This window comes from Molothrus ater, chromosome Z (genome assembly GCF_012460135.2).
Source record: "Molothrus ater isolate BHLD 08-10-18 breed brown headed cowbird chromosome Z, BPBGC_Mater_1.1, whole genome shotgun sequence".
Classification (NCBI taxonomy): Eukaryota; Metazoa; Chordata; class Aves; order Passeriformes; family Icteridae; genus Molothrus; species Molothrus ater.
Window position 1 is genome coordinate 37,945,159 of NC_050511.2, and position 243,793 is coordinate 38,188,951.

The 243,793-nt window shown below is 39.9% G+C and overlaps 4 protein-coding genes across 5 annotated transcripts; 2 read left to right on the forward strand and 2 right to left on the reverse strand.

The window, feature by feature from the left end:
• The first annotated feature begins 71,025 nt into the window (after window positions 1–71,025).
• Window positions 71,026–154,852, forward strand: DAPK1 (death associated protein kinase 1). Its single transcript, XM_036402936.2, has 26 exons — window positions 71,026–71,093; window positions 71,485–71,631; window positions 110,173–110,394; window positions 120,850–120,988; window positions 122,823–122,952; window positions 123,237–123,285; window positions 123,428–123,454; window positions 123,879–124,031; window positions 124,173–124,218; window positions 125,879–125,968; window positions 126,370–126,462; window positions 127,995–128,114; window positions 129,215–129,313; window positions 130,102–130,200; window positions 131,350–131,448; window positions 132,815–133,012; window positions 134,000–134,197; window positions 137,112–137,210; window positions 140,011–140,088; window positions 141,874–142,096; window positions 144,433–144,621; window positions 146,414–146,611; window positions 148,861–148,999; window positions 150,298–150,418; window positions 151,711–151,899; window positions 152,461–154,852. Exons 2-26 carry the CDS (start codon window positions 71,570–71,572, stop codon window positions 153,691–153,693), a joined length of 4,293 nt encoding a protein of 1,430 aa, XP_036258829.1. The 5' UTR covers window positions 71,026–71,093; window positions 71,485–71,569; the 3' UTR covers window positions 153,694–154,852.
• Window positions 154,853–181,934: 27,082 nt separating this feature from the next.
• CTSL (cathepsin L) lies at window positions 181,935–186,937 on the forward strand. 2 transcript variants are annotated; one of them, XM_036403329.2, is made up of 8 exons: window positions 181,935–182,039; window positions 182,369–182,504; window positions 182,844–182,966; window positions 183,061–183,216; window positions 183,395–183,619; window positions 185,161–185,329; window positions 185,619–185,736; window positions 186,534–186,937. In XM_036403329.2, exons 2-8 carry the CDS (start codon window positions 182,379–182,381, stop codon window positions 186,631–186,633), a joined length of 1,017 nt encoding a protein of 338 aa, XP_036259222.1. In that variant the 5' UTR covers window positions 181,935–182,039; window positions 182,369–182,378; the 3' UTR covers window positions 186,634–186,937. The 2 variants fall into 2 exon arrangements, with proteins under 2 accessions (XP_036259222.1, XP_036259221.1); XM_036403328.2 differs by having other exon boundaries at window positions 181,944–182,069.
• A 13,173-nt stretch (window positions 186,938–200,110) lies between these two features.
• Window positions 200,111–220,573, reverse strand: LOC118699799 (fructose-1,6-bisphosphatase isozyme 2). Its single transcript, XM_036403982.2, has 7 exons — window positions 220,311–220,573; window positions 217,371–217,533; window positions 216,360–216,452; window positions 211,447–211,587; window positions 210,105–210,242; window positions 203,947–204,066; window positions 200,111–200,925 (listed from the first exon to the last, which is right to left on the reverse strand). Exons 1-7 carry the CDS (start codon window positions 220,481–220,483, stop codon window positions 200,731–200,733), a joined length of 1,023 nt encoding a protein of 340 aa, XP_036259875.1. The 5' UTR covers window positions 220,484–220,573; the 3' UTR covers window positions 200,111–200,730.
• Window positions 220,574–224,908: 4,335 nt separating this feature from the next.
• On the reverse strand, window positions 224,909–234,705 carry LOC118699809 (fructose-1,6-bisphosphatase 1). Its single transcript, XM_036403996.2, has 7 exons — window positions 234,536–234,705; window positions 231,933–232,095; window positions 230,175–230,267; window positions 229,025–229,168; window positions 227,663–227,800; window positions 226,312–226,431; window positions 224,909–225,330 (listed from the first exon to the last, which is right to left on the reverse strand). Exons 1-7 carry the CDS (start codon window positions 234,703–234,705, stop codon window positions 225,139–225,141), a joined length of 1,020 nt encoding a protein of 339 aa, XP_036259889.1. The 3' UTR covers window positions 224,909–225,138.
• Between the last annotated feature and the right edge of the window lie 9,088 nt (window positions 234,706–243,793).

Consider the following 243,793-nt stretch of genomic DNA (forward strand, 5'->3'; position numbering starts at 1 on the left):
ACTGTTTCACTAAAGTCATAGCCATTGTAGGGCAATTTGAAATCTAGAGAGAGTGGAGTACTTAAACTAGCATGTGCATACTTCTAAACAACCAATCTAGTGCAAATTATATAGTGAAGTTTGCAGAGTGGCATACTTTGTTTCACAAGTAAATAAACAAACAACATTTCGTTCTCTTTGTGGCTACTAGAGTTATATTATATAAGTCCAAAAGCAATGGTAATGCTTTTTATCGTAAAATTATAAAGCAAGAAAAAGGATTCAGAAACAGTATGGGTCTTAATTGTACAAGCTTACAAGGAAGCTTCTATTCATTTATAGCTTTAGTTTAAATATCATTACTCGTACAAAGCCCATATTCTCTTTTCCCTTGCCTCCTTCCATTCCTCTCCAAGAGATATACCATCAGATAATGCTGTACTTTCCAGAAGAGCTGATACACATGGCAAAGTTTTACAAAAGCCATCTCTCCACACTGAATTTCAACACTTGGATCATTTACTAGGATGATAATGTGTCAAAGCACCATGGCAAAACTCCAGCACTGTCCTCATACAGCCATGAGACTTATGATAGTAGAGTTTCCTCAAACTTCTCTCTTAAGAAGGAGCATTAAAAAATAGATAATTAAACGGGTAATTTGGGTCAATAAAACAATGTATTATAAATTTCACCTCATATAAGGAAATAATTTATTTCTTTTAAAGATGTTTCTGCATTTGTTTATCTGTGGGTAACCTGATAGTTATTCTTCACCTTCTCAAGGCCACTCTGTCAGTTCAAAGGAAGATAAAACCTGTCTGGATAATAAAAAAAAAAATTCCTTCTACTTGGCAGCTTGTATAAATAATATCAGTCTCTGTTCTCTGTTAACCTGCATTTCAGCTTGAGAAAACCTTCAGTTTCTCTAAAAACTTACAAGGCTATTTGTTTCAATTCCAGCTTTAATGAACATCAGAAATTTCAGTGGAATCAAAAGCTGGCCACCAATTACTGAGTGTGCATGCTTGTCTTCCAAGTGTTTGCTGCTTTGCACCTAGATATAGACAGGATGATTCCCTTGTAACACTTTACAACTGGATTTTCATAAATGGAGCACCAAAACATTGGAAAAAGCAGTACGACTTATGACAAATGAAAGCATCTCTACATCTGACCATACTATGGGAGGCAGAAAATTGATGTTAGTTGATATTAGATGCCAATGTTTAGTTTGATTCAGGTTGTTTTCCAACATTTAGGTGAAAACAGGCAATATCAAATTTAGGTAAGTGTCTACATTCTACAACAGCAGCTTAGCAGAGATAAACATTTTGTCTACCCACATGATAAAAAATGAATTTTAAAAAAACCAATTACTACATGTTATGGGGAAAAAATAAGAAAGGAAAAATCAGAAGTTGGAATGCAAGACTCATCTCTGCAGACAGATTAAATATCAGATCATGGCAAGAATTCTCTTATCCCATCAGGCATCACAAGTGTCTTTTTCTAAAAGATGGTATCTTATCAAAGATTTGACAATGTTTATAATTCTCAAAATATAAATCATATATTTCTAGAAGGCTTATGTGTATATTCTCAAATAATATAGGATAGTCACCAAGGTCATCACTGCAAGTCTGATCCAAGAGAAATGACTATTCCTCACCTTAATAGCAATGCATACTCAAGCACAGGTTTCTGGTTGGTATCCAGAATACTATAGGTTTTTTTTTTTTTGCACAGCTGCAAAATGCTCTTTCAGAGCTTCATGTCCTAGAAGGACTGGGAGATTTTTCCTTAGGGTAAATATCTTGAAACATAAGGTTGGTGGGCTCAAAAGTAAGCTACAGGTGTAAATTTCATAGTCAAAGGAAAATGGTACTTTGAACTTACACCAGTCTGTGGGAAATAACCTGTCCCTTCCATCTGAGACCTACCATTATCTCACTGCAGCTCCTGGCTGCTCCCCATCTTGGTGTGAGGGAAATTACTCCTGGCCTTGGATCCAGGCTCTGGGTGCTGTCTGGAGGGGCAAAGGGGCTGTGAAGAACAGATCTAGATCTGGTTTTTATCTCACTTTCACAGTAAAAACTACAAACACACAGAGAGATACACATACTCCCCCCAAAAAACCACATGGATAAATACAGTGGCACAACTGCAAAGAGCACCTCCTAATTATCATCAGTCAGTATGGTAGCATGTGTTTTTGTTATCAGTATGCCCAAAGCTATGACTTAACCACTGGGAAATTTTGAGTCTCCGTTCCTACAGGAGAGAACACCACTTGAGCCAAGGAGGCTTCCATAGCTAACCTCAGGACAACATTTTAAAGCAAAACAATTCAGTTCTTCACAAGCATTAATTTTTTTCCTCCACTTCATGTAACCTCTGACCTTATGTCTGGAGGTGATGGATGAGATGAGACAGAGCCATGGGAGAAGACCTGAGGATAGTTGATGGCACGCTACAGCTAGCAGTCATTAACAGGCAAGGTTTCCTCAGAGGGAAGTAAGAATTATTTCACATCAAGAAAAATAAACACCAGAAGAATCAGTTGTGCAGAGTGGCTCACATAAAATATGAATGTGGCCAAGGTTTGCAAGTCCAAAGGGAATCCAATTTTGTGAGCTTATTGCAGAAGAATGCAGGCCCCAGCTCTAAGGTCTTATAAAAGCTCTGAAATGAAAGAGTAAAGCCCTTTCTGAACATACAGAGAGCACTGCATTAAGGACTGTAACCCACAACCTTTCAGGCAGTCCTCCAGTACTACTGTGCCCTCTTTATTTGTCCAGCACAGGCAGAAGACAGGAGAAGGAAAGTGTTCCCTGGCAAGTGCTAAAGTGAGACTTTGGTATACGGAAAAGAAACCTCTCCTGGTGTTTGTTTTGGCAGGAATAGTTTTAGCAGACAGTATTAGAGTCCCATCCACTTGCAGAGCAAGGCTGCAGTTCACATATTATTAAAACTCCAGGGCTGATCACTTTCCACACATCAATGTTACTGGAGCTAGCAGAATCCAAACAAAATTGTGTGGTCAACAAAGACTTTTTTCCTTAAAAAAATACAGTAAAATTTTCTCTAAATAAAGCAAGTTGGTTGGCTTCAAGAAAGGGGGGAAACAAGATCCTTCTAAATGACAGTACTGGGCAATCAAAGTTGAAACCTCATATCTTTCCTTCCCAGGCACTCAAGCTGCCAGCAGCTGCATTGTCTCATTGCCTGACCTTGCACAAGTGAACAGGGAGCCTGGGAGAGGCAGATGACCCTGGTCTATCATTAGAGCTGCACTTCATAGTAAGGCTGCTTGAAAATGTTGCTGACCAATGGGCAGTTAATTCTCTGCACATCAAAGGGAGCTATGGGGGTGAGAGTACTTTGTCTAGATATTCTAGCCCAGTTTTGAGCCTGGTAGAGTGAAGTCATAACAGAGGCACATATTCCTCAGCTTCTTGGTGACTGGGATCTGTGGGTATCCATCCTACTTCCAGTCCCAAGTTGCAAGTTATGGATGGTGATGTAGGCTATGGATGCATCCTAAACACAGGCCTCCCTTGTCTCGGTCTCTCTGCGAGCCTCTCAGGAACCCTGGGCCAGTCTCGAGTCGGCAGACACCGGGGAGGGCAGCCCCGACACGGCCGACAGCGGGGAGACACTGTCTGTGCCCCGAGGGTACTGAGGGCACCTGGGCTGGGCGCCTTTGCAGCACAAGAGACACCAGAGACATCGGTAGAAGAAAAAGGGCCGACTCTTAGCAGGGGTTAGTCCATGGTTTTATTCAGATCCCAAAGGAGCTCCTGCGCCTCAGGGGGCCTCCTGCCGAGAGCCCCGGGAGATCTCCCCAGGTCACATTTCAAGGGAGGAGGAAACCAAAAGTAGATAACATTTTACCAACCAATAGGTATCTCTGAGGGATGGGAACTGGGGTATAGACATATAGGGCAGCGTATGGGACTAGGCCTGGGGGGCTGACCCCTGGCCTCTGGCAAATCACTCGACAACTTGGACCGAAACTTCTGGATGGGGGGGATGGGATGCTGAGTGATTGACAGAGAGCCAGGGTGGGGGTTTAGGGATGATCTCATCCCAGGAGAGGGATAACACAGATAAAGGGAGGGGAGTACAGTCTGGGATAAACCATTTGGGAAAAATATTGGAATACAAAACAAAACTATTTCAAAATATTACAAAATATAAAAACGCACTACAACATCTCCCTCTTTTCGTTTAAATAAAAAAGGTGAGGCACCTAAACATTAAATTTCAGCTCGGAGTGATATCAAGCATCAAGCATCAGCAAACCAAGGCTGTTTTATAAATTCTGCAGAGGTTTCTGTCTCTTCCTCAGAAGAGGTAGGAACAGTCACCTGATTGATCTCTAAAGGGGAAATAGCTTTCGATATCAGTTTGGTCACAATGCTCTTGATGATCCCAAAGCTGATCAAAATAACAAGAAAAACAAACAAAACTAAAAATACATATTTCAATATGGATCTGACCCAGCCCGAGAGTCCCCATTTTTGGGAAAGTCCGTCCATCCAGTCTGCTGTTTCTTTGTCTCCTGTGGTAAAGTGGTTGGCTGTGATAGACTCTGCACAAGGCAGTGTAGGTGGTGGTGTGCCTGTTGGAAACTCCAAATAAAAATCATTAGTTTAAGAAAAGGATGGTTACTTTAGGGAAACTTCATGCTCCCTCTGGTATTCTAAAGGAACTCTGGGGATAGGGATTAGTGGAGGGAGACCATGGGAGAGGGGAGAGGGTGGTAGGAATTTGTGGGAACATAAAAAAGGGGTAATAGCACAATGGAAGGGAAAAGGGGAAAGTGGGAGAGGGGTAGGAAGGCCACAGGAATTGGGGAAGGGTATTAGAAGTGGGACTTATCGGACTGGAAGGTTCTTTTATTATTGACATGGGCTTTTGAATGCAGGGCAGCTTGCCAGTGTTCTGTGCTCTTCTTGCTTTTAGGCTGTTGCTGGGGCTTGATGGTTGTTGGTTTTGGGTTCTATTTCCTTGGTAGACATGTGGAGGACTTCTATGATGCAGATAATATTTTACAGGTTTGTAGTCTGGAGCGTGTTTACTGCCTTGTACTGGAACTCCACCAGGTCCTGTCACATCGGCTGCTTGGGGGCCTTTTCTTCCTTGTACTATATTAAATTCCACAATTTCTCCATCTCCTAAACTGGGGAGATATTTCCTGGGGTTATTCTTTTTTATAGCAGTCTGATGAACAAACACATCTTCTTTGTTATCATTCCGGGTTATGAAACCATATTTGTTTTTTACATTGAACCATTTTACTGTCCCCAAAATGTTCATGGCAAGGACTTTTTTACCTTTGCCAGTGGGTTTGTGTTGGTGTTGCTGGTGCGCTGCTGTATGAAATGCATTCCGCTCCTGGTGCTGACGGCTGTGCTCAGGCTCGGCCCTGTCCTGTGCTGGAATTGAACACACCCTATTTTTGTCATAGCGCTGGGAAAAAGAGCGCTCTTTATTCAGTTTTTTGAAAGGTTGTCTTTTGGGGAATTCTGATCTTCAAGGTTATTGTATTTAAAATCTAAAAACTGCTTTTTCAGAGGGCAGTCAGGCATCCAATGCCCTAACTTCCCACAAAGATGGCAAGGTTGATTAGAGTTGGAGGTTCTCTCTTGTGGCATTGTGACGTGCTGAAGCTGGTTGGTGGATGGTGAATCAGGGGCGTCCACAGCTGCAATCTTTCTCTGTGGTTTTGGTCTGTCGTCTTGGTCAGCAAGGGTGATGGTAACTTTCCTCTCACACACTTCTAGCATTGACTGTAGTGTTGGTGCTGGATCGAGAGGCAGGCTCAGGATGGCAGCTTTACACTTCTCATTGGCATTTTCTTTAGCAATCTCGGTGAGGATTTCCATCCTGGCTCTTTCATTCTGAACTTGAAATTCGACAGCTTTTCTCAGCCTTTCCACAAAACTCAAAAAGGACTCAGATGAAGATTGTGTTATTTTCAAATAATTTTCAAGTGGAACACCAGGACGGAGCCCAAAGAAAGCTTTCTCAGCTGCTCTAGCACATTCTTTGAAAACCTTTCTGGGAATGCCCTCTGCCTGACTTGCTCCATCCTCCCATTCCCCCTGTCCACAGAGATGGTCGAGAGATATCAATTTACCATAAACATCATGGACAGTAGCTTCATCAGCCCACAGAGCTGGTAAAATTTCTCTCAATCCTTTTTTCCATGCTGCATCCCACAAGAGATATTCAGACGAGGATAACAGGCAGGTAAAAAGGTGTTTGATATCAGCGGGTGTTAAGGTATTAGCAGAAAGTGTAGCTTTAAGGAGTCCTCTAAAATATTCACTTGATCTACCAAAGTCTTTTTGGGCTTTGGCAAGTTCTTTGACAGAATCAACAGAAAGGGGGCTATAATGTGGCTGAATCCCCCCGTTTAAATCTGAAATATATGACACAGGGGCTGCAGAAAGAACCAGTGATGTTTCCGGCTTCTGGCTGCCGAACTCAGCACCTCCGGTTTCTCTGACCTGGGAGCTGGAGGGCGGGCTGCGGGAGGCCGTGGCTGGCGGGCAAAGCCCTGAGGGGGCGGAGGGGGGCGGCGGGAGGGTGCTGGGAGGGAGGGTTTCAGGGGCGCGGTTTTCCGACCAGAATGGGCTGTTGGGAGAGCGTAAAGGATTGTGGAGAGAAGAAGAACCAGGCATTGCCATGTGGTATCCACCATCATGGTCTGGGGAAGTTACTTGATCGGGGGTACAAAGGCGGGCACTAGAATTCCGGGACAGGGTATCACAGCTTGGGGAAATAGGGGAAAGGGTAGGATCCCGGGGAGTCTGGCCAGAACTGTCCGGGTTGGAGACAGGGAGCTTCTGAGGGAAGCTAGGGAGTGTAGCTTTCTTCAGAATGCCCTGTGCCGGGGCTGGGGGTGAGGAAAGAGGGTTAGGAGAGGGAGAACATAACTTGGAGGGGGGTAGATCGGGTTTCTGGGAAACAGAGGTGTTGAAACTGTTCCCGGATGGCTGTTCTTGCATCTTTAAATTAGATTTTACAACATTTCTTATCTGCAGGGCTAAAAAAGCAAATTTTGACGGAGATGTGTCACCAGATTTCCCTGCTCTCAATAACTCATTACCAATTTTGTCCCAAAAGGCCAAATCACTAATATTTTCAGTTGATACATCGGGAAAGTGAAGAAACAGCCATCTAACAAATTGTTTAACATCTGATTTTGAAAATCGGATTTTTTCACTCTTAAGAAAATTCAAAAAATGGTAATAGACATCTTTGTGAGATACAGAAAGCTTTGCACCCATTGTAGCTGTGATTTTAAATTTTGTATCTCAAATTTCACCAACCCAGGTGGGGGGGAGAAGAAAAACCTGAAGCTGGCAGCCTGCCAAAAATAGAGAAAAAAAAACTTCGGCTCTCTGCAGCGAGCCTGAAAGCAAAGGCAGGGAAACACCCCCCTCCCGAAGAGGGGAGAAACGGGAAGAAGGTAAACTTACCAATCCAGCTGTGGGACAGGAAAACAGGAGGTCCTGGGAGGGTGACTTCTACCTGAAACTGACTCTTGAGGGAAGAGTTTCTTGCACAGAGGAGCAATTCATTAAAACGGAGTGTGTTCTTCTAAGGTAGCTTGCCGGCCAAAGGCTTTGCGAACAGTCTGAAATAATGTCCGAGCCCCGTCCGTGAGGTCCGGGGATGGTCTCAGAGCCCGACGTTGGTCGCCAAAATGTCTCGGTCTCTCTGCGAGCCTCTCAGGAACCCTGGGCCAGTCTCGAGTCGGCAGACACCGGGGAGGGCAGCCCCGACACGGCCGACAGCGGGGAGACACTGTCTGTGCCCCGAGGGTACTGAGGGCACCTGGGCTGGGCGCCTTTGCAGCACAAGAGACACCAGAGACATCGGTAGAAGAAAAAGGGCCGACTCTTAGCAGGGGTTAGTCCATGGTTTTATTCAGATCCCAAAGGAGCTCCTGCGCCTCAGGGGGCCTCCTGCCGAGAGCCCCGGGAGATCTCCCCAGGTCACATTTCAAGGGAGGAGGAAACCAAAAGTAGATAACATTTTACCAACCAATAGGTATCTCTGAGGGATGGGAACTGGGGTATAGACATATAGGGCAGCGTATGGGACTAGGCCTGGGGGGCTGACCCCTGGCCTCTGGCAAATCACTCGACAACTTGGACCGAAACTTCTGGATGGGGGGGATGGGATGCTGAGTGATTGACAGAGAGCCAGGGTGGGGGTTTAGGGATGATCTCATCCCAGGAGAGGGATAACACAGATAAAGGGAGGGGAGTACAGTCTGGGATAAACCATTTGGGAAAAATATTGGAATACAAAACAAAACTATTTCAAAATATTACAAAATATAAAAACGCACTACAACACTCCCTAGTTCTTGACAAATCTCTGTGGGATTTCACCCTGGATCTCCAAGTTTCTCCATGCTCTGATGGAGATGGGGCAGGAATGGAGGAAAACCTCCTTTCAGTTTTCCACAACCCACTTGCCCCACGCCTCCTCTCAAATACAGCAGTAATCCTAAGAGACAGCATTTTTGCCCCTACATCCTCCAGCATGCAAAGTCCTGTGCTCACAGAGTAAGCTGATGACCTTGGAACTCAGAAACAGCCCTTTGATGTAAAGCACACAGCTCACTCAAAAGCTTTGGTATTTACACTGCCATGTTGCCTATCTTTCATGGCATCTAAAATATGCCCTGTTGGCTGATTAGCTTGGAGTATCATATATGGTGTAGTGTTAGTGAAACAGTGTCATAAAACAATAATAATCATCCCATGTGAATGAAAAAACCATAGCCTTTCTTGGTCAAACTTACTATAAGGTTTATTTACTAATGTCAAATACAAAAGTTCTGCCTTTCTCTTGAAACATATTCTTCAAACTGTGCATACAGTACTGTTTTATTTTGCCTTGAAGCCAGAGTATGTTGCATTGTTTTACTTTTTGATAGTCTGTAGAGCTCAAGTGAGAGCAAATAATTGGTTTCCATGTGTTAGTATATTCTCAGAGAGCTCAGTCTTTCTCTTACTAATGGAAATGTCAAAATCAGAACCAGTGACCCAGAGTTTTTTATACTCTAGGCCTGTATTTGGTAAGAACTCAAAACATCTCTCTGTTGCTTGGGCAAATAAAAGTCACTTTTGGAAAACATATTTACCCATGTCTGTTTCAAACAGTGATTGGCCAAACCAAACCTCAACATGTTTTCAACTTCACATCACGAGCTGGTGAAATTTGTGATCCTTCTACTGATGACATGCAGCCATCAAGACTTGGAAACACTTGATATTTGTCTATCTTGCCTTACCACTGTCCTTCTCTTTGCACATTACGGTCAGGGAAGACTGCACTGAGCAGTGTGTTACCCTGCAGCTTGCTATGGAGGGATCAGATCCAGCAGTTTTTCAGATTGCATTACTGGAGAATTACTTGCTTCCAACTGAACATTGCTTCCTTTCTAGCACCTTGATAGCTGTCTCACTTTGGGAAATATTTTGCAGGTGTCCTTGAGAGCCAAGATCCTCTTTGCACAGAAAGTCTGGGAGCAGGTGTATAAAGCTGACCAAAACGTCTCTTTGCATTCAGTGGATGATGATTTACTATCACTTTCCTCTCTATGAGAACTTTAAAAGACAAAGGTTAAAACGACCAACTGTTTGATATTCATCTTTAAACAGAACTGAATCTTTTAAATATCATACCACTACAAAACCATGAACATTTTTGTCAAACAAATGGAAAAGTTTGAAGAGCTACTGGCATTGATGGTTTACACTCAATACACCTCCCAGTCTCCCATTCCTAAAAAAACAAAAACTCAAGAAAATCAAACAGAATGCAAGCAGCAAGCAGCACGTCAAGTAAACTTTAGTTCCTCCAGGTGAGGGGCAGGGATGCAGAATCTTTTAGGCTTGTTATAAATAGTCAAACCAGTGTTACTTCAGCCTCTTATTGATTTTTTCCAGTACCAGTACAAAATTTCCAAATGAATACAGAAATGAAAATATTTCCATGTATTAGGATTCGCATAAGTAGTACAAATTTCCTGCTACCTACCCATAGGCATTAAAAATAAAACCAGACAATTTCTTTGCAGGTGGCGAATGAACTGGTTTACATTTTTACAGTCCTAAAAAATTGTTATTTACACATCGTAAATATTTATTTTTAAATATCAATAATCTGTATTTTTTCATTAGACCCTCCAGCTGCTATCAGTGCTTATGTAAAAGCATTTCCTCTGAAAAAAAACCTAAGAGTTTTTCTCTCCTGTCAGAATTTTTTCTATAATATTTTATTAACAAAAGACACAACCAACACAACCTCACTTCAAGCTTAGAAGCATTTGGAAAGGTTTCTGTCTTTAAAAGTGCTGAGGTGCCTGGTTTGGTAGAGAGGATACCACGTGAGAGAAAGAGTTCTTTTCAAAAATATAAAATAAAAATGGTTGTATACTTTAGAGAACTAAGGAAAGCACACATGCTCATTCCCATACTTCTTCCTTTGAAAAAACCCTTGAATTGCTGACATATTTTACAGAGAGGTTGGTCTGATCATGAAGCGGCCAAACCTGCAGGAATTTTTTCATAATACAATTAAAATAACCAGGTTGGAAGAATATAGAGCTTTCTCTGACCTGAAAATAAACTGGGCCCAAACTGGTTCTCTCCCAAATTTGCCCTGAACTAGGACAGGGCCACATCCAAGAATTTTTCACTTCTGCCACCAAAGCCAATACTGATAGGACATTTCTAAACCTTCTTGTTGAGCTGTTCCTGACTCTTGGAAGTACCCCTAATCTAGTCCTTCATAAAAAGAAGCAATTAACCTGTGTTTAATAATAACCCTTCCCATGGATAGCTCCCAGGATAGCCAATGCTGTTGTTCAGTGGTATGGGGAATGAAATTACCAGAGACACTTTCTGGGTAAATCACAGCATGTCCTGACCCCTGCATGGGCTCTTCTTACACAGAGACCCTCCAAGATCAGCATAGTAGAAAGATGACCGGGTGTAGGCATGTTTGCATCTCCTAGAGGGCTTCCCAGTATTTTGATTTCTTCTTGATATTACTTAGCCCTGCAAAGCATCTCTCATCCGCATTGCCTACCTGCGTGAAGGCCCTGTATATGAAATCACAACCCACATGAAGGGAGACCCCTGCTGTCAAAGTGTGGAGGTTTTGAGCCTTGTGCCATGATGGCACTACAGCTTGTTTCATGTTTTCTTCATTCTCTTTGCCTTTGAAAACAAACCAACCTAACTAAAGACTATCCTAGGGTCTTCATGTGTTGACCACAACAAATGAGCCCCTTCTCTTGCACCCCCCGGCCACACCTCCCCATGGCCACATTTGCCCAGTAGCTGTCTGTAAACAATGGGGCTTAGGGGCTGCCCTTCAAAAGCCAAGTCCTCTATTTCTAGAGCTCTGCCCAGGACCTTTGCAGCCTGCGCTTGCCTCTGGCTTCAAAAGCCCTGTCCAGATATGCTCCATGCACATATCTGTGGCTTACAAATCAAGGCCTGACTGCTGAGCCTGACTACCTCCCCCACTTTCATGTCTTAATATTACTTACCAATATTTCCCCCCTGTCCTCACTTGAGGAAGGGAAGGGAGAAATCTTGTGAGGGAAAGGGAAAATCCTCACCTTCCTATCTTGGTCGTAACCAAACAGACTCCGTTTCAAAATTGATTACTTCAGTCTAAAAAGCTCTGTGCATTTCAGCTGATTAATCATATCAGAAAACAGCATTCATTGTCACCTAGAGTATAATCCCAACACAACTCTTGCTTCTTGCTGTTTTTGTCTCCTTACCAATGCTCATGCTGGCAACGATTTAGGAGAAATAATGAACCTCAAACAAGCAGAAGAAAAAAATTGGAGCACAAAACCAGCACTTAGAAGCCTGTTTGTTATCTGATGTCCAAGTGTACCAGGAATAGCAGAGAACTGGAGGAAAGAAAAAGCTTACTCTGCCCAAATACATGTTGTCAGAATTGTTCCTTGTGAGCAGAAGAAACCAGCAGACAAAACAACATTCAGCAAGAAGGTTAACAACAGCATTAAAAAAATTACCTGAAAAAAAATTTCTTTCTACTTGATGTTCAAAGTAAAGTGCACAAATTCTACTGTAAATAAGGACAATGATATGTAGGAAACTAAGTTATAAGCCAGGCTTATAGAAATTTTGTAGCATGACAAAAGGACATAAATCAGTGGCATCAAGAGTTCAAGACAGTGAGATGATTCCTAAGAGTGCAAGGAGTGAAAAGAATCCCAGTAACAGAGGCATTCCAGACCCAGAAAAAAATTTAATTACTGTTAGTAAAATACAAATCCCAGAATTATGCCATATAACTTCATCATATAGCTCAGAAAAAGCCAAACTTCCCTCCTGCCACAAGAAAATTAATGAATAAAACAACAATAACAAAACTTCACAAACCTACAAAAAAAAAACCAAGGTCACATTAAACAGCTACTGAAATAAGCAATTTTTGAAAAATTAAACTAAAACAGGTATGGAGAACTTGCATCCAAAAACTGTACAAGAGTTCTGAATGAAGTGTTCATGTTCATGTATTGAGATGGCTTAGAATATGATGAAAAATCTGTACCAGAGAACTGATTGAAAATGAAATTCTGCAAGAGAGGCCTAATAAATGGGTAGTCAGAGATATGGCTGCTGGGCTGGGAAAGCAGTGGAGCAGTGTTGGGAAGTAGCACCTGTACTGCACCTGGCTGGAGATTCACAATATCTTATTATGAAGAAAATGGAGGCACTGGTGCCTTCCACCCTCCAGGGGCACTCCACACTGCTGGCACCAAAGATGATGACAGATTTATACTACACTTATCAAGGACCAACGAAACTAAGAAGCATGGAATAAAGTGTCATCCTAATTAGAACTGTGGTTCTTGCAATAGCTTTTTGCAAAAAAAAATTAACATTGACAGGTAAAACTGTAATGAAGCCTAGAAAGATGGCACTGAAATAAAATTTGGACAAAATAATCAGGTAGGATCAGGTTGCCTCTGAATTTGGATCACTTGGGAAGGTACATAGAAAGAACAATGTTTAGTTCAAGAAAGTCAGCACTACACTGATTCATCTAGGAACAAAATGAGGCAGAGGTCATGGTGAGAGTTTACTCTGGAAGCAGATGCAGAAAAAGATTTGAGCTTCTGCTGGTTATTCAAGTGAATGGCTTTCCAATTCAACACTGGTCAACAAGTGTGGATATATTTGATATATATTTGATATATTAAATGTGGGGATTTTTTAAAGGATCAGAATAGTCTCTTCTGGCCATGTACTATATGTAACATCCAACACTAAAAGCAAATTGAGCCTCCTTTACAGACATAAAAATCCAAATAAACTTAGAGAATTTCACACAAAGTGAATATAGACGCACCAGGTCCCTAATTTTCAGACACTGAAAATTAATGGTCCTATCTGCAGAGCTTTTCAATTATTTCTAACATTGAAATAATATTATTTTGCACATTATGACACTAATATTTCAGTATACGACAGTAAAAAGGTGGTTTTGGATAATGCAAAAATAGGTAAAGAAAAAGAGTGTGAAAGGAAATGTTGAGCTTCTTATCTAAAAAAAAAAAAAAAGAAACAAATCTTTTTCAAGCAGTGAAAGTTGTTAAATTGGGTTACACATTGAGCACACAAAAGAAATATTTAAAACCAGACAACTAGAAATACATAGCAACAAAGCCAGAAGTTACCAGAAAAAACAAAGGGGAGTATGATACCCTCCCTCCCCGACAACTTCTCTGTCACCTAAATCATTAGGTCAAGTGTAAATGTCACTAATATATACTATACATTAGGGATAGATATATAGGCCAAGACTCACGCTTCCTGTAGGAACAACTGAAATTTTAGGAAGGACTTTCCAGGCAAGTAAAAACCTGTACAAACTACAATAGGACTGAAAAAGAAGAAATTAAATTATAAAAGTTTATTATGGAAAGAAAATGTAGAAATTACAGCTGCCAAGAAAAGAAGGCAGGAGGGGAGAGGAAGAACAGAGGTTAGAAAACTTCATGTACCAAGCACATTCAAGATAAGGAAGTAAAATAATACCTGAGGTGATAAGAAGAGTATGTAAACATCACATGAAAACCAAGTCTGCTGACTCTAGACTTCCAGAAAGCATTGGTGTAACCTTCAAATAAGGTATGAGAGAAGCAACTGTCAGGCATGATACTTCAGGGAATTGAGAAAGATAAGCAGATGGAATTTTCCATCTTCTGGGGTAGAGCTTCCTGTCATTCCTGCTACCCCAGAAGCTGCTGGCATGAACAGCAAAGTTCCCTTCTCAAGGACTCCCTAGTGGCCTTGCTGAAAAGCTCAAGGCTGCTGAGCCTCTTCACAAATAGGATTGACAGGTCAGGAGTGGTGTCCCTTGGTGTCCAGCAATAAAGTACTGAGCAGCCTGCAGCAAACTGACTGAAGGCTGATCCCTCAGTGCTGGGTGCTTTTCAGGCCTTATATGCAGGAAGAGGAAGAATTTCTCCTCAACTGAATACTCTTTGTTTTCCAGAATGCAGTATTTCATTGCCATGTGGACAGTTTTGAGGGATGAGAACAGGGAGAAGCTCTAATGATGTACCATCTGTACTGGGTAAAAAGGGACAAAGCAAGAGGAAGTATTCTCCCTGAAGCTTGGGAAGTGAGCAAAGGGCAGACACTGACAATAACAGCACAGTGACAGTCATCTTGTGTACTGTCGATACTGAGTCCATGTCAATATGCGTTCTTACAGTACAGAAGTTGACATGTCTGCATGACCATGGCCTCTAAAGTCCCTGGGAGATTTGCTGCAGGGGTCAAGAAATTACTGTGTCATTTCCAAATGCCCAGATTGACTTTTTAGTGTCAGGGAATGATGATTGTAGAATAACCATTCCCCTTACCAATGTTGTCTACAGGCTAAAAATGAAGTGAAATACAAGACGTGTGGAGTCATCAGCCAGTAAAGAATGCAAAAGTTTGCATAAAACCTACTCACTGGGGCTGTGCTGTGTCAAATAGTTCTTGGTTAGGCCACAACAGACATCTCTGAATAATCGTTTTTCCTTAATGGTTTCTGATGTAGCTTTTCTACATCTTCTGCAAAATTACATATCTTTCACAAGTTTTTCCAAATCTTAATACCCTCAGTTCAGAGAACAGAACCTAGCTGCTATGCTGATAAAGCAAATTGAAAATTGCAAACCTCTCTAAAAAAAGTCAGAAAACTTGGGCCATTCTGCTGTCAAAGATTTGTATTGACCTTTGTCCAGCTATGCAAGCATTCCCAAAAAAAGTCAAAGGCAAGATGTTTAAAAGCATTTAGTTCTCTTTGAAGTCAATAGTCAATCTTCTAGCCCCACAAATCTCAAAGATTCACTTCCCTCTAATATATCTAGTCTTCTTATTTACAGATTATGTGGAAAGAAAAGAACATACTGTATGCACAGAACATACTGGATGTATTCTTGCAATTAACATTTCCCCATCAGCATTAAATGGTCTGAACAGGTCAAATTTGGTCCAAAATCACTTTCATTAGAAATTCAGCACTCCCAAGCCTGCATTTGAAACAGTGGAGCCACTTATATCTCTGCAGAGAAATAACTGAATATTACCCATGATGGATGATCAGTCCAGAAGGAATACAAAAGCAGACTTTGTCCCATAAACTATGTGTCATTTATGTTATTATATGAATAAAAAGGATTCATAGTTTACTCCCTATGTAAAACACACAAAAAAGTAATAACTTAAATTTTTAGTTAAAAATATGAATTAATTACACATAATTTTTGTGATATTAAGTAATTCTAGCACATCTTGCAGGATGAACTACTGAACTTCAAACAAAAAAATATGAGTTTGATAATGCAATTATAAAGTAACAGATGAATATAAATAGCCAGAAAGAGAAAATAAGCATGCTTGAAATGGCTGGTTTTGCAGAGCATCTATTAACTCCACAAGAACTTTCAGAGCCACTACAGAATAACCGCAAAATGCACAAAAGATGGCTGACAGCTCTAATATTCTAGCTTTCATAACTAAATAATATCAATAAAAAATGTAAAGCAGCACACAGAGAGAATAAAGCAGAGAAATATTTAAGGGTACCAAATGGGATGCTGGAACTTTGAAGAAAGGCAGAGAAACCTAATAAGAGAGAGGAAAAACAGTTGTCCCAATGCTATCTGAGCCAGCTAATCAGTGAAGAAGGAAATAAGAACACTGGTCTGGAATAAGAAATTTCAGAAAAGACAAAATATCTACAGCCCTATGTGAAGAAGTGCCTCAAAAATGTATTAGCCCTAATATTAAAAAAATAATAATAAAAAGTAATGAGCTCAGAATGCCAAACAAGCCCGAAACAAGTCATGGAACCAAATATAATAACAAAATCCTCCCCACTACAGCAAATTTACAATTTGTATCAGGAGTCTTACATCAAAAAATGTTACAGGTCTCTTTCCACAGATTTCATTAAAAAATGCCTTCCTTCCCTAGGAATAACTAAATACAGCTTCAGTGTCTTGAACTAAAGTAGAAGCACCACTCATGCAAGTCAAACAGCTGTTTAACATTGAGTTTTAATAGAAAAGAAGGCAGAACAAAGACAAAAGCCATAGCAAAATTATTCAATTCTGTTGTGTAAAAATGAAGAATAATTCATAGCACAGTTTCCATATCTCTTAGATTATTTTCAAGGCAGGAAGGAGAAAAACAAAATTCCAGCTAAAGAAATTTATTCACAAAATAACAAAAAAACACCCACAGGGTATAAGGACACATCATAGTTATATGGCAATAACACCCTGCAAATTAGACAGTATTAGCTTGATTTCTACACACAGGAAAAAATTTCATTTAGCTGATTGGTCTTTTCCACTGGGCAAGAAATTAATTTCAATGACTACGAATTGATTTGGAAGATTCTCATTGTTTAAGTTGTTTTTTTGGAACACATACTTCTCTGGAAAAAAGGGCTGTTTCTCTTTTACTTGAAATCCTCATGGATGAGAAGGAGATGCAGACAATATGTAATGCCTGTGAAGATTTCAGCAAGAAGGACAAGAACTTGAAAGTCATCACTCTCACTAACAAGAGGTGAAGTAGAGAAGCCTGAAGACTTGAGGACTTCAGGGAAGAAAAAGATAGATAATAAAAGGCAGTTGCCTCTACCATAAAGACTTAGTATAACATCATGCCCATGAATATAGTCATGCTACTATAGGGAACAGGTCTTTGCAAGGAATCTGACAGTCTTTTATTTATCAATTCACTGGCACAAGCAGCCTTATTATAGATCGTCTTCTCTAGGCTGCAATCCCAGAAAAAAATTTCCAGGGAGAAAGTAGAAAAAGAAGTGTTACCCCCAAAGCTCTAGGAAGCAATTCAGGGAACCAGAGGATATTATTTTAAACAAGCCACGTTCATTAAAGCCAGATGTTCAGAAACAGATGCATAAAGGCCATATCTGAGGAGCAAAATATATAGCCTGGTTTTTTTTGACCAGGTTGAGAGTGCTCTGGTAGGAATTTACATATAAGTAGACATATTGGCTGTTCAGCCCTCCAGAAATTTGATCAGTGTTGAATATTCAACTGACCCTATACGCTGGTATTCTGTTTAATAATAATAATTGGTCTTTCTTGTTTCTGTATCACAATGCCAAAATAGATAGGTTGGGTTACGTCCAAATACACAAGTACAGTTTTGAGCTTGCACCAGCACATGCCATTTATGCTTGGAAGTGCTCTGTGAAAGCGAAGCAACAGGACAATGGCAAAAACAATTTTTGGCTTCATTTGAAGTCTTATAGTTTGTGCATTTGAACAAGGAAAAAAGGGACCTATCGTGGCACATAAAGTTATGATGATTGCATATAACAGCAGTCACAAGGATGTTACCTCTTCATATACAGGAGTGACATGAAGCAGAGAAAAGATCCTCAAGTTTCAAACACCATGGCCAGCAGCACTGCAAGGATATTGGGGAAGTTGGTTGCATTGAGCCCGACTGGGGATGTATAACTCTTGATTAAATGACACATATACACAGTGGCATTCCCAGGCATGGTATGGGAATGGAACAGCCCACTTCTGTGACAGTGAGGCACATATGAACAGTCTGCTCAGAATTATCCCTGGGCCTTTTGTTCTGCCAGGTTGTGTCAGGAACAGCTTGAGGAGAACCCTTGTTGGAATGGGCCAAATCCATGTCAATAAAGGCTATAAAACCCTCTGACCACAAGCAACACCCCAGTAGATGATGCCCAAGCTAAATTTCATTAGCATAACTACAATCAGGAGTTATTCTAGGCTGCTCTTTGGGCAGGGCAACTAGGTAACAGAAGTTGTATGTGGACACAAAAGTACATATATGCTGTAAAGGCAGTCTGTGTCTCAGGAACAGTAATTCAAGCTCATTTGGAATCAGTTGGAATGGCAACCCCTGTCCAACTTTATCAGCATTTTCTACTGATAAAAAATGTATGATACATGGGAGCAAGAAAACAGAGAGCAGCAGTGATTAAAAATAAAAAGGATTCAAACATGTGCAAATGGGCTCTGACTGGAAAATCCTAGTTTCACATTGAAAAATGTCCCCTGCACTGAGATGACAAGCTAGAGTCGAGGCTAAATAGTGTCTGGACTGAAGTAAACTATCTTTTAGGATGTTTCCTCTGCCCAAAACTAAAAATGGTGCTCTCAGCTCTCTTCGTAATACTTGAGACTGTTATGCAGGCTGCCCTGCACACAATGCCTGAAAGACAGAGAGAGGTCTCAGATGATAGATCCAAGGATGTCTAATTTACTATTTGTTAGCCAACTTGTAGGGAAAGGAATCCCACAGAGTTTCCATAGCTCTCTGTGGATATTCTTCAGGAGAATGAATAGTAGACATGGCACCACTTTTTCCTGCTTAGGTTCTTTACATCTATGACATGTGATTTATTTTTTTCAGAGTCAGATAAGGGATTTTTTTGAGATAGAGAATAGATGGATCAAGCAGACCTGTAAAATTTATTCATGTGGACACTTTCAAACACTAATGCAAGTTAAAAAGAGATATAACTCTCAGAAATACACTTTTTCTGCCTGAACTTGGAAATAACATCTTGGCCCTGTTGTTCTGTGAATGTACACACGCAAGCACAAACATGCTTAATACTGTCAGCACAGCTATGTCATCACAGTTGTGAGAGGAGCCAGGTAAAGCCCATTCTATCTCAATATTTATGAGCATTTAAACGTCATGTAATTTCAAATTATTTAGTTTTTTGTGAGTGATATTGATAAAGCAGGCAGAAAGAACACAACAGGCTCTCTGGCAGTCTGCTTGACACCAGAACAGGGGAAACTATTCTTGAGTTGTTGACAAAATCTGTGACCCAACCATTGCTGAAGATTCCAATTTTTTAGTCCAATGCCAAAAACTTTCAAAGCTTTCAATATGTTATAAGAGTTGTTGTCAAACATTTGTAGTGAAAGAGGCTTGCTTTGTACTACACAGACTCCTCCATTAAAAAAAAAAAAATTAAACCTTAGCTTCTTCTTCACACACAGAGGGAGCCACACAAACCCCTTTGATTCCAAGCCTGGGCCTCAAAACACACACCTCACTTTTTACTGTACAAGTAGATACACAAACCTCAGTAAGCAGTATGGAGTTAGAGGTAAGCAGGAGGTCACTTCCAAAAGAAACCAGCGGTTGTTGGCTGTCTGGATAGAAAAAGTCAACTCCTGGGTTAGGTGCTTGACATTTCCAGAACTGAAGCATATCCTGTGTGCCCATTTAGTTGGGCAATGGTATTCAGTGATCGTAGAAGCCACACTGTAAAATGGGCAAAGTTTATCTCAATTTAGAAATGATCTCTTTTATCATACCCACTTCAATGAAGGGTCATCAAATAGAAGGGAGCAAAAGAAGCTTCAGGTTCATTATAACCATTACTACAGAAGCCAGACATCCTGAGTCTTTCTGTCTGTCTTTCTAACACCTTTCATTTGATTAAGCAGTTACTTAACTATCTACCTAAAAGACCAGTTTGCATATGGCCACTAGAGTGTGACATGCATGAGTCTGGCCCCACACATAATGAAAAAGAAAGTTGCTTTTCTAGCAAATAAATAAATGTTGTGGCCATCAAGACAGGTAAAACCTACAGAAAAATCTTCTACCATAAGTACATTTGGCATTCTGCAGCCATATTCTAGATCTACATATGCCTAAAGACTACTTCAAAGAGAGGAAAATAAAACATGAGGAGGAGGACAACTGCAGTGGTTATTTAACTTGGTACCCTTTGCCCACAAGCTGCCCTCCCCTGCATGATGGAGATGATGCAGGGGCCATACTGAAACATAAAAACACCTGTTTCCGATATGTACTCCTTAGAGTAAAAACCATTCTCTTCTCTAACAGTCTGGTGGAAGATGACGTCTCACTAATCTGTATTGAATGTAGAACTGGTTGCTGACTATTCAGTGGCTTTTCTCCAGCTGCAGTTTTTGCCTTTTCTTTATCTTCTCTCTCAGAGCCTTTCTACTTACAAGAACCAAGTCCCTGGGTTTGACTAGATCATTGACAAATTATTCATCATAGAGGGAAGAGCTGATGAAGGAATAATCTCATATTCACTCAGATGTATAAGATCTTATGAGTGAAGAACCGGTATTCAAAATCTGTATCTTAAGTTGTCCTGAAAGTGGCTTGCATTCTTAATTGACTTCAGCATTCATATACACACACAAGACAGACATGTGCCATGGTAAGGACCTCAACACTAAATGACTACATTCAGAACTCTACAAGGTATTTTCTCCGCTTGATCTAGTAAAATAATCGGGTTTGGATATTTGCCTGTGCAGAATCCAGAGATAAATGCTTTACCATCATGTCTGTCACCAAGGCACAGCTGTCAGGGATTCAGCCTCAAAATAATGTCATCTGGAAAAATGCATCTATATGCCCACTGTTGGCATAAGCCCCCTATTTGCCCCTTCCTATGCAGAATGTAGCATTTTATATACTAATTATTGTAGCAAACAGATGATCAATGGCTTAGCATAGGTATTCATTTACTCACCTTTTAGACTTCTGCCCACTGGGCTAGAAATCAGCAAATGCCTATGTCCTTAGCATTTTTATCTCCGATAAAGCCAAGTAATTACAATTTTTTTCTTATTTTTGTCAATATAAAACATTTCCCTAGAACTCCAAATGGACGTGAAACATCACAGTCCTAGAAAGACATGTTCCCTGCTCAGAGAGAGGTGAAAACAGAAGTCATGCATCACACACAAAACATTTTGGCCAGTACTGGATGACTTCTCAGAGCACTCCAGAAAACACTGTTCACTCCTCCAGTTACTTCAAACATTTCTCAGGCAACAGCAAGGCTTAATTCAAGACCTCAAAACTACATTCTCCTCTGCAGCAGTTATCTTCCATTATCAGTAGCTTTCAGTCACCAGAACAAAGTCACACATCCTCTGGTCGTGAAATCATAGTTTCAGAATCACATGAGTACACCCTATCCCACTGCACTGGAGCATCCATCTCAGTCTTAGCTCTCCATTAGATTTTAAGATTCTTCTCAGTTCGGCCCTTTTGGTACAAGAAAACTAACTATAAGATAAACAATTGGGCTATTTATTTCCTATTTATTTTGAGAATCTAAATTTTTGGTTTTGACTGAGGACAGATTATTCAGACTATGAAAGAGCTGCCAAATTTAGCATGAATGGCATTTAGCTGGCAAAGGGTGTATTACTGCCGAATGCCTAACACACTGGGCATATTGTATTTGTACCATCTGGGAGAGTAAACAGTGACAGGAAATAACCACAAACAGGTGTTAATGTTAGGCCCTTAAGGGTCATTAATGAAGTATGGCATTGAAAGAGCCCACACACAAGTCCTGGCAACTGGAGAAGGTGGGATTCCAGGGAGTGTAAGAGTTTATTAATTTGTCACACACAAAAAATCTGTTCTTGATTGCATCTCCTCTACACGTTCTTTTCCCTCTTGCCACACCACATCCTTCAGCTGATCTCCTTTTGAATACCCCTTCCTTTTCCGTTTTTGGCAACCAGCTGTATCCTTACCCCAGTCAACCAAGACAAACATAGTCCTGAATTACTCATCTTTTTCAGAAAGCCTATCAGCCTCTGAAGACAACTCCATGCTTTCATACATTCTTCAGAACAGAAATACTGTCTCAATTCCTCTCTAGACATTTTCAGAGACATTTCCACATTCACTAAAATAAAAGGCCTCTAGCTTCTACAAGGTGTGATCCATATCACACTACATCAGTTTCCCCAGTGCATCTCCAAGGCTGTTTGCCCTGTCCCAGAAGAGACCTGAGAAGGAGTGCATGACAGTGGCACTGCCTGCTTTTACAATAGTGTCACACAACTCCAGAACAGAGAAAGTCCAGATTACCACATGGAAATGCAATGGGTACTGTGAGGTGGATCTATCCTGACACATAACCAGCCACATCCTTTTGAAACATCAAAGCAGAATATATGGAGTATTGCCCTTTATCTTCACAGAAGGTTACTAGATTTCCAAAGCAAATGTTATTACTTAACACAAAGTCATTTAATACAAAAACAAACGCAAACAAAAAATAATTAGGGATAAAGTATAAAGGAAAACAGACTAATCTCCAGCTATTTTCCTACTCTCTGTCTCATCCTATGCAAAACCACACATTTTCCCAAAAGGACTCTGTTTTCAGACAAATGTCACCTGGCTAATATGTAGTGTTAATGATGCCTCAGAAGAACATGAGAGACAGAAAATACATACAAGGAAGAGTAGGCCATGGAGCCCTTTTCTTTAGGAGGCAGACCCTAAATCATGAATTTCACACTGCAAAACTTCAGACTCTCTAATTCTGGCTATTAGTATTACAAAGAACCCAGGTGGGCATGTGAATTTAGCCATTCACTAATAATGAAGCCTAACTGCTGAATAGATTAAATGTTTCCAAAGGTACTCTCATTGATTCTGGCTAGTGTTTAACAGTAGGGAAGGAGAATATTTTAAAGGCCAGAAAAGAGTTCCCTTTCTTTACTTTGTTAAAACAGTACATGAAGCACAGTCATAGATACACAATTCAAGAGCTGACCACAAAATTAGGATGTGTAACAACTGCTAGCGCAGAATTCCTGTCACTGTTTAACTCTGCATGGCTATGTACAACACTCCCCACCTGCAGTCCTTGGGCTTTGCACCAGTATGTGTCAGAGCACCACAGGATCAGAAATGCAGCCATGCCAAATTCCATTTCGAGAGAAAAGAAAGTAAAAACAGTAGGAGAGTGTTTGGGCTTATTTGGGGGAGTCACTGGAGCTGTGCCTGCAAAGATCACAGCCCCAGACTTCCAGGCACTGGCCAGTGCCCAATGCCTTCCTGTTACTTGAACTAAACAGATGCATACTTTCTTACAAAGATCATTTTCTAAACTAAGTATTTTAAGAAATTAAGCCCGTGCCTTTCTATAAAATTGCAGCTCACCAGTTCTTCATTAATTATAACCAGTGGGGAAAGGAAACAAAATGGAACTTAAAGGAAATTTAATAAATATTTAAAGGCAGAAATCTGTTTACATCACACCATTCCTGCAGTTCTGATATCTGGTTTATTTCCACTTCAAACAATGTAAGATTATCCCTGCATCAGTATTTTGGCTTTCTTCAGTTACTCTAACAACCTCTTTTCCATCTATGAAGTTAAATTAAACTCAGGAAAATCCAACACTCTTCAGTGTAAAATCTTCAGGTAGAAGCTAAGAATACTAAGGTTGTTAAAACTTGGCCCCTTTGTGCAGATTCTACTCTGCTGTTTTTAAGCATGTGAGTATAGTCTGTTTTTCGAAATAGCCTCTGCAAAATTCAGGGTAGAGAACAGATGGTTTGGGAATGCAGGAAAGCTATCCAGTAAATAAGGCTGCTGTCTCCAGAATCCCTGAATTATTTGTTGTAGGATCTGGAAGAGTCATAGAAAATAAGGCAAGAAGAGGAATGACTGCAGATCACAAATCTGAGTGAGTGGAGTGCTTAACTTTGGAGCATTAAATTTCTTTAATTAAGTAATGTTATCAACTTTGCTCTTTTGCTGCAAAAATAGAAATTGCAAACCATACAGATTCTTGTTTGGGGCTAAAAGAGCCCTTGCTTATGCATGCTTAACTAGATAAGCCAATAAAATATGAAACATATTTTGCCAGTCTATTTCAATGTAATTGTCTGGCCATGGAGGAGAGTGCAGATTGGAAATTCCACATTCAACTCTCAAATTCTGACAGAAAGCATTTTCTACCTGAGGGAATGGTTCTTCAACAAGATCCTTATGCTGCTTTGCCCTGATAGTGATGAGAGCTATCCTATCTGTTCTAGCATCCAATCTGGAAGAGGCCCTTAACATATCCAGTGGGGCAAGTACTGAAAAATGCTCATCTTGGAAGGAAGTATGCGCTTGCTGTTCTGTGGGCCTCATACTGGTATACATTATGGGCAGCTGGAAAGATGTGACAGAGGATACAGAACCCCCAGTGCAAGGTGAGATCTCTAGGCAAAATTCAGCTTAGAGCCCCAAAAAAGATTTTATTGAGCGAGCACAAATCAAGTTTCTTCAAAGGTACAACCTGACCAGATCAAGTCTAGAGAAAGCACCATCTGGCAAAAGAGCAATCTACCTGCCACATCAAGAACTTTTCTAGAAAGCATGCAGGTCTTCTCAATAACAACAAAGAAGGTTTATTCTCCTGTACATATTCCCAGAAAAGGCAGACCTTCTTGAGCTTAAACTTTAGATTCATATCAGCCCCAACCAGACACATAACACAGAACAGTTCTCCTCCTCAAGATGTGAACTTTCTGGCAACTGAAAACAGCATCTCAGAGAACAGTGGCAGTCATATCGGAAGTATGACATAGCTAAAGAAACTACTCTTTCAAATAAAGGTTTTTCACAACTTGCCACTGGTAAAGTTTGTGTATTTTAATGAAATTTGTAATACACGATTTACAGTTTATAAGCAAAACAGTGAAGAGTTAGATACTGAAGTATATCTTAAAGTAAGTTTAAGCAAAGAAAAAATGATGGTCAGCTTTCATGAAGTTAGACCTTGTATATGCTGATGCAGTGATAAGAAATCACCAGATTCATGGTCCACATTAATCAAGTGTTCCACTGACAATGTGTTCTATTTTCATCAATGTTTTGCAACATTCTCTGTGCAGCCTTAATACACATAGTCCTTCTTACAGACATAAAATAAGCATCTTCCCTGTATGCAGAGTCTCACTCTGGCAGAAGCCTTTCCAGACAGTAGAGTCCACAGCTAAAACCCTCAGGTCACACTTCTTCATACATTGAAGACAAAAGATGTGACAACAACAGACAGTCCTTTCCAGTCCTGCACTGGGCCAAAGAATACTAGCTTTTATAAGTGAAAGCTAGTATTCTTTGGCATACAGGGGAGCCAAGTGGAGGAGCCAGGGTAACACCTCTTCCTCACCAACTGACGTGTGATAGTTGCTGGTATTCTCTACTTCATGACTATGAAGAAACACAGCATGGGTCAAATTTCTCTACATTATGCCACTACATGCTTTTGTCTAAATTCTGCTATGACAGTTTAACTCTCTGAGAAGAAAAGAATATTTTGGTTCTGATGCCCATAAACTCTTGGCCTTTCTGAGGCAATTACCAGTAAATCCTGTTTATACCATTCTGTACCACACTAATAAATTACTCTTGCTCCTTTAAAATTTACTGCTGCAGGTTCATATCATGTTATTTGTCTGCGACAAACAACAAATAACATGATATGAACCTGCCTGAAAACACAAAAAACTAATCTGGATACATGGAATTGCAATTAGAATAGAACCCTTATTGTTCAGAAAGCCTGAATGCCTGGAAAATAAATGTATTTTGTTTAAATTCAGTCCTTAGTTACAATGCCATCTGGACAAAAGCTAAATTAAACAGTCTAAAGAAACATCTGTACTCTGCTGCAGTACCTCCAGAATATGCCAACAGCACCACTCTGTGGAAGAACGGTGAATGTTCTGTAAACTCACAAGCTGCCTTTCCAAGCCTTAGATCAATCACGCTAAAGAAAAATGCAAATACATTTTTATATATACATATATATGACTGTTGCCATGGTATAAACCTGGCCTCACTAGAATTTAATGAACTACCTTATTTTTACAGCAGTGTAATTGAGAGTATAAACTGGCTTGCTCAGGTCATGTATGTGGCATGCCTTCTACTCATTTCTCATAATTTCTTTCAGTATCAGTGAGAGAGGCTGCGTGTCCTGAATTCATAACAGACGCCTTACACTGTACCAAAATGAGAACTTTACTCTGAATCCCATCCTAGATTTACACTTGAAGCTTCTCATTAGTAGTAGCTGCAGCAGAATCCATGAAAGGCAAATCAAAGTACAGTAGGAAATCAGCAAATTTAAATACTTAAGCCAATCTTCAACTGAATTCCCTGGATCTGCAAAATAGTGGGCTAAAAGAAGCTTTTTTCCAGGTCTGGGAAGAAGTGAGGGCTGAGACTGGGGGATGAAACTGTGGTCGACCATAGAGCTCCATCTTAGGGCCCATGCTCTTCAATATCCTGGACAAAGGACTGGAAGGGGTACTAAGTTTACAGATGATACAAAACTGAGGGGATGTTGATTCCCTTGAGGGCAGGGAGGCCTTGCTGAGAGACCTCAACAAATTAGAGAACCAGGGAAATTACCAACCATACGAAGATCAACAGGGGAGAAAGTGCTGGATGAGGCAACCCTGGATGTATGGACGGACTGGGAATGAGATGCTGGAAAGCAGTGCCATGGAAAGGGACCTGGGGGTCCTGGTCATGAGCCAGCAGTGCCCTGGCAGCCAGGAGGGCCAACCCTGTCCTGGGGGGAACCAGGCACAGCATCTCCAGCTGGGCAAGGGAGGGGATTTTACCGCTCTGTTCTGCACTGGGGTGGCATCACCTTGAGTGCTGGAGGTAGTTTTGAGTGCCACAACATGAGAAAGACATTAAAGTAAATTATTAATTTAAGGTAAAAGGGCCTTAAGGGGAAGCTGTACAAGGAGCAGGTATGATCACTTGGTCTGCTCAGCCCAGAGGAGACTGAGGACAGACCTCACCGCAGTTACAACTTCCCTGTGAGAGGAGAGGAGGGGCAGGCACTGATCTCTTCTCTGTGGCAACCAGTGACAAACTTGAGGGAATGGCCTGAAGTTGTATCAGGGGATGCTTAGGCTGAATATCAGAGAAAGGTTCTTCACCCAGGGGGTAGTCAAGCACTGGAACAGGACCCCCAGGGAAGTGGTCACAGCTCTCAGCGTTCTCAGGCAAACGATGTGACTCCTGGGGCTGGTCCTGTGCAGGGCCAGTTTTATTCAATGATCCTTGTGGGTCCCTTCAGTTTATTCTGTGTTTCTGTGAACATAAAGAACTACAAAATTTTCTCTTGAGACTGACTGCCTCCCTAAATTGGACAGTCCAGCCTGACAGCCAGCTGTCTGGACTCAAGACAGAGTTGAACAGATGTCAGCCAGTAATCCCACCTGACGGAGCTCAGTGATACATAAGAAGTATTTCCTACTTTCCCATCTCTAGCTACAGCAACTTTAAGTAGGGAGTCCATCCAAAATGAGTGCAGGGCTCTGTGCTCTCTTGGTCTGTGTGCATCCTGCGGTTTATTTCACACCCAAAAAAAGGGGTGGCTAGAGTTGTTACAAGGCTGTGCTTTTGCAAACAAATCTTTCCACCTGTGCCATGCTCAACCTGACTTTATAGAATGACAGCATACGCTGAGTTGGAAAGGAGCCACAAGAACCATCTAATTATCCCTGGCCCTACACAGAGCACCACCCCCAAGAGTCACACCATGCACTGGGAGCATTGTCCAAATGCTTCTTGAACTCTGTCAGGCTGGTGCTGTGACCATTTCACTGAGGAGCTGTTCCAGTGCCCAAACACCCTCTGGATGAAAAATCCTTTCCTAATGTCCAACCTAACCGTCCCCTGACACAGCTTAAGGCCATTCCCTCAGGTCACATAACTAGTCATCAGTCAGGCCTGAGCACCTTGAGAAACCAGTGCAAAAATAATTGTTCCTGAACATGCCTAAATTCTGGTTATCTATCAAGTGCAGCATATACTCATGTATTATTAAAGCAGTGATTATCTCCTGGGCTCCCAAGATCATAGGCAAAAATGACAGGAAGGAAAACCCACTCTACCATTAGATCATACAAGGCCTATTAGTTTCTGTCTGTAGGTTTGAAGGAAACAGGCAAAAAACCTCAAAACCAAAAATCAATACCAAAACAACAACAAAAAACAAAAGCAATAAACCCCACCGGAAAAAGCCACCACCGGTACTTTGTTTAAATTCTTAATTACTGTTCTCTCGGCTGAGCTTTTCCCCGACACAAACGACTCTCCCCAGCTGGCTCTGGCGTGCGCTGCTTCGGGCGGCGCAGAGCGAAGAAAGGAGAGGAGGGAGGGCTGCAAGTGCTGCGTGTCCCCCTCTTACCCCTTCGCCCCCCGCCACCCGGAGTGCCTTTTGCCTGGGGCAGGTGCTTGTCAGCTACACAGCAGTCCCTCAACTCCCTCCTCACGGCAGCGCAGTCTAAGCCCCTGTCCGGAGGGTCTGCGAGCGCCCATGCCGGCACAACTCCCCCCCACTTCGCAGCTCGCCCGCCGCCATTTTAAGGCCCCAGAGGGGAGCTGAGGAAGCCACTGCGGCCCTCGCCGTGCCCTCACAGGGGCAGCGGACGCGTATCCGGCTTGGGGTCTGCGATGGCCGGCTTTTTGTTCCCGAGTTCTGGCTTGGCTTTTAAAATTAAATAGTGTTATTTCTTGTAGTGGCGCCGTCCGGCGTTAGTGTCTGGCCTGAAGGCAGCAGTGAGCTCCTCACGGCAGGTTGCCTGAGGAGGGCAGCACGTTTTCCATTGTGCTGATGTCATATTTGGCGTTCCTTCCAGTTTTCGCAGTTTCTTAATAAAACGGGAAGCGGAGGGAGAGCACGGGAACGCAGCAGCTTTCTGAATTTCTCCGTGTCAATCAGTCTTCAGGTTCTTTTTTAGATCTCCTCTGCACTCTTTCCTGTTCAGTATCAGAACGAGAATAAAACTGTTCAGGATGAAGACACAAGGAAATTCTGCAAATGTAGTAACAGGCTATTTCCGTCCTCCTCCTTCCATGAAATGGACAACCCAAAAAGGAAACATTTTTGGTTTTGTTGATTTGTTGTAACACAACAATATGTTCTATTGAGATTTGGAGAGGAATGGGAAACACAATGAGAAACACCCCTGCACTCCTGAAATAAATGGATTTCAAATTAGGCTTCCTCATGTAGACAAGAAATTTCATGGACCATGCAAAGTATAATTACTCTAAATGCAATGGCTGGTTGTATCTAAGGAAGGAGGGCTAATAAGTCAGTGAAACCCACCTTGTCTTTGTATAAGATTTTTTTTTCCACAGAGAATTTCAGACTATTTAGTCAGTACAACATGTGTATGCAGAAGCCATGTGACCAACAAAGTATGAAAATCTATAGTAAGGTCTTAGACATTATCTGAGTTACAGACTTACTGAACTTATCATTGCTAATAAAATTCAGCTACTCTTAGCCATTCACAAAGCACCTGTTGTGTATAATAAGTACCTGCAAGTGGCAAGGCAAACCAGAAGATCATTTCCTGTTAGCATGCAACTTGCAATGCTTGGGCGAGAAATCTCAAGTAGGCTGTATAAAGATCAGTTTCAATGAGTGGCTCAACCAAGTCATCCCGAAAACTCATCTGTAATTTCTAACCCATATCCCTCTTCTGTTATCTTGCCACAATGTTCAAGTTCCTCCTTTGCTTCCAGTTTTATAACCCCAAGTGTATTCTATGCTACTTTCCACACCACCATTTCTTACAGCCTCTAATTAAAGAACCCTCTGAATAAAGCCTTCTGCTTGAACAGTTAGGAGTGCCCTCTGAAAGGTCTCTTTTGTGGGTGACCATCTTGTGGAACACAACAAAGACAAGGCACTACAGAAAAGACACTGTTTTACTTTGTAGCCACTTCACTTGTCTCTGTCTGAAATTAATTAGCACTACTCTGTTTTCAAGTGTAATAACACTTCGGTGAGGTGAATGGAGCTTTCCGGGAGTAAAACTATAGCACACCCTCCCACCAGCCTTGAGCAACAAAGCAGACTACAGGAAGTGGTCATTAGAGGTAGTAGGTGATCAGGGGTGAAGTGGAACTCAGGTGAATGGGACTGCAATTCACACACAGAACCTCCTGAAGTACTAGCATTTATATTATTCATTATTAAGAAAAAGGTTCAGAGTGAGCCTTACATTGGTAAATTATAAATTAAATACCATTTACGGTTAATTTCCCTGAAAAACCCACACATTCTAATCCATGGGTTTTTTACTTGATAATTGTTTCCTGATGACTGTTTCTTGTTCTGCCTATGCTTAAAATTTCCCCGGTATCCTTGAGCACCTTAGCAAACGAACATCTGCGTCAGTAGAGAAGAGGCTATATCTATCTGAGTGCATATGCTGGGGTCCATATGAGAGCTGCCGAGTTTGCTCCATGAATTAACTGCTCTTGAAAACAGTGCTACAGCAAAGTGCATGCAGAGGCTATATTGAAAGACTGCTGAAATCCAAGGCCTTCATCTATAGGGTTGTACGGTTCAATACCTTATGCTTGTGGCATGAGCGTCATAGAAACAAGTTGCCCTGGAGATACCCCAGCTTCTCTAATGAGCGTTCACTCGTGGAGCAGCTCTTTTGGAACCCTCCTGAGAACAATTCTCTTCTTTCTGTTGCCATCATTCTTCATGTCTTGCTCACAGAAGCTAATGTGGGTATAGCACAGTGAGTACTGCAGTTTTCATTCATCCCAAAGGCAATCATCTCTATATTCTCTCTGAGTAACTCTCCAGGGATGCATAAGTTCACCATAATTTGCATTTACTCATGAACAGCATCCCTGTAGGGTTATTGAAATTGCATGTTATATTATTTGAGTCATCATAGCTCTAGCTGAAGGCCACAAACTCAAAAGGGTTGCTTGGGACTCTTGGCTGTCCTGCCCTGTGTGGAATTTTGCTGTTAAATATCTAAAGTGCAACAGCTTTTGAATATGAATTACACTTCTCCTCCTTAAATATATAAAGTATAACAATTTTTGAATATACACTTCTCAGTTATGAATAAGAACAGGAATTGACCAACTCATGTTATTGTCATGTCCTCCCTGCACAATTAACCTTTTGGAGAGGAAAATTCATATATGTGGGGTATAAACTCTTCTTTGAGGCTTTGTTTTTATTTTCAGTGTAAGTAGCCATGCTGCACTGATTTGATTTGAGCATATGACTGCAGGATATTTCATATCAAGTCAATGGTAATTCTGGAGTAAATTTAGTTCTAGCAGGACCAAGTTTTGAAGAATGGCACTCTCCATGCAAGGAGACAGAAAACAGGCATGTTTGTACGGTCTAGGGGACCATAGTATAACTGATGAGTCTGCATCCTGAGTGCTCCCTCTTGTCCCCACTGATGGCAAAAAACATCACTGACAGAAATCAAGCTGGATCTTTTTTCACCTCAGAAAATTATAAGGATACTAATGAGCCTGCTGACAGATAACCTGTGAAGAATGAGAATAGTGAGACACAGCATATTAATTATTCAATATAAACTGTTAACCCTGCTCTTCCAGCAGACACTGTCTTCTTCTCCTACTCTTCTTTTTTGCTCTACCTGCATCTGCCTGGAGTCCTGACTGGACAATGGTACAACTGACCCCACTGAAACATTTTCCATCCACCTGTGCTTGTTGCATTCATGGTTTAACATGCAGTATATTCATAGTTCAGCATTTTTTTGTGCTTGTCTAGTATCTACAAATGCAAAATACTGAGAAATGTGGAAAATAGAAGAGCACAACTGCAGGGAGTGGGGGATGGTGTGGAACAGGGTCACCTGTGTCAAGATGCAGCTGTCAAAAACTTGTGGAGCCTGATCAAGGCTCATTTAAACTCATACATGTGTCCCAAGAACTTCAGGTGAATAACCTGTGTGATTATGTTTTTTCATATAATTAAGGGTATATTGGATTATTTAACCTCTTTAGAATCCAATAAAGAAAAAAATAAAAGTTTTAGTATACCTTTGGCATTAGAAAAAATCCTGAAACCTAGCTGTTTTTCTCAAAAAGCTCTTTGCTGTGAGTGATGCTTATGTTTTGTAAGTGTTCTCTGAAGGCCATTATTCATCAGCACAGACTCCAGCACAGTCAAGTGAGAGACTCACAGTTTGGGACTCTTTCTAAAAAGCCTCGCATGATCATCTCTCCCCTTGACCAGTTAATATAACTGACCCAGCCATCGCTCTGTTGCTGCCTGTTATTGCCTACTTGCCCTTATCAGCCATGCATGACATGAAACAGTATATGAAATGACAACACACCTGGGTGTGTGTTTCTTCAGCAGCATCACTTGAATGAGCTACTCTGGACATAAGACTTCTGTTTATCTTCCGAGTACAGATACTTCTGTGGTCTTGCTGCACCTCATGCTGCAATTTCATGGTTTTTGGCTACAAATAATTTGCTTTTATTTCTTCCTGTGATGCCAATCAGCCCTAAGTTTACATATTACAAGATGAACTCTGCCTTGAATGTGATAATTACTTGCACCAGGAGAGATACCAGTGTACACTACAATTGTGAAAGTGACAGATCGGTGGGTGATGAACAAAGACTTGTCTCCAAATTGCTAGTTGTGCCAGGTGTATTTAAGATCACTACAAGTTGGTTGTTTGTTTTTGGGTTTTGTTTTTAATCTCAGAGGTTCTAAATCTCTGAATAAAACCGAAGTGGCCATATTGATTTCTCCCGTGTTACAACACTTTCAGAAAAAGATTTCTCAGACTATTTCCCTGTTTCCAGGCAACCTCGCTGAGAAATAGAAATTGAACATTGTGCTAACAGATTGACATAAAACCTTGACAGCTATTTTTAACAAATGTGAATCTAAAATACTGCACCAAACAGCTTCATTCAAAATCTGTGATCTCGGCTACTATAATACCTCTAATTTATTTCTTTTCACTTTTGCCTGACACACAATCCACAGAAAGCAATCCAGATTTACAATTATTGGCAGGGTGATATGGGCAGGCATGGTGCTTGTTAAAAAAATATCTCTGACAGCTTTTTCCCCAAGTTGGGAATAATCTGAGCTAAAAAGACAAATTGATTGTGGACCTGAAGATAGGTAAGAGAAAGTATGTCTCGAGATAACAGAAATACTGAAATTTAGGTTTTTTTCTCTTTTGTAGATGCTCTGGAGCTCAGTATCTACACAAGTGTGATCAGTCATTGGTAAAGATAGGAGAACAACTGTAAATCTATTGTCAAGATCAAACAAAAGTCCTGCTTCCCTCCAACTCAGAACATCAGTAGGTGGTTCACTTCACCCACATGATTGAGACCTGAAGAGCAATTGCTTGTGGGTAACTGATAGTAAGCCCAGTTACCACTTCTTGACCTGTCTGAGGGGACATTTTGCCAGGCAGGGCAAAATGGGGATCAGCATCCCCAGTTGTGGCTGAACTTCTTCTCCCAGTTTTGTGACAACTAGAACATTGTCTTACATTAAAGTATTAACTAGTAGAGTGTACTAAAATTATATTAAAAGTATATTATATTATATTAAAACAGAATAATGAAACATAACACAATATTTTATTCTGCTGGATATCTGATTCAAAGGGGTCAGCAGAATGCTACATATGTTACCTTAGTGTAAGTCTGTGGAGCAAGCACTTTAGCACAGGTAATTACCACCAAAACCTGTGAGTCTGATTCTCTTGCTTCTGTCCTGAAGGCAACATTCCCATGAAGTAAACTTAATTAACACACAATGAGGTTTTGTTTAATTTCTATGGTGATAACATAACTTTTAAGTCTAGCTAGGTAACAATAAGATAAACACTGAATAGAAAGGAGCTAACAAGGGTGCTGCTTGGATCAGGAGTCAATGAAGATAATTTCACAAATTTTGCCAATCTGTTTCTCTTAATGTCTGATCTATTTCTCCCTGGTTTTTGTTTGTTGTAGTAAAATTCCTGGACTTCTCAGTATTTCAACAACTTACCTTTGCCTCAGATGTGTTAGCAGAAATCTGCTTTTGGCCTGTTGAAAAGCAATTGTGCTCTATTATATGTGTCATGTTTTGGTAGACATTAGCTACAGGACCTTCATGCTGAATAATACTTCAGAAACTAAGGTGATCCTGTTTTTGAATTGCTGTGTGGTCTGATCAATGACATTGGATGGTGTACAGGTCTCTTCCCTCTCCTGATGCAGCAGTTCACAGCTTCAGGTCCTGACACTTGGCTGGGCCTCTACATTAGAATGTGCAAGGGTTCACCGTCCACCTAGATCCCTCACTTGGTGGTAGTTGATGCTGCTTCAGTGGTAGTTGATGCTGCTTCTGGGGTCTCATCACTGTTTATACATTTTAATTGAGAATTACTTTTTTTTATCCACCTCCTTTGTTCTTTGTTCATCAGTAGTTTGTTCAAAGTATCAGAGTTACATCTTGATCTTTGTCTTCTCTTTCCCTGTATTTCATGGAAATTGATTTAATGTAATTGCTTCCAAGTAACAATGATTGAGAGAATGTCTAATATGACCATCATTAAAAGGAACATGTTCTTCATTATTACAAGTCAAAAACACAGAGCTGTCTTTTAGCTGAATTTAAACCACTTAAAAACAGGGTCAATTTGGTGGCTATGAAAACTGTAACTATTCTGCTCTCTAATAAAATGCATGTACCATGCTATCAAGTTGGCTGGGTAACTGCATCTTAATGCTTACCGTGCTTCATTAATGAAAGCAGAAGTGTAAGCCAGTTGTGGGGTATATATATATTCTATATATTCTATATGTAGAATAGAATAGAATGTACTTCGGCAAAGTAGCTTCAAAGGATACACTATCTAACAAGACAAGAGCAGCAACAATTTTGATGCTGTTTAAGATTACTATTCTTCTAATGATCAGGACATGAATTCAGGAATGAGCACTCTTACTTAAGTGGTAGGGCAGTATGAGCATCTGGTGTCCATGAGTTGTCTGGATGTGTGCTACAGAAAGGGGTTTCATTAATCATAGCAGAATATTGGATGTCGTTTACAAAAAGCTGTGCTTTCACATGAATATGGAAATATAGGTATCATAGTTATGCCTTATATGAAATAAAAAATCCATGAGTATCAATTCTTTCACAGGTGAAAATAGAAACCATTAACAATCTGCTAATTGTTTCTAATACTGGGTAGATATTTTACATTTTTCTTTAAAACTGTAAAAGCTTTCCAAAATATTTAAGTGCCTAATAGTTCTGTTTCAGTTGTATCATTTTAATTTTCAAAACATAAAAATAGCTTGTGAGGAGTTAGAAGTGCAATAAGCTTTATTATCTAATGTTAGTGCCATGGACAAGCAACATGACGTTTAACATGCAAAGCACAGCCATAAGACACTTGCAATTTCTGCAATGGCAAGAGAGACCTTTCCAGTCTGTGGGAATTTCTCTTCCCACATTTGGTATTAACTCATATATGCAGGTAAGTAGAACTCAAGGCTTCTTAACCCTTAAGTTTTGATTTTAGAATATGTAGCCTCACTTTAGATAGCTAAGTGTTCAGTCCACAATTAAATATCTATTGGTCTTAGCCTTCTGAGGCATGGGTCATTCATATTTCCCTTTTAATACCAGTGGAAATTACTCATCACTGTTATGAAGGAGTCAAATGCATGGAAAGTTCAGTATCCCAGTGGTACCCAGGATAGGTGTCACCCAGGTAGTCTGGAGTGCTGGATGGCCCATGTCCCACTCCTTAGCAACACTTCATTTAGACAGACTTCTTCATTTTTGGAAAGGTACAGGTGCCACATTGAAATAATGCTTCATTTGCTGTCAAGATGATTCCGGTGGATCTGCTTCAAATAATCAGTTTGAGGTATGTAGGAAAATCGGGTTTTTTCTTGCACTACACTGTCAGGAATAGAGAGGCCAGTGGGTGGCAGAGCAGTACATCAAAGGGCAGGAATCAAGTAGCGCTGGTGAAGAACGAAGAAGCTCAGGCTGAGGCAGAAAGTCTCACATGAAACATGATGCTTAAATGCATCTGTGTGTCTGGGATTCAGAGAAAATGGTACTTTGCACTGAACATCCAGGTTGTTTCTTCATTATTCTAAGATGGCTGCCTGATGTTTATGTAAATTAGATTTTTTTAAATAGAACTCATGGTTTTAAGAGAAGTTTCTTCTTTCCATGATTTACCTGCTTAATGTGACAAAGAGACAGGTATAACAGCAGGTTTCCTGATAACCTAAGGGAGAAAAATATTGTGAGATACTCTTGAGGCTTTTGACAAGTTGTTGTATTCAGCACAGTGTGAAGACCTTTCTCCAGGAGGCTGTGCAGATAGTCCTTGGCTTTTTTGTGCTGAGTAGATGGATTAAAGGTTTTCACAAATATTGTCACTGGAGCATTAGATGTGAAATTAAGTACTGACTTCTATGAAATAAATTCAATTTTTGTGTTAAACTCTGAAAATACTAGTTTTTAGACACTCTCATCTATATATCTGCACAAGGGAAGATTTTTAGTGGAAATCTGTATTTTTCACTGGTTAACAAAAAAATAAAACAACCCTCTAGCTGCAAACATTAAAATATAAGCACTTCCTTCCCATATTTATGACAGAAAACAGACTTCCTTCACCTGCCTAGTTCCATGGAAAATATTACCTTGAGCCATAGTTTATCTTTTTCTCTCTTTCTCTTCCTTAAAGACTTTTGGTGGTTCTTACTACTCTTCCCTACCCTGAAATACAGGATACCTGGCAGTGTGTTTAGTAGCAGAAAGGAAGAAGTTTGGTAGAAAAACTGATCTGGATGCATTCAGCAGTCTGAAATGCTTCTTAAGGGAGTGAGAAAAAGCACCTTTACTTCCACGAGTAAGATCATTTAACAGATAAGTCTGTTCTGGTTTGGAGGAAAATCTGTACTTGAGAAAGTAACAGAGGTGCCTTTCTGCATAGTAGAGCACTGACATCGTCCTGCACTTTTTTGCAAAAAGCAAAGAACAGTATCTTTACCTTACCCTGTACCTCTAGACAGTTGCAGTACACAGGGTGCAGTGCTCAAAGCAAGACTGTTCAAGTGCAAGTGGGAAATGCTACAAAATTTCCATTTGTCAACATAGATCATCAATGAAAACATGTCTTAGTGAAACAATTTCAGTAATGCTAAATGATCTTTACCCAAGATTTGTTTCTCAAGGGTGTTTCTGAACAAAGAAGATACTGTTTTTTTAATTTCCACTATAAGAACATGTCCATTTCCAGTAATCCATGCACTGAGAAATCCACTTATAGAGATCATTGTGAGTAAAATACACAAGTGTTCTTGGAGCACAGCTGTGCCATGCAAGTGTCTCTGCTATTTAGGTCGAACTATAATAGGAATTTCTAATTTCTCTAAAGTTCTTCTTAGGAATCATTATGAAATATGGAAACAGATTTTTCTGGCTTGAGATAAACAAGAATGCTATATCAGATAGGACCCAGCAAAAGTAATAAAGATTATTAAAACCCTAAGGATAATAAGAAAAAAATCTGCAGATAGAACATCACATACCATATCGTATAATATTTATTACATTCATTTTCTTAAGGAAGACTGGATTATATGACCTTGTCAGTTGCCCACAGTTAGAATGCAATGACAGCTTTGAGAGCAGAATTGCTGTGGAAGATCCTGAACTGAACAATGCATACTGATGATGAGAAAAGGAGAAGTTTAAGGAACATATATTGATATTTTTGCCTGGGCAGAAGTCTCCTTGTCACTGACTGACAAATCAAGAGCACTAAGGCATGGTTGATTCATATCAAGGGGAAGGATGCAGTCGTAGAATAAGCAGTGAAGTTTCCATTTTGAAACCAAAAATTCCCAGTTTGTGCAGCTACAGCTGCAGACAGCTAACTAATCCAATTACCTGGATCCTACTTAACCAAAATTCCCATGCTTTTCACTTTAAAGAAGTACAATTAATGAAGCAAGGCTTTTACCTTTGATGTTTCACTTTGTATAAAGTTCCTCAAACTTCTATGAGAAGGGAGGCACAATTTATTTGTTAAAAACCTGCATGGCTTGATCCACAGTTCAGCTAAAGCATTTTGTGCCACCGGCTTTCAGACTCTTAACACAATTAGCATATCTTACAATGAAGCACATAAATAAGGAGTGCAACCTGAAGCCAGAAAACGAAAAATCTATCTCAAAATACATGTTTATTTAGAAGTGCAATCACATTGAAAGATTGACATAATAGAAATGTGCCCCTCTAGTGTTCTGTGACTTAAAAATTATTTGTGTATCACCAGCTGCTATTGCCAATGGCAAAGATTTGTTGTCATGACATTTCAATTTTCATTATCTTACTGCCTTTTGGCCATTTAAAAAACCTTCAATAAAAAATAAACAAAACCAAGCTCTGGACCATAATAGCAAACTACACTTCATAAATGTTGCAATTTTCAGAGACAAATAATTACTTGTATCATTTGTTATTCCAGAACGTGTAGAATCTGAGCAGAACATTTTAGTTACTAGCTGAGTCCTTTGGTCTCCAGTTTCTAGTATGTCCAGTTGTTGATGTATCCAGTTTATCAAGACTGGAGATGCTCATGCAACAATTCTACAGATTATATATTGGAAACTTAAGAAGTTTTGTACTTAGTGCACCAAATGACTGTGGAAGACTGCCCATTATTTCCTTTAATTCTAGATTAAAAAGCTAAGATATGACCACCCCATAATTCCTATCTCATTCTTCTGTGTATTTTGTCATCTTTCTGAGCTGACAAGCATTTTAACCTGTATTTTGCAATTTGAAAAAAAAAGAGCTCTCTTTTCAAAAGTGGAACAAAGCAGCTATAAGTCTAAAATGCTCTTCACCTTCAATTGTAATCCTTAATAATCAGCGCATAGGGCTCTTCATTTAACCTTTCCTGTATTCTGTGAAATGCAGAGGATAAACAGAACTGCCTTTATATTATATTTCAGGAAATTTGCAGTGACTTTCCCCAGGGCTGCTGGCTAGACAGTCTGGAATATAAAAAGCAAACTTCTGTGTGACACTAGAGAACAGATTCAGCTTTTAGCTTTTGTCAGCTAGGATTCTGCAACTAAAGTCTGTTGCTGAGATGCTGTTGAAGGACTTGTGGAAAGTTGTTGCTTGGATCTGGACATCAAGATTAAATGGGACAACTCTGGAAAGAGCAGTCCACCATTTTGGTAGCTGTTTCAACAGCTGGGTTTACTTTGTCAAACCAAGCCTAGTTTATGTCTACAGTAGTACATAAAATTGGCCATGGACCATTGTCTGGCGTTAAATCTTGCCTTAAATTCTTATGGCTGAGCTTTTTTGCACTCTGGAGTAGTTTATTTTCATCTGTGGGGCCCCTTTAGAGAAGTTCATATCCTGCTATTCCAAGGCATGTGAAAATATTGCTTTGGAAAGGACTAGCTGGTGGCAGACAGCTCATGCCAATAGTCAGACACATCTGCCCCAGCCTTGTTGGGGCAGCTTTTTCATTCAGGTCCCACTCTATATGTGGATATAATATATAAAGTGGTTGCAGCATAAGATGTTGGATATAATATAGTGTTCATTTTATTTTCTTTTATTTTTTTTTAAGTGTAAGCTAAAAGACTAAGTGAAAAAAAAGGAGCAACACCTACTAATCTTTCCATTTCTAACCTTTATAGTCAGACTGGATGTCACAAAAATGGCAATGAGAGCTTTTCAAAACATTTTCCCAGGGTAGGAGCTACTTGGCTTTAAAGAGCAAGAATGGATATCTTTTCCTATTAAAAAAACCTCAAGACAATCTTGCACAAAATTGATATATTAAATTATAATCTTGTGAACATGTAGAAGATTTCAGATGGGTATATGTGGTCCTGTGTACTAAATTCCAGCCCTTTGACAGTGGACATATTTCCCTCACCTTTTCAGATCCTTAGAAATTGCCCCTAAATGTACAAGACTAAAACACTGAGAATAGAATAGAATAGAATAGAATAGAATAGAATAGAATAGAATAGAATAGAATAGAATAGAATAGAATAGAATAGAATAGAATAGAATAGAATATTTCAGTTGGAATGGACATAATACAATCATCTAGTCCCACTACTGACCAATTCAGGTCTGTATAAAAGCAAGTTATGAAGAGCCTTGTGCAAATTCCTCATAAACTCTGACAGGTTTGGGATATCAGTTACCTCCTAAGGAAGTGTGTTCAAGTGTTTGACCACCCTCTTGGTAAAGAGATGTTTCCTGATATCCAGTCTGAACTTCCCCTGATGCAGCTTTGAGCCATTCCTATTCCATTTTGCTAGATGCCAGAAACACAGCAGCATTCCCTCTCTAGGTCCCCTGCCCAGGGAGCTGTACAGAGCAATGAGGTCACCCCTGAGCCTCCTTCTCTCCAACCCAGACAGACCCAGAGCCCTCAGCCCCTCCTCACAGGATGGGCCTTCCAGCCCTTCCACCAGCTCTGTTGTCCTCCTCTGGACCATTCCAGGACCTTCTTCCCACCCTTCTCAGAGTGTGGGGCCCAGCACTGCACACAGGACTCGAGGTGAGGCGCACCAGGGCTGGATCCAGCGGGATGATCCCAATCCCAGCTGGTGATGCTGTGTCTGCTGCACCCCGGGATGGGGTTTGCCCTCCTGGCTGCCCGGGCACACACTGCTGGCTCACCCTGAGCTGCTGCCCACCAGCACCCCCAGATCCCTTTTGCAGGGCTGCTCTACACACACTCCTCTCCCAGCTTATACTGGTGCCCAGCTTTACTGCATCCCAGGGGCAGAATCTGGATTTGTTCTTGTTTAATTTCTTGCCACTGATAATTACCCAGTGCTCCAATCTATTTCAGATCCCTCTGCAAGGCTCTTGTGCCTTGAGAGAGTCAGCAGCACCTCTCAGTTTGGTATCATTGGCACACTTGCTAATGGTGCATTCAAGTCCTGCATCCAGATCATTGACAAGGTTGTTGACCAGAACTGGTCCTACAGTGAATTCCTGAGGAATACCACTGGTGATTGCTCACCAGGCAGATGCAGCCCCACACACTAAAACCCCTGAAGTTCTGACATTTAGCTGGTTTTTCATCCAGCACCCAGTGAACCTGATCATTTCACAGCTAGATAACTTGTCCAGAACATTCTGTAAGTGACAGTATCTAAGACTTTACAAAGATCTAGAAAAACCACACTCACTAATTATGATGAAACCAAATCATCTAGAAGCTTAGGAATGTATGACAACATTGTACTGACCTTTCAAAGCTTTCTGAATTAGCAAAACAAAGACACCCTTATGAATTTATTACTTATCATGTTTTGTTAGCATTTATTTCTGGTGTTGTGCTGCAAGAACAGTATCTGGCAGTATTTTTACCCAGGTGCCTAGCTTTCATGTGGTTTTTTCTCCAGGAGCTATTACTATCTGACTGTTCTTTCTTGATTTTCATTTGTATTACTGACCAAGTAGATGCTCTCGGAGAAACAGAGCGACAACACTCAGAGTGTTCATGGCGTGAAACCCCAGGACCAGATCAGCCAGGAGAGTGGCAATAAATAAATAGGGATGGGAATGACTGAAGCGCCTGAAAATCAAAGTTTAATAAAGGAACATAAAAGGGTGCAAACAAAACATAAGGTGTACACTATGTAGAGCTACTCCAGAAGACAACAAAATAAAGCAAACATAACCTTATATAGACATTAAGTCAGGGCAGGGAACCAATGAACAAAGAGAAATCAAAACATTACTTTATATAGAATCAATCAGAGGGCAGGGTTCAGAGCATAACCTCATAAGGAATAACTTAATTTAAAAAATTGTTCCCATTATTCTTTTCTTCTCACCCACCTCTCACCATAACCTGAGTGGATGTTATCTATCCTGGCATCCCACTGTCCATGGTCCAATACTGTTACCTGTGGTATGGCTGTTTCACAGCCTGTCCTCTCCAGGATAGACCACCACATCAATGCAAGATTTTTTTTTGTCAGTGTTGGTGCTGAGAGGGGAGATTGTCTGTACCTGTATCATTCAAGAATGAACAGCAGTTGATTTCATCTCAAATATTAACTAAGAGACTGTGATAAATGCCAAGAAACAACACATTTCTGTGGGAAATAAGTCTTCACCCATGCCATAATAGAAATGGCTTTTTTATCAGTGGCCTTCCTTCGTTGGCCTTGTTCTCCGTGCTTCCCTTTCATTTCTGACCGAGCTGTCAGAAACCTGTAGATTTCTTTCATATTTTCCCTTCAAATAATATTGCTGTTCTCCTACATACTCCTCAAAATAAATTCCCTGAATAAAAGTAGGAGGTGATTAAGATACTGATGAAAGAATGGCTTCAAAGTATAAATAGAAGCTTTTGTATGTTACTCTGACCAACACACTAGAAACTTCTGGCAATGTAAATTTCAATAACGTACCATAGCATCTGGTATATTCCATTATATTTAAAAGAGACATCATTCTCCACATGAAGCAGTCATATGAAGGTTTGTTTCAGAAAATAAATTCAAAGCATTTTTCAATGGTTTTGGGATCTATTCCAGAGTCCCATTTCAAGGATTATGCTAAATAGGCCAAATAAAACTCTGAGAAAGAGAATCCAAGATTTAGAATAGTGTTGATACAGAAGGTAATAGCAGCTTATATATATGTAACACCGCTTAAAGGAACTATGCATGCAGTTAAAACAAGGCATTCCTTGTTTTAACTAGGCTTTGGTTAGACAAGCCCTAGCAAAGGGCAACAGAATAATGTTAAGGAATGCCTTGTTTTAACTGCATGCATAGTTAAATGTTTGCAATGGTGAATGTTTGCAATATTTCTCTTTTACTAGGTTGTCTACAGCTTTCTCTTTTTAACTTGGGCTCTTCTCATACATGGATCCTGTCTTACTAGATACAACACATGGCTGGATAAGAACAGCTGCATAAGGAGCTCTGGCCCAGCAGTTTCTAGTGGAGCCATGTGGCACAGCTTGTGGTAGACTTTTCATGGCTGCATGACAGTGTGTTGCAGTTCTCTGTTGCCCCAAGTCACCAAGCTGCCCTATTGATCTACTGCATTTGCATTATCCATAGTACAGGAAAGACGATGTGACCCTGCAAGTACCAGGATGATTGTGGTCAAGGCCACTAATATTTTTATCTATCTGCAGCTTTCAAGAAATTAGATTGTATTTGTGTGAGGTAAAAGGAGCCTTATCAATCAAAAAAGGCAAGGCTCTGAAGGGAGGTCAGAATATGTGATGACTCTACCTTCAGAAGTACAGGACATTCAACTGGAAATAGAGAACGTCCACAGAAAATGGAGATAGAGGAACATACACTATATTGGAGTACTTGCTTAGAGCAAGGCCAAAGACCATGTGTTAAGGCTCTAGGGTCTGAGAGTAAAGCCTTAGTTTGGGAAGATGCTGATATGTAGCTGATAGTCAGTGTTTGCTATTTTACACAAGTACCTGTGCAAATTGCATGGCTTGGTATCAAGGTTTGCTTGTCAGCAAGGAGGTAGCTCTTGGAAGGATTTTTTTTCCATGAGGTTTTGTCTAACCTTGTTCCTATTGTTGTAACACAAATCCAGAGGAGAGATGATGAGCCCTGCAGAATGAAGCCTTGTAAAATCACAGCTATTTTATGAGAAAGTTGTTTATGAAATGCAAAAATAGAACAGGGACAGTACAAGCAGAAAGCAATGCTGTATCCTTTAATCTCTATGGATATGCCTTCATGCTCAAGCTACATTTTCAGCAGGAAGGGTAATTTGTACCATGTAGAGCAGAAGCACTTGTAATGAAAGCAAATTATTTGTATGGCTTTCATCTCTCTTTAGCATTAGACCTTTTTTGAACTTACATAACCTTAGTCTTCGGAATTGCTTTCTGTCTAGTAGGGTTTTTCCATAGCAGATCTGCCCTGATAACATTTTTTATTGATATGCACAAAGAATTTAGTTTTTATGATAATATCTCTTGAAGGCAAAGCACACACAGTGCCGGGGCTTTTTTTTCCCCATTTGCCTGTATTTTTTAGCAATTAATAAAATGCTGGGGTATATATGAGATTGGTAGTTCTTTAAGGAAGAAATCACTCACCCAGTGACCATCTTAGTCCTTGCATAGGTCTAGTAAATAATGAATTACAGTATGAATGGTAGGTTGTGGTTGCAATTATATGTAGAAAAAAATTCCTTGTAGAATATTAGGAAGAAAAATCCAGGTAAAAGAGGAACCTGTAACTCCATAAGTGTTTTTTAAGCAATTCAGCCAACATACCTAGCCAAGAGATGAGGAAATGTGTGCCTATGCCAGCTGGTCACACTAGACTTGGAAAAGTTAAAACTCTGCCGGATTACAAAGTTAAATGTTGATAAGGCACGGCCACAGTAACTGTTGCCATGGTTTCTACTTAAGTCTCACAGCAAAGGTTTACAACGTTTTCTCACCTCAAGGCATGCTGTGTTAGGATGGTCAGAGAACTGCTACAACTCTTGGGATGGTGCCAACCAGAAGTCTCTTTGGTCTGTATGGTCAGTTTGGTCTGTATCACCCATCTTGTGAAATGACACATTTCCATAAGGCCTGCTGCTGGTGATATCATTAGGGCAAAAATCCTACTATCCTTGGAAGTTCCACGTGATGGTTGACAATGTGATTCACCTTCTGTCATTGTTTTTTGTGCATCTTCTGTGCTTTACAAAACTAAATGTCTCCAACAGCAGTTTGCAGTTACCCATGCCAGTGTGCAACAGCCTGTAAATTAAAAAACAAGACAGGATTAAAAAACAAGAGCTATCCTCATCTAGTCTTCCAGGATAAAAAGACACAGATCAGGCTTTAATTACCAAGGTTAATTTTACTTAAATTTCTTTACTTAACCCCTGCTTTGTGAGCTGGGTGGATGGGGACAGAACCTAGTGTGCTATCAGTGATCCATGCAAGGGCACCCACCTAGCCAAGAACTTTTAACCAGCTTGAGAAGTATATTGCAAAAGCTGTTTTGTCTGCCAGTGTTTCCAGCATGTCTCATTGGAAGCTGGACATCCATATACAGTCTGTTCGGATCTCTGCATTGCCTTTCCCATGGCTTCCCATGGGGAGGTGGAAGCAGGTTGTCACTTCTCTGTGATACTCCCCTACTCCCTAATACATGCACAAACTTTTTTTTTTTTTTTTACTAGCTTGTATTCTAGCATTGGGTCTTTGTAATTTTGGCTTTCTGGCCTTCAAGAAAAAAAGGCTGGAGGGTCTAAGGTGTTGCAAACTTGTTTAATCCTTTGATGTTTTTAAAAGAGTATTGTTCCCCGCTAGTTATTTTGTTGAGGTTTCTTTCTGGAGTCAACAGTCTCTGTCAATATTAGTAAAGTGTTAGTAAACTTTTCCTCCCATGTGTTACCAAGGCCTGGCTTCAGAATACAACCTTGCAGATGCAAAGACACATTAAGCAATCAGGCCAGTTTTTAGAGCCAGTGTCCCGGACTTTGATTCATGTAGGTCTGCTTCCTGGCTACTCTGGAGGCTGGGCACTGCATAACAGAATTAATTTTTAGCACAGCACCTTTTATTTAATGATATACTTCAATGAAAATGTTCATCAGCAAGCCATAAGTAAATGCTTCTTTGGATGCAAGTGAAAAGCCAAGAATTTTATGAGGAGAATTCAGATGCATAGGATGATGGAATTTTCCTATTTAGATCATGGAATCATAGAATATCAGATTTGGAGGGGACCTCAAGGTCCAAATTTTGGCCAATGCACAGTCTAGACAAGATAGCCCAGCAACTTGCTCCGCTGAAAACTGTTCAGTGTTGGGAAATCCAACACTTCCCTGGGGCGATTTTGTCAATGGCTGACTGTTCTCATGTGTTAAACATGTGTCATGTGTTAAAACCTCCCCAGGAGTAACTTGTACATATTACGCCTTGCCTGTTCTGTGTGACTCCTTGTAAAAAAGAAGTCTCCATTTTCTTTGTAGCCAATGCTTGAAATAGTGTAACGTTCCTAATCCTGCTGTATCTCTAGGAATAGATAGAACTTCAGTATCTCTTTCATGACTAATTATAAAGCATGTGAGGAAACAAGGGATATTCTTCTCTTTTGATATTAGCATGTGAGATTGAGTAGGCATCATTGCAAGGCAACTTTGTTTTTGTAATCACATCACACTTACTTACAATTTTCCAGTCTTTTTTTTTTTTTAACTTGGCATTCTGGGTGAAAATAAAATTTTCCAGCATCTCGCATGACAAAACAGATACTCCATTATAAGATGAGATATGGAAAGGAAGTGTTTCTCTACATTCTTATTGCCACAAACACTTGTTCCCATTATGGTGGTTACTATGGTCACCATCTTCTCTCTTAAAGGCAAGGAAGGCTAGTAAAAGAATACATTACTCAATATCCTCTGCCTGATAACTCTGCAGGCTTCAGGGTAATGACTGAGGAAGCAAGACATGGGACAGTGACCAATACAGCAAGCATTCTTGGAAGAGAAGGATTGCAAAGGCAAGAGTGCTGGTCCTGTCTTGTGCAATAACATGTTACATTTGTCAGCATTCATGCTGAACCAATGCTGTCTGCATAGGTGGAGACGTACTTATCATCTTGAGCTTGCATAGAGAGAAAACTTGCCTCTTGAACTGCTGTGGGAGTAAGAAAAATGTCTCTGTGTGCATTAATTATGTATCTTAAAAGAAACTGATCATCCTTTTGATGATGGTACTGTTGTTTCCAGGAGGAAGAAAATACAGTATCTTGTCTACTTTAAAGCTGAAGGTCCATGACAATAAGAAAATAGAAACAACTCTAAATGAATCCAAATGTACTATCACTTTACTGAAAAAAACAATAGTATAGGAAATTCGCCATCATTTTGATTGAAGGAGACAGTTTTTCCCCAGAGCAGCTGCACTGTATGGACTTACAGATCAAAAAATACCCATATTCTATAGTTAAAAATGCTACTTCATGAAAAGAGAGCTTACCTGAACAGAAAAAAATGTATATTTCTTCTCAAATATTTTACTTTTTGCTATCAAATTGTGCTGAAAAGTCTCAGCAAACAATACTTGAACCTATGTAAAATGCCCCTACTAACAAATTTTAAAAAACTGTAGCTTGTTTTTTTCTGTATTATGTATTTATGTGCTACTCATCTTTTCCAAAAATCAGAAATAAATAAGTATGCTAAATACTAGCTCACACACAGTAGTATTCTGTTTCAAGTGTGACAATTAAAGGGCAAGAATTAAAGCATTTACTTAATTTGATAGGAGTGTTGACTATCAACATGGAATGCACAACATAGAAACAGCATTTGTCAGAGTAACTTATATCTTCTGAAATATTCATATAGAAAAAAGCATCAAACAATAAGTCAGAATATAAATTATTTAATTGTAAATTTACACAGCCTCAGTGTCTTTTAGTTTTAGAAACAAGTTTGGCACAATGAGTGAATATTCATGCTCCAGAGCAAGCACTTTTGAAGAGAGTTAGAGTAATAATAGAATTCAAAGCATTTTCTCTGACATGAACTGATAATCCTGCTGTTTTTGAGAGCAGAGTTACTTACAGAGACAGAGTTGCACAGCTGGTACCTTAGAATTTATCAGATCCAAACTGATTGGTGGGGAGTTGGCTAACTTCCATCTGCAGGAGAGAGGCCTGAAAATGAAGAAGAGTATAAAGCTGCCTGGAGTCTTTCTCAAAGAGATGCCTTAAGGCTGATGGTTGCACAGACGTCTTTCGACCCCAAAAGAGAATGAGCTGAGGGTTGATGCTTCACATAATTTTCTTTCATTCAACAAACAGACAATGCTGACACGACAAACAGGGATCAAAGGGCTCCTTCCATTCAAGCAGCAAGAACTGTTTATTGTGAGCAGAGAGAAGGAAGCAGAGTAAATCAAAAATACAGTAGGTCTGGATAGAAATAACTCTTCCTGAATTGACAGAGTACTTAAAAGAACGGGATTAGGAATATTGCACACCCCACAGGTTTTTGAATCCTCATTTTTTAATGCATACAGGTCAGAACACTCTTTTTATAAAAGCAGAACTTCAGTGTCCAGTGAGCTCTGAACCAAATCTCAGAATCTTACTAATGAAAGAATTTTCTGAATTCAAAGAATATAAAATAAATCAGCATATATGAGTCTTCCAGTTTTACATTAGACTTATTAATGAAATGCTGTATTTACCAAATGTAGCAGTTATAAGGCACTAATCCACTACTTAGTAGGGATCAATCTGTCTTTGTCCTTATGTTTCCTTTCAATTTGCTTGCTCTGGCTTCCAGTTAGGAAAAGTGTTAAGACTTATATTACGTACACATTTTCGTCAAATTAAATATTTATATAGTGAAATTCATAGAAATACAGTATTTGAAAATTTAGCTCCTTGTAAATGACAGTTAGGAAGAGTCCAAATAAGCACATAATAGCAACTGATAATAACTGTCTAGATGGTTACATTATTCTACTAAATAGTCATTTTATCCTGACAGTATGCAGAATATTGTATCAATTTATTTTCAATGTGTAAAAGTATGACTAAAATCACCTGAATCAAATCCTGTTTCATTTTGAATTAATTCTGTCACATTCGTAGACCCTTGACTTAGATTTTGAAAATAAATATTTAGAATGAAATTATAGATTAAATAGTCACACAATAGTTGTCTATTCATAATAGTCAAATGACTGTTTTCTGACCTTTGCATCAATAGTACTGTAGGAAGTGTTTTGGATTTACATTCAAGTATTTTTTTAAGAGCAGCTGAACAGTGTTACCATTATCTTCTCATAATTTTGCACAGCAAGTCAGAGAAGAAAATAATAACTCTCAATCTCCAAGATAAATCCTCATTCAAGAATGTCTGGGATTTGTCCCACACAGTTTGTCTGTGTACTGTGCTATCCAGGTATACTTTGATCTGCATGTTACATTTGCAGTGGAATCCATAACTACCTTGCACAGCAGAGATCACTTGCTGAAAGACCTGAAACTTTCTGACACCCGCTCAGATAGCCCGTAAACCACTGTCAGATTTGGACTTAGGAAAGATTTTCTCTCTTGACACTGGCAGGATCTATGAGGAAGAGGAGCATTAGTTACACTGCTGTGCTTTCCTTCTTGGGCATTTTTGGAATAGCGAATGCCTCCTTACCACACAGCTGACTGGAGGGCAGAGCAGCAGCCTTGCTGTTTGAGTAGCAACTCCCATCCCTTCCCTCCTGAGACACTCAGGATTGCTTTTTTGTGAGGAAATACACAGGCCAGACTTTTCACTAGAGAATTCGCTGGCCTAGCACTGCTGTTCTTATGACCAGCATTAACTATAGATGATCAAATGCATAATAATTTGCAAAATGCAAGTCTTGTTCCACCCTACTTTGTGTCCTGAGTTACTAAGCAAGAACTCATGCAGAGTTCTTTCAGAAGCAGGGAACAGTTTTTCATAAAGGGCATGCCTCAATTTGTCGAAAGATCTTAGAAAACAGTAAGTGAGCAGTGCATTTTTGCCTGCCTGCATAAAAGAACTACATTTGGCACTATGTTTTATGTTCTTTCAAACCTGCACAAGCACAGTGGGGTGGGTTTTTTCTTATCAAAAGAAGCACAAATTCAACAACAGGCTTTAAGCTGTGGGCTTTAAGCCATAACAATTTTTGAAACATACTGTGAATTGTAAAAATAAAGATAAGGCCTGTTCCTCCTGCAAACGTAAGTTCGAATTTCTCCCTAGGCTACAAGCAAACACAAACATGTGGCTCTGATCCTGTTTTTCCTCTTTTGCATATATTACAGAGCTGTTGCAAAGCAGCATGACTTGGAACCAAATGGTAGTTAAGAAGGGCCGTTTGTAAAGGCCAGGGTGCAGTTGTAGTGAAATGCCCTGAGGATAGGAAATAAGTGGTCAAGGAGAGTGAAGGTACAGAGGGAGTGATGTAGAAAGTAAGTGCATGTTTTTTGCCTTCCACTGTAAACATTTAGTTGTCTTCGCCAGTTAATGACCAGTTTTGCAGAGCTTGTATTTTTTAATCCTTTAGTTAACATCCAAACCTGAACATTCTGTGCTGGCAGCAAATCCTGCAAACTGCTTTGAATTACAAAAATTATAGAGAATTTCCTTTGAATTTATGCCTGATAGTATTTAACTCCTGCAGACATGAAGTAGTGATCTTTCTACATCTAGACACTAAAACAAACTTGTGAACAATTTGCCTGTGAGCACCAATGTTTTACCTTGATTCCTTAATTCCTTATATCCTGGGCAAACTGCAGAATCAGGTCTTGTCCATCCAAAAGCTACATATGTGTGAAAGCACATGTGCACTGCTTCCATAAGTGACTGTAGTATACTAAAAAAAAAAAAAAAAAAAGAAAGAAAAGAAAAAGAAAAAAGAAACAAGCTGCTAGATCCTGCATTCTACAATTTGTCTGGTTTTTGGTTTCATGTTTTGGAAAAATCTAAACTTAGGAATATACACTTAACTTTGTGGCCCAATACTCAGATCCCTTCAGACTCCCATTTCCAACTATTAGAGTTAGGCACCTGAAATGCATTGGAACAGAAATCTGGAACCCAAAAGAGCAGAATACTTCTAAAGAGAAGTAAACATTATTTGGTAAGGGGTAAATGATATTCGATGGAAAGTTTAGAGGGAAGTAAGAATAAGCAATTTTTAGACATTTGCCTACCACCAAAACTTTCTCTCTCAGAATCTCACACTTGTCAGTGAAGAACTGAATGAGCTCATTGACATGGTTTTTCTCCTTATTTCTTACCCACTTAGGTGGACTAAATGGGTCCACCTAGAAGTGGTGCTAGAAATGGGTTCATTCGTTTATAAAATTGTTTCCTTCCAAGTAATCTCCACAAGGATGGTGTAGAGTGATAAAGAAGAGTAAGAGATCCTTAGATTCAGAAAGCAAAATGTCTTAATAAGGCAGCATGAGCAAGTTTCAAGACCAGATTGTGCCTTTCCCATTGCTACAATTGTCTCTCTTTTTTTTTTAAAGGCAAAATAACTGCAGGATTCTATCTTGTGTCAATAGGTAATGGTGAAGACAGAATGAGATAAATATTTTCTTTTACAAGCTGTAGTCCTGGACCATGTAAACAACTCTGATACTGTAATGCTAGGATTGTCTCAAAAGCAGCAAATGAGAGCAAGGATGAGGCTTTCTGGAGAAGCAACCATCAATATAAAGATATTGCACAATCTCATCAAACCATATCAGGGGTATAGTTTCTTGGAAGTCAAACCAAACTCATGATAGTCCCATGGCAGGATGGGGGTGAAGTGCCCCAGGCCAGCACTGACAAACCTTTGTTAGCCTGGATGCCAGTTCTGTGCACAAATACACTAGTTGCAGATGTCTCCTTTCCCTATTAGGTCTTCAGACTGCATTCCCACTTTAGTGCATTTAACCTGGAAAAACATATAAATAACTCATGCTTGAAATACAGTAGCATCTAACAATGAACCCTGGAAGTGCTGAAGGCCAGATTGGATGCAGCTTTGAGCAACCTGGTCTAGTGGGGGATGTCCCTGCCAAAGTCAGGGGTTGAAAATATATGATCTTTAATGTCCCTTTCAACCAAATCCATTCATGATTCTACTATATGAAGAGACATGAAGGTGCTGGAGAGAGTCCAGTGGAAGAACACAAAGATAATTATGGGACTAGAGCATCTCTATTCTAAGGAAAGGCTGAGCGAGCTGAACCTGTTGCAGCTGAAGAAGTGATGACTGAGAGGGGACCTCATCAATGTCTGTGAGTATCTGAAGTGGGTGTTTCAAGGGCATGGATCCAGGCTCTGCTTGGTGGTGCCGAGCAATAGCACAAGAGGCAACAGGCACAAACTGATGAACAGGAAGTTCCAGCTGGACATGAGGAAGAAATTCTTTACTGTGCAGGTGAACAAGCACTGGAACAGATTGTCCAGTGAGGTTGTGAAATCTACCTCACAGGAGATATTCAAGAACTGGCCAGACACAATTCTGTGCCATGTGCTCTGGAATGAACCTGCTTGGGCAGGGAGGTTGGACCAGATGGCCCATTGTGGTCCCCCCCAACCTTGCCCATTCTGGGACACACAGAGGGTTAACAAACCTCTACATTAAGTTGATAGATTCCACTGTCACTACAGCCTGGACAGCTAATTGTTTTCTAGTTCTCAGTCTTTTCCATTACACACATTTAAACAGATCTTACACTTCCCTGTAACAGAGGTGGAGACACTTTCTGATCACTGACAATTTCCCCAGCAGGAAGCAAAACTTTTTTGGCATACAGAGTTATCTGTGTTTACACAGTCATACAACTTAATTATTGACCATGACAGCATTTCTTTCAAGGCCTTACCTTTTTTAGATGGATTCACCTTCTCTATCATGATGATGTTTTGCTGTGTATTAAGAGATGTTCTACTAATCTGGGACATAGGATTTCTTGAGTTTGGATAGTGAGGGGCTAATGAATGGCCTATTGTTTTTTATTACTTCAGCTTCCTTTTCACCTCCTCAGAAACAAATGTATGTTTCAAAACATCTCCATGGAAGAGTATTCCATTGCCCTTTACCACTTTTCTGCTTCCTGTATCACACAGTTTTTTCTTGAGCTTTTTTCAGTGCAGAAGGGCGTACCATCCTCTGAGATTCTGTTAAGTTCAGATCTATCACAAGACAGCAGAGTGTAGAAATTTGCTGTAAATAGAAAGGCATTGAGTTCACTGCTGGTGAATAACTTTGCAGTTGTAAAGTATTTGTCCAAAAACAACAACTAAGATTAGCTTTCACAGGAGGAAAGAGCGGGGTGACTCACCACTAAAAGGAAAAGGTACCAATCAAAGGCAACTTTAGCAGCTTCCTCAGTGAGCAATCTTTTCTCCTGTTGGGAGAGAATTACAGAACCTAACATAACCTACCTCATTTGGAAGTGAACTCCATCTCACAATCTGAACTGCACAGAAAGTAGATGAAAATGCAATGTAGAAATTGTAGTCTAGCTGAAGGGAGAACGAAGCAGACTGAAGGGAGATGAAGTTGTGTGTTGGACTAAAGGATCTAAACTGAATAACTGAGCTACCTGTAGTGGTCACTCCCTATAACTTCTAAGTACCCAGAATCAAATTATGAAAAGATTCAAGCCTAACTACAAGGAGAGGTGCTGTCTTCCTAAAGCTCTGCTCTTGGAAGGAAAGGGTTAAAAGGGGAAGAATGGCAAGGAAGATGGTGGATTCACTTATGTGGTCTTACAGCTGGGAATGCCAAGGCCTGGAGAATATCAATGTTAAACCACATGTGAAACCTACTGCTGTTTTTCCCCTATCTGTTTGGAGAAGTAGAATTTCCGTGTAGAGATAACATAAGTGTTTACAGAGACTTGTAGGCCCTATCCCAGACATGCTTCAGCTCCCTGTTGGGAGAAAGATCAAAGCAGAGACCATAAAAAGCACAGGGAGGTCACAGCATGGTGCTAAACTACACGTGCTCAGGCCCTGGACAAATGGACACAGCCACAGCCCTGCCACCCGCTAGGATTGGGCTGAGCCTGATGGTGCCTGTGCCCTCACTCGTGTCGCTGCTGCCCAGCCTTGTTTCAGGATCCTCCAGTCAGAGAGGTAATGGAATAAACTTATTCTCTGCATTTCAGCTGTGGTTGCTTTTTGTGGTTACCCTAAGTCATCTGTGTGATGATTCTGTTGATTCCCACAGCTGCAAACAGGTGTCAGGGGTCTATTATCAGCAAACTTTCTCAAACAGACAGACCTCATGAGCTCTTAGATCTGGAGCAGTTAACAAACATAGTCTCATTCTGGACAAGGAAGAACTTTCCCTCTCATCCTTTCTACTCCTTCTCCCTACCTAATGAATGAAAGTAAGACACCTGTTTTGATGAGGCATAACTTTTCAGCTCTTTTCATAAGTGTTGAAATAAGAGTATTTCTGGTTTTGCAGGCAATAGCTACTCTATCCACTAGCAGCCACTCACAACAATTGAGAATAGGAAAAACCTGGAAATAGACGTTACTGTTCTCCTTTCCACAAGGAGGGTCCACTGGGGCCTTTTAAGACCAGTATAGGGGTCTTTGCTGGGAATCTCAATGGCTAAAGTAGTCAAGAGGTAAATCCTGGCAACCATGGGTATGACTTCTGTTATCTTGTTCTTTTATCCAGAAACTGTGTGGGAAGGCCTTCTCTCTCTTATGGTCTGCAAACTGGGAACATTTTGTAGAAACAGCAGAAGTAATCTCTTATGTCAAGATCCTGGTGTTAGCCATTGATCTTTTCTCTTCTGTTGGAGGAGCCAACTTCATTGTTATATGAACAATTACATGAAAACCCCGATGGTCCAATGTTTTGACTAATCTGCAAATGTTTAACTGAGGTTGCTCTTTGTGTCCTTCACAACTATATATGAGGCAAGAGATTCCCTAAAAGATCTTTTGCTCTCAAAACATGTATAACCGCTGTGGAAATCTGCTTCATTTGATGGATTTGCTTTTGTTACCAACTTCCTGGATACTATCTACTTTATTCAAGAGGCAACACTTTTTTTCCATCATCCTATCATCGTTTCAAGCACCTGTTTGTCTCTTTTCCATTTATCTGTCAGTGGCATTGCTCCTATGTTTCCCTTTAGAGTCATAAAGAGCCGGGTGCTACAGTGTTCCCTCATTTTGTGATCAAGGACAGAAGCATCATGTAAGGCAAATAGGTTTTCATGAGATGTAAAGAGATTACCACCTCAGTGATTGATAAATGTCAGGAAGAAACAAGGTCTGGTGTCCGGTGCTGCCAAGCACTGCAAGGTCCCACTAATGAGCCCTGTTAACAGAGGAAAACAGAGGCCAGGAATTCATTATTGTCTTTGAGAAATAATGACTGCAAAGTAGAATTAAAATAGGAAAGGTGTCAACATCCTTTTTACTAGGATTTTCACAGAAAATTCAGACAGATGCTGACAGTGTTCTTTCTAATTTCTAGAATCACTGAAAAGAGGAAGAGGATCGCAGGCCAAGGCTCAAAGTTCCCTGGTCCCAGACTGATAGATCAAGGGCAGTTCATAACTGATGGTCTAAGGCCATAGGAAGGAAGCACAGGGCTGTACCAGGGTGTAGCTCTGGCCCTGGTCTGTGGGATCAGGCGGTGCACTGAGTCTCAGCTGCCTGAGACAGAGTCCAGGTGCTGGGAAGTGTTCAAGGCAGAAAGAGCCTCTAGCAACCAAAAACAGCAACCAAAGTACAGGATAGGAAACCAAGCCAGATGAAGAGATACAAGGAGATTAAACTGGGTGAAATGGATGTAAAAACAAGCTTACTATAGAAATAAATGGATAAATTTCAAAATAAAGGAGGGTTACACAATGTCAGGCTCTTCTAGATAGTCCACCTGTAATTCCAGGAAGAAGAAATCCCAGGGGAATCAGCAAGGGCACACATTCCTCCCTAGAAGACTTCTACAATCTCTATCATTTCCTCAGGATGCCCTACCTTGTTGAGAAATAATATAGATAGTTCAGACTGTGGAACTGTGGCTTACTTGCCAGAGCTGTCTACAATATTTAATAAAGATAACTGATGCAGCAGATATACTACATAATAGATAAATCATGTGAAAAATAAAATGTTTCTCTTACCAGTTTCACATTGGGGTAAAGGAGAAAGAACTGCTAAAAATTTAGAGCTCTGACCTGGACTGCTCAGCAGTAAAGTATGTTAGTATTTCCCTGAAAGCAAAACACTTGGCTCAGGCACAAGTGCAGCATCACTCACATCTTTTACCTCTCTGTTAACAACACAAATGAAAGTGTGAAGTATGGATGTGACTTGACCACTGTAGAATGCCAGGACTAATTTTTAATTACCCATAGCCCAAACCTCCTGAAATTCTGGAGGTTACTGCATGCACATGTGGAACCGCCACCTATTTCTGCGCAAGAGTGCATGGAGATTCTTTCTTGTAGCACTGACAAGAACTTACATTTCTTTCCAGGTTCTTTAGTTATGATCTGAAGTACTATTTTTTCACCTACAATGATATTATATGCCTCATCTTCATCTTTACTGTTAATTTCTGATCCCTCGTAGTTTAGCTCAACTCTGCAGTATCAAAATTAGTTTATTGTCAAAGGCCACATTTTGAATTAGGATCAAAAATGTTCATGTTCCCAGCAAAACCAATTTCCATTTGGAGGATGAAGAACCCTGAGGCTTTTTTGTGTCTACAGCACTCTTTGTCTGGCAAGGCTGAGCTCTTAAGTTAGCACTAGCTTTCTCTTTGCAGTAGTATCTATGTTGCCATATGCCAGAATCAGTAATTTAAATTTAAAACGTCTCTTCCATTTTATGAAAATTTATAATGTATTTGATGTAATATTCCCTCTGTTTTATTGCACAAAGTCGGTATGTTTTTGTTGGCCTCTACATAGCTTGAAGATTTTAATGTGCATTCTTCCTTTTCAGCCAATATCATCTAAGTGCAGTGGCTTTAAGAAGTGGTGTCCTGGTTCCTGTCCAGATCAGTGACAGCAGGCATGACCAAGACCATGTTATTAAATACCATCTTACATCATTGCCAGGGCAGAGGGAAAGGCACTCTCACTCTTCTGAAAATGGTCGCCCTTTCCAGTCAGGACAGCAAGCACAGCCATGGGTGTGGCAAGGGTCCTTCCACCATTGTTGTCCATGTTCCTGGCTTTGGTGAGCAATTTCCATGTATATCAGCCTCTCTTTGTACTCTTTTGTTATTAATATTGTTGCTGTAACTGTTCATTTTCTTATCTCATTGCTGTTTCCCATAAATTGTTCCTATCTCAACCTGCAATTTTCATGGTTTTGTGCCTCCAATTCTCAATTCCATCCCCTGAGAGAGAAGGGGAAGGGGAAGTAGGATGAGCAAATTAGTGGTGTCTCATTTGGGAGAGTCTTGGTGGGGGACACTGAATTGAGGAGTGCTATTCCTAAGTCATGACAACTGGTTATTTTACACTTTAAACAAATGCATGAACTAATATGACAGCAGACAAAATGAAATAAATGACAGCAGACAAAATGAAATAAATAGATATTTATGGTTACCTTGCATTTTCCTGCTTGGTCCCCTCTCTGTGCAATAGTTGACACTGTGGTAGATTATAATTTCATAGAGAAATTGTTAATGAAAGCATTTCCTCTTGCACAGAAGTGTCAGGGCCGAATGGAAGCAGTAGCTTGACCAAAAGTTGTAAGACCAAGGACTCATGCTACAGTTATTCTTCTACACAGTCACCATTGTCTTTCTGTGTTGCTATGTACAAGCAAATTCCAGCACCATCTTCTATGTGTTCACCTGCCAAAGCAGAGGATAACAAAAGCCTCACTACACCAATTTCACCCCTTTGCTTTCTTGGTAGGCCCGATTGAAAGCAAAGTCTCTGTTCACTAATTCTATTGCATTTGTGAGGGAAGAAGTGAGGAGTGTGTAGACCTGAGGTTCCATTCTCTAACCTGAGAACAGCATAGGCAAAGCAAATCGCTTACTCTCAGCTGCTACAGGAGTAGCACTGCTCCTTCTCTGGAGCTGAGTTCTCCTAAGCAGTGCACACAGCGTGACCTGGTGAGCACAAAGAAAAAGGCTAGCCATATGGCTTTGCATTGTTCAGGCAGAATAACTCCCTATATTCCTTCTTATTCTTAGGAAAGCACATTTGAAAAGTATTGTTATAAGTGTTATTTCTTTATTTTCTATGCCATTGCACAACCAAGCCTTTTTGTGATTAAACCTCAGTGCACTAATACCTGTACAGGCACCGAGCACAAAGTGGTTTCCACCACAGAGAACTCCCCCGTGACTCACACTGAAGCTGGTAGGACCACTTTGCAGTCCTTCTTTTCACTGTGGTGAAGAGTAGAAGGGCAGGACTCATACTAGCAGTGTTTTTTGTATAAACAATTCTCAGAAAAAAAGATTGTCACTCATGGATATTGCTATGATACTAGAATCACATAGGCTCAGTGTCATTCAGAGAAGTGCAATCCCTGGATGTACACTAGGGTTTCCTGCAGCCCACAGGCAGACAGAATTCCAGCTCTCACACCACAGTATTTATTAAAACCTACCTAACAATATGTTCATTTGCTGAACCCTAAATGATAATCAATGCTGCAAACTACATTGAAGTAGTGTAGCTGTACAGTATAGTGGGGGTTGTATTGTTGTTTTGGAGTTAAAGACAAGAATGAGCATCCTATTTATCTTCTTTCTACCAGGTTAAAGCTGTGATGACATCCCATGCATTCCATGTTTTCTCCCCCTGTTACACTGGCACTGCTATAGTGCACCACTATAAAGGAATTTAGATTTTGGATTGTCTTTTGGTCCCAGAAGAATGATACCTATGTAAGGCAGACTAAAAAATAACTTTTAATTGTCCAGTAAAATTATGGTGCTTGCAATGCTTAGCATGTACTTCCAGTAGCAATAGCTCAAAAACCAACATTTAGGGGAAATTTCTATGGAGTTTAATAAGGAATGACAAGCTTTCTATTGAATGGTTAAAACTACCCAGAGAACAATGTAACAGGGATGTAATTCTCCATTCATAGGTATTAGCTGCACTAAATTTCTATGGAATATTACTGATTTCTTTCTTGTTAAATTCAATAAGAATTCTCCATTGAAAAAACATGCACACTTACTGCAGCCTACACAGATACAAGGCAGAATATATCTGTATTGTTTAATAGAAGGTAAAATTGCTACTGTTCTGTTACATACAAGGTGGGAGGTTTCTGCTGCATAAATTCTAAGCATTTGATATTCAACAAAAATCAGTTCATACTAAACACACTTTGTTTCAAAAAATATTATAACTTAGGCTTAACTAACATCAACCTCAAAGTACTCCACAGTATTCACAGAGGTCTCTTTATTATCAGCCTTAGAAGAAGAAAAAGTGGATTTGTGCCTGCCATATATTATTGCTAGGGTATAGTAATAGCACAGGTGAATTTAGGTGCTCGTGGTTAGTGCTTAAAAAAAAAGTCAAGTACAACTCTGAAAAAAAACAATGTGAAGTTCTGTATAAACACATTGGAAAGCCATGCTCATTTAAAGCTTCATTAGCAGCACAAAGGGATAGAAGAAGCTGGTACTCCACTTGACACTAGCAGCAGTGCCAAGGCTCACTCACATCTGAGGGCCTGGGCTTCCTGCCAGAGGGCCTGCCAGCAGGAAAACTGGTAGTGATGTTGTGAGAACATGAAGAGCACATAAACATTAAAAGCAGACACCAGGCCAAAAAGCACATAAGGTTGTCCCTGTTCTTTATGCAGCAAGAACTCTGAGACCAAGTTTTACTTCTTCAGTGTCATAGACGTGTAATTCAGTGCCTTTACATCCAGATAGAAGTATTGCAGTTCCTGTGAGCAGTAATTCTGTGGCAGAATCTTTGTCTGCCAGATAGAGTCCTTTGATTGAAAATTCATAATTTATAGGCAAGACACTTGAAGAGAGAGTGAAAATTGAGCTCAGAAAATATCTCAGCAGCACTGGTCCTTGCAGATGTTTTTTTCTGGACAAAGGCTGACACTGCGTAATATGCCCTAAGAAGACTTCCCTCTTTGCCAGAGATTTTCATTTCAGGACACCTAACACATGCTAAGGTTTGTTTACAGCCTTGTTTGCCAACAAAGATGAGGAAGTGTGTGCTCCAGAGCTGTATGAGTAAGGTCAATGTCAACCACAGATTCCTATACTCAACAACCACAGATCCCTCTATGGTACTCAGATCCCAACAGCTTTTTGAAATGGTCAAAAGGTGAGTAATGCCTGCCAACCTAATCTGCCATAAATGCATGCTAAATATAGTGAAAATGTGGTAAATTAGTATTTCTGCACCTCCCAGCTTGGTAGGTACTTCTAAACTGAGTTTTTTAACAGAACAGCATCCTTTTTTCATCACCATATTGGAGGGAAAAACCCCTTAGGGTCCTATATCAAAGCTAATATACATTAGCTTTGTCTTCTGTCAGATTGTGTCCCTGGCTCTTATTTGTTCTTCTCTGTTCTTGTTTCAGTTTGGGTCTGGTTTGTTTGTGTTTTATACAAATTAGTCATAGAAAGAAATTGCTCTGTTTGAATCAATGTCTCTTGCCATAGGTGTACTGCCTTTCTTCACTAAATTTGTATTTTAACTATCAATATTATTGCTGCTCCCAGGGGCTTTTTGTTCATTGAGCTTAGGGTATCTCACAGCAGCAGATACCTCTTCTGGGAGATCTGTGTCAGAAAAAAGGTGTGGAAAAATATCATTTTAATATCATACAAAAACTTGCAGATATTTCAAAATACAAAATATAGTAAAAAATAGAATTATACCTGGTGTAGAGCTAAAATAGTATAAACACAAACACACAATTGAAATTAACATTGTTTCTGAGCAAAGATAGCAAATTATTTTTTCCATAGTGCAGGCATTAGGAGAACAGGGTAAAATAAAGCCTAAAGTCATGAAATGAAGATGCCTCAAAGGGGAAACGGGGGAGCAGATCTCCAGTAAGGCTAATCCTTAGCTCATCTAGCTAGTAGGTCACAATCCTCATTTAAACCCTGAAGAGGGAAGTAAACCCAGAACTGGTCACTCTTCCTTGTATCAGCAGCTTGTCTCCAGCAGACAGAGTGGTGATCCCAGGGCTTTGGCAGGCATTGCTGGCACAGAGCCATGCAAAATTAATCTGGCATTCTGATAAAAGGCTTTAATTCTTCCTGAAGAGGCACGATTAGAACTGTTCCTTCATTTAATGTTGTTGCAAAGCTTTAACCTTTCTCACAGAGAAAATGTAGAAAATTGGCTCCCTAAGCACCTATTCACCATCCCAAGCTGCCGCAGTTCCTAAAGAGAAGTGTTGCTGCCAGGATATCTTGTAATGGCCATCAAAACCTACTTCAGTAGCTTTAACCAGAAGTAATTATTTTCATTAATTTTTTATCTGTATAGAATAGAATATGGTGCAGGCCAAATTCTGACCTCAGTCACATCTTGTTAAATCTCGAGAAACATTTCAATAGCTGTTAAAGAAATGTAAACTGTAAAAATGTAAGTGGTCTATAGCCTGGACATTGAGAACATAAACAGGAAATTTGCTGTCACTTCATACCAAGTCAATAAAGCTAACACAACCATACTTTATTTCTTTTAAGAGAAATGTTAGTGGCCACAAACATTTATTTTTCACATTTACAAATATTTCTGTACAAATGAATACAAATACAAATGAAGAAAATACAAGCAAGGAAGAGGAAGGGTTTGTCAAAAATGTGATTTCTCCTTTTGTGATACTTTTGTATTGAACCCTATAAAAAAAAGAAAAAAAAAAATCTGTTCTTTGTTGCCATAGCAATAGATTCCCAGGGTGAAATTATATCATACTGCCTTTCTTCTAGGTTTCTGCTATGTGCTATCACCACCCACTCTCCTTCATTAGAGTCAATAATCAGCAAAACCTCCCCACCCCCAGCCTTTATTCATCTGCATGTTTTGGGGTGGAGGATGCAATAGTTGTTGTTTTGACAGGTATAGAGAAGACAAGTGAATTCTCAGCGTGCTGAGGAAGCACAGGATGTGCTGCCTGAAATGTTTCCAGTCCGGTCCCCTTTGACAATGCCTGTGAGCAGCTGTCCATCCGCAGTCTCATATCTCTTCTGCACATGCACTAACTGCTGGTGTCAGCTCTACAGCACTGCTCTCTGTCTCTTGGGAGAGATGGAAACAAGCACCTGCACTAGCCCCGCATTGCCAAAACAATATCAGATTTGAAGTACAACCCTGATTTTCTTAGGTTAAGTGCTGTTGCATTAATTCAGAGTGTCACCTTTCCTTTGCACCACAGCAACTTCAAAATTAACACCTCCGTAGCAGACAAACAGGCCAAGAAGAGCTTGCAGAACACACTCCCAAGTCTGAACACTGGAACACAATGTAATCTAATTTTAACAGGCTTGTACCAGGAAAGGAAAAATCCTGGCTTCCATGCAATTATTCTGAAACAATGTACCATTTCCACTCTCACGCTCAGTATCTAGCCAGGCATTTGAACTGTCTGGATATTTCTCCAACACTGGATTCACACATGCCTTTTCTTTAGCACTAAATCCTCCTAAGTCAAGTGGTTAAACAGTTAATTACTGTTAATTACTGACCTTTTTTAAATTATCCTGGTTCCATTACTTTACAGAACTGAAACAGTTTATCATACTGATTAACAGCAGCTGAAGAACTAGCCCTGGAAAACTTTCTGATGTTTAATATTACAGAATAGTTTTCACTTCATTTGGAATAGACGTTAGTGTTCTCTGGTGTTTCTTCATGTTCTCACTGCTCATGAAAGACAATGCAGCTGCAGATTTTCCAAGGCCATGGCAGAGACATGAGCTTCCTCATTCCTCCTCCTCTGGTCCCAGTCCTTCTCCATTACCACTGCTTTTGCTCCAGAGCCAGAGGTCCTGTTTGTGAAGCTGAGTCACCAACCCACCTATCTCCCTTGCTTGTGTTCAAGACAGTCTCTCCCCTTGAGCAATATTCTATATTATATAGAATATACTATTTAAAATCAGGTTTTAAATAGTAATTTCTAGTATTTAATCTGAATTTACTCATATGTCTTTGTTATTCTTTCATGTATCATCACTAGATTTTTTTTCTTATTGGCCAGATTGTAAAATATCTTTGCTTGTCTAAATACTGGTATCTAATGTTAAAAAAGAATAAAATAGAGAGAGAGAGAGAAAGAAAAAGGAGCTTTGAAAGTGCTTCATATAATATTATGCACTAGGTTTTTGCAACAATCTGATAGCTGAAGGTCATGTCTGTATGACAGAACTATTTCTCCTTGCCTGTCAGTTAAATTAGTTGCTAAATATGGTTTCAGGTACAAGACCCATCATTGTTAATGCATGTCTTTGTTAATTCAAGAATAAGATGTTCTGAATGCTTACTTCCCATTTAGTAATTCTTTATGGATACAATGGTATCTATTTGAGCAATACGCATATAAATAATGTATGATTTTTGTAGTGAATAGGAATGAATCATGATGCTACTTTTCTTATGAGAATGCTAGAATGACATTCTGTATTTAAATGGTGGACCCATGCTGCTCCCTATGTCTTGTAGTCAGGGTGAGATTCTGGATTTGAAAAGCAGTCCCTTTATTTAAGCACATAAGTTTGACTTTCACCCTTCATTCTACAGGATACTGCACACTGAGATGCTCACCCAGCAGAGTGATTACAAACTCTCCAGCCTGTACTAATGGAAGCAGTGGTTTACTCCACCAGATTAACAGCTGATACTGCTATGCCTAACATCTAGACCTCCAGATCTGCTTTGCCTGAATCTCAGGTTCAGATTCCTGAAAGAAGTTTCCATACTAATAGGAAGCTGTGACAATGACTAATAAATAATAAAATATATATTGGTTTTTGCAATACAGCAGCACCCTCACTTTTCGCACCTGTTCTGTTTGTAGCTGAGAAGCCTCTAGGGTATATGGAGAAGGAAAATCCTTCAGGGACTCAGGATGTAAAATCCTACTGGACAGTTGAGTATGTATGTATATGGCTGCTGCTTTTCCTTTGAAAATTGTACAGAAAGAAGATAATCACTAAAATATACAACAGTAACCCATCCATTGTAGTACCTGAACTCATTAAGTCATTTGTTCAGCTTTATTTGTGATACAATAATAAATCAATTTAAGAGATGAAGTACAAAATTATTTGAAGGCATTCTGGAAAGGATTCATTCAGCTGAGAAAAATGGTTTTAACACTCCTTTTAACACACTCTGAACCACACATTATGGGAAGAGTTCAATACTGGTCCTCAACATTACACATACACCCTGTGTTAATTTTGAAATTATTATTTTGTCCCAGAGTCTTTCCTCCACCATTTTTACTCCCAGCTACAGCAGCAAAGAGGTGTTATGAGGTAAACTGTCTGGCTCTCTGATCCTCATCAGGCTTTTGTAACCATCCACAGCAAGGCTGGACATATCAAGGTTGTGTTACCTTGAACTAACAATGCAACTAGGTAAAATAAAGTGGAGGGGGAGAGTCTGGGGAAACAAACTTCAGCAGGCAATGGCTGAGCATCACAACCAGTACCACTTATACCAGGAAAACTTAAAGATCAAGCTCTGAAACTCGGAATTTCATCAGGACAGACTTTTTTCTATACCACAGGAAACTTACAAGTGACTTGATTAGAGTATTTGAACAATATACAGCATCTCTTAATCAGCTCTCCAAGATTATGTGTAATTTACATAACAGAAGCCTCTTGTGGGTTTTTTTTTCCTCTTGCTTGATGAATCCCGAGTTTGCAGAAGTCTAGTTGTCCTTCTGTCTAGCTCTCTGTATGACATACACATGCACAGAGAAGCACTCAGCACAATCAGATTGTGTTGTGGGCAATACCTGGCAAAGGAACCTCACACAAAGGAAACTGAACACAAAATTCCAATTTCTCTCTTCAGAAATTAAGCACAATTATTTCATTGTCTGCTGTACATGTAAGCAAGATAGGCAGATGGAATGTACGGGCATGAAACATGCCAAAGATGATTACTTTAGCTCCCTAACATCTAGATGACAATTCTATACAAGTTCTGTTTGTTGTAGATTCATGCTTAGGGTTGATTTGTTTTCAGAAATGCCCAAATACACAGAGCAAAGGCTGCAAGAGAGCTTTTTTTTTTCATATGTCAATGATTTCACACATAGGCATTTCACAAATAGCTGGAGAGTGCTATTCCTTTAACACAACACCTAGAGCTTGTCAGGGTGCTGGGCAGCTGATGCGTTCTTCCAGTTCATGATTTTGAAACTGCTGCCCTTGATTCCCCAGTATTTTGAGCAACCTGGATCATGTACTAGTCCCACAAAAGAAGTCTCCCACATTTCTACCTTTAAATATCACCTGCTAAATCTGTTCTGGTTTAGCACTAGTCTTGCATTATCAGCTTTTCTCCAACAAAAATTGTGACAGGCACATGCAAGTACCAGTGTGAAGACTGAGGTTTTGATGAGTGTATACAGATTTGAGATTCCTGTGGTAAATGTGCTTTCAAAACCAAAGAGATAGTAACACTTGCTGTAGTAACAAGGTATTTTTTATGGACTCCACAGTAGTATATCTGTCAAGCCAGATCTGCTGAGACAGGAAAAATCCAGGGCAGCATTTAAAAGCATTAATGGCTTTAAATCCAGATTTTCACAGTGCATCCTTGAAGGAAACACTACTGTGTAGGTGTCTTGTCTCACGGTATCTGACAGAGACAGTCTTAGAATCTAATTGGAATAAGGAGTTAAGTGTTAGGATAACATCTTTTTTCAATCATCATCACTTATTTCAAGTCTTATACTGTGCACATCATGCAGATCCTACAGACATTCTTCATGTACAGTTTAGTCATGCTTTGCTAAAAAAGAAAAAATATTTTCAGCAGCTAAATATACATCCATGGTTTGGGGATTAAACTCTATATCCAGCCTGCATTTCCCATGCCTTATCTGTAAAATTATACATTAAATGCTACTCAGCATTTATTTCTAAGGGTAAGGTTATGACCGCCACATTACTTTACCGTGCCAAAGGAATTTGAACCCACAGGTGGCTTTGGCAGGCAACGAGCCAAGGCCACGTGTCACCAGGCACATTTACCTTCTAACACCTGACATCAGCAGGAAAGTGGAGTGGGAAGTTTGGTGAGTTAGAGCACCAAAATAAACCGCCACAGGCACTATCCCACCAATCTCTTCTACCCTTCACATGGGTTTCTCTAAAGCTGGTTCTTGTGTATGCTGAATGCATGGAGTACCTGTTCAGAATCTACAAGTAAAATTACTTTACACCTAACTGTTACAGAGGTGTAGGAGAGGATAATTAAGGGAACCAATGTTTGCAAAGTATTTGAGGACCACTGAATGAAAGTAATTGTATAAATTTAAGTTCTCCTATTAAATGTTTTTTTTTCTTTTGTACATATGTATACCTTGATTTCTTTTTTTCTATACTGATTGGAACTGTAGAGATTCCCTTAAAAAAGAAAAGAGAATAAATAGACATAAATACAGAACAGGAAATCTCCCTCATCCTGTCATCCATTGCTTCATGAAACTTACTGATCAGTGCAAATAAGTTTTTGTTGTATCATACATTACTGGTAGGTCTGATGAACTTTTATATTTCAAAACTGAGTGGCAGGAAATCTAATGCCTATTGCATAAAACTGATGCAAAGCTCATGGTTTTATCACAGCAAATGTTATAAAATTTATTATTAAACATGCATATCACAATACTGAAATGACAGTCAAGTTCAAGGTTTATAGTGCAATATACAGTACAAACAAGTCCCTCATGGTCCCTGTAAATTTCTTGAGGTAGCATGGGAATTACCTGTGTTGACTTCTTCTTTCAAGTATAGATTTAGAATATCCTTTGGCCTGACTGAAGAAAATTTATGAAAAATGTATTTACATTTTTATTTTATTTTGTTTTTGTAGGAAACCAACTGTTTGAGCTCAGAATTAAAAAGTCAAAAAAACAAAGGATTTAGTTGTGCTACTTTAGAACATATATATTTTTGCCCCACAGAATATGTTATCCAATATGCAACAAAAAGGTGTACTATTAAAAGTGATATTTTGACTAAACATAAGAAAATATACATCTACCTTATTGAAATAATAGATTAACACAATCTTTGTCAAAATGTTTTGACTTAGAGTAAACATTCTTTTCAGAAAGAAACAGTTCTGACAAAAAATTCAAATCAAGCATTTGCAGATTATTTTGTATAAAGAAACATACAATAACACAGAGACCAAACCTACAAGTGAGAATTATTATAATTCAAAGGAATGTAATTGCTATTTAGCCCTGATTTTGATTAGTGATAATTCTTGGGTCATTTGTCAAAAGTTTTCATCACAGATCACAGTTCAGCTTCAGGGAAAATGATCTCTCCACTACAGATGTAATTCTTCCTATTTTCATCAACAGCTTGTATTTTTCAGTAGAGAAGAGCACGTGTTGGGGTATGTACATGGTACAGGTCCCTGATGAATAAACACATGAGTTGACAGGTGCTGGGTTAGCTGTAAGTCTCTTGGGAGATGAAAAAACTTTTTTTTTCCTTTTTTTTTTTTTTCCTGAGGAACTGACCTAGAGAATAAAAAGGCACTAATCAGTCTGAGATACTTCCAGAACAGTGATGCTGATAATTTTCTATGAACTTTATTTCTATATGTCTTCCAAAATACAGCAATTAAATGAATTTTTGCAATTTTAAACAACATAGTAGTTTTTTTACTGATTGAAAGGCTAAGGAATTATTTTCCCACCTAGAAAAACTTACTCTGCACCACTTAGCTGAGTCTAGTTACTGCCCTAAAAGTACTGCCTTGTGAGGCTAGAGGTCCTACCTTGTCAGCAGCTTTAGGTCTTTTTGAATCAGTGTTTTCTGTCTACTTTCTGAGTGATGCAAGACCTAATCACAAAATGAACTGGCACACCTGGAGCAACTTTTCTAGGAGAAGTGCTTTGGGCTTACTAAAACTAAGTGGCACTGTGACACCGATTGTCAGCTTTCAATTGTGCTATCATCCCTGATGTTTATGATGGATAGAGAAGCTCAATTTTTGAGACCAGTAACTAGACTGCTTTGTAAGAAATTAAAATAGGGATGGAAAACCTATAAATCAGCAGAGGTTATCACACATAACCCAGGAAATTGCTTCGAAGTCATGCTGAAAACAAATGCGGATCTCAAAAAGAAAACGGTACACAGAAGAAGTAATATCCAGCCTAAGTAATTTATGTTCTTTGCCATAATTGGGATCTTACATTGTTAGGAGAGATATGTTACCTGGATGCCAGAAAATAATTTGACAGTGATATTGAAAAGACTTATCCTGAAACAATACACCTAATATGCCTCCTTGTCTGTTAACTTTGTGTAGAAAAGGCCGGGTAGGTTCAGGAGCCAAGTGGCTAAAGAGTGCTACACGTCACTTGACTTGCAGAAACAATGTAGCTTTCTTTTCACTTAACGCTGCTGGGCGATACACATATTTGCAAGTTTGATTCTTTGTAATATTTACTGAGAAACAGGACACTTGCTTTTCAACACAACAAAACGTATGAGACACTTCACGTAGTTATCTGGCAGGCACAAATCACTCCTTTGAAAACACATTTGTTGTTACTAATCTTGCTCCTGAGCCTCTTTCACACTGAAATAACCATTATCACTCCTGATTTACAATGGTGTTAGTAAGGAGTTAATCTTACTTTATTATTTTTGTTATATTACAGTAAGTGAAAAAATCACACTGGCTTGAAATCATGGAACTATGAAATCGTGGAGATTCTGCCACCAAGGGCTGGACTTCATCCAATATGCTATTAAACCTGTAAGCATAAACCAAAATCACAGTTGCTGTATTATATTTGACAGCAATTTAGAATTATTTATTCCATTTACTACATGTACAATCCAATAATTCTCATAAACGTCAATGAGCATTTTGAAGGCACAGCAATGGGACTGGGTTCTCACCAGGACTAACTGTTCCCAGACTGCCAGATGAGTCCCACCAGGAACTGGCAAGCCCTTTAAAAGATGACTGCATCAAACAAAACCAGGTGAGTACTTCTCTGAAGAAACAGGAACAGTGCTTCTGTTGGCAAACCTCTTCTTTTGTATCTGTGTATGCCATGGCAGGGATATGGCGTTGTGGCTGACTTCAGTCACGTGAAGCATGACTCCTCCTCATGCATACAACATGGTGACCTGTGCTGTTGCTGCTGCCACAAGAGATTCAAACACAGCCCTGTGGTCACTGAGGGGCCTGGACAACAGAATTCAGGCATCCCAGACCTAGACGGACAGGTGTCAGTTGCAAGATTTCCATCTTCTAATAGAATTATTTAATGAAAGGAGAAAGAGAAACATTTAAGCAATTAATTCTTCTGTTGTTCCTTTGCATCTTGGTAATTATCTCAGTTATTGTGTATTGATTCCAATGTGCACATGCTTTACTTGTATCAATAGCAAAATTCCATTTCCTTTAGTTGAAGCAGGGTTGGTACATAAAGACTAGTACTGAATTGCATGTTTGAGCACTGCTTCCAATGCAAAATACAAACAAGGTACAAGAAATGTTACTCGTCTATGAGCTCAGGGCCCCCATAAAACATCCTGAAGTAAAGAAGTTAAAAAGCCCTGAAGAATCAAGCAAGGTTGGAGTGTTGGAAATTCCATGGACTGGCTACACTGGTTGTCCTTATTTTCAGCAAAGGACCAATCTCCAAAACCAAAATGAACTTTTGAACCTGTATCCTGCGTTAGTTAAAAGCCTGGAGCTGCGTTGAAAATCTGACAGCGTAAACTGTGCGAATCATGAGTTTGAAAACCTGTTAAACATGTAGAAGATGGGCTGAAGAAAAGGCAGAGCACCCATACTCCTGCATCTTTGGCTGTAAATGAAAGAGGGGTGCATAGTTCTTGATCTAAACTCTTTGCATGTGGTATTGTGTAACTTCACATCCAGCAATCCAACCAAATACCCTCCCTTCAATTTACAGATAACTTCAGTGGAGGTGAAAAACATTTCTGACACTTCCACAAGGTCATGCTGTAACTCATATAGAAAATATCAGGGATTCTGTACTTGTTGACCTGTATCTGAAGGTTAGGCTCTTTCAAGAGCTAAATCAAGCAGGAGTGAAATCATATGAGTGCACTGAACTTCCTGTTACCTTTGATGAGCAATTCTCTCTCTGAACAACTCCGAAGTTCAGATGGAACTTTAAAGTTGCTCAGTTATGTGACATCATGTACTTTTCAAAGGCTGAACAAAATGGATGGGAGGAAATAGAAAAAGCACTTGTGTCCAGAATGTAATCAGTACTCAACTTGGCATGGGACCAATATACTGCAGAAAATGTGAAGTGCTGGGAAATCTGAGCCAGAGAAGTGACAGAAGCACATAAGATGACATGAAAACACCAAATATAAGGTGCAACACCCTATAGAGGGAGTAGACTTTATCTTGTATTTTGGAAAATGGTGATTACTTTGTCCTGGTGAGAGAATACCTGCAAACAGCACGTAAGCATTTGCTTTGTGAGGTGCCCGAGAGCGCTGCCAGTGGCTGAGGCTCGCTTCTCCGTGCGGGCCGGGACCATTCGGGCGTGGGCACGTGTGCCAGACAGACTACAGCCACCCTCCTGAGCTCGCCGCTGCTGGCGCGGCCCGGGGGCTCCGGACGGGGCGGGCGCTGGGGTCGGGACCCCTTCTTTGGTAGAGCAGGGAGCCAGCAGCGGCCGGGCGGAGGGCAGCAGCCGCCGGTCTCTCGGGGCTCACCCTGCCCGGGGCGCGGGGCGGGCGGCGGTGCGGGCTGCGGGAGGGCGCGGCCGGCGGCGCGCACACAATGGCCGTGCCGGGAGCCGCCCGCAGAGCCGCGCTGGGCGGGTCCCGCCGCCGCGGGCTGGCCGTGCCGGGCCGTGCCGTGCCCAGAGGGGCGGGGCGGGGTGGGCGCACCTGGCCGAGGCGACGGGAGGCGGCGGCGGAGCAGGGGCGGGAGGCCGCGGCGAGGGGCGGAGGGCGGCGCGGCGGGCGGGCCGCTCCTCATTGGCCGTGCGGCCACACCGCGAGTGCCTGCGCGCCCGCCGGGAGCGGCCGCGGCGCTGTCGCCGCTTCCCAGGGCGCGGAGCGGCGGGAGGGCGAGCGGGTAAGCGGGAGGCGCCGCGGGACAACCGGTGCCGTTCGCCCCGGCCCGGCGGCTCGCCCGGGGTCAGATTGCGGAGGTGTCCGGGGGCGGGCCCCTGCCGCAGGCCCGGCGGCACGTCCCGGTTGACAGGACAACGGAGCCACTGAGGAATGCGGCGGGCGGCCGGCCGGCCGGGCTCCGGTGGCCGCCGCGGCGGCTGGGCGGCTGCCGCTGCCGGGGAAGGGGCGGGGGCGCGGAGCGCCGCTTTCTTCTCCCGGCGCTCGGGCAGGGACAGGGGAGGCGCTCTTCGGCCCGCGGGTGCCGCTTCCCTCGCGGGTGAGGAGGACGGGGAGAGCCCCCGGCGCCGGGAGGGACCGCGGGCAGGGGCGTTCACCTCTGCGCTCGTCCGCAGGGCGCGCAGCCGCACGCGGGGCGGCTCCGGGGCGCTGGTGATGAGGGCGCCGAGCAGGGGCTGAAGCCGGCGGCGGGCGGCGACCATGACGGTGTTCCGGCAGGAGAACCTGGAGGAGCACTACGAGACGGGCGAGGACCTTGGCAGGTGGGTGCGGGAGCCGTGGCCTCTGAGCGCGGCGGGGCAAGGGGCGAGGGCAGGCTCACACCCGCGTTGCCTTTCCACCGTGTCTGAGGTGCCCAAAGAGAGAAAGGGATTTGGATTTGAAGTTACCGCGCCTTTGCCTTTTTAACATGGGTCTGATGAGATTTTTGGACAGGGACAGTTCCTAGGCGGTACCTGCTCAGCCCGACACCCTCCCGGGTGCTGTAGTGGGCTAGCAGGGGCGAACCTGCTGTCGGCGGCGCAGCTGTGGCTGTGCGAGGCTGGCTGCTGTTCGCCGGGCGGGGAACTGGAAACGGGCTGGGCTTGAAGGAGGGAAGTTTGCATTGTTCATAGTGTGAAGGACTACGTTTGTATGGCGTGTTGGATTTTGCTTTGAGACTCGATTAAAGGAGTGAGAGAAGCTCTGTATTCCATCTGTATCTGTGGTGAAGATGACTGTCTGGGCATCGCTGCTGGAGCTGGAAGTCAGATTAAGGGATGTGAGCAGAGCGCTGCCAATGCAGAGCTGCCTACTTGAACCTTGGTTCTTGAATTATGTAATTGTGAGCCCCTCCGAGCCCACGATATTAGTCATGCCTTGTTTTTTCAGTGCTTTCCATGTTTTAAGACAGTTTAAAACACTGAATTGTGTTACATGAGAGCCTTTTTTATGTTCTTTCCCCCTTCTTTAAGGAGGAATCCAATGGCATTCTAGCAAACCAGTATGGCAGAATCCTTTTCTAGTGTTCATCCTGGTGATTTCAAAGCAGAGGGTCAGTGTTCAGTTAGCACAGGGCATTCAGTATACGTGGAGCAGATGCCCCCATATCTGCCTCTGTGTACCTTTCCAGTGAAGCGTCCAGTCATAGCTAATGTTGTGAACAAGTTACTTGAATGGGCAGGAACTTAGAAATATTTCATGATTTCTTAAAAATAAATAAAAATAAGAATAAACTAAAACAAAACCCCCAAACAACAATAACAAAAAACCAACCAATGAACCAAAAAACAACCTGAAACCCCACCCAAACAACAACTAACCAACCAAGAAGCACCCCCACATTATAAGAAAGTTAATTGCACTGTATTTCTAGTAAACTTCATCCCATTTTTATGCAAGTTTGTTGATGTGACTTTGACAATAAACACGTACCTTTATTTCCACATAGTATTTTGGGTTGACATTTTCATACATCTAGAGTAACATTCTAGGACTGTGTTAGACTGTGAAGTAATCTTAACTTGCTGGATAACCTCATAGGAAGATGTATTTTCATGCTAAGGCATAAGTTTGGATTTTGTGATCTAAATTATTTTGGCTCCTAAGATTGCTCTATTTCATTTCCAGGTTTTTTTTTTTTTTGACAAGGATACACAGTATTCCAAAACTCAGGTTTAGGTTTCTGGATTCTTAAAAATAAAACAATTGTTGTGCTTACAGATACTGATAAATTATTGACTTCATGGAAGACAATAAAGACGCACATATATTGTGGGGTTTTTAAGATTCTTCAGGGAGAAGACAATGTCAATATTCAAATTTAGAAGATGCTAAGGTTTATGTAATTTCTCCTGTATTTTTTTTTAAAGAGGAAGTATCAGTGCAGTGTTTGGTCTCTGATGCATATTTATGAAATAGAACAATTGCCCTTAGGCCAATTACATAAGAAGTGTTTAAATACATGCAGTTTTTTTTTTCAAATAAATGTTCTTTGGAAGTCACAAGTCACAAGCTCCAGAGCACAGCAGTGGAGAGCAGGCATTTCGTTTTTACAGTATGAGAAGTGCAAACACTGAAAACATTAGGTAGTAAAAGAACAACCAAAAAAAACCAGAACAAATGGAGGGTTTCAAACTGGCAGAGTGTTAGGTAATAGCATTCATTTTAAAAATGGTATATTTATTTTATCATTTACCAACAGGTTATTACAACACTGGGGGGTTTATCCATCCTAATGCTATAGAAGCTTGGCATGCATTCTAAGCCTATAATATTTTATGAATTTTAAAGAATGTTAAAATCTACTCTAGTTTTCACTTGAAAAAGAGTAAAGTAATCTAAGAATCTCATCACTTTTATCTACATATGTGAGAAAATACCACTGAATGGTAAAACATTGTGAAATGTTTGGCAGGGTTTTACTTTAAAAATGGAATATAGGTATTTAAAAGGGCCAAAGCTTTCACTTCAGTATCATTTTAAGAAATCGGGATTATTCCAGTGTGAATTGTCATAAAACCATGAGAGTAAACAAACCTCAGGATATTGTTGTATGGTTTATTCCAGTGGTGTTTAACTTCTTTTTGAACTTAAATTTCTAGGGTTGCACAAACTACTTTTTTGTAAATCTGTCACTTTCCATTCCTCATTTACCCCTTAGCAGGTTTCTGACTGCTAGGTTTGCATATAAATGTAGTTATCCTGAGGCTTATAACTCAAAAAACAGTGAAATATTAAAAATACCTTTAACTTTAAAATTTCTTGTATTCATTTGGGAACCCAAATTGTGAATTAATACTTCAACTAAGCAGTGATGAAAGGTCCCATTTTGCAAAATCAACTGATTTTCCCCCTTCTCTTGGAAGAATGCTTTTATTTCCTCTTACTTAGCTGCAGGCATGAAGCAAAAAAGGTGAATAAATTAACAGGTGAGTTTTTATTGACAGACTTGTGTTTCAATGAAAAGATCCCTAAGTTCTTAGGCCAACCTGCCTTTTCAAAGAGCTCAGTGAATTTTAATTTTAATAATCTACATTGTTTTCCCTTGTAAATTAAGTCTTTGTTACATTATAATACTTCTGACAGTAACTAGAATAAAAATCATTTAAATAAGAAAGGTGTCTTGAAGAAAGCAAATGGGCTGTGTAAATTAAATTTTTGATAGAAAGTAATAAAAGAGGTTTAAGTATTGCTTAGCATAAGACCTAGCATTATTGGAAATAAGAAGGGATGACGGTGTGCCTTGGCTAAAAAAAAATTGTGTTCTCTAGTTTTCTGGTATTATACTGTGCTTTTGCAGAAAAGGCAATAAACAGTCATAGTCCTGTTACCAAAAAAGTCTGAGTTTTCTTCTAGTCTTTAGTTAGTTTTCACTTATGCCTGGAGAGAATAAGAAAAAAGAAATTTGCAATTGTGAATACTGGTAGAATCAACCTTATTTATTTTTCTTGCCCATATCTGATTTCTCCTGACAAGTTCATGGCTGTTAAGGTTGGTTTATCTTAAGCTTTTGTACCAATGCAGTCTTGGGAGACTTATGGATCTAATGCTATCTTTGGAACATATAAGAAGATTGCTCTTGATTAACGTATGGTGTGTTGCATACATGTTTTTTTTGTTTTCCATCTTTCTTACAAATATGAAATGACACGTGTTACTTGTTCATGTGCAGGCTACCTGCAGACGTGTTAAGTAATCATCTAACCATGAAGTTTCAAGGGGTGGTAAACATTATCATGGAAGAGCAACAAATTCACTAAATGCAGTTTTGTCATTTTAATTCTGCCTGCAGTTGCAGGTGGTGTGACTGTGCATTTTAAATACCTTGCTGCAGTGCTTTTACTTCAGTCTTCCCAAAAGTCAGGAATTCAAGTTCAGCAGTATTAAAAACCTCACTATGGTGAGCAAGCAAGTAAAGACCTTCAAAGTACACTGAACCTTTCAAGGTATGTTTTTTACCATGACTGGCCTTGCTTGAGAATTCATACAGTATTGTGAGAAATGTGGTGTTGTTTAAATAATTTTAGGGAGAGCTATCCAAAGCTGTGTTATAAATACATACTGTGTTTGTCTGTGTGAGTTCCTGATCACATAGACAGCTCCTTCTTCCTTCACCCCCAACACCCACGTTTGGTATTTTTGGTTGTTTTATTTTCCTTCAAGCTTTCATGTGCTTTCTAAAAGAGATGCAGAGTGTTAGGGTAAAGTTTTGGAATTGAAGAATGGTATTTGCATTGCACTGTGGTTCACAATTTTTAGATTCTTGTTGATTCAGAAAGCAGGAAGAGGTATCTTAACAGTTTTGAATGTCAGGCTTGTTTGGACCTGTTGGAGTCACTAGGGAAACACTTGTGACTTGTCAGAGGAAGGCGACACTGAATCTTGCCAGTTTTGGAGACTGCTCTGACTCTGCTTGGTAACTCACTAGTCAGAGATGCTAAGAGTAAAAAGTAGCAACCTAACCCTGCTACCTAATGTGCCTAATGGCTTTATCAGTCGTGAGAGAAAAATGCCTAGGCTAACATGCTGAAGATGTTGATAAGAGAGAACAGAGAGCTGTGCAAATATGTATTTACATTCTGTTAGATGTTCCTCTACCTTTCAGAGTTGAGTGAAAAAGGATTGTTTTCTTATTTTTCCAGGAAAATAATTTCCATTGTAAACAGGGAGTATGTAGGCTGAATATACAAATATATATATATGGGCATGAATGTATGTGGTTTGATTTATTCAGATATTGGGTTTTGGTAGCATTGCTTTTTACAACTGCAGAGGCTGCCTGTCATCTATCCAAACACTGCAACTACACTGCACTTCTGTATTGGGAGGAAAGTAAAAGCACTGAAAAAACCCCCAAACAAACGAACCTGAATGGCAACTAGATTTTAACCTTCGTGGCACTTTTCAGGCTTGACAATCTAAGTTAATCTTGCTAACTAGCCCATGTATTAAAATTACCAGGCTCTGTTGTGAGATTTATAGGATGTGAAAGACATCATGAATATCACAAAGGGGATACTTCCTTTCAAAACTGTCACATTTAAAACCCATGACAGCGATCTTTAATAATCTTATAGTGTAACATTTTTTCCTATGTATCAGAAAGTCATATGGGGGAGGGGAAGGAAAGGAGAAGTGTGAAAGATGGTTTTGTAAGGCTAAAACTAGTGCATGTGAGCTACAAACTTTTTAACTGTGGTATATTGAAATTTCCAGTTTCTGTTTCCTTGTGTTTTCTTGATAGAAGAAAGAAAGTAACATTGCTCCATTATAAGGCGTGTGTTAACCTTCCTTTTCATGCAGCAGTAAAATGGTTAAACTGCAGAAGCAGAAGGTGCAAACCCCTGCAGTCCCATTTCCTGTTTTTTGTACATGCATGGTGATAAATACTGCAAGTGTATAATTCACTGGTTTTACAACTACTTTATTCACATTTTAGTAGTACATGATAATTAATTAAATTGAGTGGACTATCGGAGCTTTTCAGGGAAAAGGACTTAAGAAGGTCAAAATGTTGATGACAAAGTCCCTGACCAGGAAACTTGGTTGATTGGTGTCTTTGTGTGCCCTTTTGGGTTTTTTTTGAGGAATTGAACATTGTGTTATTCAAATTACATCAAATAACCCTTTTTGTGCTGTTTTCGAGCCATGGCCATGTTTTATCAGTCAGCTCTTGGAGGAGAAGTTGGTTGTTCCATGCTTGTCTTTAAGTCCTGGCTTTGATGATTGCATGGATACTGAAAAGGAAAGTTTCTTAACTGGAAAACATAGTCGCAAAAATTATGCATCTCAAGTCACTTTGCCTCCCAGACATGCCTCAAAATGTTTCCTTTTCGGAAATGCACAATAACCTGCAAGCTGCTGATTGCGCAGGCTGCAAGAGCTGTCACCATACAATGCCACTGATGACAATTGCTGCCGTATAAAATGTGCTGAGAGGTTTGCTTCATGAAAAGCACAAGAAGTGCTGATGCTTTTTTGGGTATAACTTGTCCTGCTTACTTTATTTCTTTCTCTCGGGAAGAATAATGTCTGCTTTGTATTTCCTTTAAAATACAGTGTAATAAAAACTTGAGCTTGCTGATTATTCTGTGCTTTCAGTTTAAATGCACAAATCTTTGTAAATCTAAACTCATCAGGAAGGAGATAAAAATGCTTGTCTGATTTTTCTTCTAGCCAGGCTCAGTGAGGCATAACCAGTACCAGAGCAGGCGTGGTAGGGGTGTGCTGAAACTCCAATCTGTCCTTCTAGCTTTCCAGATTAGTCCTTCTGTGTTGTGGGGATTTTAAGGTGTTTGGTTTTTTTGCTCCCCATTTTTTCTCTTTACAGATGTTGAGTATGTCATTTGCTCTGCTGGAATTATGTGTACTGAACAGAAGTTGGCCCCTTAAGCCTAGGAAGGGGAGGCTGACACCGCTGTTTCATGAGAGCTTTGTTCAAAGCTCAGGCTGCATGCAGTATTGATGGTTGAAAGGATCAGTATCTCTTTCCTCTGCTGTGTTTCTCTGTAGGCTGTTTTGTTTCAGGGTTGTTTTTTTTTTTTTGGTTTTTTTTTTTTTTTTTTTTTTTGTTGTTTTGTTGTTTTTTTTTTTTTTAGTGCTGCTGTCAAAGGGGAAAAATACCTACCTTATATATAATTTATGGCAGGTGTACACTCTCAGATCAGCTGAAAGACCTGTGAAATCTCAGCCTGCATGGAGTTGTGATTGCCTCCATAAATCTACTTTGAGTTAAATATGCAGGAGGGACAGAGATAAAGAGTCACTTTACCACAAAGACAGAAGAGCATAAACTGACAGCAAGGAAGTATAAGCTGGAAATTAGGAGAACTATGGGAGTTGCAATAGCAATTGAAGTAATCTTCACAAATGGTTGTTGCAGTTAGTCAGAGGTGTTCAAAGCTGGACCAGTTTTTGGAGGAGATTGTGTGTTTCTCATGAGACCCTGGCTTAATGTCCAGTTGTCTTTTTGTTTTTAACTGGCTTGGTTAGAAAACCTGTGTAACTTGTTGATACAATTTTATATTCTGAAGAAATGATGCCAGTTAAAGCAGTGGCTCAGCACCTTGTGTCCTGGATGGTAGTGGCTTTGAAGGAGCTCTGTCTCAAATAAAACTGTTTCTCAAACTCTGTTTTGTCCCCCTTGCATGAAGATAGGTGACACAAAGGAGGGATATCCACTAAACCTGAACAGCATTCATTGACTTGCCATGCAGTATAATAGGTCATACTTAACTATGATGAGTAAGTGGCTGAGATGGGTGAAGCTGAGAAAAGTGCCAATGAAGCCTAAAGATCTTCAAGCCTTTACTGTTTAGTTGCTTGTCTACCTTATGCAGTCAATTTTGGCATAATGTGAAATTTTGCAGAACTGGGTACAAAGGCCAGTGCCAAGGAGTCTAATACAGGTGAGGTTGCTAAACTCTGAGATCTTGTCTAGGAGGTGATACAGGAAGAGTGGAGCATGCACATTTTGGTCAGTTGTTGGGTGAAATTTCTGTTGGTTTTGGTACAGTTATGGAACAGACTAATGACAGAGACGAATTGTATGGGGAGGAATCTCTCCATATCCTTGTAAACCTTGGTATGTCCTTCTTCACATGTTACTTGCAGGTCTTGTCCCTCCATTTGAAAGAGATGGCTGCTGTCCTCTTCTAAAGTGAATAAGAGATGCTAAGCTAAGTGGTGAAGCTGTGAGATGAAGCTGCTTGAGAAAGAAGATTTAAGACTTCAGTACATTTAGCCTTGTTTCACTATGCTTGGAGTGGTATAATATTATTAATATGCTGCAAAAATTAAAATAGTTGGTGAAACAAACTTTAGAAACTATATTTACATTTGCAATTTTTACAGATGGTTCTGCAGGCTGGAATTGAAAGGCTTCCTGCCTCAAGGAAAATGACTTTATGGGACCTGTTGAAATGAACCAGTATGAACAGGGAATTGTATAAATATAGAGCTTGTAAAATTAAAAGAAAGAATTACATGATACTGGAAAAGGAGAAGGCTGATAAGGATACAGTCATTGATGATATTTTGGATCAGTTTAAACACTGTCTTTCAAAGTTTCCAGGCATATTATAGTCCTTGAGGATGTTGTCCTGTTTTATTAAAAGTGTGGTGTTGTTAGCATGCTGGGGTTTTGTGGGTTTTTTTGGTTGTGGCACACGTTGATGTTGGAGGGAATATCTTGTAATAGGTACTTTTCCCTCAGTCCCAGAACAACTTACATGGTTTACAGCAGTGCTGTAAGACACTACAGTGAGTAATACACATGGTGGCCTGCAGCCTTACTCTCTCGGTATCAGAAGTTTAATTTCCTTCCCCTTATTCCTTCCTGTTTGTGCAAGCTGATGTGCCAATCCATTTCTGCTTCCAGAGGCAGTGGTGCTGAGGAGGAAGCACGGCTGCGTGGCTCTCCGTGGCTGCTCATGAGAGTGGACCTGGTGTGCCACTCCACTAGAGTGGTGTGCCACTCTTCTAGACCAAACCTCCCCCAGTGCCATCTGCCTGCAGGTGCAAGTCTCTGTTTGTTATCAAGCTCAGATGGTCTTGTATGTGTTTAACAGAAAGAACAACTGGGTGGTCATGAGCTTATGGGGATCTGTAAGCTTTATCCAAAGCTGGAGATTTCATTGTGTGAATTATAACTGTTTACATACTGATTGAAATTACAGTTTGAGATTTTTTTTTTCTGAATTATACCAAGGAGTGAGGTTTTGGAAAGGATAAAAATTACTTGGGGCAATAGCATTTGTCTGTGCACTTCTTGCCTAAACAGGAGGCTAAGAGCCCGTAACTGAACCAATGTACTGGAAATATTTTATTTCCACTATGTATTTATTTGTGAGCTATTAATGGTGTCCTGCTTTCTGCCTGGTATGTAAATTGGCTTCTGGACTCTTGTACATTTCCTCAGTCTTCTCTCAAGAGTCAGTGGTTGTTTTAGCTTTGAGATACTGGCCAGGTGTGCCTGTAGAAGTATGCACTTAGAGTGCCTGCTCCTATGCCATGGGAACTGATAGCAGAGGGACATTTTCCCCAGACCACAGTCTGTTGGACTAGTGCTCTGAAGTTGTAAGCACTTATGGGACAGAGAAAGGCTTTTCATTTTTTGGAAACTGGTGACTTTTAACTGTCTTGTGCTTATGGAGAAGTGGTGTGGAGACTCATCTCTTCTCTCCTTTCTGTTTGCTGAAGTTTTTAGAGAAGAGAATTGAACTTCACTGCTGATACGGTGTTTTGTAATCCTGTATTTCTAAAGGAGACTAAGAAAACTAATGCATAAAGCTTCAAATCAAAGCTTCTATCGTTTGTGGTGGCTGTTAATTTGGCACTGTGCTTACTTTGCCTAGCTATGTAATAGCTAGGCAAAAGGGTATAATTAAGTGCAGCTAAATTCTGTGCTAACTGAAAATGTTTTATTCTGACATCGTTTACAATTAAGTTATTCTGCCATGTTAAATCATTCTGTGAGGTTTAGTGGGTGACAAGGTGTGGGGTTTCCCCCTCTTGTTAGTTTTGCTCAGCGTGGTTTTTGGTAGTGGAGGAGCCACAGAGGTGGCTGCTGTGAGAAGCTTCTAGAAGTTTCCCACTATGTCCAGCAGAGCCCATCCCTGATGGCTCTGAAGATGAACATGCTGCTGGCCAAAACTGAGCAAATTAAAGATCTGTGATGACATATTTAAGAAGAAAATGAGACCAAAGTGGGGCACAGGTTTGGGGTTTTTTTCTCTAGCCAGAGGAGGAGGTGAGAACACATGAGAGAAACAACATGGAGACACCAAGGTCAGTGGAGAAGGACAGCAGGAGGTGCTCCAGGCACTGGAGCTGAGAGTCCTCTGCAGTCCCTGGTGCAGACCATGGTGAAGCAGCTGTGCTCCTGCAGCCCATGGGGATCCATGGGGGATGCACAGATCCACCCACGGCCCACGGGGGAGGTGTTCAGGCTGAAGTGGGTGGATGCCTGGAGGAGGCTGTGATCCAGTGGGAGACCTCATGGACAGGGAGGGCCCTGCTTCCAGGCTGGAGCAGCCTGTCCTTGGAGGACTGCACCTCATGGGGAGAGACCCATAGCACAGCAGTTTTGGGAGAACTGCGTGCCCATGGGAGGGGCTCAGTTCCTGCAATTTTGGGAGGACTGCTGCTCATGAGAGTGGACCCATGCTGGAGTAGTTTATGGAGAACTGTCTCCTGTGGGAGGAAGCCCGCGTCTCACAGGGGAAGGACCCTTCTCCCAGAGCAGTGGAAGAAAACCTTGGGTGGTGAACTGACCAAAGCCCCCACACCCTGTCTCCCTGCGCTGGGAGGGGTTGGCTGGGTGGGAAGGAGGGGTTGGCTGGGGGAAGGAAGTGCGAAGGAGGGGTTGGCTGGGGGAAGAAGAAGTGTTTTAAGGGCTTATTTTACTTCTCATTATCCTCCTCTGATTTTTTTTTGTAATAAATTCACTTTGTACCTCTAAGTTGAGCCTGTTTTTTCCCTTGGAGGGTTTTCTCATGGTTCTTGTCAACTCATGAAGCCTTGGTTAATTTTTTTCTCTCCTCTGCCCAGCTGTGACAGGGGAGGGTGACTTTTGTAGGTGCCTGGTGTTTGGCCAGTGTCAAACCATAACATGGCTTTTGTCCACCAAGGAAAATAATACTACTGTGGATCTTACTTGGATCCTACAACTTTGAGGCCAAGAACTCAACATTGAATAACTCTGTCAACAAGACTGGGAGTTTATTATTGTAAAAGGCAAAAAAAATATATGAAAGTCTTGAATGGTAAAAGATTTTATCTTTCAATGCCTCTCTTCTTGCTGACTTGGACTCTTTTGTTAGGACACTTGGCTCCTGTTACCTTTAAAAAAGGTAATGCAGATGTAATCCTAGAGATAGGTACTTCAAATTCTCTCCTTCAGCTTTCTCTTTCTTTTAGGGATTTAGTTTTGTTTGCTTTGGGTTTGAGTATGTGTTTTTGTTTTGTTGTGGTTTTTATTCCTTGCAAACACAGACTTCAAACATTTTGGTATGGGAGTGTTGATTTTTTGGTATATTATCTGTCTGGCAATATTTTCTTATCTCCATGAGCGGGACCATCTGTGTAGAATTGCCATTGATTGCCTGGTGAAGGAAAGCACGTCAGGGAATGGCTCCGTTCCTTATATCTCATCTTTTCTCATGGTTTTTTATTTGAAAGGGCCTTCTGATACTATTTACTTCACATTCTTGTCTGAAAGGAGGATATCACTTTTCCTGGCTTTGCTGCCAGTTCTAACATTAGCTGAAGAACAAACTATTCCAGATTCTATCTTGCAAAGCTGGTCTACTTCTGCTACCTCTTTTGTTCCTCCAGAAAGAAACCTTTACATTACTGTTCCTCATAAGGGTGTGTTAGCTCCTGGTCCGTGCTGCTCTGCCTGCCTGCAAGCCCACCCAGGGTGGCTAAGCCAGCCTAGTGCCAGGGTCAGAGGATGGGATGGTCCTGTTCCTCACCCTCCTGTTCCTCACTGAGCAGCATTCTCCTGCCCTAGCACTGGCACCATCCTGAGCGCAGCCTGGAAGCAGGAGGGGATTACAGATTGAGCTCCCTGAACTGGGTCAGCACGGGCATGTCAGACAAGGATCAGTGCCAGCCAGCAGCACAGCATAGGAATGCAGGGCCCGTGGGATGGGGAAGCCTCTGTTTGTGACAGGTACTGGCTCGGCCTACTACAGCATGCTGAAAGCCTGCACCGATGTGCTGTGCCTCAGAGCTGTGCAGGTCTGGCCAGCCAAGGCCTTGTGGAAGAGCTGCTCTGAACTGGGGAGCAAAACCTGACTGTGATTAACCCTGGACAATGAGACTGGTGACAGCACAGTCTCAGTATGTTTTCCCGTGGCAGCAGCCACAGAGTAGCCAGACAAGCCCTCCTTTGCACGGAGGTCAGAAAGGACAACTTGGAATTATTTTTTTTTAAAGTTTTTTGGTTTTTTTTTTTAATGTTCTAAATTCTGAAGTGCCCAAGCTCATCTACAGATGTGAATAGCTGTGAATCTGTGAATAAAAGCTGAAGATCTGGGGAAGCAGACAATTACTTGGTTTTAGTTAGTAGCTCATAAAACCATAATGTATGTATATGGGAGTTACTAAGGCACTTAGCATGAGAGCATTGTGTTTGTGACACAAACTGCTTTGTTTGTAATGCCATGTCATCTTGAAAAGCTGCCTTTAAGTCACGGAAAACACTAGCTTAAGTGATGTGTTTATAGTTCAGTGAGTTTCTTACATATTTAGCTAACATCCGGTTAATAACTGGAGGAGAAAATCCAGAATTTTTCTACACAAAAAATTACTCCACCATCTCCTGTGGAATGTAAGTAGGTTGTTTCTCCTTATGCTCTAATACTAAAAGGTTAGTAATGCACCTGTGTATTTTAGTAATTCTTCATACCTGGTAGAAGTAGAAAGTAACCAAACTTTACATCCTTTCCCACCTTCAATTTGTATAATTTCTAGAGAAAGCTGAGTCATAACCTGCTTGGGGCTTTGTAGTCCATCCTCACTTCTGCTCTTAGTGATTAGATTTCATCATTTGTCTAGCAAGTGTTTGACTGATCCATACTCTATGACTGTATTAAATGGGTTTTTTCAATTCTACTGAAAAAAAATTTTCTTACATTAGCATTGTTTAATGTATTTAACAGGTACAGCTGTGCTGTAAAGGTGATGAATTTGTATTTTTATTTGTGGCCATTGAACATAAAAACCTTCTGGAGTAAAAATCTCCATAGGAATGATGCTTATAGGCACAGTGTTATTGATCATAAGGATGGTAGGTCATACACCACTAAATAGGGAATTTCTGAAAAGGTGAAAGGAAGAAAGACTGTTCATTGTGATGAAAGAGTGGATCACACAAATGAGGTCTGATAAGAATTATCACTAGACTTTTCTTTCCCAAGTTGAAGGACAAACACTGATTCAGGCATGCTTCAAAACCCATTGCTGAAAAGAGAAGCACATAACTCAAAACACTAGTTATGAAATAGCAGCAAGAACAGTCTTTAGCATCACCAAAATCAAATGTTTGTTCTGCTCATATGTTCTAATATTCACACCAGTCTCCTGGTTTTAAGATTTTCTGAGCTAGTGATAACTGAGCTTTTATGATCAGTTCCGAGTCAGACTTATGTCACATGTCTTTAAACATTTAGCTAGATTAACTTACATTTTAAGGTTAATTGCTGAGTTAGTTTACAAATTTCATTAAAAGCCCAAAAGAAGGGGGAAATGAAGTATTAAATAACAGTAAAAGCATTTAGACTAAAGTACTTGCAAGGTATATAAAGTTCTGTATTTATATGGCAATACTTAGGCATTGATTCTTAAAGTAGCTGTATGTGTACATGTACTTTTTAATACTATGGATGGCAGTTGCTTGAAAATCTCTGGCTTTCTTTGCATTATTTCTTTTTCTTTCTTTTTTCTTTTTTTTCTTTTTTTTTTTTTTCATTTTCCTGTATGGTTTAGCTGTAGCTATTACTTCAACGGCTTACAAGTGTGAGTACTCCACTTTTCATAGTGTAAGATGATTTCTGAAAATACTTTAGCAGATGTACATGTATTCAGACCAAACAGGTTTCTACAAACTCCAGCCCAGGCATCATTAATAGAAAATGGGTGATATACAGCTGCCTTGGTAGTTTTACAGCCATACACATTCTTCCAGCTTGTACACTAAATACCATTACATTTTGACATAGACTTTACATCTGTGTTTTAAACCCCTTTGTCTGTGAGTAGACTTTGGTTAAAAGTTATTTTCTCTAGTACTTTCTAGCTCTTCACATTCTGTAGTTTGATAATTACTTAAATATTTTGTTAAGGCATTTGAGGCATAGGGGCATCTCACATTTTCACTTTTGTGTTCTTTTTACCATCCTCAAGTTTTACCCAGAATCCTACCTGTGTTTAGACTGAGTTCACTCTCATACTGGTTGTGTTCATTTTCCATTTGTCACATCACCACGTTCAGTGAATTATTGTTCCCATTGTAACTGCAAATGAGCAATTCCGAATTCCTCTAGAACAGGTCAGTTCTTTTAGCAATGCATGTGTCAAAGGTTAGTGACTCAGAAGTGTCGCTTGGGAGAGAACCACAGAATACCAAAATTCACTTGATCTAACATGACATTTCTTTTTGTGGAAGTGGAAGAGACAGTGCTGCTGTGAAAGTGCAGTGCAGCCCTGCTTTTTTCTGTATATGAGAAAGGTAAGAGCTCTTGAGCTTTGCAGTATTGATTAGTCTCATATTAAAAAGAAAAATTTAAAAAAAATTGAACATCTCACAGAGAAGACTGTTAGTAGTATATACTATCTCTCAGCTTCTCTGTCTGTATAATGCCTCTGCATTTATGTCACATTGCGCTATATTACATGAAACTCTAATGTGAAATGTAATCCTATGGTAAAATTAATTCTCAGGAAGGAACCAAGAAAAAATGTTTATCTCCTGAGCAGTGAAAAGTTTTACTGCACCTGAAGTGTGGAAGTTACAGCTGTTAGATATTATGCTTCTGCTTGCAAGAAATAGCCAACAGCTGCTTTTTTTTTTTTTTTAACCCTCCTTTCCCTCAATAATGTAATTGCTGTTCCTACTAGGCAGTAACTGGATTGGACAGCATAAAAATAGTGTCTGACCATTACTCAGTCTTTTGTAGGAAGTTTCGGCAATGTTGATAACTTGCATTTCTTGTCTTGTCTATTGGCACAGTGACAAGTATGCATGTTCGGTGTTACCCAGACTGTAAAAGTGAGTGCTGGATAGACAATATGAAACTGGAGACAGAGCTGAATTGTTTATATGCATACAGGAAGGAGGGAAGGTTTTGTCTCTGCCTGTCTAGTGTTTGCCTCTCACCCACCTATTCAACATGTTGTTTGTTCAGAGTGCTAGAAGAAGCAGGAAAGAGAATTTAATTTTTGGCTACTTTCAGAAGAGTAATTCTGTCAATTTCTTGCAGCCATGTGTAAAGCTGTTAGTGTGTCTCTGTTTTGTATTGCAGTAATCCATGGGTTTCCAGGAGAACAGAATCATCAAACCTTCAGTAATGCTTCCAGCTTTTTCAGTGTGCCTTTTCTTCTGAACATCTGCTGCCAACATAGACCCAGAGCACTTTACTCATTCAAATTTGCATTCCAAAACCCAAATGTGAATATAAGAAAAAGAATCTGACATCAGAATTCCTGCTTATGCAAAATAATCTGGTTTTTTTTCCTAAGAATTACAGAACTCTGTAAAAGCATGTAATATCTCTTTGTTCTGGTTAAAAGTAACAAAAATCTACTTATTTGCCTGACAACTAAGCCATTGACAAAAGTGTAATTTAGAATGAACAAGACAGTACTGGTGAGCACATTGATGTGAAGAAGTTCCTTTTTGTTTCTGTGTACAGCTTATGACTTGGAACACTTTTTCTATTTGTACACAGATGCCAGGTTTTCTGTGCCAAGAATGTTCCTTTCATACACTACAAAGTTCTAGCAACTGCATCTCCTCTTTCTGGCAAGGGCTTTGTATGTGCTTTAGAGTTAAATCCTTCTACTTCTTTTCTGCTTCATCTCCCGTGCATGCTTTCATTCCTTGACCTTCAGTTGCACTAAACTAATTTTCAAGAGCACGGTTTGACCTAATTGCTTAGCAGAGTATGATCATAGAGAAACCCATATATTGTCTGATAACCCTGTGGTCATAACTTCTTTAAAGTCATGTGCTCCTTTGAAAGAAGAAGACCACATTGATTGCAGGGAGGGCTGTGTGCTGGTGCTGTCTGTGGAGGATTTAGTAGCTGCAAGATCTTTCCTTTCTCTTACTTTTTAGTCTAAAATACTATTGCCATGTCACCTTTTCTTCTGGAAAAACCCTATCCTTCATGCTGCACTTCAGAAAGACAAACTCTTGAATCTGTGCCTGTGTTTCTGCACATTGTTTTTTATAAGGCTTATGTGCAGGCGTAATGTAAATTTGCAATGCTGTCATGATTTGGAAGCAGGTAACTAATAAGAGGTCATAAGTCAAAGTAGAACAAGAGATGAAATGACAGCTATTAACCCCCATGTTCTGAAAAGGTTTTAAGCACAGCAGCAAGCAAATGTAGGAGGAAGAGAGGGAGCATGATTACCTCATGTCAGCAATGCCTTCCTTAGCTGCACCTTGCTGCAAACCTTCTGGTGCCTTTTCAATACTGGTGGTACTTTATGTCTAGCTCATCAGGGCCATCTCTAAAAAAAACTTGAAGGTGTACTCTGCTGCAGAGTGAAGCTTTCATCTACTGAAGCTTGTGTTACCTACCCTTGCTCACTGTGTTGATGAATGTGGGGCTGCACTGTAACAGACCCTGTGAAGAGTCCCTTAATGCACTTCTGGTTTAAGCTTTGTGTAATGGTAACATAAATGAGAGAGCCAAGTGAAGGAATGTTTTCTCTGTCTCCTTTGTAAGGCAGATGGAAATTGCTTTCAATTTCCTTGTGTATGTCTATCTGTAGTAAAACAAGCCACAGATTAAGTGGAGGCACAGGAGTTTTGCAAGCTTATGGAGTAGCCTAGTGACAGGAAAATTCACTTGCTAAAATAAGACTTTTACTGTCAAGTAGGAAGTGTGTTAGGATTATTAAAGCTGATGATCTGCGATGTACGGTGCAAGGAAGAACATCATCGTTTCTGAGCTGATGTTGGATTCATTTGCTAAATAAAATAATTTTGAGATATTAATTTTTATCTTTTCTTGCAGGAACGATTGTGCCTCTGTAGGAGATTTTACTGCTTGAATCGTGCAGAATTCAAAGTAGGAGCTTTGAATTGTATTGAGCTGTACTTGACTTGTAACACTTAGTAGTATCCTTTATGCTGTCACCATGACTGCTTCTTGCAGGGAAAAAGAAACCTGAGGCAGGAGAGCTCTTCTGACTGTCTTTCATTTCAAAAGTAGGAAGCAAACTATATTATATATTTTTTGTTGTTTATGTATTCTGGTATTAGACAGCTTTTCTGTCTTTTTTGTAACTTCTTTTTTAAAAAGTTAGGGACAATAGGGTGATGCACTTTAAGTGTCATGTGTGTACTGCATGCTGTGTGTTGCCAAGGATGTCTTTTCAAATTAATATCATTCATTTTATACAATGCTGTTGGTCTGTAATTTATGCTGTAAGGTTTACAGCCCATGACCCTTGAGCATACAACATTAAGTACTCTTGTAGCTGGTCTTTTAGAATCAATGAGAGGGTAAAAGCAAGTGGGAATATATTTGTAAGGACATGATTCCCTTTTTTTCTTAAAAATAGAGGTGGAGGGGATGAGGACTGTGTGCCTTTTTGTAGAGACATGCAGGATGTACGGTAGTTGTGTTTCTGTGCTTGGTTTTTCATCAATTTTTACCATACATGTACTGTTATTGGTATGTTTTGGGAGGTCTAGTGTTTAGTCAGCTGCACAAAATTACTTGATAAAGAAGTTCTGTTCCTTCACCCAATTCTCTTCCTTGTTTGGAAGGACTATGAATTTTTAAACTGCTTTTAACATTTAAACACAACTATCTACTATCTGCTAAGTAGTGTTATCTTTAATACTGTTTATGGCTGGTGGTTTTTCATACATTCTCAAGAATGACAAGTAGCTGTCATAAAGAAAAAGAAGGATCTTTTGAAACAGTTTCCTAGCCCATTTAGACCTGAAACTCTGGAAAAAGCAAGATAACATAATGTGATATCTATTGAACTGATAATTGAATCTACCCTCTAGGGAAAGGGATGAGCTTTATGGATATGGTTGCCGCCACCTTGTTGTAGTTATCAAATGTGCATGAGAGTGTTTGAGTTGCATGTACCTGCATGGAGGTAGTTACTGCACATTTCTCAGATACACAATGTAGCCTTATGCTGGCATGAGAGCAGGTTTACTCTGGCTTTACTGTAGGTATTTATAATGGCTTTTCCTTGTGTAGCGTGGAGCAGGGGGCTTGCTTTAACAAAAGCAAAGAGCTGCAAGTTTCAGGTCTGCTGCCTGGAGTGCTGGTATTCACCTTATCTTTTCAGTAGATTCCTGTATTTCAAGATTACAAAGATTAACCCATTTCTTCCCTGTGCAAAGCTCAGACTAGGTTGTTAAGCACATTTGACAGCTTGTTTGTGTGTAGCTTTTTAAAAATCAATTGTGTTCTCTACCCATTGTTCTTCCTTCTCTTTCTTCCTCCTTGTATTAAGGTTCAGTTTTTTCTGTACACCATGAGAAGCAACACATCACTGCCTTCTGGTCTGCCTAGGATGTTATCTTTGCTTACATTTGCTTTTTGCCCTCTGCACTTTGGCAGCTATTCAATGTCAACATGATATTCACTTCCTGATGCCTGTTGGATATTTTCCTTGACTTTATCTCCAAGTGTCAAAATGCACCATGCTGTCCTTAATCACTCAATAAACAGACAGGAGCTGAGATTTTCCAGGATGTTAAAAGGTTGAAAACATGTTCAGATTTAGCCTGAAATCATCTCCTCTGCCTGTGTTGTGCTTTTAGCCTATTATTTTCTTCCTTAGAAAGTTGACTCGTTTAGTAATAAGCTCACCTTGGTACACAGTATATTCCTGTCAGCTGAGTTTTGTGGTTGCTTAAAGTTTTGTTTTCTTAAAGTTGATATAGCTGTTTTAACCAAAAGTTATTGGAATATAAAAAAAAGAAAAAATCCAACTTCCCCAACACCTCAGCTTAAAAATCAATCACAAGACAATAGTGGAGCTAGGATCATTGTCATCAGAAGAAATATTACAGGGAAATCTTATGTATATTAATTTTTAAATTGCTAATTATTAATATTTCCCTTGGTTATTCATAAGTAAGTGATGGAAAATTTAATTTCTCTGTAAACAATTAGAATTTTTGTTCTGAAAATTGGACAGTAACTGTTTTTGTACAGGGTAGGAAGATGCTGAGAAAAGAAGTAGTCCCAATATCTTAGCATTTTTCAGATTCATCTGCATTTCATATTTTCTGCGTACTTTTGAGAGGTCTCTAAAGGTCAATTTACAGTCTCTTCTTTGCCCTTTGCAGCTGCTGCATTGCTTTTAAGCAATGCAGTTTTAGGTGTTTGGAATGAGCATTCCATTGTGGTTTTGGTTGGAGGAAGTTACTCTGATTCTGTCTGAAGAACTATTTCAGAGACAGAACTATAAAGTGGCCTTTTGATCTGATCATAATGAAGCAACTGTTGAATTAATCACTTTTTTCCTTTGGAGACACCAAAGTTGGTCCTGCATACAACATCACTATTGTCTGTACTAGCCTTTCTGCTGAAGTTCCCAAGCATTTAAGCTGCACATCAATACTCTTGTGGGATTAGAAGGTGATGTAATAAAGGAGTATCTTTATTGTATTATGCATTTCTGTTGAATTTCAAGTTACAGGGGCAGTTATGCAGTTTGACTGTTCCGCTCACTTGAAAAGGCCTTCAGAACCATTGCATGATGGCCCCTTAGCTTTCTGTGGAATTTGGGTATAACTTGTCAACAGGGAAAGCTGACGAAAATATTTGGAGTTGACTTTGTACTTTTTAACATAGATGGTTTGGTGCTACTGCTGTAAAGTTAATGTAACAAAGTGTAATGTTTTCAATTCTGTCCTCTCAGCTTCATAGTTCAGGGAGCAAATCATCTACAGGGAAAATTTTCTGACCTATTTTGCATATTCTTTCAGTCTTAATTTAAAACCATGAGCTTATATTTGATATTAGGCGATCCATCTCTGTCCTATATAAAAAAATAAAATTTGATGTTTCCATAATATTATCCCAAATGTAGTGAACTAGCTATAATGAATTTCAGTTTTGTTTCTTAACCTGAGAATAATTAATTTTCTGTGGTTGGAAGAAACTGAGCAGCCTAGTTGCAGTGACCATGCACTGGTGGAGTTAGCAGTGCTGAGGGATATGGGTCAGGTAAGCTGTAAAGTTAGGCTTCTGAACTTTAGGAAAGCAGACTTTGAGCTCTTCAGGGAGATAGGCAGTGGGCTCTCCTGGGAAACTGCCCAGAGGATCAAAGGAGTGGAACAGAGATCTCTGAGGAAGTCTTCCATAGAGCAGAAGAGCTGGCAATCCCCAGGAACAAAAAACTGGGCAAGGAAGGCAAGACACCAGAATGTCTGAGTAGGTTACTGCTGGTCAAACTAAAATTTGAATGAATCAAATGCAGAGGCAGTGGAGACAAGGACAGATGAGCTGGGAAAGGCATAGAGATGAAATTCAGTTGAGCAGTGATGGGGTGAGAAAGGCTAAGCTGTACACTCTCTGATAAGCAACACTGGCAAACTGGTACAAAGGATGAAGAGAATCCTACAATAAAGATAAAAATTTTACAAGAGCAGATAGTCGCAGGACAAGGATTGAGAATGACTTCAGACTGAAAGAGGGTTGGTTTAGATTAGACACTAGACAAAAACTCTTTGCTGTGAGGGTGGTGAGGCACTGGCACAGGTTGCCCAGAGATGTTGTGGATGCCCCATCCCTGGAAGTCTTTGAGGCCAGGTTGGATGAGGCTCTGAGCAAGCTGGTCTAGTGGGAGTTATGCATGCCCTGGGTGGCAGTGGGGGGACATCCTAGGACATGTGGTAGCACTTTCTGCCATGCCCTGTGTGAACAGGGTTTGGGGTTTTAAAATTATCTTTTAAGCTGGATCATTGAGCATTAATGGTTAGAAGTAAATCTTGGTTTTCTGAGATCAGTTTAAGAAGAGATATAATAACAGGAAGAAGTAGCTGGGCATGTAGGGGCTAAGTAGGGTGTGCACAGATATTTTTGTACCAGCTTCGCTTCTAGGCAGACAAGAAACATGTTAGAGGCCTTTCCACAAAGCCATGTGCTGCAGGATTGTCACTGTGCTAGCAATCCAGCCAAACAAATGTTTATATGCTGTATGATGCTAGTAGGAAAATTAGTTAAACTGAATTGTGAAAAAATACTATTTTGGGAGGACTGTGAGTGGAAAAAATTATAAATTGATAATAAATTGCATAGAGAAGTCTCATATTGGTCTCAATAGTACCACTTTTTACCCTACTTTTATGGACTCTCCTGATTTACTGTAGATATTTACTTAATGTGTGGCCTACAAAGGCTTTAACTTTGGAGCAGAGCTTAACATTCAATAGAGTTATGATCATCCCTGCTTTCATTTCTTGGAGTTCTGGTAGTATCTTTTTTGTACTACCCTGGTGATATTGCCCGATGTTTATTCCTTTTGCTAGTCATGTGGCAGATGGGGAAAAGAGTCCCAGCATTATAGCATGCAAAATCATGTGAGGCCAGAAAAAGTGACTGTTTTGTGGTGGCTGCCTAGTTTCCACATGATTGTCAGTTTCCTGCTGCATCTGCAGAAGATGTTGCTTGTGCTTGCTGTGATTCTGGTGACCCTGTACTTGTGAGAACACTGTGTTTGTGCACAGGCAATGCCAGTGGTTCATGTCTGCGGCATGCTCACTGTGTGCCACCACCTTTCATGTGGGTGCCACTTCAAGCCCTTCTGTCGTCTTGTTTAATGTTATTATGTTCCTATCTCTGATAAATTGTAGTCTTTTAGCACATGCTGAAATGGCTGTGTGCAGGGATGTCTTTCAGCTGCCTGGTAACTTGTCCCATGCAGCTGCTGCTGGATTGCATCTTCCAAAGGGACCTGGATTTTTGAGGAACCTTTGTTGGGAGATGTTGATACTCATTGTGGAGTCATTTTACATCTGTATCCTTCACAAAGGTTGTGTCTGGCTGTTTGCAGCAATGCCTGTGCTTGCCCTTTTCACTCTCAAGGGGAAGCCTAGACTTACACACATATTAGGATTTCAATTTGTTTACTCAAATGTTCTTTGATACACAGTTTGAGATAAGTGTTCTCTGATGCTGAAGTTTTGTTTGGTTTGTCTTTTTGGCTTTTGGGGGTTTCGTTTTTTTTTGTTTCCATGCTTTGAGAAAGCTTTCAAAAAGAGCAATAAGTGTCTTCAGTTGTACGTAGTGAATACATTGAAAATGACAGTGAATTTAAGCCTAAAAGCTGTTTATAAAACAGCTGAGACTCTATGGTGGTGTTGCCAAGACAATAAAAATTAATTCAGAAGCTTTTCTGACTTTTTATGTGATTGTGCAGTTTCAGAAAGGAAGGTGTTGGAGGATTCCCTATTCCATTTGACAAATTCTCATGTCAAGCCTACAAGCTGATTTTTGACTGCCAACCCTGCAGTAGTGTACTGCAGCAGCTGAGCTCAGTTCTCTGCCTGTCACCACCAACACACTATCACTTCTGCCAGCTAGACAGTCTTATGATTACACTTGGAGTAACACCTGTGCAAACTCATTAATTGCTAGAAAAATTTCACTGATGTCGCTCTAGGAAACAGGAAGAGAGCAGTCTGTATTTTCTGGCAATCTTTTTCAGTTTTGCCTCTGAAAACTGATTTTCCTTCCATTGTTGGCATTCAGCCATGAGGAAGCTGTGAGGCCAAAGCAGCTCTTGCTGCCAGAGAAACACCTGACCTGTGAGGGGAAGGAAGACTTGAAGAATTGTTGCTCTGCAGATGCAAACTTGGGGGCCCCTACGTTTTCTGGATGTGCTACCAAGCTCATGAGTGTCTTCCATTAGTTTTTTTGTGGCTGCCAAGGAGTAGCCACATGGTTGCTCACAGCTGGTCAGAGTAAACGTACTGCACAGGTTGCCATAACAAAACAGTATTTTCTGCAGTCAGCGACAATCTATCCTGAATTGCATGACAGCACACTTGCCTTCCTGACATGTTATGAGGCACTTTCAAGTGCAAGACAGTCAAGGGCAGTTAAGAAACCAAGATATCCTGGGAGCCCAGTTCTACTTTCTTTGGGCAAATGGGGGTTACTTTCTTTGTGCTTCAAACTACAGAACAATGAAGATGATCCCCTGCTGTGGCAGGTTCTTGTCATCTGGCATTGAGGGCAGTGTCTCAGTGGGGCAGCAGTTCCTGTGGAGGGCTGGCTATTGCGCCCTTGGCTCTTGCCAGCCAAACTCTTCATTGCGTTCCTGGAGCACCCTGGGCTCAGCAGTCCCAGCAGAAGGGAGTGATCCAGAGGTGATACTGGCCCCATCTGCACCTCTTCTCCCCTTCACCAGTAGCTGGGCCTGCTTCAGGACCTCCAGCTCTGTCAGCTGCTTCAGCAGCCCCTGATCAGTGCAGGGAAGAAATAACCATTTTTGGCATCCAGCATCTTGGAACTTGGTGAAATTGAGCAGCCAGAATAGTTTCAGAAACATGGTAGTGTAGAGGGATAGCAGGATTCTGGTTTGAGTTTTGCATGCTGAACAACTGAGAAGAAGTACAAAGTGGCCTTGAGGCAGGTTAGTGAGACATCATTAATAGGAGGGAGCCATCCTGCAAAACACTGGGCTGTCTCCTGGCTTCATGGAGCTACATTTAAGTGCTAACTTCCTGACAAGTAGCTACTGCTGCCTTCTCTAGCTGGGCATGAGATCTTACGGGAGGAGAAACATGAAAATGCTCCTTGGCACATTCTATCTCTGGCAGCACAGGTTTTCACACCCAGTATAATAAATCCTTCTTAAAAGATATGTTTCCCTAGAATAAAAAAAGGACTATTAAAATTTGTTGTCCTTCATCACACTGTTTTGCAAGGCCATTTGTGGCAAATATACTACCACACTCGTCTCTTTCTGGTAGCTCCTCGTTGATATTTTAATGTGAAAAAGAACACAATTAAGCTTGTCACCAGGGAGAGCATATTGTGCTGGCCTCCCTGAGACAATTTGTATTGGACTGGAAAGCTGGTGGCTGGCAGAAGGAAAGGCAGCACTGGCACAGGAGGTCTGTGCAGGAAGCAGTCACGAGGCACATTGTCCTCTGACACAGTGTTTTTATTAGAGTTGGGCTTCTGTGAAAGAAGCAATAGCAGTCCCTGCTAAGGAAAACCTTCCTCCAGCTAATGTTTCGAGTAGATGAAATTTACACAGAAAAATGCTGCTTAATGACAGAAAAGAAGGAAATACATAAATGGAATTTGTATTCTTGAAACCAAAATAAAATGACTTTGTGAAGTAACAAAAAATTAATAAACATTAGTTACATCTTTGTTGCTAGTAGTTGAGCTTGTGTCATTTCTGTTTCCTTTGTCAAGGAGGCACCAGATACAAGAAAATTTCAGGAATTTGTGCTCTTTAATATTTGAAATCTTAACTTGAAAAGTCTGTCTAGAAAATCAAAGTGGCCTGTGGTTTGGAAAGTGAAATATTTCAGGATTGTTTGCCTCCTATTTCCATGTGGAAAACTATGTAGTAACTACAACAAATATATCTTCCACAAAGCAAACAGTCAATTGTGGAAATTTTTTTTTTTTTTATTTACAATACCATATACTGAAGGAACCCAAAGCTTTCCAAACTTTCTGAACTTTACAGCTTTGTTGCAGGGTTAAAATCAACTAAAACCCCTTTATATCCTTCCAGCATGTGTACAGTACTGTTCCCTAACCCTCTGAAATCTTTAAAGTAAAGAGTTAACACTTTCAGGAAGTATGTTTGTAGTTAATTTTTGAGGAAGTTATAATAGCAAAGAGAATGCAGTAAAGTACCTCTAGAAAGATGGAGAGGGAACTGGTGTGCAGAGAAAGTTCATTGGGAGTACTGAAATGCCTCTGGGTCACTGGTTCTGCTTTTTTTTCCAGGGGCTTGGTTATTTTCAATTTGCATGCAGGGGGCTCCTGAGTAGAAGCAAGATGAGGAACTGAATCTAGGGACTCTCTGCTGGTGATAGCAATAAGAAAGAAGCTCACAACTCCTTGCTTATACTTAACTCTTAGGCAGGATGGATTTGGATACTGTTTTCTACAAGCGTACTACCCTTTTGTTTCAAAGCTGTAAAGACCAGTTTTCTGGAAAAACGCACTCATTGAAGCTCCATTTACAATGTAATTTTTTAATTCAAAAATCATTGCTTTATTTTGGAGCTGTATTTAAACACACTTTATCTCTCCTCCAAATATTTCCAAGTCACTGTGCTTGCTTTATTTCTGGTGCAGTATTGCTTATCTGTAGCTGAAAAAGCACAAGGTTTAGGGTGGCAAAGCCAGGTTGTGTAGGTCAGTTACAATTCTACGCTGCAAAATTCTGCAGAAATGCATCTTGATTAAGACTATAATTTCTAAAGTGCTTCCTTGTAGAGTCCTTTTCTCTCAGCCCTTGTAGCAGGAAGAAAACCTTTCAGCTGCAGTGACTGTTAAGCTGAAATCCATGTGAAAGTGTTTTTATTCTGATGCCTACCTCTTCATCTGAGTAGGAAGAGCTGAAGCACTGAGAGCTGGAATTGGTGCATTAGAATCTCTTGGAGACTGACTGTATTACTGTAGAAAGTGAAACTTATCAGTAATGTTAGCAATTCTAAATGTGCAACTGTTTGGATGACAAATTTCCTTAGTCAAAACTAAATGTAGAAAAAATATTATATTTTGAGAAAGAATCTGAATTTAGAAAACCACTTATTTTTAGTAATGCTGATATGGACTTGCAACATTTTCTTTTTCCTTTTTTTCAGTTGTATTAATTATAACTGCTAATATTTGTTGAGCATACTCCTTGCATTCATTAAAGTATCAGCATTGGTTACAACAGTCTCCAGCCTTTCCTTCAGTGTAATAGTTTTTCTAGTGTTCGTAAAGATCATTGAAATAGGCATGAGGACTTCTGTCTGTTTCAAAACCCTGACTGCTGAGGTCAGAAATGGAGGTGGCTCTCCTTACGTTCAGGAGAGAGCTTCTGTGCACAACATCCAGTTGCAGAAGTGGGATGCCTTCACACTCTAGCTTCATACTTTATAAAACCATCTCTAGAAATCACTTAATTCATTTCTTGGCTTTAAAAGAAGATCAACTCAGCTATCTGTAAATATAAAGAAAGGTTAATGGTAGTCTCTGCATAGCACTGAAAAATGAAACATTCAGTACTCTTTTCTTGACTAAATGCATACTGCTAGCTTTTTTATGATAAGTCAAAGTAAGTTCTTATAGGCAGAAATCATATTAAAAAACATTCAAGGAATATTTTATGTTTTTTGAGAGAAAGTGTATATGTTGCTATTTTTTTCATGCAATGAAAGAGGTCCAATAGATGAATAAAGTGATGATGCATCTATTTCTCATATAAATTTTATACAAGCTTTTTAATTTTCAGTGATCTGTTCTTATTTTTCATTTAAGTTCTGAAAAAGTTAGATAGTCAGACCTCCAAAAACTGGATGTTTTCCTGTATTCTCAAATTCCCTCTAGGAGTCTAGCTGGAAACCTCATTCTTTTTCCACAAGGAGCAAGAATGCAAATAAAATGCGTGCTTATGCAAATAAAATGCGTGCTTAACCTGAGCCCATGTAATTATTCAGCAGTCATGCTCCAAATTTGCTGTCTCTCTAGTGCTGTACAACAGCACTTCCAAATCCTACCAAAGGAAGAGAACACTGTGTTTTTAATGAAGTGAGCTGTTTTGGCACCGGTGATTTTCATCCATTACTTTCAAAAGAATGCTGTGATTGTTGCTGTAGCACAAAGTTCTAATAGAACATATTTCCATGTTAAACAAAACCATGTTATTACCAAAGTAATAACAAGCAGCCATCTTCAGTTCAGCATATTTTAACATAAAAGCTGTATAGATTGAATTGCTAGGTCATAGGCTTTATTTTTCCTTTAAGGAAGGGGGTTGGAGACACTTAGAGGGCTAGAAGTTAGCTATATAAAAAGAAAAAGAAAATCCTTGTCACTGTCTTTTCTCCTGGCTCCAGCGATTGAATCTGTGCTGTGCTCTCAGATTGGACAGCATTCAGGTGCTGCAGTTTTCTGTTGTCAGAGTTAGAGCTATATGCATGCAGTAAGCCAAAGAAAATTTATTTTAGTGTGTTTTTGGGTAATTGTGCCATTTAGTTCAGTTATGGTGAGACTGTTGATAAAGAGAGGCAGTAAAAAAACCTAAAGCTAATGGGAAGGAGTTATATTTACATCTTTGAAAGAATAGTGGATTGAAATTAGAAAAGAAATGTGAAACTTCCTACATAACAGAATTTCTGTGAGTGAAATATCTTGGCAAATGCAGGAACTTCAGAAGGTTTGTACTTTAAATGTGGCAGTACTTAAAATGAACTGAGCTGGACCCAAAAGCAAGTGGGTAGGTAAATGTCCAAGAATTTTTCACTGAAATACTATTGCTTAAGGAACAGATTTTTTTTTTTAATACATGTGAGAAGGGGGGGATGTTGGGGAGGGGGAGATGGATAGTTTCTATATTGATGCTGGCTATCCAGCAAGATTTGTAGAGCAATCCTTTTACCCATGTTGCAGATTGATGGGTAACTGTGTGATGTGCCATCTGCTTAAGTGTTTAACATCTGTTTAACTGTTAAGTTAAACTTAGTCTTTGTGCATATATGCTCTTACTTTTTATTTATTCATTAAAAGACCTCTAACAAGTAATTAAGCTATCTAAATAAAAGGGAGTAAATAACCTTGAAAGCAGCAGAATTGTATTCTTAATGAGGTGTGTGAAAGCTTCACATTAATGACTTGGATTACTGTTGGATCCCTTTTTTTGGTAAAGTATTTATTTAAAATTGTGTGTGTTAACTGGAACATCCATTGAACATGCAATGAACATCCATTTCATACATCCACAGTTGAGAAAATAATAGGTGCTGAAGAACTGTTTCTATCTGCATACTGAATAAACCCTACTGAGTGTTAAAAGTACTGGGTGAGTGTGAACATCATGTTCGGGATTCAGCCCACTGTTTAATCCAGAATAGAAGCGTAATTATCAGGATGGTTTGGGTTTGGTTGGTTTTTCTTTTCAGTTATGTTTTTGGTGTGCTTTGCTGTTTTATTGTGAAGGTAAACTAGGTAAGTTGGGAGGAAAGCAAGTGTCAAGCAGAGAACACAGTCTAGGCAACCAGAGGGTGATTTGGAGAAGGGCATCTCTCCAAATCTCTCTCATCTCTCATTAGGAGAGACTTTGTGGGGACTACTGAGTCATTTCTTTAATTGAGCTTCTGGAAGAGGTCTGAATACCTGGCCACTGTGCTGGAGTCGGGTGAATGTGTAAGGACAGGAAAGAGCAGTAACAATGAGAGCAGAGCTGAAAGGAATTAGGAGAAATTTGTAATTTTTCCTAGTTTTGGACAACAATGACTTGAAGACTGAGATTTATTGAGATACTAGAGAAGGTGGACTTGCAAGTGCTGAAGCTGCAGATTAAGGTGGAGGTCTTAAAAGTCTGGAATTTAGATGGCTGAGTGAGGAACATAAATACAGGGGACTGACAGTGGTGAAAATCATTAGAAGGAAACCTTCCTCTTGTATTAAAAGAGCACAGTGAATGGGATGAAGAGAACTGAAGCTGGTAAACAGTCCAAGAAAGCAAGTCCCAGGCAAAAGTCCTAGGCAAACTTCATTGTCTAATAATTTTAAACAATTTTGAAATGACTTCATAAGCCTTGACTGTCTCACAATTACATGCTTTGTATGGCAGTTTCAATAATAAATATTTGTTGAAATATTGTACATATTGGAAAATAGAGCTTTCCATTCTTTGCTGTAACCCCCATATTCCTCTTCCTCATTCTTTTGAGCAATGGTATCTTTAAATAGAGGTAAATTTGAGTTCAATGCAAATAAATTCTTCAGAGGTGATGTTCTTATGATTTGTTTATATTAAACTTGTGATACATGTTTCTGTTTTAATGCTTTGTTGTAATTTAATATCTTTGCCTTTATTTTGGCAATTGAAAGGGTCTTGAACATTAACAACATTCATAGATTCGTATAATATGCTGAGTTGGAAATGACCTATCAGGATCATTGAGTCCAGCTCCTGGCCCTGCACAGGACATCTGCAAAAAACACACCATGTGCCTGAGTGTTGTTCAAATGCTTCTGGAACTCTGCCAGGCTGGTGCTGTCACTACGGTCCTGGGGAGCCTGTTCCAGGGCCCAAACACCCTCCTGATACACAACCTCCTGTGGTGGTTTGACAGGAAATGTGTTTTCTAGGTGGCTGTGGTCAGGCCAATGGATGCTCAGATTTCAATATTGGCACCTAATGTGGCCATTGGGACATTGGGTCCGCCTCTGAGCACACGGGGTTAAAGCAGGGCTCTGCCCTGGGAGGCTCTCTTGGGTTCCGGTCAGGGTCAGGGAAAGGTTCGGAGCTGCCCTGCCCGGCTGCGGGCTGGGCGGGGCAGGGGCAGCCATTCGGCCGGGTGAGGTAGGCCGGGCCTGGCCAGAAGGGAGGGGAAGGCCCCTGCAGGATGGAAGGGTGGAGGAGCACTGAGAGGCATCGGGCAGCCACTCCCCCACCCCCACGAGAGACAGAGAGAGAGCTGTGCCTGTGCTTGCGCCACCTTGAAATTGAATAGTGGCCGGCCGAGAAGGAGAAGGGGGGTGCGGTGAGAAGGTGCCCGACTGGGCAGCTGTGGGAGTTCTGGACAGACAGTGCCTCAGATTTTTAACCCTTTTCTTGGATGATGGAAACCTTGCAAATGCTAATCCTCCTGGAGCTGAATGAGAAGAGAGATAGAGATGAGATAAGAGGAAATGGGCCACGAGAGAAATAGAGAAGAACTCAGGTGGAAGAGATGATGGAGTGGCTTATGGTGAACTCTTTTTGTGTAGCCATGGACAGAGCCATGTTTCCTTGTGATACAGGGACTGCATTCTAGGGGGAGGCAATGCCTCAGGACCAAGAGAGTTCGGTGTGGGTACCCCTCGGCCCCAGGGGGTGAAAAATATGGGGGGGACAGGTGTCCCAAAGTTGAGACTGTGCCTTTTTGGAGTGGGACAAAGCATCCTTAAAAGTCAACCCTAGAAGCAGCTCTGGTCCGCGTTCAGTGGTGAGAGCGCTGGACATGAAAGGAAGAGGTCACCATTGGCACAAGAAGGACTCCTTCTCCTCTTGATGAACTGAGGATTGAGCATTCTGAAGGGTGGTGCCGGACCGAGAGTCGATGATTTGGGGGATGTATTGTATTGGGAATTTGGTGGGGAGGAGGAGGAGATGTATTTGTGAAGTTTTCATTTTCCTTGTGTGTTTCTTTTTTTTTCCTTTCCCTTGTAGTTTAGTTAATAAATTTTTTTCTTATCTAAGTGGGAGCCTGCTTTGCTTATTCCTGGTCACATTGCACAGCAGAAACCAGGGAGAGAGTATTCTCATGGAGGCGCTGGCATTTTGCCAGTGTCAAACCATGACACCTCCCCAAATACAGCTTCAGGCCTGAAGGTTCTGTCACTGGGCACCACAGAGGAGAGATCACTACCTGCTCCTCTCTTCCCTTCCTGAGGAAGTTGTAACTGCAGTGAGGTCTGTCCTCAGTCTCCTCCAGGCTGAACAGATCAAGTGGCTTCAGCTGCTCCTCATTCACCTCCCCCTCAAGGCTGTTCTCCATCCTCATGGCCCTCCTTTGGGTGATCTCTAATAGCTGAATGTCTTTCTTATATTGTGATTGAACATCATTTACTTGTTCCTATACTGTAATGCCAGACTATATACTGACAGACTGAGAGAGCTGGGGCTGTCAACCTGGAAAGAGAAGGTTCTGCAGGGAACCTCAATACCTGAAGGGGGCTTAGAGGAAGGCTGGAGAGGGATTTTTCACAGGGCATGTAGTGATAAAACAGGAGGAATGGCTTTAAACTGAAAGGAATTCTTAGAGTAGATATTAGGAAGAAATTTCTAACTGTGAGGGTGGTGAGGCACTGAAGGAACTGCTTGCTTAGAGAAGTTGTGGATGCCCCATCCCTGAAAATGTTCAGTGCCAAGTTGGATGGAGCTTTGAGCAATCTGGTTTAGTGGGAGGTGTCACTGCCTATTGCAAGGGAGTTGGAGCCTGATGTTTAAGGTCCTTTCCAACCCAAACTATTCTATGGTTGTGTTAATGTGTGACACATCTTAACTCACCTAAACATTCCTTTAAAGAGGTGAAGCAAACCACAGTTCAGCCACATCTAATTAAATATAAAGGGGTTGAACTAAAATACAAATAATTTCTGTTTTGAACTGTTAATCAATGCATGCAGGTGACTGAGAGCAACCAAAAACAACCACAGCTGAAATGCAGAGAATAAGTTTATTCCATTACCTCTCTGACTGGAGGATCCTGAAGCAAGGCTGGGCAGCAGCGACACGAGTGAGGGCACAGGCACCATCAGGCTCAGCCCAATCCTAGCGGGTGGCAGGGCTGTGGCTGTGTCCATTTATCCAGGGCCTGAGCACGTGTAGTTTAGCACCATGCTGTGACCTCCCTGTGCTTTTTATGGTCTCTGCTTTGATCTTTCTCCCAACAGGGAGCTGAAGCATGTCTGGGATAGGGCCTAAAAGTCTCTGTAAACACTTATGTTATCTCTACACAGAAATTCTACTTCTCCAAACAGATAGAGGATAAACAGCAGTAGATTTAATATATGGTTTCCCACACTGTTTATTCTCTAGGCTTTGGCATTCCCAGCTGGAGCAAATTCACCATCTTCCTTGCCATTCTTCCCCCTTTAACCATTTCTTCTGAACACAAACGGAACTTACATCACTTTTTTCAAGTGTTTTCATAGCTGTTTTCACACTGAATGACATAATAAAGCATCTCTGACTCTACTCTTCGTAATTCCTTCCACTCTTCTCCCCCCTTCAAGGTCACCTGCCAACACTTGGGAATCACACTGAGCACATCTACTTGTAGCTCCATGGGAGAATTGGTATAACCCCGTCAGAATACAGGATTTCACTGAAATCCTGTTCAGTTTTGAGCTGTGGATTGAAGTGAAGCCATTTTTAAAAGGAAAAAATTGTGAAGGCATTCTCCTTGGATAAAAGAGAGGACTGCATTCTCCTCTGGTAACATAGCAGCCATACCTGGAAAGGGCTATGCATTAGCTTTCAGACAAACTATAGCAGCAGGATGAAAATATTGCAGGCATTTTGACTTTAAATTTCATTTTCAAGGTGCTATACATCTAATTAAAACCCTTTTCAAGAACAGAAACTCAGTTACTTCTAATGATAAAATGTATCAGATATCTATTTGCTTCACACTATAATGTGTATAAAATAAACAGTAAACAAAGTATAATCCCAAAATATCCTCCATTCATATTTTTATCCTGTGTTTAAAATCCTCATAGTAATGTATATAGAGATACTGTGCATATTTATATGTACACAGAGAGTGGCTGAAACTTGTGCTTTATTCTACTTTATGAAGTTCAGCCTAGTCGCAAGATTGCATTATTTCTAAGCTTCTTATTTGTAAATGCGAAGAGTTTTTCAATCATCTGCAATTGATGTTTACTGCCAAATTGCTGATGCAGGAGCCTCATCTCTGCCTCGTGGCTTGTGCTAGTTAATAAGTGCTCTTCAGCTCAGCAAATGTGTGCACAGGTGTGTGCATGTATTCTTGCTCCAACTGTTTAACTTGTTTGACATTAAGTATGTTGGAAAAACTTGATCATGGTTCTGTCAGTGGAATAAGAAAATCCTAAGTAGATGATGATCTTCAGGTGAGGGTGCTGGGGAAAGGACATGGAAAGTTGTACAGGCATGCTTGGTCCTACTTTTGACATCGAGGCACAGTATGTAGCTGTCTTTCTGCATCCCCTTCTCTCTGGGCCAGCCAGAGCCATCTGATTATTCTACTCAAGCTTAACTAATTACTGTACTGAGGAGCTGTGTTCAGTGAGATGTCTTGACCAAATCCAGGAATTCATAAGCGGGCTCCATAGGAAGCCTTGGCAATGGCAGGCACTTGCCTTTTTTAATGTGTGGCACAGAAAGCAGTTTAATTCTATGATAAACCACCCTCACTGTAAGGAATTAAAATACCTTTTTGCACTCAGTACTGCATACACATGCATATCTGTACACGGACAAAGTAAAAGTCTCTTGTCTTTTCATCACTTTTCTTCCCCATCTCCAATATAACTATTCCACTAAAATTTTTCATACACTTCTTGAAATAATATGAAGCATTTAAGAAATAATAATAAAAACCAGTAAACAATATATATTTTTCTGAGATACCTTATTTAGATCTGTCATAAATTTTTTTATCATGCTCTTACGTCATCCCTTAGGACTAGTGGCTCTTCTGGATATCTGAGAAAACAGTGAAGAAAATCACTTTTCTGTAAGCTTAGCAAACATCTAGAGAAGTCTGTTAGCAACCTAATGAAATTACAGAAATCAGCAGAGCAGCAGAAACTTCCAATTTCATCAGTATTATGTGCTGAGGTTGACAGCACAAGACAATTTCTGCAGGATATAAATACATAGCTAAAAGGCATGATTTGTTTTTAAAATAACCAAACCACAAAAATGTGAGGCTTTAAAATGTTGGGGAAATTAATAGATTGGACAAATTCTCTACTTCTTAGTGTCTGGTTTCAGCTGTAATAGAGTTAGTTTTCTTCTTAATAGCTCTTACAGTGCTGTGGTTAGGATTTAGCATGAGAATAATGTTGGTAACACACTGAGGTTTCTGTTGCTCCTCAGTAGCACTTACCTTAAGGCAAGGACTTTTCCTCTTCCCATGCTCTGCCAGCCAGCAGCTGCACAAGAAGCTGGGAGTGTCTGCTCAGCCAAGACAGCTGACCCCAACTGGCAAATTTTGGGCCATGTTATATACCATACCATGAAAATCATACCCAAAATATAATCCAGGGGGAATTTATCATAAGAGGGGTCATTGCTGGGGGATGGATTTGGACATCGGTTTGTGCTGAGCAATTGTATTGTGCATTACTTTTCTCTCTTGGGTTTTTATTCTTTTATTCTTCTCTCTCTTGGGTTTTATTACTCTCTCTCACACCCTCTTCTTTCCATTGTTACTGTTGCTGTAATTGGTTTTATTAGAATTTTTATTATTATTGCAGCTATTATCTGTTATAGACTGTTCTCATTTTAACCCTTGAGTTTTTAATTTTTTTCCTGATTCTCCTCCCCATCACAGCATGAAGGGGTTGGGGAGAGGTACCTGATTGCCATTCAATTACACAAAGTTATGGTAGGCACTTTAGTCTATAAATATGTTTTAAAATTTGACTTAGCCCACCTGCTTCTTACATGGCTTGAAACCTCAGATTCTGACTGCTTCATGTTGTCATGTCTTAGATACTCCAAAAATGCTTCTATTAATTTAATTTTTTTGTTAACAGTTACACTGTTCCAACTGTATTTGAACAGATAGTACAACAGTAATGGATTGCAGTGGTTGCTGATGGGGCTGACTGATGCTGGGGTGCTCCTGGGGCTGCACATCTCCGGGTCCCTTGCCCTTCCCTGCAGGAGATCTCTGAGGAAAGACAGACATGTGTGCAGTATGCTAATAGGTGTTCTGTTGGAGGAAACAAGTAGTCCCATCGTCAAGTTGCAGTTTCTTCCACAGGCTAATCTAATAGTATTATGTAAATCTCTCTCTGTTGGATTAGTGTAATTTTAAAAAGAGAAGTAGTCAAACAAATAGTAAAAGTAGTTAAATCTCAGTACATTATGTTTTCACAGTTGTGTACTGAATATCAAATTTTTAAATAGGAAGAAAATCCTTGCATGTCAGAAACATAGTGAGGCACCTTATTACTCTGATGGCAACTTAATGCCTTTTCCTTACTCCTATTTCCTGCTCCCATTAAACTTTGGAAGGCAAGTCTTCCGGACCAACTCTGTGTCCAGCTTAGAACTCTTTCTCCAGGTTCTTGGAGCAAGAGTTTTACTCTTCCAAGAACAAACTACCTGGATAGAGCTGGTGCAGACAGCTGGGAGTGGGAAAAAATACAGGGTATCTGCCACCCCTAATCACTGTCATCATCCTTGTGGAAAAAATGGAAGTACTCTTTTGTGTTTTCCCTTTGATTTGAAAGGAATTTTTATATTTCTGTATTTAAAACTTTCCTTAATTCATGCTGAGGAGTAGTTTTTTTTGTGATCCCACTAAGCAAGGACCAATAAAGGTTGACATATAGGGGCTTTATTGGTGCTTTCATCCCCTATCTGCATGACTTTTGCTTATACATATATTGTAAAGGGCAGTGGGTCTCATGATGTAAAAAGGATACAGAAATGTCATGATTAGGTAATGGGTAAGTACTTGTTCTGAAGTGAGTCTGAAAAATCACTGGATGTGGATGTATGCCAAGTGTCCCACAAAGAGTAGGTTTAAGGTAGTAATTAAGGGCTGGTTGAGTTAAGGATTACAAGATCACAAAACAAATTACTATTATTAGCAGAAGTATTTGTTCTTACATCAAGCTGTCATCCTGCCTTGCTGTTTAACCTGATTCTGCTATGTGGAAAAAGAATGATGTCGGACACTTTATTAAGTGTGAATTTGTGATTTACTTTGGGGAGAGGGTGCAGGGTGGTTAGTGTAATTTTCTTCTAAAATGGCTGTCATTTTTTGACTTCATGCACTTTAAAGCAAACCTACAAAAGCAAGGAAACTTAAAAAACTAAAGGACTTTTCTGGCTTTGAAGATGGTGTATGAATGAATGCTGAATCTGAAAATGTAGGATCTTTGGGAAGATATGACTGGATATTCTATGAGTGTTATGTGTGCAAAGCTGATTTATACTAGCTTGTCACTGCAGTTCTGCAAGGGAAAGCCCAGTAAATACATTTTGATTTACATATCTCCTCTGCTTTTAAAACAGGAGTTTAGAGAGAGTTGTAAAATGGTGTGGCTTAGGGATCACAGGAATGAAACAGCCCCTTTGATTGCAGCTTAAGTGTGATCTGCATGTACAGCGTTTAATAACAAGCAGCTAATTGTGTGGTTGTGTGCTGAATAAATACCACAACAGCAACAATAAGAAGGTTATTTGGTGTATAACTGGCACTTAATCACAATACCTGTTAGCTGATGAACTTCTTACAGTCTTGAGCAGTGTCAAAGATTTTTGGAGCTTCACCTCCTGTCAAACCGTGGATGAGACCAATCTTTAAAGTAATATGTTTTAAACAATGTATTGGACTTCTGATAACACTTTTATATTGAATAGTGATAGGTCAGGGCATCCTTCCAACAGGTGGTTGTGGACAGAGAAAATAGTGAACGACTGAAAAAATAAATGGCATATCTCAGGAGGGAGGAGATCTACTTGTTGTATGTAGTCCCCTTTGTTCCAGGATGTCAACCTCATGCTGTAACGTCATAGTTGACCCATTGCCAAAATAAGATTAAACAGTCTTAGCCTTAAAGGCATTGGAAGCATGAAGTGGCTTTGGGGAATGATGTAATTCAAATATGCATAATACTATGTAAAAATCATCATGTCAGTAAAACACAGACAACTCTTAATTCCCGCCAACTTTTATAATTAAATCTTGGATATCAGAATATATTGTATGTCTGTGTATTTCTGATTTATGTTTTTCCTTTTTCATTCCAGAGCTGATGTTAGATGTAATTTTGGTTCTAATATTTTATTTTGGGGGTTGTTGTTTCTGTGTTTGTTTGATTTGCATTGTAGGGATTGTGTAGGGATTACAGGGGGGTGAGGGTGGGTAGAGGGGAGGAGAGGGGAGGGTTGTTTCTTTTTTTTGTTTGTTTTGTTGATTTTCCAGAGTAAAGCAGTAGCTTTTGCTAAACTTAGAGGCTGTGCATTGATAAGAGAGTGGTTAGCCATGCAGCATTCAAGCCTGTGGATTAATCATAAGCAGAAATATTTTTCTTCCTCTATGAGACGTTTTAGACTTCTAGCCTGAAAGCCAGGCAGGTGGTCAAAAGACAAACAGCAGCTTTTGACTTCCTTGTGATCTATGAGCTTAAGTAGCTGTTTGGAGTTGTGATGATGTCTGCATCTGTCTACTACTCCACTTTGTTTTTTCTTTGAAACTGTGAATTTTCTACAAAACTGACTGCTTTTTAAATAAAGCTTTGTATCTCTGTGGAGATGTGCATGCTGTGGGGGAGAGTGTGAGACAATCACTTGCTTTTCTCACTGGAAGCAGGAGCCAGAAAGGCTGTGTTTTCAATTCAGCAGTGCAAATACCTCTACTCTGGCAGTGCAAAATTGCTCAGACCTTGGAGATCAAACTCAGTTTTTGTGAAATTGGACTGAACCAGGCAGAGAAGGCTGATGACCTTAGGATACCTTGTCTAGCTCTCTGCTGTTAGTTTACGATGACACGGGTATTCCAGAGGTCTGTGCTTTCTCTTTCAGTCACATATGAAAGTCTTACACATCAAAGAGCGTCTCTGATAACACTAGCAGGCCAAATCTGGGCAAGTGAAGCAGGTCTTCCAGCCTGTGTGTGATGGAGAAGAGGATATGGTGTCGTCTGAAGCACTGCTCTGTCCACTGCAGTTTGTAATAATAATGTGGGGGTCCTCATATGGAAATCTGATCCTTGAAAACTTCATGTGAAATTGGGGGCGGGTGGAATTTAAGGCAAAATCATTTTTAATGCAATATAACATCTCACAAGTTCATGAATTGATTTCATTAAACAATGAAGAATTAAACTTGAATGGTGATCATAATACTGAAACAAATCTAAACCTCAGCTTTAGACTGTAGAGGTTTAAGACTTCTCTCAAAGTTTCCTTCACTCACTACCCATGGCTGCATTCAAAGATTTCCCAGATGGTGGTGGCTACTCTAGAGTGTCTTTCTAAGAGTTCACATGAAAGGTCCTGTCTTTGCCCTGTCCTTCCACAAGTGACAGTCATTTAGCCTTGCCCAACTGCATGTCCCAGTTCAAGACAATGTGTCATCACTCAGGGTACTATGTGGGATCAGCACAGTAATGGTGGCATGAAACATATAGCTCTGAGTGCTATATGGCTGTTCAAGTAGTCAAACCTATTAAGGCTAGCTCTGATTCAATTGCTGTTCTAAATCTGCTTTAGAGAACAGATCTTCTTCAGTTACCAGGGTAGGGTAACTTCAAAAAATGTTCTCCTTAGTATCATTCTGTAATTCTATTATTCCTTCATATGGTAAAAAAAAACAGGACCAGAATTTCCTGAGACTCCTCAACAAGAGATTAGGGAAACTTAAAAGAAAAACACTTCTAGAAATCTTGTTCTTTCTTTAAATCAACATTAGGCTCCTGGAGATTCCTCATCTAGATCCATGTGTGCGTCTAGCAACAGCAGGCTTGTACATCAGTGATGGTGTGCTGGAGTCAGCAGCTTCCTGGAGTTTCTTCTGTTTTGTAATACAAACACAGGTTTTGTTTCTCAGTATCTCGGTACTTTTCTCTTCAAACTTGTCCTTAACAAGATGAGTAATTCTTGATACTACTGTATTTAGTCAGTGCTTTCAAAATCCAAAGCAGTGTCATGAAACCAAGTTTTGTTTTAAAATTTTTTTAAAAAACAAACTTAAGGATAGAATATATATAGAATAAAGTGAATATTGACAAATAATGTAGATTGTAAAAACTACGAATTGTCCCAACTGCAGAACAAAGGAAAAATATTCAACAAGCATATGGGAGGAGAAAACCAGAAACCATTACTTTTGCCCAGTAATCCCCAGTGCACGTATTTGTCAAAAATCCAGTGGTCCTCACTGGTAAGGTGCTGCCTTTTACTTACTGATGTGCTGAAATGTGTACATTTGTGTTACAATTTAAGATTTAATTAATCTTAAATTACATTTCCTGCCTCTTCTAGGTTTTCTTCAAGTGCTATTGTAGATGGCATAAGAAGCAGTTATATACTTAGGTCAGCCAGAGTTAAAAGCTGATTTCCCCCAGCACAGCAAACAGGTTACTCTTAACTCTGAGTTGTCTTGAACTGAACCCTCGTCATCTCTTTGTTTTTCAGTGGGCAGTTTGCCGTAGTGAAAAAATGCCGCGAGAAAAGTACCGGCCTGCAGTTTGCAGCAAAATTCATCAAGAAAAGGAGAACGAAGTCCAGCCGTCGTGGAGTGAGCCGGGAAGATATCGAGCGAGAAGTTGGAATACTGAAAGAGATTCGGCATCCCAATGTGATAACGCTTCATGACGTCTATGAGAATAAAACAGATGTCATTCTCATTCTGGAGCTGTAAGTAACTCTAGAAACCCACAGACTAGTAGGAGAATATTTGTTTCTTTGGTTTTTAAAAACAAACCAAAATTTGAGAATTGCAGTGATTCAATGGAAGTTCCTTATCACCCCAAAAGAAAACAGGTAATAGCCTTAGAAATCTTTGGTTTTTAGTCAGTGTTATAGTTTCCTGATTTCCACACATATTTTTCACTCTGAATGCACTACAAAGTTTTTTTTTAAAAAAAATCAGCATATTTAGCATTTCTTCTTTTCTGCTTTTTACTTTAATCACTGTTGATGTTGTGGATCCAAAAGAATAGCCTGGAACTAAATATACTGATTTGAAGATCAGAGCACAGGAAAATAGAGATTCTAAGTGCAGATTAGTTTAGGAAATTTCACTGTGTTTTGTGTTGGTGTAAAGTGGCCTCAGTGAATGCTTTTTCTCATTTTCTGACCCACATAGAACAGAATTTTCCCACAGTTCTCTCTTGTTAAAATGAGAACTGAACTTCCACACAGTTTCATACTGGTTTAATTACCAATTTTTCATCCAATGTCATTGCTAATAGATTGAGCTAAATATGTCAGCAGAAGCTACTTCTCCATTTTTTTAAAGTCTGGCTTCCAGTTCCTCAAAGACTGCAATTGTAGGAGTTAAGCCTTAGTCACCTGTTAAGAGTTTGTCAGCGGTGCTGCTGGAATGTGCATATCTTTACACAGGTGGCATGCCTGGCACTTTATTATTGCCATACCTGCTCAGTGTCAGTTAACCATACTGTACAGTAAGAAATTCATGCATGCAGAAGACTTGGTACTGGCATCTTGGGCAGCACTCGTGTTTTTTTGTGGGCTGTTCATGTGGTTTTTCTTGTGTAGGTTTTGTCTTCCTGTTTACTAGATTTGATAAATTGTATTTCCACTTTATAAAGGTACTTCAGTGTTGCATGGTTTCAGTAACATATACATTTACAGTATAGATTTAAAAAGGAAACTGGGATGTAGCTTTTGGAGTTCCATTCTTTCTATGGTCTATATATGCATGATACTACTTTGTTATGTTATGTTTTCTTATGCAAACATATTTTTACACTTCTAGTCCAGCATGTGATATCTTATTGTAATAGTTGTAGTCTGGCTTGGTTTTTTTAGTTCCAGTTGTATACACTTGAATTAGTTTGCCAAATGTGGATAATTTAAACAAGTATTTTTTTCCAAACTAAATTATCATCTGGTATAAAGTAAAAGTTCCTTATATTCTTACTATTTCTGGGTTTTGTTCAGAATTCTTTGAAGTGTGATGTGAATACACAGCAAAATTGTGATGCTTATTCCTCTCCCTACTTGATACTAACTCTCATGTTCTCTTGCTCTACAACTTTACTGTCAGAGTATTGCTGCTTCTGTAGCTCCTTCTGCTCTGAAATCTGTACAGATGAAATCAGGCCAGTGTCTGTACTTGAAAGCTGTGAGGGACACTTGGTAATCACGGCAGTGGTAGGAGGAATGGGACTACCCCGCCCACCCTCACTTGAGGCATGGAATGGGAGCTCTTTTGGAAGCAAGGTTGCTGTGTGTGTGTGTCTGTGTGCAACCACCGCTGTCCATTGAGCAGAAGAATGACTATCTGCATATTTCATAAGCTTGATGTCATGAAGCTCAGCAAATTATTTGTATTGCAATTTAGGTAATTGTTTTGCAAGGTGAGCAACCCCTATATAGTTTCAATCTGAGATTTTTTTTTTTTCACTTTTCCAAACTGCTTTGTGAGTCTTTCAATTGAAGAAGTGCTGTTTTGGATATCATAAAGGTAATGCATTTATTTATTTAGACAGTCAAAGAGGAATCCCTTTGTAGCAATTCCTTTGTAAACTTGAATATGCTAACTGCTACGAAGTTTTGTAGTTCTCAAAATCACTGTGTTGTTACATAAAGCTATTGAATAGACAGGATTGTCATTTTAATCGCATGCTCAGACATTAAATATGTAATTCTTTTTCTCTAATGTTCTAATATTCACATTTTACCTAGGGACCTTCCCTCTTGACAGTCTTTGTTCTTACAGAGCAATTTCATATGAACAGAAATAAAGCTGAAATCTCATTAAATAACCTGTTTCTCTATCTTCAGAATCTACCCTAAGTGTCCATTTTCCATTTTGATTAGAACATAGTATTTCCTGGCTCTTGTGTTCTGTTCTGACTACAATTATGAGGCAGTATACCACACAGAGACACAATTTTGTGTGATTGAGCAACCACAGCTGCCCTTTTGTTGCCATATGTCAACATGCACAGTCCCAGGGTGACAGGGTCTATGGCCTATTCAGTATTGATTTTTATTTTCTGCTTCAGCAAGAGGTTTGCTATATTGCATACAGACTCCTAAACATTTTTCTGCCTTACTAATTGGCAGTTTCTCAGAGGTGAGCAATTGACTGAACAAGGGGGAATGGCATCACATTGAAAAATGGCACACTCAGACTGGTTATTAGGAAGAAATTCTTAACTGTGAGAGTGGTGAGGCACTGGAACAGGTTGCCTGGAGAACTTCTGGATCTCCACTCCTGGAAGTGCTCATGGCCAGGTTGGATGGGGCTCTGAGCAACTGGTCTAGTGAGAGGTGATCCTGCTCATGGCAGGGGAGTTGGAGCTTGATGATCTTTAAGGTCTCTTCCAGCACAAACCATTCTCTGATTCTATTCAAGGTCATGATTTATATGCAGGAATATGTGGGCAGTTGGTTAATTATTGCAGTGGCCAAGTAGGTACTCACAGCACCGAATACAAAACAGAGCTACTTTATCCACATAGGTGTTAGGAAGTTTTTCTTTGAACTACTTTATATCAGGAAACTGATTTATAAAAAAACCCAAGTTCTACAAAATATTTAATTTATGAAACTTTTAAAACCAAATCTTTCCTTAAAAGATTCAGCAGCCAGGGACAAGCATGAAATATCCTTGAAGAAGCTTACTTTATTGCAGTATTTTGGTATATTTAGAGCATTCAGACATATTTTCATAACTCTAGGTCTTAGTGAAAAATGTCTCCTTTCTTGACTTGGAAATAACCTTTTAAATTTGCACTCTGTGGACTTTTACATCATCTTGAAAGGAATATTATGCATATTACATACAAACTGGAAGCCACTGTCTTTTCCTCATCTGACTTAAAACCTGAATAGTTTTCTTTTTTTTTGGCTTTTATCACACAAATAATTGAATTAGTCTGAATTTTTCAGACTAATTTTACATTTTTCTATCCAGCTGCAGCTATTAGAGTCTGTTATATGTTAGCTGTACTAAGTTATTTCTAGTGACCTCTGCTGAAGCCATCATTTTTTCAGACTTCACAGACTAGAAAACACAGATGTCCCTGCAGTGATAATTATTTTCTGTTCTCAAGCATGTTTTGCACCTACTTGATTCCCCTTTTCCTGACCTTAGATGCATAATTTCTCTCTTCCATTTTATTTCCTCTTCCACTTTATTAGGTCTTTATTTAGACTGCAGACGTAAAATATACTCAGTTTGTGATTCTTTGTGGAGTCTTGGTTATGGTTTCTTGCTGCAACACAAAAAATAAATATTTTCATCCTATATTGTACAGTAGTTCCTTAAAATTCACAAAAGGAATGCAGGTGGTCTGTTTTTTAAAAATGGCTTGATAGCAATACCTGACTCCTTTTACTCGGTAGTGTATTCTGAATTTGAAATCTAGATTTAAGATGGTTATCTCTTCTAGCATGGTTCTGAGTGACAATTATCTGTTCTATAAACTTTTTAAAATAGAAAGTTTTGAAAGTATTAGAAGCATTTGTGCATTAAATACTAGGATTTATACTTCATTTGAAAGCATAAACTTTATTTTAGACTTAGTCCTGTATCTCACACTGTCTCTGACTTTCTGCTTTGGTGGTAGCTTCATATTGTTAATTAAAATAGAACAGTGCAAGAGGATGATACATCCTTGTGTAAAAAATTATGACAATTTCATTAATTGATCATTGAAGAGCAAATAAGAGCATGTAACTGTGAACTCTTGATATTCCTCTTCTATCTTATTGGGGATTTAATTTAACTTTTTACAAATATGCTCAGGAAGAGACTTAAAGCCTATTTTCCAGAGAAGCTTGAAGCCTTCACAGGGCTTCCTTAATTTTTAGTTGTCTTTTGGTAGAAATACCTCTGAGATTTTTGTAAATTTTACCCATAAGTAAATAAGAAAGTTATTATCAAGTAGCTTTGCACTGCAGTTTGAGAGAAGGATTAAATATTTGGTGCTTCTGGCATGTATCGGGCAGTTAGCAAACCCTGTGACACCAATTTGTAGATCTTGTGCCACCTTTGGATTTCAAAATCCTAAATTCCAGGCCCACAGATAGATGCACAGAGAATATGTAGGCAGGTTGGAACAAAGGCTTGACAGGGCTGACAGGACAGGCTCAAGAGCTGGTATGACTCTGCCACACAGTGAGCAGGTCTCAAAGGGAGAATTGGTTTCTATGTGTTGCATTCCCTGAGCAAAATCATTGCCCCTCGTGTTTGGTAAACCCATATGCTCCTCTGTTATTAATCTGAATGTTGTAGATGAGATCAAAATACTAAGGCACTCTGCTGGGCCAAGGTAACCACCTGCTGTACGCAGACTTTGGGCACTTCAGGAATTTCAGTGATGAAAACCTAAATACCAGTGGTGTTTGAGTGCAGAAAAGATTCACAGGAGTGCTCATGCCCTCTCCCACTCACCCAACCCCCCCTTAGTGGGATTTAGCTGCTTAAAATATAGTCCAGGTTTTGGTGCATGTGTTCTGGCTGACCTTTGAGGCCAATGCTTCTTGTTCAGTATAATTGAAGAATTTAGGCACACTAAAGAGAGGATTTCATGACAGTTGATGTCTGTAATGGAAGCTGGACAAATCAAAATGAAAAGGCGTGGTGATGCTGGAACATGTTTTCATTTTTCTGGTAGCTAGATAAAGAAAAATGTAAGTGCAATGTTGTTCAGCCAGTAGGTAATTTAATGAGCTAGCAGCCCTGTTCTGCTGTTTCAAAATGTTTGGTACACTTTGTACTTCTGAGGAGTGGGTTGGTAACTGCACAATTCATAAAGGCAGTGAAATGAAGTGGATGCAAACTCCCTTATTCTTACGTAAAATAGAAGAAATAATATATGAGTCTAGTCTTGGGCTGACAACTGTATGACTGGATGTCATACAAGACAGATTTGACCACAGAATCCCTAGGGAAAACATTTATTTTACAAGTTGACAGAATAAATGTTTGGAGACTAGAGAAGAATTCAGGTAATTTATCAAATTGCATCTGTTTTAAAACTGGAATGAATTGATGGCATGCTTCTTTAACTTTGTTTATGTTGTTTTGAAATCTAAGCAAGATAAATGTTCCTTCAAGGGATTTGGGTCTAGATTTTAGGGTTCATTTGTAGATTTTAAAATTCATTAAAAATCCTTTGATAATCATTAATTATCATTTAGGTGCTGTTGCATAATAAGCAGTGTGATCATAGCATATGACTGAGTCATTACGAGGTGACCATGCTGACTTTGAAGGTTAATTGATTCTAAGTTCCCTGAGTAGGTTCCCCTAATGACTTCCTCTGAGATCTGGCGATAGTTCTGTTTCATAGTTAAGAAAGCCTGGCAACTTGCAAAAGCACTATACAGAAATCCTTTTTCCATGGGCGTGATGTATTTTATTTCCCAGAGGGAGGTGTGTGGGTTGCAATCACATCTGTCAACCTTCCTTTGGGGAGGCTGGGAAATGCTTTTACCACTATTGCATTTTGTAAGAAAGAGCACAGTCAGCTGAAAGCTTTAATTTACTTCTCTCATTTCAGGAAAGATAACACTTTTGCCTAGAAGTATCAGTGAAATAACACATACCAGCTTTGCTCTTAGTGAAAATGTTTATACAATATACTTCTAGAAACATGTGCTTCTAAAAACAATATAAAAAGTTGTGTTATAATGATGAAATAGATTTTCTCAGCCCTTATGACTTTCTGTGTTATAACATGGTCAATAATGCATTAGAATTAGGTGGAATTAAGATGTGAATGCCACAAAGCACAAACTCTTATTTTGTTGAGCATGATATTTCAACATCATATTATGACTGCAGAATTATTACTAAATTTAAATGTAAACAGAAAGATTTTACACAGGAACATTGAAGAATTAAAGCTTTAGAGGAAAACACTATGTGAAGGAGAACATGGAGGCTTTGCAGCCATAAAGGAATTTAGCTGTGACTTGACTTGTAATTAAGTTTCTCTGTTAATAGGTTGCTGTCCATCGTTTACGTACTGGCATTTTGGCATTTAGAGTTGTCTTAGGGTACAGAAGAACTGATCAGGAAGCTGTCTGGTAATTCCTACCAGCAAACTGAGAAATTGAAAAGAGAGAAGCTCTATGCTTCTTAGGGATACCAGGTAGAGGTACTCCAAAGTCCTCTATAGGAAGATGGACTAGTGCTTGGTGAACCTCTTGCCTCTGCTCCCTTCAGGAAGTACCTTTATCCACTTGGTGGCTGGGGTCAGCAGTGTTTAGGATGTTGGTTGTGCAGGCCCCTCTGCAGAAGCCCAAAGGCAGGCTGGGAGCCAGTTGTGTGGCTTGGGAAATGCATGCAGTGGTCTGGTTTCAGTCAGATTTCAGCAGAGTGTTTGTGCATCAGCATTCCCAAAGCCAATTTAGAAACAAAGGCCCACTGTAATGGAGGTGGAAACAGTGTACTTCTTGGTAGAAGATGATGTTCATAAAGACCAGTCAAAGGGGCTGATGTATGAAATTACCTGTGCCTTCTTCTTTAGATTAACACTGGTTCTGTGAGTGAGATGGGATATCCACATTAGTGGAATAGGGCTCTCTCCTTGCTTCTGGCTCCACTTTGAAGGTGACTCTGATTTACAAAAACATGCAGTGTTTATGTATTGTGGGACTCTGTTACACTGGCTGAGGCATAGGACTGGACTTGATGCCCCTACAGCATTTTAGGAGGCTTGTGAATGCTGCAGTAGCTTACACAGCCAGTGTCTTTACTGGCTTTTTCTAACCAATTTCTTCATCTGTGATATCTGGAAGTCTAGTAAAGATCCTCTAGTTATTCTACACATGTAATCCAATTACAAAATCTGTAAAACCTGGCTCTGCTGATAAATCTGAGGATATTGTATTTCAGTCAATTAACTGTGGAAATCAGACTTGTAAAGTATGTTGAGTGTAGACCTGTATTAACCCTCCACAACTCACTTGAAGATTGCCTTGCAGCAATAGCATGGGTTTTTGTATGCCCATGGTAGTACAGCTTAACATCAGATATTCCTGAGTCAGCAAAAGGGTAAGGAATAAGCAGTCTCCTGACAAGCATGAAGAGGAAGCTGAAAGAGGCAACTTCCCATGGGGTCACTGCCTTACACTTGTGAGAAGGGCCTCCCTTGGAGGTTGCCTAGTGCAGAGGAGCCAGGCATTTCTGAGCTTCCAGGTAAAGTCCCTTATGCATGCTAGTATAACGTCTTACTCATCATTGCTATAAAAACCCTTTTCGCTCATGCTTTATGTCTCTACCATAAGTAAGCAGCAGAAGCAGCCAAGTGGGCACTGTGCTTTCCAGCTATGGCAGCACCCCAGGGGAGAACACGGCTTCCAGAGCTCGCCCCCACAGCTGAGGAGTTACCAGCAGGAGAATTCACCACGGCCCCCTCTCTGAGGTGAACCCACGCAGGATCTCCTCCTAGACATCAAGAGCGAGATGTGTAACATGAGGGGGCACACCAGAGTCCCACAGACCAGGGGTACAGCTGCTCCTGGAACAACACTTTGAGTGCATTACAGCTCGTCCCTCCTCACTCGCCTACTCGTTCAGCAAGGGCTGCCAAGTCACTTAGGGTAACAGTGCTTAAGCATCAAAGAAGCACACAACAGATTGCAAAAATCTACCACTTTTGCTAAAGAACTTTCAGTTTTAAAAAAGAAAAAAAAAGCATTTCAAGCCTTTTACCTTCCCTGGCCCTCAGTTTTGAGATTTGCAAGCACTAGGTATATCACCTGTGAAACACAGATAATGTTTTATTGCACACAATTATAAGGCTTATGGTGTGTCATTAAAGAAAGGTCACTACAATTAATCTGTGGTAAAGACAGAATAATAGTACTCAGCAGTCTAGAATCAGAATAATTGCAGATAAGAAGAAACTGGAGAGGTTCTTTCCATTTTACATAAATGCAGGTATCTTGAAAAGTTGCAAACTTTAGGAATTAAATCTTTTGGGGGGGGTCTATAAGGAATGTGTATAATAAGTGATAATCATAGATGACTATTATGTTTTACAGACTGTATATCTTTAAAATGCCAAGAGGAGTTAAGAGCAAGTTTTGCCAGCCATGAAGCATAATACCACCTCTGTGACACTGTCACCGTCTGTTTTAGACTGCAGGGTGGACAGCACAGTGCTTGGAGGGGCCATGGCTGCAAATGCCTGCCTGAGTACTTCTCTTTGTGATTTGTGATGGCTGATGAAAGGCTTAAGCACCACCAGGAGATTTTGCTGTTTTTCAGGGTTTCCAGCTGCTTGAAAAGTGGGACCAGATGCAGTCTTACAAGCTCTTACTCAGCTGAGGATCCATCTTCTCTGATTCCCCAAACTGTGATAGCTAGCCCAGTGCCAAGCCACACTGAGTGCCTACATTTGATGGGTTTTGATGGGGCAGTAGCCACAGTGAGTCTGCCTGCTCCATGTGGCAAGGCTGTGCTGCAGTTTACAGCCACTCAACAACTGCAGCCAACATCCTTTTGTAAACATGGGGAAGCAAGCTTCACGTGATGCTTAGGCCTTTAGCCCAGTAATTGGAAATGAATGTCACCGTTCAGTGCAGTGCTGCAGAGATACAGACATTAGCCTGAAAATATGTTCTTTTTTTTTTTTATAGTCAGAAGCAAACAATGAGAGAATATGCATGTGTGTCCATTTGGAAGACACTTCTGACCAGTCTCTGTAAAATAACAAGTTGGATTTAATCATTAGGAATTCCATTTTAATGTCTCTACAACAACAAAAAAAAATCATTAAAATGACCTCTCATCCTTACAGTCTATAATTCTTATATTTTAATGGCACTTTGTTTCAATAATTGCTTTCATGCAGAAAATATCACAACACAAATAATACCCTAAACAATACTCTCATTATTGTCTAGGCAGCTCAATGAAAGCTTCAAGAACTCATTAAAATACACTTTTCATGCAATTTGCATTACAATAATGCAGATTAAGTCCCTGAAAAAGTAGACATGATAAAGAAGTCAAATGTATTTCAAGAAATTTGCCCAAACTATTTACCCATTGTTATATGTTAATCACCACCTCATGTTTCATAATCAGAGCTTTAAATCATGAGGAGATTATTTTCTTTTCCTGCAGAAAAGCAATAAAAATTAGAGTGCACTTTCTGAATTTGTGTTAGTATTATTACAATGAAAAACACAGGCGATATTATCACCATTTTTGCAATCTCTAAGACTATTCTAAGTAGTAGCCTTGCTTTCACAGATGGGAAAAGTAGTTTGCCACAGTGGGCAAACTAATGTGTCCTTCAGCTGAAACGTGTCTGTTATTTGGGAATAGCTGTAGTTCTATCACTTCAGTATCTCTTCATGCTGTTGACTGGGTTAAGAGCTGCTTGACTGAACTGAGAAGAGGATCATCTTCTCTTTATTCCTCTCTCTCTCTCAAATGCAAAAATCCAGATGTGCTTATGTACTCTGTCTTACCTCTTTTCTTTCTGCTGGGGGGCTAGAACACTTGCTGGAAACAGTCTTAAGGACATTTCATTGTAGAAAAGGTTTCACCATGTTAGAGTACAAATACAATATAGGTGCTGCATGTAATACAGTATTTCAAAACCAGAATCTATTTTCAAAAGTTGGATGCTCTAGGGAGTTTAGAAACTAAAATAGGATTGCTGCCAGTAAATATTTCAAAATAAGATTTAAATTTTTTATTTTTCAATGAGGGTGTAGAAATCTGGTGTTTTACTGATATGAGCCAATTCATGTTTTATTTTCTAGATAATGTCATGTCCCATTGTGTTGGTATGTTTTGAGTCTTGTTACTTCATATTTAATGGTATTCTTTTAAATGTGCATACAGAGAGTAGGAGGCTTTTACTTCATTTAAATTTAAATACTGTTAACTATGTTTGTTCGGGTTTTCTGAACTTTTTTTTGTCTGAAAGGAAGACTCTTTTTACTGTATTCTTTTCAGGGGAAGGGAGGGAGCTACTAATTCTTTTGGGTATTGAATTAAGTACTTTTCATCATTTTTTCTGATATTTGAAACATTTAAAGCATCTGGATCCTTTTCAGGGCTCTTCAACGTTTGAGGACAGCTATACTAAAAGGAACCCACTGGTTAAAGCAAGCTTGTCAATAACTCTGCTTCTACTCTCCAAGTGTTGCAGGTGGGGAGCTCTTCGACTTCTTAGCTGAGAAAGAATCTCTCACGGAGGAGGAAGCCACAGAATTTCTCAAACAGATACTTAATGGTGTTCAGTATCTCCACTCTCTGCACATTGCCCACTTTGATCTTAAGGTGTGTGGAACAGATAAAAACTTCAACTGTAATCAACATCCATTGAAGTCCTTTGTAATTCTAGCCACAAATCAGTCATCATGAAGATCTTGGCCACAGTTTTGTTTTGCTAGCTTATGTAGACAGGGGGAAGCTCAGCCATTGGAAAGAAGTTACTGAACTGTAAATAGTTCCCGTCTGGGAAATGTTTCTTCAGGGGGAAATGGCACCTTCTGACAAAATTAAACCATTCTGAGAAAACAACCCTGAAATAAAAATGAGGACTGTGATTTTTTTTTCAATGTGAATGGGATCGGGGTGAACTATTCTGACCTAGATGCCTTTTTCAACTGTGGGGTTTTTTAGGTGCTTAATTGAAACTGCACTGAGTTAAGTACAAGGATTTTTGTGGAGCAGGCAGCAGATTTCCACTGATGTCTTTTTCCCTTTTTGGGGCTTTTTTGTTCATTTTCAGAAAAGGTATTAATTGCATCCTTTTGATAACGAAAGCAGAGTTTTTTGTATCTAAATTCAGCAACTGCTTTTAAATGTTTCAATTTCAGCACATTTTCCCCCAGAAGGTGTTATTTTTCAAAGGTAGACAACTAAACATTCCAGAAGTCTTCTGAAGTGGGCAGCTATGTCTGTAAGAGAAAAAGGAGACATGATTCTTTCATTACAACCGAAATGTAGTTCTGAAAGGGGGATGAGGTAGGGAAGGGGATGGATTTCAGTGTAAGCATACCTTTTCCAGTTTCATCCTCATCACCTCAGTAATATATTTGGTCTTTGTATGACAGTCAGCAAGAGAAAAAATTTGTAAAGCTAGAAAGAATTGTATTTCTTAGAGTATGAAATGTGAATTTTTGCCAATCTGTTTGTAATTGAACAAGTCATCCTTGGATACCAAAAATTTGTGCATTAAAGTAGGCAGCAAAGTGTAGACCAAAAAAAATATGGAACGGAAATGCAGAAATTACTTTTGAACATATCAGGTCCTGTGATTGGGGAAAAAAGGTAAAAGAAGGGTAACAATGAAGAGCTGTACTTTATGACTCCAGAAGCCCCTAACACTCTGAACAGGATGGATGTAGCTACAGAACCTCTTCATAGTACACCAGCTTATAGACATAACACAGGACATGGTGACTGAGTTAAAGTCCGACCGATTAAAGTGATACAGTGTAGAGACAGCCCCCTTTGCTGATAATCCTGGCATTTCATCGTCTCTGTTCTGGCTTTGAAGATCTTTGGTGTAAAGTAATGTGAAGTCCATATTTCAAAATTAGCTAGAAAAGACAGGAGTACCTTCTCTTTTTCCTTCCTTTTAAGTATGTTGAGCCTTAAAATCTGGGAGCTGGACCACTCCAGAAGTTTCTCTGGAAGATCCAAAGGCAACAAGATACACCTCCCTGTTTGCTTATGTGGTGTGAAAGAAACATCTTTCAGGGACTAATGTAAACCAAACCCAGTAACTAGTTTATAGGGTTTTGTTTCCTGCAAGCTCCCAGCCGTGCTGGAATGGCTGTAGCACAGGATCTGTGATCTTTACTGGGGGACAGTGTGTTTCACTTAGGGTCAGTCCACATGAAAACTGCAACTGTGGTATCTACAAGAAGTAAAATCTTGGCCTTGTGGAAATCTTAGCGCTTCAACATCAACATGGAATCCTAATTTACTGTAGTTACTTTGGGCATATGTTTGATCATAATAGGAAAAGTCAGGATTTTTCTGCCTAAAATACAATTCAAATGTCTAACAGAGGTAAAAAGAATGTTCAGTGGTGAAGAACACTTGTCCAGTTTGTACCTATATGTAATCTCTCTTCCTCTCCCCCCCTTCCTCCTTCTCAAAGCCTGAAAATATAATGCTGTTGGACAGGAATGTACCAAAGCCTCGAATCAAGATTATTGACTTTGGTTTAGCACACAAAATTGACTTTGGAAATGAATTCAAAAATATCTTCGGAACGCCAGAGTTTGTTGGTGAGAAAACTGTTGTTTCTTCAAACTATTCTTTTTCAGTCTGTGAAACAGTATTTGTGGCTTATCTTGGCTTGGCTGATTTACAGAGTATGAAATTTGTGTGTAATTTGTGACATTTTGAAATTTAAATAAGCAATTTGTAGCATTTGATTTCAAATTAGACTTGCATTAAGGTGTTTTAATCTATCAGCATCTTACCTTATTATCTCTGACATACATGGATTCAGAGTGAGACTTATACCTGTTCTTTGACTAGGTACTTACCTTGCTGCTTTTTCCTTTAGCTCCTGAAATAGTAAATTATGAGCCTCTTGGTCTTGAAGCAGATATGTGGTAAGTTATTGGATCTTACTTGAAATAAATCTCTCATGATTATGCTTATGTTCTAACCTTTTTTTTTTCTCCTCTCTCTCTTTCCATCTATTTTTCTCTCCTCTCCCTCATCCTTTTTTTGTTTGTTTTTCCTTCAATCCAGGAGCATTGGTGTAATAACTTATATTCTGTAAGTACCAAAATCTATGGGTGTTTCTTGCAAATGTTGTTGTTTTTTAATTCTTATTCTATCCTCTGGGGTGTTGGTGGTGTCTGTACAAATCAAACCATTCTGATTGCACATCATGATTCAAGTTGTATGATCTTAAAAGCAGTAGTATAATTATGGAAAGAATTGCTGTTAATCAGCATTGAGCTAGGATGGGAAACTGTTTTCAAATCTGTAGGTGACTTTGCTACAGCTATATCTTAATAGTAGTCTTTGAAATTACAGCAAAGTTTTTTGCCCTGCTACATCACATCTTCCTGAAAGTAGATCTGCATCCTTAAAATGGAAAAGAAAGATGTTCTCTTTCTACTGTTATTTGATCTCAGAGGGCTGAAGCAGCAATGTTACAACATGTACTGAGAGGAATGTTCTGTCTCTCCTGCAGTCTAAGTGGTGCATCTCCATTTCTTGGAGAAACCAAACAGGAAACACTGGCAAATGTGTCTGCTGTGAATTATGAATTTGAAGAAGAATTCTTCAGTAATACCAGTGCCCTAGCTAAAGACTTTATACGAAGGCTTCTAGTCAAAGATCCAAAGTGAGTTGTTATTCTTCTGTGTGGCACTTACATCTCTAGTATTTAAAATTACATGATATTAGGAGATGGTAGTTTAATAAACATAAACCAGTATGTATTTTATTAATATCTGAAACTGTTTTATCTCTTATTCTCTTAAAGGAAGAGAATGACTATTCAAGACAGTTTGCTGCATCCTTGGATCAAGGTTAGCATGCCATTCAATCTCTGTTGTCCTGTTTTTAATCATTCTTCATTTCATGCTTTTCGATTTCCTTAACATGGAATATTTTCATAATTGTTTAATGTAACTTACTGTTTTGGAAGGCTGCCTGTATGAAAGCTAACACATACAGAATATGGGCTTCGTTAATATATGCTCTATGTGAGTTAGCAGTAGGGAAGTAGCCCCTTATGGAAATTAAAGTTATGGTCAGACAGGGAAGCTAATCTTCACAGAGCATTGCACTGATAAACATACAGTCTCTGATTCCAGTCCAATTCACACTAATTTTTCTTCTTCTAATGCCCTTATTTAGACTGGGAAAAAACTAGTAATCTCTCTTCTGTCCTTCCCCTTACACTGAAGAGAGCAGTTGATGCGGTGGTCCACTTCCTTCTTCAGTGTTTCAGTGTTTGGTTTGGATTGAGCTGTTGTGAAGCTGCTAGGTTGAGAAGGAGGAAATGGCACCCATCATTCTTCTTAATGTGTGTAGTGCTACCTGGCAGTTTATTGTTTTAATTCCTATCACATTCCGATTGTGAGTAGTAAACCCATTCAGTGCCATTGATTCCCAGGATGTCGGCATGCACAGTGGGTATTTGATCCCATTTGACTTCCCAGAGAATCAGTTAGCAGAGTATTTACCTGTGCCAAAACTGCTGCAGTTCACAGTACATCATCTGAGGACAGGCATTTCTACACCAAAGTGCCAAACTACAAATTTGACCATGCTTTGCTGACTTTTTGCTGAGGTAATCTGATATAGCTGAAATGTGTGGAACATACTGACATATTTTAAACCACTAAAACAAGGATTGGGCAAGATGGTCTCTCTTGGACCAAGTTCCACACTTGTGCAAAGAGACAAAAACAACCCTATTACTTTGCTTTATAACTTAACTTCCCAGGCATTTGATTCCCCCTCCACTAGTCATATCCTCTTTTCCCCTTTCCCCTTAAACCGCTATCTTTACTTGCATTTCCATGGCAGGGAAGGTTGAAACTAGTTCCCTTCCAACTCAAGCCTTTTCATGATCCCATGATATATATATATATCTCCATAAAAATGACTTCGAGGATGGGATCATAAAATGCAAAATTTCGTGTAGTCCACTAGTCATTGGTGCTTAGTATTAGCCCATGAAAATTTGAAAGGATGAGGGCTTAGAGCTTGCTGCACTGGTAGATGGGATGTGATTTTGTTTGGGGAGGGAATAATTTTTCAGCAGTGTCCAGGTGATTACACTGAGACTGTAACAAAGATTGACTGAATTTAAAATCAGTCAGGAGATCTTCCCAGAAGACAGGATTTATCTTGGAAATCAAATGCCTCTATCAGAGAGGGAGGTAAAGGACAAGGCTGAATGTTCTGATGTTTGAAGGGATTTTTGTTTAAAATGAAAAAGCACATTTTAGTATTGCATTCTTAGGTCTGGATTTCCCTTACAGCATTTTCTTAAGAAATTCCATCTGTATGCCAGACTAGACTCTGAATATTAAAAATATGTGCTTACAATTACTTCATTATTACAGTATGATTGGAGTACTATTATAATGTAAATGGAAGTCATCACTGAGGGACAGAGACTTACATGCAGAAATTATGGAATTTTTTGAAACATCATTATTTTCCCTTTGCTCACAGCCAAAAGACTCTCAGCAAGCACTCAGTAGAAAAGCTTCTGCAGTGAATATGGAGAAATTCAAGAAGTTTGCAGCACGACGAAAATGGAAAGTAAGTCTTTCAATAACACATCAAATGTTGGTGACATACAAATGCAGTAGAATTGACTGTTCCAGGGAAAGGTCAGCACATTTAAGAGTGGAAAAGAAGGAAGAACAAACATGTTCTTCTGACACTGGGAATAAATTAAGTGCTTGAGTATGCTAGTATGGGAGAAGACCTCTTTGTCAGTGATCTGCATCCAATGCTTGTGTGTGAATTGTTTGCTTTGTGCTTCTGCTGGATTATAAATAACAAAAGTTAAGGTTTCAAATTCAATATAAAAAGCAGATGGGGTATTGAAGTCAAACTTCAGTTTGTTTTGCTAAGTCCTTTAAAATCTCTGCGATAGCATCCTATCAGAATTTTCTAATTTTTTTACATATAGCTTTTTTCTTGTTATTTTTATAAAGCAATCAGTGCGCTTAATATCCTTGTGCCAAAGATTATCAAGATCTTTCTTATCCAGAAGTAGCATGAGTGTCGCTAGAAGTGATGATACTCTGGTAAGTGTGTTCTTATATATTTAGAAAGCTTTATCACATGTGAACTTTGCCAGTTTCTAACTAACAGAAATATTAGTCTCTTGAAAATTTGCATAATTAGCTAATCTCATAAGTAAGAAGAAATAGATTTTAGGTTACAAAGGTCAGTTATCCATAGTTTGATCTTTTGCATCTTGAAACCTTGACATTTAACTTACGGTGTTGAGGCTGATACCTGGTGTCAAAAATTCATTTCTTGGTCTTGAAACTTGATTCATGAGTATTTTTTTGCACCGTAACAATTATATGATGAAAAAGTGTCATCCATAACAATTATATGGTGAAAAAATGTCATCTGAATTTTACTCATTATTTACTTCATCATTTTGTAGACTAAAATAATATTCCTTTTTTTTTTTACCAAATATTCAAAATCATCGAGGCCATTTTAAATCCTATGAATGCTAGACAGCAGTGTTTTGTAATTACAAATACTTGTATATCCAAAAGCATTCTTCTTAGCTTACTTACAAGTTTTAATATACACTTCACAAATTCCCTGTGATCAGCAAGGAATGTGTGTTAATATGTTTAGAGCTGGGGAATATCATCTTTTCTGTGCATTAATAGGATCAAACTTAAAAAATTCTGCAAAGCCCTTTTTGGCATACTATCTTCCCCATGTCCCTCCTGTGTGACTCCATGCTCATGTTTCCACTTTTTCTCCTCTTATCTTTTGGCTTCTGTGCTCTTTGTTCTCCTCTTGCTCTCCTTTTCCTACCCAGCACCGCCCCCCAATTCAGCTATCTGTATGCCTTTTAACACTGGATCAGTTTTTCACACCTGTGTTCCAGCAGAAAGGATTATAGCCCAATGTTAGTGTCCTAAAAAATCTGAAACCTCGGGAGAGAGGGAGGTAAGAGCAATCCGAATAATGGGCTCTGTGAATTTCAGCTCTTTGAAATTCTAGTGCAGAGGAGAAAAACAAAGTTACACCTGCAGAGGTATCGAGGCTTATTACTTAGGTTCTAGATTTTTAACTGATCCATTTGAATAGATGACAACTTGGACCAAAGCACCTCTCTTGCAGATGGCACAAAACCTGATATTCAGCTGGTATTCATGCACCACTTGGGTTTTTTAATCGTCATATGTATGCATGGAATAATTTCATTTTGTGCGAGTATTGCTTCTATTGAAATCTATCATCTACTTTTCCTATGAGGAAAAAAAATACACCCAAAAATAATTAAAGAAACCTGTGTGGAGTCCCAGTGATTATCAGGCTTGTGTGTGATGAAGAGGGAAGTATACTTTACCAGAAAACATGTCAGGTGGTTTGGTGTGGGTTTTCAAATAACATGCATACATGCTAGATGAAAGATTACAACTTCAACTTCATGAAAGATTACAACTTGCAGCTGAAGCATTCTTTTACAAAAAAATGTTTCAAAAAATTTAGGTTTTAATTTTTTTTTATGTCTTGGCATCTGTTAGATACAGATTTTTTTCCTAAAGCTAAGAATTTTTCTTCTTTCACATTTAATTGCAAGGATGAGGAAGATTCTTTTGTGATGAAAGCTATTATTCATGCCATCAATGATGACAATGTTCCTGGATTACAGCACCTTCTGGGATCTCTGACAAATTACGATGTCAATCAACCCAACAAGGTATTGTGGGCCTGCTTTGAGGTGTGAGGTGTGTGTGGGGGACTAGCTACCACCCTGTTGAATAGAGCAGTGTGGTTGTAAAATAGAAATGTAACACCCGAAATTAAAAGGCAAGGGAATGGGAAAAAGTTCTGCCTTTTTTCTAGGAGAAATTTTCACATGTTTTATGTTCAGTCTTCTGAAGATTCATTAAAATGGAGCCCAAATGAGCCCAAATTTTTTTGCCTAGGCATTTCAAAAGTGTAACTCAAATCTATGGTCAGGAACTGACCATAGATTTGTGGTGTATCAAATATCTGCCTTCACTCTTGGTGGCACTTGCTGTTTCTTGTGGTCAATGAAGATGTCAGACTACTTAAGACTAACCAGACTGCTAAAACTGACTTTGCAAAGCATTGTTAGAAACAGAAGTTGCAAACTGCAGAAGTGGGATATGTGAACATGTTAGATGGTGGTGTTCACTTTCAGTAATGAAATTGCTTGTCCACTACAGTATTTCAATGCATCAGTAACATCTAGGAAAGTGAAATGGGAGTGCCCATTAAAACAAAAAATACAGTGATTTCTTAAATGGCTCAAGACAAGGTAATACTTTTTTGCATGGTTATAGTGACCTTCATTACAAAGTACTTTCAGAAATATGAAGAACAGTATAGAAGTAAAATGTTCTTTTACTGTGATAGATATTGAACCATTTAAGAAATCATTGGATTCTTTTTGTTTTTATGTGTGGTCCCATTTCACTTTCCTAGATGTTGCCTATGGCTTGTGTCTGAGGTGGTGTGGTGGCTGCAAAGAAATTGCAAGGGGGAATGTTCTTGCCAAACAAGGCTAATAGTAAGAGCTTAACATTGATATTCCTAATTTTAAAAGCATAAATGTGCTGTGTGATATATCATTAATTCATCTCAAAAATATGGAGAATTGCTGTGCAATAATTTTTTTGAAAAAGGGAATAAATTATTTCCATGCACTATTTCCTACAGACTTAATTTGAAGGTGGAAATCTGAAATGCTATTCAATGCATGCCTTCTATTCCACTATTTCCTTAATCCTTCAACAATTAACTATATCATTCTTGCTTGTATTTCATTGTTAGCATGGAACACCTCCACTACTGATTGCTGCTGGCTGTGGAAACATTCAGATGCTCCAGCTGCTTTTAAAGCGTGGATCTCGTATTGATGTTCAAGATAAGGTTGGGGTTCTGCTTTTCAATTGCTCTTTATAAGTTTTTTAGTACAGTTAGCAGGAGACAAGCAGTTCAGACCAAGTGGTATTGGAAATTAAAAACTCTGAGCTGTAGATCCTGTTTTCTGCCTTCCACAGTAAAAAAACCCCAAGTTTTTAGCAATGTCATTTGTTACTAATACATATCCTCTGATTTTCATCACTTTATTAGCTGAAATAATTTGAATGATACTAATCTTACAATGTAGTTCATGCTTACAAAACCACCTCAATTAGTTCAAATTAGTGATTTCCCTAAAACACAATGGTGAACTTTATTTAATATAGAATGATAATTTAATATTTTAGCCATGGGGAATATAGCAATTAAAATTCATATTTGATGGAGGATACAATAAGCTTTTTTCCCCAGTGTGCTGTAACAATTCATTTAAAGCAAGCTTGAAGAACTGTTTGCCTCTCCATCTGATAGATGGTAAAGCAAGCAGAAGAAAGGTTTTTATCTCATGACTGTTCTTTAGAAAGAACTCCCTAACAGGGGAGAAGACGATTATCCTTGCAAACAGTTAGTAATCCTGTTAATCATCCTTGCATAGAGAGGTTTTTGTTGTCACTGTTGGTATGTAGTGTTGTTGAATCAATTTGAAATTTTTTTAAAAGTGAATGTGTTCAAATAAACTTGAATAGCTTTTCAGTGTGTCTGTGTACACCTAAGTGCACATGTACCTCAGCTGAAAACCTAGAATTAGGATTTTAACTTGATTTATAACATCTGAAATGAACCTTTTTTGATAGGCTGGATCTAATGCAATCTATTGGGCTTCTCGACATGGACATGTAGAAACACTGAAATTTCTCAATGATAATGAATGTCCGCTGGATATTAAGGATAAGGTAAGAAAATAACTCCTTTTTTACACAGAGGGCCTTTTCAAAGGGAGAGATCTTTCAATTGAAATGGTTTTCAGCTGTGCCATAATTCCAAGAATTTAACTGGCTCTTTTAGTGTGGTTTTCTAAGTTGACTTATAGGGCCGTGATAACCGAGCTTTAAAGTAGCTGGATGTACTGATTATTTTTATGACAAATGTTAGCCAAGTGTGCATGTTAAATGTGGTGACTACATGGTGGGTAGGTGGGGAAGTACAAACCTAAATTAATTTTCACTTGAAGACTTGATTTCTCATTGGAACTCAGAGTGAAATCGTGATTTGGTTTTTCATTCCTTTTGATTGAAAATCACTTTTGTCTGACAAGTAAATTTGACTGTTATTAAGTTGAGTATGAGGAAGCCTAACAATTTATAGCTGATGAGCACTTACCTTGTCTTTGGCAGTGTTTTTTGAGCAACATATGCCCTAGAAACTAGTTGCTGTTAAATCTTTATACCATAGCAATGATTTTATATTAGCCAGAGCTCCAGTACAGAAGAAATTATACTCATGAAACACAGTTTACTTTGTTGAGGGAACTAATGCAAGGCAAGGTACATTAGGAAAATTGTTGTATGACTCCTGATAAGGCTACTACGAAAGAGGTTACTCTCTTAATAAAAATACAGTTTCTGTTTTATATAATTTCATAAAAGAAAGTGTTGCAAATAGTTAGACATAATGACCAAAATGCACCAGGGTATACAAATGTGTTAGGCCAGCTCCTTACCTTGAATAAACAGGGGAGGGGGGAGCATATGGAAATATTATGAATAGAAATGGGACATCTGTTTCAACACAATTGCACACACAGCTTCCTCCTCATATTGCTCAGAAATCCCATCATGTCTGTGATCTGGAACAAATAAAGTGGAAAAATAAGTTCTGGGAAAAGAAAGCCTTGAAGAAATAACATTCCTGCCAGGTGGTGCTGTGTCTGTCACGTACAACCAGCTAGTAAGCTCTGCTGATGGAGCTGTGTGGCTGGGCAAGGGAGAGGGAGGAGCATCCTGTGCAGGATTCAGGGCATTCAGGCTGCACAGGGTGTGCAGGCAGTGTGAATCATGGTGTGACACAGGGAATTACACTGCCATGTTCTCTTGTAATTGCAGTCCGGGGAGACCGCACTCCATGTGGCAGCTCGGTATGGGCATGTGGATGTGGTTCAGTTTCTCTGTAGCATTGGATCCAATCCAAACTTTCAAGACAAGGTGAGTCATGAACACTGTCTGCATTTTTTTCAACAAATAAGGCTTTATATAAGTGGTCAAATTTCAAGTCTCACGTTTAGCCTCTGGCATGTTTGCAAACCCAAATTATGGAGGTTTTGGTAGCTCTTAATAAATAGATAAAGATTATGTGAAAAATGAGAGAACCAACAAGTGCTATAAAACACAGGTTCTCTCAAAAATGAAAGCTTCACAGAGAAACAACTCTGTGAACTCTTTGAGTTCAGCTAAAGATTTTTATTAATTTTTGCCTTGAATTCTGCTTGGTTTTAGCAGTCATAGGATTTTTCTACAGTGTCAAGGACTCATTTTTGAAAATGAGAGGAGGGTCTCTTTAGAGGTCTGAACTCTTGCAAGAAAACAAGGGAGAAAAGGCATAACAGAAAAAGAAAATCCATTTGACCCAGATTTGACTCTGTGTGTGTGAATTCCACAAGCCTCCCCAAGTGCTGCATCCTCTAGGACTTCTTTTCATTGTTTAAGGAGCCCTAGGCTGAGGGAGGACAGAAAATGGTCTTTGTCTGTTTCTTCACACTCAGATTTTTACAGAAACCTTGAATACAGTCCAAGTCCTCTGCTATTATCATCCTCAATTGTCTCTTTTTTGATATTTGCCAGGTACAGAAAGGCTAACCCATTTCTTAGAATTTGATAGAGCTTTTAGTGGATTTTAATTCTCCGTGCTTTTTCAGTAGGCTGCTTTCAGTATATTTTTGTCAAACATTTGAGGTTTTTAATGGTGTTCCATGTAACTGCTCTGATGTACAATGAATTGAAGTTGAATGTTTTGAAGTTTCCTGGGTTCAAGCAAAAAGCAAATTAGTGCTTCTGTCAGCACTGGACTCCAAATGCAGACAGTTTCAAAGGCATGTTGTGATGTGTTCTCTAAAGGACTTGGGTTTTTAAGTATCTTCACTCCTAGAACATTGGGATGTGCTTTCTCAACATGATAAACAGAGTGACCTGCCTCAGACTGCGGGTCTTGTGGGATTTGCATCTTCGTTCTGATCAATCTGTTGTAGACACTGGATTAGTCACAGCACACAGGATGTAGAAGTTGTTTGTGAACAAGGGTGTGTTTACAAGTGAGAGAACCAAGATAGTTAGCCTCAGGAGCAAGGATAGATTTAAACCAGTATTGCTGACAAGGTACCATGATCACTTGTATGTCAGCTGAAGTTATTCTTGGTTTTAGAATGTCAGCATTAGAAATTACAATATCTTTTCACAGGACTTACTTAGTAGACTGTCTTTTCTTTTTCATACTATCTTTTTGTATTTTTAAGCTGGGGAGTTGTTCTTCCTGAAGTTTGGTTCAGTACTGTTTTTTGATTTTCGCTGTTGATAGGAAGAAGAAACCCCACTGCACTGCGCTGCTTGGCATGGCTACTACTCTGTGGCCAAAGCACTCTGTGAAGCAGGGTGCAATGTGAACATTAAAAACAAAGAAGGGGAGACCCCACTCCTGACAGCATCTGCTAGGGGTTACCATGATATTGTGGAGTGCTTGGCAGAACACAGGGCTGACCTTCATGCAACAGACAAGGTCAGTTATGTCTGGAGATCACAGGGCTGTGTCTCTCAATTGTTTCATTTGAGTGCTGCAAGTCAGCATTGTTTCCACTATGTGAATTTTCATAGCAGTTCACACAGGGCCTGTTGATGGCTGAAGTAGTCTTTAGGGTTGTCCAGTGATCATTATTATTCCATGGTTGGGTTTTTGCTGATATATCATCTCCTTATCATTTATCACTTCATGAGTAACACTCTTTGAAAAATTACAGGAACATTAGGTTCTGTAATTGGCAACAAACTGTTAACTTCAGAGAAAAAGATGGATTTGCTGTTGGCCTTTGATTACTATGGGTTGGATAAATCATATCCATTTCCAATAAGAACTATTTAAAAATTTGACTGTATTTGTTTCAGAATCAATTTTTGTCTTTCATGATGTAATCCAAATAAATAAATTTGGAATTTATTTGCTTGTATTTTTGGTATGGCTGGCCTTTTAAGTACCTTTATTAGTAATGTTAATTAAATAGTTATTAAAGCAAGTTCAGCAGAAAATTTCTAAAGCTTCTAAAATAATTAAATTGTTTCTTCTGGTCTCTTTAAGTGGTTCCACATAGAGAAAGCTCTGTCTTTAAAGTTACTGATCAGAAGGCAGATTGCATGACTTTTGCATCACTAATTTCTCTCTAGTAAACACTGGAGTTTACAATATTCAGCTAGTTGTTACTATTGATCACTCTCCTCCCTCCAAGGAAAGCTGTTAGAAGAAAATGTGCATTTGTATTTCATCCATTCCACTGCAAAGACCAGTGGCCTAACAGAAATTTGCTTTCATCTCATGGCTTATTTATTCAGACAGATATGGTGCATCTCCCTGCCTCCACCTTCAAATTAAAAACCACTGTGATTCTTAAGGCAAGGAAATGCACCCTTTTACTTGAGATGGTTGTGAACTTTACTAAATGTTTTGATTTTTAGTATTATTAGATCTCACTTACTTGCTGTCTCTTTATTTCAGGATGGTCATATAGCCCTGCATCTTGCTGTAAGACGATGCCAAATAGAAGTAGTTAAAACTCTCATTAGTCAAGGATGTTTTGTAGATTTCCAAGACAGACATGGCAACACTCCCTTACATGTGGCCTGCAAAGATGGGAATGTGCCTATTGTGACGGCACTCTGTGAAGCAAATTGTAGTTTGGATGTCACTAATAAGGTAAATGGAATATGGATGCTGAACTACATTGTTTATTAGCTCACCTGTTGAATTAGACGACCTTTTCAAGTTCTCTGATATGAAAAAGTCTTTTCCTAGATTTTTCTGTCTCTGAAAGTGGCCAAATGCAAAGTATTAAATGACTCACCTCACAAATTTACCAAAATCCATTTCAGTTGAAGAGATCATTAAACATCAATAAAGAAAAAACCCAGGTGAATTATTATTGTTTTGCCAACCTTTTTCCTTAGCCATTTAGCTTTGCGTTATGCAGATTACATCTAGTGCAAAAGAACAGACAAAATGCATTGCAGCTGGCTTTGATTTCATATGTAACTCTGAGTTATACACAGAATTGAAGACTGGTATGTTTTCTGCTACAATGTTGTAACTCTAAAAATGGTGATTGCAATGGTTATTGGTAGATTAATGCCAGCTAAAAATGCAAACAATCTGTAGTTGGTTCCAGATAAAATATTTCATTACATGTCCCTTAATTTCAAGTCCCTAGTGCCTTTTATGTTGCTTCTGTTGTGCTCATGCTGCAGTGTATGGGATGACTAAACATAATGCTTTGCAGTTTTATATTATGTCTTTTATCCTGGAGGTCTTTAAGGGAAAAGTGAGCTGTTTCAGGAAACTTTCTTTATATAGTTTGAATCGGTCAAAGTCAGCCACTGAACTCTGCTGACAGGCTGTGATGCTTATAGCTTGATATTTAGCTCTGAATGTCTTTCTCTGCCCTATTTAAATTTTATATGTGCTACAAAGTTTAAAAGTTACTTATAGGAATCTTAATGTTGCTATCTGCAATTTCTTTGATTCAGGTAGTTTAGCTTCTTTGTGTTTTTTCCTAGTTAACGCTTCTATTTATTACCAGAGCACTTATATTGTATTGACCAGATAAAAGCCAAAGAAAATTATTGGGTTTTTTGAGGACTGTCCATGCAATCACTTCTGGTTTCAACAATTAAACTCATCAGCTGTCTAATGAAAAAAGTTAAAACAATGAGCTCCCCTTCTCAGCTCAAATCTGATTTACTAGGCAATTAAATCCAGATTCACAGATAAGAGCACATTTTAGAGAAGTTGTGTTAATGGACCACGAGGCTGTTGTCCTGTTTGCTAATGGAGAGTGCTGAGCTGGGATCACCCCTGACATACTGTGGAAAAAATAATTAGCCCAAAAATGTTTAGTGGCTGTGAGATCATGGCTACAGAAGCTGTGGTTATAGTTATTCTGCTGTTATTCTTTTAAGAGTAATGTATTCTGGACAGATTTTTAAAGTGCCCTTTATTTGAAATGGGGAGGTTGAGTGTTATTAAATAGAGAATATTAATTTCTACTTCCCCTCTTCAGGAGCAAACCCTGTATTAACAGGGCATTAACAGAATGAACTTCTGTCCTTCGTCCAAACATTTGGCTTTGTCCTACATGTATGTAATACTGATTGAAGGCACTGTTTGTTTCTTTCAGAGATTCAGTACAGCAGACCATCACATGCCTTTAGAATCATAGAATCATAGAAGCATTTAGGCTGAAAAATAACTGTTAAATCAGAGTCTAACCATTAACCCAGCACTGCCAACCCAACCACTAAACTATGTCCCTAAGTCCCCACATCCATATTACTTAAATACCTCTGGGAATGGTGACTCCACCACTTCCCTGAGCAGCCCATTCTGGTGCTTGACGACCCTTATAGTGAAGAAATTTTTCCTGATAGCCAATCTAAATATCCTCTGGCACAACTTGAGGCTATTTCCTGTACTGCTGTCACTTGTTTCGTAGCACAAGAAAACCAACACCCACCTCACTACGCCCTGCTTTTAGGCTGTTGTAGAGAGCGACAAGGCCTCCCTCGAGCATCCTTTTCTCAAGGCTAAACAATGCCATCTACATCAGCAGCTCCTCACAGGACTTATGCTCCAGACCTTTCACCAGCTTCATTCCCCTTTTCCAGCCATGGCCCAGTGGTCTCAATGTCCTTCTTGTCATGAGGAGCCAAAAACTGAGTACAGGATTTGGGGTGTGGCCGGCCCAGTGCCGAACACAGGGGGACAATCACTGCTATGGTCTCACAGGACACACTGTAAAGGATGCTACTTGAGTTGAGGTGTAGGGTCTGGAGGAACCTGAGCATATTTTCAGATAGCAGTGGTCAGAAAGCTGGCTTTGCTCTCCAATACTTCTTTCAGTAAATGTTATGAGTTTGTTGCTGACTGTAGACAGGAAGAACAGTATTGAAAGCATAAAAATCCAAAGAAATAGTAGGCTACCAGCAGAGAATAAATGATTGTTTTTGTAACAGTAGCTCCGGACATGCAAAACCAGAAGTGGGTGTCATGAGGACCTGTTGCCAGTGAAGAGATTCATGGAAAAAAGAAAAAATTGGATAAGCAATACTTTACAGCACTTTCCCTCTTCACTGAAAAAAATATATTATTTCATGCTGACTTCTTTCATTCATTCCTTTTACTTCTTTGGGTGAAAGGGGGAGATATTTAATCTTCAGTAGCTCTTGGGTTGAAGTAGAACCCAGAGTTTTGAAGGTTATGAAATTAGTGTTTAGTGGCTCATATTTAATTAAGCAAAAGGGCAATTAAATTTTCTGGAATTAAAAGACATTATCAAATATAGCCAAAAAAACCTCTAAAGGATTACTCCACAGTTGTGAGGGATTTAGCTAGAAAATTGTTTCCCCATTTTTTAAATAGTCATCCAGCCTTTGTTTTTAATTGCACTTTTGGCAGTTGTGCTTAGGCTGCAATCACAAGTACTTTTTCTTGCAGTTTTTGCAAAACCCGTCCTGTGTATCAGTATGTATAATTGTATAATATGCCTGATTATTGCACATAAAATTTGAAGTGAAGTTCTTTGACTAATGTAGTGACACTTCTTTCCTCATGTTAGTATGGAAGAACACCTTTACACCTGGCAGCAAACAATGGCATTCTTGATGTTGTCCGGTTCCTTTGCCTGACCGGTGCCAATGTAGAAGCATTAACCTCTGTAAGTATTGAGAGATGCTGTTCTTCTTTTATGCATGACAGTTGAAAGAGAACTCATGAAAGAGACAGGTGTAGGAAAAGGACATTGAAATTTTTTTAAAAAGGCCTGTTGTATGTTATTCAACATGAATTTTCTTCTATCTTTGGGAATTGTTCTATCTCTTGTCTACTTGTTCCCTTCTTGCAACTGAATTTGGAACAGTACAGTTCCAACTGTATTAGTTGAACTAGATTATGGTGCAGTACAGCTACCACTTTGTCCTCCCCTAATAATTTCTTCATCTAAGAATTACTTGTATCATTGTGTTTTCTATAAGTTTTGAGTCACTTTCTATGAGTTTTGAGTACACTTAAGATGTATGCCATTTCACATTTGAGAAACATACAAATGCATTGTATGTATCTTAAATATTTTTCTTGCTTTAAGGGGGTTGCAAAGTTCTAGTTTTATGGTGGGAGATGTGTGGTTGCATGGATGAGGGAACTAGTGTGAGAGTATCCTTGTAAACGAAATCATTCATGTCAGATCAGCCAGCACCACTGCTTCCCATTTGTAACACAGAGGGCATTTGTCATTCTCAGTAGGGTGAGAAACATTCTCCTAATGATATATCCACGGCAGGAATGAAGTGTCCTTTGTCATATGCATGATAAATTATAGACATCATGCACACCACTACGTGTGTTTTGCACAAACTAATCATGTTTTGTACTCAGATGCAGCGGATCATTTTACATTGCTACTCACTGTAACCAGTGTACTCTGCTTAGAAATAACTACTGTTCCATATGAGAAATACATGTTGTCATTAGATTTTAGTTGAGTCCACATTTTTCAGAGTTCTTTTCCTAACAAATTTCTCCTGAGATGGCCAAAATGAAGGGGGAAAAAAAGAAAACTTCTATATCATTTGCTATACCATTTGGTAGAAAATACTAATTTTTGTGGTTTTTTCCTCTAGATTTAGCACTGCAGTTTTTTCTTTTAAGCACAGATCTTATGTAGGAGGAGAATGCCAATAAACCTGGAATTGTGGCTTAACCAAGTTTAGGACATAATAATTACTTTTTGATAACTATTGGATTGTATATTGCCATGTCCCCTGTTAATAATAGTGAAATGTGCATGCAGTGGACTTGGTAGGATGCTCTACAGATTTCCTTTGTCATCTGTTTTTGTCTTTTTTGGTTGTTTGTTTGTTACATCCCATTGTGTATATGTATTTGCACTACTACCTAGTGTAGAGATGAGACAAAAATTAAAGGGTGATGGGGGAATTCTTAAACTGTCACACTTCATTTATGTCATGAGAGCTGTGTTGGTATAATCGCCTGTGTGGACACTGTCCTTCCATGGTAAAAGTACATTTTGTCTCTTCGGTTTAGGTTAGTTTGAAGGACATAACAAAATAAATAGTGCTGATACTAAATCTATCAGGAGCAGTACACTGAATATATGTAACCATCCATTATTCCAGCAGCATGGTGGCAGAGAAAAGGAAAAAGGAAGAGACGACTAAAGGAGCTTGCATGTTGTAATTTTAATATTTCAGTTTTGCATTGGTTTGCTAGAAGGCTGTTAAACTGTTCTGAAAAGTTTATTAACAGCTCTTTCTGAGCCAGTGCAGTAGAATTAATGGCCTTTTTTTTTTTCTCTCAGTATGCTGTTCCTGAGGAGCTAAATTTTCCAACACCATTAAGTAACTGGGCTGTATTATTAATTCCTTGCCTTCTTCCTGGGTTAAAGCCCATTTTGGAACTAGTCTATTTTTTATTTGATTTCATGGATGGTATTAAGTGACCTTAGAAAATCTCCCCCTCCTGGAGTATACAACAATTTCAAATGTTTGAAAATTGCCCCAAAACATCTGTTGTGCTCATATGTTAACTGGCACCGTGTTGTTGGATTCTCCTCATGGAAGTTTCTAAACCAACTTCGAAATTGTCAATGATTAAAAGTTTTGGATACAGATGCTTGCAAATGTGATTTGAACTCAGGATCAGCTCTTTCAGGCTGTCTGATTTGCAATATAGGAAGCCAGTCAGCAATTGTAATGAAATTTACTAGTAGGCACAAAATACACTTTCATGGGTCCTGTAACCAAGCCCTTTTTATATGTCAGTTTTTCTTACCTATTGCTACACCATTGTGTAGAAACTCTGTACTTTTCAGGAAAGCTTGAATAGGAAAATAACTTGCTATTTTACTTGTGGATGTATTTTCTAATTCTCTTATCTGAGATAGTGAAATAAGCAAAGTACCCCTAAATTACCTCTTACCAAAATTTAAAACAATAGAATAGCATAAAATAGCTGTAAGAATCAAAGTAGTGGGCAATTTTTCTTTTAGTCTTTTTAATATTAAACTGCTGATCTGTGAAACATAGGTAACTAAATGGCAAGACCAGAATACTGAAGGCAGCTTTGCTTCTCCTTTGAGACTTGCTGATGCAATTTAAACTGCATCCCTTACAAGTTTTCTTGCTTTCTGGAATCCTCCAATGGCTGATATGCCACTGTCAGTCTTTATTCATTGGTAAACAAATATTCACCTGCTATTCATGTGAGTCAATATGCTGATGTGTCCCTTCTTTGTGACCTTTTAAATCTATTCAGTGGGCAATATCTAGAAATCACTATAATTCTCTAATTGCTGAGAAGAGAGATGGAATTCGGGGGGAGGAGTGTTGACTTTGCTCTCAGATTCTGAATTCAAAGTATCTTGTTACAGTAGCATCCAGATGCCCATTTGTAAAAGAAAATGAAGGAGGAACTGCTGCTAATAATTTGTGTTTTAACAGGATGGGAAGACAGCAGAAGATCTTGCCAGAGCAGAGCAGCATGAACATGTAGCCGGTCTGCTTGCAAGACTTAAAAAGGTTGGGAATACATGAATTTTAAGTCAGGTTTTCATCAAAGCTGTTCTAAAAGCTGTTGCAAAATTCCTTGCTGCAATGCTGTATTTTTTCTTTTTCCTTTTTATATTTTTAATTTGAAATTATGCCCTCAATTAAAGCAAATATGTACATACTCAAGCAGCTGACTGAGCAAGTATGCACCACTGATTTATATCTATCAGTGTCTGACAGTGCCTGGCAAAGCATCTAAGGTATTTAGTAGAAAATAAGCTATTAAGATTATCACATCCCCCAGGATGACTTATCTCCTTGCCATCACCATTTCACTTAGATAAAGGTTATGAAGAATGGGAGGTTTGTGTCCCTTACAAAAATACCAATACCATGTGAAAGAGTTGCATAAGTTCTCAATGTCATCTTTTAATTCTTCAGTTTCTGAATATCCAAATGTCTTGCTAACTAGAACAAAAAGATGATCTGGGCTTGTTGTAAGGCAGCATGTCTGACACATCTGATACACATTGATTAGTCAGATAGGCAGCATCACTCATGCTGGGAAGGTTCCAGAGCCTACTTGCCTGGAGATTGCAGGCAAGAGCCAGGCCAATTAAAATAATCCTGTTATAATTACAAAGATGAGTCTGTGATTGGAGAAACTGAAATAAATTACCATTTCTATTGCTAATAGAAGATGGTACACATAATGTATTGCCAAGGTAGAAGTAGAATCATGTCCTTTAGGCCTGCCAGCAAATCTATACTTCCTAGGAATATAAACTATATGTGTGTGAAGATGTAAGAAAGTGCAAAGTTCAGACTTCCTTTGCAACAACAGCTTTGGTAAAGTTGTCATAATAGGCTCCATTTTGCATTGTTACATCCCCACACCAAACTCTTATTTGTGTCTGCTTGCAGGCAGATAAATTAATGATTTATTCATAATGTAAATATGCAAATAATACAAATTGATCTAGAACAAAGGAAGAAGGTCAGCTAGATCTCGTTTGAAAGAAATATTAGTCAACTGTAACCCTCTTCTTGATTGTGGAACATAACATCACTGAAGGCCTGTCTCTATATATGGGGAAAATTACTAACTTACTAAAGAAATGTGTGCTGGTGAGGAAGGAACAAACTTGCATGCACTACTGTTTCTGTCCAATTTCTCAGCTCAGTTGCTGCATGCTTATCATTACGGGGGGCTCATCCTACATCTAAATTAGGTGCAAATGCAGAACAACAGAGCCTCTCTCTCAGCTCCAAATGGGGGAATGAAGAAAGGAAAGATTAATCTAGTTCCTTTGCCCTCACACTTTCCTGCTTCCTCCCTGTTTCCTTGAAATTCACCCAAACATCAGAAGCACTGAAAAAGTTGATGTAAAGAAAAGAAGAAATGCACATTGAGTTGTTGGATGGTTCAGGTGATAGCTGTCACAGCAAAATTCTTGAGTGCTGCATGTGTATTCCATAAGAACATATATATTGGTTAGCCTTCTGAGACTGGTGGGTTAGGAGAATGGGCACTGAAAGAGACTAGTTTTGACACCTTTGCCCTCTCCATTGGAGATCAAAATAATTCCATTCACTGGAAGCCTGAAGACATGGGATTTTCATGAAACGTCAAGGCAGCTCTTGAGAGTGAGCATTAAGCTCTCCTGTCTGCCTGTTCAGTAGCTGGCTGCTTGCATGATGAACCAGATGAACAGCAGTCTGGCAAGAAAGTGTATCTAAACCCCATGCTGAGTTTGTTGGGAGGCAGAAGTTCCCTGCCACACATTCTGATTTCTTCTTTGTGTTGAATTTTAGGATGCCTACCGGGGGATTTTTATCCAGCAGCTGAGGCACACACAGAATCCACAACCCCGGATCAAATTGAAGTTGTTTGGATATTCTGGCACTGGGAAAACCACTCTGGTGGAGTCCCTCAAATGCGGCCTGATACGAAGCTTTTTCCGAAGACGTAGGCCTAGGCTCTCCTCCACAAACTCAAGCAGATTTCCCCCATCACCTTTGTCTTCCAAACCTTCAGGTATGGTCTTGAGCCATAATGCCTGTATGAGAAAACAGTTTCCTCTTATTCTGAAAGCTCCTAAGAAGAAGCTGTTGGCTGCACTGCAGAAGACAGGACAGCCTAATCATGTAAGAAACAAAATGAAAAGGGAGAAGGGACTGACTTCTCTGTGCATAGGTTTGTACCTAAAGTAAGAGGAAGAGGACCAGCAAGTGTGAAGGATACATGAGTAGTTAAAGGGTTTTTTTTTTCTTACATGCTGCATAAGTGAACTTGTACAGCAGAGGACAGGACTTGTAAACACTGCTATTTATTTGTCACAAAAAGTCCTAGGCTGCAAACATCACTACTAGCTTCCTTTCTGCTGGAGGAACTTCAATAAACACTGCAAAATTGGAACAATTGCTGCATCTCTATGTGATTTTTAAGTAGTAACAGGTTTCAGAACTGCTTCTGATGCCTTGGAGTGTTTTTCCCTATGATACAGGTTTGAATTAGATTACCAGTTAGTGGTGTCTAAAATCATCTTCAAACAAGCTGGAAATGGAAGTTTTCCAAACTGAAGTAAATGTTTACAAATACTAGGGAATAGATTGCTCATGTAGCACCACCTGGCCTGTGCAAAGTGGGAAGAGCTAGAAGGTGTAGAGGAACTAGCTAGGTTTACACTTAAGCCTGTGCATAGTTTTTGAAGAACCCACAGGGGGACGGACAGTGGATAGACCACGTCCAGGTCCCTTTTCTAACACTGGGAGCCTACACAAGCAAGCTAAGCATGTTGAGGAGCTCAAGTTTAAATTGATGTTTAGAAGTGGTCTTACTGTGTAAGTTTTAGATGAGGCCAGGGTTGCCTTTAAAAAAAAAAAAAAAAACCCTTTGGATAATACTTGCAGGTTTGGATTTTGTTCATGATTTTTAAGTAATATTAGAACACTGCTAGTAGTAGTTTTCATCTCTACTTTCTCTCTATTCACCTGAGGAAGATATAGGGCATTCACAAAGTGGCTTAAAAAGGCAAGACCCATGCCACAGAGATTGTTACTACATTTGATGATTACTTAACACAAGGGCCTCACACCTGTGACAACAGAAAAAAGAACTTGATTAAATTAATCAATCAAAAGTTCTTGATTTATTTATCTTAATTTACTGTGTCATACAAAGGGTGATAAATTGCTCAAGGAACATCAGTTCCTAGAGGCAGTACAGGAAGGTTTTTTTGTGTTGGTTGGTAACAGAACCAAAGAAGAGGTTTTATGTTGCTCACACCATCATAAAATCAGAAAGACTGCCAGTCACACTGGCAAATCAATGTAAAAATAAAGGTGAATTTGAAGCCCTTCAAAAGAGCTTACCTAGATATAAAGCCAGAAAGACATGCTGTTGTATACATACAAAGCTACTATGGAGTTATTTTAGTATTTGGAAGTTTGGGTTTTGCTTCTTTCAGTATACGTTCTTTTGGGATGTAAATCATTATATAGCATGTAAATTATATTCTACACTGAGTGACATAATCAGATAAATATTTAAATCAGCACAATTTGGTCTATACTTGTTGATATAAGATTTGTTTGTTTATGTGTTTGTTTAAATTCTGTAAAAATAAGTGTGTGAATTCACTAAGTATTTATTTACAACAGCCGAAAGATTTAAAATATTATCCTAGGAGGTCAAACATGGAAGTTTAGTTTGACAGCTAACTGGTAACCTCTTTCTATTGTAAAACCCAAATATTAGAAATTGCCAACTAGTGGAGGAAAGAAATCTTTATCCACTAGATGGTGCATGTCAGTTAAAAAGCCCTTTTGTTTCTCATTTGCACTCTGGGAAGCTGAATAAACAAGGAACTTAAAATTTGCTTATTAGTAAAATCATTTGGGTTAAGGGCCTGCTTTTCTCCTCCACCACCCCAGTGACACTTGTTACACCGTGATATTTTTTATCATTACTTACAGGAAGCAATAATATGAATATGGGACATTTCCATGCCAATAATAAGTCACGCAATGAAACTGTAGCCTTTAGCTAAAATAAATGAAATAAAAAAAATTAAAAGCAGCATATTTTGCAGCATAGAACTTAGGACATAGTTTGCAACATAGAACTTAGGACATAGTTTGCAACATAGAACATAGGACATAAATGCTTTATAGGATCATTCTAATATTCTCCTTTTAATAATTCAGAATAAGAATGTAGTTGTATACACCCACAGCTTCATAGACATCTCCTTTCTTTGAAGAGCACTTTCGGCTTTTTAAGCTGCTTTTATGGCTTGCATACTTGTTTTGAAGTGATCTTGTTGTGATTTTCACATGGTTTGTAATCTCATTTTCCTTTCCCTGACCCAGTTTCAGTAAGTATTACGAATCTTTATCCTGGCTGTGAAAATGTCAGTGTGAGAAGCCGCAGTATGATGTTTGAGCCAGGCCTGACCAAAGGGGTATTAGAAACTTTCGTGTCACCTGCCCATCACTCTCACTTCTCTTCTGATGACCAGTCCACCAAGGCCATTGACATCCAGAATGCCTGCTTGCATGGTAAGAAGAGCCCTGGGCTGGGATGCCTTAATGCTGTAAAGCAGTTAATGCCATTTAACTTGTTTTTTAAAAGAAAAATGGGGGGAAAGTCTGACTTTGCATAGTAGTGACTGTGTTTGACAATCCAACACTGGTGGGATTTAATTTGTTTGAGAAAGTAAATCTGCCTGAAGTGCTGTAGCTGTTGTAATATACATTTCAATCACTCATGTCAGATCTTTACAGTATTACGTAGAAATACTGAAATACATTTCTGAGGTGAGTAAGTGGGAGAGTAGAAAAGAGGGATTTGGTATGACAGGAGCAGGTCAGCAATGTGGCTAATAGTATGAAGGCTTCTTCACCTATACTAGAGGTCATCTGAGGATTTTGTCAGATTTAGCCTGGTCCCATTTAGTCCTCACCATTTAAGTATATTCCCAGTATTCCCAGCTATGCAAAGGACATACTGTTCTCACTTTGTATCAGGACTGGAGCATTTTTGGTAAGTCCTGGAGCTCATCAGTCATTGTGAGTGGAGCTTCTGATTTAATTTCTTTTTTTGCAAGGAAACTAACTGCTCTGCACTTGAAGCCAGTTAGCAGTAAGAGGGGTCAATCACAGAAGGTGTCGTAAGTACACACATAGCTTTTGGCTCTGAGACCACACAAATTGTCTCCACCAGCAATATTAATTGTGATTTATATTGGTGGTCAGATCTCTTCTTCATAAGGAAAATGTTTTGCATGCTTTAGCAGCTGCAATTTTGAAGCTGAGTTAGTATTAATCAAGAGTTTACCTTGGAAACAGAAACCTGCTTATCAGTGTATAATAATGAATTCAGTGACAAAACTTTTATCCTAGATGCTGAAGACTTTGCCAAGTAGCTAAAACTTGTTCTTTGTGTAGGCTAATTTCTTCCTTCAGTATAATTTGAAGCCCAGTCAAATTCTGGGAAGGAAACCGAGTAGTGCCATGGACTGTCAGAAGGACTTTGTTTTCTTTCTCTGTTCTGTACTATACAGAACAAAGTGTACACACAGGTGAACTCTGAGTAGCTGTACTCATAACAACAGGCTGGAGTGTTCTGACTTCTCTCCTTCTAGAAGTTTGAGGTGCCTCTTAATCACCATGTATTTAATTAGAAGCAGTACAGGTGAGGCAGATATCACCGTAATCAGATGGTGCATCTGGGAAGTGCAACATACTAACACTTTTCTTACTCAAAGCTAGAGATGGCAAAAAGAAGCAGGGAACTCTTGGAACCCTTAACATGGTGATTCTTCATCCCTGATTTACCAGCACAATGTGAATAGTCCAGTTCTGTAAAGCAAAGCAGCTTCTTTTTAGAATGTTCTTCAGTGGTTTTTGAAATCAGTGGTGGCATGTTAAAAAGAATAATTAAGAAAAATATTAAGCTTTTTTGAAGTGAACAGGGAAAAGAATGGGAGACGTTATTCTTGGTTTTCAAGACAATTACAAGATCTGCTGCTGTTGTTCAAGGCAAAACTCAATTTAATTGCATAAGACTGCATGCATTTAGCACAGGTACTTACATATGAAATCAGGCTAAATGCCCTAGAGAAGGAGTGTGAGAGAGGAACAGACTTTGAGGGCCCAACTGCTAAGCCTCTAAAACTGACTGAAACTTGTTCCCTTTGTCCATGATTGCATTTTCAGCCTTGCTTTCTCACATGCATATAGTTTATGTTTGTGACAGTTTAAATCAGATTAAATGTTTTGCTTGTATTTCGTGGCCAGAAGATATTTCATGCTTACTGATGATCTCTTCATATGTTTGTCTGTTTTTCAGGAGTTGGGGATTTCAGCATCTGGGAATTCTCTGGGAATCCTGTGTACTTCTGCTGTTATGATTATTTTGCTGCTAATGATCACACTGCTATTCACATAGTGCTTTTTAGCCTTGAGGAGCCTTATGAAATCCAGTTAAACCAAGTGACCTTTTGGCTCAATTTCCTGAAATCATTGGTCCCAGTTGAGGAGCCAATAGGTATGTTCTTGTTAATTAAGTATTAGAGATATCAAGCTTCTTGTATTTCTCTGCAACTCTGTACATCATCCGTGTTTCGTGTCTTCATCCCTATTTATGCAAACAAACTTGATATTAGGTTTCTTGGCAAAAGGGAATTTTAACCGTGGAAGAAGCCAGAAGCATTTCACACACCACTTAGCTCAATTTAAAATGTCATGAAGTACAGTGCAATATCTTGTGGCACTGGGATTTACATCTGTACATGGCAGATGAAGTTTTATGTCACATAAGCCATCAATAGTGTTTCAGAGGGCTGGAACCATTCAGAACCAAGTTTAGACACTTTGCTTAAATTCCTCTTATATCTAGCCCCAATAAACAATATTTTCAGCATAAATTAGTCTTGTCAGTGACAACAGGACAGAACAGTATTATGGAACAGTGTTATCCCTCAGTATGTGCAACTTTCATGTGTTTAACTAAAGTTCTGTTTGGACTTCAGATATGGTAACTTTTTGGTGCTGATGCAAAGAAATCAGTATTTCTTGTAAATTTCACATATGCTCCAATTTTGCACAGGTTTTAAGTAATTTTATTTGTTTTATATTCAGGCTTACTGCAAGTTACTTGGTGGGCAAACTTAAATTAACTTAAATAATATTTTTCTCAAAAGGTCTGGTAGTCCAGGTGTATATACAGTAACTTATTTAAACATGTTTGTGTTTGTAGTTGATTACTGGTCTGCAGACTGTTACAGTCTCTTGGACTAAGCAACCTCTGTCATGTGTCTTGGTTCTGTCATCTGAAAGATTATTCCAGCCAGTGGATCTAACTCAGCACTAAAGGACATTTTTAGCAACGCTAGGGATTCACCAGACAAATGCGTTAAGTACTTAACAATGTGCAACGAGTTATTTTCTCTCTCTTTCTGTATGCATTATCTCAGCCAGACAATGAGCCAAGGCCAACCCTTGGTTTTCAGTTCAGGCATCTGCATTTTTTTATTTTCTGTTTTAGATAAAATCACAGTGCTAATAATATCAGCATTTGGATCTAACCAACAATAAATGACCTGTGAAAGTTAAAGCTCAGAAATTTGCGAAAAGGGTGACAAAGCTGCAAATACAGCTAATTTGCAACTGCTGAAAGCTTTTCACTGCTCCTCAGTCTCAGTTGATTTTTTCTTCTTGCTTATCTGATTATCAGCATTATTTAGGTACTTCACTTAAATCTGTGTTTATAGTGATCAGCTCAGTCTGGGTACCCATCCATCTCTGTATTGTTACAAATCTCTCAAGTAATATCTAGTAACTGATGTGTGCAGAAAAGTTAAAACTCTTGGAATTACTTTTCAGTTATTTTGTCTAAGTCCTTAGCTGCCAATTAAAAAGAAAAACAAAAAGAAGATAATTACAAAATACTTGCCTGGACGTGTTATGCAGAGATTTGGGGAAATGGGGCTTTTTATGATTTATTCAAGATTTTGTAGCTCTTAGTTGATGAGAACTGAGCAGTGATGTAAGCATGTGACCTTTTTTAAGGCTAAAAGAGGATGATAGGGTGTACTGTATCTTCTAAAAATTGTTTAATGATGTCTTCTATTTTTTGGAATACGAGTTTGAGAAAAGAGTGAAAACTCTGTGTTCTGTACTGTCGCTTCATTCATGCCATTTGTATCTTTCTTTCTCATTCTTTTTCATGGCTTCTGCCAGGCTTTCCTACTTAACTCTCACCTAAGTGAGAGGTCATTGTTTGTGTAAGTACTGCAAAATAGCATTCATATCAACATATGAATGTTGTAAACATTTTGTGTTCTTACAATCTTCTATTCTGCACCTGTAATATTAAGGACTATGCAAAGATTATGCAAAAATCCTTTCATGAAGCTGCTATTTCTAATTTTTTCCCCTCATGCTGTCATAGTTTGTAGTTAGTAGCTATATCATTAGTGCTTCTGATTACTGTTTTTGTTAAACCAATAAAGTAACACAATATTAATGTATCTGATGTTATTCAAATTGTCTAGCTATTAAAATTGGGCCTTATACAGTCCTATAAGCAGATAATGTATAACACACAGTCCTATAAGCAGATAATTGCCAGAGCATCAACAGTTACACTGTTAATGGCTGTGCTTAGAGTTGGTAAATAACTACAAAAGTGGTTGGTATGAAGAAGGTAAAATGTATTTCTGCTTTTCTGGGTCAGTATCAGCCATCTCCGTAGGCATTCCTTGTAGTGAGGGAGTCCTCTTGTTTCTCTTCTAGCATTTGGTGGAAAGCTGAAAAGTCCCCTGCGTGTTGTTTTGGTTGCCACGCATGCTGACATAGTGAATCTGCCTCGGCCTGTCGGGGGAGAGTTCTGGTATGACAAAGACATCTCTTTGTTGAAAGAAATCAGGAACAGGTAAGTGGAAAGTATACTTATACATAGTGTTTAAACATGCTAATTGGAAAGAAAAATACTAAAATGCATTGGAATAGGTAAAAGGTTTTTACATGGCTTATATGATATGATATTTTGAATATGTTTAGGAAGCATATGTTGTGCTAAAATTGAAACATTTACTAATATTACAGTGAGTAAGCTGCCCTGAGTGAGCTAAAATGAGCCAAGTGGTGTCAAAATTAATTGTGGTGTAGGCAGTGTCACCCTGTAAACACTGGGCTACATCCAAAGACCCATTCCCAACTTTCTGTCTAACATCTTGGTTCTCAGGTTTTGCACCAATCTCAGAAAAGTAGGCCATTTGCAGCTAAAAACTTTGGATGCAAAAGAGGAAAATTTACCAGAGAACTACCCTTACCTGTTTACTGATTTAGGACACCTATGAAAAAAACTTAGATGAGGCCTTACTCCCCACACTTTGCAAAAAGCTGGACATTGTGGAGTCACACGGGTGACAAGGTCAGCCAAGAAGTACACAGAAGTTAATGAAACTTCTAGAATTCCTCAGCAAATGTCTGGAGCACATGCTAATGGTAGATGGAAATGAGGAATTTTCCATAAACATACTATTGTTTAAAGCAACTATACCTTATATTCAGAGTGAGCATGTAAGCAGGAAACACTGGGTATGAGAAATCATCCGTACCTGCAAGTATGGACACTTGTCTGGGCTGTACAAGAAACAGATGAAGGAATTCCAGCCAATAGCCAATAGTTGGCGGGGAGGCAGTATTTTAATAAGTTGAAATAAACCAATAGAAAAAAACCTGTGTGTCATCTTTGGTGCTGGAGTCCTTTTAAATGCAAATCTCTCCAGAGCTAGGCAAACAGGCTTGTGTGGTTGGAAACTCAAAAGGAGGTGGAAAGAGAGCAGTCAACATCAATGACTACTGAACTATTTAAAGTGAGAAGAGAGCAAGCAACAGACATTAAGACCTTAAAATAAATAAATTCCTGTAGTCTCTTCTCTAGTAAAATGTTTTGGTTTGTAATTACAGTTCATGTGATGCAATTACATATTTCTTACACATTTTCAATCTTCATCCCGAGAGAAAACAGTTTACTCTCAATACCTCTGCCTATTTTCAAGAAAATGACACAGTAACTATAGTGTCTGTGCTTATAAAATATCTCAGTATAATCATTACTTAAACTTCATCATTCCAACTCTAGTATAATTTAAGACCAAACTACAATTGTATTAAGAAATAAACTGGATTTGGGGCTAAGTTAATAATAATTTTTTTTTTTTTTAGATTTGGAAATGATTTGCAAATTTCAGAAAAGTTATTTGTCCTGGATGCTGGAGCATCTGGGTCTAAAGATATGAAGCTTCTCCGAAATCACTTGCAAGAAATAAGAAGCCAGATAATTTCTGTAAGTAGTGTCTAATAGTCTGGGTTGGATGAGCCAAAATGTGAACGTCTTGTGTAATGATCTACTGTAAATTTCAAACTTAGAATAATGAAGCATTCAAAAACCACTGTTGTTCCAATGTTCTAACAGCATGCTTGACAGGTCTTGTGATAAACAAAGCCTTGACATCAAAGATTGAGTCAGCATTTTGAAAATAGTAGCTGTTCAAAGCAGATGACCAAAATACTCTCTGTTGAAAGGAAACAATTTGAGATATCAGTTCAGAGTCATAATTTTGTTTTTTGATTGGCAGTGACTGGATTCCAGCATTGGTCCCCCCTTTTTGTTGGTTTTTTTTTTTTTTTTGTTTTGTTTTTTTTTTTTTTTTTACTCAGCAAAGTATTATAGAGAAACAGAAATCTATTATAAATATATTTCTGGAAAATAGGTTTTTTCACTTAAAAACTCACCAGAGTAGAACAGTTTTCTCAACTGTTAGAAAGATAATTCCAAATATGGATATGTAAACTGAATAGGTATTAATTTTTGACTGCATTTTTAATTCAAGTCAAATCAAGCATTCACCAAGTCAAATTTTTTGTAGCCTGTGCTAAATGGATTAATATCATGTTACACACCAACAAGATTTTCTGTAGCTACTTTTGAAATGTATTTTTTGTAATTGATTAAAAGTAGATGTAATACAGAGTTAATTCTGTGGGTTGAGGAAAATATTTAGATTCATGCAAAATTCAGCCTGTTTTACATTTCTGATTTTGTCTCTTGATTTTGTAAGCTTTTCTTCTCTAAGAAAGCTTTGTTATAGCTATAGTCACTAGCTTGAAATCTGAAGGGTTTTACTGCATAAGAAGTGGAGGCTGTGGCTTGAGGATAGCAAGAAGGCATCAGTGAAGACTAAGGCAATCAATACATCAGTACCATTTTTGCTTCTTATTTAGCACCCTGGTGTCTCACCTTTTGAAGTAAATTGGTCCTGTAAAGATATTGATGAGTACAGATTCTAAATAAATTCTCATCATTTCAGAAATAAGCATTAACTTACAGATGCATGATGGCAACTCATGGTGATATTTGGAAAATTTCCTTATTTCAGTGAAAAACTAGTTTCTGCAATTCATTTTTTTAAGAAAAGGTAGATAGATCTTATGGCAAGTTAATGCCAGGTGAAAGAGTAAGGGTCCAGCACAAACGGAGCTCTTTAAGTCTGAATATTCATTATAAATGCATTAGACCTCAATATAAAAAAAATAGCACCCCTATTCTCAAGTGGATGTTTTCTGTGCTTTTCTAAGACTTGCCCACCTATGACTCACCTATGTGAAAAAATAATCTCCACACTGCCTTCCTGGAGAAAAATTAATGGGCCCAACCAGCTGATGTCCTTGCAGCAGTTTGTGTATGATGTACAGGAACATCTTAATCCCTTAGCCAGTGAAAATGACCTACGGCATATTGCACAGCAGTTGCATAGCATAGGAGAAGTAAGTATTTTTATCTAAATTCCATTTCTTTATTTACTGTTCTGGTAGAATATTTCTTTAGGAGTTTAAGCAAATGTCTAAAGTTGTTTGTTTTTTTCTCTTCCTCTTAAGACATCATAAGAACTAGAGAACGCTTTCTGTTATCATTATGTCTTGTGGTTCTATTTTGTTACCATAATCTCTTTGAGACAGGAAGAATTACAGTTTATTGTTATAGTTATATAAAATACCCAGAAAGGATCACTATATTATCACCTTCAATGAAGTGTTCACTGCTATTTGTGTCCACTAGAAACTGATAACACCTTTGCATAAACAGCTTGCAGGGCATGACTAGGCTTTCCAGCTGTTGGGCTCTAATCATCTCATTACTAGTGGGAAATAACAAGATCTGGTTTTTGTTCTGAGTACTTGCCATATATTTAAATGCACTGTTGTTTTTTTTTTTCCTGTGAGCAGTTTTAATCAAATTGTCGGGTCAGTCTGTTAGGAAGGTGAGAATGTGGGCTATCATCTTGTACCTCACAAGATGTAAACAGTAACTTTCATATTTATAAACAGATTAACATTATGCAGAGCGAAACTGTCCAAGATGTTGTGCTTCTGGATCCTCGCTGGCTCTGTTCTAATGTCCTTGGAAAAATCCTGTCAGTGGAGAACCCAAAAGCTCTCCACCATTATAGAGGTCGGTACACCATAGAGGACATCCAGCGTCTGGTGGCAGATAGTGACGTGGAAGAGCTGATACAGATTTTGGATGCCATGGATATTTGTGCAAGGGACCTTAGCAGTGGAGCAATGGTGGATATTCCTGCTCTCATAAAGACTGACAATCTTCACAGGTCTTGGACAGATGAGGAGGATGAAGTGCTGATTTATGGTGGTGTTAGAATAGTTCCTGTGGAACATCTTACCCCATTTCCTTGTGGAATTTTTCATAAAGTTCAGGTGAATCTCTGCAGGTGGATTCATCAGCAGAGCACAGAGGGAGATGCTGATATACGTCTGTGGGTAAATGGATCAAAGATTATGAATCGTGGAGCTGAGCTTTTAGTGCTGCTGGTCAACCATGGGCAGGGTATAGAGGTTCAAGTTAGAGGACTGGAAACAGAGAAGATCAAGTGCTGTTTACTTCTGGATTCTGTGTGCAGCACCATTGATAACTTAATAGCAACAACCTTACCAGGTCTTCTGACTGGGAAATATTACCTTAGTCCTCAGCAGCTGAGGGAACATCATGAACCAGTAATGGTCTACCAGCCTAGAGACTTTTTCCGTGCACAGAGTCAAAAGGAGACATCATTAACTAACACTATGGGGGGATATAAAGAGAGCTTTAGCAGTATACTGTGTTTTGGGTGTCTTGATGTTTACTCCCAGGGAAGCCTAGGAATGGATATTCATGTTTCTGATCTCAATCTACTTACCAGGAGAAAATTAAGTCGACTTTTGGATCCACCTGATCCAATGGGCAAAGATTGGTGCCTTCTTGCCATGAACCTGGGCCTCCCTGAACTTGTTGCAAAGTACAATACAAATAATGGAACACAAAATTACTTTCTTTCAAGCCCAGTTCATGCCCTTCTGCAGGAATGGAGTAATGCACCTGACAGTACTGTAGGGACACTAATGTCTAAGCTGAGGGAATTAGGCCGCAGAGATGCAGCAGATTTCTTACTGAAGGCGTCTTCTGTATTCAAAATTAATTTAGATGCTAATGGTCAAGAGGCTTATGCCTCCAGTTGCAACAGTGGCACATCTTATAACTCAATTAGTTCTGTAGTGTCACGGTAAGAGGAGGTGTTTTGCATGAATATCCTTTCAAAGCGCAGAAAGGATAAAAGATACAATATAAAAGTTACAGTGCATACTAATTTATGAGCTTTTGCATCAGAGGATCCTTCTCTGGCACCACCTTTTTTTGTGTGTAAACTTTCTACTCCTTACTGTGAGTTGTTGCTCTTTATTAAAAAGACTGGTGTACTTCTGGTGGTTTAGAACTATTTCTGATTGAGAATGTGCTGCTTAATACTGCAATTTCAACTGGAAAGTCTTAACTTTTAGATTACGTACTGCAACTGTTTTATATAATTCTCCCCATTAAAAGGTAGGGGGAGAGGAATAGCACATAGTACCTTATGTGTCTCTTTCTTACATTCTTTTTTTTTCCTTTTCACTGTGTCCTCTGCTTAATTCTTTTTATATTTGTAATGAGAGAATTCCACCATTTGTGGTCAATCTGACCAAACTTAAGTGCATCGTTTTTAGCTGAAAAAGTGAGTGCCTTTTGCAGGAGGGAGGGTGCAGTTGATTTGAATGACCCTGCTGGAGTTACGAGAACATGCTACCTCTGTTTCACTTAAATTGTCTGCATGCTTATCATTGCAAGTGGTGCTTGCCTATTATTTTTTCCTGCACTTCTAAGTCATTGGTGATGACTCACGCAGAGCATTCTTGTGCCAGTACTATAGGCATAGGTGTGATACCTAATCAACTTCAATTACAGTCAAATCATAATGTGAAAATCTCTTAAACTTGCCAATTATCATGCTTTGTTATTTCCATGCACCTCAGGTAAAAGTTCATATCATTACAATAGAGTTCAAAAAATACAAGTGTTGGATACTGCAGAATAATATTGTCTAGTTGTCAGTTGTAATTTGTGTATAACAAAGGTTTTCTACTATTAGATCCTGCATTACTTACTTCCTGTACTTGAAAACTTTGATGGGGATAAAAAAAAAGGAAGCAAGGTTTCTTGCAGTGATAACTTTTAAATTGATATGAGGGAATATGACCCATTCTCTGTTCTAAAAAGCATGTAATTTTCATGGTGCGATATGTGTTTGTTTATATATATTGTATGTATATATATTAAGACTATTTTTTCCTTAATCTTACATTGTAGTAAATTTTAAAGGATTTTTCTACAAATAAACTGTTGCTTGTTGCATCCTTGTTGATCATATTCTGTTGCTGAAGGGTATCAAAACTTCTTTTCTTTACAGTCAGAATTGAGGAGAGGCAATGCCTGCCTTCTGAAGTTCTTAGAACCTTCTGTTTGAGTTCAGGGGAATTTCTTAGTATGCTGCAGGAGTATTTATGGGTTTTTTTTAATTGCAGAGGTGGTCCCTGTACAGCAGAAGAATCTGCGTTCATTTTAACAAATGGCAAGCCAAAGCAGTTTGCTACATATCTTTTCCTTTGTGGTTTTTCATAATGGAAACCAAAACAGCAAATGTGAGTCTGTCATCAGGAATTCTCCAGATAATGCTGTGCTGCAGAGAGAGAGAGGACACTGCATTAGAATTTGTGCTGCAATAATTGTCCTTTACATTAAATATCCCCTCATCACACAAGGAACTCTGCTGGTGCTGTTGATTGAAAATCTCAGCATTATTCCCTGATAGCTGCAGCCTTGGTGTGGCACACTCTGCAGGTAGCTTTGCACAATACCTCTGCCCTATGTATGCTGCAAAGGATCTAAGTGAGATCTTCTTAAAATGCTAATGCTTGTTTTCCCCTGCCTTTCTTTGCCTATTTTACCCTTGCTTAATTAAATCTTTCCCCAGGTCCCAGCTATTGCTAGACTCTATAGTTAACCATTCCTCTTAAGTCTAGTCCTCAATAAGAAGTATGGTTTATGAGCAGTCCTACTCTGAGCTGTCTGTGTTTTGATATTCTGCTTCTGACAAACTGCGTTCAGCATCTCCCACTGCTGCTCTAAGTGGCCCAGTGCAGAGCCCAGCTCTACACAGCCTGTATTTACCTCTGTCAATTAATGGCCACTACCATATTTCAGCTTCCAGCTGCGGACATGTTCAGTACTTCTGTCAGATTCTGGTAAGTGGAGGGGTGTTTTTCATGTCATAAAACTTCCCAGGTTTCTACCAGAAAAGGTTTCCTCATTGCCCACCTACCCAGATGCTTTATGCACACATGAGATGTGTGGTCAACTTACCAACACTGATTAACTACTCCTTTACTTTATTTTTGTTTTTCCCCTCCCAACAGCATGTGTCTCATAGTTCCTTGCTTCCATTTACTGTAAAATGTAGACCTGGGAGTGTAAATTACTTAGTGGACTCTATGATGAACCTTTGACTAGCAGTCACAGCCTATTGCATCATTTACAGTTTTCATGGTAATAGGCTCAGGAAAGTGAATCACAGTCATAGGATAGCTTTGGATTCCTTTCTTATAAATCCTGTGCTACTGATCAAAAAATTTTAAAAATTGTTTCCTAGATGACAATTTGGGGATAAAAAAAGGCTAGCCAGATGTTACAAATGAACATCGCTTCTGTTGCTTCGCTTTTGTTTCATTTTATGAATGCAACTAGGAGCAGAGCTTCATTCTACAGTTTTTAGAACTGAGTTAAAAGATGCACAGATCCTGCCCTGACTCACTCCATAAATGGAGAAAATGCAGACCTTTGCAAAGTAAAAAGAGTTTAGTGATAAGTGTACAGAACATATAGTACATGCAAGGAACATGATGAGCTTAGCTCCTGACAGTGAAATAACTGAAGCTGGACAGTAACCATTTTTGTAGCTTCAGAGAAGAGCTGCTGAAACATAATTTTGAGGATAAATCAATGAATGACAATTTTCATTTTGTCTTCAAAATCCATAATATAGACAAACTCTGAAGTTTGCTGCTCAAGGCCAAGAGACATTACAGATTATCTTGCAGTTTAGAAAAGTATTCTACTGGCACTCAGATTCAAATCTTGAAGAAATTTTCTGAAGAAGACAGGGAAGAAGCAAACACTTTGGTGCAGGCCATTTTTCCAGTGATTTCTCCCCAGCATGCAGCAACATGCATCGAATAAAAGAAGTGCTTTGTATTGCTGTTTTTATTGGGTGTTACTGGTTGTACTCTTTTCAGAAGTTTTGTTACTGACCTAACTGCTGAGTTTAGAAAGCCACAAGAGATCAGTGGTTACATGCAAATGATTTTAAGGTAGCCAAGGGCATCCAGAGACAGCCTCAGGTAGAGGTGGATATATATGATTTTTCTCACCTGAAAAGGATGAGGAGACAAGGGTAACATGAAGAGAATCACAGGTTTTAGGACCTTTGGGATTCAAGTGATTGAAAAAGTTACGAAACTACAAGAGTTTAGAAACTCCCAAATGTCACATGCTTGACAGAGCCAGGAGGTTTAGAAAGGAGCCAGTTCCTAAATGGTCAGGTCTTTATAGAGAACAACAGTGAAGTTTTTAGAGCTGGCTGTGCTGGAGCCAGTTCCAGGCCCCAAAACTTTGTTGGCTGTGCTCCTCCTTCAAAGGAGAAGTTACCTCCCTAATTCATTGCAATCTTTTTATTGCAGAGATGCTGTGTTACAGCATCATGTAAAACAGGTGCCTCAATTTGAATTGCATCACTATTTCAGCTTTGACAATGAAATGGAGGAGTAATGCCCAAATTGTAACTCCAAGAAAAGTAAATGAAGCATGCTGTTGGCTAAGTCAGAAGAGATGGAGCATTGCAGTACCTTTGAAGCTAGTGTAAAACCCATGTGATCAATATTGAAATTTTTTTCTATTTGATTTTTTATTTGTTAAACTCAGTCCACTGTGTCAAAAAAAAAAAAAAGAAAGAAAGAAAAATTAATTCACTCACATTTCTTTTGAGGCATTGTCTGACTCAGAAGACAAGGCAGTGGGTAGAAAAAGAGAAAGAAAACTGGTTTTAAACAATGCCTAAGGTATCCAAAAGGGTTACAGCCAAGCCACTCAGACTTTGCAGGTAGAAGTACTTGGGTCTTCCAAAGTCAGATAAGCGGTATATAGAAGGGAACAGATGGTATTCCTCTATATGGCTACCCCATTTATCATAACAAGCTTCACAGGAGCAGTGGGACCAGCAGCTACGCTGCCTCAAAGCCAGCTGAGGATCTTGGTAGACCTGGTTCGGTTTTGCATTAACCAAACTAACCTAGCATTTCTGCATCAGCCAGGCTACTTTGGGTGAGGTCCAAATTCAACACGTGCATATTTACAGATCCTTTTTCAGAAAGCAATTATGTTGCTGAGTCAGTTTGATGTAGTTAAAATTCACTGGCCTGCCCTGAGACAAGGGAGACCTGGACCACCTTGCCCAAACTCTGGCTCCTGCTGTCACCAAGCCTAGGACGCCTACACTACCAATATGCACTCGCATACACAAGGCAGAGAGGAAGACTAAGAAGAATTTAGGGCAGGGTGACAATGGGGTCTCAAACAGGAATGAATGCTTGGACATGCTGCATCTTACATGGACTTCTTTGCAAAGAGATGCTGACAGCCTGAGCCTACACATATTCCTCCTGCAGAAATGTAGCACCTGCTGCAATGGTCTAGGCATGTCTGGTGGCTCTGTGTCCAGGCTCATGAATATACTCTCTGTTGTATCTGCACAGGATCAGCATGCAGCTTGGTAAGGTATGTTCCCTATGGATTCAGGCATGGTCACAGCTGACTGTAACACACCTGGACACTATATGTGGACTGGAAGTATATGTGTTATCTGGAAGGTAACTGGAAGTATGTGTTTATTTCCGGACTATATGCATTGGAAGTATAGTCAGGATGCTTCTGCTGCACCTCAGCAATTGAAGGCTGGAGGGCTGGGGGAGAGGGTTGGCATCTGCATGAGTAAGGACTGAGTGAGACACCAGCATGTGGTGCACAGGGAGGGGAGGATGAAGTTGTGCTTTTCAAAACTGCTGTCAGAGAAGCATGGGAGAGAGGGGAAGGCTCTTGCATTAGAGGGGCCTGACTGCTGATGTTAAAAGACAGCATGTGCATGACTCTTTGAGTCATCCCGTGCTTCACTTTTTGAGCTGCTCATTGCATTGCAAAATCACCTTTTTTAGCCTGGCCACAAAGAATTATAGTTTGACTAGTCCATTTTCCATGAAAGATGAATCAGCTTCACTTTCAGAACCCCTACACAGGACTGCTTACAAGTCAAAACAGATGTAGCCATCAGCTAAGCAAAAGAAGCACAGAGAGAAGGTTAGCAGCGAATCCTGCTATCACTAAATTTACCTACAAAGCTCTATAACTTTGTACGATTTTTACATCTTTCTATTAGCTGCAAATGCGATAAAAAAGTATTCTGCAGAGCACTGAGTGCAATCAATTAGTGCTAAGCCAAAATTTTTATTTTGGAAAAACAAGTACAAGTCTGGAATTTTGTGCCAAAGGCAATGTGTCAGTGCATATGAAAATCAGTGTAGGTCCAGATGAGTTGTAGGACAGAAACATATCTTACTCTCCTAAGCCTACAGTATGGATTATTTCATCATTCCTAAGGTATGTATCTGCAGAAGAAGCAGGAAAGATATTTCTTTAGAAGTGTTTCCCAATAACACCGGATACCTAGGATTAGACTCAGATTTGGCTGTACTTAAGAAATTACCCACCATCCTCTACAATTAGAACACTTAAAATAAAAATTTTCTACAGACCCCTGGGGATTGTGTTGCCAGTAGAGAATGTTGTAAAAATTACCCTGGAAAACATGTATGGAGGTGAGTCACCATAACCAAATCAGAATCAGATAGGATGGGCTAAATTTCCTCTGTTGCTTACAGTCAGAAGGAAATATCACTTGCAGCTGCTAGATCTGGTATCAGGTACCAGTACAGGTTTCAGAGGCATCATCTGCAGTATCAATCTGCTTATAGAAGCTCAGAAAGGGGCTGCATGAATGTTTAAACTTATGGATTAACACAGTTTCCATGTAGGCTTCAAGAAATGAATCAAGGCACAAAGTTTCCAAGTGCTAATGGAAAGAGGAAGATTTCCAGGCCTTTTTATCCCCCATACCTGCCGGAGAAATGTTTTGCAAATCACTTTTTGCTGCCATCCCAGGAAAATACAGAAGGAACCTAATCGGGTGCCAATTTGGGTTTAAAGGACAGATATGAATACATGAATACAAAGCTACCATGTGACTTCCCATTTGCCATTCATTCTCCAAGACATACTGTTGGTTTGTACTTAGCAAAATAGGGAGAATGTTCTTCAGCAGAAGGTAAAGGAGACTTACAGGAAGAACAACCTCCCCAGCTGTGACTTAGCACCATGCAGTTTTCCTGTTTCTTACTATCATGGCTAGGAAAGCTCTACAGAACTCTCACAGTCACCAAAGAAAAGCATGCCAGGGAGAAATTCTGCCTTGTTTTATACATTCATCTTCTGTAAGGATGTTCAGTTATTTAATTGTTCAGTATTCCAAGCTAGCATAGTATTTTCACAATTCCCTTATCAGACCCACCATTCTGCTTTAAATGCTCACTGCAGGAAGGAGTGCTACATCACTCATGAGAAACACTGTCTGTGGCACCAGGTGAACCAGGCATTGCACAGGAGAGCACAGGTCAAATGAGTGCATTGGGTGCTTGTTAGATAAACATGATAGTCCCAAGGGCCTCTTTATACCACCAGCTCAACCATGTGCCCAACTCCAGCAAAATTCAGCTGCACAGTGTGCATGCGACCTCTGAATTTCCCATGGATATACCTGCAAATACCAAAATATGGCATCTGGTGAGGAGAATAGAGGTCCAACTGTTTTATGTTTTTTCTTTATGGTGTGCTAGCATCTTTCACATTTGACCAGTGAGATCAGGGGCAGACTTCATAATCACAAAGAGGTCTCACTAAACTCAAGTTTGATGTTTGTGTGTAGTTGTACTGCTACATTAAGCACTAAGGGGAACATTCCTGCCTCTTTCACAGTTCATTGGACTACACCTTTTTATTTTTAGAAGTGAAACCAATATATATAAAAATTGCTGGAAAACACTTGTTTTCAGCAAATATTTATCATCATCTCTGATGCACATTGTTTTTAATGTGTTTCAATGAAATCTCGAAAAGAAAAGTTTTCTCCAATGGAAAAACAGAAATTGTCCATAATCTCCTAAAAGAGACTTTTCTGCCAACTGTTACCTTGACTGGTAAGTGAAGTAATATGCAAATTGTTTTTGTTGTTAGAAAAATTAGTTTCAAAATCTGGTATTAAAAAACTCCTGCAACCCACTATCAATCTGAAGCCACAACTCCTTGATACACATCTACCACAGTGGAGTCATGACTTCAGCGCGCCTTTGCATAACAGACAGAAGTCGTGGTGGTTTAACACCAGCAGGAAATTAAATCCAAATAAACCACTCCCCTTACCTCCGAAGCTTCCAATAAGAGAGGGGCAAAGGCAGAGCTATGGGCTGAGATAACAATTTCCTGAATACAAAAAACAATGGAGTGGAAACACACAGTAACAAGAAAATGAATACCAAAAGTATACCAAGAGAACAAGGTGTTTTACCCACAGAAATGTACTCACCCTCAGGAAGAACACAAACAAGAGGGCAGATGCTCCCCAGAGGTCATACCCACATGGCTTCCCAGAAAAAGGCACTATGGCAACCTTCCCATGCCCTGCACCAGTCCAGAACAAGGGCCAAGAGAAGGGGCCGGGGGGGCTCCCACAGACAGTGCTTCCCAACACCTTCCCACTGGAGAGGGGGAGGCAAAGTGACACCCTTCGGTGTGTGGGGTGGGGGCAGCTGCTGGGGTTTTCCTGCCAAAGCCGCGCTCCCAGGCACGATGTGGGAGGGGAGGAAAAACAGCCGGGGCAGGCCCGCTGCAGCACTCAGCCCCACCTCTCCCTGCCCCAGCAGAGAGTGAAGGAAGACCACCTTCCCCAAGAGGAATTTAGAGCCTTGCATCCACACGTACACAGCATGCATGAAGACTGTTATTGCCACTGCAACCTTATTATTAACATCCACCCGGCCCAGAGCCACATTTTGCATGAGCTAAAGCCAATTTCCATTTGTAGCTTGGAGAAACTGATCTGCTGACCTAATCTCAGCCAACTCAAGGGTTTACATTCCTATGCCAGTGCTGAGGTTAACCTCAAAAAGTTAAGTGTGCAAACAGTGCTAAAGACAATTTTGGGAAGCAGATTAGTTGCATATACAGTAATTTTAGTTGTAACAAGAAGCTCTTTGAATTCTCTTACTGCAGTTTCCACTTTTAAAACTTATCTCCCAGGTGAATTAATTTGTCTTTTTCAAATCTAGGAAACATAATGAAGTTTGGGAATCTTGTAGTGTAAGTGATTTTGGCTATATTGTGAAACAAGACAACTAAGAAATTGGGCTGGAATTGCTCATTGTAAATATTGTCCAAGAGCACAGTCTTTCATGCCAAGAGAGTCTGATTTCTGCCTCCTCTGCTTGGTAGAAGTGTTTCCTCTGTGTGCCCAGCAGAAGACTCTTCACTGTGGACCAGAGGGTGCTTCCCAGCACTTAAAACTCCCAGCTAGAGACATACTGTGTCATGTTTGTAATTCTGACAAGGCCTTTATTAGCACTGCCAACAACAGGGATTTTTTGAGTGCTCTGTTGCCATCAGGCAGGGTGTGGTGCAAGGTTATTAAACTGCCTCTGCCACTTAGTTTTCAGCTGACACATGCTTAATTGCGAGGATGTCCTTCCTCTTATTAGTGTTTGAATCAGTCCCACTGTTGATGAGAAGTGTTGTCCAAATCATGTTATATAGTAAAACATATTTAAAGCCACAGCCATAGTATTCCACAGTATTATGGTAGAGGGAAGTTCAGATGACATGTTGTGTCCTCACATTTCCCAGCATCAGCCAGGAATATCACTGTCTTATTCCTGATGGGCAGAGATGCAGTAGGTGACATGACAAAGGGACTGGCTTGGATGCCCCTGTGGGGAGAGGAGGGCTGCAGTGTAACCCTTAAGAGGGACTTTATTCAATATTCTCTGTCATCTCCTGCTTTTTCTATTAATTATATGGAAGGAAACTGGTGTTGAAGGTAGAATGGGAATGTGAAAAAGAAGGAAATGTGTGAATTATCTGCCTTCTCAACCTTGTTGATGCTTGGGAATATTATGTACTAGTAGCTGTTGATCAAAGGTGCAGTGTTTAGATGCTAAGGACTGAAGTCAGAGTTTAGGGTCAAAAAAAGGTTGATGTTCTTTCATGAGGAACAAATTTCACAAGCTGTGTAGCTTTGCTATATCATAAATAGCTATAGTCCTTCCTTCCAGCTTTTAATCCATCAGGGCATTGAATTACAGCAACAGTTTCAAATCTTGGAAGTCAGATGTGTTTCTCTTAATCTCTGCTCCCTGAAGCCTACCTGTAATTGCCAGCTCCAACAAGCCAATTCCAACTCCATGGGGAGTGAGAATGGAATAATTAAGTGTTGAAATAATCAGACTAGAAAATGACACCCGCCTTTGGAAAACATCTACACTGCTTTCTGCAGGGAGCAGAGACAGTTTTAAATGGCAGCTGGAGGCAATGACAAGTCCATTACTCCCCATAATGCAGAAAGAGTCTTGGGAAACAGAGGCCCTTGTTCATCCGCAGTCCGGGTAAACAAGGCACTTGGAAAGTAAGATAAGCCACTCTTTCTAAAGCCAGCCCACGTTCTGGTATGGTTTCCTGGAGAGCCCTGTACATCCAGTTCTGACAGAGTCCCTTTAGGCTGATTGCAAGAGGGAGTCTAATTCTGCCAGCTTAGTAGGTGCTGTGTTCAGCTTACCTAAGCTGCTGTCCCGTAAAAGTGTAGTTAGTGGGAAACAGTAAACAAAACTAAGCATGCTGCAGCTACCATAACTACACGTTTGGGGCAGAGAGGAGCAGGTGCTCCTCTGGATGATAGCCACAGTTCAAAGCCTTAGTCCTTGTGTTTTGATCAGGAGACTGCTGGCAACTGATCAACAAATGTGACCGAGGCTGACGTCTCCTGTTTGGTGTTGGTGTGAGAGTGCATGTGTGTTTACAGCTGGAGTCAGGACAGATGGCAGCAGTTAGGTACTCTGTTGCAGCAACTTCTGTGATTCTCATTGTTTTTTTCTACTTTTGAGTTTTACTTTAGTCCAGAATGTTTTGGCAAAAATGGAGAGGGAGTAATAGAGAGTTTCTAAAGGATGTGTATATGTAAGGCTAGGTGTATTAGATTCTGCTGGGTGTGAATCTCTGCCTAGCCTGCGACAGAAGAGATTTTAACCAGATTCTGCCATTAGTCAGCACTCTAGTCCCAACACTGTAAATTTTGATCATCCATTTTTCCTGGGTTTCTTAAATTAATCTAATGCGGTGTTGCACTAGAAGGGGAAGACCTGTCCTATCCGCCCTTGCTTTGCAGTCTTTTGGGTGCATACTAATACCTGGCATGCTCAGCCAGTTCAGCTCACTCATCCAGCAGGAAGAAGCTGTCACTTGGCTTTGAGGGCATTGTTTGCAGCCCAATGAGCTTGCTGCTACAGCTTAGAGCAGAAATGAGAATTGACAGAAGAGGAGGGGCCAGAATGTCTTTTTTTCAGCACTAATCCTGGTTCAAATCAAACAGAACTGCTTGGTAAACAACACCCTTAAATACTTTCAAACTATATAAAGGTTTAACTTCAGTATTTGTTTTAGCTAAAAGTATTTCTATAAGCTCTAGTTAAACTGTCTAATGCCAGCGGCTCTTGGCAGAATATAAATCAGTCCTCTACCCACTTCCAGGGAAACAGCAGCTATCCCAAATCCAGGAACACTAGCAGATGTGAGCTGGGAAAGCCTGTACCCTGGAGAATGTTCAAACAGGAAGGCAAGCCCTGAGTACCAGCTGCACCTTCCCTGGAGAGGAGAGCACCACAAATGCAGCACTGTGGGACCGACCTCTCCTGACTCACAGCGCTCTCTTCAGTACCAGGTTACTCCTGTTAGAAAATGGAGAGTGACATCCACAGCCCTTTCCTTCTCTCCTCAAGCTCCTGGGTACAGCTAATTCTGGTCCATTTGGTGATGAAGGCAGGGTTAGTACTGAAAAAAGGAAAAGGAAGTTTTCTGTGCTCTCAGATTTCTATGCTCGTCTGTGCCTGCGTCACAGGATTCCTGTGCTGACATAGCAGAGTCCTTCCTCAACCCAGCTCTCTTGTGGTGTGCTGACAGTCCTGCCCTGCCTGCAAGGGCTGGGCTGCAGCTCAGCTGAGGGAATGTTTCTGAAACTAGCTCAAGTCTAAGTGCTGCAGAAGCTCTTGGGCTTTCAAATGACCATTACTTTTGCTAAGCTTCTGAGAGCTATATAGGCTGTGCACGTCCTGCAGCATTGTCACAGGTGCAGGACCTGAGCAGATGTGAGCCATTGCCACTCTGCCTCAACAGGGCCTGGACTTTACATGCTGCGACAAAACAAGCACTGACAGGAGAGAGGCTAGATGGAGGTGTGGATGAAAAGGCACAGAACATGAAGAAGAAATGCAGTACTACTCACTATTAAACATTTTTAAGCAAAACTCATCTGTGTGTCATCTGTCCCCCTTCATCTTTTTCATTATATCCATCAGATATTTTTAGTCTATTGGCTTTTGGATTTGTTATTTTCCTTTTGGTCTGAAGTGAAAAGGGAAAAAACACATGCTTTTATATTTTATAGGCAGCAGCTGCTGTAAATGTTGCTTCCTAAGCCAATATAACAAGCAAGTTTAATTTTAAATTCAAAGTACTGTTATAAGTTGAGCAAGATTCAGTTTTCCATTTATTGCACAACCAATACCACTGGTGGTTTCAAGACCTGAACCTACATCACTCAGTCTGGGTTCAATTATCCATTAAAAAAATAAGCCAACAAATCATGCTAGTTCTGTCAGTGAGTCAGAAAGCATCTTCCTGTATTTGAACAAATCCCTGATGAATTTAAGGGATGTTCTGTGATCCTGCTTCTGAAGAACAGTCTTCATTTAATCTGTTCACTCTTTGCTCTCAAAGCAGCGGGGTTTGCCATGCTGAGGCTGGCACATGGCCCCAGGTGTCTGCAGGGACCATGCTCCAGGACCAGCCTTCTGAGAAAGGCACCACACCCTGAGAGCTAGAGCAGAGGTCAGCCAGCTTGGACCCTGATACCAGGTCAGGTGTGACCAAGGATTAAGGCTTGCTTTTGGATGGTGGGTTTCCCAGGTATTGCAGCTGGATATCAGACTGTGGACAGTGTCACAGCTAAACTGTTTCTGTAGATTAGAGTGAACTTATTCTCTGAGTGGTCCATGTTTTCTTAGTTTTTCTAGTAAAGAACTTACAGCACCTCTCTTCTCACAATTTGATCCTGCTTGCTGGGAAGAAGGCATTTTTTGTGTAACAGTATCAGCTGCAGACTTACTAATGATGCATCCTCCTCACATTTTTCCCTGTCCTCAGATGTTTTCTGCATGGTGGGGAAGATAGGCAGATTGGGAAAGTGACACTTCATGTGAATGGAGGATGGTATTCATTTTTACAATTTCCAGAGTCTTTGTGTCTCTAATAAAAAGGAGTACAGAAAGCTATTTGTAATCGTATTAACATGTATGTTTTGTCACTTTTATTTATATTAATTTATTACGGCTCTGGAAATCTGAATTTGTGAATTATTTCCTCCTCATGTATAAAGCAAATATACAGACCCATCAAAATAAATAAGCAGAAAGGACTGGGCTATGCTGTGGGGAAAAGGTGTCCAGTTCATGACAGGCAAAGGATCTGTCATTGCTTCAGATGTAGATAACAGCAGCCTTTCAGCCCGCTTCCAAAGTGCAGAGGTACAACTTTTACCTCTCCAGCAATTAAAAAAATACACTAGCCAGGATATGAAATACATTTGCAATGACTTAAAAGACATAAACCTGAAATGGAAATGAAAAGAAACAAGAATTGTTCAGGATAAAGAAAGACGGGGTCGACTGAAGAGCCATTTAAAAGATGGTTTATTTCAAAATCAGTCTCATGGAATAATCACATTAGAAGCCTTGTATCAGAAGCCATTATAATTCTAGTTACAATGTCTTTAATAAATTTCTTATTCTGAACTTCCACAAAACTCGCTAGCACCTTCATGACTAATCGTTAATTGCTACATTTTACTTTTTCTATCCAATCATATAACTCTACAAAAACTTACTGCTGTATCTTCTACTTTTATCAACTCTATAACAAGTTCTATTGCTAAACTTTAATTGTATTCTACTATCTTGCTTAGCATATTCGTTCTCTTATATGAGGCCTTAAAACATATTTCTGCTTAAACTACACATCTTTATTCTTATTTAATCTCTGTTCTAATTTTAGTCTATTCTAAACCTTCAAGCCTTCTCCAAGGTCTAAGGTCAAACACTGTATCCATCTCTATCTCTGAGCTTGTATGCTCAAGGCCTTGGAAGCTTTCTGTGCCTGCATTTCCCACAAAGAATTCCTCCAAGTGAAAAACTAGAGACAGGTGAGAAGTCAAAATGTAAGCAAGCAGGTTTGTCACGTAAGCAGTTCTTCCAGGCTCTAGATTAGTTATTTTTCTGTTTTAAAAACTGTGGGTTTTCTTAATTTTTTTTCCTGCTTAAATGTTTATGGGTGTTTTCTTTAAACTGTTTAAAACTAGCTTCAATAGTTAAGTACAGGGAAAAACTAAGAGAACAAGTAATGCTAAGCAGAGTCACCCAACCAGCCTGTGTGAAGATACTTCCCTGCATAAGTACTTTAGGTAGGAAAAACCCACTAAGTACCTTTGAGGACTAAACTGAGAAGTCCAATGTTGAAGATTTTGTTGGAAGCAAAGATCTGCTTGGTGGAAGTAATCTGTAGACACCCCCTTTTCTGATCTCATTTTCCCCTGGTAAGACAGCCAGTAAGACAGGCTTTTTCTCTCACCAGGTATTTATCAATATTATTAGGGCAGGAGAGGAAGAACAGTCTCATATTCTGAAGCTGAGTTTCTGTAAAGAAATAGGAACCTGACTTTTTGATTCCCTCAGAAGAGCTGTTTTTGTAGTGTAAAAACATGGAGCTCCCACTGGTGTCCACTGGAATTTGCTGAGTTTCTAAAAACTGCCTTTTGACAGCATCAATAACCAGGCATACGAAGCATCTCTGATGCCTTCCTGGCTGTAGCAGTTTGTTTATCCAGTAGCACTGAGAGAATAACATGCCTATATCTCTTTGTAAGGAGGCTTCCAGGAGCTGCCTGCAGCTTAAGACACAGGCAGTGTTGGTGGCCCTTTGGCATAGATGCAGGTTCAGTCTTGTCATCAATGAGGAGTGGGAGGCAGTGTAAGGGACTTTCTAAGAGCATCCTCAAAGGGCTCTAATGTGATATATGCCAGCTAAGAGTTTCTTGTAACAGCAATTGTCACATAAAAGAGAGACTGCAAGTGAATACAGAGAGATAGGCGGTTACAAGTAACATGCACCTGGCAGTGCAGATGCTTCCAGCCAGCTCTTACACTACTCTAAATCAGTACAGTTCCAGAGCCAAGAGTGGCTTTGATGCTTGCTTTCTCATTATTAAACATTAAAATAGTATTTGCTGCTGGTTCTATCCTAAAAGTCATCCAGACTAGAACTTCAGGTGCTGCACTTTGGTATGAATCATAGCGTAAATATTGCCACAGTCACTGCTTGTCACAAACAGGTTTATTTCAAAATGGCCATTGCCAAATTCCTCCTTTGTTTGGCTGTTTTACAATTCTTCCTTGATTCCTGACAGCACACTTGCAGCTGAGAGGTGAGAGAGATGGTCTTGGTTTTGTCTCTCATCACCCTTGGAGGCACAATCTGTACAATTTACCAGTGAAAGAAGGTGAGGGCTCTCTCATATGACCATTCCATAAGATAAACAAACATGCTGATTTCATGCAGTCTTTTTTTTTTTTTTTTTCGCAATATAACCACAAATCTATTACATCCGATTTCCTGCACAGCCTGTGTGCAATGCATTCGGGTAAAATAAGGGGAGGTGTCTGGTGCAGGGAGACCCTGGCGTGCACTGCTGCACTGACTTAAGTCTCTGCTTGGGGACAGCATTGCACAATCATCAAACTGCATAGCAAAGCTTGCCCTGACCCCATCTCCTCCCCTCTCTCACCTCCTGTCTGTCTGTACAGGGGCTTCTGAGGAGATACAGAGGGCATTGCAACAAGAGGGACACATCTCTCATCAGACCTCCAGCCATCCCACTCTCCCTTTGCAACACCGTGCCTTCAGGCTGTCAGCCACAATAAGAATCTGGTAAACAAGAGCACAAATCAAAAAACAACATTGTGACCTATTTAATGGGAAAAAGACTATGTCGACCCAAGCTACTGGCAAAACTAGTTTCATTTGCAATAGCTGCTAGCCAAGTAAGTCATGTGTGGGCACATGCATTTAAAGTTACTGTGCTAGCAGGGCTCCTGCTGCACAGTTTTAAACATCTGTGTGAAGTCTTGGTTGGATAAGAATGCATCTAGGCACATGCTGCTTCTGCAGCACAAGAGTCTGAGAGTTGTTCTCAAAGGGAAGCATGATGCCTTTCTTGATCAAGCATTCTAGGAACTTTATCTGCCCATGATAGTGGCGTGTGGATGTACCCCTCTGACCAGGCTCAGTGCCAAAGAACACACTATAGAGGACACTACTCTCCACTCCATCTTCTGCTGAGTGCTTTCAGTTACCTCCTCCATGTAGACAGAGAGCTGGGCAACAACATGAGAAGAAGGAAAGGAAAGGTTTGCAGGGATGTTTACAGCACAGACAGCACAGGGGGATGGCTTTTGGGTCAAAGAGAAGGGGGACAGGCAACAAACCAAACACATCTATTCCAGTCTGAGAATCTCCAAAGAAATCAAATTATTCCAGCAACAAAAGAAAACTTAACAGAGACAGTAAGACAAGAAAGTGTAAAGCAAGGCCCAAAGACATGTGAAGAAAAAATAAAAGCCATAAGAAGGTCTATGTAAAACAGCAGCTTTGATCTTCTGCCCTAACCCTGCCGGTTTCCATGTACAAGTAATGTGACTGCTAATCTCATCTGTGAGTGGCATAGCTTCATCAACTCTTGCCTGAAGAAAATGTTCAGCTTGTGATGCTAATTTAAGCCCTCAATTTGGACCTTTTGGACACTGGAGATAGATACATACACACTTGTACAGGTTGAAGCAAAACACTAGTGATCCTCGTACACTTCATTGCAGAAAGTAACCCTGGCAAAAGCTGCTGTGTGGTCTTCACAGTAGCTTTGGGACAGGAAGAAAATTTCTTAGCAGTTCACTTGGCCTCCATAGTATACAATTTGCTTACACAACTCTTGGAAATTTGTTAATTTCTCAAGTCAGGTGTCAAAAAATGTCAGTTTACTCTCCATTTAGTCTTCTGAGAAATACTGTCTTAAATTATACACTCTTCAAAAGACACTTTATTTAGTAGACTGCATATATGTGCCCTATAATTAGTTTTTTATTTTAGTCTTCCTGAAATTTAGTACAGTGCTGGGGAAAAAAATGATGCAGCGCATTACAAGAGCATAAAAGACTTAGTGTTATCAGCTATTCCCCAAGCAGAAAAAAATAATTCTTCCATCCCACTGAAGCAGAGAGCTTAGGTATTTAGGGTTTAGTCCTGCAAACATTCAAAAGTGTGTGTGTATATGTGTGTGCATGTGTGTGTGTATTTTATTCATGTGAATAAAATGTGAATTGACAGAATTATATGAGACCATTTCTGTGGATAATAATACAAGGCATGGTTTTTCAGTGTCTTCAGAAAATGACTGGAGGTTCCTGCCAAGTGTTGTAGAAATGCCATCCACAGAAATGGGAAAGTCTTCTATCTCTAAAAAGTGTATTGAATAATACACTTTAATACACAATAATACACAATAATAATACTAATTGCATACTCAGGCAATATATTGACGTTTAGTGATGATTCTTTCATCTTAACTGCTTTTCTAAGAGTCTTTCTTAGGAAAACTATTGATGTTTATTGTCACTGTCAGTTTCTGCTGCTGATGAGAAGCACATTGTCACATCACACCTGGCAGTCTCAGGATGCTCAATCTTTAGCAATTTCACTTACCCCAGACTTTACCTAATCAGAAACAGCCAAAGAGAAAAGCAAAACTCATCCTGCCTTTGCCTCCTTCTTTGTCTGTAGGATGTCTGCTTGCAGTGCAAAGTCTTGAGCTCCATAGGAACAAGGATATTCCACTGCCCATTTACTTCAGCATACTTCAGTTTCTTTACATAGGAAGTGTTCTTCTTAGCTACAGTTCATCAATTCCAAGAATCCATCAGACTTCAGTAATAACACAGAGGTATCTGTGGGATCTTTTGCAAATAAATGAGAGAGCAGCTGTGGAGATAGATGTCAACATGGATGGCAGAAAAAGTAGTGTAAGGGCAGAACCAATGCATTTTCTTTATGTTGGAACTCACTTTTGTCTCCTGTTCATTCTTTTCTCTCTGTATCTCTTCCCATCCTCACTTGGCAAGCTGTGCCAGATTGGAGCTATAGATGCTCAGATCAGGGAACACTGCAGTGCAGCTGCCAAGCACTGGTTTGTGGCAGCTGTGGTCTCCCTGGCTTTCCCCCAGCAGAGGCTCTGGTTTGGTTTCTTCTCTCCTCTGAAAAAGCTGCCTTCCAGGCAAGTTGGAGATTTCTCCCTTTCACACCTGACTCGTGATGGCCAATCACAAGATACAAGATTTCATCAAAAGATACAGCAGGGAAATAGACACGTGGATGATATGGTGCCCTTGGTCTTATATTGTCTAGGGAAAAAACAAGCACAAGGTACTGATGATCTGACTAAGGGAATGGAAGCAGGACAAGTGTGAATCTCACCATTTATTCTGCATTGCCTACCTAACAAAACTCTTACACAAAACTCTTACTCACACACTTTCAGCTCAGCCTACATTAGGATGCACGGTAAGGCACTGTGTGCTTCACTATGATTCATGTGAAACTTGCAGATTTTCTTGACTTAGGAAGGTTGTTTGAGAAATGTGAGGTAGCCCTGGTGGTTCCCAGAACCAGTGGGAGAGAGGAACAAAATGGAAATACAGAGAAAACAGGCAACAAGCAAATGAATTATGCATATACACAATTGCAAGTACATAACTGAACGTAAGGATAAGGTTGTCCAGGGACCTGAGGATAAAACTGTTCCTTCATATCTCCCTTGCTTAGTATTCATAAAGAGCTACCCACAGCCCTAGTATCTGCAGTATTATAAAAAAACTCACTGCACCCTACAGCTGAGAATGTACCTTTGCTACATTCGCCGGCTGTGACTGTACCTGTGCTCCAGTATGTGAGAACAGTATACTCTTGGATTTCTCTGCTTGAGGAAGAGAACAGCAAAAGGGCAGCCAAGACCTCACTGGGCCATGTCTGTAGTGAATTTAGGATGTGGAACTACATCTGAGCTGAACCGAATTACAAATGCAGTAGATGAATTTTTTATTTTCTTTCCAGTGTTTTGCATAAAAAATGCTTCAAGCCCTTGTTAAACATACTTAAACATATCAAACATAGCAAACAAAACATAGCAATTCACCTTTAAAAAAATTAAAATCAAATTTTGGCTTTCATCTTCTTCCACTAAAGTTTGGGCAGTACTGCAGCAACACATATGCTGATTTGTCAGCCCAGAAAATTTGTTTCTGCAACCAGGCTCTACCTAGGAAAATATGTAGAAACAAGTTCTGACAGCTGTGTGGAGGTCTTATAGAGAACTAGTCCTGAATTATTTTCAGGCTTGATCCCCTACTCCCTCACAGGTCTCGGTTAACAAAGTATTTTTAGTTAATGTTCGTGGAAGATAAATTTAATCAATGCAAAATATTGCTTTTAGTAGTGATACCAATACAGTGAGGTGTTTTTTCATCTCTTTTTTATTTTGCTTTGATTATCTTCAGTCAAGATCTAGCCAAAACCACACAATGTGCATTAACACAATATCTAGGGTGGCTGCTGACCTCTGCTTTTCTCAAAGGATAGTGAGTGATAAGGTAAGGCTAACACTTAATGAAATCAAATTCAACAGAGTGAATGGTCTTGGTAATAAAGCTTGGGGACAGGGGGAGGAAGAGCTTATTTTTGCTATTGTTATTTTGAAGAATTTGAGGCATAAAAGAGCCCTAAAATGGACTATGAGCTGACTTGATGGGTGGAAAAGTCAGGGGAAATATTAAAAAATCACACATATTCTGCTTAAGCCAACTATCAGTCACTTCTAGCAACTCTGTCCTTTGTCTTCATTTTCACTCTGCGTCAGGAGCTGTCAGCACACAACCTCAGTCATCTGAGGGAAGATTAGGAGAAAGACCACTGGCGGCAGAGGGGCTCGGGGCTGAGGAGATGGACTTCTGCCTCACTGAGGTTACTGCAGGAGGAGCAAACAACCTCTGTGGCACTGGGTTCATACAGGATCATCAGACAGACACAAAATTCTCCTTGAGTCCAGGTGAAAAGGGCATGTTACAGCCAGAGCTAAAACATGTAGACATATCCACGCTAGACATTCCGGTATCATTTAAAAATATGTTCATATCGATTCCGGTTTGAAAGCTAACAAGAAAAGCCAGACAGTTGTCTGAGTCAAAATTTTCTAAACTATTTACAATGGTTTGCAGAAGCACAAACATCATAATCAAACACTGAAAGATTTATACTTCTCTGAAAGATTTTTTTTGATGACTCTTTGATTTAATGTCTCCAGCCCCCTTCAGACAAACAAGGCAACGGAAGACTTGCATACTGGGCAATAGACAATGTAATTCTTAAATGTGGCCAAGTACAGGAGGAAGTATAGGCTTGTCCCAGCTGGACTTTGCCACTTCTGCTTGGCTTTTCTTTCAGTGAGAAGTAAAGAAGAAGAGAAAATAGCTTTCTATATGGTATTAGAAATCTTACTAGATAACTCAACTGAGTCTCATCAGTATTTGATTAGAGAATGCTGTTGTTTTATTTTTAAATACTGCTTCAAGGGGAGACATTTCTATGCTCCATTTATGATGGAGCATTTTAATTGAAATTATTATAGTACACTAAATACAGAACATCTCTGAAGTATATTTTTCCATTAATAACTAAACCTTCTTTCTAGGAATTTTAATTTACAATCCATGAATGGTTTAGGACAGTACAAACTCAGTTTATTGAACAACAGATGACATAATGTGTGTGATCTCAAATATGAGTTCTGGATACATTTTTTCATGAAACCCAGGAAGAAGATAGCTGTGCCAGTATGGAGGGGGTGTCCTTGCCTTGTTATAATGTAAGACTATTTAGAGTGGATGTCCAGCTGTGCTAATGTACTAATACTGTGTGAAAAAAAGTACAAAAAGTACAAAATTCAAGCTTATTTGCTAGGGAAAAAAATATATTTTTTTAATAATTACATTAGTATTTGCCATTGTACATATAATCAAAATGGTCACAAAATTAAGGGTGTTTTAGGTAAACTCTAGACTGCTAGTGTGTTGATTCTTTTGTATATTTCTTCACTTTCTTTCACCCTTCCTTCCTCTATGTCTCTCTTTATCATAGTATTTGGGGATTAACCTTTTGCAGACAGCTTGTGAATGGACCTAGTTCCAGATCCAAGTGTCAGGATTGAGGGCCTCTGAAAATTTGCACTGAAACCTGCACCAAGGAAAGCTTTTGTTAACAGACATGGTAGCTGGAGCAGACTGGAAATACCCCTAAACACAGCCTCTGTTTTGAGCAGTTACTTGTTTAGCCAAAAACAAAGTCCTTAAAAAAAGTCAGCTGGGGGAGAGGAAACAGGGGGATTGCAGTGTGTGCTCAAGTGTCTGCCCTTCATGCAAATGGGAGAGCTTGGGACCACTATCAGGGGGCCAGAGAGCAGAAGGCAACCCAGGTACACAGCACTGGGACAGCGTCTGAACAAAGGGGTTTCACCATCACCTTTCCAGCCATGAGCAAAGGCCAAATTTTTTGCATTAGATCATGGATATGGTCAGTAATGAGTTGTTTGCAGGCCAGTGTGTAAAACAGCTTATTTAGCTAATATCCAAGTCTGACTTTGAGCAATAGAGCTTAGGGAGGGTGGAATTTGCAGGTAGAGTACGTTGTAATGTGAATAGTGAGGCTTGGCTTGAGCAGGCCCCAATATTAGACACGCCAGCACAGCTGTAAGCTACTGTAGGCACCATCACGACCACTCCAGGTCAGCCCACTTTTCTGGCAATGCACACCCACTATGCGATAGCCTGCTATAAGAGCAGAGGAAGACTGGTGACAAGGATGAGAAGTGATTCTATGAATACTCTGTCAGTCACTCACTGTGATCTTCTGCAAGCCCAAGGGCAAGGTCTAGTAAAATCCCTGTGGATGTTTCCATATGGAGCAAGAGGAAATTGCATAAGCTTATATGTAGCTGCTCATGAGACAAGTTTGAGAAGCAGTGTTCAACCCTCAGGTCTGCAGCTGCTGCACTATGTATGGCCTTGTCATGGAGCCATCCAGACACTGCTGTGATGTGCCTTTCCTAAAGTATCTTGTTTCATGCTGGCCACTAACTAAATCAGCTTTACCTCATATCCAGATGAATGTCCTCTTGCACACACTCACTTTCAGTGGCAAATGAACAACCAGTGCAGAAGTCATTTGCCTTCTGCTGTGCTGTCCTGAAGCTTGTGGAATATATTTAGGATGCATCACGGGCTAAGGCTGACCAAAGGAGAGATCAAAAGAAATTCTGCTCTACTGATAGTGCAAAAATTCAAATCAAGAAAGTCCTTGGTGGCCACAAAAGTTCTACAAAAGACCTGGTGTAGCGTCTCTGCCACAGTGATTAAGAAGTTATTAAAATATTTGAAATTATAATGTAATTTTGGCAGCAATTGCCAGCATCCTGAGGATCAATGGGCTGACAATGCTTCAACTGAATTTCAGAGACTGACAAGGCAATGCACATTTCACTCATTTATATCACATGTATTCCCCAAACTAGGAAACCCTGGCACTTAGCTTGACTAGCAGAAATAGGAGAAGAGATGTGATGCATTACAATTTACCATGGCTAATCGTGGTATTGAAGAGCCTATAGAGATTTGTTCATAGTCATTAATTTGATTTCAGTGGCCACAGCTGCACATTACTGCTTCTTCTTTCCTCAGTCTTTCTGTTTGTAAAGCAGAAATAACAGCAGGTGTGAGTCACCACTGCTCTTACCACAAAAGCACATGCAGTCATTTTGCTCTTACCTGATTTTCAGGAAAACAAACTTTAGACCCGTATTCGATTGTTTCAATAGCCTCTCTGCTCTTCTGCAAGCAGCTTTTGTTTAACCTTCTCTCACATGATCTGTTAATGAAGCCCAGCCTGTAGCTTTTAAGTTTAAAAATAATTCCTCACCTCACTCACAGTCTCTAACCTTATCATGGGAAATACTTTCCAGCATGTCAGCTTGTACTTTAGACACTACAGCTCCAAGAGACAGATTTGTCTTTCATGCTGTGCAGCTGTTTACAATGGTTTGCAGAAGCACAAACATCATAATCAAACACTGAAAGATTTATACTTCTCTGAACTTTATTATTGTTTCCATCTCAAAATAGAAATGTTGGATCATTAAACCAAAACAAAATGTGATTTCAAATATTAAATAGTATGTGAAATCCTACCCACACCTTCTTTGAAATCTGTTCAAATGCTTTCACTGTGATCTGTAGAGTACTGATGGGCAGTAAAAAATTGATCTTGGTCAGAGGAATCTTACAATACTGACTGGATTTACAACTTCCAACTTGTTAGAGTAAAAGTTTAAATTAGGAGAGTCAGGAAGTGGTAAATACTTCTGAGAATTTTTTTAAAATATCCTTTTTAGTATAAGGAGGAAAAAACACCAATTACCTTTAAATTTTAGACAAACATCAATACAATGTGAAAATTATTCTAGATTTGTAAACTTCTGTATCAACAATTCATGACAATACTTCCTTGCATACTCCCACTATTTCCCCCCAGTTAGCTTTCAAATCTCCCAAAACACAGAACACAAACCACAGAAATTACCACCTGCCAGAAATCAGGAAGAGACATTGAGTAATGAATCAGGAATCAATCAAAGTTTCGAATTTTAAGCATGTGAGTTACACAATGGTCAAAGCTTCAAAGCTGACTTCTAACTCAGAATTTAACCTCTATAAAAAAAAAAAGGTAAAAGAAAAAGGAGAACAAAAGAGCTCCTTTTTCCCCCCACACATACAAAAAATACCTTCATCAAAAAACCTCACAGAAATAGAATATTGCTTATGAGAAACCCTAACCCTGAAGTAATGGAGGACCCCCACCCAGTCTTTCTTGCAAGGCAAGCAATCCCTTGCATCATCTCCCAACTCCTGTGACTGGGTGAGACATTGAGATGCAAACGAAGTCGTCTCTGTCTTGTGGCCCAGCAGAGAAGCTGGAATGTGGTTTCTTATCTAGCACTTGGGTGAGGAAATGGTGATTCTGATAGATCACAAGACCACTGGAAACAAAGAAGTTCAGAAGGATTGTGTCACTGCTCCTCAGCCATCTCCCAGGTCTTCAGAACACTCACAGAACTCTATCTGGGTTCCCTTGAAGCAAATGCCGCTTCCTTTTCTAACCTAATAATGATGCAACTAACCTCATTATGCTCCAGCTGAAGCAGTTTGAATCTTATATTTTACTAGGGAGAATCCAAAACAAAGATTCTTAAGAGGCTACTTATGAACAAATGTTGTTAATCCCAGAGGGACATTATAAACTCAGGAGCCACCTCAGATCTGTGGTGAGGAATGTCTAGGCTGGAGGAGAAAGTTGGTTATTTTCATGGAACTGCACAGAAGAGGAGAAACATCCATGTTTATTTGGTAGCCTTTTTCCCAGGCATGCTCAATCATGGTTACCTTTTAGGTAAAAAATATCTGCAGTTCCTAAAACTTTTCTGAATGTACCACTAATGGTAACTATTAAAGCAAGGACGTAGGGATATCCCTTCTGAAACTGTTTTCTCACATCCTCCCAGCTTTCTGAAGCAGTCACTCTGATTTTGGAAACTTACAATGCTTTATTTCCTACAAGAAGAACATTTACTATAAGGTAGAAGAAAATCATGATTATTTTTTGGAAAAGAAAGTTGGCCTGTATTTTTTAAAGTTTCATTTTCCTAAAGACAAATATGATTGGCATTTCTTACACACAAATCAGACTCTGGGATGTAAAATCAGCACAGTGTTCTCTGCAATGCAACTCTGATTTTCTAAACTGGATCAATTTTTGGGTAAACAGAAGTACATATGAATTTTTAAATTTGTTTTTATTTTCTTTTTTGTTTGTTTGTTGTTTTGTTTTGTTTAGGTAGCATCTAATGGAAGCTGGTCAGTAAAAGCCTGCTATGAAATAAAGTAATTTGCATTTTAGACTACAAAACACTGAAATACATCTTGACTGAGACCATACTCCTGTAGAAATCTATTCTTAAGCCATAGTGTAATATGGTGAAATGACAGAAACTAAATTGTAAGCTAGAGGACTTTAATATTTGTATAAAGAAACATGTTCACATGCATAGCTTTTTAAGTAAGCCAGTTCATTATTTTTATTTCAGGAACAAAAATCCTGAATTTAGTCTCAATAGTAATTGAGATCTCTAGTGCTTTGACTCAATAAAATAAATGTCCTACCATTGCTATTCAGATAAAATAGAATGCAAACAAGCCACTTGTTTTTACTTCAGTAAAGATCATGAGTTATCTTGAGATTGCTGGTCTAGGGGAGCTGCTTGTTCACACAGTCTTGTCACAGTTGAGTGTGACATAGCTTATTCTGCTTACGTTGCTCAGATGGTTTTCACATATTGCCAGCCTCCTGTAGCTTGGTAAGTCAATTGCCATTACAAAGGAGCTTAGCTTTTCTGATTGTTGAGCTGTCTTCTGGCAGATGCAGATTGGTCCCCTCCTCTGTGTATTTGTGCCAGGAGAACGAAGGCAAGGATTTAAAAGTACCAAAAAAGTTTCTAAAGTCCTGGATTCAAATAAGTAGATTGGTTCCAAAGGGTGAGAGAGTATTGTGCTGCACGCATGTGATGCAGCAACTAGTGCAGTACCAACCACACTTCAAAACTGCAGCAGCACATCTCAGGTTGATTAGATCTGTCCCTGGAGATTCAATGCTGAATTGACTCCTTCAGCTTCAGGGGCAACATACTGCTATGCAAGTTCTTGGCACTATTTAGAAATGTATAGACTCTGTTATCTGGTAACTTGTAGGGCCTGATAGCTGCAGTGGAGTTGGCAAACATTTTGGCTGTTGCAATGGTGACATGACTAGTTACTAAAGGTGTTGTTTCTGCCTCTTAGAAGAGTGGTATGGCTTTGGCAAAATACCTGGAGTTGTGCATATGTAGAGTTCCTCAAAAGCTGGGGTTTTTAAAAAAACAATTTGGAAAGTTATCCTCTGAAACTGAGAGATTTAAAGTAATGGACAAATGTCTTCCTTCCAAGTTTTGATCTTTGGATTATTGCAGACACATCGCTGACTACTGTGATTAGCATGGCTAGCTACATCTCTGGACTGGAAGGCTTCAGCTGAGCTTTTAAGCAGAAGAACTGAAGGAGCTCTTGATTTCACCCCTTCTCTCTGCTAACAGAGAAGGGGTGCATTGCTCAGTCCCTGCACAAGAGGTTTACAATATAGCAAAGGCTGCTACAGCTGGTGTGACTGCAGCATATTGTCACACAGCTGCACAGTTAGATGGAAAATTATTTCTATCACTATCTGCCCAGTTATTACCTGTAACTGCTGCCACTGTCCCTCTGTTCACTTCAGCAGACCATCACCCCACTGCGCTTACAGTTTGGCTTGTGAACACATCATGGTGCACAGGTAGGAGCAGCAGGGACAGTAACAGAGGCATGCCTAGTAGCTGTGTAACACAGTGTTTTTACCTTGCCTGAAATAATGAACAGCTGCTGCAACGTGACTGTCAGCGTTCATGTTGATGCATTATAATAAAATTCTCAGAGATGAAATGTGCATCCAGGAGTTGGAGGTGGTCCTAGTTCAGCTTCCTATCACAGGTTTCTAAATGGCCACTCTTGTGATGACCAAATTCTGACCATGGCGGTTGCTGTGCTGATTTCCCTCGCATATGCTCACATTTTTCCACCTGGGCTCTCAAATGTCCTTAGCAAAATATCTAGGGAACTGATGTATCCCCACAACACTTATGATTCGATACAAGCCTAAGTCAACATGCTGAAGGTGAAAGTATTCCTGTCTCCTTCAAGGACTTCAACAAATTCTCAGCTAAGATTTCCCTATGTACAGTAAATAAACCGGTAGAGTGAATTTATCGTCATATTAAAATAGTATTTGACTGCTGTGTGTGTGCGTGTACATGTGTACGTGCACCAAGAGTGTTCAGGAGGAGAGAATAGTACAGTGGTGTCATATGTTAGCTGACTGCACAGTAACTTCCCCAAAGAGACAAGACCTCATATCATCTAGAAAAGCATCAGTCTGTCTTCGTGCATCTCAGGGCACATTATGGAATAGCAGACATGTGACTTATGGTGCAAGACCTTCTGTAATTTAGACATTACCTCCTGTCATGCCAGCTAAACATCTTGTCCTTTAAGAAAAAAAAAACTTCTTGTCCATAGTTCATTGATAATGTACTTGCAGTCTTTCAATGCTCAGGCAATACTAGATACAATTGCATAAACAAAGCTAACTTAAACAGGACTGAGAAATCCAATTGCCAAAAAAAATATCAGCAAAAAGCTGTTAAGTAAAATATTTTCAAATGCCACACATCGCAAAAAACCCCCAAAACTCAAGAAAAAAAAATCCCTTATTATAAGTTAACTGAACTAGATGATATATCTAACTCTTCTAAGGTATTTAAATGTGAATTGATTATGAAGTGAAAAGTTTTATGGTGGAAAGATACAAATGCATAAAGGACTTGCACAAGTACTTTAAAAAGACAAGACAGCTCCTTCTGTATGTAGTATATAAGTATATCTGTATGTATTTCGGTCTGTCAAGTTTACTTAGGCCAAAGAATGCTCCTGAGATTATCTGGGTAAAGAAACATGCATTGCTTGTTTTAGCAATACACTGTGTGTCTTAAGACATCAAGAAAGTGAGAAGTACGTATCATATGATTTCTTCCTTTTCACTGTTGCGTAACAGTGTGCAAACCTTGATTTTTACACTAACTATATGTTCTAAAGTTTATAAGCTAAAGGCATCAGCAATGCTGTCTCTACAAGGATTTAAGGGTAAACCTCACACAATCTGCACTTATTCTACTGCTGTAGACAAGTTCCCTGTTAAAAATCAAAGTTTGTCTACTACTGCTTACATGAACACCAAGTCCATCCCACTAGTATCTCATCTGTGCATCAACTCTTGATGTCACAGTGTTTTCCAGTAGGTATTACTGGATATTATGCACATAAACACTAGCCACCACTGGTGTTAAAATACCTTTTACCAAACTTCAGTCCAGAAGCAGAACAAATAAAAAAGGAAAACAAACAAACAAAAACCAAACAAAACCAAAACCAAAATACCAAAACACCAAAACAAAATACCCACCAAAGCAATTTTCAGATACTAAAACATGGGGGAATAAAAGGACTTTCCTGGAAATGTTTCTGGCAGCAGTGTCACAGCCATGCTGCTGCACCCAGTGCGGGGGGATACTTTGCCTGGTGCCAGCCTCATGGACATGTCCCTGCCGGCTGTGTTCTACAGAACCTGTGGCGGATGTGCAGAGGCAGCGGCTGTCCTCGCCGGGAGGAGCGGGCTGGGGCTGCCGGGGCACCCACGGCCAGAGCCCGCCGGGGCAGCACAGCAGCGCCGCAGCAGCCCGACCGAACAGGAGCCCGCACCGGAGCGCACGGACGGCGCCGGGGCTGCCCACACCCGCCATGCATGTCTCTTGGCCCCCAGTCTTAGTTTTCCCTTCGTTCTGCCAGCTGCCCACGTCAAGGCCCTCCGGGTTAAATTCCACCAGCGTGCTGCCACTATCTCAGGCCCGACAGCGCTCGGAGTAAATTCTTGGACAAACATTGCCCAACCTAGCGGCTCCGGCGCTAGGGAGGGCCCCCAGGGAGGCCCCGCATCGCCCCCGGGCGCTCCCGGCCCCGTCCCGGGGGTGACGCGGGACAGCCTCGGAAGACCCGCCCCGCCTCGGCCCGGCGGGAGGCGCGGCCCGGCCCTGCCCGGCCCGGCCGCCAATGGGCGCGGCGGGGCGGGCACGGCCGCGGCCGGGATAAGAGGGGCGGCAGAGGCCGAGTGTTGCCGGGCAGAGGAGGTAGGAGAGCAGCGGAGACCCTCGAGCGTGGTGAGCGGAGGATGCGGGGCGGGGGTGCGTGGAGAGGGCCAGTCTCGATCGCGTCTTTGTCCTGCAGCGGGGCGGTTCCTGCTGGGAAGGAGCCGCCATTCCAGCCGCTTCCTCGGGAGGCTGCCGACTGCGCGCTCCGCGTCCCGGCCCTACCGCCCGGGCTTGTTTACAGGCGGGGCGGCCAGAGCGGCGTGCTCGGCTCCGGCCCACCGCTGGCGGAGGACGCGCGGGCCGCCTCGGGTCTGGCATCCCCCGCGCTCAGGGCGCCCTGCCTGACCGCTTTTCTCCGTCCTTGGCAGATCGGCCAGCATGAACCCGTTCCTGACCACGCTGTGCCTCTGCTTGGGCGTGGTTCTTGGCGCGCCGAGGCTGGACCCTGAGCTGGACGACCACTGGCAGCTGTGGAAGTCGTGGCACAAGAAGGACTATCATGAGGTGAGCCCCCGGCGAGCTGGGCGAGCGCCGAGCGCACGGAGCTGGGCCCCACCAGCTGAGTCATGTCTGCTTTGTTACAACGCCGGCTGTGGGTAGGGCTTGGGAAGCATAATCCTTCTCTTCCCAGGTTCCTTTCCTGTGTTTGTGTATTGACTCAGCTGCACTCTACTCGTTGTTTGTCTTATGAGGGCGGCAAAAAGATCACCGCTTAACACCGTTCACGTTTCCCATTCGAGTAGTGTGCATTTGCCCGGTATTATGAGCCTTAGAAAGCTTGTTGTGCAAGCAAACTTGGTTTGAAATGTCTTCTTGAAGTACGCTGTTTTTTTGTCCCCTTAGAGAGAGGAAGGCTGGAGGAGAGTGGTGTGGGAGAAGAATCTGAAAATGATTGAAATCCATAATCTGGATCATGCATTAGGAAAACACAGCTACAAGTTGGGAATGAATCAGTTTGGCGACATGGTATGTGTAGAGACATGTAATGTACAGTTCTTAGCAATGGTGTGTAATAGATACAGCAGTAGATAGTGACTGCATATATTGATTTGTTTTTCAGACAACTGAGGAGTTCAGACAGCTCATGAATGGTTATGTACACAAGAAGTCAGAACGAAAATACAGAGGATCCCAGTTTCTTGAACCCAACTTCCTGGAAGCACCACGATCAGTAGATTGGCGAGAGAAGGGATATGTAACTCCAGTTAAAGACCAGGTACTATCTGTTGGTGAATTTCTAACCAGTTATAGGTCCAGTTTCCTGAATGCTACATCCACTTTCATAGGGGAAAAACACTGTACCTGTTTGATAGTGTCTGGTACAAGCTTACTAAACTGACCACTATTTTGTAACTGTCTGGGTTTGTAACTTATGATTTCACTTTATACTTCAGGGTCAATGTGGCTCTTGCTGGGCTTTCAGCACAACAGGAGCTCTTGAAGGGCAGCACTTCAGAAAAACTGGCAAACTTGTTTCACTGAGTGAACAGAATCTGGTGGACTGCTCTCGCCCTGAGGGGAATCAAGGCTGTAATGGTGGTCTCATGGACCAGGCTTTCCAATACATACAGGATAATGGGGGCATTGATTCAGAGGAATCCTATCCATACACTGCAAAGGTAAGTGGAATAGCTGAACTTATGTTGCAGATGTGATGTCTTCTGTGTGGAAAAAGTTGTGTTGGGAAACTCAAATACCTAGAAAGGAAAATGTCTGTAGAGATCAGTGCATCTGTAATTCCTATTGTGTCTTTGCTAAGAGAACTAGCATGACTGCTAGCCCCAGTAGGAATCACATACTGCACTGGTCCTTGAGGTCAAAATCTTGACAGACCAGTTAGAAAAACTGGAGCAAGTATTCTTGTTCCTCCCCCTTGTTGCTCCCCTTCTATCATGCCTTACCTTGGTTGCCACACCAAACCAAGAACCCAGCCCTTGTCAACAGTGCTACTTAGTGGTAGGACAGTAATTCATCTTCCTATAACTGACCTATTACAGAGTTGCTACCTATAGACCACCTAATTCTTGGTGGCTAGTGTCAATTGGATTTTTAACAACAGTTGTTAATGCCTTGAGTTCTGTTTCTGGACTAAGTGTGCATAAATGGAGATAATGGACAGGCTTTTAAAATCCCTGTAATGTTAAACAAATACAAGAGGATGAAAGACCAGTAGTCAGATGTGGTATCACTTGAGAGCCAGTAGTTTGTGATTTTCACCTTTTAAGAGTTCTGCTCACTATAGAGGATCTTTTCTTTCATCTTGTTTTGTGTTGTCTGGGCAATAGCAATACTGTTTGTTGTGAGCAACATGGTATCTGAGTTCCTGTTCACCTGTGTCTCTGTAATCTCAACTCTTTCATAATCTTGGCTGTTGTAGAGATCAGTTGATTATAGGAAGTGCCCAATTTGCTGAGTATGGAAAGTAAGCAACTGAGCTATAGTCTGTGTTCATTTAGTTGGGGAAGCAATTTTGGTACTAACCTACAGTGCAGATAAGGCAAGGATGTGCTTGCTTGAATCTGTTTCAGTTTCACGTGACCTGACTTCCAAACTAGGCCTCTCCTCTCTCCTGCTGTAAATGTACATGACATCAGCAGTTCAGGCTTCACTTTAAAAAGCAAAGGAAAAAAAAAAAAACAACACCCCCCCCACCTAATAAAACCAAAAACAGCACTCTACTAGAAATACCACAAATACCACCAATACCACCCCCAGCTGTTGTATGTAAGGTCATGTAACAGAAATTCCTAGCTTTCAAATCATTCTGTACAGCTTTTTGAAATATGACATGTTAAAATTGTGGATTTTAAGTGCTTGCTCGATGAGCAGTTTCTGGATTGCTTTGTAATTAACGAATACTTGGCTTTCTTCCATTGCCCATTAATGCATTCTGGGCTTCTTTCCTTCCTGTAAAGATACTTGTCCTGCCAACCAAAGAGGGCAGTGTTCCAGAATGTGATGGCCCTCTGCAACTCTCAGCAAGTTGGTGGGGGCTTTTTGGGCCCCACTGTCATTTACTTTTCTGTACTTTTGAGAAGCTCAGAAGCAATTCTGCTGTATTCCCTGTTATCCTTGCAAAGTCACACAATGTATGGTAGTTCTGTGCTCACCTCTGTGTTAAATGGAAACCTGTGTAATAACTACAGCTTTCTCTACTTAGGATGATGAAGACTGTCGCTACAAGGCAGAATACAATGCTGCTAATGACACTGGCTTTGTTGACATCCCTCAAGGACACGAAAGAGCTCTCATGAAAGCAGTTGCAGCTGTGGGTCCAGTGTCTGTTGCTATTGATGCAGGCCATTCTTCATTTCAGTTCTATCAATCAGGTGGGGATTTGTAATTAATTACATTTTTCCACATAACTACTTTTTTTTAATTACTCAGTATTTATTACCCTGCAGTTAAATAGGCAAAAGAAAAGCCAGGTATGATAATTCAGAAGTCATTTTAATTCTAGGTCATGTTTTTTCCCACATGTATTTCTCTTGTATATGTGTCTACTTGTCCCTCAGTTTCAAGGAACTGTGCAATGTTGGAGTTGAAATACACAAAGCTTCTTGTGAGGGGATAAGGGTTTTGTACAGATGATTTTACTCATGAGTGAATACTTTGCAGGTATCTACTATGAACCAGACTGCAGCAGTGAAGACTTGGACCATGGTGTTCTGGTTGTAGGTTATGGCTTTGAGGGGGAAGATGTAGATGGGAAGAAATACTGGATTGTTAAGAACAGGTAAGGTCTGTGTCATGTGTCTGGGGAGAATAAAAGGAAGTTTGTCACTTGTAAGGGGAGAGGTGGAGACATAACAGTAATTAAAATCTGTATGTGGGAAATCTGGAGATTGTTTTCAGATTGATTTTACCATTTGTCATGCCATACAGTCTCATGCTGCTGGCAGCCTAATAAAGTAAGCCCAAAGCAGCCATCTTATTCTGCTTGTTCAGTTAATTTAAGGGAGCTCAGTGCTGAAACAGCCTGTGAACCTAGGAGATAATAAAGCAGTGGAGCAGAGGGGAGCAGGAAGAAGCCTGCTTGTGGGGGTGTAATGGATTCTTTTATGGAAGCAGAGTGCTGGTCACTTCTGTGAAATAGGGTGATATTTGAACTTCAAAAATGACATTACCTCCTAGGTTGGAGGGAAAATAAATTAATGCCGAAGGGCACATCACATGAGTTTGTCTCATGTTCTCAGCATTACTGGGGCACCACCCTCAAATGCTGTTTGCAGCCTTTGACTTCCCTTAAATTGCCTGGGAGCAGTGTCTGAGCTTCAGGCACCTGTAGTCAAGGTTTGCACATCAATGTGACTACCTCGTGAGAGAATGACTACATTCTTCAGTTCTGTGGACTCAGGATGCCTCCTGGGATGCTTTTAATTGTTGGAAAACACTTAAGTTTTTGGCTGCAGCTATCTTGGATTTTCTCCACAATGTGGGAGGCAGCAGTTTTCAGTTTTAAAGACTTATAGGGAAAGGCAGTAAATAAGTAACTTCTGAATATATAAACAAGCCCTTTGCTTTTGTTTTCAGCTGGGGTGAGAAGTGGGGTGACAAAGGATATATCTACATGGCCAAGGACAGGAAGAACCACTGTGGAATAGCAACAGCTGCTAGTTATCCACTAGTATAATTTGAAGACTGAACATTTCAGTACAAGAGGGGATTTAAACTGAATGACCAAACCCATGTTCGCATGTGGTAGCCTTGTGTCTTTCAAAACTCAACTTGATTTTTAAAACTCTTGAAGTATATTTTACATGTTGGTGACATGCCACTTGTTTAAATTAATGTAAATGTTGGTATGTAAACAGCTTGTAATATTGCTAGCTTTTGACTGCTTAATCCAATAGATTCTTTGTATTTTTCCTTTTTTTTTTTTAATTGCAATGTGTCCAAAGGTTTACTTTTTAAATAAATACCTAAATTCCACTACATACATATGACTTGACATTTTGGTCTTCTTTTCTACTTGGACTTTTGTCAAATAGGCATCCTAAATTGTACTTTTAGGTAGAGTCTATATGTGTGTACCTCTCTCTCCATTGGTCACTAAAATGCAGCCATATCTGGGAATGGCTAGTAGTTGTTACAAAAAAGAATGTAGAATTCATCACACAGATTTATTTAAAATGGGAAGTGGAAAAATATCCCTGGTTCCCAGTGTCTCATAGCAAAGATCTTCAGTCTTGTCATCTTCTGTATGCAGCAGCTGATCTTCACTTAGCTTTTAATTCTGTTAATTTTCTTAATGGTGCCTCAAAAGCAGCACATTTGTGTAGCTTGTGCAGTTATGTCCTTTTGAGCATTATAGCAGGAGCACCCAAAACACACCTGGGCTCTTCAGAGGGCTTGTTTCTAGAGATATGTAGGACACTAGATAATTGTCTTCCCCCTGTACCAGCTTCAGATGGAGAAGGAAAGGGAGGGGATAAGGGGGAAGTTTATTTCCCTATGGAAAGTGACATTGGGCTGCTTTGTTACCTGTATACTTGCTGGCTGACTTAACTGAGGTGATTCACATAGAGCCCTATATGTCTTTCTCTCTGCAGGTATCAGTGCAAACATGAGCATTAGCTATTGCATACTACTGTTCAGGTGTGGTTTAGCCAGGTGCCAGTAGCCAGGTTTGGGTACCTCCTGCAGAGGATGGTAAATACCAAAAACAGCAAGGGGAGAAGGCTTGGCTTGGCTTTTGGGTATTGACATCAACTCTTGCTCTTGGGCAAAGGAGGTGTAGTTCTGTAGTATAACTAGCACAAGCACTGATTTCATGGACCCATATGTTTTTGTGCACAAGTTTCAGAAGCTGATAGCCATGCACACAAGGGAACACTTAGACCAGAACTTACGGATGGGTAATTTCCTTATTGTTGATAATGTAAGTCTTTAAGTTGCATTTAATAAACTCTTAAAGAGAAAAACAAGGTGAGTTATCCATAATAATAATTGTGAGTTGTTCATGTGCTGCTTGTAGATGAATTCTTTCAACCTGAATTTCCTGACAAGTTTGCTTTGTTGTTTTTTTTTTTAAAGGAAGAGCCTCACTCAGCCCAGTGGCTATATAACAAGCCACAGAGCAGAAATACTGGTTAGAACTTAGCTATTAAGTTGACTTGCTAAGCTAGTTATGGAAAGCATCCACACTGCTTGTGGAAGCTATGGAGTAAGTATTATGGAGCTCACCAGGTGGTCCTCTAAGGGCTGATACTCAGAAGGAAATGGCATTGGTCTGTACATTCAGAATGACAGCCAGGAGCAAAAGGCTGGCAGAGAAGTGACTGTATAAGCTCCTTATGCAGAAAATGATTTTCATTCTTGCTGCCAGAACTGGGAATGGACTGACACTTGTCTCTCCTAACATTTTCTAATCCTGGAAGCTGATGTTACTGTGAGCCTGGTAGTGCTTCATGCTTTGTGTTTTCTTTATTGGCTAGAACAGAAGTGAGACCAGTAAAAAGCCTGCTGGGACTTGAACTACTAAAAAAAAGGGAGAAAAGGGGCAACAGGGAAAGGTGTTTGGTTGCAAAATCCAGGGTTCAAAAAAATTGCTGGGAAAACAAGGTATTTTTTTATGACCAGATGGGAAATGAAAAGGAAATAACTTTCTAAAGTATCTGCACTTGAATGGGCATGTAGTTCACAAAACAGCCATCAGCCTTTGACTTTTTCAGAAAAAATGTGATAATGCAGTTATTTGTGTGGATTAAAACGTGCTGACTCTTCTGGCTGAACATCCTCCTGAGAGTGAATAATAAGGAAGGGGACAGGGTAAGTCAGGTCATGTAGATAACTCAGTATTTATACAACCTGAAGTAACAGCTTCACCCAGAATTGCCTTACATGACGCCATAAAGACTAAAATTTTTTTATAAGTTGCAGTCAGTTTGTGTAAGTTTTTTTCCCTTAGGAATATAAAGAACACATTTCAAGAACAATATTGAATCTGGTTTTGTGATTCCATTGCAGTGCCCTTATCTTTGGCAAAGCTGTTTTATTTACTTCAGAAATACTATAGTATAGTAGCAAATTATTCCATAGTGGTATATGTTCCAGTGGGGGAAGTGTTGTCTCTGTTCAGCATTCTTCCTTTGGGAAGATACAGCAAATGCACATTATGTGTGGTCATGGAAAGCTCCAGAGTTGCTCCACAGAAAGCTGTGGTAGTTAAAGCTCTTGATTACTAATCAAGTGTTTTCTCTCGAAAGCTTCCACTGCTTATATGTTCCTGATAGCTGAAGCTGCATTTATTAAAAAATTAGTAAGTTTGAAATATTCATATATGCATATATATTATCAGTAAAAGATATACTAGTTCATGCTTTATTATCAGTAAAAAATCCTACCTATACCTGGTTCGGGTCCTGTCTAAATTACAGCTACTGTTGTTAGTGGGGTCTTACACCTATTGAAATACATGAGCTGGGCACTATTGCATACTAGACTGCAGTTCTGTACAGTGATAAACCTTTGCAGTCCTTGTTTGCTAGCATCTTAATTGTGAAAATACACTTTTTAAATTGGAATTTGGGAAGAAAAAAAAAGTTCTGCATTTGGTTTTCATGTACTGATGCTTCTTAGACTGTTCTTGTTCTAAAGGTCTCTTAGTAGTTTCTCTTCTCTGCTTGTTGTATTTTATCCCTCACTGAACCTGAGCTTTTAAAGGCATGTATTCTTGAGGCAAAGAAAATTATGAAATTAAATTATTTTGCTTACACATGAAGTTCTTATCATTTAGAGTCTAGTGAGAAATTAATTTTAACTGTCATGTAGGAAACTATTTATTTTCCCTTAAAAGCACTCAATTTTTCATACTATCTGTGCTGAGTAGAACAGAATTTTAGGGGTATTTTTTTAATGTGATTGGTTTTCGGCTTTGCTAAAGTTAAATCAATTTCCAAACATTGACAGCAAAACAAATAATTTTATTATTCTGCTACACACGCCATGCACTAAAGTAATTTTCAAAATGCTTTGAAGAACTATGGTAAAGAAATACTTATAATTTCATGCAGTCAAAAACTTGCAGGAAAGGCAAACATGATTAATTGTATTATTTAAGGTTTTCTATAATGAAAGATACACTGTTGACCTGCATAACAGCGCTCCAAAAACAATTCTGAGACAACCAGACACACAGGAAAATGAGAATATCCACTTCAAAAAAACCCCAAAATGAGCTTCTGAATATTAGTTATGCAGCATTTGCTCCTTAACCTCCTTGATAAAATAACAAATATGTCATATATGACCTAAGCTTAATGCCAGCTAATCAGTTTTGGCATATTAGAGATTGACAGCAGTTTCTGGCTATTAACCGAAGAATTGAGCACAGCCTGAAGGCTGTCATAACTTAAACCCCATGTTTCTGCTTTCTAGCTCTCTTTGAACTTTACCAAGATATACGACAGACTCAGCATCTATTTTTACTTGTGGTCCATCCAATGCTCTTCAGTCTTCTTGCTGGGAAGTCATAGCATGAAATGCTGACTCAACTAATACACTGTTTTGAAGAAATAATTGTTTAAATCAGTAATGGGGATTTTATTATCTTATGTGCTAATCACAGTTTTATCAAATCATAAGTGAAATTTTGGGTAAGTGCAGGGGCATCTAAAGCAGTTGGAAGAAAGGCTAAAATCAAAAGCAAAATTTCATTCGCAATTCATAAAACTGAACTTAAGTGTTAACAAGGCTCTTTTGAAAACAGGGAGCCCAACCAGGAATTTAGTTTAGGGGAGAAGGAGGGTTGGCCACAGGGTGGAGACCTGATCCATGGATTGATTAGTTTAGATAGATTAGGAGTTTCAGAAGAGTCTCAGAAGATGCCACCTTCATTTGTGTTCATAAACACAAGTGGCTGTTTTGGGTTTTTTTAAAGCTCAGTTGTGCAAAGATTTATTGTCCAGTGGCCTTAAGATACGATTTCTGCAACACTTTGTTTCTATCCTGCCTGTTTTCTGCTGAAGAGCTACTGCCAACCTCTGCAGGCAAAGGAGCAAAGCGGTGATGGCCATTTGCAAAATGATTACCGGATTCTTTTTTTACAATGTTTCTTCCTTGTTTTGTTCACTGATGCTTCTCACCACCTCTAGAAGATCCAAAACATACTTCTGAGTGAAACCTGTTAGACTTTCCCAATAAAATGAATGCTGGGAAGCACATTGTAGAAGTAACACTGTATGTTCTCAGGTGTGGTGCTGCAGTGCTGATACCTGGTACCTTCTGCAGTCCAGGTTTGGGAAGAAGTGGTCAGAGATGGAGCGGAGAGTGAGCTATTCCCCTCCCTCCCACCTTAAGAAGGCTGTTCTGGTTAAGGGTGGCTCTAGGTCTGAGAGCTCAGCAAGGAAGAGATTATTTTCCAGCCTTGTGTTGTTCATATGCTTAGTGACACTTTGGACATTCACCTGGAATTAACTTTGTCTTTCAAAGTTCTTTGTCTGTACTATTGTGTGTTCTCTGGAGGTGAGAATGGTTTAGGTGTGCTCCCCTAGGGTGCCACTGAGGGCCTGCTAGTTCCTGCCTCTACTAGGAAAAGCTGTAGTCTCAGAAACTACATGCTACTAAATGCCATGGAAATATTCTAATGTTCTATAGAGGAAGAGTTTTTTTTTTTTTTTAATTATTGATGAAACCTTCCTGCACAGCATGCATGCCATGACATAGAACTGTTTAAAATAAACACTGGGCTACTAGATGGTCAAACTGGCTTAGGGTGTCTGAGAAGTTGATGCTGAAATGGGATGTTGAGAACCCCTTGAGGTTGTAGGATGTCTTGGAACATGCTTGATTTTGCTTAAAACCGAAGGTTAAATGCCATGGCTTCAGAGCTGCCAAGTCAGGTGTTTTTTCCCACAAAGGGTACTTCTAAGCATATCTCTGTAATATATCAGTTTATGCTGCTGGTAACAAGGCACAAAAACACTAGGACTGCCCACAGAACTCTTAAACCAGTTCATTGCTGTGTGTGCAGGTGCCCATTTTTGCTAGATACAGTAAAACAAAAAACCAAAACAAACCAGAAACAAAAACAGCAACAAAAAAACCCAAAAAACACCAAAACAAAAAACCCCAATAAAGCCCCCAGTCAAACCCGCCAAAAATAAAACCACATAGCACAATCTTTTACCATATTAGCACAACAATGCTAGAATTGTAAATGCAAGTTCTTCTCAATAGCCATCTTAACATTCCTTCTGCTCAGCATGTTTAGCAGTATTGCTTTCCTCAGTCAAGCATGAAGCACAGACTGACAGCTGGGTTTTTTTGGAACAGGAAATATATACTGGAAACATCAACTGTGTTGTAAAATTGCATAGGCTTTTGGAGATTTCTCTTGTATCTCTCTCTGTTGATATAGAAATTCCAATGCCTTGTGCTTAAGAATAAATCCTGCTGCCTTTTGTTGCTTGCTAGTCATGGGAAGAATTGGAGAGGACCTGTGTTTTCTGCTTCAGTGCTGTTATGAGCATTTCTGTCACATTTCTCTCACAATGTAATAGAACATTTCAGAAACAAACCTTGTGTACACAGGGTGCCCATCAGGAATACTTTTCAAAAGGTATTTCTGTAGCACTCTTTCCAGACATTTCAACGAACTTTATAGCCCCTTTTTGTAAGTAATTCTGCAAACCAAGAGCAAAAGAAACTCCCTCCACGCTGAATTTTTAATCTAAACTGACACAGCACTGGAAAGTGGGAGAGGAAGAAGGCCAAAAGCAGTGAGGCCGCCTGCCAGAGGGCAGGCAACTGATTAGCAGCTGTGGGTGTGGATTTGCAAGAAGGCTAGCCTCCCCCTTTGGCTTTGTTTTCTGCCAGCATATCTTAAAAAGAGCTAAAAGTAAACATCCACATTCTCAGCGTTGTTCTGCTGAGTTAAAGTTTCAGATCTACATTTGTCTGCATGGCCCTTTCCACTTAGCCTCCCTGCTTTTGTTTGAGCAGTCTCCTTTGTCTCTTTCTGTGCCAGAATAATAAATCATGCTGTGTTGTTAAAAGAGGGAGAAAATTGTCCGCGCAGAGACAAAACAGGAAACCTGGCGATCGAAAGGGCAAAGGACAGATGGCGTGTCACCTGGTACGGTGTCTCAGGGCTGTGCTCCTCAGAGCACACGATGACAAGGCCAGTGCGGCAGCAGCTGGGCGTGGAGTGAAGCTGACCTTTTTTTTTTTTCCCCGGCCATGTGCCGAGGGTGCATTGGAGCGTCTGCTGAATCCATGAGATACCGGGAATGGTCATGCCCGGGCCGGGGTTAGGCTGGCCACGCACGTTCAGCATCAGCACAGCTGACCCAGTAATTGAGCGGGCGCATTGTCTCCTTCAGTGTTCCCTTCAAAAGTGATAAAATATTCACTGGGTGATCTGCTCAGCAGCTGACAACAATTCTTAGGCCAAATTCTTGTTTATTATCGTGGGAGTACACAGCTTTCTTGGCCAACACCCTCTGCAAGCTGGCTCACCAAACTGCCTTTACTGAGTGCAGTGGTCAGAACTGCAAAAGCTGCTAGCAGAAAACAGGTTGCTGGGCTCCTGATGAACAAAGTCTTGCAAAGCCACGATGCAAATCATTGCATCGGATGGAAGAAACCTCCCCAGGGCAGATTGCAGTGGAAAATCCTATCTCTATGAAGTATTAAAATTAGTTAATTAATTTTAATACTTCATAGATTAATTAAAATCACTTGAATCAGATCACATGCTTAGTTTGAGGTTTTTGGTTTTGTGTTTTCTCAGACCACATCTTTGTGGTATTTGCAGAAAGCTAGGAACAAAAACCAAGGGTGTTTTTGGTAGTGATACATAGGGTTTGTGAAAGCTGTCTGTGATGACATGAAGCCTGAGTGGTAGGGAATATCTCATCAAAACTTCAGGTGTACTGTACTTTTGGGTAACTGTGTGCAGATCCTCTATCTCAATGTTCATTTACTCTCTCCTATTCCCACTTTTGGGCCCTGGATGTCTCTGGAAAATAGATACTTTTACCTTTGCATTCCCACAGAAGTTATTGACTTTATAATATTTCCTCTTATTAAACCTCTTCTCTTCCATGGGCACCACACCCCCTTTTCTCACAATGAGTCTGTGTGGTATAATCCATGTAAGCTAAAAGCTCTTACTTGTTCTCTGTCTCTAAATAGCTGGCATTTTATAAATGAATAAAACTTGCCTGACTTTTCCAGAAATAGGAGTTGGCTTTATTAAAAAACCAGAAAAACTCCCCATGTGTGTGTGTGTGTTTTTTTGAAAACAGAATAAAATATCAACAAACGTTCAGACACACATTTGATCCTACATTTCAAAGACCATCTGCATTTCAGCTGCCTTGCCTTCTCAGGGGTGGGCAGGTCCTGCTGCAGAGTGTCCAGGGTCAGCTCCTCGGCGTGCTGGGCTGGCAGGGCAGCAGCACAGGCAGCCAGGGTGCCACAGGACTGGTGGGAAGCCTGCCAGCCCCAGCCTGTTCTCTGATCCCCCATCTTATGATTGCAGTCACAAGGCCACCTCTCTGCGGCTGGCTGCTCACGCTAACTCAGTTTCCAGTCAAAGTGATTTGACTGGCACAACTGCTCATTTATTAGAGACTGGTGGTGGACTGGTTTACTTGTGTTATTGGACGCCGCTAGGTTTAGGTATTTTGCCTTTATTTTACTTCTGAAATAGGTGTAAAGTTCCCAATAATTGTAAAGAAGAATTAATTTTGGCAACAAGTTTGACAACCAGTGCTTTAACAACAGTCACATGTATATATGTATGTGTGTGTATATATATATATGTATATGGCACAGTACAAGTAGTATCATTTCTGCATCTTTCTCCAAAACTAATAGGAAGCCAAATGAGCACTGATTTATTCATATATAATTTTATGCTGAGAAGCTATTAAATACTGATACAAAGGCACATATGTGAACTAGTATTTAGCTCATATATGTCTTACTTGACATTTCCATGTATTTTTAATTTTGTATCATGCTGATGAGTATCTGAAGAATAATATCAAGTATTGCTGGCTTTTGCATCTGGAGGCAGTCACAACATCTTCATCATGAACACTGCCTGCTTCTCTCAGCAGCCTTGATGGCAGCTTGTGGTGTGTCCCCTTTCACACCATTCCAACCACTAAATAGTCTCTGATTCTTAAAAAAAAAAAAAAATCTGCCCTACTTTCTCAGCAGCCCTCAGATACCTTGCAAAACCATGATGGGAGGCCATGGAAGGAAGTTGTGGCCTGGTGTTGCAAGGGCTTTGTAGATGGTGTCCCCTCACCCCACAGATAGTGTAAGAGAGCTCTGCAGAAATGGTCTGAACTAGTCTCACACTGCTGAGGGAAGCTTTAAAACTCACCCTGAGCCTTTGAGAAGGACTTTCTGAGGGGTGTGCTTGCAGGGTTGTACGTAGCAGAATACATACAAGTACTTAAGTAGGTTAGGTAGATCAAAACAGGACTCCAGCAAAGAATATCCACTGTTCACACTGAATAAAGTAGCTGCTTTCTTAATCTGCATTTGAGGTTTGTATGGGTTGTTTATACAGAGCAGATATGGATCTCTTTGTAAGCACCAGCCACCCAGCAGCCCACAAACTAGGAGAATTTTCATTTATGTGTCAGCAGCCCCTAAGCAGCAGTTATTAGTCAGAGCACTAGCCCTTTCAGTATCATGTGCTTTTGGTGCAAACTGAGGAAAAAAACCAAAATGTGGGGAAAATAGCAGCTGGGATTAGATCCAAGCTTTTCTGTGAAACTATACTTCAATGAAGGCAGGTTGGGTGGCAGTAAGGAGGGCACTGAATGACTGACACGTTGCAGTGTGCAGGTGTATACATCCTGCCAGCAGGAAGACAGATCTTAGCCACTAGACTGGGTACACCCACTGCAAAACAAACTTTCAGCATGTCCCTCAGTGGTGGTTTTTAGAGGTCCTGTGGTTACGCTGAGGAATGCCACATCTCTGTTCTTGCCTTATCATCTCTCCTGGCCCCTGTGGACAGGACCAAGTTAACAGTGATCCTTCTGATGTAAAACTAGTATTGTTAGCTTACTTAGACTGGCCTCACATTAAACTTGGCTTTAGGTTTCCAACTTAAAAAATGCAGTGGAATTCCTCGATAAATTAGTGACATCTACATCTCTTTGTGTATCTACATAGAGCTCTGAGAGAGAGAGAATTACTATATATGTATGTGTGTCTAAAAAAAATATTATGTATATGTACTCTGCACATTTTTTTCCACAGGAAAATTGATTTATTAGTTTCCATAATCAGGGTGCACAATTCCATCATGCAGTAAAAAGATTTTATTATTACCTAAACCATCTTTTTTTTTCTGCTTCCTCTTCAGTCCCCAGGATTTAAATGTTGTTTGTGTTCTGCTGCTGATAGCAGAGCTTTGGGAAGCACGTGATGAGGAACAGAATAAACAAGTACACGCTGTACTTGCTGATCCTGGGCAGTTGTCACAGCTTTAAAAAGTGTCAGATAAACACCTGAATGAAGAGTGCTTTGATACCTGAAGCAGCACTGAAATCACATCCTCACCCCTGTGATAGCAATAACTAAGGGTAAATACTCATCCTGAATAATTTTCTGTCTGCTTTTCTTCAGCCTGCCTCTTCTTTAGAAATATTAAAACTCATTTGTAAGTTAAAAAATAACTTGGATTTTCTTGGCAGGAGTCTTCTTAACTCCTCTCTATGTCCTAATGTAATTCACAGAATGTTCTTAATAAAGTTTTGTACCAGCACAGTGGGAGGGTGTGGATCAGGGGTGAAAATGAGAAGAGGGTGCAGGAGTTGTTTACATCAAGGAGTAAAAAAAGTTCATATAATGAGACAGGAGAGTTATAAAGGGGGTTAGATAGAAGGGTCTAATACTTAAAGTGACCTAAACCCCAGTTTTCACATCCTTATCATTTAATGTAATCACACATTTCTTTTAATTGCTAATTTTTGCTCTCATTGGTCAATGACTGCTAGTTTCACAGTGGATTTCTGATCTCCTTAGGCAGTGTCAAGAGATCTAGCACCAGAAAACCTAGAGCATGGATGGCTATAGAAGCCTAGAAATGTCAGAATCATTGGGGTAGGAAGGGACCCCTGGAGATCATTCAGTCAAACCCCCTGTCTAAGGCACAGTCAGCTACAGCAAGTTACACAGGAACCTGTTCAAATTGATTTTTAATGTCTTCACAGAGGAGGACTCCTGGACAACCTGGTCCAGTGCTCTGCCACCCTCAGTGTAAAGAAATTCCTCCTCATGCTGAGGTGGAATTTCCTGTGTTTTAGTTTATGGCCATTGGTCCTTGTCCAGTCACTGGGCAGCACTGAAAAAAGTCTGGCACCATCCTCTTGGCACCCATCTTTGAGATACTTATATGTGTTTATGAGATCCCCTCTCAGTGTTTTCTTCTCCAGACTAAACAGGCTCAGTTCCTGCAGTCTCTCCTCATAAGAGAGATGCTCCAGACACCAAATTATCTTTGTGACCCTCTGCTGGACCCTCTCCAGTAGCTCCTTGTCTCTCTTTTACTTGAGGAGCCCAGAACTGGACACAGCACTCCAGATCCAGCCTCACCAGGGCTGAGTAGAGGCACAACTCCCTCGACCTTCTGGCCGTGCTCTTTCTGATGCACCCCAGGATACCCTTGGCCCTCCTGGCCATAGGGGCACTGTCAGCTCATGGATGGCTTGTGATCCACCAGGAGTCCCAGGTCCTTCTCCACAGAGCTGCTCTGTAGGGACAACCCCTGGCCTGGGCTGGCACTTGGGGCTGTTCCTGCCCAGGTGCAGGACCCAACACCTGCCCTTGTGGAGCTCATTAAGTTTCTCTCTGCCCAGCTCTCCAGCCTAGCAAGGTCCCACAGAATGGCAGCAGAGCCTTCAGGTGGATCACCACTCCCTCAGTTTAGTGCCATCAGCAAACTTGCTGAGGGTACATTCTATCCCTTCATCTGGGTCATTGATAAACAAGTTGAACAAGACTGGTTCAAGTATTGATCCCTGAGAATGTCACTGGCTGTTGGTGTCCAGGTGGATTCTGTTCTGCTGGTCATGACCCACTGACCTCTGCCCTTCAGCCAGTTCTCCATCCACCTCACCATCCATTCCTCTAACCCACATTTCCTGAGCTTACCTGCCAGGATGTTATAGGAAGCAGTGTCAAAAGCCTTGCTGAAGTCAAGGCAGACAACATCAGTGCTCTCCCCTCACTGACCCATCCTGCCATGCCACTGCAGAAGTTTATCAGATTGGTAAAGCATGAGTTCCCCTTGCTGAATCTATGGTGACTACTCCCAATGACCTTATTGTCCTCTACATGCCTGGGCATGACCTCCAGAATGGGCTGTTCCATTCCCTTTTCAGGTATGGAGGTGGGGCTGACAGGATGTACCTTCCCAGGTCCTCCTTCTTGTCCTTTTGGAGATGGCAGTAATGTTGACTTTGCTCCAGTCATTGGGCACCTTTTCTGCTCTCCATGCTTTTGCACAGGTAATGGAGGTTGGCTTATCAACATCTGCCAGCTTCCTGGGCTCCCATGGGTGCATCCCATCAGAGCTCATGGATTTATGGGTGTTAAGTCTCTCTAGCTGATCTCTAACCCAACCCTCTGTGATCAGGGTGAAGTCTTCCTTTCTCCAGCCTTCCTCTCTTGACTCTGAAGTCTGGGACTCCTCAGGGCTGGCCTCGCCAGTAAAAACTAAGACAAAGAAGGCATTCAGTAATTCTGCCTTCTCTGTGTTTTCCATCACCAGGACACCCACCCGATTCAGCAGTGGCCCCACATTTTCCCAATCTTCCTTTTGCTGCTGATGTACTTGTAGAAGCCCTTTCAGTTGCCCTTACCAGATTCAATGCCAAGGGGGCCTTGGTCTTCCTCATCTCATCCCTGTATGCTCTGATGATGTTCCTATAGTCCTCCCACAGGGCCTGGCTCTTTTTTCACATCCCAGAAATTTCTTTCTAGAAACTCTGTGCTCATCCATGCCAATCTACTGTCCCCTTTGCCTGATTTCCTGCTCATAGGGCTACACTGATCTTGGGCTTGGAGGAAGTGATACTTGAATATTGATCCGTTCTCTTGGACCTCCTTATCTTCTAGAGCCTTATCCTATGTGGTTCTTCTAAGTAGGTCTTTGAAGAGGTGCAAGGTGACTCTCAGGAAGGTCATGCAGGATCCTGATTCCCTCCCTAGGACAACAGGCCAATGTGTATGTCTCAAACAGCAATACCCAGATAGTTGTGGAGCTAACCAAGGATTGTTGGTAATAACAACCAGTGATTGTTGGTAACACACACTGTGAGAAAGAACAGGGTGTGGCTGGAGAAGGTGGCTATACAGAATTAGGGCAGTACCTTTCCAGGACAAACATCCTTGCTGTAACTCTTGGAGATAAGGACAACAGAGTGCAAGCACCAGAATGGGACTGAGAAGGGGGCATGCATGGACTATAGCGAGGGACCAAGACCACCCAAGACACCTGAAGCTCTCTGATCCATTTACAGAAAGGTCTGAAAGAACTGACTGTGCATGATGACTAATTTGTATAGAAAATTAGAAAGTTGTATTCATGGCAGGGGAAAAAAAGGTATCCTCACAAAGCCCAGGCACATGTGCACCACCTGTCCCTGGACTTCCCGTCGGCTGGAGCCATGCTGGAAATAGGACTCTCTCTCTGTGTCTCTCTTGCCTCCCCACTCCTCTTTAAATCACCTCTCTCTCTGTGTCTCTCTCTCTCTCTCTCTCCCCCTGCCTCCTGCTCTCTCCCCTTTTGCCCTACCTCTTTATCCAAACCCCGCTGCTGTGTGCGTGTTCTAGGAGATCAGGGACTAACTTCTATCAATTCTCATGCCAAGTGTGGAATTTACTAATAAACTTTTGTAAGCTTCTGCAGACCATCTGACTTTTGTTGCTCTCTTTGACCACAAGCATCTACAAAACTCAGGAGTTCCCTCCCACTTAAGGACAGGACAACACTGTGACTAGTGATGGCAATATAACGTGTAAAGGGGCAAGCTTCAATCTGAATAAGAACCTTTCAAAGTACGAGAAAATTGAGGTATAACAGTGTCTTTGTATCCTCTTCCAGAGGACAATGGATCAACAGAATAGGCATGATTTGGGTGTCACATTCATGGTTTATTATAATTTGTGCTTTGAAAGGTGTGTGTAAATAACACATTCTATTTCCTGTTCTTGTGAGAAATTAAATATCCTGGCAATGCTGCAGCCTTTTCATCTCTATTAATTACCCAAAATTTATATAATTTGCAGCTTAAATATATTGTTTCAGACAGCATAAGACTTTTGCTCTTCTTAGGGCTGTCAAGATAAAAAGCATCTGCAAGAAAGTCTCTGACAGAAAATCCAGATAATGACATTGCAAATATTGATGCAGAAATCCCGTTGCAAGCAATGCCATCCATGTAATGTTAGATGTAAAATTTCAGATCAAATGGGGATACTGACAGAACTCACTTCCTTTTGTTAATATTATATAAAGTAAGTAGTTTCTGTTTGTCATGACTCTGTCTCTGCACTTGCCCTGAATAAATCAGAATTAAAGGATTTTTACACTTGCCTGCAAGGAGAAACAAAATCTCACTATTTTTCCCGCTCTTGTAAACTGGGACTTTCACTGAGAGATTGGTGGAAAATGCTAGAATCCACTATTTTGAAAGGTAAAGCTTTTCCTGAAGACTGAAAATGGGCAAGCAAGATCTGATGTGGAAGGTCTTTAGCTGCTCTTCTGGTGTTTCTGTACACAAGCAAGGTATTCTTGCACATCGTCTGGAGAGCCAAGGATAAAAGGAACTCTCTGGTGAATATTCTCAGGTTTCACATCCAACACTGCTTCGGTCCCTGTAGTTGCTATGCCACCTGCCTGCTCGATGATGAAAGCCATAGGGTTGCATTCATAGAGAAGTCGGAGCTAGAAAGAGAGAGGAAACACCTGATTGCCTATGGAGGAAATTATATCAAAGGACTTGCCAAAATTTAGCATTCTTTTTGTGATTTTAGAAAATTTTGTACCAAGCTTCAACTGACCTAAGTAGCAATGTCTTTCAGAGAGCCCTTCCTTCCCTCTCCTCACCTTTCCTAAAGCCTTCTGCTTGGAGGAACAGTGTGCCGACCTTACATCCAGGCATCACCATATAATTTCCAAGCTGACATACAGACGTGCAGCACCAGTGAAGCTGTATTTTGTCAAAAATGTCAAAAGTGGGTGTCCCACAGGCATCAGCAAAACAGTTAAGCCGGCTAAGCTAACAGTACTGGGAAAGAAAAGCCAAAATATCTTCTCATATGGAGTCTTTACATGTTAACTCAGAGCTTGGGATAATCATGTTATGCTTAGTCAGGATATTTTGGAGTTTGAAACTTGATACTCCCAGTTTCAAATTTCAGGATTTTATTGCTTCTCTTCAGAAATGTAGATAGATATTAGTGGCCTGAACTTATCCAGATTGTGGCTTCAGAAGGAGCTGCAGTTATTTATTAAAGGCAAAATTTCCCTTTTGGTTTGGACCTTGGTATCTGTTGACACTTTTTTAAAATGTTACCTCTTGGGCTGAGTGTGTGGAATGCAAATTTATTTAGGACATATGCCAAAAGTTTCTGTGTTTAAATGAACAGGAGTAATAGCTGGTCAGTTCTGAACAAATATTATTTCTGTATGTTTATCCATGAAGCACTCATGTACAACAATATTAGCACATGTTTTGTTTAAAGGACTCTTGACATGTTCAAAAGAAGAAAAATTTTCTGGGAAAAAGGAAGTGTGACAGAATGCTACTGTATAGAGAGACGAGAAATGGGTTGAGCACAAGAATTCACTACCCATCATGCCTTTAGCACACTGCAATAAAACCATGATATGCCACAACTTAAATAGCACTTTATTACCTTCTTTCTTATCTTTAAAGCCCACTGAAGTGCTACTTCTGGTACAAGGACTCCATCTCTGAGGCAACGTAGGACCAGTATCTTTCACTCTTCTTCCTACTGCTTGGCCCAATTCTGGAAGGTCATGAGCCAGCAAAGAGCAGTGGTATCATACATGGAACCACATTTCAAGTGTCTTGTTGCTACTGTGACTATGCAAATTGAGGAAAGCAGTTTTTCATCAGGTAGCAGTACAACTGCACTTAGGGATCTTCAGATGGGCTCTGTCTTCAGATAGGTTTAACATTTTCACCTACTAGAGAACTATAAGCCTTAAGTTTCTAAAAAATATTATTCAAAATATACCATTTGAAAAGGAGATTTATTTGTTGTCTTGTCCTGTAGTGTTTCTTGTGTATTGTTTATAACAAAATAGCATTTAGTTTTCTTTCTTTAACTTAAAAAAGGATCTGTAAACTTTAGGGCCTACATCCATGTAATTTGCGTTTACTCTAAAGACTTTTGATCAAGTCCTTTTGATAATTCCAGTGACATTTATTATTTTCAGCTCTTTAACCAAGTACATAGACTGTCTTTCAGGAGAAAGATGATCAGGGCACTTGCCACAAGAGTATTATTTCTCCAATAAGAAAAGATACATATGAAAAGAACTATATACACCTGCACACTTAGACAGAAAGAAAACTTATTTTTAATGGCAGCATGTTTTTCTTCTTCCATTACTCTCTTTACTGTGGCAGTTCAAGCCAGAGCAATCCAATAATAAATGTGGGTTAACTCTGTGGAAACTATAAAGTTATGTAAGTGCTTTGTTCCTTTGTACTTTTGTCCTGTTTTTCATTCTCTCTATTCAACAATGGTTTAGTACAGATTTCAAAACAAAAAGTTTCATTTGAGGAGGCCAGTCAGCAAACCCATTTTTTTCACATACAGCAAATTCCTTTTTTGTCCCTTTATCTTATGTACAAACAGATCCACATCATTTAGTGAGGGTTTTTTGTAGTGGTGTTTTTGTATCATCACCATGATGATACCAGTAGTCCTCTCTCCCTAAAGACGGTAGATATTGGGATATTCTGAGACCACTGTGGGAGATGAGGCAGATTCCTTCACGTACCAGCCATGGATGCAAAAACATTCGAATAGAAGGTTTTAAGTATGGTGTAGGTCAGGAAAGAATGTATTCTTGGAGTCAGAACACCATGTCCAACCTATCGTGTACTAAGCCATTGATTTCCTAAGGATGACCGGGAGGTTACTGCTGGTCTACAGATCATCTGTATGACTAGGTCTCTTAAAAAATACTTGTTTAGAAAGTTGATAATAAAGGTATTTGATACTGCAGAAGAGAAGTTGAGGTTGACAATGGTTCATGGCCCATCTCTTTAAAGACTGACAGCATTGCATTGCACTGCATTGTCACAGTGCATTTTGTACTGGTGTCCAAATAGGAAGTCATATTTTCCTAAAATACTGAATGAAACCCACCTTCCACTGTAATCACCTTTTCTGACCAGGTAGTAGAACCCTGAGTTTGCAGAGCTGGTGATGTAAGCGTCCTTTGGAAACACAAGGTAGGAAAACCTTTTTTCTAGCATTGGACAAAACCCTTTCTAGGGCTCAGCTTGTCCCACCGGCAGGTGTGATAACTCTAGCTGCCAGTTTAAAGTGCAGAGGTTTTCCTTAGATCCATGTTGTATCTGCCAGCCATGCACAGGTAGTCTCAATGGGTTTCTATGGCGCTGAAATACTACCTTTAGAAAAATCCTTGGTCCTAAGTCCTAAAAATCCTAAAAATCCTAAATCCTTGGTTGCTGTGAAAACCACTTGAGTATTTAATAATATGAAAACACAGAGGAAGATTTCTGGCCTAAATTGGCAACTGCCTAAATTTCTTTCCTAAACTCTATTGCTGAGCGTAATTTTCATTAATAATTTTTTCCGCAGTGGAACATTATTGTGTGTTTATTTATCTAAACTATTGCTCTGGTAATACCAGAGATATTAGGTTGGCTAAGCTCCCCAGAAAGGAATTCAAATGACATACCTTTCCTTTAGGACTCTTCTGATTAGCAGGATACATGAAGATCCCACCGTACATCAATGTACGGTGAACATCAGCTACCATGGAGCCCACATACCTGGCACCGTAGGGGGAACTGCCATCCTGAAAAACATAGAGCAAAGCACTATATTTACCAGGCTAGAAAACTAGTAACGTGGCAAAATGTAATTTTGGTATGAAGCAGGAAGCACAGCTGCTTAAATCAATGGCTGCTTATGGGCACTACAATTATAATTCGGTACTGCAAAATACCGAAATTAGTCCTGAGCTCAGCCTTTTGTAAGATGTGATTGTCTACAGGGTTCAAAGATAAGAGTTTTAAAGAGCTGCATTCACTCTGGTAAGCAAACCAGAGTGCCTGTAATTTGGGTGTACAATTTGGGATCAAACTCCAGCCTGTGAAAAAACAAGGGACTGAAAGCTTCTTCACCTTATCAGAACAAGGTCAAAATAATGTGGCTTTTGACCTTTCACTGGTTCCTAAGCCAGAGCATGAGGAGTGGTGTCACTCCTATACATGTCCAGATGGTTCCAAGAGGACTCCAACTTTTACCTTCCAGCTTATTTGTCAGGTAGAGAAATTGGTCACAGCATTCATTCTGCAGCTTAGTTTGGGAGATCACAATTTGTTAATGAATGTAATTTTCCTTGCTTTCAGCTTAGAAATTGATGTCATTGAAGGACAGGTCATTTTAACAAGAGCAATCAAGGGAGCATTCATGTCAGTCTCAGGTCTGCTGGTCATAAAAATGGGTAGGTAGAAGATATAGAAGACAAGCAAGGTGTCTTGAACAGATAGAAATATGTACAGTCGACCAAATAAGCTCCACTGAAGAAATTTAACATGTCACTATACCTTTTTGAAGGGGAGATACAAAATACAGATGTAAACCAAAGGAAAACTTTTAAGAAAATAATTTTGCTGGTCTTTTCATGTCTCTCAGTCTGTCTTCAATAAAGCTGAGGAGGAATTTTTATCTTCCCAGAACATTACTAGAGACTGAACTTCATGAATAGTTAATAGACATATATGTTTTGTATTACAATGCTAAAAGTCTGAAAAGATCTCAGTGGGTTTTTTTTCCGGTCTGGGTCAGTTTTCTAATAAAAGATCTCAGCAGTTTCTACAGAGCTCATCCTGTACTGATATTACATCTAGAAAAATACATAGAAAACTTGTTCAGCAATGCCAGTTCCAGGACCTTCAGACATCACAAGTTATTCATATTTCCCTGCAAAATCATAATGTTGGCTGGGGAAAAAAATCCACAACTGGAAGGAAAATAGAGAAAAACACAATTCTATATTGAATAATTTTTTCAAATTGTTCAATGTGACTGTGAAGTATTAATAATTACCCTCTATTAAAATGGAAAAAAATCTCATTAAATTACATATTCTAAAGCAACAGAACACTAGGAAGTTAAGCTCTATGCTGCTAAACATAAGATTTTGATTTTTGATATAGCTGATAATAAAATTAGAAAACAGACCTATTCCAGGCCTTGTTCAACTGTACATATGTTGGTTTTTATGATTCACATTTAACACGAAAGAAGAACAATGAAAAATTCAGAAGTAAATAATGCAAACTATGAAAGATGGATAAAGGACAGCCTAGAGCTATTACATTTAGTTTTGTTTAAATCTGGTCCTATTAATTGTAGGCATAAATGAACAGAGCTTTTAAGTATTTGCTCCCTTGTTTTTCATGGCTTATGCTCAAATAATTGCATATTTAGGCTTCAAATGATGACTTCTCCATCTCACAGTTGATTGTACTTGTGACTTCACAATTGTAAAAACCTGACATCAGGAAAAACCAAGCACCTTAAGAGGTATTAAAGAGAGACAAATGTGAGTTTTCAGTTAAAATGTGAAAGATATGATTATAATCTCAAATTACCTTTAAAAATACAATCAAAAGAAGAACTTTCTTTTGTGGTTTTAAAAGGTAATGAACTGAGTCTAAAGAACAGTTTGTTAAGCACCAAGAAAAGCCATAATATATTAACAAGCAGCCCCTGAACCAGACTGCTAAGGATTGCTTCTATGATATTACCAAATAAGGACTCTGTAAACCACAGGTATGAAATTTAGTGACCACGAGCTGCACAGCTGAGCCACCTTTGTACACATCATCTGACGGGTTTGGAATGTGCTAGATTTCCTATTCACATGCAGATTATTTACATAATTCATATGTACATGGACTGTGTTATGCAAAGGATGCTTTGTGGGTTCCCTTCCAACTCAGGATACTCTAAGCTCTAAGCATGAGATGCCACTGACAATTTTAGTTGCTTCTTACCCAGATGGATATTCACCAGCTAGAGACACAGTGCTGAGACTGTGCTGAGAAAAATAGAGATAAATTGCTCCCTTCTGAGAAGGTTATCACTTGAACCACATATTGAAATAAAATTTTTACTTCCCTTAGCATACAGCTGTCTGCATAGAAGATTAAATACTCATTTTAGTTAGTGAAATGTTATTTCTTGTTTCTCCAGTTTTGTTGCTCATGCATTTTTTTACAGATAAGAAAGTTAATAGGTGTTGCTTGTGCATTGGCATATTGCCCAGGCGTTCTTCTCAAACAAAATAATAGAGCCTGAATGCTAGACAGGTTCATCCCAAGTCCTCAGTAATGCCAAGCTCTGTGTTTGCTCAATAAGCACTTCTGATTGCTTAGTTGATGCCAATGAAAGAGCTGGAGATCCTTCATGTTCCCTTGGTCAGCATCCATGTTGAGTAAACTTGTGTCTACTCTTTGTTTTACCCCTTCTGCTGCTTTTACTTTTTTTGCTTGACTCAAAGGAACAAAAATGATACATAACACATAGGTCCTGTGATTTTTTTTTTCCTTCACATTCTGATAGAAGTCAATTTTTCATTTCTTTCTTCTACTGTTTTCTGACAGTCCTGCTCTTCCACAGCAGAACAAGACCAGGTTTTCCTTATATAAATATGATGACCGGGGGGGAGCAAGAAATTTTTTCTACAGACTACAACAGCAACACCCTGCATCCCTTACTCCACGTACAGATGTGGTGACAAAAGAATAGTAGTTTTTACTAGTTTTTACTAGTATCACTTGGACACAGCTGGGCTTCATACTGAAATGTGTTGTTGAGGCCATTTTTAATGGCACTGCTGAGACAAATTCTTAACGAGGGAGTCTCAATTGCATAGCTCTCATCATCAGCAAGCTGTGGTGAGACTCAACTTCTCTTGTGCCTGACTGTAGGAAGCAAAGACAAAAGTAGGTGTCATAGCAAAGTGTGACAATGCCCACAGGATATTTCAAATTCTACCAGTGCCAGAGAAAAGCTAGGGGGAGGAAGAACCCATTTTAGGGAAGTGTTGTAGTAGAATTTGTGCAGAGACGGTTTCTGGCCCAGCAGTGCCCACTAAGCATTGCAGACTGGAGTGGACATGTTGCGTTACAGGCAACTTTGCAAACAGAAGCTTGCTCTTCAAACTGGTTAAGCAGCAGTGTGATTTTGTCATGCTAAATAAAAAATCAGCTTCACTCGTGTACCAGAAGAGATGTGGTTAGACATGTGTTTCCCACTACATGATAGTAGTAGGAGGCTTAGTCTGGCCTGCAGAAACATCAGCATTTTTCTAGTGCTTTTTATTCAGAATTGATGCCTTAGGTAAATGGTGATCCACAAGAAAATTTGAGGGTCAATGCAGTTTTGTAGTCCATCCAAACTGTCTGATCTGGGACACTGCTGTTAGATAGTAAGGGGCAATCTTTCTTCTACTCATAAATGGTTGTTTTTTAGTGTTTTGTTGCTAATGACAATGATATATAACATAGGATATCTTATGGATCACACTGTACTTTTGATTCCCTGCTATATTTTTAACTTTTCAGTTTTTCATGGCAATGTCAGAGAGTCATCTGAACAGCATGTTGACCAAGAACCACAGAAAGGAGTTAATAGAGGTAAGATCTAAGGAAGAAAAATGCAAAAAAGTGACAGATAGCTAAAAGTGATGCCCGAAGAGTATAGGGTGAATGATCTGCCTGAATAAGGCATGTTCCTCCATGCTCACGTCAGTTCCTCCTCAAGTCACAGGCAGGGGATATTCAGCAGACACCCTCACTACCCTTCTGCATGCTGCAGAGAGGGCAACAGAGACTGAAACTGTGAAAATCTCCACCTGGCTCCTGTAGGGTAGATAGGGACATCACCAATGTGGCTGCAGCTGGGTAGCCTTACAGATGAGGCCAGGAAGCACATTTCATGCTACAGAGAAATGGCAAAACCTCTCTAGTCCTCCCCACAATGCAACTATTATGTCCTTCCCAAATCAAGGAACTGAGTTATGCTGGTTCCAAAACTCAGGTTCATCACAAGCTTCAGATGGGCAGGCCACTTCCTTGTGCTTTGTGGCTATAACATTTGTGCCTCAGCCCTTCTCATGACTGTACATCTCAGAGCAGCAAAAAATGTGATTGTTCAGCACAGCTGATAAGATTTCCTGTGCCCCAAATAACCCACCCGCTTCTGTGGTGCTTGCTTTAAAACAACAAAAATATCTGCGAGCTTCTCTTGCATTAGAAAAACAATTTCAATAGGCTTGCACAGATTTGAGATAAAACAGTGTTTGCAAATGAGTTTTTTCCAGTATGTCCTAACTTTAGGATTTAGGAAGTCACATGATAGAGCTGTCCTCATTGATCCTGTGGGGAAATACCTCTGTCTGGTCTTTCCACTGATTTTGAAATCTCTTCAGTCTTTTCCTCATTGCCTGGGGTTGATGCATTTGTTTAAGAATTTTACTTTAAATAACACTTTGGTGGTTTGCAAAAACACAAATTAATAACTCCAGTCTTAGTGCATGATACTGAATACATAGCCTGGTATAATGTCAGCAGAATGAGAAGCACAGATGTTCTTCACTTTCCCAGCTGGATTTAGGGAAGAATGAAAGTTGTGTCATGAGCTTCTGCTTCTCTCACAGCTGAACTGAATGCAGACTTTGAAGTCTCGAAATAATCTCAAATATTCAAAGTTAATATATTTAGAAGGCTGTAATGTTAGACTCTCTGTAGCTACAATCTGAGTAGTATGCAAAGGAGGGTTTGATACTTAGTCAGTAGTCTTGCAGCTATAGCTGATATGCTAAATCCAGATTTTTTTTAGCTCAGAAGGAGGAGCTTATCATGAGACCACAGTTTAAATGCTTTCTCATTATATTTCCCTTTTACTGCACCCTGAGGTTTTTACTGAATCCATTTATTTAACACAGACCACATTACAAGTATCCTTGACAACTAATAGCTTAAAAATAATCTGACTTTTTTTTAATAGGAAGAGTTTTTAAAACAGCCTCCTAACCAAATTAAGTCCTGAGTTGATCCACATGACCATATTTCATTTTGAATTACTTTTCACAGCCACACTTCTTAGAGAGCTTCCAGTTTTCCATATTGAGAGCTTGTGTTGTCCTCCTAGCATTGATAAGTTAATACCAAACTGTATTTGTCCAAGGAAGTTCATCAGACATGGGATGTCTTTCTCCAAGAAATTTCATCAGACATGGGATGTCTCTCTTTAACCACCAAATATGGTTAACTTGTGCCTCACACCATTAGTTTAGGTTTTCTCCCCAGCCTATAGGTTGTTCATGCTCAATATGATGCAAGTAGACTGTGCAAGAATGATACCGCATTTTTCAGATGCAAGAGGGTGCAGGAAGGAGAAGGTGATGCCACCCAGATTCCTGCAAACACCTTCTGGACAGCACATGGAATCTAGCCCTGAACGCCCACCTGCACACATTACTGAACTGCATATTCAGATAAAGCTAGAAAATGAGAGTATCCCCAAATTTGGCAGGCACATTTCTGGAGTTTTGTTGAAAGATCTAGTTCTCCAGCACACTTCCCATCACACAAACAAGTTATGACTTTATTTACAAAAGTCTAAGTTATAAAAGATGTCAGGATGCCAAAAAAAAAAGTCCCATTACATGCATATCCAAAATGGACCAGCTGGTACGAAAGGGTTACATGGGTCTGAACTCAGGAAGACTTTCAAATCCTTTTCCATCAGCCAGGACTGCATGGAATGCAGTGCTTGCCAGTGCACGGTACACTGGGTACAGTGCTAATATTTTCTTACCTCAGGGAATTTCTTCTTTTGTAAATATTCTGTCATTGCAGGATCAAAATACTTTGCATAACCTTCATTGAGACTGTATACCTTCCCCTTCTTCTTGATTTTAACATCTCTGTCCACCAAAATAAATTCACCAAGACCCTGCAGGACAGGATAAATGAGGTATTAGCAGACAATTTTGTTGGCTTTCTGTAACAGTTGTCACACTAGACATGGCAGAAATATTAGCACAGTTTGATCCTTTCAGTACCAGTCTAGTGTATAAACTCACAATATTTCAAAAAGAGCAGAAAGCAGAGAATTTACACTAACTTAATGAAAACTTGTCACATCAGTACTATAAACAAAACCTAATTGGAATAGAGTATCAAAAGAACACAAATCAGCCCTGAAAGCAGATGGATCATGAATCTTGTCCTCAAATGATAAGACTGCAAATTAAGAAATCGCACTGCCTTCTGACTTCTGGACTCTTTTTGCCTGTCTTGTCCAAATAACCTAATGTGAATGTGGTCAGCTACACCCATGTGCTGCTCTCTGCAGTTTGATTTCAACTTCCACCTTCTCTTGCTCTGTCTCAAGCAGAGCATTTCATCTCCCAGTTCTTTCCACTTGGAATGAGACTATTTACAAACATTACAAGAAGTTCTGGTACTAATTCATCCTTTTATTAAAAACAACCCCACAAAACCATGAAAGACCACAGTATGTTATTTCCCACATCTAATTCTGGTTTTACAAATGAATGATCTTTCTAGCATTCCCACAGTAACACTCGTGTTCCTGGGCACTCAAAAGGTGTTCTTGGGCACTCAGGAGTGGCACATGTTCAATTATACAGGTGTTGCTGTGCTTTTGCAAATTTTTGGGCACGCACCTTAGGTGACAGCCATAAAACTCTACTGCACTCAGGAAATGAAACATCACTTGGCTCAAGCTATCAAAAAAATGGTCCTTGCCTCAGGCTAAACAGTGAACATGTTGATGTTCTTATTCAGACAGAAAAATCATTATGAAAATAAACACAGATTCCTTTAAGTGAAGACAAAGACACAGTACAAATTAAATTTTCTTAAGTGTTGGTTTGAATGAAAAGGGTTTCAGACATTTAATTGAGAATTTAAGTTAATTTCACTTCTATTGAGTAGGAAAAAACTGAGCAGGTATTGCAACCAACATGCTCATATCTTATTAAATATTTATAAAGGTGGGATGATCTAGGATATGGAGAAAAGAATTGCATAAAGTGGATAGATTACAGAGACAAGGATTAACAAAAACAAGTAAAAACAAGCACAGAGAGCTCTAAAAGACAGTGGCAATGTGATTAACACCATGACTGTACCGGATCGAGCATGAAGCAGTCCACTCCTTGCCCTGTGGAGAGTGCAACCAGCGTAGCACTACCATACAGGGCATAGCCTGCAGCAACAATATTGCGTCCAGGCTGTAAAGCATCTTTTTCAGAGGGCTCATCATCTGTTTCCTGAGGAAAAATTACCATTTGAACCAAAGGTTAAATTCTGATAATGAACAATAGAAACAACTTTTCAATAATAATGTGCGACAGATTTCCTTTTTCTGTCTATGCAGGCCTTTGAAACAACAAAACCAGAGATTGTTACTACCCCCACCCCTTGTTCAGGGCAGGCTTGGTATAGGTACATGTACATGCTGGGACAGGATGTTGAGAGTTTGTTATTTTATACATGTCATGCAATCAATATGATACATGCCACAAAGCTGATCCCTTAGCATTATATCCCAAGCTATTAATTGAGGATCATCAGAAAACTGAGACAGAGCAGAGATATTAATCTTCTGTAAATGTAACATAAGCTATGATGCTGACATCCCTCAGAGGGAATAACTGATAAATGCTGTAATTAACATTACAAAAAAATGCTCCCATAGTACCAAATAAAAGGGTATATGGTGCAACATGATGTAACCAAGTTTTTGCATTGGTCTCTTCTAGTGAAAGGATGCTTAACTGAAGGAATATAAATGTTCATCTATTGTACACAAATGCTCATCATATTATATACAAAATAACAAATGCATTTGGTTATGTAAAGTGTGCATGTGTGCAGATACTCATCTATAAGTCTACACAGAACATTCAGGTGGCATTTTACTTCAAGCTTTTAACCAATTTCTGACAATCATATTTTGATTCGGCACTTTGGTTATCATGGAGCAACAGTAGCCCAAGCAGACAAGGTGCAAATATTGCAAGCCAGCTCTAGGGCTGTGCCTCAGCCATGGCTTACAAGAGTTTGTCTGGTGGGTTGGGTAAGGAGGACAGCCAACAATACTTGGGAAGTCTGGTTAGAGCCTTCATCTCCTGCTGCTACAGAATGGGTCAGGATTGCTTGATATTAATGTTTATTTAGAACTTCATCATTTGTGGTGGGTCTCATATGGATGTTTTGGTGGTAGCCAATGGGGAATTGAAATGAAACACTCCCCTTTCTTCAGTCCATGGCTTAGTATTTTCTTGTTCCCAACTCAGACAGTTTGTCAGTGATTGCACAGGCTTATTTAGATTGAGTAGCAGCTAAATAGAAACAGCAAGTCTAGCCCTGAATATTTGATAAAAAAAAATTAAAATCCATGATGACTGTCTTGTGTAGAAAATAAAATATTTGCCCATTAGGGTCCTAGTAAGGTGTTCCCATTCATCGTTGTATGCCAACACCTCAAGGAAAGCTGAGACGTGGGACACTAAAACAACACCTTCTTGGTACACAAAGATAGTAATTTCACATCAAAAAGTTTTCATTTTCAGCTGAAAGACTTCGTTACTAAAGTCACTTCACTTACAGTCTTTAACTGTATTTTGCTCAAATCCTTTTAATACTATTTTGCCAAGTCCTTCTGTGGAAATAAAAAATCCAGTTGACAACCAGCTTTTCATGAGAAGAGCTGAAATACAGCATGTACAAATTTATGTATATATATTTGTATATATATTTGTACATGCTGTGGGACTCAGTCCCTCAAAACTATGTCAAGCTGCCTATTCTGGGAGGTTATAATGAAGACTAGTTTAAACTTTTGTTTGCATATTTCAGAGCTTCGAAAATTGACTAATATTAGCTAATACTTTGTGAAACAATCCTTACAGTACGAACTATTATGGCCTAGGTAGCTTCATCTCTTTCAAAAATATACCCCTATGGTACATACATCTCATCATTAAAAGCAATGGTTGTCTATAGGAGACAAATTATTTGCAGCATCAAATGCAGAATTAAACATTCATTTAGACAGTTAGTTTCAAACATATTTTGGTTGTCATAGCTTTTTGTATGCTCCTCTCATTAAAGAAAAAAATAATTTTATATGGAGCAAAGTGGTTTGTTTTCTAGAATACAGTATATATACAATACATGCAACTTTGGGTTATATATGATATTGTTTTAAAATATATTTTTTCTGAGATGAGCTTTTCAGTCCTATTTCTTAAATGCATTTTTTATGTTAATATGACTGAGAAACTATATATTTGACCATTCTGAAAAAAGCAGAGGAACTCCTCCCTCAAGGTATAGTCAGTTGGGCTGAGTTAACTTGTTAACTTTCATCCTTATTCACAACTGTGTTTCCAAGAGCTAGCTTCCAAAAAGAAGAAGAAAAAAGAAAACATTTGCAGAGTGAGTCAAAATGTGAAAAAGCTACAGATCAGCTGATACTTCTATGTTAGGACTGCAGGAATTTTGCTCTGCCAAGTACCATGTACTGTTAAACAAACCAGGGAATTAAGCTGGACAGTGCACTCTGATAATTGCTATTTTCTCTTCTTTCTGGTGCACAGATGAATTTCCTGTCCATTATATTTTGACTGTGATGGTGGTAGTGAAATACCTTCAGAGGCCTTTATGCAAAACAATAAAATAGACAGATGGACTGCAAATAATTAGTTGTAATGACTCTGTCCCTATAACTCATAAGTGGTGTGAGGCTGATGAAACAAAGGCTGCAGAGTTTGGCTATAGGGGTACCCTCAGGAGATATCTGAGTCTAATTTTTTTTGTGTTTGTGATTTGCCTGACATCACATGAGGGAATTCCCAGCAGCACTGAGAGCAGCACTAAAATGACTTGATTTCCAGGTCTCCATTTTGTATCATGTGTTTCATAAGTAGCCTTTGTGTTTTTACTGAATTCTTACACCTTCTCTGTGAGGGACCACATGAAGGGGAGGACATTGTAGGAAGGGTAGCAAATAAAATACATCAGAAGCATTGGGCAAAGTTACAAATTAAAACCAAAATGAAACAAAGCAAGAGAGTTTCATAGCATATTTGTGCAGTATGAATTAAGGATTGTAGATTTATCTCAGTGGCATGAAAACCTGGGAAGAACTCAAGCAAAAAGCATTTATTGTCACCATATCTTGATGCTTTGGCAGCTGAGAGCCCCCCACTCAGTGGCAGCAGTTAACCAATCCCCTTCTGATACAGCAAGGCTCCTCCCTCAGCCTCACTTGTCAGGTGTTTCTGATTTTCAACTGCACCACCCTGGTCTCAGAAAGCAAAGGCCAGGTGGAAAATTAAATAAAGCTGAGATATTTATTTCCTCATGGGTTTTTCTAAGAAACTGATAGAGTGCTTTTGTGACATCATGAAATGGTCCCTCCCACTGTGGTGGAGGCTCTGGATTAGAAGCAGTCAGACAACTGTTTTCAGGATTGAAATGTATTGTCCAAGTCTGGCCTTTCTATAAGAGTGCTTATTATCTGTTTTGGTTTTTTTCTAAAATAAGCCTAACATTTCTGCTCTGGAGAGTGTGCCTTTGGAAATGAAATTAAGGTGAGACATGGTGAGAAAATCAGTCAAGAGCTCATCTCAATCTTTGAGGCTAAGGTTCATCCTTTGGAATCACAGTGGTTTTACCTTTTCAAAAATGATATTCATTAATCTTAAATGGCCTAAAATTATGTTCTCTCTCTTAAGTGATATTTATCAACTGGAATAAACATCTCACTTTTATTCTTTCACACTGCCCTTTAGTAACTATCAATAAAGCACTTCTTATTTAATAATTTCAAAGGAAAATGCAGCTGTTGTCTACTGCAAATATTGGGACATGCTGTTGTCATTTAGGGTATCTTTGGAGAGATAACTGAAAAGGGTGGAGGTCCCTTAACATTAGAGCACATTTCATGGATTTCATTAACACAGATAAGCTCTTTTCCCTGCAAAAAGCAAGAAGCTGCATGGTACTGGAGGTAGTCCCAGGAATGCTCTTTCAAAAATCATACCCAGGCACCATCTCAGTGCTGTCTGGCCTGCACGGCATCCGTGGTGCGGGTTTGCACTAACCAGTAACAGTGTGGACGGCCAAATTCCAGGACTTGTGCCACAACCCTTTTGGTGTTGTGCCATAACTATTTGATTCACTAGTAGATGCATATTCTCAACAGTGATGACTATTGTATTACCTACAAGAAATGTAAAAGCCAAGGACTAACCAGCTGAAATTTATGAGCTAAAAGGTGAGAGACTTAGAAAACATATCTTCATTTGCTCGAAGTGTAACATCTGAGTCTGCAAAGACTTCTTTGAAGTCAGAAGTACTGTAAACTGTTATTTCACAATAGCAAATGGCTGAGGGTCTCCCACAGTCATATGACCGTGAGCTCAGGCTTTGGAAAAAACACCAACTGCTGGGAGCTTAGCAAACAAATCACAAGACTTGGCATGACTGGAACTCTCAGTGTTTGCTGCTGCTCTGTGCAGCCATAGGGGAGCAGACATGCTACCGGGGCCCGATGAGTGTGGGTGATTGCTTCCTCCAGCCGCCAGCGTTTCCATGCCCACAGACTCCCATCCATGGCAGGCACAGCAGCTGGCTCTGGCAGGCCACACAGTCCGGTCCAGTGCTGCCAGCCGCCCGCAGTGGGTGTCCAGGAGGACAAACACTGCCATTCCTCGGCACCTACGGCTGTCAAGCACCGCTGAAGGAGCTAACCAGCTGCCCTGGGGGTGAGATCGCGTTAGTTAAGTGCCTTTGTGTGCCGAGGAAGGAAGTGCTGTCACCCAACAATTTCATGGGGCTGGGTGTCCCCTTCCTGTGAATTCAGACAGCATTTTAGCACACGTGAATATGAAGTGTTTGTCTGCCCTTTCTAAGGCTCCCTTTTGCCCAGAGACACCTAAGGGACCATGGAAAGAAACCAGGCAAGGTGAAGAACGCAAGACATTTTGCTTTCACCAAGCAAATCATGCCATATGTGATTTGCTCCTCTTACCTTTTTGTAGATAGCAAATATTGTTCCTATTGGTGCCAAGCAGTCTATATTGGATGAACCGTCAAGGGGGTCAAAGCACACCACATATTTACCCTAAAACAGAATTGGCAAGGGAACCATTTAAAGGTAAGTTGCTGGGTATTATTATTTCCTTTTACTTGAAAACTCCCATGTTTTTATGTCTGCATTTAGCCCTCCAATTGTGCCTGATACAGCTCATCAGAGAAGGCTGCACTGTTAACCCAGCTGGCCCTGCAGCACAACACTGACTCCCCAAGGGCCTGCCAGAGAAATTGGAGAGGACATGTTTCTGCTCAGACAGCACAAATGGATGTTACAGAGGACCAGTCCTCTGCTGCCAAGCAGTGCAAGAAATTGTTTAAAAGCAAAAGGAGTGATGCGTTTTGGAAGCAAGCATCTTTGTCTACTGAATATGTTTTCTTTTGCTACTTTTACTGTGAATGAGAGGATTTCGCTGTGTTGTGAGGTTTGAGGGCAAGAAGGCAGAAAGAGAAAAATCTTCGGGAAAGGGCAGGTTACATCAGCATGAACAGTAACTCGCTGTAATAGGATCCCCTCCAGGGGGAAGCCTGATGAAGCAGTCAGGTGTTTCCTTTTAACATGTAACACAACACTCAGTTCTGCCAGCCTCTCATCTCATTTTATCTTTCTAAATACTAATGTAATCCAAAACCATCGCACCAGTGGTCAGGGAATGTAATAGTACACTTCCACCTGAGATTTGGGATGTGTTAACAAGCTTAAAAATAATTATTCTCCCCCCTTCACAAAACTTTAATAATAATTTTACTCTCCACATCTCTTTTGCTGTTGAAATCATGCCACCCACTACAGTTATTAATCAAAACAATGCAGAAACGGTGCAAATTTTCTGAATTCCCCCGGGAAGGGTTGGGTTTGGGGGCCAGGGCCAGGTTTCATACTTGAAACAAGAGTGCCACCTGCTGCTGCCTGAGCCGACAACCCCCCGAATGCCGGAGCTGCACAGACCCGCTTGTCTTTCGGGGTGATGATGGCCTCCTTGTTCTCCTCTGTGACCAGGACACAGGTGCTGTAGGAGGACTGGAGCATGTTAATCACCAGGGAGTTGGATAACACATCCAGCTTCTTCACCTCATCACCCGTCACATTCACAGTGCCAGCTATACCAAACCTACAGAAGAGTAAAAATGACGAGAAACCTGAAGGAGGCCAAAGAAACCTGAAGGAGGCCAACATTGCAGGCTTTTAGGAAAAAAACACTCCAACAAGTCAAGGTTGTTCCTTCATCTTATCTTCCTACACCTTTAGATAATCTCTGGATGACACAGCTAAGTTGCATTATAAGACTGTTGCTGCTGTAGAAAATAAAAGCATGTGCTTTGAGGCCTCAGCTGGGTCCTCTTGCTCCTGTGTAGATGCTCCCCAGCCCAGAAGCAGAGCCTACAGACCAGGTGGTAAGTACCAGCCTTCCACAGCAGCCCCATGAAGCAGCTGGCTGCAGTTTTGAGGAAGCAGAAAGTGCAGTGAGCATCTGCAATATTTTCTGTCACTAGCTGCTCCAAGCTCCATAGTGGTTCTTTAACCCACATTCACCCTGCCAGCCTCAAATCAGGACTTTAAAGGCATCCCCGGGGAATTTACCAGATGGAACTGTATCTCTGGATCAAGGTCTGTTTTATTTGGTGATCCTCACCTGAGTTAGGATGACGCTTCTTTTCCCTATCCTGATTTTAGCAATATGCTAATAACGTGATATAGTAGTATATATGTTTCTGAGACTTCCAGTTGAAGAAGCACTGTTTAGGCCCAATGTGCATGTTCTGGGCTTCTTAAAAAATACGAAAACTATACAGGGAAAAGCTACAGCTTTTTTTATTCATTAAGGGAAATTAAATGGGGTTTTTTGGGGAGTGGGGGGGGGGGGGGGGGGGGTGGTGCAGTGGGGATGGGTGTGGGAAAGATGGGAGGAGAAAGAAGAAAGTAATTAGTCCATAGAATGATATTGGTCAGTGCAGGCCTGAGCTGGGACTGGAGTAGGTCTTTTGTCTTTCTCAAAGCTCAAAGCTGCCTGTGCTTCTCAGCAGAATTGAGTGTTTGGGATATTTTATTTTTGGGTGCCAAATTTAAGATTTTGAAAAGGACTACAATTTTCAGGGAATGGTAAATACCTGCTCTCCAGTTAGTGTGTTTTCAGGCACAATCACAGACTTGGAAAAAGTTCTCCTTCACTTTTGAATTTAAAATCTGTCAAAAATTTATGCTTAGTGCTTTAACATTAAAGAAGACACTTACAGTCTCCTATTTGGAGGAAGTAGAAAAATCAGGGCTCTTTAAATGCACAAATGCAGATGAATGCAAGCCACTTTCACAGTGGTTGAAAGTTTGCCATGGGAATCCCTGAAATTCCATGGTTAGTTTCAGTAATTTGAATGGTGCAAATTACTAATTTGTATGTTTGGATACTTCAGATATTTCTGAGACAACATCTGAAGCTTTTTGTTCATAAAAAGAAACATTTGCTCCTTAATGTAATGGATGCTTTGGGTTTTTTTCTGAAGGGGAAGAAGGATTACTATCATTATTATTAGAGGTTATTCCTCCTCTAGCCTATCAGTTTCTCTGCTGTTACAAACTATTTCAAAGATCGTCTACATAAAGATAAAAATTATATAAGGTCAACTCTTCCTTTAAGTCAAGGAGGTAAAATAGCTCAGTTTCACCTAGTAAGGACAGAGACAAAGCTTAATTTAAGAGTAAGGGCATAGGAGACTGAAACTGTGGTTCACTTTGAGTATGTCTCATGTCCTCTCTAGGCGCTATAAAGTGAGTGCAATAGTTCTGAGACATTGAATTCATGATTTGCCAAGATGATTTAGGACTTTGACCAAATAATCAACAGAAGCACAAAATCCCCCCCAACTCCTAGGGTCACATATTTTGGTGTTTCTGTGGAAGGAAAGAAAATCCCAAATCCCCAGACAAATAATAAATGTTGACTTCCTTTCACAAATATATTCATGCATGCAGGTGTAAGTAACATACTGAGTGAGGCATGTTCAGAAAAATATCTTTTGATACATATCAAGAACTTTCTATTTGAAACACACAGTTTTATTAGGGCATTCCATACCTCTGAACTCCTTCAGATAGATCAGTATTAAAAGACTTAGACTCAAGTCTATTGCACTTGTCCATGTGGAACAGCGCAGTACATTCCAGGTTTTGCTAAGGCCATATTTTATTCCATCTGTGAAAGCACTAGATGCCAAATTGTTATGTTTGGTTTTCCTAGAAGGCCTTTTGAGACTCCCTGCCTGTAATCCTCCATGTGGGATACTGCTTGAGGAAGGAAAGAGAAATGCAGCCAGGCACAGCAGAGCATGGGGTTTCTCTCAGGGCTGTTGCTTTAGAGCATTGCTTATTCAGCAGACAGGCAGAAAATCAGCTTCCCAAGATAAGCCAAGCCCTGACTTGTACAGTTCAGCAGAGGGCTTGGATGTTAGCAGAAAATATCACAGTGAGATATTCTGCATTAAAAATATAATGGTGTGATTTTTAACAAATTCACAGTAGATAAAAAAATAGATCAGTATCAACAAGTGCAAGAGATAACAAGGTGAGCAGTGCATTGAAGTTCTGTTCTGACTTACATTTTTAGACTAAAATATTACTGTATTTTTAGAGTAAAATATTTAGAGTAAAATATTATTTTAGAGTAAAATATTATTAAGCAGTTAGCTTAAATGTCTATCTTGCACCCAGTATTAGAATACTCCAGAAAGAAAGCTCTCCTGCTTCCCACTCTTGATAATCCAAGCTCTGACCTTACTCAGTTTAAAAAAGACACTTCCAAGGTATTTATGAATCTCTGCCCACTCCCCAGCCTTGCTATGCCAGTTGCTGTCTCTCTGCCTCCTCTTCCTCCCGGTAGTGCAAGGTAGGACTCACATGTGGGCAAGGCCTGCCTTTCTGACAGCAGCAGAAATGGCCTTTATGGCAGTCAGCATGGAGTTGAGCAGCTGCGTCAGCTCCCCCGTTGCTCCCTTCACGCGGCGTCCCTTCTCCATGACAAACCGCGTGAGTGTCAGCATATCCGTCTCGAAGGGGCTTCTGTCCGTCATTTTTGCTGGGTACCAGAGCTCCTTCTCAGCTGGACAAAATGCTCTCTTGCCGTATTGAGGTCCTGGGCAGCTGTTTTATTTTGAGGCGAAGCTGTGCTTGGCTGTGTGGCTGGTCAGGATTTATTAAGATGTTTCTGAGACCATGTGATTGAGTGCTCAGAATAACTGCACCCCAGGCTGGCTCCATGGCTCCACTGGGATGCAGGAAAGGAGCCTGAGACAGGACTACAGCTGAGCAACTACTACTCATCTGGGCCTCCCCTGTGCTGAAATTAGCTCTGTGCAGATCTAGCTACATATTCTCACTGTATATCAGATTGATTATAATGTAAAACTCTCACTGCCTGCGTTCTTGGAAATGGCTTTCCTGTAGAACCTGTTCAGCAATGGGTTCAGCATAGCCAGGGCTGTGTTTACAAGGCACCAGAAATGAAAGCACCAGACACCTGTAACCATATGTGCCACAGGGTCCCACCGCACCGTGACTCCAGACAGTGAAGTTCCCTTCCCATAAGTCCTGTTTTTTCACTCTCTCTTGGCCTCCATCCTGAAGGAGGGTTTTGAAGGGGGGCATTGAGACATGCGTTTTTTAAAGTGTTTTATGTTGCTAGTTGGTCTGCTGCAGTTCCATTTTAATGATTTCATTCCTGGTCTGGGTTGTTTGTAATGTTATAGTGCTTGAATGAATGAGAAGTATTGATTAGCTGTGGCTTGACTAGTTACAAAGTAATTATATCTCCAATAATTTACAAATAAGGCTTCTCTGATTGAAGCATATCAATGGCATAACTCACAAAATGAAATTTTATGTTGGCTTTCATATTGTAGTGCACCATGTAAATATAGGTATGTCCAAATTTGCAATTATGCTGCCAGTAACTCTTACAAGCAACATGCTAGGAGCACATGATGCCAAGTGAAGGTAGACAGAAACTCTCCAAGTAATGTATTAGATTTTGCATTAGATACATGCTGTCGGAATGCTGGAGTTATGGATTTTAATTACAGCACTGTCTTCCCACTCTGACTAGGCAGTAAGAGAAACTATATGCTGTTACATGCTGTAGCCTTCATTTTACTTAGTAGCAGCACTCTTATTTTAAAGTAGAAGATATGGAAAGCCCACCAGCAAAACAAGAAAACCTGGAGTAACAGCAGAAAAATTTTATTAAGTTTCACTGTTATTCCTTTAACAAATTACTGCACTAAAATCTTGCCAGGAAGACAGAAACAAAATTCTGTATCAAAACATATACCTAATGTGTTTTTGTTAATAGGAACTGAAGCTGAAGCATTTCTTCAGATTTTCCTAGAAGTGTCTTTTCATCTAATGACAAAAATACATTAGTTGTAGGGTTTTTAAAGGGATTTGAATGCTAAGGTTTTCTACTTTGAAATCATCTGCAAGAAAGGGTTTTAGAGATCAACAGCACTGAACAGTAGCCACAAGCAGAAAGACAGAGTTCAGTGCTGCTTCCATCCCATGTGCTTAGCTTTGGAGGTATTTTTCCAGTCCTGTTCCAAGGTGGAGAAAGGACTGGTGAGCAAAGTTGCTCAGATGGAGCAACAGGCAGGTTTTATACTAATCCTCTATGGCAATGGTTGAAGAAGAAAGAAATCTTGAAGATTTCTCTTTTCTACTATGACGTATAGTTAAATGTACTGTTCACATAACGAGACAAAAGTTACACAGCATGTTCTGCCTGGTTAGGAAGCTTTCTTCTTTTGAACAGACTGTGTAGAAAATGAAAAATAAAATATGTGGAGCTTTGGGATAGCACATGGTAGGATCAACAAAAGAAGGTTTCACGTTATACATGCAAAAATACGTGCTGGCTTAAAGTACAACCATTACATTCTGCACATTATTTCATCATCATGGCAGCCGTCAGCCTGACCCATACTAAAATGCTTTTAGTGCCAAATCTCTCTGCTGTGTTGCTGGAATACCATGAGCATACCAAATCAAATTAGTAAATAAGAAATGGGGTAGGGGTTGGCTTATGACTTCTAACTTTTGTCAAAACATCACATGCAGACATTCTGTTGATTCCAAGTAATCTTTTACACTGGTCAAAAAGACAAAGTTCAGATCATCTTCTAACAGAAAGTTTGTTTTGGAGTTAGTGGTTCAAAGAGTGTTTTCAGAGCTGATAAGTCCACTATTTGCCCCTTTTTTTTTTTTTTGGTAAAATAATGGTCCTTAAATAAGAAATTAACTTACACTATTATGTAAACACAGACTCTTCAACCAGTTTTTCCCTAAATGTAGCACTCAACAGCACAGCAAAAAGAGAAAAAAACCTGGATAAAGGCACATGATTGGATTGTATGAAAGCTTCTCCCTTTATTGTTTTGTTAATACTGTGATCCCTCTGAAACATAACAACCCAAATGATTATACAGAATGATTAGGCTACATAAATAATTACCATTTTAGGGAGGTGGGGAGAAATCAGATTGTGTAAAAAATGTGTGATGATTTTCTATAAGCCTGAGAACTTCTCAGTACAAGGGTTGGAATAATATAGGAAGGCCAAAAAAAATAAACACCTCAATTTGACAGATCTGAGAGATTTGCCCTTTAATATAAAGAGCTCTTGGGGATTATTCATACTTGCACTGGTGCATGGGCCAGTCTTGAGCCTTAAAGGTGACACCTTTTCTAATTGATATGAAATGTTAGTTGTTGGATGGCGCCAGCTGAAACTGGAGCCAGTGACCTTTCACCAAAGGGCACAATGCAGCCTCTGAGGAGGCCAGTGGGTAAAAGTGCTGTGGGGGCTGACAGCAGACGCTGTGACAAATCCACCTTCCAGCTCTCCACTGACAAGCAGGGAGAGCTCTGGAAAGGGGGATATGGAAGGAGATTGCTACTTAGTTCTCCCCACTGGTGGCTAGCCAGAGATGTTGTTCAAATATGGGCTTACATATTACTGATTAGAAGATAAACCCATCTCACAATGGGTAAAATGCTAAGTATGAAATGTCAGCCTGCAGGCAAAACCAAACCACTGAGTACTGACCTAGCAAACACGGACAGTATTAACTTTCCTCCTTTAACCTTTACATGCTGTCAGAAGGGTGTATTAAAAATAGATATATGCAGTCCAGGATTCCTGTAAAGATTGAGGGCAGAATACAGACAAGGAATTATGGTAAGCAGGCAAAAATCACTGCTGTGGTTTCTGTCTGCTGAGTCATGACAACAGACCACCGAGGCACTGTAGTCCAAACTGACTACTGCCAGCACTCTCACAGTCTTTTAAGGGCTCAGGTCCCTGAAAGTTGTCTCCACTAGCAAAGCCTCATCAGAATTGGCATTTTCAGTAGAAACTAGGCCATTCAGTCCTTGACAGAAACATCCTGCCCCGTCAGTTTGGAGAACAGATGCATGTGTACAACTGTCTAACATTTGCCCGTATGACTCCAAATGCCCCAGCATGACCTCTCAGAATGAGGGTCCTCGGGTTTTTGTCTGTCTGAGCCCTCACAGAGTATGCCCTTGCACCCTGGATTTCAGCTTCCCCATACCTCTCTCTTGTTTTACAAGAACCACGCTCAGTCAGGCTATCTGCACTGATACAGGCAGGTTTATAGCTCATGGCACCCCTAGACAGGACCTCCCAGACCACGAACTGAGACAATGTTTGGTGGCAGTTTACCCACAGAAACACCCACGCGATCCTTACTTTGAGTTTGGTGAAGGCAAGTGGGCGGCGAGAAATATCAAAGATTTGCTGATTTTAATTGATTCAAAAACTGTATCCACACAGATGGACAGCCCATCTAGCTCCCAAGCACTAGCATGCTCTCACCAGCAGCATACTCTGAATGAGCATATTAAATGTCAGTATGCTTTGGGGGGATCTTTGCACCTCCCAAAATAACACAAAGAACATCTGGTGGAGGTTGCTAGCAATACAAAAGTCTTCATGTTTTCATCAAGTAAGGAGGTTAATTTTTAGCAAAGATAGTCAGATAGTCATCACAGAAGAATCTGTGTATGTATGAGCTGTCTACACATACTCTTTATCCCATTACAACCCCTCCACACTAACATGTCATTTTCCATCCTTGTGTAACTGGATCTGATAGAGTCTAACATAATGTGTCAGAATTAACATACACTACTGCCCATGTTTCACAGACATTAACTCTCCATCAGAGTAACCCCAGACTGAAGTTCAGTGAGCAACTGCTGCAGTGTAGACACTGGTCTAGGAAAGGTCACTCACTGTAAGAGGCTGCTGAGTCTTCTTCCCAGGACTTTTAAAAGAGGACAGAGTTAGCTGTATTCTGATAGTCTGTAACTTGTCTGAGAAAGGTGAGATTCTTTCCCCTAGATATTGAATGCACCACACTATTTCCTTGCAGCACACGTGGCTCTTCTGTAATCACAAATGATAAATGAAAAAGAAAACATATTTTTCCATTGCTTTAATTTTTAATGCTTCCTTTTATGCAATCTTTTAATGCCTTTCATTGCACAATGCAGTTTCACAAGATTTCACTTTAAAAAAATCTTATGAAAATATGGCTCATTTGCTCTTTTGGTACAGAAGTTAGCTCAATCTCACAGTACTGCAGCGTATTCTTTGGTTCAGCTGTAAGACATTTTATCCCCTGTGCACAGTGAATTCAGCAAGCTTTGTTTACTTAGCTGAATGTTTCTTGACTATCTCAAGGTACTCCTTCACATCATCAGGAGACCCCAAGACAACAGGCACTCTTTGGTGGATATCCTCAGGCACTATATCTAGTACAGCTTGATGACCAGTTGTAGCTATGCCCCCAGCCTTCTCAATAACAAAAGCCATAGGATTGCATTCGTAGAGCAGTCTCAGCTAGAAGACAAAAAGTCAAAAGTGCAGAAGTCAGGCCAGGCAATGCCAAAAAACATGACATGCAAACATATTTGGCATATGATTTTAAACAATCAATATTCTAAGTACTCTTTATTGCATATAAACATCGATGCAACAATGAAATTGTGTGGATTTTCCTTTCAAAAACACAGTGAATGCTGGATTTTCCCCAATCTGAGTGCTTTCTCCATAGCCCATGTTGGCATTGTGCTATCTACAGAGAGATAAAGCTTGCATGTTAAGACACAACTGTTAGTGAGGCAGACCCACATAGAACTGTGTGAAAATAAAAACATGAGCTCTGAGCTTGCCACTAGGTTTCTCTAATGAATAACTGTATCTTATCTGCAACTTGAGGCAATATTTTACGGAGATTACAAAACAGATCAAAGGTCTTTGCTGAATAAACAGTCCCCTTGTCAGCCTGTAAGTGCGTGATTTTCCCTGACTGACCATTGTCCTGGCAGATGCAGCCAGGCACAGTTCCTCCAGATGATGTCCTGTTACCATACACAAGATGCAGATGGTTTTCTCTCCTCCCAGTGGGTCAACTACATTTAGGCTTCTTACAAACTACCTTGTGCTAGAAATCTCAGGGTAATGTCGATTCTTTGCTTTGTAATGTTCTACTCAGCTGGGACCAGAACCACCAGTTTTAGCTGATATGGTGCCAGGGAGCCTGTTTGAGCAGCCCATTCCTGGTATGTTCCACTGGATATGTTTGCAGATAAAGAGAAGTCATTGCAGTTGAAACAGTGAGTAGCAGCCCTAGAACAGGTGTCTGACAAAAGGCTGCTGTCCCTTGTGACAGCGTGCAAGGGATGGCCATATCCACCCACACAAGAAATACAAGCTACCAAGTTACAGACCACAGGCTCCGTAATCAAAATATTGATCTTGATAGTGAAATGCCTACATAATGCAATATTTTGGGGCTTATTCAGGCTTATTCAGGCTTACCTTTCCTTTGGGACTTTTGGAGTTAGCAGGATACAGAAAGATTCCTCCATACACCAGTGTGCGATGCACATCTGCCACCATAGATCCTACGTACCTCCCACCATATGGTGAACTGCCATCCTACAGAAAAACATTCCAATAAAAGTAACTGGACAGCACACCAGGTCAACCTCCCCCATGTGCCCCTTTAGGTGTCCTAACATCTTTCATCTCCATATCGTGCTTCATTGATAATACTCAAAGTAGTTTTGCAGAGTATGTCAGTATCCTCTTCATTTCCTAACTAGGAAAATCCAAGGAAAAGGATTTTCCTTCAGCATAGATGAGCAGTAGTACCAAAACCAGAAAATGTATCCCAACTCTCTGCTGCCTCTAACACTTGGAAAACACTGCATTTCCAGTAGCAAAAACTCAAGTGCTAGGAATTTATACTGGGGCCTTGTCTTTTCTAGCAGAAAAATAATCAAAGAGCAAAAGAAGTGATGTTTCCTACTTCTTCCCACCATTTTTGCCAGCTCCTGCAATTTTTTGCTAAGAAAAAGTTAATAGTTGACTTCTGACGATACTTCCTTATTCTGCTCTCTGGACTACATTTTAATATCACGTAAACAACAACTTAAGCCTGGAAAGATAAATGATGAAAACATCAATCTTCTTTCAAAGCAAGATCAGGAAGTCAGGAAGGGACACCAACACCTGACAAAAGTAGGTGTTCACATGTCATTGCCAGTGTAATAACTTCAGTGATGAAATGTGTAAGGCATGAGAACCTTTCATGGGCACTCCTTGGAGCTTTGGGCCTCCTGACACCAGGAAGTAGCACAAACACAAAGCAGGCCTCGAAACTACACTAGATTTTCAAGAGAGAGGCACTCTGAGGACACAGCTCGTGTTATCAGTGAGCAATGACCCACTGCCATCTCCACGCTGCTCTCCAGCCACTCATATGTTGCAGTGAGGAAGCAGCAATGCAACACGTGTTGATCAAATTTCTTCATCACCAGACAAGATTTCCTCTCTACTTGATTACCAAATGCCCAGTTTTGCCTCCAGCACCATTACTCAGATCCTCATTCAGGAAAAAAGATTTGAAAAAAGATTAAAAAAAAGCAAAAAGGAAGAAAGTAAAAAAATGCAAAAGAGGTGCAGTGCAGTATTGGGGAATGCTGAAATATCTGGTTATATCAACTGTTGCTCGCATTAGCAATCGTACATCAAGTTATATTTTAAATAGATAGGAAAGGAAAACAAGCTCTGAACAGTTCATGAGAAAATGAGTGATTGATCATAGAGCTGGAAATGATTAATGGTGTTTATCATCAGAGAGTTTCTATGAAACAGGATCTTTCACCTCAGGGAATTTCTTCTTTTTGAGATACTCTGTGACGGCAGGATCAAAATATTTAGCATAGCCTTCATTGAGACTGTAGATATTTCCCTTCTTTTTGATTTTCACATCTCTTTCCACCAAAATAAATTCTCCAATTGCCTAACAATAAGAAAGAAAAAATATTTGTTAACATTAATTGCTCACTTATTTGCAAACCAAGGCAAAATCCAGTAACATGCACAATTAAATAAAAACTTACTACCACTGTCAATTTTTTAAATAATTCAGTACCTACAAAAAAAGTAGTCTTTCAGTCTACATGCAAGGTATTTTGTTTATACATAAAACACAGACAGAGCATGAATCCTGTCATCACACAAGCTTCCTCATACTACCATTCCAAGCATTCTCTATTTTCTACGCCCAAAAAATGCTACTTGTAAATTTGTTTATCTCTCCATTATTTTGCTAAACTTAGAACAATATAAGTAGTTTCAGAGCTCCTGGGAGTTTGGAAACTGAGAGTGCTGGCTGAACCATGCATAAACATCTTCAAATTGTGGCGGATACTCCAGTTCTTTTTTGCTTGGGCTAACAGAAGCGTGTGACCAAGCGCTGGTCTGTTTAGTTTTCTCTAAAGTAAATTTCCAAGTTAGTGCTAACAGTAAACGAAATAACATGCATGCATACTCAAAGTTAGATCCATTACTTGAATAAAGTCAAAAATACATGCATCTATTTAAGCTGCTACTAAACAGAGAGTACAAAGTTATATTTCCTGCAGCTTGATCACTGCAGGTCATAAAAATTTAAGACTGGCAGGTGGCACCCTGTCTGATCACAAAGAAACAGGCCTCTAAAGCAAACTACTCTCTGCTGTAATCAACGTGACTTTTGTTTTAAAACTCATGGCAAATGCATGCTAGAAGGTCACATCACTCATACACATCACTTACTCTTTTACATATCATGGTGGGATCTCAAAATACAGAACAAGGTTAAATATTTATGGTCCTCTGGTTTACTAAGGTCCTAGCATTAAGGAAAAGACAAATAAGACTTAAAGGGTATTTTGTACTGCAGAAAACTGCTTATTTTAAATATCACATGATTGCGTACACAGCAGAGCTGTGTATTTGCTCTGCTGACTCGGCTGTCTTCCTGTTGTTCTTTCACACATGGCACCTCTGCATCAGGCAGGTGGAATGCAAGTCTCTTGACTTTATTGCTGGTGGGTTATAAGTACAAGTACATTTGTACTTCATTCCTTCACGCTACCTTGAAAACTGCTCCTTTGGTTGATTTTCCTGGGGACAGACAGTTCTTTTAGACAGTACCTGGCAATCCCTAATACAGAAACAAAGAAAGAGAAGATATTCTCACCGGATCCAGCATGAAACAGTTGACACCTCCAGCAGAAGTTGCCAGTACCAGCATGGTGGCACTCCCATAGAGTGCATAACCAGCTGCCACAAGATTGCGTCCAGGCTGCAAAGCATCTTTCCCAGAAGGTTCATTAGGGGACACCTAGAACAAGAAAGAGTATGGTCAATTTTATTTCATTTCTACTGCTGGTACATGACAGGACTCTGGGATAGGGACAGTCTTCTGCTCCATACTCATGCCATGTGGTAGCACAAATGTTTCCATGATCCTCAACTAAGATTCTTACTGGATGTAGTAATTCAAATTATACATAGGATACAAACACATCGATCTAGAAGTGCACTTCTAAACTTCTAACTAAGCCTAGCAGGAATGCAGGAAGCAGGAAAGGATTAAGGAGATAATAAAGAGCTATGCACCTCCTTGTAGGTGATGACGAACACAGCTCAGAGGAAAACTCAGAGGCACAGTTGAAAAGAAAATTACTCACGGATTTCAAAGTTGATCAAAAGTACTTGGGATTTTTTAAATTTTCTTTTGCTTCACACGAAAATGAATTTGAAAATAGCTACTTTGGGATATATGACAACATACAAAAGACGATTAAAATGGACAGTTGGGTGTGTTTTATCTGATTTGCTTTTTCCCTTACGTTGTGACCTGTAAGTCTGGTATTTCAACCTCCTTCAGACAGTGTTTCTGCCTTTCAGAGTGAATTAGACACTTCAAATGCATATGACATGTTTCAGCTGTGGTTTGTTTTTGAAGCCTGTCCTCAGGCCAACAGAACTATTAGCACAGAGAACAAGAAAACCTGAAAGCACATTCCCCAGGTAGATGACAACCACGTGGTATTTTGCCTCAACACAAATATTCATGAAACTTAAGACATGATCTTTTCCAAGGGGTAATTTCATTAGATGGCTAATTAAATATTACCTGGGCTTCCATGTACACATAGGTTCTTGTCTAAGAGACATTCAAATTCAAATCCATGTGCCTGTGAAATACTAGATCTAACTTAATGCTGGCCCTGAGTCTCTTTCACAAACAAGTTTAGTTAGATTTCATTGCCTTCCCATGCAATTTTATTTCACCAAAAGCTGCACAATAATAGTTTTTCCTATCCTACATGAAAGAGTTTTACCTTTCTGTAAATTGCAAAGATGGTCCCAATGGAAACAAGACAGTCAATGTTTGATGAACCATCTAGAGGGTCTATGCAGACTATGTATTTACCCTAAAAAACACAAAAAAGAGAACTAGATTAGTGACAGTATTTATCCACTTCCTCCAAATAAAAACATTTCAGTGGGTAAATTTTCTCAGAGACTTACACAGCAATATAAGCTAAAACACCTTTATCGATTATGAAGGAACCAAATTCAAACGTCAGCAATTCTTTGGCCCAGATTTCAGCCCTTAATTACAACTGTGATTTGTGCCAAACCAGAGGAGAAGCTGAGAAATCTTTAAAGTACATCGCAGATGATAACAAAGAAAAAGTGAAGCTTTCTCATACACTTTTTAATGTGAGGAAAAAAAGGGGAATACTTTTATTCGTTTAGTTTCATCTCTGTAATTGAAGTCAAATATCCACCATCTAGGCTAGGCTGCACTTTCTCTTTGGTTACAACATGTCTTTCTGAATGGTAAGGAGAAAAAACAAAATGAAGATCATCCTTTTTCATGTAGAGCTAAAAACCATATTTTACCTCTACCTATAGATGTACTAAAAAGCTCTTTAATAACTGCCATGCCTAAACTATAAATTTTCCTTTATCTGTGCTCTGAAATGGTCAGCTACTACTTTAGACAGACTGATCTTACCCTGGGTTTCAGGGGATCAAAAAGAAATCTCTACCTTATTGCTGGATTAAGAAATCCAGTAGGATTCTTTAATATAGGGAATTGACAGTACAGGGGAAAAGCTGAACTAACTGTATCTTTTAAATATTTTGTTCCCCCATCATTTTATTCATAGTTGTCTTAATAATACTGTGTAAAAACAGTGTTCATTTGTTTTTCATTGGATTTTATCCTGCATGTCAGAAACTTAAACTTAAGTTCAGCAATGCTCTACTCTGCAAGTAGGAATTCCTGGTATGCATTGATAAAAACAGTGTATTGGCTCACATTTAGTTTAGAAAAGCATTAATACTTAGACTCCCTCAGTGATCTTTGAGAATGTTTGTTCAGATCTAAGGAAATCCAATGCCTAGAAAATAAATGTTGAAGATTTCTTAACAGGGAGAGAAAGAACTGCTTAAACAAAGCAAGCCTCATTATACTTTGTAAATTATGTTTTTGCTGATTGTTTTGACTAAATTTTTACTCAGGTTTTTACATGATCAGAATACTAGCTCGGAAATAGAAACTATCCCACAACAAGCGCATGCAGGCTTGTGAATGTAAAGAATAATAAATGTAAAAAATGCTTTTTTTTTCATTGTTGCTGAGTCTTTCACAGGCTTCAAGGAGAATTTGCATCAAGACCTCGAGATTTGCATTAAAGACCTCGAGATTTGACCTGCAGAGAACAGCTCATCAGTGTCCCACTTCAAAAAGGCTTGACTGACTCACAGCATAGTTCTAGAGATCAGATGGGGATGAATGAAATGCCTTCCCCACAATAAGAAAAAGGTGGAAGAAAAAGAAGGTGGGGAGGAACAACACCTAAAAAATAAATAAAACCAACAAACATCAGTCCGGAGAGCAGAAATGACAGAAAGAACCAATGTTGACTAACACTCTCTCCACCCATCACCTCCACCTTCATTTGACAGTTTAGGAAAGTACCTGTTTTCTGAAACTTTTAGTTCAGTTTTACCTCTTTAGATGTGGAGCAGTACACCTGTACAGGCTGATCTGAAATCAAGCAGGGAGAACTTTTAAAGTTACTAACCTGTTTTTCAGTTTCCACTATCACAGCATCTTTGTTTTCTTCGGACACGATAACACATGTACTGAAGGATGACTTGAGCATGTTAATCACCAGGTCATTGGAAAGAATATCCAGCTTTTTTACTTGATCTCCAGTCACATTGGTAGACCCAGCAATTCCATAGCTAGAGCAATTGCAAGAGAGAGCATTTCATGAGAATGGAGCACTGCATCTTCTAAAGGGTTCTGTTTGTTACACCTGTAAAACTTCCTGTAAACATCCTGCATTTTCAAATGACATGGCAGCTCTCTAAACTTGTTTTATATTTACTGGCCAGTGAATTCTTGCTGAGATATGTTATCATTAGCTGTGTTTGCATATCTAGAAGTTGCTAAGAAATACAAAACAAGGAATTGCATTTCAGTAGTTTGTAAACTATAGTAAAACACAGCCAGACCAGGCTGTGAAGGCTGAGTTACAACTGTGTTTTTTAATGAGCACTTAAGACCTAAGTATTCCTGAATTCTAGGCTCTGCATACCCTAAAAGCTAGGAATTCATTTGAATATTCAATGTTTTAAAAGCATATGTATATATATACTTTAAAAATATGAATATACATGTGAATGTGACCATACTAGTTATGCTATATCCTCTGTATGCAATATACTCCTGATGAGCAATATGATGTGGAAATTGCAGCAGAAAAAGTCTGTTCACAGATAAATCAACCTATTAATGATGTAATATTTTCAGTTTTGATTTGAAGTAGTAAATGTCTCCTTGTGAAAAGAACTGAGAAATACAAATAAGAAATGCAAATAAAATGCCGCAAGCTAATCAGAATCAAACCATCTGGCATACGGAAATATCAGGAGACCTTATGATAGGTGATTACATAAGCACGCAAAACAGAGAAAGGGGAAATTTAGCTCTTTGAAGGGGAAAACAATAGCCAGCTCAGCACACATTCAGATGACTCTTAGGTCTTTCAGCTACGGTTCATTGATTAGGCTGAACACTGGTATTTCAGGTTTTATGTAGTAACACTGAACACATTACTTTAGCAATGCATTTCTTCAGTGTTATGTATGAGACAAAGACCTGGCATAACTCTATGTCTTTCTCTACCTCTGCTACAGGTAGAGAATATTTTTCTGCCACTGTGAAAGTGCTTTTAGAAAAGAAGTACTTGGAACATTGTGCTTTTGAGTGGAGGCACAGCAGCAGAAAAGCTTCTGTACCCCATCATTTGGGGAATCCTGGGAGGAGGAGATGTATCAGGTGTGGAACCTGCAGCTGGGAAGGGTCTGCGTGTCTTCCACAGCTGTTCTGCACCTCCCATGCTGAGCAGCAGTAAGCACATAGTTGAGTCTGAGGATGCTCCAAAGAAATGGATTGCAGTGATCCTTACTTGCTCACATTCCCTGAGAGTAAAGCAAAATCACCACTGCTTATAAAATGCAGTTCCACAGCAGGAGATGTACTGTTCAAGGAGGCTTATGAGTCCAAAGCCTGCTACCCCAGCATTGATGGAGAGTTGAACTCACTGTGCAGGGGATCATAAGGCAAGTCTATGGGCACAGATACCAAACCTGTGGGCAGCTGCCAACAGACACACATGTAAGATACTAAAGGAATAGGGCCCTGAGCTTACAAATCAGATTAGAGCTGGGACACCCTGGTCTCTATTGATAGATACAAGAGGCATATGAAAGGACTAGCACATCACAATTAAAAATTACTGCAGTTACATGCAGTCTGAAGTCAAAACAGAAAAATAGCTCAAACATACATAAGGAGGATTTTTGCCTCTTTTCTTAATATATTTTCCTCTGAATAGCTTGCAGAGGCAAGTTCATTTTCTCTTTACAACATTTTCCATTAAGTAATGAAGTAGTCAATGTCTAAAGCCTTGACCAGCACACAACGGGGCATATGAAGATACTTAGTAATTTACTTAGTAAGTAAAATACTTATGAGGATTAGTTACCTACAAGTAGTTTCAGGCATTTCACATTTCAAGAGTTCCAAATTCCTTCTGATGCATCTCCAGAACAACATCCTTCTGACTGGCTGATTACAGACACTACTGTTCCAAACCAGTGCACTTTCTAAAAGCCTTAGATATCCAAAATTTCATAAAGAAAGTCTAGTTGCTATGATGCACCATGGGAAAAAAAACCACTCTGAATTTGATTTGACAACTCAAAGGATAAAATGATGCTTTGATATTAAGCAATATTCAATGAGCAATAACTCAGCCTCATTTTGCTACGCTTTGTCTCTCAGTATGCTTGGTCTAATGGCTTCAGGCACCTGCACCGGCTGAAAGTATTAACTAAGTTCTAATATCAGCAGACATTTCTCAAAGACTAGGCACCTTACACTGTTGAAAAGTCATAGGACCTGTGTCACTTGGAAAAAATCAAGAAACCAAGATACTAAAGGAGTTACCTCCTACTCTGTGCGAGAGAATGGGTTGATGTAACCCTACTCACAGGCTTTCCTGGTGAAAGAAATACCCATTCCCATCCTCATCCCGATATCCACCACCCCGGAGGCAGCAGGATGCCCTGGACCCGCGGGGATGCGGAAAGGCGGGGGGCGCATCCCGGGACTCACAGGTTGGCAATGCCCGCTTTGCGGACAGCGGTGGAGATGGCTTTGATGGCCGTGCAGAGCGAGTTGAGGAGCTGCGTGAACTCCCCGGTGCCCTTCGCCCGCCTGCCTTCCTCCATCACGAAGCGGGTCATGGTGATGACATTGGTGTCGAAAGCGGAGCGGTCCGTCATGGTGGCGGCCGAGCGACTGCGGCCGCGGCCGCCAGCACCGCCACTTGCCTCGGCGGGGCGGGGCGGGCCGGGGCGGGGCGGGCCCGCCACCGCCGGGGCTGACCGTGAGCAAAGCCATCCCACCCCTCCCTCCCACCGACATTCTGAAATATCCGCCGTGGGGAATCCCCGCCGCACCCCTTTCATTTATTTATTTATTTATTTATTTATTTATTTATTTATTCATTTATTTATTTATTTATTTAACCAACTCTTGTCCCATACGTTGTGCGGGGAGAAGCGAGGGGGATGCTCGGGGCACTCGTTATGTGAAGTCACGGCAAGGAGTCGATCGAGACACGGGTGCTGGTAGTTCTGTTCTATTGGTCGCACTTCAGTGCTAACGGTCCTGAAATTGTGTCCCAAAATTCATGTCAGCTTGGTTTCACCACATGATTGCAACACTCTGTGTGTGTGATTGTAGATTATAGCGAACTGCACACAACCTACAGAGCAAGGTCAGTATCTTCTGCTGCACAGGAATGCTCTCATCCTGACTCTTCAGTACAAGAAAACCACATATTCAGTAACGGATTCCATCAAGTATTAACTTACTCAGTTTACAGAGGTCATGTTAATCCCACCTGTCCCAGCCTTATCCAACACCATAAAAAAGCTGCAATGAAAAAGCCCCTGGCAGCTGGACCCAATGAGACTTTTATAACAAACTCTCCAAATCTGTTCAATAGAAAGACATAGGCTGAGTCCCACTTCAAAAGCTGGAAGTTAAAGCACCTCGCACAAATACTGCTGCAAGAGAATTGAGATCCTCCTGAATCTCATTTCTTTTGGTTCTAGCCTTCCTGATTTTGCAGCAAAATCAAGCAATATGTTTTGCTGCTTATGTTTGATCAGAAAAATCCAAGCACTAGTAAAGGAAACCAGGTTTGTCTAACACCTGACCCTAGATACACCCTTTCACATGATAATTTGAAAAACACAAACCCGAATACGAGTGTACTACTCAGATTTTTTTGTACTAGCTATTATTTTATATTCATATTATCTAAGAAGATGAATATTAAAAAAATATTTTTCAATAGAATACATTCATGAGTTGAATAAGCACAGTCTCAAATTCTAAGTTGAAACCACAAATTGAAATAATTCCAAATGGTGTCAAACATAGGGCAAAAGTCTTTTACAAGATGCACATCTTTGCATATATGTACATTCTATCTTCATGCAAAGTACATTGCGTATCTATGCATTAAATACTTGGAAGGCATGCATAAATGTCTTCTCCTAAAAGTGTAAACAACTTTGGCCTAATTTGCCCATGCCCAGTATTACAGACACTCCTGAAGATATCAGATATGAATAGTAGTGCTCTTCTGAACAAGATATTTTAGTCTTTGGCAAGTGGTCAACAGCCCAGCATCATAAAAATTTTGTTTTAGAGGCAGGTGGGTTTAGGAAAATTTACAAAACATGGAAGTTAGCTCATTCTTTAAGGGTAAGCAATGTTTTACAACCATCTAGAGCAGCTATTGCAGTCTCAGTAGTAGAGAACAGCAAAGACCCAATAAAATTTTGGATGAGTGCACTGAAACTGGGTAGCCGCAAGGAGGCAGAACAACCTGGGGATATATGACTTACAGTAACAAACAATTTGCCTTAATTAGGGACAATTTGCCTTAAATGTGGAGACAAGCACAACAGTAATCTGCAGAAAGAGCTGTACTTCAGTATAAAATAGTCAAGATCAGTTCAAAATATATCTAAGGTTTTGGTATCTATGCCTGAGGATAACTAACATCTTCTATCTTACAGGGAAGATATACTGTCCTTGAGTTGATGATGAGATTTTTTTCTCTGAAATTTTGGGGTTTGTGAGATGAGTGGGAGATGAGTTTTACTCCTCCATTCCCACTATGGAAGACAGGTAGAAAGAAGTATTGTGAACTGAAATTGCAATCATTTGAAAGGTTAGTGGTTTCATACAAGTCCATCCAAATGTGCATTTTCTATTGTGGAGGAGAATTATTTTCAGTGTATTTAGCATATCCTTAATCTTCTGTATTTGAGGAAACTCAATAGAAGATTGAGACTAATCCTCCTCCACACTCCTGGCCTTAGAATGTATGCATACTTTGGTCATTTCTGGGATTCCACTCTTAGTATAGAAAGCTGACATGACATTAATTATTTAATATCAAATGGTTGAGGGTAGATAAGTCATGTAGCCCTATAGAAATCATGCTGTTTGGTAACTATAAAATTAAGATTAAAAGATTAAAAAGTAGGCTTTACATGTTGTGAACCTTTGGCTTTAGAAAACAGTAGTTAAACATTTATTGAAAATGAATCTGTGGATTTGAGAAGGTCAGTTAGTACTGGTTGATTAAACATTGCTGAAACAGCTCACTTCTATACAGAAGAAAACAGGGACTTGTTTGTGCACAGATGACGTCAAGTAGACATGGTTCACAGCAGTTTTAGATCTCTAGATTACAAATCCATTTAACTACTTTGAAACATTTTCTCCCAGCACTTAGAATCCCAATTGTGTAATTATCTTGAAAATAGGACAAACACTGATGAGAAATCCATTATAGAGGCTGCCTCTTGTAGGTTCAAATGCCAGACAAAAAGACAATAGGAGTGAAACCCCTTCACAAAGGACATTTTTTTTCCCCTGAAGTAAGAGTGTCTATGTGGGAAAACCAGCTTTAGATTCCACCTTTGCCGAAGAAGAACTTTCTTTGTGCAGGAGTGTCACAACTGATTTGGTGGACAGAAGGTAAGATCAGGCAAGTTACATGGAGATGATTTGCAAGGCAATGTCACTCCACCAGTGCAGGTGCTCTCTGCTGTGTGATGCCATGATGATTAGGGCTGGAACAGCTTCAAGGGCATGAATGAGGCAGATCCTGCCTGCTGCAAGAGATGGTGAAAGGTGAAGGTGAGAAGGGCACATATGAAAATTTCTAGATGTACAATCAATCTTTTGCCTTGTTTGTTTCAAAAAGTGCTTAATTTTGCCTATGTGAATTTCCTGTGTCAGAAGGGGTCCACGCATAGTCAATAGACTGGAACATTGATTTACAACTGTGATAGCAAAGTACCTCTCTGGACACAGGTGAAATATAACAAGGGTCATAAACTGATGTTTAAACATAGGTAATTATGAGTACAAATTGGCTAAAAGGTAATTTCTTTGTGTAGTAGATGTAAAAGGGGCTTCATTTGATATTATGCATTATAGTACTATAAGTGATTAAGAAGTAGAGATGAACTATAAGGTTGATGTTAATGAATGTGAGGGCAGTTTCCCGTGCCTGGCGCCCTCTTGTGGGAACACTGTCAGCATGTCAGTGTGAGACCAGCTCATGAGAGAGTACCTTTGCAGTATTCTGGAGGGGGACAAAGCACTTAATGTGCAGGCAGTAGGTCCTGGAAATAAAGTTTATATACCTCTGAAATACAGATATTGAACCATAAGTTTTATATCTCTCTATTTTTTACTTATTCACAAGATTCTACCAGGCAAGTAAAACAAGATATTAAATATAAGTTATTCCATTTGCTATGACTTCTCATCTTATAAAATGTATAAACTGAAAGTACTTTAAGTAATCACACCAAGTCTATGTAAAGAAAAAAGAAATTTAATTCCCCCCAAAAACCCAACAACAACAGAAACAAAACAAAACACAAACAAAAACACAACAAAAAAAATCAACAAAACCCCCCCCCAAAAAAAAACCAGAAAGAAACCCAAAACCACAGTTAAAACCAGATAGAGATTTCAGTGCTGAGAGATGAGACTTCAAAACTAAGCTAAGAAGGGTAATTAAAGTGGAGTTATAACTATATAGGTATAACAGTTCCCTTTGTGGAAATAAATAACTTCTGTCAATACTGAGTGACATGTCATGATTACATGACACAGTTTGTCAATGTAACAATCAACTAGAAAAACAAAAAATATTTGTTTAAAATTTAAGCTGTAAACCTGCAAAAATACTTCCATTCAAGGCTGATGGAGGAAAAACATATAAATGGTCAAACTCCATTCTCAAACCCTACTCATAGGTTAGATCACTGGGACACATTTTCCATTAATGTCCTTGCAAATTTATTTGCTGTGTTAAATAAATATTTATATTGTAGTATTTCCAACTATAATCTGTCTAGGTTTTTCAGATCCTGTTCTTCTGGAAGCATTACATGGACAGTGTTACAGAGGTTCAGAGGTCCAACTCATCATTTTTTAGCTAAGTAATTTTAAATGTACATGATTCAATTCAGAATTTCTAGATAATCTGTGTTAATCAGCATAACTAAAACTGTTTTCCTACATAAAGGTCCAGAAGACTGGTTGGTTTTTCCAGGTTTATTGACAGTGTGAGGAGGATCAGATCTGAACACTTCTAGTAGTGAGATACATACTATGAAGAATGATGCAGAAATGCAATATAATATCCACAAAAAAACCCCTCCTTTTGTGTAAGTGATGAAACACATGGGCAAAAAAATGAATGAATGATGGTTTAGATGGTCATTCCCTGTTCATCTCTATCATAAGTATTCTGTTCCATGCCTGAAGTACAGTCAATAAACCTATTTAAAATTACTGATAACTATTACATTTAAAAAAATAATTTTATCCATTGTTTGCATAGTTTGCCACAGCTTCTGAATTCTGAATAAGAATTAGCTAATCCTTATAATCATGTTGTGATGTAGGGAGGCTGGTAAGGAAAATCAAAGGAAAAACTTTATCCTGTGCCACAGAGAAAAATTGTGACTTCATGAAAGCTGACTAGTTACTTTGAGAATTCACTCTGTTTGAGAAAGAATGAAGGGAAAAGGGATTATGATTTTTAACTCAAATATACAAGAATTGCATTTGCGTGTAGTTTCTTTTGTTCTATGATCTTGATATTTCTTTGGAGATACAACTGTGAACAGTATAGAAGAAAAGTGGAGAAGGGACATACCAAGAACATACAAGGCCAGATCTGGAGAACTGAAAAGTTCTGAAAAGTTGAACACATACAGCTAGGGCATTACTGCAAGTTGGTATGACTTTAAAAACAGGGATGATAGGTGGGTAGCAAGAATACTTTAGGTTGCCTAAGAGTCCATTTTATTGTGATAGGATTAAGAAATAGTAGCTCAAAATCCTCTTGCATTAACTAGTTATTAGGATACCTATAATATCCAGTTCTAAAGTCAGATGTTATCTTAAAACTTACCATCATTGCTGCAAATAGTCTTTCCTTACTGATGGCAGTAGTAGCAAAAACATTTCCTTTAACAATGAGAGGATCAGATACACATGGCCATTTTGTGCATCCTGTGCACAAAATGCCTTTAGCATGTGAGGGATCTAGTCCACAACTGAATCTTGTAGGTGACAGTGCAATACAGAAAAGGCAGTCATCACTCTTGCTTGAGAAGCACGTTGAGCAACTTTGTCTTGAAATTTGTTGTGGTTTTGGGTATATGCTTTTGTTCTTATCAAATGATCTATTGTAAAATCAAACTCACCCATTCATGAGTACATGTACAGGTTTAAATGAAAAGCATATTTTTAAAGGCCACTCAAGATTCAATTTCATGACTCACACACATGTGGAAGGTTGCATAGGCTAAACTCCTGGCCTTGCCTTGCATGGTCCCGATGCCAGTTCATCACAAGACACAAGGCTGATACCCAAAACAGAGTATGTGTTAAGACAGGAAGAACTCAATCAACTAGATGGCAATGTCAGAATTAGGCTTTTGATCATCAGAAAAAAAAAAATAAAAGAAAATTCCATTTGCTCAAATTCCAGCATCCAGGCATACTAGCTCCCATTTGATTTTAGAATGTAGGTATGAGAGCTGAGGGGTATATCCACTCAGGGCTCACCTCCTGCACATAGCAGCTAGAGGTGCTGCATAGAAGAAGGTATGAGCCTGGCCCGCACACTTTCCCTTCCTACTTCTTCCTTACATATGTGGACTAGCACTTCTAGGAGGTGCACCCCTGTTGCTGTAGCCCAGCTATATGTGTGATCAATAACCTAATAGGAAGTCATAACTTAAAACACTAATGCATTGCAAGATAGGGCTCTGCCATCCTAGGAGCCTGTTACATTATTAAGTAGAGGTATCTCTTTCTGTGAATCTGATGAAAACAGCATGACCACAGAGAAAACGCAACAAGGATACCAAGGATATGGCTGAAGAAGCACTTTTTTAGTGTGACTCAGAGGAAATCACAGAATAACAGAACGGGTCGGGCTGGAAGGAACCGCAGTGGGTCATGTGATGCAACCTTCCTGCTCAAGCAGGGTTATCACAGAGCACATGGCACATGATTGTGTCTAGATGTCCTGAATATCCCCACTGAAGGACTCCACAACCTCTCAGGGCACTCATCATAAAATGGTGTCAGAAAAAAAGACGAAATCAGGTGTTCTGTCATAGACACTTCATTTCGGAGCAAGTCACTTGGTTTATTTCCGGCTTGCCCTAGGCAGAGACTGTGCAGTTCCAGGGCTCTGCCATCAGATGGCAATGCCTATTTAGGCCGAGCTACTGCAGAACCAGGGTCTGGCAGCTCTCCGGGGGCAGAAGAGGAGTGTGAGCAGCTGCGAGCAGCTTCATGTGTCTCTCCCCTGGATAGAGGAAGTGAAGCTCTTAGCACTGATAGTGACCAAGTATACGGAGGGGAACCGGAAGGTCGGCTCTCTCCGTCTATACCAGAAGACAAGAGACTGCCACTGTATTTCAACCCTACTGTTAATACAAAATCATAATTTAAATCCTACTGGAAATGTGCATTCATTATCTCGAGGTCTCTGCTTGTGCTCACTGAATATTTCACACACCCATCTCTGCATCAGTCCTCCCAGTCTGGTTGCTTTCAGATAGTTCCCAGTGGTTCATCAGTACACGACTAGACCTTCTGCCTTTTACATCCTTACATCCTGCTGGTGGTGATGGCTGTGATTTTTCTTTTTAGTACAGTAGTTCTTTAGGACGAAGGGCATGATTTCAGGGAAGCAATTATTGGCAGTGTACAGAAAGAGAAGAAAAAAACAGTCTCTGCCCTACATAGTCCACAGTCTGAGAAAACAGAAAAAAAGAGTCATTTAAAGATGTCCCTGGTTTTACAGATGAGCTGCGGCAATGGTTCCACTGACATTCAAAAATTTACTGTCAGTTTTTCACCTTTTCATCTTTACGTGGTGCAGTCTAATGTTGATCTGTGAATGGTATTTTGCTAATATGTGCTGAATATATCACCTTAAGGAGAGGAAAAAAAAATCCTAGTTTTGGGGGGAAATGAAAAATAACTGACAAGAATTATATACATTGAGTCAAAAAAATAAATTTCAATGCTCAAATTGTGTGAGACTGCCAAGTAACACATTCCTAACTTCCAGCTTAAATAAATAGAAACCAGAAAACTGTCCCTGTACATTCAGTGCTTCCTTCTGTTTGCAAACCCAGGTTTCAGGTTTGGTCATTTGCAGGCTGAATACCAAAACCAATTAAGGAGGCCCCATGTGGGTTTTGTGACATAAAATCCTTATGAGACAGAAGGAGTCAAAACATCCTGTCCTCAGCTTCCACTGTGTCTTAATTGCAAAGGGTGAGCAAGCACTGTCAAACTCTAGGCACAGCTGGAAATTGATAGAATTAATTTTCATGGGGAAAGAAGATACCTGTTTTTATCATGACTAATAGGATTTCTCCTTCATGACACAGATACAGGCCTTGGTAGGGCATTATACATGTATTTTATTCATTACAGATGTAATAGCTGCACAGTGATCAAGGTGAACTAGATGGCCTAGAGCAGAGGTCTCTAAACATTTTTGTCATTGTGCACCCATGTAAGTGAAAATTTCTTGAATGCACTCCAATATATGTATGCTTATTTATAAATTATATACATCTAATACTATACTAATTTTAGACACAGTAATAAAATATACATAAAATAGAAATTGTTGCAGTGTGATGTAATACCCTGTTTCAGCTATCCCAGTTCCTTTCCCAGGTGCGCCAATACCCTCTGCGTTCCCCTCCCCTTGCCTCCTGCTGAGAGCTGTCATCAATATCGGTATGCCAGCAAGGGCATCGTCTGATTGGCAAAAGTTCAAAAGATGCTTCTCAGCCCTGGGGACATTGGGCCATACAGGTGTCATTTGTCCCCTGAGACTTCCCCCCTCCTACCTGGTTGGTGGCACATCTATCCCTCCCCTCCCCCTCTCCCTGAGGCTTAAAAGACACAGCAACCACGCAGTTCAATGTTCTGTTGGAGCTGTTGCAGCATTCAGAGGTCTGTGTGCTACGAATAAACCTCTGGATCGAAACCCTCCAGCAGGACCCGTCTCCTTTTCCCTTCACCATCGCCTGAAGCCTTTCCACCAGAGGTAAACCTGAGTTCCAGCTTGCCTGGACTTGCCCCAAGTGCCAGCTGCAGCATCCAGCCAGCCAAAGGTGTCTCTGAGGTGAAACCACCACAGCTGCTGCCTCTGGTCAAGCAGCAAGGGCCAGACGAGCCCAGGCACGTTCCATCCGGCAATATTGGGACAAAACTCCAATAAGAAATGAAAAAATGGTGACAAAAACAACATTTCAAAAATCTACTTAATTTAATTTAATTTAATTAATTATTTATTGATAGAAATATGCTTTCTTCCTGCACCACAGTGTCTTGTCTTGTTATCCTGTGGGGTCCAGGAATGGGAGATGACTGCTCTACAGACAAAAGCTGTGAGGTCTAATATCCATTGTCTCATATCCAGACAAAAGGATACTTCTGTTCTGATTTACACAAGATACCGCATGTCCTTCCATATCCATTTAGCTTTTATGTATGTGGATGTCTGCAAGCAAAGGTGTTCATAGGTGAAAAGGACTTAAAGAGCTATGTCAAGATTAACACCTACAGATTGATAAGATCTTGGGATCTTACAGAGCAGACAGAATAGGTTTTGAGAGATAAAAATATGTATGTACTTGTTTATGAAGTATTTGAGCATTAAACCAGTTTCATGCAAGTGTTTTTTAATGGCATTTTGGGAAATACTTACATTTG

Excerpts from the sequence above, each read along its gene's own strand:
- CTSL (XM_036403329.2), top strand. The coding sequence starts at position 182,379 with ATGAACCCGTTCCTGACCACGCTGTGCCTCTGCTTGGGCGTGGTTCTT. Across the intron at positions 182,505-182,843 it reads ACAAGAAGGACTATCATGAG|AGAGAGGAAGGCTGGAGGAG; the intron begins GTGAGCCCCCGG and ends TTGTCCCCTTAG. Across the intron at positions 182,967-183,060 it reads TGAATCAGTTTGGCGACATG|ACAACTGAGGAGTTCAGACA; the intron begins GTATGTGTAGAG and ends TTTGTTTTTCAG.
- LOC118699799 (XM_036403982.2), bottom strand. The coding sequence starts at position 220,483 with ATGACGGACAGAAGCCCCTTCGAGACGGATATGCTGACACTCACGCGG. Across the intron at positions 210,243-211,446 it reads ACTGCTTCATGCTCGATCCG|GGTCTTGGTGAATTTATTTT; the intron begins GTACAGTCATGG and ends CCTGTCCTGCAG. Across the intron at positions 204,067-210,104 it reads AAAAGAAGAAATTCCCTGAG|GATGGCAGTTCCCCCTACGG; the intron begins GTAAGAAAATAT and ends TATGTTTTTCAG.
- LOC118699809 (XM_036403996.2), bottom strand. The coding sequence starts at position 234,705 with ATGACGGACCGCTCCGCTTTCGACACCAATGTCATCACCATGACCCGC. Across the intron at positions 232,096-234,535 it reads AAAGCGGGCATTGCCAACCT|CTATGGAATTGCTGGGTCTA; the intron begins GTGAGTCCCGGG and ends CAATTGCTCTAG. Across the intron at positions 229,169-230,174 it reads TCTTTGCAATTTACAGAAAG|GTGTCCCCTAATGAACCTTC; the intron begins GTAAAACTCTTT and ends TTCTTGTTCTAG.
- DAPK1 (XM_036402936.2), top strand. The coding sequence starts at position 71,570 with ATGACGGTGTTCCGGCAGGAGAACCTGGAGGAGCACTACGAGACGGGC. Across the intron at positions 130,201-131,349 it reads CGCTGGATATTAAGGATAAG|TCCGGGGAGACCGCACTCCA; the intron begins GTAAGAAAATAA and ends TTGTAATTGCAG. Across the intron at positions 144,622-146,413 it reads CCAGAATGCCTGCTTGCATG|GAGTTGGGGATTTCAGCATC; the intron begins GTAAGAAGAGCC and ends TCTGTTTTTCAG.